Source organism: Salarias fasciatus (genome assembly GCF_902148845.1).
Source record: "Salarias fasciatus chromosome 23 unlocalized genomic scaffold, fSalaFa1.1 super_scaffold_20, whole genome shotgun sequence".
NCBI classification, from domain to species: domain Eukaryota; kingdom Metazoa; phylum Chordata; class Actinopteri; order Blenniiformes; family Blenniidae; genus Salarias; species Salarias fasciatus.
In genome coordinates, this window is record NW_021941230.1 from 2,941,169 (window position 1) to 3,229,526 (window position 288,358).

General features: G+C 45.8%; 3 protein-coding genes, 5 long non-coding RNA genes and 11 other non-coding genes across 22 annotated transcripts; 8 read left to right on the top strand and 11 right to left on the bottom strand.

The window, feature by feature from the left end:
• Positions 1–14,902: 14,902 nt before the first annotated feature.
• On the top strand, positions 14,903–16,241 carry LOC115384165 (uncharacterized). Its single transcript, XR_003930828.1, has 3 exons — positions 14,903–14,948; positions 15,227–15,400; positions 15,703–16,241. It is a non-coding gene; the product is annotated as an uncharacterized LOC115384165 (long non-coding RNA).
• A 7,835-nt stretch (positions 16,242–24,076) lies between these two features.
• On the bottom strand, positions 24,077–24,148 carry trnaa-agc (transfer RNA alanine (anticodon AGC)). The gene has a single exon. It is a non-coding gene; the product is annotated as a tRNA-Ala (tRNA).
• A 1,745-nt stretch (positions 24,149–25,893) lies between these two features.
• Positions 25,894–25,966, top strand: trnak-uuu (transfer RNA lysine (anticodon UUU)). The gene has a single exon. It is a non-coding gene; the product is annotated as a tRNA-Lys (tRNA).
• Positions 25,967–28,142: 2,176 nt separating this feature from the next.
• trnaa-cgc (transfer RNA alanine (anticodon CGC)) lies at positions 28,143–28,214 on the bottom strand. Its single transcript has one exon. It is a non-coding gene; the product is annotated as a tRNA-Ala (tRNA).
• A 51,925-nt stretch (positions 28,215–80,139) lies between these two features.
• On the bottom strand, positions 80,140–85,592 carry LOC115384158 (uncharacterized). 2 transcript variants are annotated; one of them, XR_003930817.1, is made up of 4 exons: positions 83,835–85,592; positions 83,334–83,556; positions 80,974–81,172; positions 80,140–80,861 (listed from the first exon to the last, which is right to left on the bottom strand). It is a non-coding gene; the product is annotated as an uncharacterized LOC115384158 (long non-coding RNA). The 2 variants fall into 2 exon arrangements; XR_003930816.1 differs by having other exon boundaries at positions 80,142–81,172.
• A 4-nt stretch (positions 85,593–85,596) lies between these two features.
• Positions 85,597–95,026, bottom strand: LOC115384141 (NACHT, LRR and PYD domains-containing protein 3-like; the record flags this gene model as incomplete). The annotated part of the gene is made up of 6 exons (XM_030086475.1): positions 85,597–85,652; positions 85,955–86,128; positions 86,407–86,589; positions 91,495–91,677; positions 91,932–92,105; positions 93,255–95,026. Coding segments are annotated over 6 exons (2,496 nt in total), but the record flags the coding sequence as incomplete, so codon positions are not given.
• A 2,558-nt stretch (positions 95,027–97,584) lies between these two features.
• Positions 97,585–123,068, bottom strand: LOC115384163 (uncharacterized). Of its 2 annotated transcripts, none has more exons than XR_003930826.1 (5): positions 123,004–123,068; positions 104,853–104,908; positions 104,246–104,350; positions 101,904–102,008; positions 97,585–99,212 (listed from the first exon to the last, which is right to left on the bottom strand). It is a non-coding gene; the product is annotated as an uncharacterized LOC115384163 (long non-coding RNA). The 2 variants fall into 2 exon arrangements; XR_003930825.1 differs by having other exon boundaries at positions 97,585–99,236.
• Positions 123,069–131,964: 8,896 nt separating this feature from the next.
• Positions 131,965–209,172, top strand: LOC115384136 (NACHT, LRR and PYD domains-containing protein 3-like; the record flags this gene model as incomplete). Its single annotated transcript, XM_030086471.1, has 8 exons — positions 131,965–133,241; positions 133,320–133,847; positions 138,600–138,773; positions 139,028–139,210; positions 142,922–143,095; positions 143,179–143,352; positions 207,635–207,808; positions 208,998–209,172. Coding segments are annotated over 8 exons (2,859 nt in total), but the record flags the coding sequence as incomplete, so codon positions are not given.
• Positions 181,516–204,552, top strand: LOC115384157 (uncharacterized). 2 transcript variants are annotated; one of them, XR_003930815.1, is made up of 5 exons: positions 181,516–181,674; positions 197,806–197,861; positions 200,849–200,953; positions 202,922–203,026; positions 203,104–203,501. It is a non-coding gene; the product is annotated as an uncharacterized LOC115384157 (long non-coding RNA). The 2 variants fall into 2 exon arrangements; XR_003930814.1 differs by lacking the exons at positions 202,922–203,026; positions 203,104–203,501 and adding an exon at positions 204,495–204,552.
• Positions 209,173–221,230: 12,058 nt separating the features above from the next.
• On the top strand, positions 221,231–222,084 carry LOC115384162 (uncharacterized). The gene is made up of 3 exons (XR_003930824.1): positions 221,231–221,276; positions 221,552–221,725; positions 222,028–222,084. It is a non-coding gene; the product is annotated as an uncharacterized LOC115384162 (long non-coding RNA).
• A 10,635-nt stretch (positions 222,085–232,719) lies between these two features.
• trnaa-agc (transfer RNA alanine (anticodon AGC)) lies at positions 232,720–232,791 on the bottom strand. The gene has a single exon. It is a non-coding gene; the product is annotated as a tRNA-Ala (tRNA).
• A 2,208-nt stretch (positions 232,792–234,999) lies between these two features.
• On the top strand, positions 235,000–235,071 carry trnap-agg (transfer RNA proline (anticodon AGG)). Its single transcript has one exon. It is a non-coding gene; the product is annotated as a tRNA-Pro (tRNA).
• An 842-nt stretch (positions 235,072–235,913) lies between these two features.
• trnaa-cgc (transfer RNA alanine (anticodon CGC)) lies at positions 235,914–235,985 on the bottom strand. Its single transcript has one exon. It is a non-coding gene; the product is annotated as a tRNA-Ala (tRNA).
• Positions 235,986–239,204: 3,219 nt separating this feature from the next.
• LOC115384268 (uncharacterized) lies at positions 239,205–241,828 on the bottom strand. Its single transcript, XM_030086600.1, has 10 exons — positions 241,612–241,828; positions 241,365–241,523; positions 241,108–241,255; positions 240,844–241,001; positions 240,545–240,688; positions 240,226–240,451; positions 240,007–240,126; positions 239,733–239,905; positions 239,425–239,619; positions 239,205–239,325 (listed from the first exon to the last, which is right to left on the bottom strand). Exons 1-10 carry the CDS (start codon positions 241,770–241,772, stop codon positions 239,205–239,207), a joined length of 1,605 nt encoding a protein of 534 aa, XP_029942460.1. The 5' UTR covers positions 241,773–241,828.
• A 17,900-nt stretch (positions 241,829–259,728) lies between these two features.
• trnak-uuu (transfer RNA lysine (anticodon UUU)) lies at positions 259,729–259,801 on the bottom strand. Its single transcript has one exon. It is a non-coding gene; the product is annotated as a tRNA-Lys (tRNA).
• Positions 259,802–265,089: 5,288 nt separating this feature from the next.
• On the top strand, positions 265,090–265,161 carry trnaa-cgc (transfer RNA alanine (anticodon CGC)). The gene has a single exon. It is a non-coding gene; the product is annotated as a tRNA-Ala (tRNA).
• An 829-nt stretch (positions 265,162–265,990) lies between these two features.
• trnap-cgg (transfer RNA proline (anticodon CGG)) lies at positions 265,991–266,062 on the bottom strand. Its single transcript has one exon. It is a non-coding gene; the product is annotated as a tRNA-Pro (tRNA).
• A 515-nt stretch (positions 266,063–266,577) lies between these two features.
• Positions 266,578–266,650, bottom strand: trnak-uuu (transfer RNA lysine (anticodon UUU)). Its single transcript has one exon. It is a non-coding gene; the product is annotated as a tRNA-Lys (tRNA).
• Positions 266,651–271,513: 4,863 nt separating this feature from the next.
• Positions 271,514–271,585, top strand: trnaa-agc (transfer RNA alanine (anticodon AGC)). The gene has a single exon. It is a non-coding gene; the product is annotated as a tRNA-Ala (tRNA).
• The last annotated feature ends 16,773 nt before the right edge of the window (positions 271,586–288,358 follow it).

The following is a 288,358-nucleotide window of genomic DNA, read 5'->3' on the forward strand; positions in this document are numbered from 1 at the left end:
CTCTGAGTTTCTCCTTTTTCCCTTGTTTTTCACTATTTCCTCTAAGGAAACCGTAGGAACTCAGATGAAACAGCAGGCACTTAGAAGGCAAAGTACAACCTCAGAGGAGACAGAAGAAACTCAGAGTAAACCGTAGGAACCCAGTTCAACTCCAGTTGTTGTGGTATTTTTAATTAATTTTGGGGTTTTTTTTGTTTTTTTGCCAACTTGTTGTTGAAGATCAATCAGCTGATGTCTGGTTTGAGCAATAAACGAAGATACTTATTTTTTACAGACAGTAAAACAACATACCTGAGCAGATGAGTTTCAGGGTGTGAGAGGGGCGAGATGATTCCACACAGTTCCAGAGATCAGATCGAAATCGAACACATTCCGAGTCAATTCTCCACACAGATTGAAATGACACAACGGTTGGTTGTATAGAAACAGGAGAACCACAGTTCAGATGTTCACAGATGAGAGCTGCTGTCTTCAGGGTGAAGAGATGGTGCTCCACAGATTTCTTTTCACCAAGATATTTCAGCTCCAGTCTTCCTGCACAGCGACTGTTTGCTCCCACCAACCTGAACTCATTGACGCCTGAACCCACAGCAGAGACAAAAGAGTGAGAGGATAAAGTGAGAGTGAAGAGAAGAGGAGTGAAAGCTGCAGCTCCTCTTCTACCTGAGCAGGTGAGTCCAGCAGCTTTACCAGGTGAGCAGCTGCTTCTAGCTGAGCCTGAGCTTCTACAGTCCAGCAGAGCAGACTCATGGCCTCCACACTGGAACTCTGGGCTCCACCTGGGAGTCTGCACGTCTCCATAGAGCGCCCCCTGCAGGACTGACGGAGCTTCACAGCCCAGCTCTCGACACACCACCTGTGCATCCTGCAGGTCCAGGTCTGCTTCACACACTGAGGACCAGGTCTGGTCAGATGGGTTAGTCTTCACCTGCAGTCTGCCTGAACAACGACTGGATCCATTTAGCAGCCGCACCGAGTCTGAACACAGGACAAGAGGTCAGCCAGAGGAGAGAGGAGAAACTCAGAGGAAACAGCAGAAACTCAGAAGCAAAAGTGGAAAGTCAGAGAAAACATTGAAAAATCAGAGGAAACAGTGGAACTCAGATGAGGCAGGAGAAATTCAGAGGAAACTAAACCAAACCTTTTTTTGTCTCTCGAGTCCTGATGTCCTTCATAGAAGATCTAGCAGATAGCAAGACATATTCAACATGTCTCTATCTCAGACTGTAGCACCTCTTATTCTCAACTCATCCACTCAACTCATGACTTTATTACCCTTCAACAAAACACACATCCTCCCTGAATGACTTTAGACCAGTTTAGCTCCCATGAGCACCATAAAGTGCTTAGTACAGCTGGTCCTCACACATATGAACCACATGGTTCTGAACACTATGGACTCTCTCTAATTTGCCTCCTGTCCCACCAGATCAGTGGATGAAGTGGTGGTTGTGAAACTTCCATCACACCCTGCAACACCTGGACAGCAGCACAGGAGGTCGACCAGAGGACAGAGGAAACAATAGAAGCTCATAAGAAACAGTAGGAACACATAGAAAAGAGTTGAAACTCAGAAGAAACTTTCCAAACTCCAAGGCAATAATAGACCCTCAGAAATAATAGCAGAACCTCAGGACAAAGTAAACTCCGAGGAAACAGTAAAACCATTGAAGAAACAGTAAAAATCCAAAGAACACATTAGAAACTCAAAGGAAACAGTAGAAACCTCAAAGACAGTAGAAAATCAGAAGAAAGAGCAGAAAGTCAGAAGAAAGTAGAAACTCAGAGGGAACAGGAGACATTCGGTGGAATCAATAGAGACTCTGATCAAATAGTTGAAATTCAGAGAAAACAGTAGAAACTCAGAAGAAGCAGGATAAACAGGATCAGAGAAAACAGACAGTTGTGGTATTTTTATTCTTCGTGGATTTAAGGGATTTTTTTGGTTTTTTTTTTTTTTTTTTTTTTGTGATAACATGATTTTTTTGGAGACCAATCCCTGGTTGGAGTCACAAAAGGCTCGTTTCCACCACTCCAGTATGGGTCGGGTCATGGCATGGCATGGAATGTACAACGAAATTTTGTTCTCTGCATTTAACCCATCCATCAATGCCACTGAAGCATTCCGTATGGAGCAGTGGGCAGCTGCGGGGAGCGCCCGGGGACCCATCTCCAGATGTGGAGTCAGGTTAATGGTCAGAATCACCTGACTGGAGGATTGACCTACGGTGCATCCCGGAGGAAACCCATCCAGACACGGGGAGGAACATGCAAACTCCACACAGAAAGGCCCGCACGGTCCGGGGATTGAACCTGGGACATTCTTGCTGTGAGGCAAGAGCGCTAACTACTCATCCACCGTGCTGCCAACATTTTCAGCCCTTCTCGTGAGCAGGGACTAAAGGCCTCAGTATACTCCCCCATCGCCGCTATGTCGTTCCTACGACGTAGACATCGTAGCCCTACGACGGGCTGCGTCGGGGCTTGACGTGCGCCTCTCGAAAATTGTGACTTTGCGTCGTTTCGATGCGCGATGACGTGAACGTCGAGGGCTGTGATTGGTCCGCTTTCGCGTTGTTTATAGAATAAAGTAGAACTCACCCAGAATGCTTTTCTGATCCGAACAGTGCTTCAGGAGAAATTTAGATCCAAAATTGAGCGGCACACATCCCTATACTGTTAGCAGTGTTAGCACTGTTAGCAGATGGGGCTATGTGTATAGCCGCTCCTCAAACGGCTTTAATTGTCCAAAAGCTCATTAGTTTCACCAATATTTCATCACGGTCTGCTCAGCCTCTCCTCCACCACAGCCCGGTGTCACCAGATATGTCATATATGCAGAAATATGTTCGGTAAATGCACACGTGTCTAGATACATACATCTAGAAATCTATGTCTATAGATCTATGTCTAGGTAAAGCCGGAGCTGCGGAAGCCGCATTGTTGTTGTGACTGCTAGCGGCTTGGCAGAGGAGGGCGTTCCCTTGACGCAGGAGCAAGATATGTTCAGTAGCAGCGTAGGGTTGCCGGCGTAGGAACGCCGTGGCGGCGACGGGGGAGTATACTGAGGCCTTAACTGTACTGCACCGGATGTGTTAGGCGGGGACTTGAACACCCCTGTCTGATGATAATTGCCAGTCTAGCAAGCCCGCGAAGTAGCCAGACGTCTGTGACGATCTGTTTGACCGGTGACACCAGCAGCAACTCCTTAAACCTTTCCGAACACTGGTCTTCACGGGAAGAGCAGCTGCTCCTTTCCATCACTGCTGAGGTGGTTCAACGGGAACCGAACAGCGCCGTTAGAAATGAAAATCAAAAAAAAATTGTGTCATCTTGGAACAGCTGCTCTCCGTCAGCTCCAGACCCCCGCTCAGCGTCATGCAAATTGCAAGAAACTGAGGAGAGTCCACACAAAAATAAAGGATCACAACAGTTGCAGTGGGATCCTGACGAAGAACCAGCGGTGTTTTGACACCATGAACTGAATTTATGATCACAGACCAGCGAGTGAAGGCAGAGGAGGCGGGGTGGACGGCGGCTGAGGTGGAGGAGATGGTAAGTTTTAAAAATCTGAACTGTACAACCACCAGTGTTACCATGACGTTATTCACAACTGAAATCTGTGATATTTGTCTTAAATTTATATCTGGGTAGCATTAGCAGGCAGCTAAGCTTTACAAAGCTGGACATCACATTCCATGTAGTGTTGTCGGTGTTGTCTGAACCTGTGGTTTGTGTAATGTTTCTGCAGGAGGACGAGAGTCACTGATGGACCAGGAGTCCTCCTCCTCTGGGCCCAGGGGTGGAGAAGGGAGGTGCAGCACCATCAACATCCGCTCCATGTCCTCCAGCAGGATGGAGCATCCACTCCATGCTCCGGCCGGACTCTGCTGTGTTATGAAGCGCACAGCAGCTCTGGGGTCAGCAGCAGCTTTGTTCATGTTGTAGATATTGCAGTAAACCATTCAGCATCTACACTGCACTGGTATTCTGTCAAGTAAAAGCACACACTGCTGCTGCTTCAACTGGATACTGACATTGTGCTGTACATTATACAGGGCCAAATGGACAGCACAGTGGATGCAGAGTACTGAAGTAAATATATGCTGCTGTTTCTGCAGCTCCAGTTTGCTCTGTGAACTGTGGATGTTCACGCTGAACAGCTGTCTCTCGTCCAGTGTTACAGTGAACACAAACTGTTGAAGTAACAGAAACTGCTTGAGAAATGACAATAGATAATATTGAATCCATTACAGAAGTGCAGAGCCATCAGCTGATAGGCCACACTCTGCATTTACACTCTGGGAATAACATCCAGCAGTGTTACTGTCCAGGAACATCTCCACCAGCTGCCACCACAGGGTCTGATGGGTGGATGCAGGGTGTGGGTGGCAGTGCCTTGCTTAACTGCTCTCTTTCTTCCTTTGCTTTTTAACCAGGAGGAGGCTGGAGCACCACCCAGACCTGACGGAGCTCCTGACAGAAATCCAGGCTTCAGGTGAGCTGGGAGCTGCAGCGTGATGAACAGCATGTCCATCAGGAGGAGCAGCAGGAGGAGCAGCGTCTGAACCTGCAGTTCCTTGAAGGTGAAGCAGGGCAGTGAGGCTGAATGAGGCTGATTTGGCCTCTCAGCAGCAGCAGAGCCAGGCCTTCAGATGGTCCTGCAGCAGGTCTCTCTGCTGGTCCAGGCCTTCAGACGGTCCTGCAGGGGGTCTCTCTGCTGGTCCAGACCCCGAGAACCCAGCATTACACAGGAGCAACTCAACAACTGGTGATATTGATGTCCTTTTCAATAAAAACAGTTTTCACCCCATATGTGTCTGAATTCACTGCTTCTTGCTCAACACAAGCACAGCAGTGTTTTTGTATTTGGCATTTCTTTCGAAGTAGTGGTGCTGAATGGAGATGAAATAACTTTGTAAAGGTTGTACATGGTGGTATTTTGAATATTTTACATGGTGATTATCATGAACTTCAATCCAGACAATTCTGCGCTGTGACACATTACAGTAACAGGGTCCTTTATGGAAACCACACTTCAGTCTGACTGCTGTTGAAGAGCCAAACATAAGATGGAGCCAGAGTCATCTACATGTAGGGAGAAGTCAGTACTGATTTAATCTTCCAGTTACAGCTTTAAACACAACTGTCACTAAATACAGCCTTATAAAACAATTCTCCTGTCATCAACCAACTCTTCTTTTGAGCTGGCCTCATGTTGACAAGCATGTAGTCTCTGCACAATTCCTAAGACTGGTTTGAAACTGTAAACTTCCTCTGATAGCAAACTTTTGTCTGTCATAAAAATTTATGAATGTTACCTCATTATGGGCAAATCTATGCTTCATATAGAACAGAATAGACTGTATTTATCTCACCATGGAGACATTGGGTTATGGAGGCTCGTAGAACAAACAGGTGCAAAGAAATTAGGACATTTGCGAATAAAGAATAAGTTATAGAAATCTAAAAGAAGAAATCTAACTTGATATACTGACCTAAAATATAACACTTCTACTAGTACTACAATATAACAGGAGCTATAATATATACAAATATGTACAGATATGTTTTAGTGCAACGGAATGAGTGTATAATGAAGTGTCCATGATTGATTTGGGGTTACAAAGTGACATTAATATAATATTCAAATAGAGTCAACACTTCACCTATGTTTTTCAATAACTTTTCCATGACTTCACAATTTATTATTGAATTTATGACTGAAATGTAATTTTATTCGAGTATTGAAACATTAGGAGCTGAACAGAGCTCCTCAGAGCTCCCCAGAACTCCTCCACTCCTCGTTTGATGTCTCTTCCTCATCATCATCTCCACAACTATCGTTCTTTCCTTGGCAGCAGCTCTTCTGGTGCCTGGAGCGTTCTTTAAAACTCAGCCCATCTCTTATTTGCAAAGAAGCAAAAAGAAAGAATACGAGTCCCACAACGACCTCCATGTTTCGCAAGTTCTGGCGCGTTTGCCGGTGTGTAATGATGTCCCATCCTGCATCATAACGTGGCCGTTCGTCAGCCCGCCTACATTGCAACCGTAACCCCGCAGCATGGAAACGCAACACTGATTTGTGCCTGGTATGCTTTTTACGGACCCAACGGCACCCGAACCGACCCGACCCGTATCGATCCCAGCTGCGCAGTGGAAACGAGGCTAAATAGAAGGAGCAGAGAAGCAGCACAAAATAAATCTGCAGTAAAAGCAAGAAGAAAATATTTACTTTTTTAAATTCAGTAAAACATACCTGAGCAGGTGAGTTTCAGGGTGCGAGAGGAGCGGTATGATCCCACACAGTTCCGCAGATCAGATCGAGATTGAACACATTCTGACTGGATTCTCCACATAGATTGGAATGAAATAACAGTTGACTGAAAAGAAACAGGAGAGCCACAGTTGAGATGTTCACAGACGAGAGCTGCTGTCTTCAGGGTGAAGAGACGGTGATCCACAGGTTTGGGTTCACCAAGATATTTCAGCCTCAGTCTTCCTGCACAGCGACTGGCTCCTCCCACCAACCTGAACTCATCGCCCCCTGAACCCAGAGCAGAGAGAGAAGAGTGAAAGGATGAAATCCAGGAGTCAGGTTGCAGCACCACATATTTATTCCAGGGGCACCGCCCTTCAGGGCAGCCTCAGATGTGGATGTGGCCCTGGTTGAGTGACCGCATGTGCGTGATGGTAGAGGGTGGTTCACCTCCTGAAGAGAATGGTGAATTGTATCTACGATCCAATAAGATAAGCGCTGCATGGAGAGAGCAGAGCCTCAGATGAGAGCAGATGAGAGCTGTTTGGATGTATGACTGCCTGTGGTGGCATTCACATAAGATCTCAGAGTTCTTCCTGAGCATAAGAACTCTTTCCCATTGTAACTGAGGCTACGTTTAGACGAGACAATAGCCGTAACGTGGCACCCTCTTCCTTCTTCCCTCTCAATGGTGACGCCACATGTCAGTAGAAGGGGGCGTGAACGCCACCGTCACCAGTCTCAGGCCACAAGCTAACGCTGATCATGTCGCCAAATAAAGACATTGTCGGGACCAATGAGCAGAGGGAAGAGTGAGCAAATGCTGCCTTCACCAGCAGTGGTTACAAAGTAACACCAATCATGTCACTAACTTATAGGATCAGTACCCGTCAGGTGGGAGAAAACCGCAAACGTGGTCTTTAGCAACCATGGGTTCCAAGCAAGGGCTAATCATGTCACCAACAGACAGGATGGGTGCCACTAAGTCAGAAAACTCAGGTTTCGGGTACAGGCTACCGCTAAGCGCATTGCTAACAGCCACGCTCAATATCAACAGTTTAGGGGAAGGAAGCATGAACGACCTGTCTGACCTGGTAGGGATAGATTGGACTCAGTACGTGATTGAGAGGCCACATGAGGGGAAAAGGGGTGTGAACAGTGCCTTCACTGGTCACGGGCTAACAGTGCTAATAATCACTAGTGCTAATAGGCTGGGGGGAGAGCACAACGCAGCTTTCACCAGCCACAGCCGCAGACCAACAGTAATCATGCTGCCAATAGCAGTCAGCACCAATAAGCCAGAGGAAGAGCACAACGCAGCCTTCACCACCAACAGTTAATGCTAACACTAACTCTGTAACTAAATGGTCACACCCACCACCAATTAGCCGGAGAAGAGATTTTGCGTCTCTACCCACAACGGCTACAGCAAACATTAATCATGCGGTCAAACACATAGTTCATATCAAACAGCTCAGGGAAAGCACGCGCAAACGCCACATTTCCTGGCAACACCCACAAGTTAACACATTGTGCCACTTCACATACTGGACCGGCCCAAATAAGCCTGGTGAAGAGCGCAAACGTGGCCTTAAAGCTCGTGTCCGGAGTTTTGAGAGAGAGAGGTTTTTTTTAATCCAACGTCTCAGGTTCCGCCTCCCTCTGCTTTCATGAGCGACCAAGCCACGCCCCTTTAATTGCGCACGCTATTATCTGTCGGGTGAAAATGAGAGCCTCCGAGTCCTACAGCATCCTACATGTTTAGTTGTTTACGGTGGATGTTCAGCAGACAATGGATATATCTGAGGTAAGCGGGGCGGCTGCTGCGTTACTCTCCTCTGCCTGGGCGAGCGGCCGTGCTCTCTGGCTGCGCGCACATTTTGATTGACAACACGAGAATGCGGAAGCTCGAACTCTATTGGCTGAAGCTGACCGGCACTTTTTCGGATAACACCGGGGTCTATGAGACGAAGGCGGAGCTCATAAATAAATTTTTATATTCCTTTATGCTAATATTATATTGTAGTATCGAACCAGACTGACACATTTAAGCTCTGTTGAAAAATGATACATACATTGGAAACGAACGGAAACTCCGGACATGAGCTTTAACCAGCAACGGCAAACCTAATACTAACTGTGTAGGCAAACAGCCCAAATTGGTGCCATTAAGCCAGGAGAGCAGTTCACAACAGTGCCCTAGCGGCAGCGGCTAAAGCTAACTCCAACCATGTTGCCAGACATCAATGATCGGTACCAGTTAGTTGGGAGAAGGGCGCAATGTGGTCTAAACAAGCAACAGCTAAGTTCACACTAAGCACGTTGCCAGACAGCCAGGATCAGTATAAACAAACCGGAGAGACTGTCTGCCCCTAGAAAATGACCACAGTGGTGCCTCAAACTGCCTCAAATTCATGCCTCAAATTACAACCATCTGTTGTGGTTGCTGAGGACGCAGAGGAGCAACAGCTCTGCAGAGAGAAGTCACATAGAATTTAAAAAAAAACTGCAGATCACACTCTTAAACCAAGCGGAAACGATGAAGATGAAGTGTATATTTGTCTCGAGAGAAGCATTGTGTTAATTACAAGATAGAGATTTCTCCGTTCTGTAGATTTTTTTGTTTTGTTTTTGTTTTTGTGGTTCATATTGTGGCTTCTGATCTGTTTCAGAAAGTATTTCAAAGATTTTGTTCTTGTTCAGAAAATCAAACTGAAGTCATTCAATGCAGAGAATCGTGATTGTGGTTAAATGTAACTATTAAGTGCAACTCGCTCCACTAAAAAAAAAAAACTGTTATTCTGTGAAATTATTTACAAGATCACTCGGAGACGCTTGATTTTAAAACCTACCCCATGGCCGTAATTTGAGGCATGAATTAACGACCACTGTGGTTGTTTGAGTTGGAGGACTTGTTGATCTCGCGGAAGAGAATGTGCACGCTGTCTAACTCAGCAGGACTAGATCGGACACACTACGAGAGTCAAGCAGGCCCGGAGCTACATTAAGCTACCAGGTCACAGCACAAAAACATATCTTTCTGATGAATCAAATGTTCGTTTCATTGAAACAGTGGAACCACAATCCAGACGTTCACAGACTGCAGCTGATAACTTCAGGGTCCAGTAATCGTCGTCCACTGGTCTCCATTCTCCAAGGTGTTTCAGCTCCACTCTACCTGAACAGCCAGAGCTTCCTCCCACCAACCTGAACTCACCATCAGCCTCCAAGCAAAGAGCACAAAGTCAGCAAGAACAAAGATTCACTTCATTTCTTCATCTCTGAGGACTTTCTTTACCAGCTGTTTGGTTTCCGTCTTCCAGATGGACTCCTGTGGGGAAACATAGAGAGAGTTCAGGTTTCATCAGGTTTGAATGATTCTCACTTCTCATCATGCAGCTTGAGTTCAGAGTCGACATTCCAGTGAAATATGTTTGATCTGAAGATGAACTGAAAATATAAAGAGCCCAGCTGAGGTCAAGAGCATCTAGACTGGACCAAGAGAGGTCAAAGGTCGAAAATTAGATTATTTCTAAAAGCAAATCTAACAAACTGAGTCTGACCTGAAGTCTTAAAGAGTGGGACAGAAAACTCCACATTTCAGTTTGGAATTGACACCGAGGCACCGTTTTCACCACTTTTCAAGAGGAAACTCATCGTTGTGTTCTTGTTTGTTTAGACCTACCAGGAATCTGCACAGAAAAAGTTTAGATTCCAAGGAGCATAACCCTGAATCTGCGAGGAGGAATTCTTGATTCCGTGGCTTGAAAGTTAATATTCTGCGGGCATTAAAAAACATTTAAAAACACCAAAGTGGTCCTTTATTGTTGAATTTCTGCTGTGATTGATGACTTTGTTGCAACTTCGTCGTGGGGAGCGGGCAGCTGGGGGGGCAGTGGCGGAGAGCGCAGGGGGTGGTGGTGACGGAGGAACGCTCCATAACTTGATGTTTACTTCTATTATTAATCCACGTGGCTTCACTGTGTGCTTCTTTATCTGGCCTGGTGTTTCTGCATACGCCAAATTTACATGTAAAATGTGAGTTTTCTGCACCGGGCATTAAAATCCGCGGAAGGTCCGTGAATGTGCGGACAGATGTGATTTTCGTGAAAAATTTCGCGATTGCGGAATCGCAGATTCCTGGAGAGTCTATTTGTTATTCTCGGCAATGTACTGAGCATGAGCAGAACAGTTGCTGTGCACATGCAGCAGCAGTGTTTCCCCAGTCAACAAGGAGACACCCCGAGTGTGTCCACAAAGTCTCGTTTTCTGTGCTCTACAAGGAGACAGAGCCAAAGTGTTTTCAAAAACTTCCACCTTGGAAGCCATTTGCAAAAACATGTTTTCAGTGATTATCTTACAATCCTCTGTGGTTCAGAGTAAAATGACAGTAAATATGTCAAAGCACTGTCCACTACAACACACCAAATCTGAGCTGCAGTAAAACTGTTAGTCTAAATGTAAAATGTAAAAAGTGACAAAGCTCCATGTTGGACAGAATGGCAGTAGTTCCATGGAGATTGTTTGGTGCTACATTCCTGTCATTAAACACACCTGTTCTCCAACCAAATGTTGGAATCATTGAATTTACAGCTGTTCTTCCAACATTTGGCTGCATCCTTCAATCAGTCTCTCAGCCACTGTGAGGCCGGGATTCACAGCATGATCCACAAGCAGAGCCCTGATTTCATCAGGAGTCCTCCTATGTACTCGGCCTCTTCTTCCTCTTCTCCTGTTTTGTCCTCTTCCTCATCCTCCCAGCATCCTCACCCTCCCTTCCCCCAGGCTGACCTTCCCTTTCTGTGTCTCAGTGTTGTAGAAGCGATTCACACTCTGCTGGTAAAGTGGGCTTTGATGGGATTCAGCTGAGTGACTGGAGAAGTGACCATTTGTTGCAACTAATAAGATCAGATCAGAAAATGCTTCACACACTCCTCATCAGTGAAAGTTGAAGTTTACCTGAGAATAATGCTTCAATTTAGGAGACATTTTCAGGAAAAACTGATCACAAAATCTTGAAAATCTGCTTGACAGATGCAGACAGCTGCTCAGTGGTTTCAATGGTCCGGTACGCACCGGTACGGAGTTCCAGGACTTCTAAAAATGTCAACTGAGCGTCCTGGCACTTCTCCAAGCTCCAACAACGCAGCGCTACGCTTACCAGCACGTCTTTTTTAATCCTTCAGATAACTGCTCCGCCGCTTATCAGAGCACATCAGCCTTCACAGGGCCCAGCGCACGCTTACTCCTTCGTCCTGCACAGACTTCATTACCCATACTGCACTGGGCTTTACCAGAGAAGTGTGCATGCGTCGTTCAAGCTGCCTGCAGTAAACATGCCAGTCCAGCCAAAGCGTGAGTTGAACTGGAGCTCTTAAGTTAAGAAAATACAAGGAGAACTCTGCCATGCTCTCCTGGTTCAAAGCTTCAACAAGAAGAGAAGGAGGATTCAGCATCACAGCAGAGTTCATCTGCACTGACGGGACATGAGCAAACCATCATGTTATCAAACAGCAGAGAGCTGGAGGACAGCAGCTGAGGACTGTCCACAAGCATTTGACACTTGTTAGAAGGAAGAGACACTGCTGCTGTGATGAGAACAAATGACTGAATGTTGAGGAGGCTGAACTGACTGCTGAGCAACAGGAAAAAGTCAGGAGAGAAATGCTCCAAAGCCACTGAGAAAAACTGTCATGAAGGATGTCAAATATGTAAAATACTGCAATTTATCTTGTTTCCTGATGACACAGATATTTTCTGTCCAGGGAGAATTTAGAGCAGCTCTCAGAGGAAATCAACTCAGAACTGAACACATTCAAAAAGTGCTTTGATTCAAACAAACTCTCAGTAAATTATGTTATGTGGAAGTCATGAGGGGAATATAGAGACTCTTATGGACCCCCTCGAAAACGAGATGCTACATCTCAAGGGGCATTCCATGAATAAACTTGAAACTTGAAACTCTAAAGTTCTGACAGAAGGTGTAGAAGCAGACAGAGTTCCAGAAATCAAGTTTCTGAGGGTGAAAATCAACAAGAAGATCTGTTAGAAACCTCACATCAAACATGCTGAATCCTAAACATCCACAAGTCTTTCAGTCCTCAGCAAAGCAGAATCCTTCCTAAACAGCAAAGCTCTCCAGATTCTATATTGATCACTGATACTGTCGTACTGGAATGACTGCCTGGAAGTTTGGAGCAGCAGCTCCAAATCCTCACTACCACCGCTGTGCTCACTCCAGAAAAGAGCCATCAGGAGGATCCCTGAAGCAGCTTTCAGGACCACACTAATGACTTCTTTCCAGCGCGTGGAGCAGTGAAACTCCCAGCAGAGAGAGAAGCAGCAGTGAGCAGCAGAGTCCTACCTGAGCTCCACAGCAGCAGCAGCAGCAGCTTCAGCTCCATGTTCCAGGTAGACCACGTCTCTCTGAGTCTGATTATCTCTGTCTCTGGATATTTGTCCAGGTTGCGACACTTTTGTAACCATGTTGAGCAAGAAGTCATTTCCTGAGAAAGGGACTTGTATAATCAGATCTGATAGGAGGCTGCTGTCACGTCAGGATGTGGTTGTGTTTCCATGACAGAATTAGAGATATCCTCTCAGATTAAAGCAGTCTGATTTATCTCTTTGTATCTTCTGCAGGCTGAAAACTGACGTTCACAACACCTAAACATGTTTGTGTTTCTTCATTCTTTATGTTCTCAAACAGTATTTCAGTCAGTAAATTCCAATCAGGCTGGATCAATAAGTAAAACTTTTATACAGCTGGAGGATCCAAAAGCACACAGCTTAATGCTGAAACACACTGCAGGATGAATTTTTTCCTGATCTCTTGTCATCATAAATCAGAAATACTTTATTGATCCCCAAAGGAAAATTTCTTTTAGTCACAGATGCTCCCATTCAAAGGTCTAAGGAAAGTGGGACAACACAAAATATCAATCAGTTAAATATAAGTACAAACATAAAACATTATGTAAACAATAAAATATAAATCTCAACGTGCATTGCTCTGTTTCTAAAAGAATAAAATTTGGCATTTTAGGATTGCACATGGATGTTGTTATTACACTGGATTATTGCACATCAGTAGTTATTGCTTCCTACATGAGAGTGAGGAGTTCTACAGTCTGATGGCCACAGGCAGGAACCACTTCCTGTGAAGCTCTCTGGAGCATTTTTTTGAGATCAGTCTGGTCCTGAATGTCCTCCTGCCACTGAGCAGCAGGTTGTGGAGAGGCCAGAGGAAGCTGCCGACCCCTGGTGTGGAGGCTGAAGAGGAAGGGAGAGAGGACAGTCCCCTGTGGAGCCCCGGTGCTGCAGGACTACAAACTGTGGTCTGCCAGTCAGGTAGTCCTCAATCCAGGACACGAGGGGGGAATCCACCTGCAGCGCTGTCAGCTTCTTCCCCAGTAGAGCCGGACGGACGGAGCTGAAAGCAGCGGAGGAGAAAGAACATGACAGTCACAGAGCAGGCCGGCGGGTCCAGGAGGAGGAGATGCTGTTCAGCCTCCATTCAGACCCCAAACCCAACCCCATCTGCATCTCCTCCATCCTGACACCACTCTCAGGGATCCTCATGTTTTCATTCATTTCCTCTATGAACAGTTACCGAAGAAGGAAGGAAACTCCTCATGAGCAGGAAGGAAAGCAGTTCAGGAACCAGAGAAGATTAATCAAAAACACAACAGGTGAGAATGCTCATTCCATCAGTTCATTCATTTATATCTGCATCTCCTCTTCAGCCACGACCAGCGATGGAGCACAGACTGTGAGGCTCAGTCAGAAAATTTAAATTGACGGTATAGGAAGAGGGAGGATAGTTTGAGATAAATGTATTATAATTCACTCTCCACATTTCACACATTCATGTCTTACAGTCTGCGAAACAAGCTGGAAACTTAAGACAGATGAGCACATTAACACCAGGATAGTGTGAGGAGATATTCCATCATTCAGCTTATTAATGTGTTGTTTTATTTCTTTTTTTTTCTTCTTTTTTTGCTTTTGATTCCAGAGTGGAGCAGCAGAGAAATCAGTTGTAAGTAACAGTCTGATCAAATATATACATATATATATATATATATATATATTTTTTTTTTAGTTTTTTTTCAACTCACCAAATATGTATTGTCATTCTTTGTATTTTTTGTTCCAGATTGAATAGTTTAGATCAGGATAAACAAATTCTTAGTTTTGATTGGGAAAAGTTTCAGTAACACTTTGCTTTAAGCACCCGGTGTAACACATTATAAGTAGTTATAAACACTCAGAAATGATCACAATGCTTTATAACTCACTATACAGCACTATACAACATAGGTTAGGGTTAGGCATTCATTTTTTATGGTTAGGGTTAGGGTAGGGGCTAGGAAATGCATTATGTCAATGAGTGTCTTCACAATGATGTAAGTACAAACGTGTGTGTGTGTGTGTGTGTGTGTGTGTGTGTGTGTGTGTGTGCAAACTCTGTCCTCTAATCTCACTTCTTTCTCTCTTTATTCAGGTTGAGGAGCTGCAGTTTGTCAGAGATCAGCTGTTCTTCTGTGGCCTCAGCTCTGAAGTCCAACCCCTCCCTCCAGAAACATCTGGAACATCTGGACCTGAGCAGGAACCCTCTGCAGGATTCAGCAGTTTCTCAGCTGTGTGGTTTTCTGCAGAGTCCACTCTGTGGTCTGCAGACTCTGAGGTCAGTTGACTGTCTGTTCCTGTTGTAGAAGGAGAAATGTTTGTCAGCAGCTGTGATCTGAGACTCTGATCCTGCAGTGAGAGAGTGGACTGAGCTCAGCAGCAGCTGACTGCTGTGTGTGGACATGAGGAGGAGTGTGAATGTTGTGTGTGATGAAGATCCACAACAACAGAACAGCTCATTGATCAGGACTCAGTAATGTGGAGCTGCTCATTTCTCCATCAATACATCTGATTGGTTCCTCCTCATTGATTCTGCTGCTTTCTCTCTTTATTCAGGTTGGAGGACTGCAGTTTGTCAGAGATCAGCTGTTCTTCTCTGGCCTCAGCTCTGAAGTCCAACCCCTCCCACCTGAAGGAGCTGGACCTGAAGTTCAACTACCTGCAGGCTCCAGATGTGCAGCAGCTGGTTGCTCTCCAGCAGAGTCCAGACTGCAGCCTGCAGACTCTGAGGTCAGTAGATGGTTGGAGTGAGTCCATGCTGCTTTCAGCAGGTTTGGACTAAACACAGTCAGTGTGAGAACAAAGATCCAGTGTTTGACTCTCAGTGAGGCTGTGAGAGGAGAACGCTGAGCAGCTTCAGGATTGGACAGCAGAGGACACACAGTCAGCCAATCAGAGGAGCCACAGGCTTGTTGTGTTGGTCTGACAGTGGTGGTCCTTCATGAGCTCTGAGCTGCTGACTGCTGCTCTGAACAGGACTGAAGTCCTCACTGCTTCACACACTCTGACCACCACCTCTCATCTCTCTGCAGCTGGGAGATGAACATCTTGTGGGACTGAATGACAGAGGAAGCAGCAGAAGAGCTGCTGAGTGTCAGTGGTGCAGTGTGAAGAGCTGTGAGAGTCCAGCATGGAACCATGGAGCATCAGTAGATCTTCAGCGTTCAGCCCTGCTGCTCTCCCTCATTTCACCATCCTGAAGGAGATTTATCCAAAGAACCACTCAGAAAACCTTTTCAGATCAACAACATCTGCTGCTTCTGTGAGACTGCTGTAGAAACAACTGTCCAGATGTTCTTCTCATGCTCTCAGATACAATCTGTTTGATTTTCAAAGTGATTCCAGACTAAATCTCTTCATTTCTGAGTCATGTGACAGAAAACAGGAGAACTTTTGGACTGACTGCAGAAGAAAAATGATGAATTGTTCAGTCATGTAATTCTCTGCTTGGTGAAGTTTTTCATTCCTCTCAATCACATTTTAAAGTCAATCCTCAACTTTCAATGATTTCTAATTGTTTAGCAGCTCAGTAAAAATGATCAAACTACTAAGACACAGATCTTAGACACAATCTTTGAAACAGTCCAAATTCATTTGTCCTCTTTGTTCTTAAAAACTCTATTTTGATCAATATTTAGTGAAGCTGGTTTCTTGTTTCTTCTGTTTTCTTCTCATCTTCTCTGAAGCTTATTGAGGTCAGAATATTCCTGAGGGACGACGTACGCCATTTTCCAAGGGGTGTCCCAATTCGGGGGGGTTTACTTTGGGCCCGACCCCTCAGAACTCTGTTTCAAAGGAGGAGGGCCAAGGGGGAGGGCTGGAAAGAGAAATGGGACTGGGCCTCAGTGTGGATCCTCCACAGTGTGTGATCAACGAGGTCCCCGGCCTGCAGAGTCCAACATTTCACCTCAACTGAAAAAAAAAACCCAGTACAAGCAGAGAAACAAGATAACCAGGCACCAAAAACAGCAACAAGTTCCCGGTCAGTCTGACTGAGGACTTGTCCCTTCCATGTTTCTGTGCTGCTCATCATCATTTCTTCTCCCGTCTTCCTCCATCTTCAGAGTCTCGGGATCGGTGCGTGCGCCCCGTCATCCCCCCAAACGGAACTTTCAGGCATCAGGGAAAAAAACAAAACACATAAACCATGAAATAAATGAATAAATACAAAAATTAGAAAGACGAAGGTGCTGCTGAAGCTGTGGATGGGTGTGTTGTTGTAACAGTAACACTGTCACAACTGAAGAGGAAACGTTTGTAAGGCAGTCCCTGAAGAAGGATGAAGAAGGGAATTCTGGTGTTCCTCTGAACATGCACATTTTTTAGTTGGTAGTCAAACACACGGTTTTCTCCCTTTTGTCAAGGCTTCTTCAGAAGAGCCAGACGACCGTCACAGGGTGTCCTCCGGGAGAAGTTCGGCATTCCGCAGTCTTTTGCGTTCTTCCCACATCTGAACGCTGCATGTTGTGTTCTGGCTTTCACATTGGTTGTGTCCTCCATGATGACACAGTGTGGTCCAGTGAGGAGGAGAGTTGAGGAATCTGGATGTGCAGTGACTGGGACGCTGCGCTCTGCCACTGTGCACGTTCTCACAAACACACAACACCAACAACAGCAACGACAAGCACACCTGCAGCTGCTGCACCAACGACCACCACATCACACCTGAAGATTATATGGAGAAAACATGTCCCATGTGCCGTGCACCGCCCGCTGTGGAGACATTCTCTGGTAGGGGGGCTTGACCTTTCACCTCTGCCCTGCTGGACCGCGTGTTCCTGTCCTGTGGCGGCTTCCTCCAGACCGGCCGGGAGCACGCCTGTCAACACTGAGTGTGGCACGTCAACATGCTTTGTCACCTGACTGCTCCAAACAAAGAAACACACACGAGTTCCAATGAAGTCTCACAACTGGAAAGGTTCAAAGGAGAGACACATCTGGCAGGGATGACATTTAAACTTTTTTAATAACAAATACAAACTCCATGAACACAAAACAAAAACATCAAAAACTAAACTCCTTAAAAATCAATAAAATGAAAGAAAAGAAAAAGCAGTGACACATTACTAATACTGGTCCGCAGGGCCGCCTTGACCACTGGACGAGGAGGGACTGAAGTCCAGGGGCCTCGGTCTGTCAGGGGCCAATCAGAGGGGCCAAATATAATGTCTGAAAAAGGCTCTTTGTGGACGTCGCTGTCAATCACCAAACATTGCTTTTTCCAGCACGGCGCGCCCGTAGCCAGCCGTGACGGCAAGTCGGATAAAGGGCCAATCAGAATTCACCTTAGTTTCATGTTATTCTTTGACTTGTTAAAGTTTCTGTCAGTCATATATCAAACCACGCCCCCGCACTCAGGGGCCGACCTGTTGACCAAAAGGCTCATCAGTCATGCAGAGAATACCGCCTGGATCTTATTCCTACATCTGCAGTTTGTTTGTTTTTCTGTCAGTCAGTCGATTGGAGCCAATCACAATCCAAGGATTCAGGCCCACGTGTTGTTGCTGTGTATGTCGATGGTTAAACTGAACGGCGCCGATCTGGAGACGACAGTGTCAGCAAAGAAAAAGTTGGAGAGCGGAGCACAGAAGAGAAAAGCCCAAAAGGAGAAAGAGATTCATGACAAACGATTATTGACCACAATACCAAAGCTCACGGGATTTTTTAAGAAGAAAACTGATGAACAGGAAGGCGGAGACGTGGAAAGTGAAGCCGCGCAAAGCATCGCCGAACAGGCCCTGGCCTCCGCGGCGGCTTCAGCTGCTGACGCCGCGGACAAAGTTGACAGCGACGCCGAGGGGGGGGGTGCAGAGGACAACCTGCGGGAGGACGCTTCAATACCGCCCACCTCTCAGTCCCAGCCCGGCAGCCTCAGCTTTTTACCAGCTGGAGCAAGTCAGGTGAAGAGAGAGGAGAAGGCATCGGCGCTGCCGCCATTGGAAGCGCTCCTTCTGCTGCATCCGGAGGGGACCCGCAGCCGCCGCCGCCGCTGGATGATCCCTACAACACAGACCCGGCTCCATGGGGACAACACACCATAGCAGATGAAAAGGTACGAGCGTATTGGGCTGAAATAGGACCAGCACGACGCCAAAATAAGGACGGTGATCTGTCGGCTTCAGCTCGCCAGCAGAAACAACAGAAGCGTTTTTTTAATGAAGCGTTTTTCCAGCGGAAACTTGTCAACGGGGAAAATGTACTTAGAGAACGGTTGTGCTGCTCTCCACAAAGTGGAAATATATTTTGCTTTGCAGGCAAACTATTTGGGGGGCAAAACAGAGGCAGGTCTTCCTTTTCAAGTCCAGGATTTTCAGACTGGCAACAAGCAAAGATGAGAATCAGCGAGCATGAAAACAGTGAAATGCACAGATCGGCCATGACTGCTTATATTAATCCATCAGCTGAACACGGAGTGGTGGATTCAGAGCTGAAGAGGCAGTTTCATCAGGAATGCCAGGACTGGACTGATGTGCTTCAAAGAGTTGTGTTGGTTGTCAAGTTTGTGTCTGAGCGAGGACTGGCTTTCAGAGGGAGCAGCCACAGACTTGGGGAAGCAAACAATGGGAACTATTTGGGTTGTATGGAGCTCATCAGCGAGTTTGATCCCTTTTTGAAGTCCCATATTGACAAGTATGGCGATGCAGGAGGAGGAACTCCCTCTTATCTCTCTTTAAACATTTGAGAAGAATTGATTGAACTAATGGGAAAACAAGTTCTCACTGAGATTATTGGAAAAGTCAAAATGGCAAAATATTGTTCCATTAGTGTTGACTCCACCCCTGATGTTTCACACACTGACCAGCATATTGAGATATGTGTCACCAGACGGAGCTGCTGAGGAGCGATTTGTAAAGTTTTTGCCGACATTGAGTCACACCGGTGAAAACCTTTTCCAGTGTTTGACAAGCGTTTTGGAGGAGACGGGAATTCACATCAGTAACTGTAGAGGACAATGCTCTGACAACGCAAGCAACATGTCTGGCATCTACAAAGGCGAGCAAGCACGCTTGAGGGAAATCCCCCCTCTTGCTGAGTGGGGGCCATGTGCAGCGCAGACACTGAATCTAGTGGGTGGAAACAGTGGAAACTCTGTTTCCGTCTCCATTATTGACCGTCTTGTGTCCGAACTGGATCAGAGATATGAATCTTACAAAGGCCTGTGTGAAACCTTTGGATTCCTGAATCATCTGAAACCAATTTCCTCTGAAAACCTCAACACAGCAGCTACCAGTCTTTACAAGAAGTAGAAAACTGATCTGTCAGAAGACTTTGTTGATGAAGTGGCACATTTTCAACAGTTTGTGCAAACACTCTCAGACAGCAGCACATCAGCCTCGGACCTTCTGAAAGACATGAGGACGAGACGACTCCAGACAGTACTCCCTGATGTGGATGTCGCCCTTGGTTTATATCTCACTCTGCCTGTGACCAGTGCTGCAGGGGAGCGCTCATTTTCCAAGCTCTCAATGGTGAAATCCCGCCTGAGATCATCCATGCACCAAGAGAGACTCGGCCATCTTTCCTTGATGTCAGTCCAGAATGACATTCTTCCAGGCCTGGATTTTAAGGACATCATAGAAGACTTCTCAACTAAAAAGGCCAGAAGAAGGCCTTTCTAAGGTAACATACAGCAGTTTATTGTGTGATAGTTATCAGCTGATGCAACCTATCCTAACTGTTTTGTTTTTTTAAGGAAAATTTGATCTCCTCCCTCCTTCATGCTGGAACTGAGGGCTCTTCTTCTTTTTCTTCATGGTGCTGAAACTGTGACTTCCTACTTCTGAGTTCTCATGAGAAATTGGCTGTTCAGCATTTAAAGTTTTTGTACATGTACATGTTTTGGTGTCTGTTTTTTTTTTCTTTGGAAGGGCGGCTGAGTGGGGGGGTGGCGGGGCCTCCAAGCCTCAGTTAGTCCAGGGGCCTACACCTTGGTTAAGGCAGCCCTGGCTGCTACACGTGCATCTGGACTTATCACTGCCTCCCGACAACAGCGACAATAAGACATGTATTTTGTATGTATTGTTTATGAGATGGTTTTCTCTGCTGCTTCATGTGTCCTGCAGACAGAGGGACGTCCTGTACAGCAGAAGCCTCTGGAACTGTGACCTGCCATCATATTGACAACGACTGGCAAATGAAGAACTCTGTTCTTCAAACATGGATTGTGTTTGATTCACTGTTAGAGAGCAGTGAATGAGTTCATTAACAATCAGCTGATCAGTGTTAGGAGTGAACAAACAAGACATTTCCCTCTGAAGTATTAAAATATTGTGTTCTCTGTCATGTCAGATGATGCCCTGCTTTCTAAAAGTCTCCGGCCCTTGAGGATCTCTGGTGCCTCCTTCACTGTGGACCCAGCCGGACTGTCCAGACCTCCAGAGAGCTGGCCCACACTGAGGCTGCCAAGTCTGTCAGCTCAGCATCTCTGGTCCTGGAGGGAGGCTGCTGGAGTCTCCCTCCTGGCTAAACCTGGTCCCAGTGGACCCTCTGAGCCTGGATTCAGCACCAGGAGACACTGTGCCTTCAGAGCAGAGTTTTGTCTCCTCAACATGTTGATCAGCTGCTTTTTGAAAGAAAAACCTTTCAGAGAAGAAAACTACAAGACAGCTGTAGAGTAAAAGCCAAAGAGCTGCTGATCATCACCTGCAAAGGATCTGCTGAAGGATTTACCTTTGTTCAACTTGTTCTCAGCTGAAATGTCTCACTTTGTTTTGACTGAGAACTAAATCAAAAGTTTCTCCAGAAGAAGAGGCTCCTGGATCTAGTAGCTCTGATGCAGGATGAGTGAACTGCATCTGGAAGAACAGGGTGAGGAGGGATCTCCGTTCACTTCTCTCAACACTCTTCTGTTTGACACACTAAAACATGAGTGAAGGTTTCCACTAAAATCCTGCTTTCATTGATGGAGAGAGGACTTGAAGCTCTTTGAGTTTGGTTTTCCAGGATGGGAATTGTTCTGTATGACTGAAAGCTCATCAAAGCTTTGACTTCACAGCAGCTGAGCAGCCAGACTTCATTTCCACCAGGACTCTGGCCCTGAACAAAGCTGCTGCTTTCCTCTAGAAGCACGAGAAGCTCAGCCGGGGCTGGATTCACTCTCAACTCTACAAAACCCACAGAGCTCTGATATGGACAGAGGAACCAAACCTGATCCTCCAGACAGAATGAGAGCTGCTGATCAGAAGAAGACAGGAACCAGGTAGGGCAGGGGTGGGGAACCCTGGTCCTGGAGGGCTGCAAACCTGCATGTTTTCCATGTCTCCCTGCTTCAACACACCTGAATCGAATCAAGATTCATGGCCAAGTCCAGCAGAAAGCCAGATAACGAGCCTCATTGCAATCAGCTGTGTTGAAGCAGGGAGACATGGAAAACATGCAGGTTTGCGGCCCTCCAGGACCAGGGTTCCCCACCCCTGAGGTAGAGACTCCCTGCTTCCTCCTGGACGCTCTTTCTATTGAGGAGGCTGATCTGAACAGTTGGTGAGAGCATCAAGTTCCTACCAGCACCCTGGATCCCAGCAGGACGGAGGAGACCAAGGGGCTGGAGGACATGAAGACCAGGATGGAGGCAGTGGAGATCCAGGGCCTGAGGAGAGGAGGATGATGATGAAGAGCAGGACTGACTGGAGGAACAGTCTCAACAAGATTCACTCCCTGCTCCACATCTACTGATTCACTCTCACATTTCTCTCAGCACCAACATATGAAGCTCATATCAAACCATTTCATATTTTAACAGCATTTCTTCACATTTCTCTTCATCCTGACTGAATCTAGTCTGTAGATCCTGATAAAGCAGTTTACTGAGGCCAGCAGCAGCATCAACACACTAAATATACAACACTGCTTCACTTTAAACTCCCTGCAGCCTGATTTAAGGCTGGAAACAGCTTCACCAGGTCACTGCTTTCATTCTCAAGGTCAACACGTGCTAATTAGCTGTTAGCATGCAGCTAGCTCACCGGAAATCCTCCAGAAACGTGGCTTTGAAGGAGCTGCAGCTCCGTGGCTGTGGTTCAGCTTCTCCAGCAGCTTCCAGCAATATTTCCACCTTATCAGGACTTATTTTCTCCTCCAATCCAAGAGCTTCACTTTCTTCCTCTGGCAGCAGGACGCTGCTTGCGGGTGTTTCGGATTAACTGGTCTCCGTGTTAACTGGTGCCCCACTTCCTGTAGCGTCTCTGCTGCTGCTAAAAGCAGATGTTAAAAACCGACAGGAATCAATCCGGAGCTTCCTGGAAAACTCACTTTAACCGCACTGAACACAAAGTTTAAAGAGTTGGACCTTTACTGAGTCTGGATCCTTGTTGGACCAGCACGTGTCAGACCAGGACTGGCATCAACTGCAGCTGCAGCTTCTTCTTCTACTGACTTCCGGCAGGCTGGACACTGGATCAGCGTCATGCTGCCCCCACCTGGTCACTGTTCATACTGAGAGGTTGGGGGAAGAAGAAACTTTACAACTGCCTGATCTAATGGCGAGTTCAGCCCAGACAGAAATATCCTCTTTAAAGAAAATGAATGAAGCCGAGGCCTGAAAGCTCTTTAAAGTCCCGCTCCAGTCCTCTTTTGGAGCTGTTTTAAAGTGTCCTCAGGAGTCTTTACATTGTGATGAGGAAGTTTTTAGCCAACATCACTAAACCTGTGTCATTTTCCAGGCCTCTGTATCTGCAGAGCTCCAGAGATCATTAACAATTTGCTGCTGGGTGAAGACCGGCTGTGGGTGGACTGTCCCCCAGTGTCCAGACTGAAGGCTGTGGGTGGACTGTCCCCCAGTGTCCAGACTGAAGGCTGTGGGTGGACTGTCCCCCAGTGTCCAGACTGAAGGCTGTGGGTGGACTGTCCCCCAGTGTCCAGACTGAAGGCTGTGGGTGGACTGTCCCCCAGTGTGTGGACAGTGTTGTCCCCATGTCCGTCCACAGAGCTGTGGTCTCCCGTTGTCCTGGACTCCTCCAGCATCTCCACTGCTTCTCCTCTGTTGATCTGCAGCTGGTGAGCATCACTCCAGTCAGCAAAGCCGTCCTCTGCAGATCAATAAAGACTAATGTGGCGTATGCAGAGGGACTTTCCAGCTGTTTTAAAACAGCTGCATTAGAGTTAAAACAGCTTCACTCGTCCTCCGGTTCCTTTTGTATGTGAACTGATGTTGATCCAGATGTGGCTCCAGCTCCATATGAAGCTCCTGAATTAACAGTTTCTCCAGAGGTTTGAGAAGATGAGAGGTGAGAGCCACTGGTCTGAAGTCATTGTTGACCTGGGTTCATGCTTCCTGAGAACCAGAATGAAGACTGATCTTCTCCAGAGCTCTGCTGCTGAATGACTGTCAGTGGAGAGCTGGAAGAGTTGATGCTGAGCTGGAGTGAGTTCCTCTGCTGATGTTTTACAGTCACACACTGACATAAAGCTTGGAGATGCTGGGGATTGATCCCAGGACCTCATACATGCTAAGCATGTGCTCTACCACTGAGCTACTTCCCCTGTTTCTTTTTTTGGTGCTGGATTTCTTCTTTAACTGAATCAGCTCATAAAGTGAGCGAGAAAACCCCTGAGAAGCAGATCTTCACCATTCACTGTCAAAGCTGTGATTATGTTGTGTGTCTGGTTGCTGTTGGTGTGTATTGGTGGAAGGCTCTGGGTTCACTGTTAACAATGGGAGGATTGGACATTCGTATGGACAGACCACCAAGCTGGACTGTTGTTACTGAGAACTGTAATGAGAAAACTCTAAAAGCTCTTTCCACAGAAAAATACCTCATTTAAAAACAAAATAAAAATAAAACAATAAATTATGTCTGAGAGACAAACAAGGAGAATTGAAGAGATCTCACAGCAGGGAGTTCTCTTTGTTGTTGTCGGCCATTGCTTCTTGCATCCCAGAGCAGAGTTTCACGTGACGCCATGTTGGTAAACTTCATCACCACGAAAAGTAAGTGGATGTTAAACACTGATTGCTCCAAGAAGGAGGATCTCTACCCTCCCCGGGTGGACTTGAACCACCATCCTTTCAAGTAACAGCCAGATGCCCTGACCGAATGCACCCATTTGGAGTTACAGGAGAATCCCTTCCAGGTCCAGAGGGATTGATTTGGAAAAAAAAAAAAAAAAAAACATCATTAAAGTTCAATATGAACATAATTGCATTTAGGATCAGATGTATGATTTTGAAATTCTAATAATATCAACATTGAGACACCTCTTCCAGCCAGTGTGGTCCACTGAGAATCACAAACATCTGTAACATCTGTAAAAATCCTTCTGGAGCTGCACAGAGATGATTAAATGAGGAAGAAACTGATGCTGCTCCTCAAGTCACTTCCTCAAACAGTGTTTCCAGGAGTTGCTCTATTTTACATGAGATTAAAATGAAGCAGTCTGGATCATCTGCTGCCACTGCTCCACATGTCAGCAACGCCCTCTTGTGGTCACATTCATTTTGACCATAGTAAAATTGGAGCTCATGAAATAAAATGAAATGCAGTTTTCTAAAAGTTTGGCAGGAGATTGATGGGAGTTAAATGATTTATACTGACTTTCATAATCTGCTGTACTGAAGCAGGTTCATCTAACATCTGGAGTCCTGCAGCTTTGAAAGAAAGAAAGAGAAGTTTGCTACATACAGCAAGTGACTCTAACAAGTGGTTTACTGCTGAAGCCCAAAGTTCAAAACTGCCATCATGTCAACAAATCAGCATCATCATTGTCTTTTTCTTACATTGGTGTTTGACCCTAACTGAAGACAGACCATGTCATAACACAGATATTATTCATGTTCAGGGCTGATTGTCTGCAGTATGTCTCCATATGTCCATTGTGTCACGTCGCTATGACGACTCCACCCACACCAAGTCGGTACTCTGTATGATGGAAAGCGACCGGGGCCAAGGCCGAACAAAGAGAACCGAGTGGAGGAAGACTGAGAAGGAACCAGTGGAAAATGACTGATAGAGCCGTCCACGGTGCTGAAGAATCAACTTGTGTGAATCATTCTGGACGTGCCACTGTTTGTTGTTCGATGTAAATAAAAGCTGAGTTTTTTTTTTCCATGACAGTGCTTCTTGTACATCATTTTATTAAACTTATGGCAGAAACCTGAAACATTTCTGATCAAAAAACTAAGTCAGTCAGACAAGGCTCCACTTTCTCAGCCATGGAGGACAGGAAAGCTGTCTGCTCTGTCTCACTCATAAGTGAGTGATATACAGACACAAAAGATCCTTTTTAAGGCCTGGGTAGCTCAGATGGTAGAGCATCAGACTTTTAATCTGAGGGTCCAGGGTTCAAGTCCCTGTCCAGGTGCTGTAAGGGTAGATCCCTAATTGGGTCTGAATCCTCATAGCAGAGGGTCACAGTGCTTCAGGTATCTGTGGCTGGAAGTCATGTCCTGGTGTAATGCTGTGCTTCATCTTGATGTTGTCAAGTTTGAGAACTCTCTGACGTTCTGTTGACATGGAGCGAGTCTTCCTCTGTGACTCTTTCACTCCCATGAGCAGGATGTGATGTTCCTGACAGAGACGTGGCTGAGTGAAGGTGAACTGGTCTCCTGCTGGAACTCTGTCCCCAGGACTGTGGCTTCTCCAGCTCTCCCAGCATGCCGTTGGACTCACTTAGGGCTCATTTATGTCCAGGAGGACTTTTTGAAGTGGTTGAGGTCAAACTGACCATCATTCAAGTCATTAAGGACTGATGTTTTCATTTCCTTGAGCCAGGATGTTGTCAGGAGTCTTGATCACTTGACTGATTCATGACAATCATTTGAGTCTTTTTAATTCAGGAGCATGTGGGCTCATTGGTCCGAGACTCTTGGAGTACGATTCTCACTTAGATGTGAGAGGTCCTGGGTTCAATTCCCGGATAAGCCCTTCAGTTATCAATGTTTTCTCCAACTAATGGTTTTCAGCTTTGGTTATCAATGTTGATCCCTTTCAGTCAAATTTCAGAAGAATGACTTTGTGTTGGAGGTTTGTCTGATCTCATGTTCATGACCAGCAGCAGCATTTCCACTGTCAACAAGGAGACGGAGCCTGAGAGCTCTGGAAATGTTCCACCTTGGGAGCAGTTTATAAAAAGTAGTGTTTTCAGTGGCTACACTGTTGTGGTGTAAACAGACACCAAAACACAGTGAAAGTTTAGTGTTTTCTCTTGAAGCCTCTGCAGGGTAAACTCCAAATCAAAAAGTACTCAAAATCAGTTCAGCTTCAACATCATGTCAGTTTTAAACTTTGTATCCTGGAGCAGCGTCCAGTGAAACGTCTCTTTCAATCCTGCTGCAGCTGAAAATGCAACAACGACTCAACTCTCTGCACAGTCATCTCACCGGCCGGACTGGAGCCTCTGGAGTCCCTGGTTTGGCCCAGAGACCAGATGTTTGACAGAACTGAGCACAATGAGAGAAAAGCTGAAGGAAAGCCTCCCTCCTGATTGGACGTGACAGAGAGAGGACAAAGGAGGACCTGAGGACGCTCAGCGAGGACCAGCTGAGGAAACACACTCAGGCAGCGACCTGAAGACTGTCCAGGCTGTCAGGAGTCTTCAGCACCTGCCTGGTTTATGATGACAAGCTACGTGGTGGCTCTTTGGTCTCGGAGTATGATTCTCACTTAGGGTGTGAGAGGTCCCGGGTTCAATTCCCGGACGAGCCCTTCAGTTGTCTTTGATCTCTCCTTCTAATGGTTTTCAGGTTTCATCCAGAAGATGCCTGCCCATCAGAGGGAAATAATGTGATTAGTTTGATATATTCCAGTTAAAAATGAGAGTAACGAGTTTGGAAACCCTCCTCAGATTCAGAGTGATGATCTGGTTGGTGGAGGAGCGACCGGCCCCCAGTGACGTGGAGGGAAACCCCGTAGCGTCAGCACAGGTTCAGACTGCTGAACGAAGCCACACCTGGCTTTACCAACGTGACACAGCTGCTGAAGGAGCTCCGGCTCCATGCTGCTCACTCAGAGGAGGAAGAACCAGATGTTGGACTCTGCAGGCCAGGGGCCTCGTTGATCACACACTGTGGAGGATCCACACTAAAAGTCTACCAGCAGAAACAGCATCTGATTTATAAACCATGCAGCTCTTTCCCTTTATAAATCCAGTCCAGCTGGAAGGCTGTGCAGGTGGATTCACCTCATATCACCCTCCACACACACACTTTCTACCAGGAATGGTCAAAGTACCTCAGGAAGATTCTGATCTCAATAAGCTGCTGATCGCTGGAGTTTTACTCTCAATCATGGCAGAGAAGACAAGGAGAAGGGACTTCAACAACTTCTACATTGACTTGTTGAGGGAAATATGATTTTTTTTCAGAAATTCTTTATGGCAACAACAGAAGGATTTCCCCAACAGTTTCGCTGGCAGCAGTTCTATGTTCTATTTGGCTGGAAGGATCCTCTGAGACGTTCAGAGCTCTTTGTTTAGAGATGGATTTTAACACTCAGCCTCTGTTCATGAGCTTGATGATACTGACGTTTGACATAAAGCCTGGAGATGCTGGGGATTGAACCCAGGACCTCCTACATGCGAAGCAGGCACTCTACCACTGAGCTACATCCCCTGTTTCCACCACATCCTCTGATTCTGACTGAAGTGAATCAGCTCAGTGAGTCCAGGAGGAAAACTCCTGAGAAGCCTGTTCCTCTCTCAGCAGGACAGTCTGGACTGTGGAGTGTGGCTGCTTGCTGGAGGTCAGTATTGATGGAAGTGGATCCATCACTGGTCCAGGTCAGGTGTTTTCTGTTCATGGGGGTTTGAACAGAAAACACCTTCTTCCGTCCGCAGAGAAGGATTACTATTGCAACAAGACATCATCAGTAGGGTAAAACTAATCTGTCTCACGACGGTCTAAACCCAGCTCGCGTTCCCTATTAGTGGGTGAACAATCCAACGCTTGGTGAATTCTGCTTCACAATGATAGGACGATAGGAACACCGCCCCGCTTACCTCGGATCTATCCATGGTCTGCTGAACATCCACCATAAACAGCTAAACATGCAGGATGCTGTAGGACTCGGAGGCTCTCATTTTCACCCGACAGACAACGTGCGTGCACAATTAAAGGGGCGTGACTTGGTTGCTCATGAAAGCAGAGGGAGGGCGGAACCTGAGACGTTGGATTAAAAAAAACCCTCTCTCTTTCAAAACTCCGGACACGAGCTTTAATGTGTCTGAAGCTGGAATATGAAGTTTAACAGTCTCCTTGACTCCGTTTACATGCAGCTAAAATTCGGGTTCAGGTCAATATCTGGGTTTCTGAAACATTAGGAAAACCCCGTTTACATGCTGTAACAGACAGAGAGTTACCCTGTTTACAAGTCAGCGCATTCAATCGGGATCTCCCTTTCCAAACCACGGCGCACGTCATGCTGTTCTCAAAACAAAACAGCTCTGGCCGGAGCGGCTTGGTGTTGCCAGATTGGGTGGAGTTTCCGCCAAAGCAAGCTTCTTTTTTGAACATGTTGGACGGGTTGATTTAAATGATTGTGTTTACGACGTGTTTTTTTTTTATCATAAAAATACAGTTTAACGTGCATTTTCAACCGAGAAGGAGGTTTGGGCTGCTTTCTATGAGTTTCAGATTTTTTCGATCTCGATCGACAGATCTGGCAACCTCCTTCACTGGACTGCAGAGGCAGACTGCTGCGGTGATTCCGTTCTGTAGACAGAACGCAGACAGAACGGTTGTTCTGTTGTACAGGATTTTTCTGCAGGCCATACAAACCGCCGACTTTCAGAAGGAAGCATGTGCGATGTGCGCGCTCAGAATAACAGTTGGAATCGTGCGTTACGGGAGCCTCACATGGACAAAAGTGTGGTGAGTTTCGCGCCTACTCGTTGCTGGACTCAAAAGACCATGATTGATTGCAGATGGGAGCATGCGTAGAACCAAAAACAATGTCCCTTAACTCGTTATCTGTTTACACGGCGGCACTTTCGAGTTTGAAAAGGAGTAACCCAGCGGTCTTTATCGAGTTTTACAAATCTCGAAAATGAGCTTTTCCGAGTTTGGCGGATGTTTACATGGACACGCGCTATTGGTTTATTGCCAACATTCGAGTTTGAAAAGGGTTTGAAAAGGGTTATTGGCTGCAAGTAAACATAGTCTGTGATGCCTGCTAGTTCCCGTTCACAGACATTCACTAGAAATTTCATGACAACTGACAGTCCCATGTACTGCTGGAAATCCCTCTTTTCATGCAGTGTGACCTGAATGCTTCTGGACTCTGTGTCTTCTCGCAAGGTCCGAGGGTCACAAATGAGATATTTTCAGAAAGGGCAAGACCTGACCTGTACAACAAAGCTGGTTTGATCAAAATCTGATCTGTTTTGGGGATGTTGTGCTCGGTTCAACATGCATTACATTAGCTATCCTTCTGGAGGCCTCATCCTGGAGCCCTCCAATTGACCTGAATGCTTCTGGACTCTGTGTCTTCCAGAAAGGTCAGAGGGTCACAAATGATATATTTTCAGAAAGAGCAAGGCCTGACCTGTACAACAATGCTTGTTTCACCAAAATCTGACCTGTTTTGGGGAAGTTATGGTTGCTTCTAATATGCATTACAGAAGTGATCATTGTGTGGTGCAGGCCTGAAATTGACCTTAATATTTTGGCTCTGTGTGTCTTCAGGAAGGTCAGAGGGTCGCAAATGAGATATTTTCAGAAAGGGCAAGACCTGACCTGTACAGTCAGTATGATTATATATACAGGAACTAAATAAAAAATAGGTTTCCTGTTTTCCTCTCTTTCCTTGGGGGGGGTCAGCACTGTCTCAAAACTAAATGCTAATTTGATGGTTTGGCCTGCGACCATTTTGAGGTGACTCCATTAGCATCTAGCAGAGTACTGGGAGATAAAACAATTGTGAAATGCAGCTCCTCATTTTGGACAATTTCTGCTTGTTTCAGCCACAATTTATCCTTTCCAAGGCAGACCTGGCATCGAGGTGTTGGAAAAAATGTGCTGCTAACTCCCCACTAATCTTCCATTGAGCTGATCCATTTTTCCCATTTGGGGGAATTCTCTGCAGATGTGCTGAAAATTCTCCACTTCAGAGAATCAGTCAGTGTGATTATATATGCAGGAACTAATTAAAAAGCAGGTTTCCTCTTTTCCTCTCTTTCCTTGGGGGAGGTCAGCACTGTCTCAGTTCAGTAAATGCTAATCTGATGGCTTGGGTGAGGCAGCTAACTTTGCTGCTTGTTATGGCCACTTTCTGTTTGTTTCAGCCGTGGGGGAGGGATAACAATACCAGGGCTGCAGCCTTTGTCTGTCTGCCTGTTTATTTGTTAGCAATGTAACATGAAAAGTTCTGAGTGGATTTTAATGAAATCTTCAGGAAATGTTGACAATGGGACAGGGAACTGCTGATTAAATTTTGGACATGTTCTGGATTTCCACACAGAGAAAATGCCACTAAAAATGGGGACAGAGTTGATCCCTTTTAAAAAAACAGGCTGAAGTTCATTTTTCACAATCAGAATCACAAGTTTTATTGAAAAGTAAAAATGTACAAATCATAAGACAAATGTTAAAAAGTTACAATACAAGTATTTACAAAAAACAAACATGCAAAAAATGAAACAATACAAAAAAATAGAAAAATGTAAAAAAAAAGTAGAGAAAATTCAATTATGTACAAAAAAAGGGAGAGGGACAAGAGAAGGGCAGAGAGCTTAATCCAGGCAGTCCAGGTCTCGTCCTTCTCCACAGAATTGTTTTCTGTTTACTCCGTAGTGAAACAGGAGTTCCTCTCCTGCTTTTATGTCCCTTACGGCAATGAATAACAGCACGTCCCTTTCTCCCTGCTTGATTAGTCTGCTGAAGGTCTGTCTGCCCGGGTGGCAGCGGCACTTGTCTAAATGTGCGTCAATGCAGTTTCTCGCCAGCGGCGTTTGTGTAAAAACACATGAAGCCCGTCTCCTTTTCTTCTGTGCTGTTATGAATTTTCAGTCCACTGTGACTGGATGCTCTCTGCTGAAGGTGTTCCATTCGTCCTCACAGTCCATCTTTGGGTTCCGGGACTTTGGATGGGCCCGGCTGGATGGACCTTCTTCACTGGTGCCCTGCCTGCCGAATAGAAATAAAAACAGGTCAGTGTCCAGACTGATATGCTAAATGAAGCCCACTGTGTGAGCACACTGTTTTTGTAACAAATGGTCTGCTCACCTTCTCAACTTGTCGAGGAGCTCAACGGACCTCACCAGGTAGCGACCTTCCTTCATGCGGGAGTGTTCCTCCGCTGGGACTGTGCTGTGGGTCAGGTAGTCAGCAATCATTGCTTTGTCCACATCAGGCATGGACTTGGCGGCAGTTTGGAAGACCCGCCTCGCCACTTGGCTCGTCACCGGTGTGAGATTGTATCTAGAATGAGAGTGAAGAGCAGATTGTAAATGACGTCTGTCATCCCTCCTCCTGTTAGGTGACTTAACTTGGATGACAAGTAGCAGCTTATCCCATCATAAAGATGTTCTTACTTTCTGTGCAGCCTGGCCAAATCATTGGAGCAGTTATAAATTGGGTTGCCCGATGTTGACAGGAAGAACCGCTCCTGGGGGTCTTCTTCTATTTTCTGGGCCTCTGGGCTCCCCCGGAACCTCTTTGTTGTCCTCAGCTGGTCCCTCACACATTCAAAGTACTTGTCAAACCACTGTGTGCAGAAAAAAGGTCCAGACGTCAGATTCTATTTCTGGATTTTTACAGAGAGAGTAATCTTGGAAAAAAACAAGTCAACTTACGGCCTCCTCTTCTGCAGAGAGAACAAAGACTGCCTCCTGCTGTGTGGCAGTCTTGTGTTCTTTTACGGAGATGGCAACAAAGCCCTGATCCAGCTTGGTTCTGTTGTTCCACTCCTCGATCTGCGTCAAACACACACATGCCATTCCCTTCATTGATGCTCTCACTGTTGTGTTCACAGGAAACATTCAGAAATAAAAGAATCAAAGGACAACACTCACTGTCATGTGCTCCACCACCCCGGGCCTCTGCAGGTGCTGCAGAACCACGATTGCTTCCAGGTAGTATAATACAATGAGGCACTCAGAGGTCTGCAGCTGGCAGCCATGGGATTGGTTGGGATCGGAGATCTTGCCGAGAACGGCCAAAAAGTCTTTTCTGGCCGCCCTCAGCACCTCTGTGCAGTCATGTGGGCTGGTTGACATGTCCCCAAGAATGATTCTGTCACTGTGAAAGGACAAAATAAAATGACTCAAACTGCAAAAGCTTCTGCACGGTGCACGTGTTAGGAAAATACTTTTCAAAAGACATTGCACATACCGCTTTGCAACCATTTCCTTGCTGACGCCCTTCACCAGTTGCTTTTGCAAACAACCGATGAAATCTGCGTATTGCTTGGCCTCGTTGTGGAGATCCGGGTCGGTCCGATACATGTCCGTGTTGGTGATTCGGTGGGTCAGGAATCTGCTCAACACAGTAAAAACACATTGGACATTTGGAAACAAAATGAAAATACAAGTCAATCAGTTAACACACACGTATAGCAACAACTGGGACACGTGTGCTCAATGATAATAAAAGGATTCTGATTCACATGGAGAAAAATGAACGTTACAAACCTCTTCAAGCTCTTCAAATAGCTGAGCTGGGTTTGTTTGCCAAGTGTGGCCTCAGAAAGCTTCCTCAGGTATTCCTGTGTCTTCTCCCGTTCCCGCACAAACAGGAGGGAGGGTTCAGCAGGATCCATGAAGAAGAGGAAGCGTGCCACGATGTCAACCTGAGGAGAAACAAAACGCAAATGTTACACATTTACAGCAAATGGTTTTGCAGTCATGGCTCTTCTGAAACAAATGTATCATTCAACATCTGATGGAATTGCTCACCTCTTGCATGAAATTCTCAGTGCGGTGGTCCTTTTCCAGGTGTTCAGCAAACTCTTTGAACAGAGGATGGTGGAGGGAATGTTTCTGGTACAGCCCCAGCTCAGCCATCCGTGCCCTCTTGCTGGTCTTCCACTCCGGGTTTGGATTGCTGCCATTAGAAAAATTCACTACAGTTACAATAAAGATCACGCTACTCTCACACACAGATGCAAAGAAATGTGAACAGCAGAAGTTTGTTGAGGTGAATGAGCTCTTACCACTGAAAAGTCTCCACACTGCTCTTGCTTGTAACATCACTGGACTCCTCAGGGGAGTCCGGCTGGCCCGTGGCAGTGGAAGGCCTGGCCTGTACATCAGGGAGCTGGGATGGCACGTTGGTGACCACATTCTTCCTCTTTTGCAGCTCCTCAATCAGCCTTTAAAATTAAAAACAAGGTACTTGTTTAGGGGGAACAGGAAACCTATTGAAAGGAATGATTCTCTGAAGTGGGGAATTTTCCACACATATACAGAGAATTCCCCCAAATAGGAATCCAACATGTCCTGCCGAAATGGATCAGCTCTACCAAGACTGCACCCCCCCCCCCCCCCCCGACACACACAAACACACACACACCAGCAAGAGTAGAGCACAGGAAAAACGAAGTTTGTTATGAGCACACACTTCCTCAAACTTCATTCTATTTCTGACCTTCAGACAGAGAAGGCAGGATAAATTCAGTCAAGCCGAATTGTGCCTCATTAAGCCAGATTGTGTGTTGAGGGGAAATTGACTTTATTTTGCGTATTTTCAGCTCCTGAAGACCGCCCAGTGGGCCGAAACGATCTGCCGGCAAAAGACGCGATTTAAGTTTCACTTTCGTTTTTGTCCTATTTGAGCTCCTCATGTCAGTTTGTGCCTCATACCAGCCTTTTCCTCGTGATTTTTCTGGTAATTCGGCCGAGTTCATTTTGGCAAATAATGAGGAATGGACCGTGTTATATCCAGTGTTGGGCAAGTTACTTTAAAAAAGTAATTAGTTAGAATTACAAATTACTTCTCCCAAAAAGTAATTGAGTTAGTAACTCAGTTACCTCACTGAAAAAGTAATTAGTTACTCAGCAAAGTAACTGATGTTATTTTTCATGTTCTACACATTACCACATTCTATAACGTCTATAACATCAAAGATGTTTATATCAACTGATTGAAGAATAAAAACACTTCATACAGTATTTTAGAACATTTAGTATTTATTTGAACTAAATTGCAGCCTGTTAAGAAAACACAAATGTAAACTTCTGGCCATTAAGTATTGCAAATCTCTGTAACTGTACATTAGGCCTACTGTGTTCCAGTGGACCTGCAGTCAGTGTGTTCAGCTCGGCTCTGGTCGCCTGCTGGCTGCTTGTTGCAGAGCGGCCCCTCTCCCTCCTGCTGCGTTTGGACTCGGGGTCGGGTTAGCAGCAGCAGCAGCAGCAGCAGCAGCAGCAGCAGCAGCAACAAGTGTCATGCTAGCATGTGGCAGATGTGGATAAAGTCTCCAGTGAGGCTTCCAGTTTCAGAACGCTACCTTTCTATGTCCTGGGCTCGAGCTCCACGCCATTGTCTCTGTCTTGTGTTTACCGGTCAGCGCGTGCAGCGAGTGAGACACGTGGGCAGGGCATGCCCGCCCACCAACCAATCAGCATCGCGTCTTCATCCCCCCCCCCCCCATTCCCCTCTCCCCGTCCTCCCTGCTCTCTCCTGCAGCTGATGTGTGCGGCAGCAGCGGACACTCGCGCTTCATTCAGTCAGTAGTAACGCGCCACTTCATATTTTTAGTAACGGTAACGGCGTTGCAACGATGGGAAAAGTAACTAATTAGATTATTCGTTACTGAAAAAAATAACGCCGTTACTAACGCCGTTTATTCTAACGCCGTTATTCCCAACACTGGTTATATCGCTGAAAGCGCAGCAGATGTGTGTGCGTTTCAGACGCTCAGCTGGAGCACAATGTGTGTGTGTGGGGAGGTGGGGCATGGGGGGGCGTTAACGCCTGATGGAACTATTTGTCGGCGTTAAGGAAGCAGTGCGTATATATATGTATATTAGTGATTTTCTTTAACATTAGGAGGACCAGGACTGTTCAAAGTGTGTTTCAGATGTTCCGATGTTGTTCTGTGTTGTCCCTGCCTGCAGCTGTGATCGGCTCGTTTGCATGACAGGAGAGACTTTCTGGCACCGGTGGTCTTGAATATGGAGGTGCTCCACTGCTCCACTCGGATGTTTTCACATAACAAAAGCTTGCTGATCACCATCTCAGTCAAATGACTCATCTCCTGCTCCTGTCTGCAGCAGTGTTCAGGGGGAAAATGACCCCCCTCTCATCCTCTGAGGATCAGCTGCAGTTGTCCTGCTGCAGAACCTCTGGTTGTTGTTGGTTACTGAATTGAAGACCGAATCTAAATATTTAAAATCTAAAGTTGTAGGAACAATTTTACACAGATTTACAAATACTCAACACACAATGCTGAATGACCTCCAGCAAACCCACTGTGATCACAGCAGTGAGGAAGATTCTACTCAGAATCGGGCTTGGGTTCACTCATCACCTCGGCCCCATTATGAAAGCGATTACAGACATGATGACCAGACTTCATGTCTTTTTTTTAATCACAGTTTATTTTTTTCTGCTTGGTTTTGGTTGGAGTAACTAATTGTATTTATTCACGTTTGAGCGTGATGTCCAGCAGCTTGGGTGGCCTCCTGTTGTGAGTCCAGCAGGGGGGTCCATGTGGGGTGAAAAGTGACCAATGGAGCCTGCTGATCATCTGGATGTAGGATTCAGACCCAAACTCTGATTCATGGGTGTCTCTGCCAGCCCTGCAGTAGTCCCAGTGTTTTAATTCATCTCCATTATTAACCATCACGGAAGAATGGGGAAGAAAAAAACAAAATAAAAAAATAACTTTCCACTGACTCCGTGCCTTCAGAGACAGAGCGGACGTGTAACAAAACTTACCTAATAAAAGCTCAACGTGTTTTATTCTGGTTTAAACTACCAGATCTGTGAACAAAAACAATGATTTAAGATATTTGGTCATTTAAAAAAGTAGCTTTTATTTGGCACGGACTGCTAATAACTTTATTCTACTGCTCCACTCAGGAGTCAAGAAAAAAACAAAACACACACACAGATTAGTAAGATGAATTATAATTAAATGTGGAGAGTAAATGATAAGAAAATGATCTGAAACCATGTTTCCCTCTTCTTTACTGGAACATTCCCACTCCCTGTGTGTTCCCCTGCAGTGCTTGCTATGAAAATCTGAAAGGTCCCGAGAACTGATGAATGAATACACAGCAACATATGTTTTGGTATAACCATTGAACCGCTTTATTTCACCCAAACACACACGTAAGATATTGTTCAAGACTTCAACGTTATTGTTCAAGACTTGACATGGTAGCCATAGTTTTGACAGCATCGTGTCCACTTTCTGTTCATTTAAATTTCCCTCTGTTTCCATTTCAGGCCATGGATCCTCACAGTCACTCATGCATTTGGGCTGCAGATGCTGCACAGGCCCTGAGAAGTTGGTTCGGCGAGATGGTTCCAGCCACGTAATCGTCCCACATAAAGCTCGCCCATGCTTCACATGCGCTCGTTTCTGCGTCCGCTTTGGAGTGTCTGCGCTCCACCGTGAGAATCTTTCTCACTGCTGTGATCACAGTGGGTTTGCTGGAGGTCATTCAGCATTGTGTGTTGAGTATTTGTAAATCTGTACAAAATTGTTCAGACGACTTTAGATTTTAAATATTTAGATTCGGACTTCAATTTAGTAACCAACAACAACCAGAGGTTCTGCAGCAGGACAACTGCAACTGATCCTCAGAGGATGAGAGGGGGGTCATTTTCCCCCTGAACACCGCTGCAGACAGGAGCAGGAGATGAGTCATTTGACTGAGATGGTGATCAGCAAGCTTTTGTTATGTGAAAACATGCGAGTGGAGCAGTGGAGCACCTCCATATTCAAGACCACCGGTGCCAGAAAGTCTCTCCTGTCATGCAAACGAGCCGATCACAGCTGCAGGCAGGGACAACACAGAACAACATCGGAACATCTGAAACACACTTTGAAAAGTCCTGGTCCTCCTAATGTTAAAGAAAATCACTAATATACATATATACATATGTGAAGCACAAGATTAGTATGTCTGATTGGTTGCTCTGGAGTACTGGATACCCATGAGAAATATACTGAAAGTTAAGGTGGAACCGTCAGATGAGAATCAAATTCTGATGATTGATGACGATCTAAAGTGGAAATCTCACATTAATTCCACCAAAGGGAAAATTGGGAAAGCCATTTCTGTGTTACACAGAGTTCAGTTTTTTCTGAACAGTTGTGCTTTATTAACATTAGTGCTCAGTAAGTCTGGTTCATTACAGACCAGAGTGATTTCAGGTCCCAAATATCCCACTTTGTAAAGGCAACAGAAAACAACAATCACTTTTCATGACTTTGTTTCTGCTCTTGGAAAAAACATCAAGAAGAAGTAGACCAGGTACATGAGCACAAACAGCAATACAGGTATTTTCATAAACAATGCTTATGTGGCAATGTTGCTTTCTATTTCTACGCATTTGTGGGGAAAATAATTAAATCTGTGGTACTCTTGCAGAAAATTACCTTGAGATGTTGACTGAATTTTATTTGTGGGAAGAAGATTGGAGGAAGATCAGACTAACTGTGGATGAGAGACACTGATGCTGGACACCAAGCCCCAGAACAAAACATCAATCAGCACGTATTTTATAGTAGTTTGTAGATATGCAGATGGTTTTAATGAGACAGATGTTGCAACTGAGGCTTTCCTTTTTATGGTATTTATCATGTTGAAAGTTATTATGAATCAAAATAAAATACAGTATAATAATTAATATGGAAACAGCAATACTGTGATGATCAAAAGATAACAATGGCAATAATAGTCAAAATAGCAATTATAAAATGTAAATGTAATTAAAAATAATTATACTAACTGTGATAATAACATATGATAATAACAGATATAACAGTACAATATCACAATAATGCTGATCAGAATCATACAACCATAATATCAACAGCAACCAAGTACAATATACATCCTTAAACCAATTCTCTCAATAAAAATCTCTATCTGAAGAGTTTATGACTTCATTTCATTCTCTTTATGTCTGTGTGTCCTCCATGTATGATGTTTATCATAAACTCCATCAGAAGTTGAAAACTGATGGATTTATGGTCACTTCTATGCGGCACACGGCAGCAGACTCAGTGACAACAATGCTTGTTTTCGTTGGTTGTTGCGCTATTTTAGCCCCGCCCCTTCCCTTTTTTGATTGACAGGCTTGTGTGTGATTCATCCTGGTTCCACAGCGGCGGCGCACCAAACAAATTTACCGGTGATTTTTTTTTTAACCGGGGATTTCTTTTCAGTTACTTGGGACCGAGTTGATCGGGAGTCGGGGCCGGGTTGATCGGGGGCCAACTTGGCTTGGGACCGGCGAAGTTAGTGACGACTTGAATTGGGGCTGTGGCGACTATAAACCGCTCAAGACAGCCTGAAATCCTGTATATTGGAAGGCCTGCTTTTACTCGCTACACAACAAATTTTCCAGTGTTAAATTAACTCTGAAAGTGTTAAAGAGTGGTCTCATATATACACTTTTGTAGTGTTAAAATCTCAACACTGCCCAGTGTTCATTTTCTAATGCTGACACTCTGTGGAGTTATATTAATATTCCTCTCTGTTGACCAGTGTTCCTATTTAACTCTATACAGTGTTCATTCTTAGAATGAACACTTTACCAGGGCCGGCGATTAGGCTGGGCATCCGGGGCGCCGAGCCATACGGGGGCGCTTGATGTGGCCGTGAGGCGCACCGCCCAAGTTGCGCTGCTGTGACGGCTGTTTGAGCAGCGCACTGCTTGGTTCGCTTGCTCGCGCCCCTTGACAAATATTGCCGACTCCCCCCCCCCCGCTCAACAACTTCTGGCGATACTCGGCGGTCTCCTTCAACCCCCCCCCCCTGCTCAACAACTCTCGTGGCGCGACTCACCTCGACACTACCACGGGGCGTCAGGTTTGCCCAGGGTGCCTGACAAGCCCGCGCCAGCCCTGCACTTTACAGTGTATATTTTAACACTTACATTTAACACTACAACAGTGTATATATGAGCCCACTCTTTAACACTTTCAGAGTTAATTCAACACTGGGAAATTTGCTGTGTAGCTGGGGCAAATCCTTTAGTGTCACACATCAGTGTAAACCTCAAACTGTGCCCTTTCCAAAGAGACCACACTTGTTCATATCCAACACTGTGGCAGCTGACAAGAGCTAGGAGAACTGGGACCTATGTTATGACACATTCACTGAAGTTCAGATGTTTCAGCAAAAGTGCAGAAGATTCGCCGACTTGGGGACAACTGATCACAGGTCAGTGGAAGTTGAGGCAGAATCTCAGGACTTGATTGAGACTTTCATCTGATGGTGTAAGAGAGGGTTACAAATGAAACTGTATTTCCATTGAGCTGATCCATTTGGGCAAGACATGCTGGATTCCCATTTGGGGGAATTCTCTGTATATGCGTGGAAAATTCCCCTTTTCAGAGAATCATTCCTCTCAATAGTTTCCTGTTTCCCCCTCCCTCCTTGGGGGAGGTTTCTGCTCTCTGGCTTCTGTACAAATGCTAATTCGATGCCCTGGGAGGGGCTGCAGCTGTATAAAGCTGAGCCCCAGACGCAGAGTCTCACTTCACTTCCTCCAGTGAGAGACATCCAGACCTTCTGTGGTTTTTCCTGCTGAGAAGAGTTTTATTCTCCTTTCGGATTTTCATCATGCCTCCAAAACGGTAAGAACAAACTTCTTTCTTCTTTCTTCTGGGTAAAAAGGTTACAACTTGGTTGAGCCACAGTAAATGGATTGTTCAGTGTGTGAAGGCCCTCACTAGTCCTACCTTGGTTACATATATTTGCTCTGGATTTTCCATTTGCTTATATTCCTAACCCTATATTAACACTGTAATTGCAGTGTTCCCAACCGCCACTACCTCCTGTGCCCGGTCTGCCACAAGAGCCAGGACTGCCTCTCTATGCATCTGGAGCGGACCTGCATGAAGCAGACCAGCAAGGACCAAAGGGCTAAAGTGGTGGAAAAGGCCAAAGAAGAGGCGAGTGTGCTCCTGAGGTCTGGGCGCGTTTATAGCTACCAGCTCCTCCAGGACATTCTGGGCTCCAAAGACCCCCTCAACAGGTATGTGTGAAAAACAATTAGACTAACCAATGTTTTCTTCTATCAGTGAATGAACAGTGCTAACTGTTTCTTGTTTTTGATTTTAAAGGCTGATTGAGGAGCTGCAAAAGAGGAAGAATGTGGTCACCAATGTGCCATCCCAGCTCCCTGATGTACAGGCCAGGCCTTCCACTGCCACGGGCCAGCCGGACTCCCCTGAGGAGTCCAGTGATGTTACAAGCAAGAGCAGTGTGGAGACTTTTCAGTGGTAAGAGCTCATTCACCTCAACAAACTTCTGCTGTTCACATTTCTTTGCATCTGTGTGTGAGAGTAGCGTGATCTTTATTGTAACTGTAGTGAATTTTTCTAATGGCAGCAATCCAAACCCGGAGTGGAAGACCAGCAAGAGGGCACGGATGGCTGAGCTGGGGCTGTACCAGAAACATTCCCTCCACCATCCTCTTTTACCTTCCGCAGACTAATCAACCATTCCCAAAAGAATCCCAACGTTAGGCCTCGTCTCTTCCACCAACAATTTGAGAGTGGAGAAAGGGACGTGCTGTTGTTCATTGCCATAAGGGACATAAAAGCAGGAGAGGAACTCCTGTTTCACTACGGAGTCAACAGAAAACAATTCTGTGGAGAAGGACCAGACCTGGACTGGCTGGATGAAGCTCTCTGCCCTTCTCTTGCCCCTCTCCCTTTTTTTGTACATAATTGATATTTCTCTTCTTTTTTAATATTTTTCTATTTTTTTGTAAATAGTTTCATTTTTTGCATGTTTGTTTTTTGTAAATACTTGTAACTTTTTTACATTTGTCTTATGATTTGTACATTTTTACTTTTCAATAAAACTTGTGATTCTGATTGTGAAAAATGAACTTCAGCCTGTTTTTTAAAAGGGATCAACTCTGTCCCCATTTTAGTGGCATTTTCTCTGTGTGGAAATCCAGAACATGTCCAAAATTTAATCAGCAGTTCCCTGTCCCATTGTCAACATTTCCTGAAGATTTTTAAAATCCACTCAGAACCTTTCATGTTACATTGCTAACAAATAAACAGGCAGACAGACAAAGGCTGCAGCCCTGGTATTGTTATCCCTCCCCCACGGCTGAAACAAGCAGAAAGTTAGCTGCCTCACCCAAGCCATCAAATTAGGATTTACTGAACTGAGACAGTGCTGACCTCCCCCAAGGAAAGAGAGTAAAACAGGAAACCTATTTTATATTTAGTTCCTGTATATATGATCATACTGACTGTACAGGTCAGGTCTTGCCCCCACGATTCAGAAACAGAAAAAAAAAAAAGGCTAAATAAACTTAAATACTTAATGATAATGTACTGACAATGTATGTGCTTAATTTTCTCTAAATAATCTGTAATAAAGGAGCAGATAAACAGTCTGTAGTGCCGGAAAAGCTTCTCGAGGATGCGTGGATCAACGTGAGTGTATTGAGCGTGCACAGCTGAGCTCAAAATGTAGCATGGGAGAAATATGGGAAAAAGCGCGTGCGCATCGGTGGAACGCGGACACTCCAAAGCGGACGCGGAAACGAGCACATGTGAAGCATGGACGAGCCTCATGTGGGACGATTACGTGGCTGGAACTATCTCACCAAACCAACTTCTCAGGGCCTGTGCAGCATCTGCAGCCCAAATGCATGAGTGGCTGTGAGGATCCATGGCCTGAAATGTAAACAGAGGGAAATTTAAATGAACAGAAAGTGGACACGATGCTGTCAAAACTATGGCTACCATGTCAAGTCTTGAACAATAGCGTTGAAGTCTTGAACAATATCTTGGTTACGTGTGTGTTTGGGTGAAATAAATCGGTTCAGTGGTTATACCAAAACATATGTTGCTGTGTATTCATTCATCAGTTCTCGGGACCTTTCAGATTTTCATAGCAAGCACTGCAGGGGAACACACAGGGAGTGGGAATGTTCCAGTAAAGAAGAGGGAAACATGGTTTCAGATCATTTTCTTATCATTTAATTATAATTCATCTTACTAATCTGTGTGTGTGTTTTGTTTTTTTCTTGACTCCTGAGTGGAGCAGTAGAATAAAGTTATTAGCAGTCCGTGTCAAATAAAAGCTACTTTTTTAAATCACCAAAGATCTTAAATCATTCTTTTTGTTCACAGATCTGGTAGTTTAAACCAAAATAAAAACACATTGAGCTTTGATTAGGTAAGTTTTGTTACACGTCCGCTCTGTCTCTGAAGGCACGGAGTCACTGGAAATTTTTTATTTTTTTTTTCTTCCCCATTCTTTCGTGATGGTTCATAATGGAGATGAATTAAAACACTGGGACTACTGCAGGACTGGCAGAGACACCGATGAATCAGAGTTTTGGTCTGAATCCTACATCCAGATGATCAGCAGGCTCCATTGGTCACTTTTCACCCCACATGGACCCCCCTGCTGGACTCACAACAGGAGGTCACCCAAGCTGCTGGACATCATGCTCAAACCTGAATAAATACAATTAGTTACTCCAACCAAAACCAAGCAGAAAAAAATAAACTGTGATAAAAAAAAGACATGAAGTCTGGTCATCATGTCTGTAATCGCTTTCATAATGAGGCCGAGGTGATGAGTGAACCCAAGCCCGATTCTGAGTAGAATCTTCCTCACTGCTGTGATCACAGTGGGTTTGCTGGAGGTCATTCAGCATTGTGTGTTGAGTATTTGTAAATCTGTGTGAAATTGTTCACACAACTTTAGATTTTAAATATTTAGATTCGGACTTCACTTTAGTAACCAACAACAACCAGAGGTTCTGCAGCAGGACAACTGCAGCTGATCCTCAGAGGATGAGAGGGGGGTCATTTTCCCCCTGAACATTGCTGCAGACAGGAGCAGGAGATGAGTCATTTGACTGAGATGGTGATCAGCAAGCTTTTGTTATGTGAAAACATGCGAGTGGAGCAGTGGAGCACCTCCATATTCAAGACCCCCGGTGCCAGAAAGTCTCTCCTGTCATGCAAACGAGCCGATCACAGCTGCAGGCAGGGACAACACAGAACAACATCGGAACATCTGAAACACACTTTGAACAGTCCTGGTCTTCCTAATGTTAAAGAAAATTCACTAATATGTATATATATATATATATATATATATATATATATATATATATATATATATATATATATATATGTATATATATATATATATATATATATATATATATATATATATATATATATATATATATATATATATATATATATATATATATATATGTTAGGGCTGGGCACATTAACGCGTTAATAAAGCGTTAACGAACATACTGCTTCCTTAACACTAGGTTTACCAAGCAGGGGCCGGTTTGGCCCAACCCATCCCAGAACCCAGAGAGGGGCCACAGTGGCTCAGTGCTTTTGAATACACAAGTCGTTGTCCTCCAGCCAGCCACCTTTCATTTGTAAATGCAGCAGCTATGCAATGCATCATGCAGGAATGAGGCCCAAACAGAGAGAGAAGTGTAGCACACAAACCAATGTTCAGCTGATGCTTCTAAAACTCTCTTCATGTGATAGTTTATATCAGTTTGACACAAATGACCATTTTCAGAAGAGAAAATTTTGTTGTGGATGTAAGGTATCATTTTGCATGAGAATTGGGGAGTTTGCACATTTTATTAGTGTGTGTATTTCATAGTTAAAAAAATAAGATATATTTTACAGTGCATCTGTGGGTGCTGTGTATGAAAACAATATTTGTCATAACATAGTATGTACAGTGCCTTGAAAAAGTATTCACCTCCTTTGAATTCTTTGCCCTTTTTCTTAAATTTCATACTTTGAACATTAAGTTATAAAATTGGCATATTTTGTGAGGAACCAACATCAAATGGGACACAACTGTGCAGTGAAATGAAATGAAATTTGTACAACATTTAAGCTTGTTTTTAGAAATAAAAACCTGAAAAGTGAGACGTGCAATATTATTCACCCCCTTTTCTCATAGTGGCTTCAGAAGTTGTGTGATTGTTTCCTCAATGATCAAATATTGAGCTAATGACTAAACAGAGTCTGAGTGCAATCCAATCTGAGAACAGATGTGTGACAAACGCAAAACTACGCTCTTCTCTGTGCCACAAAATCAGTCCTTCTGTTGAAGGGAGGTTTGAGGTGGCCTTTTCACAAGGCTACCCCTGCACTGAAATGCCTTGCTCCCCTTCACACTCTGGCCCCCAAACCCCCACCACACAAAACAAATCCATTGTTTGGAGAAAGGATCTTCCTCCCTGGCTCTCCCCCCCCAATAGGTATGCATGAGCCACCAACCCGGCAGGTATTGGCTGCATTTACAAAAGAAAAGCAGGCCAGTGAGTGGTCGCTGAGCTGTGCACTGAAAATCAGGGGAAAAGGGGAAGAGTTTCATAGATAGGAAAAAAAAAAAAAAGAAAACTTGGGATTACAAAAAATTCAGTCTTTTTGGAAAGAGTCTTCCTGGCCGATTTGCCAATTTTATGTATTTATGTTTGCAGTATGAAATTTAACAAAAGGTCAAAAAATTCAAGGAGGAAATATACTTATGCAAGGCGCTGAATGTGCTTGTAGAAAATATAACACTGAATCAGCATCCAATGTAAAACTGAAGTAAGAGGTCGACGCAGTTTATGTGTTTTATTTCTTCCTGTGATTTATTGATGATGCACAGAATCCAGTCTGCTTGGCTGATCTGGGCAGCTCCCGATGAATCGTATTCATTGTGCCAAAGATGGTGGTCTTCTGTCAGAGGAGTTGTGTGGCGAGAGCCAGAGACGTGAAGAAATGTATCTGTTGTTACCGTTCTGCTTTTGTCCAGAAACGGCTCCATCAGCTTCATCACTACATCTTCTCCCACTCTCACTCCCTTGGCATGGCTGGGGTCTTTCCCAACATAGGGGCTCATGTTGCACACATACTTAGTCTTCAGGTCACATTCCACCCAGAACTTTATCCCAACCTTGTCTGGTTTTGTTGCAATGTATTGCAAGAAACAGCAGTGACACTTTGTTGGGAACAGCTGTTTGTCTGTGGTGATGTGCCTGCCTGGACTGTAGGACCAAATGCAGTTTGCAACAAAGACACTCCAAACATTGGAGATTGTGGGAAACCTGTCAGTCTCAACTGGGTCCCAGTCAACACCTGGGGGATACATCACAATTTGTGATGGTTAAAAAAGTTCATTGTGTTTGGAAAGAATCTTCTCTGCCAAACTCAGGAGGAAAATTCTCAAAGTAGTCCCTGGCTGTTTTCAAGCCTCCTCCTCCCCCTCAGAGGTATGCATGAACCAACTAGCTGGAAGGTATCAGCTGCATTTACAAATGAAAGGTGGCTGGCTGTAGGAGAACGACTTGTGTATTCAAAGGCACTGGACCACTTTGGCCTCTCTGGGTTTCCCAGGAAGGTCAGAAAATCCTGGTATTCCTAGTGTTAACGCTGATAAATAGTTTCATCAGGCGTTAACGCCCCCCATGCCCCCCCTCCCCACACGCACACACATTGTGCTCCAGCTGAGCGTCTGAAACGCACACACATCTGCTGTGCTTTCTGCGATATAACACGGTCCATTCCTCATTATTTGCCAAAATGAACTCGGCCGAATTATCAGAAAAATCACGAGGAAAAGGCTGGTATGAGGCACAAACTGACATGAGGAGCGCAAATAGGACAAAAACGAAAGTGAAACTTAAATCGCGTCTTTTGCCGGCAAATCGTTTCGGCCCGCTGGGCGGTCTTCAGGAGCTGAAAACACGCAAAATAAAGTCAATTTCCCCAAAACACAATCTGGCTTAATGAGGCACAATTCGGCTTGACTGCATTTATCCTGCCTTCTCTTTCTGAAGGTCAGAAATAGAATGAAGTTTGAGGAAGTGTGTGCTCATAACAAACTTCGTTTTTCCTCTGCTCTGCTCTTGCTGGTGTGTGTGTGTTTGTGTTGGGGGCGGGGGGGCAATCTTGGTAAAGCTGATCCATTTGGGCAAGACACGTTGGATTCCCATTTGGGGGAATTCTCTGTATATGTGTGGAAATGTCCCCTTTTCAGAGAATCATTCCTCTCAATAGTTTCCTGTTTCCCCCTCCCCCCTTGGGGGAGGTTTCTGCTCTCTGGCTTCTGTACAAATGCTAATTCGATGCCGTGGGAGGGGCTGCAGCTGTATAAAGCTGAGCCCCAGACGCAGAGTCTCACTTCACTTCCTCCAGTGAGAGACATCCAGACCTTCTGTGGTTTTTCCTGCTGAGAAGAGTTTTATTCTCCTTTCGGATTTTCATCATGCCTCCAAAACGGTAAGAACAAACTTCTTTCTTCTTTCTTCTGGGTAAAAAGGTTACAACTTGGTTGAGCCACAGTAAATGGATTGTTCAGTGTGTGAAGGCCCTCACTAGTCCTACCTTGGTTACATATATTTGCTCTGGATTTTCCATTTGCTTATATTCCTAACCCTATATTAACACTGTAATTGCAGTGTTCCCAACCGCCACTACCTCCTGTGCCCGGTCTGCCACAAGAGCCAGGACTGCCTCTCTATGCATCTGGAGCGGACCTGCATGAAGCAGACCAGCAAGGACCAAAGGGCTAAAGTGGTGGAAAAGGCCAAAGAAGAGGCGAGTGTGCTCCTGAGGTCTGGGCGCGGTTATAGCTACCAGCTCCTCCAGGACATTCTGGGCTCCAAAGACCCCCTCAACAGGTATGTGTGAAAAACAATTAGACTAACCAATGTTTTCTTCTATCAGTGAATGAACAGTGCTAACTGTTTCTTGTTTTTAATTTTAAAGGCTGATTGAGGAGCTGCAAAAGAGGAAGAATGTGGTCACCAACGTGCCATCCCAGCTCCCTGATGTACAGGCCAGGCCTTCCACTGCCACGGGCCAGCCGGACTCCCCTGAGGAGTCCAGTGATGTTACAAGCGAGAGCAGTGTGGAGACTTTTCAGTGGTAAGAGCTCATTCACCTCAACAAACTTCTGCTGTTCACATTTCTTTGCATCTGTGTGTGAGAGTAGCGTGATCTTTATTGTAACTGTAGTGAATTTTTCAAATGGCAGCAATCCAAACCCGGAGTGGAAGACCAGCAAGAGGGCACGGATGGCTGAGCTGGGGCTGTACCAGAAACATTCCCTCCACCATCCTCTGTTCAAAGAGTTTGCTGAACACCTGGAAAAGGACCACCGCACTGAGAATTTCATGCAAGAGGTGAGCAATTCCATCAAATGTTGAATGATACATTTGTTTCAGTACAGCCATGACTGCCAAGGCATTTTCTGTAAATGTGTAACATTTGCGTTTTGTTTCTCCTCAGGTTGACATCGTGGCACGCTTCCTCTTCTTCATGGATCCTGCTGAACCCTCCCTCCTGTTTGTGCGGGAACGGGAGAAGACACAGGAATACCTGAGGAAGCTTTCTGAGGCCACACTTGGCAAACAAACCCAGCTCAGCTATTTGAAGAGCTTGAAGAGGTTTGTAACGTTCATTTTTCTCCATGTGAATCAGAATCCTTTTATTATCATTGAGCACACGTGGCCCAGTTGTTGCTATACGTGTGTGATAACTGATTGACTTGTATTTTCATTTTGCTTACAAATGTCCAATGTGTTTTTACTGTGTTGAGCAGATTCCTGACCCACCGTATCACCAAGACGGACATGTATCGGACCGACCCGGATCTCCACAACGAGGCCAAGCAATACGCAGATTTCATCTGTTGTTTGCAAAAGCAAGTGGCGAAGGGCGTCAACAAGGAAATGGTTGCAAAGCGGTATGTGCAATGTCTTTTGAAAAGTCTTTTCCTAACACGTGCACCATGCAGAAGCTTTTGCAGTTTGAGTAATTTTACTTTGTCCTTTCACAGTGACAGAATCATTCTTGGGGACATGTCAACCAGCCCACATGACTGCACAGAGGTGCTGAGGGCGGCCAGAAAAGACTTTTTGGCCGTTCTCGGCAAGATCTCCGATCCCGACCAATCCCATGGCTGCCAGCTGCAGACCTCTGAGTGCCTCATTGTATTATACTACCTGGAAGCAATCGTGGTTCTGCAGCACCTGCAGAGGCCCGGGGTGGTGGAGCACATGACAGTGAGTGTTGTCCTTTGATTCTTTTATTTATTAATGTTTCCTGTGAACACAACAGTGAGAGCATCAATGAAGGGAATGGCATGTGTGTGTTTGACGCAGATTGAGGAGTGGAACAACAGAACCAAGCTGGATCAGGGCTTTGTTGCCATCTCCGTAAAAGAACACAAGACTGCCACACAGCAGGAGGCAGTCTTTGTTCTCTCTGCAGAAGAGGAGGCCGTAAGTTGACTTTTTTTTTTTTCTCTCTCTGTAAAATTCCTGAAATAGAATCTGACATCTGGACCTTTTTTCTTCACACAGTGGTTCGACAAGTACTTTGAATGTGTGAGGGACCAGCTGAAGACAACAAAGAGGTTCCGGGGGAGCCCAGAGGCCCAGAAAATAGAAGAAGACCCCCAGGAGCGCTTTTTCCTCTCAACATCAGGCAACCCAATTTCCAGCTGCTCCAATGATTTGGCCAGGCTGCACAGAAAGTAAGAACATCTTTATGATGGGATAAGCTGCGACTTGTCATCCAAGTTAAGTCACCTAACAGGAGGAGGGATGACAGATGTCATTTACAATCTGCTCTTCACTCTCATTCTAGATACAATCTCACACCGGTGACGAGCCAAGTGGCGAGGCGGGTCTTCCAAACTGCCGCCAAGTCCATGCCTGATGTGGACAAAGCAATGATTGCTGACTACCTGACCCACAGCATAGTCCCAGCGGAGGAACACTCCCGCATGAAGGAAGGTCGCTACCTGGTGAGGTCCGTTGAGCTCCTCGACAAGTTGAGAAGGTGAGCAGACCATTTGTTACAAAAACAGTGTGCACACACCCCAGCCAGCACACTCATGTGGGGCCTAGATGGGTTCCACCAGGGCTGATAAGTGGGGCCCAGATTGGCTGCCCAGCTGGGGCCCAGCTAATTTTGTCCTCAGTTTCCATGGAGGCCCCACACGTGTTAGCCCTGATGGGTTGATGATGGGCCCCTGTTGGGATTCATACCAGTCCCACATGGGCAGAGCTGGTTTTCCCCACTAGGGGCCCACAGAACTTCTCTTACATGGGGTGATGAAGGGCCCCTGTTGGGCTTCATACAGGTCCCATATCGGCAAAACCAGCATCTCCCAGGTGGGTTCATGGGTTGATGATGGGCCCCAACTAGGTAGCGCTCCTGCGGGCCACAGCAGATGCATATGGGCTAATATACATTTAGCTTACTAGAGAAGGGTGTATAAAAATAAACTAAAAAGTAATTTATGTATTTAATGAACAGAGACCGTTGATACTTCCTTCAATATAGCAGCACTGGTGTTGAATATGATACATCACAAAATCTAACTGAAGAGTAAAAGAATGAGATTAGAAGAATATGAAGCTCATCATGTAGAATTTATTTTTATCCACAGACTGAGTAATGATGACGCCAACTGTCAAATCTGTTTTAAAGTTCCAGGTGAGAAGCTAAAGTTTCAAGCGAGAAGCCAAAATCAATCACCAACCTTCATGCAACTCGATATTGGAATTTAGGTTTGAACATTTCACAAATACACACACCCATTATAAACTGAAAGTTTCTCCAAAAGAGATAATGGTTATTGAACAGAGATTAATCAAAAACTATCAAAACATGAAATCAATATACGATACTTGTGTTTACTCTTTGAAGTTGAAATAGTCTCTAGATTAATGCATGCCAGAGCAGTAGATGTTATAATGGCACACTGATCCCAATCAAACACACATTTTGATATATTCAGTATTTTGGCCGAGTCCTCAAGCTGTAGAGTAGCGAATCAAAATTTGTGTGGAAAAATTAATGAGAAACACGCAGCATAACAATAGTGCCAAAGGGCAACGCCACAAGGCATTTTCCTCAACAGCTACTAGTAATAAAGATGCTGTTTTGAACCAGCAAAACAAACATTTCACAACTCTTGAAATATAAAGTATTTAGAGTGCAGTGTCCATAGTCAGATCATCCTATCATCACCCAGTGACATCACCAATGCACAATGCTATTGTCCTGGGGTGGTGGTGGAGGGGGGGATCTGAGTGCGGTCGAGAGAGAGCAGGTGTCCTGTCTGTTCCAACGACCCTTCAAATAGAAGAAGAAAAAACAGGATGAAGACACACCTCGCCACGTTTATTAGTGATTTGAGAATGCTGATTACTGTGATCTACAGGGTAGCTCAAAGGTTCTACAAATTAAATTAAATGTAAGACTTTTATAGACCTGTTAATACCGCTTTCAATGAAATGTCCTGCCAAGATATACTGTCAAAAATATTAAGACGTATTGTAAATCAGCATACATTTTAAGCCTAAGAAAACAATTATTTCCTAAATATTTATACCCATTCATACTGCCTGGGATAATCTTAACTCAAACTCAGACTGAAATTAGAAACAGCAGCAACAACACCCCAGCTAAATTCAAGCCATATGAATCAATCCCAGCTAAATTGTCATGAAATTAAAATCCAAAATGGCGACAAAAAAAATTCAACCGGAAGAAAAAAAGGTAAACCATCTAGCATGGTTAATATTTATTGCACATTTATACAATTGAGTGCAACAACATTAATGTAGTTTTTAAAATTAGGCCAGCGGTTTTCAAAGTGTGAGGCGCACCTCCCCTGGGGGGCGCCAGAGGGTTTCAGGGGAGGCGCAGCGTGACAGAAGAAAACAAAAACGTGTGGGCTTCCAAAGCAGCCGCACAGTGTGTCCTGTGAGATTCCTCACCCCCACCCCACCGCCCCCCGCTAGGGATGGGAATCGAGAACCGGTTCTTTTGTAGAACCGGTTCCTCATGTCTCAATTCCAAAGAATCATTTGGCTGTCTCCTGAACGATTCTTATCGGTTCTGCTGTGTGCGTGACGACGTACCATGCACTCTGCGCATGGACTCCCAGCAGCCCCGGCAGCTGCGGGCCGCTATGGCGCTGCTACACCACCGCGGACCGGAAACTTTCAGCAAGGATCATATTTTCCCTCACTCCGGAGCCCTGCTGCTTCAGTCTGAACAGAAACAGGTCGGGTGCCAGATGGAAAGTAGATACGTGTTCCTAAATCAGCGATTTCAAAATAAAATCTGTCGTGTTTTTGTCTTCACATTGGTTTTTGTAATTCTGCTGGTAGAATATATAACAAACAACGCGATCTAATCATTATCTGCATTAGAAGAATGAACAATGTTGTACTTACTCATTGTAGGAAATTCCAACGATGCCAAAATTGCACAAATCAAAGCTCTATGACCAGAGCGGCTGTGTTGCCAGATTGGACGGGTCTCTGCACAATCAAGCTTCTTTTGAACCCAAGGTGGGTTGATGGAATGGCTTTATGTTTGTGATGTGTGTTTTTTTAAATGCAAATCAGGTTTTTACGGGTTTAACATGCATTTTCTACAGAGATGGAGGTTTGGACTGCTTTCTGTTGTTGGATGGAATTAACATTATATTTGGGGCAGATCTGGCAACCTCCATCAGCTGACAGCAGACACACTGAGGCAGAGTGAGTGACAGAGCTGCAGAGCTGGACCAGACACACATGGGCATCCAGTGTGAGGCCGGTGGAATTTGGTTTTGAGCTTTCCAACCTGGCGTCAGGAAGAAGCTCCAGAGTTTGGCTGAATTTCTTTAGCTTCCCCCCCCCCCCCCCCCCCGCTGAGACGATACGAGTAAGCTGGTAAAGGGGGGCCACCATGCTTTGACTTCTCTTTGGGGAGGCTCGCTATTCCACACTTTGAAAACCTCTGAATTAGGCTATTAAAAAAATATAATAAATTAGGTGTGCCCACGATAGCTCACCTGGTGGCACATGCATGCTGCTGGGGTGGAGTCCTTACTGCAACAGCCAGGGCCCTCTGCTGCATGTCACCTCCCCTCTCTCCGCCCTGCCTATTCTGTCTGTCTCCACCGCGACCACTGCAGAAAATAAGTAAGAAATCACCAAAAAAACAAAAATAAAGTCATAAATTAATGATTCTCATCTTTCAGAGATAATTCTTTTAACAAACCAAATGCCAGGTATTTGTCTTAATGCCAAAATTCATGCCACGATCATGAACACAGCAAAAACTATCAAAAAATAAAAAGTGAAGAGTGCAGAAAAAGCACCTAACCATGCTAATGTTGTGGCTGAATAGTGTCTAAACATTTTGTAAATTGTACTATCATGTAAGACCTTGCATGTCTTCAGACTTACGTTTGCTCTCCGCCACTTGCTCTCATGGCACGGTTTCCTCCCCTGTCCCTGGCACCAATGAACCATTTGGATGCAGCCTTTTCAGCATCCTTCCTTGTGATTTCCTTAGTGAGGGAATTTTTTTTTCAAACTGCCTGCAAGTAACCTCCAGAAAAAGCATAAGAGTGAGTTACAATTCCACATTTGAGCATTTATTTAAAGGAGTTGCAGTATCTCCATGTAAACATTTTTTTCAGAAAATAGATTACATGTAAGAGATTCATAAAACAAACAAGCAGTGACAAACATAACGACACAAAAAATGAGCCCTAAGACTGATGAATATCATCCCTCTCCAGTGTCAAATTAAAGGGATAGTTTGGGATTTTTGACATGAATCTGTATTGCATCCCCGTCAACAGTGTTTTTCATTCACACAGACTTACCCCTGACAGCATCCAGGGAGGAGAGCTCCTGTCCGGTTTACTGGACACTGTCAGGGGTCAGTCTGTGTGAATGAACCACACTGCTGACTGGGATGCCATACAGATTCATGTCAAAAATCCCGAACTATCCCTTTAAACAAGTGTAATCCTATTGCATGGGTGGTTCAGGACATAACTGCATAAAAATGATGTGACATTGAACACTGCATACATCATCTGTTGACAATGACAAAAACTCTTGGTTGCAGCTTTAATCCCATGGAAAGTAAACATACCGTACACAACTTCAAACAATTTAGACTGGGCTGTAAATTCAGAATCATGTGACCCTGTAGGCATTTTTGAGGAAAAGTGGGCAACCAGCATTTTTTGAAAGTTCAAGGTGTCCCAAACAAGAATCCACCGGTTGCCCTTCAAATAAGGCCCCTGATTTTCTATATTTCCTCCTCCAAGTTATCCCCCTTCCATGGTAATTTAGATGTTAGACACTGTTGCCTATCCTGGCTTAGGCTCATAGTTAGGGCACTTCCCAATGTTCAATAATGTTGTGTTTGGTGTTATTTTAAAGAGGACATTTTTAGCTTTCATTTAAATCCAATTATCAACCTTTCTGGCACACATGGTGGTCACTCGAGCTCCTCAAACCACAAAGAACATATTTGTTTTCACAAATTCCGCCTAAGTTATTTTCATTGTTTTAGCCCTGTGGTACCTAGGAATACCAGAGACACAAAAAACAGATACTGAAATACTGACTTGCCTATGGAGTTTCAGAAAATGTATAACATCACCATATTATTACAATCTGGGGGATTACTGTGAGCCTGGAACCCGACTAGGGAGTTACTGCAGACAAGAGGCCAACACGCATGCTGACAGCTTTCATTACTTTGTTGGTATCCATCTTAGGTAACTAACACTTGTTTTTTATTTGATGAATGTGTTTATGTAAATCAATGAAGTTATTTGAAATCAGTGAATTCTATTGATTAAAGATAGCTAGCGAGGTGAATCCACCTCCCATGCAAATTGGGAGCGACATTGTAGAGCCTGTCAAGAACTTTGTGTACCTGGGGTCCATGGTGACAGACAGCGGGGATCTACAACCAGAGACTGACCGCAGACGAGCCCTGGCAGCACCTGCTCTGCAGTCCCTCTGGAAACCACTCTGGCAGCACCAGATCATCTCACGCACGACGAAGCTCCGGATTTACAAATTAGCCGTACTCTCCATCCTGCTGCCATCCTTTCTGAGCCATATGGCTCAGAAACGTGGCCCCTGAATGACAGTCTGGCCTAAGAATCGATGGCTTTGATAGCAGGACTCTTAGAACCATGGAGAACATCAGGTGGCCCCAGCGAGTTTCTGCTTAGAGCCCGCACAGGCCAGCCCCGAGCATCTTCCTTGGTTGCACAACACCGAACCCACTGGCTCGGCCATGTCCTTCGTCTACTCCCAGAACATCCGACACAAGCCATTCTCCAGTTTGACCCAGAGGCCTCAGGCTGGAGATGACCACAAGGGAAACCTCGCACCCGATGGCTCGACGTCGTTGCGGGCGACCTCCAACAACACGGAGCTGCTGTGGAGGATGCAGAGCAGCTGGCACAAGATCACCAGCAATGGAAAAACCTGGTTCATCTGGTCGACTCAATGCACTGAGACGGGATACCCTGACCCTCGCTGGAGTACTAAGAAGAAGAAGACATTAACAAGCTGGCTAAATAAGCACTTTAATTTCTGTTTCAGCGTGATCATAGAGCTGCTGGCACTCTGAAGGAGACTGGCCACTCTCTGGCTCTAGAAGAATGTCTCATCTGTCAGGAGACAAAAACGAAAAGTTATCAAAAGGAGGACAGCAGGGGTTTGACACAATAAAAGGTGCTGCACAGGCACGAGACAAACTTTGTGATAGAGACAACCATCCAGCAATTGATCGTATAAAGAAACTGTCTATAACAGATGTGGAAAAACTCCAACCCCAATGCTGAGAAGTTCAACTCCAATTGTGAGAGAGACACCAATGTCTTGATTCTGCTGATCGCCTACTTCCACAGAATGCCATGCCAACAAATCTGGATGAAAGCAGGGACAGCAAAGGACAGAAAGTACATCCCCATCCGTGCAGTTGTGGAAAAGCTGCAGATGGATGAAGAGGTTCTTGAGCCACTTCCAGGTTTCCATGCAGTCACTGGGAGTGACTCGACATCATACATTTCAGGACACACGAAGAAGACCTGCTGGAATGTATTTAGACAGCACAGCCATCTACTCAAGGGGCTTGGTGAAGGTCCTGAGCTTATTAACTCCACCGTCATGGATGCAGAAATGTTTTTCTGTAAATTATACGGTGCAAACAACACAAACAACATCAGTGAAGTCCATTTGGGCCTGTTTGTTAAAGGCATGACCACAGAGAGACCCACCCACCAGAGACGCTCTGAAATTTCACATCCATCATGTTCACCTCCAGACTTTGGCTTGGCGGCAGGCCCACCTGCAGTACCCGGTGCTGCCACCCCCTGAAAATATGGGATGGAAGATGGAGAACAACGTGCTTGTTCCTGAACTCATGTCGTTGCCTGCAGTTCCAGATGCTGTGAGGAGCTAGTGACCTGTGGCTGCACAACTGGATGGAAGGCGGCCCGGTGCGGCTGTAAGCCAAACCCATGCACTGCATCCTCTCAGTGCCGGAAGTCAAGTGACACATTATATGTAATGCACTGAAGGAAAAAAAAAATATGATCACAAAGAACCTGTAATGTCATTTTGATTTAATCATTGCTATTTATATTTGTAATTTGTTGCCATCTTCAGTGAATTTTACTGATTACAAGGATGGAAAATGTCTACCTGGCCTTTGATTGTCATTGCATTAATATTACTAATAGTATCATTACATCTAAACAATTGGTGTGGGTTTTTTTGTTTACATAATGCTGGTGCAAAGAATGAATGGAGGTGAATGGGCCTGAACTGGTTACTGCTATTTTAAGGCTCACAATAGCCTCTCACAAAGAAATATCATACATTTCCTGTATTTAGTATTGAGATTGTTGGCTTGTGGGTCCTTGATATCTCTTGATCCCACAGGGATAAAATAAACTATGTAGTTTATGCGAAAATTGTGGGAAAATGTGTGTAATTTATAGTTTAAAGAGGTCATGTGACCTCTGTGTTTGTCAAAAAAATGCAAATATGGGCTTAAATTAAAGGCTAGAAGGTCCCCTTTACAATGATACCAAGCAATCATATGTATGATATTAACAAATAGGAAATTAATAGCAATTTCTAACTTTGGGCGATTAATATATTAATTATGCTAATGAATCAATTATGACTAAACGGTAACTTTTACAGCTGGGCAACCGGCAGAAATGGATTCAGCACTAAAAAATCATATAGAAACAATGCTTAAAATGTTTTTCCTCAAAAATGCCTACCATGTTGTTTTCTAAGGGGCTTTTTCAATTTTCGGTCCTGACTAATTGAAGCTTTCGGAATTCTAGTTTCCCGTGGCGGCCAACAAAGTTGTATTTTCTGGCTAAGGCATTGTCCATCAGGAAGCCCATCATCCTCCTCATTGCCTCATCAACAGTAGCAGCCCTGCCCCCGATATCAGCCACCACAGCAACCTAAAAGAACAAAATATATTCATGAAACTGGTAGGCATCCCAGAAGTAATGACAGAAGCAAAAAGCACGTTGCATGTTGGTCTTCATTTCAATATTCTAATAAGTCCATACTCTCTCAAATACCGTATTATCCGCACTATAAGGCTCACTTGAGTGGTGGTTAATGTCATTTGAGGCAAAATTGTGTGTGTGGTCTCAGTCTAAGTCAAGTAATATATTATCTAGCTACATGACGTGTACAATCATGAATTTATTTTTTGGATTATTGAGACTATTGCACTCTATAATGTAATTTCTGTGGAGGAGGGGCATGATTCAATCAGTTTTATACTTCTTCCTATTCCTTTTTGGACATGTTTACATTTACATTTCATTGCAATTTCCTCAAACATATTATCAAAGGGACTACTAGGAAAATTGGATAATTCTCAAGAACGCTTAGAATAATTTGTGAACATAACATATACTTTGAAAGAAGACCATAAACACACACATTAAACCATAAACAATTAAACCATATGGAATGATTACACACTAAAGATGTCAGGTTTATATTTGAATCCAAAGTGCATTTGCCACTTACTGAAACCAAAGGTAATATTAAATAAACAAATGTAAATATATTATTAATGCAAAATGTATGTGCACTTTCATTTTGGCTCACTGAAAGTCTAGTCTTTTGTCAAGCTAAGGACAAGGAAGTGTGTTACTTTAAATGCAATAAAAAAGCTTCACAAAAAACATAATGACCCCAAACACTTGAAAGCCAAACATTTGTAAGCACACCCAACCTGAATATCTAGCAAGTTATCCTCTGCTGGTGGTGATGGCAGAAAAGTTAAACCAGACCAGAGCACTAGCATCTCTCAAAGTGTTAATATTGCAACTAAATAAAGCAAAACAAAGTTAACAGAGAAAGCCAAAAGGCTAATTTGCTGTTTCAATGTTTTACAGCAGCTCAACAGCATGTGGCCACTTTTTTCATCAGCTACGGTTCCAGATATAAAATCTCCCACTCAACTCCTCCATAACGCAAAGCATTTTACAAAATCCTTGAAAGTCTAACGTTATAGCTAGTCCAGACAATGGGAGCCAGCATGTTACTGAAGCTCAGCCTGTCTCATGATGGCAGGCATGCTACCAACAACAGCCACTTAAATTTAAACACAGAAATCATCAACTCTTCTCTGTTAGTTTTGCAAAATAAAGTCATCTAATAAGCATAAATTTGCAGCGACGTTTTATTCATTATGTACAGATATCTACACACTGTGTAACCATAAACTCACCGGCATTAGATGTTTATTATGAGCAGCTGAGGGGGGGGGTGTCGCTCCGTTGTTAGCTCAGACTATCTTTAAACTGAGGGGCTAAAACTTTTTTTTATCCCAAAAGTAAAAAAAAACAAAAAACTCCCGCCCGTACACAGCACCGTATTTTAAGGAGAAATTTGGCCAGAGTGTGTTTATTCATACAGAAAGCCTCCAAAAGCAACCAGGCTCTCAACAGCCGTCTCAGCATTATTAGAACGAATCCGTCAAAGCTAACTTGCTAGCGGAACCACCCATTCGCGGGTAACAGCAGGCATGACGAATCACAGACCCCGCTGTCACACGTTTGGATTGTGGGTAATGTAGTACTTCTATGTAAGCACGTCTCAAATTAATCATCGTTCTTAAACTTATATTTTCAGAAAAAAGTATTGATACGAACTTCTACAGGAGGAAGACATCATCTGGCAGTTGTGCAGCTCTAGCGAGTCTACATTAGCAGGTTAGGACATTATAACCAACGTTAAATTCACTTGAGTCCTAGCATGTTAGCTAACGAACGTTTAGCCACCGCCATTTCGACATGCACTAACGAATAAAGGAGGTTAGACAAACTTCTATGTTAACACAGTGCTATGAATGTTCAGTTCCATATTTTTGTTAGCTATTCAGGACTTACCTTCTGTGAACTTAAAGGCGCAATACAGATGCTCCGCTCTCTTAAAAATTATGGCGGCAGTAAATCTCCAGAAAAAGTTGGCGCTTCTTCTTCAGTCTTCTTCAGACCTGAAAGGTGATCATGTGACCCGAGGCTGCGTTTTAATTGGCTTTCTTCAGGTTTGCAGCTCTGTGCACCCCAGACCAATTTGAATTGTTTTATGCGATGAATGTGATCATGGCAGTGAGTGTTCCCTGTGAGACTGCCAGTCATTAAAAAAATAAAAAAGAGACTGTCAGTCATTCCGTGAGCAAGAAACCAACTGCGGAAACCAAACGTATATCAGAATTTTAAGTTTATATTTCATTAAAGTTGCGCCCCCAAAGCATTTTGATGATGCCCTAAGTGTGAAAAATACGACAATGCATATATACACATATTAATTTAATTTAAACAAATTAATTTACTGCTTAGAGTATAGCCCAAACGGGACCCAACTAGTACCCATGTGTGCTGTCCAAGTGGGATGCCCATCTCTTGCCCATGTATATTCTTCTGGGATGCCCATGTGGGGCCCAACACCAACCCAATTAAAAGCCCACTTTAAGCCCATGCCCAGTTTAAGCCCAGGTAACCCAAGAAAATCCCATGTGGGCCCCACTTGAACATGTTGGCTGGGAGGTGGCGGAGGGCGACCTCCTGGAGGAGTCTGAGTCCACAGCTGGCAGAGTGCGAGGCGTTCAGGCGCAGTCCTCAGGCGTGCGTCTGCCCCGTGGCGATGTTGAGACCAACCAGAGTTGGTTGCTCACTCATGGTGGGACTGACCAAGATCTGTCTGCAACAGACCTCCTTGTGCCGTGGATCTCTCTCCAGATCTCCGTTTGCCGTTAATTGGACCCCTCACGTCTCTCCTGCCGCTCTCCCGCTCCTCCAGTGCGCAGTCTTTTTTTCACCCCGCCCCCTCCTTTCTTCACATACATATAGCCAATTACTTCAACTGATTATGACAGACACACCTTCCATCCAATGAAAATGACGGATTTGAAAAAAAAAAACGCAAGCATAGACATTAAAACATAGAACACAACATAGATACATCAACATAGATCCATTTTCAAACTTCTATGATCTCCATATAATCCCTTATATTTCCAACGGGCTACATGCATTTATATTAAAATTAAAGTTACTGTTTAAAACGGAAATTAATTATATCATTAGATATATTTTGTTTTCCGGGAAATAATAAAAAAAAAAAGGAAAAGATAATCATAATAATAATAAAATAAATAAATAAAAAAAATAACAATCATAAAATGGAAAAAATGAATCACCGGATCGGTAAAATCAGTAAATAATGGTAACAGTAATAGCAATACAAATCACATAGTTATTAGAGAACAGATCTTACTTGGAATGATTGGGAAAATACATATGATAATGTTAAGACTACGATAATTTTTGGACACTTGTAATGATTAAAAATGATTAGCATTCAAATCTTTAATATAAGTTTTAATTTCATATATCAACATTAGAAAATAGCTTGCATGCTTATTGTTTCATATAAACAAAATTGTGCAAATTGCTGGAGCTGTGATCTGTGGTAATTAAGGGTTTAGAGCTCCTGAGGAAAGGTTTTCCGTCAGTACGGAGGTAGATAGGTCCAGATCAGTGAAGGGACACTTGCTGTTTTCTTTTATCTCAAACTTCTTATTTTTTTTATTATTCCTTTAATTTTTCTCTTTTCATCTTCTTTCCCTACACATGCATATTTACATACGCATCCGGCAATGAAGAACGCTTGCTGCTCTTAACTGCCTTTTCAACACGCTGACACATAGTCGCATATGTCTTGGGATGGTGAAGGATCCTGTCTGAGATCGGAAGGGACCGAGAGGGGGCGGGGCTACGTCATAGAGGATTGATGACAGGCTATTTTACCTACCTCGGCATAGACATTGCCACTCACACACACACACACACTCACACACGTTCATTTTTTGGTGATATGATGAAATCATATCAAAGGGGGGAACTGTTAGGGATATACTTTAATTAGCACTGCTACTATGGAATAATTGTATTAACTGCACATTAGGCCTTTCCTGAGAGAAGTACACCAAGGTTATAAGATGCTCTGCTAAAGTGTAAACATACCCACACGTTCCGGAGAAACCAACACACACTCACTAGTGTTCCAAAACATACTGGATAAGGATGTCGGCTCTCGGTTGGCAGCTGACATCAATACCAAATTGTCCAATTGCGAACAAAGTCCAGCCTATCTGTCGGGGCAGGCCCAGCCCAGAAGAACATGGAATAAAAACTCTGATTCATCAACAATCAGGATCCTTTCGGGGCGAAATACTTTGTATCTTTCCCTGTAAGGTCCAGCGCTGAGCATTACATCTGGCTATACTTAAATAAATGGTAATAATCTGAAGTCAGTCATTTTGGCATTCTTTATACCAAGCATAGAATAAGAGAACTGGGTGGAGTCAGCGGGACGGAAGTCCTGGGCTCCAACAAAGTGATTCCAGAGTCCTGCTTTCAGTAGTTCCCTGATCAGCCCAACAATATGCTGCCAGTGCCGTGGCACCTTGACTTCTCTGGAGCTTCATCACAGACATGAGGACCGTTCCAAGATGGCCGCCGTATTCCCCACACCGCAGCAGCCGATGTGGCGTCTACTGTTTATGTCTGTGGTTACAACTGACCGTGTTACAACTATCCCCAGTCTCCCTACTGGAATGAAAAGAATGTTCACGGCTCTACGTCACTGAAAAACGGCTCTCCAGAGAGTCAGCTTGAGAAAACCAACACTGACCAGAGCTGAGTTTAACTCTTTTTTTTTTTTTTTTTTTTTCCCTTGTCCTGTTCGGCAGCTGGGGCGTGCAATATTGTATGATTGTAGCCTTTTACTATCCGAACAGATTTTAATGTTAGCAGCAGGACGAGACTGAGTCTACTCCTGCTGCTGCCTTTATTTAAAGCTGGCATCCGGCATGGCTGCCGGACAGGACCGGGACGGAAACGCTCAGAGAGCAGGGACAGAAAGAGAGAAAGATAAAGAGAGGGAGAACGCGGGGGGGGGGCACAACCTATGTACAAAGTCACAATACAAAACAGTGTTGTCGACGCACCACACGCAACCCAGAACAATCCCAAACCCCCAATCTAGACAACACCAAAACAGAGCCGACAACCAACACAGAAAATTACAGAACCATACATACATTTTTTTTTTCTTTTTTTCCGAACCATATTAGTGAACAGACCAGGCCACAAAAATAAAAGGAGGTGTAGGGGAGGAAGGAAATGCAAGGACACCACAAACCATTTTTTTTTTTTTTTTTTTTTATTATAGCTAGTCGTAACTAGTAGTAAACTAGGGGCGTGCATCAAGAGAGGTCTGCTACAGATCACCATTAGTCTAACCACCACAAGAAGACAAGGTAACCCAGTATGTGAAGAGTGATTAAAGATCAACGTGATCATGTGAATATGATGGTGACAGTGATGGTGATAGTGATCATGCATATATGACCTCTGACCTCTGAGAAGGCCAGAAGCAGGCCGGAGAGGCCCTCCGAGCCCAGACAGCCGGCGGACATCACAGAGCCCGGATCCAAGCTGCCCCCCCAGGCAGACGCCCACGCTCCAGTCCAGAAACGGGGCAGAGGAAAGCCCCGGCCGGGGACCCCGGCAGTCCCGGGGCCTGGGCCCCGCGGAGCCACGACCGGCAGGAGCCGGTCCACCCCGGGCGCCGGACGCCCGGGGCGGGCAGGGCCGAGAGCCCGAGGCCCAAGAGCCCAGGAGCCAACCCCCCACCCAGGCGGAGGGCCATGACCCACCCAGGAGAACCAGCCCACACGGGCGGCTACCCACCCCAGGCCAGTACACCCCCCAGCGCTCCGGCCATGAACCCCGAGATCCAGGGCATCATCCCCCCCCCCCTGACTTTAACTCTACACACATGTATGTTTGAGTCCACTCTTTAGTTAATTCAACACTGGTGAATTTGCAGTGCAGGAAGTTACCATGCTTAAATTCAGCAATTAATTTAAATTCAACTTGAACTGATTGTTTGGACTGATGAATGTTTTATGTTATGTCCTGAAAACTGCCTTGAAATGCAAAACACAGAATTTAAACATGGAATTCAACATTTGACCATTCAAGATTAACTGTGGAAATTCTGTGATTAATCACAATCAAAAATCTTTTGAAAGCCCCGTTTTCAACATTTCAATCAGAAAGACTTTGGTGTTTTCTTCTCTCTCAGTCCCTCTTTCTGTAAACTGCAACCATGCTTTTATTCTGAAGAGCTGATCTGTGTCTCACTTCCTCTGATGGGAGGGTCTCATCTAAAAAAAGTAAGAAAATAAATCAAAGAGGAGCAGCAGCTCAGTTCAACCAGAGAAGCAGGAAGTGAAGCGTTGAGAGAGTTCAGACTCCGACTGACAGACTGAGAGGAGAAGCAGGTGAGTGCTGCTGCTGCTCTTATCTTTTGATGCCACTGTGTATGTGTGTGTGTGTGTGTGTGTGTGTGTGTGTGTGTGTGTGCGTTCTTGTATTTCTATCCTTGTCGGGGCCAAATGTCCCCACAAGGATAGCAAAACGTGGAACGACGTGCCTTGTGGAGACCTTTTTCCGGTCCTAAGTAGGAGAAACAGTGTTTTCTTGACCATGTTGTTGTTACTGAAAAATGTAAAAGTGCAAAAACATTTCTTTAGGGTTAGGCTTTGTTGTGGTGTGGGTTAGGGTTAGGGTCAGGGTTAGGAGTTAGACATGAATGGGAGTCAATGGAAGGTCTCCACAAGAGTGGGAAACCCAACACGTGTGTGTGTGTGTGTGTGTGTGTGTGTGTGTGTGTGTGTGTGTTCCAGACCTGCTGCTTCCTCCAGTCATCTCCGTGTCCTCCTCCTCCTCCATGCTCGGGGTCTCTGAGGCAAAGCAGCAGGGGCTCCAGGTGATCTGGGGCTCCACCTTCACCATCAGCTGCTCCATCCAGCCACAGTGCCCAGGAGGCTCCTTCCAGCTCACCTTCACCTCCTCCAACACCTCCTCCAACTCCACCCAGCCGGCCGTCAATCACTCTGCACACTTCCTGTTTCCTGCCGCAGAGCCCGCCCACCGGGGAAACTACAGCTGTGTTTATCACCTCCATGTTTTTGGACACAACTTCTCCTCAGAGAGCCGCCTGCTGTCTCTGTCTGTGTTCGGTAAGAAGAAGCTGATTCTCCTTTACATGACGGCTCAGGAGAAAATGTTGGTTTTATATTTTCATTTGAGATCAGTTTGGTCTGGGAAGGTGGAGGGAATCATGGGGCGATGGAGTGATTCATGTGGTGGGTGAAGGTCTTCATGTCTGGGTGCAGGGCATTGTGTGGGCAATGATATAGCAGTGATGGAGAGATGGTCCACAGATCCAGACAGATGCTGCAGTCCTTCAGTCTCTGTTCTGGACTGTTGTGGTGAAGAGGAGCTGAGCTGGAAAGCAAAGCTCCTGTTTACCGATGGAGCCAGTTGAGGAGGTTCATCTGGTCAGGATGTCCCCTGGTCCCCCCCCTTTAGAGGTTCAGCAGGAGGTCCCACTGGGAGGAGGCCCCGAGGGGGTCCAGGACTCTCTGGTTTGGTCTGGGAGAGACTTGGAGTCCACCAGAAAAGCTGGAGGAAGATGGAAGGGACAGACATGTCTGGAGGGGTTTGGTCTCTGTAGCACCACCCAGACCTGATCCAGACCAAGAGAGAGCCCAGATGGAGGACTCTGATGGTCTCACTCCCAGCAGTCCTCAGACAGACGCTGATTGTTCTCTGTGTGTTCAGATCCAACAGCTGTGATCGTCAGAGCGGTGGTGATGCCGCTGTCTCTGCTGCTGCTGCAGGCTGCTCTGTGGTTCTACTGTAAGGTACTGTTCTCCTCTCTGCTGATGCTCTGGAGCTCTGGGTGGAGCCAAACTCTCCTCACTCCTGTGTGTCGTCATGTCTCTGCAGGCCAGCAGGAGGCAGACCGGCGGACCAGCAGACCGGGCGGATATTAAGTGCAGTGGAAGGATGAAGTCGGTCCTCTGAACCTTCCTACTGTGAAGACAAGAAGTTTTTTTTATGAGCTTTTTTCAGAAATGATGGATCTGATCACGTTCCTACAGACAGTGGAACAAGGTTCCTTTTACTTTTGTGGACTGTGGTGAAAAAAGAGTGTTGTTTTTCCATATACTGAACCATGGTGGATGTCCTTTTTTTAATCTCTCTTTTTACACTTTTGACTCCATTTTCTTTTATGTCATATCATATATGCTCATTTCATCATATATTATCATCTGCTCCTGCTCAGGCTGACTGTGTTTAACTGATCAGATATTTTTGTAATTGTAATCCAACTTTTTAGCTTTTGCAAAACTTAGCTTTTTCAGCACCAAGGTGAGGCAGGATGTGGTTTGCAGCAGGTGTTGAACCGTATGGAACCTCACCAGTTTGTATTCCATCCTGAGTGGTTGATCTGGGCCTGAAGAACTCACTTGCTCTCACATGGGCTGCATGCATGTGTTGTTTGTTTGTTTGTTTGTTTTTTGACAATGTTTTTTTCCTTCTCTCTCTCTCAATTTTTTGACACCTGAGGCTGCAGTCAGTTTCCTTGGTAATGAGACAGGTTCACAGCATCAGAGGATGTGTCCATGGGACCGGAGTGTATCAGTAGACCCTGTTTAGCAGTGAGTGGAGCTCGCTCTCACTCAGGGAACCCCCTGGAACTCTTTGGTTGATAAGCTTCTGAAATCTGTTGAGAGTTGACCTCCGAGGTTGAAGTCAGCCAGACTCCAAATTTAAGCTAATAACAGATTAAGCAGCAAAATCTAAAAACCGCTCACCTCAATCGACAGTATTCAAATATTACATGTCTGACATTTGAGACAGGAAGAACCAAACCAAAATCAGTTCTCTTTGATTTCTTCATTTTTTACTAATTTACCTTTTTATCAGTTTTGAATTATAACCTGTAATCCTTTGAGTGAATGAAGATCATGTGAAAATATTAAAGTTCCGGTGGAGTGGTGTTATGTTACGAGTGGGGTCGGAGGCTCAGGCGCAGACGACACGGGAGAACAGATGGCGGGTACAAAAAGGATTTATTTGAACAAAAGGTGAGCCCAGAAGCTGAGCCGGGCCAAGCAGGGTACGGGATGACTCTCGGCAATTTTCAGTCCAAGGTTGGTTCCGAGTCCGGAGGAACTAGGAGCAGGCGGGCGGCAGGAGCGGCAGGCGGAGCGGATCCCCAGACTGCGAGCAGAGGGAAAAAAAAGGTGAATACACAGATCACGAGAGCAGGTCGAAGCAGGCACGTCTAACACACTGTAGCAGAGGTTAAGATCCAGCGCCGATTCCAGCCAAGGACGCCACTTAAATAGGGACGAGAGCAGCTGACCCTCATCTGGCTGATGAGCTGGAACCACGCCTCCGAAAACCCGCTCCAGTGCCGCCCACCTGAAAAACAAACAAACGGCCTCCCTACGAGGAGGCCGGGGGGCTGGCCATGACATGTTATTTCTCTGAATGAGACCAAAAAAGCTACATGGAATAAGGTTTCTTCTTCAGAAGTGTGAGACATTTCTTCACCCCAGAGCTCTGCACAGAGGGGCCCACAGTAGCAACCAGACACCAGACGATTGTCCAATTGATCCGTGTCCGCTACAGGAGGCAGATTAATGAGGTGAGGTCTCAGTTCAGACTCTTTGAGAGCAGCTGGTTTATAAAAACAAGAATAGCGTTCTTCCTGCCTCGTGTCTAAACAAAAGTATGAGGGGTCAGGACGGCCCCTGGTGCCTCAGAGCTCAGGCACACACACCCGGCACAGGTGTGCCACTAGACACTTTGTACATTTAATCCATCCATCCAGGGTGTTAGCAGACATACTGGACTTTAATGGAGTTCTGTACGTTCTCATCACACATTTCTATTGTCATCAATGAAGTCTTGTGTTTCTTGTTTGTTCTGGTGACTTTAGACAGGCTTCACACCAATCTGTTCCATCAATGTCTTCTTGTAGATCCATTCTCCAGGCTTTTCGTTGATCTAATGTTGAGTCAGCGCTGTAATCCACTAACAGTATTTGGACCATTGGCTTCTTCCTTCATTTGCGTTTATAATTTCCTCAAGTTTTGTTGGTGGTGGCAGACACATGATCTGTTTGAATTTAGAGGATATGTAGCTTTTCAACTGCTAGTATTTGAAAAAAATCTTTTTTCACTGACGCGTATGACAATAATAAATCCAAGAAAACTGAAGAGTGGAGAAGTCTCTGTATTGTAATTTACATAATGCTTCTCTAAAGACAAATATGCATACACTTCATATATACACTTTACACTTTATCTTCATAGAATCCTCTCGCTTTAGTCAGATCAGTTTATTTGCCATTTGCAGTATTAAAAACACCACATTGGAATGGGGTTGCAAGCAGCTCTCAATACACATCAGACATCCATTCATACAATGCATGATAAAAACTCAAGCCACATTAGACCACAAGAGTCAGAGAATAATAATAATAAATAACAATAATCAATTTGAGCAATGTGCCCCCAGTACTAAAAGCGCTTTTGCCTTATGAAAGAGCATTGTTTAAGGACATCACAGCCTGTGGGAAGAAGCTCCTACTGTGATGTGAGGTTGTGCATTTAACAGCACGATACCTCCGACCAGAAAGAAGAAGTTCAAAAAAGTCCCTGGCCGGGTGTTTGGACTGGTCATTAATTATTGACAATGCCCGAGTTAGAAGTCTCTTTTTGTAAATGTCTTCCAGAGTCGGGAGCTCCACACCAACAGTCCTACTGGCCGAGCGAACCACACTGTGAAGCGCTCGCTTTTCTTTAGCTGTGGCGTTTCCAAACCACACTGTAATAGCACCTGTTAGGACACTCTCGATAGCACAGTGAAAAAATTTAGTTAAAATCTGCCTGTTAGGAGTAAAAGCCTTCAACTTACGTAAAAAGAAAAGACACTGGTGAGATTTTTTAGCAATAGCAGTTGTGTTTGAATGCCAGCTAAGATTATCTGACAGAGTCACACCCAAAAATTTACAGTTTTCCACAATTTGCACTTCAGTACCATTGATAAAAATCGACTTGTAAGAATTTTTACCCAAATCAATGACAAGCTCACAAGTTTTGGAAGTGTTCAATTTCAGGTTGTTTTGTTCACTCCAACAAACAATTTTATCCACCTCTGATCTGTAGTTGAGTCATCATTGGCATGAATGAGACCAATAACAGTTGTGTCATCAGCATACTTAGTGATCAGATTATTAGGATGTGAAGCAACACAGTCATATGTGTACAAAGTATACAGCAATGGACTCAATATACAACCTTGTGGAGAGCCAGTGTTCACAATAAGTTCATCTGATACACAATCATTAATCTTAACCCTCTGGGGCCTACAAGTCAGAAAGTTCAAGATCCATTTGCAAATGGCATCACACAGCCCAAGAGTTCTCAGTTTTCCAATCAGCCTTGCAGGAACCAATGAATTGAAGGCCGAGCTATAGTCCAGGAAAAGCATTCTAGCCTGGGACTGCCCCTTGTCCAAGTGCTTGTAAACAGAGTTTAGGGCAAAGGCAATGGGATTCTGATTCTTTATGTAATCCAACACCAAACATTCAAAACACTTCATTAAAACAGAAGTGAGGGCCACAGGGCGGTAATCATTAAAACAGGACACTGGTGTTTTCTTAGGCACTGGGATAATGGTTGACCGTTTGAAGGCAAGAGGGACAGAACAGTGCTTCAATGACATGTTAAAAAGATCTGTTAAAACAGGAGCAAGTTGTTCTGAACATAGCTTGAGGATGCGTGGGGGAATTCTATCTGGTCCACAGGCTTTCCTCACATTAGTCTTGTTGAGGGTCCTCTGGACATCCTCTAGGAGAAGAGTGGGACCGTTTCCTTCACAAGCCTCAGGAAAAACAAATGTCTCACTATTCCCGGTTTCAAAGCGACAATAAAACTGGTTTAACGCATTGGGTAGAGAGAGATCAAAGACATTAATAGTCTCTTTCTTCGGTTTCCAAGAGGTGATGTTATTAAGGCCCATCCACATGCGTTTGGGATTATCCTCTCTGAAGAACCCCTGAATTTTGTGTCTATAAGAGCGTTTTGCAAGTTTGATAGAATGTTCCAGCGCATATCGGGCTTGCTTATATTCAGCAGCATCACCGAATTTAAAAGCCAATGCACGCTCTTTCATTTTCAATTTAACGTCAGAGTTAAACCATGGGTTTTGACCGGAATGACGTTTGACCTTTTTCTTTGACACACAACAATCCAAGCAAAATTCAATATAACCAGTGACAGCGTCACAATATTCGTCCAAGTCCTCTGACTGAAAAACAGTCCAATCTGTGGCATCAAAGCAGCCCTGAAGTTTTATTTCACTGTCTGCATTCCAGCATTGCACAGTGTGTGATTGTGGCTTAATTTGTTTGCTCCTCTGTATGTATGTAGGAAGGAGAAAAATCGAGGAGTGGTCCGAATTGCCAAAAGCTGGCCTTAGACTGGATCTGAATGCAGATTTAACGTTGCTATAGCAGTGGTCTAGATTGCACGCACCTCTGGTCGCTTGCTTTACGTGCTGATAATAGTTGGGGAGAGTGGACAGTTCAGTTCAGTTCAGTTTATTCATTTGTCCCTTGGAGGGCGATTCAATGTGCAGTAAGTTCACATTCATACATAACATAAATATACAAGACAACATAAAAGCATAACAAACCTCGGTGCATAATCAGCTCCAGTACAAATAAAAAGCAGATCAGCAAGGTGGACCCATAAAACCAAGCTGTGCGAAACATTCCAGACGGCAAACAAGAAATGACAAACCACTGTCAGCAAATGTGCAGTAGTTGCATAGTAAAGCATGGAGACTGGTAGACATGCTTTTACTTCCTCTTCTTCTCGGCATTTAAAGCGCGGATGGAGAGAGGCACAAAGGAAAATGTATATCTGTTTTTAGTAGCTAGAGGGACAGTGAAGCGGAGGCCAGAGGAAAGGAGCTTATACTCCTGATGCAGAGGGTGGGTTTCGTCTCTGCAAATGTTCTTGGCTTTCTTAAGCAGCTGAATATTATAAATTTCCTCCAGGCTGCTGAACTTCACCCCGGCTACTTTGGAAGCAACACGCACAATTTTCCCTAAGGAGTTTTTGTCCTTAACAGTAACATTACCGTACCAACAAAGGATACAAAAGGAAATAACGGACTCGATATAAGCATAGTAAAACATTTTCATCAGGCCTCTGTCTACCTGGAATTTAGCGAGCTTCCTCAGACAAAATAGGCGCTGCTGACCCTTTTTACAGAGCATGTCACAGTTCTCATCAAATTTGAGCGAGTTATCTATTATAGTGCCCAAATATTTGTAGCTGCTCACCAGTTCAACTCCCTGATTGTGAACGACACTGCGATGAGGAACCTGAGTCATACGTCTGAAGTCAATACAGACTTCCTTCGTTTTAGTAACGTTGATCTGTAAAAAGAAATCATCGCACCAGGATACAAAATCATCAAGTACCTGGCCGTGGCTGACCTCCTCATCATGGAGCAGGCTGACTATAACAGAGTCATCCGCATACTTTATAATGAATCTGTTTGTGTGACGACTACAACAGTCATTAGTATACAAAATGTAAAGAAGTGCAGACAGGACACAGCCTTGAGGTGAACCGATTGAGGATGATAAAAGGCTGGACAATGTTCCATTCACTCTGACTTGTTGTGATCTGTTAGTGAGGAAGTCAAGAATCCAACCCACAAGACACGCATCTAGACCAAACAAGTCCATGAGTTTCTCTACTAGGATGTGAGGCTGCATCGTGTTGAAAGCTGATGAAAAATCAAAAAAAAGCAATCTGACATGATTTTTGCTGCCCTCGAGATGTTTGTATACCAGTTTGAGTAAAGTAGCTGTGGCATCTTGAACACCTCTATTGTTTCTGTACACAAATTGGAGGGGGTCTAGTAGATGCTCGGTTTTTGCTAGTATCTCCATTTTAACTAATTTCTCAAACTGTTTCATTACTGTGGAGGTCAGTGCCACCGGCCGAAAATCATTCAGTGTGCTGGGATTTTTTGTTTTAGCAACAGGTACCACAATAGACTTTTTCCATAGAGATGGCACAGTCTGAAGAGAGAGAGAGATGTTAAAGATATAGTTGAAGATAGGGCCAAGCTGTTCAGCGCAAGTTTTTAGTAGGCGACCGCTTATATGATCAGGGCTTGGGCTTTTCTTTGGTTTACATTTTTTGAAGCACTTAATTACATCTTCCCCTTCAAAGAAGGGGTTTAAAGGAGGAGCAGATGAGAGGCGGGTTTTCAGCTCAGTGTGTTTTCTATGGAAATCAGAATCATCGAATCTTACATAAAAGTCATTAAGGCTCTGAGCTAGTTCTAAATCTGTGTTGTAGCCATTGAGTTGAATGTTTTTCCGGCTACATTCTTTCACCCCAGTGATCGTTTTCAGACTGTCCCAAACAGAACCCAAGTCATTTGTTTTAAGCCGATTCTCAATTTTCTCCTTATAGCGCTTTTTACAGGCTCTGATCTCATATTTGATTTCTTTCTGCAAGTTATGCAGAGATGATCTATTCCCTTCCCTGAAGGCTGCTTTCTTTTGTTGTAACAGATCTTTGAGTGTTTTAGAAACCCACAGCTTGTTGTTAGGATATATTTTTACCGTTTTAACAGGGATAACACAATTTTCGTAGTAATTACTTTTGTTAAAATCCCCGGCTACTATAATCACAGCGTCAGGATGCGAGTTCTCATATGCGTGCAAGATACTACACAAGTCTCGGAGAGCAGCCGCGGAGTCCACACGTGGATGTAGATAAACGGCTCACAGAAACATCACTGTAAACTCCCGGGGCAGATAGAAGGGACGGCACTTAACAACGAGACATTCCAAGTTAGCGTTACACGTTCTGTTCGCTACTGTATTGTCTGTACACCACAGCTTATTAAGAAAGCACACACCTCCTCCTTTGGACTTCCCCATGCTTTCTCGGTCTCTGTCCGCGCGGTGAACAGTAAATCCCGGTGGCTGAAAAGCTGAGTCGGGTACGTTGCCATGGAGCCAAGTTTCAGTGAAACCGAACACGGAGCATTCCTGGGCCTCGCGCTGACTCTGGATGCGACTTAGCAGATCGTCCGTCTTATTTGGCATGGATTGAAGATTAGCCAGGTACAGTGACGGTAGTGGGATCCTTGAGGAGCGGCTCCGGAGCCGGACAGGCAGCCGCCCGCGCTTGCCTCGATGTCTGCGCCTCCGGCGGACTATCGTGTCCTCGGCGTGTAGTCCAGGTGTAGGCAGGGCGTGGCGATACCTCCTCCCGGTTCTTTCACGTTGTTTTCGGCCATAGCTGCGCTGCTGGCTGCCCGGTTCCCAGGTACGCGTTGGACAAACATTGAAGTCCGCGCATCTCAGTTCAGAAGGAATGTCTGACAGCTCACGGACTTCATCCCGGATTCTCAAAAGTGACTCACGATCGTATTTAAATGTGGCAAGTGTCTCAAAAATGCATACAAACAACACAAAACAGAGAGAACACAGCAGAGCTCCTGCAGAGGCGCCTTGCCTCGGCGCCATCTTGACGAACCAGCCAGGTGTGACCAGCTGGACAGCAGCAATCTTGGAGGTGTGGAGCTCAAGGTCTTTCTCCCTGTTGTGGAATGAACCCAGCTGTCCGTCCACTGTTGTTTCTCCAGAGAGGAAAACTTTTACTGTTTTATTAGACTTTGAGTGAGCTTGGTCCTGTGTCACGTGCAAGCAGGCTGCTGCACAGGTGTCTCCTCCACACCCAACCGGATGGATCTGGAGTTTTTCCTTTCAAAGTTCGTTCTTTCAGCTTTCTCAACAAAGCTGTTGCTCTGCTGGTTGCTGTTAGTTGTTCTCATTTTATTGAGATACTGGTCAAATAGTCAATATTAATATATTTGTATATATTTAGTGGGTTTGTATATATCTATGTGTCTGCCAGCCGTGTCCTTGTTGTTCCTCCAAATGGACTCCAGGGAGAAGTGACCTGCTTGGATGTAAATGTTGTCCTGCAGCCACTTGCTGTCAAATGCTGTTCAGATCTGATGTCTTCACATCATTGAGCAGATGAAGTTGTCCAGCCCAGCCTGATCTCTGACCAGACTCATCATTAGCTGTGTTTATTGATGATTTGTGTCTCTTTTGTTGATCTTTCCTGATGATTTGAAGGAGTCTCAGCACGGCTTCCCCATGACATTTTTATATTTCTGGTGATGTTGTTGTACAGAACTGTGGTAAAATAGTTTATAACCCTAACACTGTTGTCCATAATTAGCTCCTGTATTTCCCTGTCACATCTAAATTGTTTTGGTTTTTCACTTGAGCATAATCCCATAGCATTGTTTTAGTAGGTGTGTTGTGTTCAGGGATTCATGTTGGTGCGAAGTTTCAGTGGTGTGTAGGAGAGACAGAAGGACTGCAGTGGACTTATAATGATTCATTGTGTCGTTTATACCCAGATGTGAAATGGAAGAATGCTGCTGTTGGACTCATGGTGTGTCCATGTGAGTATTACGCCTGTATTGAAGAACACACACACTTTTTTTTGAAACAGGCAAAAACACACATGCTGTGTGTGTGTGTGTGTGTGTGTGTGTGTGTGTGTGTGTGTGTGTGTGTGTGTGTGTGTGCGCACACACCAAGTCCCTCACAGCTGTATTAAGTTGATACTTCAGCACCATGGACAGCTCTATCAGTCCTTTTCCACTGGTTCCTTCTCAGTCTGACTCCACTCGGTTCACTTGGGCCGGTCTTGGCCCCGGTCGCTTTCCATCATACAGAGTACTGACTTGGTGTGGGTGGAGTTGCCTTAACAACACGATACGAAACTTCAGTTATTATGAGACAAACAACTTTGACTGACAAGGAGGCTACAGTGAACCTGCAGCTCAGTCTGATGGATTTCCCAGAAGATCAATGTGTATAAAGACATACTGCAGACAATCAGCCCTGAACATGAATAATATCTGTGTTATGACATGGTCTGTCTTCAGTTAGGGTCAAACACCAATGTAAGAAAAAGACAATGATGATGCTGATTTGCTGACATGATGGCAGTTTTGAACATTGGGCTTCAGCAGTAAACCACTTGTTAGAGTCACTTGTTGTATGTGGTGAACTTCTCTTTCTTTCTTTCAAAGCTACAGGACTCCAGATGTTAGGTTAACCTACTTTAGTACAGCAATTTATGAAAGTCAATAAAAATCACTGGACTCCCATCAATCTCCTGTCAAACTTTTAGAAAACTACATTTCATGAGTTCCAATTTTGCTCTTGTCTAAATGAATATGGCCACAAAACGGCGCTGCTAACATGTGGACCAGTGGCAGCAGATAATCCATGGCCTTCTTCCAGCAGTCAGTGGACAGATATGGGTTTCCATCAAGGTCAATAATAGTGCTTCATTCCTTGTCTTGCCCTCCTCACCACAATAAGCAGTGTTGCATATCATGCAGCTGTCATGTCCTCCGCCTCAGCCATCACATAGGAGCAGCATTGCTCCGTTTTTCCTCCTTCCCCCTCCCTTTCTGTTCCTCAGGTGGGCGTGTGTCTTGGTGCGTGTGGGCAGGAGCGGCTGGGCCAGTGCAATCAGCTGATGAGCCTCACCTGTGGCAGAGTGGCCTGATCACCTACACCTGGTCTTCCCCCTATTTAACCTGGCGGGTGGTGCCACTCGATGCAGGACTGTCTTTTCGCCACAGTTAGTTGCTGTCCAGAGAACACATTCAGCTCCTGGGTTTTTGATGCCTTTTTGCGCTTTGCTAACTCCACTCTCCCTTCTCCAGTCTCAGCCAGCCTCTCCAGACCGCTTCCAAGACCCACCCTGACCGCCCACCGCTCCGCTCGACGCCTTGTGGGGACCTTCCTCCCCTCTGCTGCTCCACTGCAAACTCTGAAGCTCTTCAGTTGGATTACTCCTGTTGGAGTGGAATTGCTACTCACAAGATCTGTCAATAAACGTCATCCTAACCTGCAACCTGCCTCTGCTTGCTTTCCCGCACTTGAGCCTCAGATCCGTGCCCCGTAACAGTACAGTCCGGCCACGATGAGTTCAGCGGATCGCAAGCCCAGCCCTGATGACGTCCCTCCGATCCAGCAGGCCATCGTTAACCAGGAGGCCAGGTTGGAACAACGTGAAAAACTCCTCCAGAACCTGATTGAGAGTAACCGGGCAATTTTTGACCAGGTTTCTAAGTTAACTTCCCAGGTCACCAGCCTCTCCCCTCAGCAACCTGGAGCTGCCCCCATTCCTGACCAAGCTCCACCCTGCGGTCATGCTAATGTTCCTCTGGCCATGGCAATGCGAGAGCCCTCTGCCCCGGCTCCTGAGAGATACGACGGAGAACCTGGTTCATGTCAGGCTTTTCTCACCCAGGTAGGCCTGGTGTTTGAGCTCCAGCCTCTCTCCTACCCTACTGACCGGGCCCGCATCTGCTATTTGATTGGGCTCCTAAAGGGGTCAGCTAGAGCCTGGGGAACCACTGTCTGGGAGAATCAGTCTCCTGTTTGTCAGACTTACCAAGCGTTCACCCTGGAGATGAAGATTTTTGACCACCCAGTAAGAGGAAGGGAGGCAGGAGACAGACTCACCATAATTCGCTAGGGTTCCCGAAGTGTGGCTGAGTTTGCCATTGAATTCTGGATTTTGGCTGCTGAGTGTGGGTGGAATGATCAGGCTCTCCAGAGAGTTTTCTACCGTGGACTACAGGATTCACTCAAGGATGAGCTGGCGAGACGGGACCCCTCTCCTGATCTAGACCACCTCATTTCACTCGCAATCCAGATCGACAACCGGATTCGTGAGCGGCGGTGGGAACACTCCCTCCAGCCTCATCCCCCCGTTTCGACTCGGTCTGAACCTGTTAATCTGCGATCTTCTCTTTCAGACCCAGAACCTATGCAGATTGGCCGAGCTCGACTCACCCCAGAGGAGCGGGGCCATCGTCACGCTGCCAATGTCTGCCTCTACTGTGGCCATGCAGGCCATTACATTGCTGGCTGCCCTGCCCGCCCGGCAAAAGGACGGGCTCCCCAGTAGCTGAGGGAATACTGGTGAGCCAGGTCATTACAGAGAACCCTCAATGCCTACAACTTTCTGCCTCTGTCTGTTTTCAGTCCCAGTCCTTGTCTGTTGCTGCTTTGGTGGATTCTGGAGCCGAGGAGAACCTGATGGACTACCAGTTGGCCACCGAGCTTAAGATCCCCTCGGTCCCACTGCCCTCCCGTTTGGAGGCCAGATCCCTCAATGGGCTCCACTTGGCTCATGTAAGTCACAAGACTGTGCCTGTGTCTTTGGTGCTGGCTGGGAACCACCAGGAGAAAATCTCTTTCCATTTGATCTGAAACTCTCGTTCCCCATTGGTTCTGGGCTACCCATGGTTACAAAGTCACAATCCCCGGATTGACTGGTTGAAAATGGAGATTGAATCATGGAGCCCCCACTGTCTGAATAACTGTCTGCGTTCTGCTCTGACTCCCTCTGAACCCCCCAAACTGTCTCCACCTGAGCCAGTTGACCTCTCTCAGGTACCTGCTGCTTATCATGACTTGGCTCCTGTATTTAGTAAGTCCAAGGCCCTGTCCCTACCACCCCACCGCCCTTATGACTGCTCCATTGACCTGCTTCCTGGCGCCACCTTACCTCACAGTCGCCTATACAACCTGTCTCGACCTGAACGGACAGCCATGGAGACATACATCCGGGAGTCCCTGGCGGCGGGAATCATCCGACCTTCATCATCCCCAGTTGGGGCGGGGTTTTTCTTTGTTGGCAAGAAGGATGGATCCCTGCATCCATGCATCGATTTCCGGGGCCTTAATGACATCACCATCAAGAACAGGTACCCCCTTCCACTACTTAGTTCCGCCTTCTCTCCTCTCCACGGGGCTACCATCTTCACCAAGCTAGATTTACGGAACGCCTACCACTTGGTGCGCATCCGTGAAGGGGACGAGTGGAAGACAGCCTTCAACACACACCTGGGCCATTTTGAGTACCTGGTGATGCCTTTTGGACTCACCAATGCCCCCGCCGTGTTTCAGAACCTAATGAACGACATTCTAAGAGATATGATTGACCGGTTTGTGTTTGTTTACATAGATGACATTCTCATCTACTCCCGCAGCCCAGGGGAGCATACCCAGCATGTGCGCCAGGTGTTGGAGCGGCTCCAAAAGAACCAGCTGTACATCAAGGCCGAGAAGTGTGAGTTCCACCAACACACGGTGTCGTTTCTCGGTTACATCATTTCACAGGGGGAGATGACAATGGAGCCTGTGAAGCTGTCAGCTGTGCAGAACTGGCCGCAGCCCGAGAATCGGAAACAGCTCCAGCGCTTTCTCGGGTTTGCTAACTTCTACCGGAGGTTCATCGGGGATTATAGCAAGATTGCTGCGCCACTCACTGCTCTCACCTCCACTTCTCGCCCTTTCATGTGGACAGCTGTGGCCTCCCAGGCATTTCAGGACCTCAAAAATCGGTTCATGTCCGCTCCCATCCTGATCCAGCCTGATCCTAACCTCCAGTTTGTGGTAGAGGTGGATGCCTCCGACTCTGGGGTAGGGGCAGTCCTATCCCAACGATCCCCCTCCGACAACAAGCTCTACCCCTGTGCCTTCTTCTCACGTCGCCTGTCCCCGGCAGAGCAGAACTATGACATTGGCAATCGGGAGCTCCAGGCTGTTAAGCTGGCCCTGGACGAGTGGAGACACTGGCTGGAGGGAGCTGAGCACCCTTTCATTGTGTGGACCGACCACAAGAATCTGGAATATATCCGTTCAGCCAAGAGACTAAATTCTCGCCAAGCCCTGTGGACCTTGTTTTTTGGGCGTTTCCGATTCACCCTGACTTACCGCCCTGGTTCCCGTAATGTTAAGCCTGATGCTTTGTCCCGACAGTTTTCCATGGAGGAACCATCTGATGAACCTGCCTCGATCCTCCCCAAGACCTGCACCCTGGCTTCTCTCACCTGGGAGATTGAGGGTCAGGTCCGCGACGCCTTAAACCAGCACCCAGACCCAGGAGGTGGTCCTCCTGGCACCCTGTTCGTTCCCGACTCTGTCCGCTCCCAGGTCCTCCAGTGGGCCCACTCGTCCCGTATCTTCTGTCACCCTGATGTCTCCCGCACCCTGGAGGTCCTCCGCCAAAGGTTCTGGTGGCCCAAAATGATTAACGACACCCGGGAGTTCATTGCAGCCTGCACTATTTGTGCCCGCAATAAAACCTCCAGCCAAGCCAGCCCAGGGCTCCTTCAACCTCTGCCGATTCCTGGTCGCCCTTGGTCCCACATTGCTGTGGATTTTGTCACTGGCCTGCCGCCATCCAATGGTAAGACCGCCATCCTTACCATAGTAGACCAATTCTCTAAAGCTGCACACTTTGTCGCCCTTGCTAAGCTTCCCACCGCCAGAGAAACGGCGGACTTGTTGGTTTCTGAGGTTTTTCTGCTCCACGGCATTCCAGCAGACATTGTGTCAGATCGGGGTCCCCAGTTCATCTCTGAGGTCTGGAAGGCTTTTTGCACAGCTCTTGGAGCCAAGGTGAGCCTGTCCTCTGGTTTCCACCCACAGTCCAATGGGCAGACTGAACGGCTGAACCAGGAGATGGAGACCTTCCTTCGGTGTGCCACTTCCGAGAACCCCACTGCCTGGAGCGACTTTTTGCCATGGGTTGAGTATGCCCACAACTCCCTTCTCAACTCATCCTCTGGATTGTCTCCCTTCCAGTGTTCCCTGGGGTACCACCCCCCGCTATTCCCGTCCCAGGAACTGGAGTTGGCGGTACCTTCAGTTCAGCGCTTCATCAGGAGATGCAAGCGGATCTGGAGACGGGCTCGGGCTGCGCTTCACCGGTCTTCATGCAGGATGCAGAGGCAGGCCAATGTGAGACGCTCGGTGGCTCCCAGCTATGTGCCCGGACAGAAGGTTTGGATTAAGGCTAGGGACCTTCCCCTGAAGGTGGAATCACGGAAGCTCGCGCCTCGTTTTGTTGGACCCTTCGAGATTGAACGCATCATCAACCCCAGTGCTGTGCGTCTCAAACTGCCTGCCTCAATGCGGATTCATCCTACTTTTCATGTGTCGCAGCTGAAGCCTGTACGGGAGTGTGGACTGCCCCTCCCCCCGCCCGCCCCCCTCCGCCGCCCAGGATAGTGGATGGTGGCTTGGTCTACACTGTTCGACGCTTGATGGACGTACGTCGCCGTGGGCGGGGTCTCCAGTATCTGGTTGACTGGGAGGCCTATGGCCCAGAGGAGCGTTCTTGGGTTCCCCGCAGTCGCATTATGGATCCTGCCCTGATCCGTGACTTCCACCGCCAGAACCCGGGTTGCCTGGGTCGTGCGCCAGGTGGCGCACGTAGAGGGGGAGGTGCTGTCATGTCCTCCGCCTCAGCCATCACATAGGAGCAGCATTGCTCCGTTTTTCCTCCTTCCCCCTCCCTTTCTGTTCCTCAGGTAGGCGTGTGTCTTGGTGCGTGTGGGCAGGAGCGGCTGGGCCAGTGCAATCAGCTGATGAGCCTCACCTGTGGCAGAGTGGCCTGATCACCTACACCTGGTCTTCCCCCTATTTAACCTGGCGGGTGGTGCCACTCGATGCAGGACTGTCTTTTCGCCACAGTTAGTTGCTGTCCAGAGAACACATTCAGCTCCTGGGTTTTTGATGCTTTTTTGCGTTTTGCTAACTCCACTCTCCCCTTCTCCAGTCTCAGCCAGCCTCTCCAGACCGCTTCCAAGACCCACCCTGACCGCCCACCGCTCCGCTCGACGCCTTGTGGGGACCTTCCTCCCCTCTGCTGCTCCACTGCAAACTCTGAAGCTCTTCAGTTGGATTAATCCTGTTGGAGTGGAATTGCTACTCACAAGATCTGTCAATAAACGTCATCCTAACCTGCAACCTGCCTCTGCTTGCTTTCCCGCACTTGAGCCTCAGATCCGTGCCCCGTAACAGCAGCTAAATGTTCAGGATATAAAGAGAACAGCTGGACAGGTATTAGTGGTGTGATCATTGTTTTTGGTGCCTTAATTAAAGCATAAGTGATATATTTTTATTGATAGAATTGTTAAATAGTTCTATATCCCTGCAATAATCAGTCATTTAGAGTTATTGATCGTTAGCAGTCATCTCCCAGTCCCACTGCTCTGCAGTGAATGAAAAAGAAATGTGTGGAGTTGTTCCTCTGGATTGGGTGATAAAGGGAGTGGATACAGGAAATGACTTGACTGTTTACTAGAGTGACACTTGACAGTATTATATTTGGGTTTATTAAATGGACAGTACCTATTTGCTTTGCCAGCTTATATGAAGTAGTATGAAATATAAAAAAAATAGTATTTACAGTATTTTAAACAATTTTGATATAATTACTTGAAATAAGTAATTATTTCTATTACATAATTCTATTACAGTAAAATAATCAGACAGACCATGGTGCTCACTGCTCGGCGGTCCGAGGAGAAACGTACAGGCCACAGTGCTCACTGCTGCCACACTGAGGACGTCTTTCACATGGTTCAGAGATTAAAAGGTTCTTTAAACATTCACTAAACAAATACTGGTCAAACTTCCAGGCGGATCCAGTGAGCTAGAGCCATCTGTCTCCAGAGGGTGAGGCTCGTCCAAAACAGTGAAACCAAGGAGGCTGTTCTGAAGACAGACTGTTCCTGTGAGACAGCTGTTCTGAAAACACTCCCATCAGCACTTTACTCCTGATCTCATTCACTGGCAATAATTCCAGCAGTCAGGATTCTGTTGGACCAGTGGATGAGGAGAGTCCAGGCCGAGCTGTTGGAATGGAGACATACTGCTGATCTTTCAGTGTGAAGCAGCTGTGTTTACATGACATGTTGACACAAACAGGAAATGCCTGAAGTTAAAATAGTTTATGGAACCATACGTCATGAATGCACCAGATGTTTATTTTCAGGGTCAGAGCAGATCGTGGAGTGGAGTCCTGTTCTTTACTGGCTTTGTCCTCCTGACTGGAGTCTGAACATCCTGGGATGAGGAACCAGGAAACCTTCGTGTGTTGTTCTATAAAGTCATTCCAACAGATCAGCAGCGCCCCAGGTTTGATGACCACTTCAGAGATCCATCTGTCAGAGACAAGATTTGAACTTCTGTGATGCCAAGAAAGGAACTTTCCCATACCGGGAGTTAAACCCAGGCCACCTGGGTGAAAACCAGGGATCCTAATCACTAGACCATCTGGGAGACTGAGGGACCAGGACACACCAGCTTTTTTTGGTCCAGTCTGGACCAGAATTAGTTTCAGTCAGGTGAGAAAACTCCCCCAGACTCTGTTCTGGACCAACCAGGTGAACTCTGGTCCAGCTGAAGATGAGGGCTCCTGACTTGATTAAAGCAGGAAGACAAGATGAGCAGCAGGAGTCTCCCTGAGTGGATCTGCTCATCAACCAGTGTCTTAAATAATCAACAGAAATGTGATCCAGAGAAATCAAACCCGTCATTCAGCTGTTTGTTCTGAATCCAGCTCTCACTGGACTGCAGCCTCCATCATCTGTGATCAGGAACACAGTGGAGTTCTGAGATTATATCCATCTGTTGCCATGGAAACATAATTAAAGCAGGACTAAAACTGGCTTCAATACACATCTGAAGCTGAACTTCTAATAGAGAATCATCACACTTCATTTCCACAGATGACATGACCCCTGATCCTGGAGCCAGCAGTCCTCTGAATGGATCCAGATCCAGGCTCAGTCTGTGTTTCTGCTCCGTTCTGACCACACTTCCCTTGTTCTGGGTTCTACTCAGCTATAATGTGAGGTGCTGGACGTCAGTCCTCTTTCTGTGTTCTTGACAACGGTCAGGATCCTTTCTGATGCTGCTCTCATGTCAGCAGAGTGAAGCCCTGCTCTCACAATGTTGTCAAGTGGATAAAAGAAGTTGGAACTCCTCAACAGAGAACTTTTCTCATCATGAATCAATCAGACTTTTAATTCTTCCTGGAGTCCATCTGGTTATTACGTAACATCATAAAATTTATAGAACATGCAGTCATGGGAACCAGGATTACCAGTATTTTAGTTTAAAAATGGAAAACAATCAGAGACTCCTTGTCACCAAAGACTTAAAATAAACAGCTTTGTGCCAAACAGTGAGCCTGGTGTTAAAGAGGACTCCACTTCCTGTTGAGAGCAGTCTGCAGCTTCTGCAGCATCTGGCTGAAGTTCTGCAGGCAGCTTCTCCGGGCGTCCAGAGCCAGCTGGTCAGGAAACCTCTGCCTGATACCATCAACTGAAAGAACCTTTCTACTGAACATAGAGGCTCCTGACAAACTAAATACTATCAACTGTTGGATGAGCTTCTTTCATTCATTAAAAACCAAAAGTAGTTGGTTGCCAACATAAACAAAAAGTCATCATGACTCATGTTTTCATTTCCTTCAGTCAGGATGTGGTCATTGGATGAGCTCTGTCCAGGCTGTCAGGAGTCTGGATCACCTGCCTGATTTATGACAATCAGTTGAGTCTTTTTGCTCCTTGAACATGTCGACTCGTTGATCGAGGAGTATGATTCTCACTTCGGGTGTGAGAGGTCCCGGGTTCAAATCCTGGACGAGCCCTTCGGTTAGCATTGACATCCTTGTGGAGTCGAACTCCAGCTTCTCTAAGCTCAAACCAATCAAAACTAATCTGACATATGCAGAGGGACGTGAGGGTATTTTAAAATAGCAACATGAGAGTCAAAATAGCTTCACTCATTCTCTGGTTCCTTCTGTAATGTCAACTGATGTTGATCCAGACGTGGCTCCACCTCCATTTGAAGCTTCAGAATTAACAGTCCTTCATTAAATGAATGAACTCATAAAGTCAGGAAGGAAAACTCCTGAACCACAGCATTTATGCAGGGTTTTTTCCCCATATGGCTGGTATATTTGACATATTAGTAAAAGGCTCCAACAAAGCAGTGATTGAAGTCACCCATGATAAATTAATTCAACCCCATTGGCAGCAGTGGGATTTGAACCCACCCCTTCTGAGAGACTGGAGCCTAAATCCAGTGCCTTGGACCACTCGGCCACACTACCTGCGAAATGCAAGAATTAATTAATATTCTTTTATTTGATAGTTTCAGTGTTGATGTCATAAAAGTCATTATTCTGTGGATCTTCTTGAGAACAACTAGCAGTGAGAGGCTGTCTGCTCTGGAAACAGCTGGCAGTCAGTGAGTTCATGAGGAAGACATCTGAGACTATTGAAATGTGAGGAGAGAAGAAAAGAGTGGACTGACCATGGTGCTTTGCTCCACCTGGGTATTGAAAGGTGGAGAATCCACTCCAACAGGACTTCTTTCTGCCTGCTTTCATCCATGGATGTTCTGTGAGCCAGATGTTCTCAGTAAATGTGTCTCTACAGCTGGAATCACAGCCATGGTTTCTCCTTCAGGTCAGATGTGACCACACTGTCCTGGTCCAGCTCCAGAGTCTCTGCAGTGTCGGGGTCATCAAGGTCACCTGACAGGTGAAACGTCCTGTTAGAAACAGGGTGGAAACATGCAGGTGTTCTTCAGCAGCAGTTGAGTTTTGACTGATCTCATTCTGAGTCCAATCTGTTGGGCTTTAAAGGAGGCTTTCAGCTGAGAAACTCCTGCTTTCTAATGGAAACCTTTGCAGACAACGACCTCATTTGTCAGTCTTGCATAGAAAAGAGTGCAGATCTGAGTGCAAGATTCATCGTACGACAGGACCCACCTGAGATTTGTGAAACATTTGTATCTAACAAATCTTATCACCTGTTTACACCCTGCTGGACTGTTTGAAGTGGTTGAGGTCAAATTTATCATCATGTTCCAAACAAACATGTGGGCTCGTTGGTCTAGGAGTATGATTCTCACTTATGGTGTGAGAGGTCCTGGGTTCAATTCCCGAGCGAGCCCTTTAATTATCGTCACCCTCTCCTACAAATGGATTGAACCTTCAGTCATCAACCAGGATCCCTTTGAGTTAAGTTCCAGAAGCTTTTCTGACTTTGTGTTGGAGGTTTGACTGATCTCATGTTCATGACCAGCAGCAGCATTTCCACTGTCAACAAGGAGACAGAGCTTGAGAGCTCTGGAAAAGTTCCACCTTGGAGCAGTTTCTAGAAAGTAGTGTTTTCAGTGTCTCCAGCACTGTTGTGGTGTAAACAGACACCAAAACACAGTGAGAGTTTAGTGTTTCCTCTTGAAGCCTCTGCAGTGTAAACGGCCTTATTTTCAGGTAGCAGACCAAAACAGTGTTGTCAGACAGAAGAGCTGGAGGACATGGTTCCTGGAGAGAAGCAGAGCTGAGTCCTCCAGTGGTTTCATTTAGGATGTGAGGGACTCAGCAGCACAGCGGCCCAGCAGGAGTCATGGCGGTGTGACGCTTCCCCTCCCTCCTGGGTCAGGGTTCTCTGCTCATGTTCTGTGTGAAGCAGGAGGTTCAGGCTGGCCACGGATTGGACGGAGGCTGATGGGACTGTCTATAAGGGGAAGACCAATCCAAGGCCGGGGCTCCACTTCTCTCTCTGGCTCCCAGCTGAACTCAGGCAGTGTGAAAATTCTGGTCTGGATGTTTTTTCTCAAAATGAGGATAAATGACATGATCCTGATGAGACGTAGTTTCACTGTCAGTCAGTCTGTTAGAGTCTAAACAGTCTGGATCTGTGAACAAAGTCAGAGTTGAATGTGTCTGAAGCTGAAATCTGAAGTTTAACAGTGTCTTTGTAGAGTGTCTGTTACACATCAGTCTCTACTTGGACATTAAAATTCTGCTTTGAGTTGAACAGGTGAAGCTGCTGCAGCTTTAATATCAATGATGTTTCAGGATTCAGTGACTTTCTTTCCTTGCAGACATTAGAAAAGCCACAGAGCCAGGGGAACGGCCGCTCTGTGGAAAAGTCCTGCTGTGTGTCACCAAACACTGGATGGAGATCCAGACACTCCAGAATGCCAAGGAGAGAGGGACGGTGAACAACATGGGGGAGGGGAGAGTCCTCCTGGGGGAGGACAGTGTCTGCTGCTGCTCTGCAATGCCCGGGTACTGAATCTAGAGAAACAGCTGAGGACAACAACAGCTGCAGTGGAAGAGTCGGAGGAGGAGAGCTGGAGAGAGCAGAGTGATTGAACATGTTCCCAAATCAGTCCAGTCAGGAGGGAATTCTCTGTGTTTCCTTCTAAACCAATGAAACAAAGCTCTCAAACAGGAAAAGAGTTCTCTGACTATCAGCTGACATCAACACTTCAACCAGGAATTTAAGCTTCAGAGAAGATGAGAAGAAAACAGAAGAAACAAGAAACCAGCTTCACTAAATATTGATCAAAATAGAGTTTGTACACCAGTCTCGCAGAAGCAGCAGATGTTGTTGATCTGAAAACGTTTTCTGAGTGGTTCTTTGGATAAATCTCCTTCAGGATGGTGAAATGAGGGAGAGCAGCAGGGCTGAACGCTGAAGATCTACTGATGCTCCATGGTTCCATGCTGGACTCTCACAGCTCTTCTGCTGCTTCCTCTGTCACTCAGTGCTGGAGGAAGCTCTGCTCTCAGTAGATCTTCAGGACTCACAGCCTCCTCTCTGCTCTCAGCTCCAGCTGCAGAGAGATGAGAGGTGGTGGTCAGAGTGTGTGAAGCAGTGAGGACTTCAGTCCTGTTCAGAGCAGCAGTCAGCAGCTCAGAGCTCATGAAGGACCACCACTGTCAGACCAACACAACAAGCCTGTGGCTCCTCTGATTGGCTGACTGTGTGTCCTCTGCTGTCCAATCCTGAGGCTGCTCAGCGTTCTCCTCTCACAGCCTCACTGAGAGTCAAACACTGGATCTTTGTTCTCACACTGACTGTGTTTAGTCCAAACCTGCTGAAAGCAGCATGGACTCACTCCAACCATCTACTGACCTCAGAGTCTGCAGGCTGCAGTCTGGACTCTGCTGGAGAGCAACCAGCTGCTGCACATCTGGAGATCGCAGCAGGTTGAGACGCAGGTGAAGCTCCTTCAGGTGGGAGGGGTTGGACTTCAGAGCTGAGGCCACAGAAGAACAGCTGATCTCTGACAAACTGCAGTTATTCAAACTGAATAAAGAGAGAAAGCAGCAGAATCAGTGAGGAGGAACCAATCAGATGTATTTATGGAGAAATGAGCAGCTCCACATTACTGAGTCCTGATCAATGAGCTGTTCTGTTGTTGTGGATCTTCATCACACACAACATTCACACTCCTCCTCATGTCCACACACAGCAGTCAGCTGCTGCTGAGCTCAGTCCACTCTCTCACTGCAGGATCAGAGTCTCAGATCACAGCTGCTGACAAACATTTCTCCTTCTACAACAGGAACAGACAGTCAACTGACCTCAGAGTCTGCAGACCACAGAGTGGACTCTGCAGAAAACCACAAAGCTGAGAAACTCCTGAATCCTGCAGAGGGTTAAAGCTCAGGTCCAGATGTTCCAGATGTTTCTGGAGGGAGGGGTTGGACTTCAGAGCTGAAGCCAGAGAAGAACAGCTGATCTCTGACAAACTGCAGTTATACAACCTGAATAAAGAAAGAATTGAGATTAGAGGAATATCCTGACATGCTTATGCTAACATGCTAATGTCCAGACATACACATGATAACATGCTAATGTGCTGACATGCCTATGCTAACATACCAAAGTCTTACGGTAATGTGCTGTTGCACTAATGCTAATATGCTGACATGCTAATGCTAACATGTTACTCTCCTGATATGCTCATGCTAACATGCTAATGTACTTATATACCAATGCTAAAATTCTAATGTGCCCACATGTTCATGTCACTATGCCAATGTGCTGACATGCTAATGCTGATATACTAATTTGCTGACATTCTTATGCTAACATGCAAATGCCCTGATGTGCTTAAAGCTAGGGTTGGCGATTTGAATGAGATACATTTTTTTAAATACTGGTTAAAATGATCTTCATGACCCGATGGGAAACAATTCATAGCGTGTTCTTAAAGTAGTTTGGAAAATATCCGCTATCTACAGCAGGAGTAAAACGGGAAAAACAGCAACCAATCGTCTTGACGGGACACCTTTTTTTAAACCAATCAAATCCCTTCGCCGTTCGACCTGCCCCGTGTGCGTACATGTCAATGGCGTGCACTGACCCTGATTCAGTGCACGCGTAGAAGGACGGAGCGTCGTTGCAGAATGGCGGAGAAGAATGTTTGGGGCTTTACTTACCGATGAGTGCGCCATACTTGGCATAGTGCAAATAAAGAAAAACGAAGAAACGAAGCGCTGAGGACAGGTTACGCCAGGAACGCACTGGATGCGGAAGTACTGCGCGCACCGCGCGAACGTCTCTGCGTCTCCGCTCCCAACGGAGCTCCTCCAATGGGGTGGGAGCTGGGCGGAGCCTTGGGAGATGCTACATTCGTGCTACATGCTAGTTTTCCAAGATCGCCAACCCTAGCTTTAAGCTAACATGCTAATATCCTGACACTCTGATGCTAACATGCTGATTCCCTGACACACTAATGCAAAGACATACCGATGCTAAGTAAGTAAGTAAAATTTATTTGTATAGCGCTTTTCACAGACAGAGTGTCACAAAATGCTTTACAGTTTAAAAATCACAAAAAAGACAATTCACAGTACATGAGAACATATATAACAAGAACAAGTTACTAACAAGACAATACTGACTGGGGCCTGGAATGCCTTCTGAAACAAGTATGTCTTTAAGAGTTTTTTGAAGGCATCCACCGAGTCCAGGGAGCGCAGATCTGGAGGAAGCTCATTCCAGAGGTGCGGAGCAGTGGATGTAAAAGAGCGATCACCCCTGGTTTTAAAGTGGGTCCGTGGGACTCTCAGAAGGTTCTGGTCAGAGGACGTCAGGCTTCGGGCTGAGCTGTAGGGTGTGATGAGGTTTTTGAAGTACATGGGAGCCTGGCCATGTAGAGCTCGGAAAGTCAGCACCAAGATTTTAAACTGGATACGGAATGCAATAGGGAGCCAGTGGATCGATTTTAACACGGGTGTGATGTGGGACCTCCTGTTGGTGCTGGTCAGCAGCCTCGCAGCAGAGTTTTGAACATACTGGAGGTGGGCCAGCTCCTTCTTGTTAAGGCAAGTGAATAGGTTGTTACAATAGTCGAGCCGCAAGGATATAAAGGCATGAATGATCATTTCAAGCTAATTTTTAGAAACCATGGGTCTGAGCTTTGCGATGTTGCACAGCTGGAAGAAACAGGTTCTAACCAGCTGCCTCGAGTGGCGGTCTAGTGACATGGCACTGTCAAAGATCACCCCAAGGTTCCTCAATTCGGTCTTGGTTGAGGGGCTCAGATCACCAATGTGCTGCTTAATAGTGGGAATGGCACTGTCTGGGGCAATAATGAGAGTCTCAGTTTTTTCTGAGTTTAGTTGGAGGCTGTTGTCTCTTAGCCACTGCTTGATTAATGATAAGCAGTTTATTAGGGAGCTCAGTTTGTGGGGTTCAGAGGGCTTGAAGGAGCAGTACAGCTGCAGGTCATCTGCAAATAGGTGGTACGAGACATCGCTGAACTGCCGGATTATCTGACCCAGTGGAAGCAAATACAGAAGGAACAGGAGGGGTCCCAGAACAGAGCCCTGAGGCACGCCGTACTGCAGGCTGGCTGGCTCAGACATGATGTTGTTGGCTGACACACTGAAGCTCCTACCTGTCAGACATGAAGAGAACCATTTGAGCACTGGATCTTACAGGTCAATCAGGTCCTGTAGCCTGTTTATCAGGATCTGATGGTCAACCGTGTCAAAGGCTGAAGACAGGTCCACCAGGACCAGTACTGTGCACCTCCCCGAGTTGGCAGACACCAAGATGTCGCTAGACACTTTCAGCAGGGCAGTCTCTGTAGAGTGTTGTTTGCGAAAGCCTGACTGAAAAATGTCATAGATGTCATACTCTTGTAAAAAAGATGTGAGCTGTTTCGCCACCACCTTTTCTAACAATTTGGACAAATAGGGGAGTTCAGTTATTGGCCTGTAGTTTTTAAGTTCGTGATGGTCCAAGTTTGGTTTCTTAAGTTTTGGTTCTATGACTGCATGCTTGAAGGAGGAAGGAAAGACCAGAAGCGAGTGACAAGTTGAACATTTTGGTCACCCATGGGCCGATTGTGTCGAAAGCATTTATAGTGAGCTTAGATGGTAAAACATCGACAGGACTGGAGGAGAATTTCGTCTTCCCCATCAGTCAGTATGTTTACTTGCAGCCAATAACCCTTTTCAAACCCTTTTCAAACTCGAATGTTGGCAATAACCCAATAGCGTGTGGCCATGTAAACACCCGCCAAAACCCGGAAAAGCTCATTTTCGAGATTTGTAAAACCCGATAAAGGCCGCTGGGTTACTCCTTTTCAAACTCGAAAGTGCCGCCATGTAAACAGATAACGAGTTAAGGGACATTGTATTTGGTTCTGTGCATGCTCCCATCCGCAATGAATCATGGTCTTTTGAGTCCAGCAACAAGTAGGTGCGAAACTCACCACACTTTTGTCCGCGTGAGGCTTCGTAACGCACGACGCGAACTGTTATTCTGAGCGCGCACATCGCGCATGCTTCCTTCTGAAAGTCGGCGATTTGTCCTGCAGAAAAATCATGTACAACAGAACAACCGTTCTGTCTGCGTTCCGTCTACAGAACGGAGTCACCGCAGCAGCGTCCGCCTCTGCAGTCTGTGGAGGAGGTTGCCAGATCTGTCGATCTAGTCCGTAAAAAAATCTGAAACTCGTAGAAAGCAGCCCAAACCTCCATCTCGGTTTAAAATGCAACCGTATTTGTATGATGAAAAACACGTCATAAACACATCATTCATTCAACCCATCCAACGTGTTCAAAAAAGAAGCTTGGCGGAAACCTGCCCAATCTGGCAACACAGAGCCGCTCCGGTCAGAGCTGTTTTGTTTTGAGAACAGCATGACGTGCGCCGTGGTTTGGAACGAGATATCCCGATTGATTGCGCTGACTTGTAAACGGGGTAACTCTCTGTCTGTTACAGCATGTAAACGGGGTTTTCCTAATGTTTCAGAAACCCAGATATTGACCTGAACCCGAATTTTAGCTGCATGTAAATGTAGTCAGTGCTGCGACGTCTTCAGGGCACACGGAAGTAAAAGAGGACCATACATGTAAAGGCGGCTCGACACGACCTGGACTGCACAGGGAAGGTGCTGGGATTTTATCTTTTATGTTTCTGATTTTATCAACAAAAAAGGTTGAAAAATCATTACTGTCAGCCTTACAGTGCACAGGAGCAGCCAGCGAAGCAGGGGACAAGATGGAGCTTATGGTGTCAAACAACACTTTGGGATTTTTCTTAATTGATGTTATTAAAGCAGCAAAGTATTTGGATCTTGCCTCCTTAATGGTTTCATTTAAGAAGGACATTAAGTCCCTGAGGTGCAGTCTGTGGACCTCAAGCTTCGTAGATTTCCAGAGGCGCTCAGTTCCCCGACACAGTCTCTTCAGGCTCAGGATGTTGTCATTTAACCAGGGAGATGACTGCTTTTTGGAGACATTGCTAGATTTTAGTGGAGCCACTCGGTCTATGATGGAGCCACACAGTGAGTTAAAACAGCACATACAGATGCTACCATGCTAATATGCTGATGTGCTGACACATAATGGTAACGCTAACATAAATACGCTCATAGGCTGACGTAGTAATGCGAACATGCTAATTTACTGACATGCTAATACTACAATGCTAATGTACTGACATGCTAATGTCTACATGCTAATGTGTTAACATGCTCATATTCTACATTGCTAATGTGTGAACATGGTGTCAATGTGTTTTGAAGCCATTTGTCTTTCAGCTGTTAGCTTGGCATTAGCTTAGCTTCATGCTGACTTGAACTTTCTCAGTGGAATAGTTTGGTCCGTGCAGCCAGGTGTTCTGCAATGAGATCAAATTCCTGATGGCGAGCTCCCAATCAAGGCCAGGAGCCTGAGAACAAGTGCTGCCCCCACATGGTCTGGTAGAAGCTCTGCAGCCTGTTCACTCTCCTCCTCCTCTGACTGAACTCTGAAACCACATCCCATCCAGACCTCACTGGACTGTCTGGACACTTTCACAATTCTTCATCCTCCAATCCACACTGGAACCCTGTGAAGCTCAGTCAGCTGTTTAGTTCTGCCATGGAGGAGTGAAGAGCCCAGCCGCTATGCTGCTTTGAAAGCTGAAGGTCAACATGGAGCGTGTCAGAGGTTCACAGTCAATGATCCACTGCAGTTCCTTTCTTCTTCTAGCAAGCTTTGAAATGTGGAGCTGCACACGGCTCTGCCACAGTCACAGGACTAAAGAGCAGAGAAGAAGCTCTGTTTCTCCTGGAGATCCTCAGTGTGGATCACTCTCAGATCAGCCTGATGTCTGACCTTTAGTGTCAACACAACTTTACTGAAACACACTCAAACATGGAGTCTGACCTCAGAGTCTGCAGACCACAGAGTGGACTCTGCAGAAAACCACACAGCTGAGAAACTGCTGAATCCTGCAGAGGGTTCCTGCTCAGGTCCAGATGTTCCAGATGTTTCTGGAGGGAGGGGTTGGACTTCAGAGCTGAGGCCACAGAAGAACAGCTGATCTCTGACAAACTGCAGTCCTCCAACCTGAATAAAGAGAGAAAGAAGTGAGATTAGAGGACAGAGTTTGATGTTGAAGTGACTGAGAGCTGAAGAAGGTTCAGACTGGAAGAGTTTAGAAATGTAAAGTCCAAACAGCTGAAGCCTCCAGGAGGAGAAGAGCTCTCATCAACATGCTGCAGAGCTCAGTCCACTCTCTGTCCACACTACATCTGGAATCCTCCTGATCTCCTCTCAGTCCTTTGCCTCCAACAGATTCTCCCTTCAGACAGTGAACTGACCTCAGAGTCTCCAGGTTACATTTTGGACTCTCCAGTCCAGAACACACAATCTTCACTGAGGAATCCTTCAGCTTTTTCCAACTCAGGTCCAGATGTTTCAGATGGGAGGGGTCAGAGGTCAGAGCTGAGGAGATCACTTCACAGTGAGGATCAGAGAGTCCACAGCCAGAAAGACTGTAATGAGACCAGAGAGGACAGGACGCTATGAGAGAGGACACTTTGATGAACTGTTGGACATCAGAGCTTCACTTCTTCACTTTGGCTTCATGTTGACCTGGAGGAGAACCTGGAGGAGAACCTGGAGTTTCACATGTTCAGTTCAGTTCCTCATTTCAAGAAGTTGAAGTGAAGGTAAATATCCAGGTATCCCAACCGGCCCCTCTGGAGAAAAAACAAATTGCCCCTCACTGTCTCATTTCGACCTCACTGTCTCATGTTGCCCTCACTGTCTCATGTTGCCCCTCACTGTCTCATGTTGCCCCTCATGTTGCCCCTCACTGCCTCATGTTTCCCTCACTGTCTCATGTTGCCCCTCACTGTCTCATGTTGCCCTCACTGTCTCATGTTTCCCTCACTGTCTCATGTTGCCCCTCACTGTCTCATGTTGCCCTCACTGTCTCATGTTGCGTTGCTGTCTCTCAGCTTGGTCAGACTGCTGAGCTGTGAAAACAACACTGAGTGAAATGTTGAGCAGCTCTTCATTCTGGACCCAGTTCAGAGTTCTGCTCTCACTTTAACATCATTCAACACATTTCCTCTCAGGCTTTAGTCTGGTTGCTGCTGAGCCTCACATCACTTCTTTCATCACATGTTTACAGTGTGAAGAAGACCAAGAGAAGATCTGCTGACTTCCACAACATGGACATTTGATTTCCAGCTGCTATGAGGGCTGATCAGATGGATTCCAGGAGGCAGCTGGAAACATTTCAGTCTCATTAGAATATTACAGACAATAAGAGATGAAATGTGAATCAGAACATGAAGGAAGACTGACAGTCCAAGTTTGAACCAACTCTGAAAACTGAGTCTCTCTGGAGGGTCGAGGAGACTTTTAGGAACAGCAGCAGGTTTGATGATATTAATATTGAAAATATAAAAATGTACATTTTTTGACTGATTGAATAATGAAGTGAGACTCTCTGCAGCAGAATGGAGCCGTTAACAGCTGAATAATAATCAGTCATAGTCTGAGGCAGCGGATCAGACAGTGGACTGATGGGTTCTTCAGGACAGATCATTGAGGATCATCTCCACAGAGGAACTACAGGAACTACTTTCTACAAACATCACTGAGACATTGATCATGAGGACATGTGGACTCACTCAGCCTTCCTGCAGTTCTTCACAGCTGGGATCAGTCTCCGGCGTCCCTCCTCTGATGTCTTGTACTTCTTCAGGTCCAACTCCTCCAGGACCTGGTCTGACATCTGCAGCATGTAGGCCAGAGCTGAGCAGTGGATCTCAGAGAGTTCCTTCTCTGATCTGTTCTCTGACTTCAGGAACTCTTGGATGTCCTGATGGACTGAGAGGTCCTTCATCTCCATCAGACAGTGGAAGATGTTGATGCTTCTGTCAGGAGACACTTCCTCACTGTTGATCTCCTTCAGGTTCTGGATGACACTCTGGATCATCCAGGCATTGACCTTTATATGACCCAGCAGACCTTCTAAGAGTCTCTGGTTGGATTCCAGAGAGAGGCCGTGAAGGAAGCGGACAAACAGGTCCAGGTGGCCGTTCTGACTGCTGAGGGATTTCTGCAGGACGGCCTTCAGGAAGTTGTCCAAAGATGAGAAAGCGTTGTCTTTTCCAATGAAGGTTGTCAGCACATTTGCCTTGGTGAAACAGTGGAACATGAAGACTGCAGCCAGAAACTCCTGAACAGTCAGATGGACGAAGCTGTAGACGGCTTTCTGGAAGATCACAGACTCTCTCTTGAAGATCTGAGTACAGATTCCAGAGTACAGCGAGGCCTCAGTCACATCCAGACCACACTGCTCCAGGTCTTCTTGGTAGAACAGGATGTTTCCTTTGTCCAGATGTTCCAAGGCCATCCTGCCCAGCTTCAGAAGAAGCTCCCTGTCAGCCTCCGTCAGCTCCTGTGGACCCGTCTCAGGTCCTTCATGGTACTTGAGCTTCTTCCTGTGTGTCTGAACCAGCACAAAGTGGGAGTACATGTCAGTCAGGGTCTGGGGCAGCTCTCCTCTCTGCTCGCTGCTCAACATGTGCTCCAGAACTGTAGCAGTGATCCAGCAGAAGACTGGGATTCCACACATGATGTGGAGGCTCCTGGAGGTCTGGATGTGGGAGATGATTCTGCTGCTCAGCTCCTCATCACTCAGCCTCCTCCTGAAGTACTCCTCCTTCTGGGCGTCAGTGAAGCCTCGCACTTCTGTCAGTCTGTCCACACATGTTGGAGGGATCTGATGGGCCGCCGCCGGTCGGGAAGTGATCCAGACCCGAGCCGAGGGCAGCAGATCCCCCCGGATGAGGTTAGTGAGCAGCTCGCCCACCGAAGACTGCCAGGAGACGTCCAGCAGCCGCCGGCCGCCGCCGAAGTCCAGAGAAAGTCTGCTTTCATCCAGGCCGTCAAAGATGAAGAGCAGCTTGCAGACGGCCAGCTCCTCTGCCGTCAGCTTCTGGAGCGTGGGATGGAAAACAGCCAGCAGCGAGAGGAGACTGTACGGCCGCTCTCCCAGCAGGTTCAGCTCCCTGAAGGAGAGCACCACCAGCACACTGACATCCTGGTTCTCCAGGCCCTCGGCCCAGTCCAGACTGAACTTGTGCACCGAGAAGGTTTTTCCACTGCCGGCCACGCCGCTGGTCACAACCACTCGGATGTGTGTGTGCTGCTGGGCCCAGGCTTTGAAGATGTCCTGAACCCTGAGGGCAGTGTGATGGAGGCTCTCCTTCCTGGAAGCTGTCTCCAGCTGCTTCAGCTCAGGTTCCCTCTGAAGCTCCTCACTGAGTCCCTCTGTGATGTGGAGCTCAGTGTAGATCCTGTTGAGGAGGCTTCCTCCTCCTGCTTCATCACTTCCTTCAGTCACACGTTCACATCTCCTCCTCACACTCTTCTTATGTTCTTCTAGAAGCTGCTGCAGACCCACACCTGCTCACAGACAACAACAACAATCACACTGCACACAAACAACAAGCTTTCATGTCTCTACAACACAACAACCAGTCCAGTGAAGACAGACCAGTCCCTCAGCAGACACATGTCCACTCTTACTTAGTGCAGCGGCGCTTCTGGATCTTTCTGGCTGCTCCTCACACACATCAGTCCTCTTCTTCTCTCTGTGGACACCAAGCAACATTTACTCTGAGCAACACAACACAAAGATCCAGCTTCAACTCTCACACTGCTTCACAATCCTGGAGCTGAATCTGAAAGGGAGCTCAACATCTCTCACTCTGGTTTGGAGGAAATCAAAGGAAACTAATCAGAGTTTCTGTTTTGGACTGAATTCATTTTAACTCTCACACACTCCTCTGAAATCACACATAAACTGCTCTAATCATTTGCATGTACACAAAAAATCAACAACATGTTTAAATGCTGTATAAAAACAGAACATCTTCCTCCTGGACCCATTTGAAACAGTGATCAAAGTTTTGGATGTGAGAATTTTTACTTGTATTCATGAAGGAGGGATTAAACTTGTGGATGTGTGACTGACTCTGGTGAGAGAAAGAGTTTTGTTGCTGTTCATAAGGATGGACTTCATTCTCCTCCTCATTCTGTTCGGTTTGCAGTTCACCAGCAGACCCCCCCCATCACTGACACACACCTCCAGACCAGCTTGTTCAGCCGGTTCCCCTCTTTGACCTTTGACCTTCATCAGTTTCTCCAGCAAACCTCAGCTAGAACATCCAGCGCAGGACTCCAGTGATGGGAGTAAAAGGACAGCATCTCCTTGCAGATGTGGCAGGAGGAGATCCTCTCCTGGCTGGCAGTAATCAACCAATCCCGGCAGGGAGAGCGGTGTATAAAAGAAGGCCATTCTCACTGGTGCAGCCTCTGGCTGAGTCTGGAGTAGACCCCGCCCCTGGTCTTCCTCACTTCCTGGTATGAGCCGTGCGAGCTGTGTTGCCTGCTGGGCTGCGTTTAGGGTCATTCCCCCTGCATGTGTGACTCAACTTGCTGCTCGATGAGTGAGTATAGCTGTCCTCCTGGAGGCGCACCCCACTGTCATGATCAGCTGGCAGTAATCAGCGGTTTGTGTTTAGGTGGCTGTTGTGAAGCCACAGACTCCCCACCTCTCCTACTGGGTGATCACTTTGGATGCTGTTTGGCCAGGGATGCAGTTCAGATACCCCAATAGGTGTATGAAGGTATGTGCAGATGTATGACTGCCTTTTTTTTATTACATATTAGGAGCGGCCAGTTAATCTGCAGTGGAACCTGCCAGCTGTTTTTTCCTTCCGGGTCGCTGCCAGAACCAGCGTTGGCACACGTGATTCCGCCTGGTCTGCCTCTGCTCCGTGGAGTCGGCCGTCTGCAGTTCGCTGCACTCCAGTCCACTGGCTGACCTCCGGAACAGAGCCTGAACGCTTGTGGAACGCCAGGCGGAAGACAGAAGCGATCTCTTTGCTTTATTATCTTCTCTTTCTGCGTTGATTGATTTTGTTTAAGACAAGTGTTGGCATATTTCGTTCTTTTGGTTATCGTTTCTTTATTTAATTTCATTTCCATTCTTTTTGTTATTCATTTACTGTTTTTGTTTGGGTGTGGCAGTTACAGGTTTGCATTTATTTTACTTGTGAGTAGTGGCTGCCCTCCCACTCGTGTTTAGTTATTAATATTTTCCTTTTGAGTGCATGAATGTGAGGGAAAACCCTTTTTAACTCCCCTTGTCTTTTCCCCTCCCTTCCAGAGGCTGAGAGCGACGGTGGCGGTATCGGTGTCCCTGGTGGCGGGTCTCCTTCCCGTGTGATGTGCTGCGCACCCCTTTTTGTTTGAGTGTTCACCTTTATTTTCAGCGAGTGAGAGTGTCCACGTGTGTCTGGGGTGATCCTTCAGAGGCCTTCATGCCCCCTACTACCCGTGTCCCTCCGGTAAGCCTCAGCTCCTGATTAGGCTCCCCCTCTTCCCCTTCTTTTAAGAGGAGTGAATGTGTTTTTGAAATTTGACTATTTTATAAAGAGATTTTCTGTTGGCCAGAACCCACGTCTCCTGCTTCCTAAGTCACGAACCTGAGTGTCCTTACTTTTTAGTTATTTACTTGGGTGCAATTCCCAAGGTGGCGTTGTCTGGCTTCCTTTTACCCGATTCTTCTCGCCACACAGACATCAACAGGTTTCAGTCTTCTGAGAAAGTCCAGTCTGCACCGACCGTTCTATATGCTGCATCAGGACTGATCAGTCCAGTCTGTGATCCAGGTGGACCCAGATATTTCCAGGTAGAGACCACCTCCATACACTCTCCATCAGTCTGGACTGGTCCATGTTGTGCCTCCACCTGCCAAACTCCACCATCTTCTCCTTTGTTTGAGCCGTGTTCAGCAACAGTCCATAGAACCTGCTCCAGTGCCTGAAGTCCCAGAGGACCTTCCTGTACCCCCCCCCCCCCCCCCCCCCCCCCCTCCCTTCACACAAACCACCACAGCCGCATCATCAGAGGACTTCTGGATGGAGCGTGATGATGACTGACAGGGAAAGTCCGCTGTGTGGTACCACAGTTCCCTGGAGGCTCCAGGACTGTCACCTCAGTCTCAGAGACTGAATTCTCCAGTCTGACACACTGTGGTGATGGGAACTCGTAGGATGAAACATGTGTCTCATGTTTTGATGGACAGATGATGCATGATGGGAATCATGTGGTTTGAGATCATACTGAGGCCCCATGGCAGGACACAGGTTGAGACCTCGGGGTGAACATGTGTGGCCAGTCAAACTCTCACAAACTACAGGAATATGGCGTCTCAGGTGGAAGACCTCACACCAGGGGGTCCAACGCTGGAGGTGCAGTACCACCTCCTTGCCTCACGATGGTGCTCATGAGCCCCTTGTCACCACCAGCTGCACTGCTGCTGGTCTGAAGCTGACTGGAGGGTGACGTCTTCACTCAGCAGAACCACGGCTATGAACATCACCGCCACGCAGGAAATCCTCAGACGACACCAGAATCACACCGATCTTCTCTCTGAGAGCTGCCACCACGTCCAGCACCGCCTCCCAGAGCAACACCTGGCTACCAGAACACCTCGCGGGCCCAGACTGGACTGGACCATCTTCCTTTGTGCTGAATGTTTCTCCCCTGGTTCCTGCAGAGCAGCCAGCAGCCTCTGCCCTCCCTCCGTCTCCCAGGATGCAGCACCAGAACCAAACCCCCCTGGACCTTCACTTCAAGGAAAGCTTTCCAAAGAGCCTCCAACCAGCCCCGTTCTCCAGACCCACAACCTGGTCTGCATTTGTTCTCAAACTCTGGAGACTCTTGCGGCTGCTGGGCACCCAGTGGACCCCCCAGCAGTGAGCGCTCATCATCAGGATCAGTCCTTCAGAGGATCCAAACAGCTGTTTATTCTAAAGATTAACAACCAGTTTAAATTATTTCTCCTCTTTTTGAGACTGGAGTTTGGTCATTAGCCTTGTCTTCAAGGTGGAGCCCAGAATTATTCATGAATAAATCACGGTTTTATTTTATTAATAATTCTAAATTTCTCTCAGCTCATTTTCTGTAATTTATCCAGTGTTCAATAAATCAGTGTTTTGTGCCATTGTTGGTTGATCAATAACGCCTCATTAATCTATCATTTTATCATTAAATTGTGGTGATTTATTCATTCCCAAATGACTGATTGTTTGACATTATGAATAAATAAATAACAATTTATTCTGATAACTGACAGATAAATTACTTTTATGTTTCAGGTTAAACTTTTTTGTCTCTGCAATTTATTAGTGACTCACAGTTCATAATCTGTAATTACTAATTAGTAAATGACAATTTACTCAAGTTAATAATTGAATTAAATTACTAAGTGATCAATTACCTTCAGTAATCCATAATTAGAAACTTAATACTAATGAATAAAGGTAAACTCCAACAGAGGGCTCTCTGTCAAGTATTAGATGATCCATTTGGTAAATCAGGCTCCACACTCAGTCAGTCTCTCAGGATTCTTGGCTGAATGGTGTTAAAAACACTGGAGAACCATAAAGCATGGTCCTCATGTCCCCCAGGACCATGGAGAGAAGACAGGGTCTGGTGAAGCAGGGACAGGATGGACCCTCCACTGCCATGTCCTCTGTGGAGGAGAACTGTCAGAGAGCCAACACACTCTGAGGACAGGAGGACAGGAGGATCTGCATGATTTCAGAGGTGTGTGTGAAAGTTAAGAATGAATTCTGTTCTCCATGATTGTGAGTTCAGCAAACACTGAAGCGCTGCTGCGTGACGTCGTTCTGTCCTCTTCTGCGCATGCGGGACACTTTTGGGTGGTATTCCGTTCAGACGGGAGATCACATACAAGTCGCATTTTATTGTAAATGTGAACGAACTCGCAAAAAAATCCGAATTGAGCATCAAGCCCTGCAGTGTGAGCGTAGCCTTAGTCTTGGTTAGTCAAAAGTGTAATGAGCAGATTTTAGCCAAAACAGAACCAAGACACACTGGAAGAGATGAAAAGAAAAGAAAAGAGTTTCTTACTTTGTGTCTGAAGGTCCAGGTTCAACACTGAAGAGTGGTGGAGTAAGTCTGGACCGGTCACTCTTCAGAGACAACCTGCTGGATCCTGAAGACTCTGCTGTGTGTCTGAATACACACACACACACACACACACACACACACACACACACACACACACACACACAGCAGTTTAGTGCCATTCTCAAGCTTCAATACTAATTTAAACGGCTCTTCATTGTAAAGATTAACAACCTGTTTAAATGATTTCTCTTTTTGAGACTGGAGTTTGGTCATTAGCAGCAGTTTGACGAGACATTCGACTCACGATACGAGACGAGACGATATTTATGTCACGATCATGAGACGAGACGAGATTTCCTCTTTACTTTTGAGAAAACTAAAATGACAAAGTACGACTGGAAAAACAGACTTTTTATTGAACAAAACCATACAGGTCATTTTGTGCTCAGGTCTGAAGAGGAGACACCCTGAAATCCACCTGGTAGTGTCTCCTGGAGACAGGTGTCTCTTCAGAGGGACGGGCTGTGAGGACTAAATGGAGGACATGTTTAAAATGAAAGAGTTGGAGCTTATTGCTGAAACGAATGGTTAAAAATCCCAGTGGAGACATGAAACAAGCTGCTCAGTGATTATAGGAAGAGGCTGATCACTGTAAAGCTAATGAAGATATTCTATTGATTATTGAGAAGGATATGAATGATGCTGGAGGTGACACTGTTTATTCAAATGTAAATAAAAGCTAAGAAATATTTTATTTCACAATGGTGCTTCTTGTCCATAATCTTATTAACTTTTGGAAAATACCAGAATCATTTCTGGTTAATCAAATAAAGAAAAAAATACTTTTTTGTTGAACGAAAGTAACTTTGAGCCCAAATTAGCCTGGAATATGAATAATTTTGGACTTATAAACTGTATTTTGACCACATTTGGGCCGTTTTCCTCTCTGCTCGGACTGGAATTTGCCAGAAAAACTAATCCATTGTCCACATTTGGCAAGCTGTCTGCTGTGTTCAGTGTGAGCTCACTCTGATCGGCTTCTGCCTTGATCCCATGAGACAGATTTTAATTTAAACAAGAAACATGGTCATGATTTAATCTCACCAAATCTTGTCACGCCCCTATCTGTAATTATTAATTAGTAAATGACAATTTACTCAAGTTAAGAATTGAATAAAATTACTGAGTGATCAACTACTTTCAGTAATCCATACTTTAGTAACTTAATACTAATGAATAAAGGTAAACCCCGACAGAGGGCTCTGTGTCAAGTAGTCTCCACACTCCGTTTTAGTCTGAGGCTACGTTCACACTGCAGGCTGAAGTGACCCAAATCCGATTTTTTTGCCCCTATGCGACCTGTATCGGATCTTTTCCTGACAGTCTGAACGACACAGATCCGATTTTTTTCAAATGCGACCCAGGCCACTTGGACATGTGGTCCTAAATCCGATCTATCTGATCTTTTGCCATGCGACTTCAGTCTGAACGGCCAGGTCGCATTTATCCGACCTGCACGTCACGATGTGGGGCGCCGAAGACGTGTGTCTTACCGTGAGTGTTAAAAAAAGACGCTCGCAGACGCACATTAAGGGAGTTCTTGTCATCTGAAAATTATGATTGAACTCCGTATCATTAAAGCCTCTCATCACTGTCCCCCCACTCCTGACTGCGTCTCTCTGTTGCTGCTGCTGCCCCACAAAACGCCACGGCCAAAAACTTGGCTCTCTTCCTTCTCATTCGCTAAATTCTGCAGTGCCAGGACAACGGGGAGGAAAAATAATAATAATATCCATACGTGCGCTCTCCCTATCTCTCTCCCTCTCTCTCGCTCCCTGTCTCTCTCTCTCTCTCTCACACACACACACACACACACACACAGAAGGAGCTCGGCGCGGCTGATTAGAAGCGCAGCACTGAAATGATTGCTCACTATTCAATTGGAAGAACACGTGTTTGATCAGTTCTTAAATAAATCATCGACGCTTGAAAAGCTACAGATTCTGTATGTTGTTTGTGAGTTCAGCAAACACTGAAGCGCTGCTGCGTGACGTCGTTCTGTCCTCTTCTGGCATGCGGGGCACTTTTGGGTGGTATTCCGTTCAGACGGGAGATCACATACAAGTCGCATTTTATTGTAAATGTGAACGAACTCGCAAAAAAATCGGATTTCACAAAAAAATCCGAATTGAGCATTAAGCCCTGCAGTGTGAGCGTAGCCTTAGTCTTGGTTAGTCAAAAGTGTAATGAGCAGATTTCAGCCAAAACAGAACCAAGACACACTGGAAGAGATGAAAAGAAAAGAAAAGAAAAGAGTTTCTTACTTTGTGTCTGAAGGTTCAGGTTCAGAACTGAAGTTTAGTGGAGTACGTCTGGACCAGTCACTCTTCAGAGACAACCTGCTGGATCCTGAAGACTCTGCTGTGAGTCTGAACACACACACACACACACACACACACACACACACACACACACACACACACACACACACACACACACACACACACACACACACACGGCAGCTTAGTGCCATTCTCAAGCTTCAATACTAATTTAAACGGCTTTTCATTGTAAAGATTAACAACCTGTTTAAATGATTTCTCCTCTTTTTGAGACTGGAGTTTGGTCATTAGCAGCAGTTTGACGAGACACTCGGCTCACGATACGAGACGAGACGATATTTATGTCACGATCATGAGACGAGACGAGATGTCCTCTTTACTTTTGAGAAAACTAAAATGACAAAGTACGACTGGAAAAACAGACTTTTTATTGAACAAACCATACAGGTCATTTTGTGCTCAGGTCTGAAGAGGAGACACCCTGAAATCCACCTGGTAGTGTCTCCTGGAGACAGGTGTCTCTTCAGAGGGACAGGCTGTGAGGACTAAATGGAGGACATGTTTAAAATGAAAGAGTTGGAGCTTATTGCTGAAACGAATGGTTAAAAATCCCAGTGGAGACATGAAACAAGCTGCTCAGTGATTATAGGAAGAGGCTGATCACTGTAAAGCTGATGAATATATTCTGTTGATTATTGAGAAGGATATGAATGATGCTGGAGGTGACACTGTTTATTGAAACGTAAATTAAAGCTAAGAAATATTTTATTTCACAATGGTGCTTCTTGTCCATAATCTTATTAACTTTTGGAAAATACCAGAATCATTTCTGGCTAATCAAATAAAGAAAAAAAAAACTTTTTTGTTGAACGAAAGTAACTTTGAGCCTAAATTTGCCTGGAATATGAATCATTTTGGACTTATAAACTGTATTTTGACCACATTTGGGCCGTTTTCCTCTCTGCTCGGACTGGAATTTGTCAGAAAACAAGTCGGTTGTCCACATTAACAAGCTGTCTGCTGTTTTCGGTGTGTGTTCATCGGCTTCTGCCTTGATCCCAAGAGACAGATTTTAATTTAAACAAGAAACATGGTCATGATTTAATCTCACCAGATCTTGTCACACCCCTATCTGTAATTATTAATTAGTAAATGACAATTTACTCAAGTTAATAATTGAATAAAATCACTGAGTGATCAATTACTTTCAGTAATCCATACTTTAGTAACTTAATACTAATGAATAAAGGTAAACCCCGACAGAGGGCTCTGTGTCAAGTAGTCTCCACACTCCGTTTTAGTCTGAGGCTACGTTCACACTGCAGGCTGAAGTGACCCAAATCCGATTTTTTTGCCCCTATGCGACCTGTATCGGATCTTTTCCTGACAGTCTGAACGACACAGATCTGATTTTTTTCAAATGCGACCCAGGCCACTTGGACATGTGGTCCTAAATCCGATCTATCTGATCTTTTGCCATGCGACTTCAGTCTGAACGGCCAGGTCGCATTTATCCGACCTGCACGTCACGATGTGGGGCGCCGAAGACGTGTGTCTTACCGTGAGTGTTAAAAAAAGACGCTCGCAGACGCACATTAAGGGAGTTCTTGTCATCTGAAAATTATGATTGAACTCCGTATCATTAAAGCCTCTCATCACTGTCCCACCACTCCTGACTGCGTTTCTCTGTTGCTGCTGCTGCCCCACAAAACGCCACGGCCAAAAACTTGGCTCTCTTCCTTCTCATTCGCTAAATTCTGCAGTGCCAGGACAACGGGGAGGAAAAATAATAATAATATCCATACGTGCGCTCTCCCTATCTCTCTCCCTCTCTCTCGCTCCCTGTCTCTCTCTCTCTCTCACACACACACACACACACACACACAGAAGGAGCTCGGCGCGGCTGATTAGAAGCGCAGCACTGAAATGATTGCTCACTATTCAATTGGAAGAACACGTGTTTGATCAGTTCTTAAATAAATCATCGACGCTTGAAAAGCTACAGATTCTGTATGTTGTTTGTGAGTTCAGCAAACACTGAAGCGCTGCTGCGTGACGTCGTTCTGTCCTCTTCTGGCATGCGGGGCACTTTTGGGTGGTATTCCGTTCAGACGGGAGATCACATACAAGTCGCATTTTATTGTAAATGTGAACGAACTCGCAAAAAAATCGGATTTCACAAAAAAATCCGAATTGAGCATTAAGCCCTGCAGTGTGAGCGTAGCCTTAGTCTTGGTTAGTCAAAAGTGTAATGAGCAGATTTCAGCCAAAACAGAACCAAGACACACTGGAAGAGATGAAAAGAAAAGAAAAGAGTTTCTTACTTTGTGTCTGAAGGTTCAGGTTCAGAACTGAAGTTTAGTGGAGTACGTCTGGACCAGTCACTCTTCAGAGACAACCTGCTGGATCCTGAAGACTCTGCTGTGAGTCTGAACACACACACACACACACACACACACACACATTTTAGTTTTTGAGAAAACTAAATGACAAAGTACGACTGGAAAAACAGACTTTTTATTGAACAAAACAATACAGGTCATTTTGTGCTCAGGTCTGAAGAGGAGACACCCTGAAATCCACCTGGTAGTGTCTCCTGGAGACAGGTGTCTCTTCAGAGGGACAGGCTGTGAGGACTAAATGGAGGACATGTTTAAAATGAAAGAGTTGGAGCTTATTGCTGAAACGAATGGTTAAAATGGTTTGATTGATGAATTCAATCATCAACACAGTTGTAAAGAGACGGACCATGCCAGAGGTCAAAGGTCAGAGCCTCCCAGCAGGGTGTGTTGGTCACTGACAGGTCAGGAGGTTCTGACTGAAGCTCAGAATGAGTGCAGCTCACTGAGAGCAGACAGAAACAGCAGCGCTGCATCTCGTCTCCTCCTTGCTGTTGCTGTGGACTCTGCAGGAGCAGCTGGCGTCTCTCACCTGTCCACACACTCTGGTCCGTCCTCCTCTTCATCCACACCACTCATCTTCAGTCACTGAGAGAGAAAGCAGCAGCATCATGTCTAACGCCGGGAACACACTGGACGCAGAAGCGTAGCGGAGGTGCCGCGCGCGCCTCAAACGTCTCCGCGCCGGCGCTTGGCTGTTCGCACTGGAGGCATATCTGCTGTCTGCGCTCTCCGCCTGGTCACACATCGGCTGCACTCGGCTGGATCCGTCAGCTCTCGGGTTTCACATTTGTTCCCTGTTCCCTCTGTCTCGCTCTGCCAGTATGGATGTGTGTTTTGGTGACCTGTGGAGACATTTTCTCCTCCTGTCCTCTGTTTTTCTGCATCACGTGAATGTCTGTCGCTGTGTGTGTGTGTGTGTGTGTGTGTGTGTGTGTGTGTGTGTGTGTGTGTGTGTGTGTGTGTGTGTTTGGGTGCGTACATGCGTATGTCTGTTTGTGTGTCCATCTGTCTTGTGATTAGACCCAAGTGACAAATTATAGACGGACGAGCAACACCGCCCGTAACTAATCGTCATTTAATTTGTTATATTTTGAAAATTGACCGGACTCTCTTGCCTTTTCTGTTTCCGACTCCCTGTCTGGTCTGATCTGCTTGATCCAGCTTGACAATAGCCGCTCTCGGTGCTCGCGGCTCGCGTGAAAAATAGAAGGAAGCGGAGCGCTGCACAGTGCGAGCCGCGGCGCGCGCGGCGCTCCACTGCGCGTTCGGTGCGGTCGGTTAGATAGGTTAACATGGGAGGTGATCAGAAGCGCCGTGTGCGGCGCTACCGCGTCCAGTGTGTTCGGGCCGTGACGCCTGGTTCACACAGGACGCGGAGGCGCCGCGCACCGAGTTTCAGATCGGCGCCCTTGTTAACCAATCTGACGGTTCACACAGGACGCGCTGCGACGCGACGCACGCGGAGCGGCTCGCGCCTTGGACCGCGGCCACTCCTCTCTATTTTCTCCACGAGCCACGCGCGCCGTGGAGCGCCAGTTGTAAAGCTGGACAGAGCAGATCGCACCACACAGGAAGTCGGGAACGGAAAATACGAGAGAATCCTTTCCATTTTCAAATTAAAATCAAGTAAAATAACATAAATTATGTTGTTTTTCGGTTTTCCTTTTCAGATAAACACACACACACACACACACACACACACACACACACACACACACAGGCGCAGTTCACCAACAAGATGATGGAAAACACCGTGCTGCTTCCTTCTTTGATTGACTGGATTAACCCACAATCTCATTCTTTGACGGAGCCTGTGCAGCGACAGGCAGAGAGCCAGCCAGGACTCTTCTCTCCACAACAGCACGCACTGGGATGACAAAATAAAATGATGAAATGATGACAAAATAAAACGTTAAGCGTTTAAAAACCAATAGTAGCCCACAAACCCAAAGAAATTAGTCCGTTTATACACTTTATTATGATAGAGACAACAGCCTTGATATATTATGAGAAGGCACAAACAATGGAGTAAACGGACTCCACAATTCATTCGGATTTGACTCTAATTTAAAACATTATTGGGACACGTGCACATGCTGCGAATATTTATTTTAAATATTGATTTACCCATGTGTAAAGTGCTCGTCAATGTGGATAACTGACAGAAGACGGAAACAACCGATCACTGCCGGGCTCTGTCGATGTCTGACCGGCGCGCAGAGCGCAGCAGAGTCGCATCCTGTGTGAACAGCCAAGCGCCTGCGCGCTGCCGCGGCGCCTCCGCGTCCTGTGTGATCCAGGCGTTACAGAACCTTTCAGACAGATCTCAGATCTGCAGCGAACAGCAGCGACACACCGAGGACTTCTTCTCTCTTCATGGACACACATGAGCTGATTAACACCAGGAGACAGAGACAGCTTCACTCTGACTGGACAGCCCTGACACACACACACACACACACACACACACACACACAGACACACACACACACACACACACACACACAGGGAGCATGAAGTGTTCTGGATGTGGAGACGGGGGACACCAGCAGCAGGTTTGTCCTCACAGAGAGCGTCCTGAGGGGCAGTGAGGGGGAGGTGTGGGGCCGAGGCCAGGACCGCGGGGTACTCTGTAGGAATTACAAAACACTGTCCAGAAAGATGGACGGAGCAGGACTACCAGAGACTGATGGACCAGGACTACCAGAGACTGAAGGACCAGGACTACCAGAGAGAGGAGAACCAGGACTACCAGAGAGAGGAGGACCAGGACTACCAGAGAGAGGAGGACCAGGACTACCAGAGACTGAAGGACCAGGACTACCAGAGAGAGGAGGACCAGGACTACCAGAGAGAGGAGGACCAGGACTACCAGAGAGAGGAGGACAAGGACTACCAGAGAGAGGAGGACCAGGACTATCAGAGACTGAAGGACCAGGACTACCAGAGAGAGGAGGACCAGGACTTGCGTTCCCTGTCGTGGAGACATGATAGTGCTGCTCATGACCAACGCCTGCGTTTCTTCTGTCAACAAGGAATCAGAGATCGAGTCTTTCTGGCGAGTCTTCTTTATGTCCGTTACCACGGAGACCAAGTCAGAGTGTTTTCATAAAGTTCCATTTTCTTTTCCTCTGAGCGCCGCTGCTGTGTGAACAGAAACCTCTACCAAAGCTGTTCTCATTTGAGAAACTTCTAAAGGGAAACTCGATCTCTACCACACACACACACACACACACACACACACACACACACACACACACACACACACACACACATACACACACACGAAGAAACAACACCTTTCTCCCTCTTCAGAACGGAGGATGGGTGTCATCTGGGTCTCCACCTTTTCTCTCAACCAGAACAGCAGAAAGTCTCCTCCTCTGAGCCTGGTTCTGGTTCTGGTTCTGCAGGTTCTGCAGGTTCCTTCCTTTTGAAACTTTTGCTTTCCACAGTTGCTCATGCCTGTTCAAGCACAACCGTTAGCTCGCTCTCTCTCTCTCTCTCTCTTTCTCTCTCTCTCTCTCTTTCTCTCTCTCTCTCGTGCGCATGCGTGAGCGTGAGCGTGAGCGTTTGGTGAGTGGAGTGTGTTGGTGAGTGAATGAGCGTTTCTTCGAAAACTTTGGTTTTCGATCTTTTTTTCTCACGGATGGTTTTTCTTTTTCTTTGTTTCACTCGTCACAACTGTTGTAAAGCACTGGGGGGTTCCCGGGGGGTGGAGGGGGGTCACGGTGTGAGCGGGTGCGGCAGCAGCCGGTGTTTGGCTGGGTGCCATGGCCAGCGATGGTGGGGCTGGCGGGTTTGAGCGTCTTTCCCGGAGGCATGGAGTGAAAGTCCCGGTCGGAGCGGACTTCTCCGTGGTGGAGTGCGCTCTGGCGGTAGGAGAAGTGGTGGGATGTGAGGCGGTGAGAGCAGCGTCGCGCATGAACAGCGCGGTGGTGTTGTTTCTCGAATCGATTGATAAAGTGAATAGCGTGGTGGAGCGAGGCGTGGTGCTGCGGGGCGCTCATGTCCGAGTTTTTCCTTTAATGAATCTTGCGCAAAAAGTGATTGTTTCAAACTTACCACCGTTTCTCAGTAACGAGGCTCTGCTGAAGGAGCTCTCACGGTATGGTCAGACTGTGTCTGTCATGAAGAGAATCTCTTCAGGCTGTAAATCCCCTCAACTGAAGCATGTGGTGTCATTCAGGAGACAAGTGTTCATGATCCTGAGAGATGGAGATGAGAAGCTTAACATCGTGCTGAAGTTTAATATTGACGGTTTCTACTACACTGTGTTTGTTACCTCAGATGTTATGAAATGTTTTGGTTGTGGGGAAGAAGGTCACCTGGTGCGCAGCTGCCCTGCTAAAGCTAATAAACCAGAAAATGAGAATGTTCAGGCTGAAGGAGAGGGAAACAATGAAGATCATGCAGGGGCGGAGCGGGAGCAGGAAGGGCCGGGGGCCCGGGGCCCGGAGGGGCCAGCCACTCAGGACCCGGAGGGGCCAGTCACCCAGGACCTGGAGGGGCCAGCCACCCAGGACCCGGGTAGCGAGCCCCCCTCAACCTCTGCTGAGGCTCCCACAGAACCCAGTCAGACCAGTACAGTCAGTCAGTTCACTGAAGATGGTGACAGGGAGCAGGAGATAGATGTGGATGTTCTTTCTGAAGGCGAACAGAAAATAATGGATGATGATTCTGTTTTTAAAGTACCAAAAGCAAAACGGAAAACCAAAAGAGAAGGAACAGGGACAAGACCAAAGAAAATGGCAGCATTGGAAAAAGCAGATGTGAATAAAGGTAAAGATTCAGATGAATTATCCACATCAGACAGTGAGCGGGAGTCTTCAGATTCAACCCTCCCTGATGGTCAGAAGGAGAATGGCTACAGTCTTGAGCAGATACGACGATTCCTACAGGCAACTAAAGGGAAACGGGAAGTAAAAGTGGAAGATTTCTTTCCAAATCGTTTGTTGTTTGTTGCATCAGCCAGGTGGCTGATGAGAAACAGAGGTCCTGAGGGACTGGAGAGACCAGAGGTTTACCGCCTTAAGAAACTGGTTCAAAAGGTGAATCTACAAATTAATGATGGTTAAAACTGAATCAAAACAGATAAAAATGTGTTTTGCACATTTTTTCTGGTTCCTTGCACTTCTTCTGACCATGAGCAGTTTTAGGTTTGCATCTTTAAATCTAAATGGGGCCAGAGATGTTAGAAAGAGAGCAGTCTTCTTTGAGCTCATAAAAACTAAGAATATTGACATTGCCTTTGCACAGGAAACCCATAGTAATGCTGATAATGTTGTTGACTGGAAGAGGGAGTGGGGAGGGGACATCATTTTCAGTCACAAGTCCACAGTCAGTGCAGGAATTGCGATTCTCTTTTCAGAGTCTTTTCTGCCATTGTCCTATGTGGTTGAGGAAATTGTAGAGGGAAGATTATTGAAAGTCACAGCAAAATATGAGGAATGTACCCTGACTCTTATAAATGTGTATGCACCAGTTAACCCTGGTGAGCGGTGTGCTTTTTTAGAAGATCTAGCCAATGCACTTTCAGCCTGTGTTTTAACAGATTTTCTGATCTGTGCGGGTGATTTTAATTGCACTGTCACTGACTTGGACAGAAACCATCTGGAACCGAATGTGCAGTCAAGGAGGAAGCTGAAACGCATCGTTGAGACGTTTGAGCTGACTGATGTGTGGTGCTCTAAGCATGGCGACAGTAGGCAGTACTCTTGGGCACATATGAAGGATAATCAGGTTTCCCTGGCCAGGTTGGACAGACTCTATTGTTTTAAACATCATGCCCAGATTTTTAAATCCTGCACTTTAAGCCCAGTGGGGTTCTCGGATCACTGTTTGCTAATGGGAAATATTTTTATTACAGGGGTAAAACCCAAGAGTGCTTATTGGCATTTTAATACTGTTTTAATCAATGACGGCCATTTTAAAGAGTGTTTTGTTTTCTTCTGGAACCAGTGGAGGTCCAGAAAACCCCAGTTTTCCTCCTTGCAGCAATGGTGGGATATCGGAAAAATACAAATCCAACAGTTTTGTCATCAATATAATTTCAATGTCACTCGAGAGATCATAAAATCAGTCAGAGATCTAGAGATTGAGATAGTGGAGCTTGAAGAATTATGTGGTTCCACAGGAGATTTAGGCCACTTTCAGGCCTACAAAGCAAAAAAATCAGCTTTAGCAGATCTGCTGGGGCTTAGAGCACAGGGGGCGCTAGTCCGATCACGCTTCCAAAATATGGCTGATATGGATGCTCCGTCTAAGTTCTTCTTTTCCCTTGAGAAGAAGAATGGTCAGAAGCGGCTGATTCACTGCCTGAGATCGGCTGATGGGAGGGATCTGACAGAGCCGGAGGAGATAAGGAGGAGAGCTGTGGACTTCTTCTCGGCGCTGTACATCAGTGAACACAGAGAGGATCTGCTGATGTCCAGCTCCTTCCTTGAAAACCTGCCACAGGTGTCAGCACAGGACAATGCAGACCTAGAGCGGCCAGTGACACTACAAGAGCTACAGATGGCGCTCAGTGGGATGGAGAACGGCAAATCTCCAGGCCTGGATGGTCTACCTGTTGACTTCTACAAGGCATTCTGGTCCACAATCGGGGAGGATCTGCTGGATGTTATCAGAGACAGTTTGACTGGTGGGAAGTTACCCCTCAGCTGTCGGAGAGCGGTCCTCACCCTCCTACCGAAGAAAGGTGACCTTTCGGAGATCAAGAACTGGAGGCCTGTGAGTCTGTTGTGTGCTGACTACAAGATCCTGTCCAAGGTGCTGTCCAATCGGCTGAGAAAGGTGATGGAGCATGTCATTCATATCGATCAGTCATATTGTATCCCCGGCAGATCAATAAGGGATAATATATCCCTAATTCGAGATTATTTGGAAGTCTCTAGTTCATTGGGTTTGAAATTTGGTCTGATTTCAATAGATCAAGAAAAGGCTTTTGACAGGGTGGAGCACCAGTACCTCTGGGATACTCTCCAGGCATTTGGTCTCTCCCCCAGTTTTGTAGCCATGATTAAGACTCTCTACTCTGACATTGAAAGTATATTGAAAGTCAATGGTGGTTTATGTGCTCCTTTCTCTGTTGGGAGGGGCATTCGACAGGGTTGTGCATTGTCTGGTATGCTGTATTCTTTATCCATTGAACCAATGCTGATTAAGATCAGGAATGAGTTGAGGGGGGTCAGACTCAGGCAAGATGCTTCGCCACTTCACCTTTCTGCTTATGCAGATGACATCATGGTGGCCATCACTGGCAATGAGGACATTCAGAGACTGCTGAACATTACTTCTGCTTTTGGAAAAATTTCCTCCTCCAAGGTAAACTGGGACAAGAGCACAGCTCTGCTAGTTGGAGGATGGGGCGGACTTGAGCCAAGTTTACCTGGTGGAGTTTGTTGGAAGAGAAATGGGATTAAATATCTTGGAGTGCATCTTGGTAACCAAAGTGAGGTTATGAAAAACTGGGAAGGAGTTGCAGAAAAAATGGAAGGCAGAATAAAAAAATGGCACTGGCTGTTACCGCGGATGTCTTATAGGGGGCGTACACTCATCATTAACAACTTGGTGGCCTCTACGCTTTGGCATCGGCTGGCTGTTCTTGAACCTCCGCAGGATTTGTTACGGAGTGTTCAGAGTTCCATCGTTGACTTCTTCTGGGACAATCTTCACTGGGTCCCTCAAAGTGTTTTGTTTTTGCCAAAAGAAGGAGGAGGACAGGGGCTGGTTCATCTGCTCAGCAGGAAGGCTGCCTTTAGATTACAGTTTCTGCAAAGTTACCTCTATGGTTCTGAGTTTTTACCATGGAGGCCAGTTGCAGATTTTATTTTTGGTCAGGTTGGGAATTTGGGTTTTGATAAGACACTGTTTTGTTTTGATTGGGCCAACTCAAGTGTGAACTGTTTGCCACCTTTCTATGCCAGTGTGGTCAGAGTGTGGAGGCTGATGGAGGTGAGCAGACTTGATCCTACTGCATCCCTGCACTGGCTGCTTAAGGAACCCATACTCCAAGGAGCACGTCTGGGAACACCATGGAAAGACGCCCCGCTAATGTCTGCAGTTTTCTTCCAGAAACGAGTAACAATGGTTCAACACCTGCTGCAGCTGGCGGGAGAGAACTTGGACAACGCTGAGGCCTTGGCGGAGAGGCTGGAGGTCCGGTCTGTCCGGACGGTTGGTGCCATCCTGGAGAAGTTCAGGAGGGCGTTTTCCAAAGAGGACAGGGCGCTCCTGCAACAGTGGTCTAATGGCGAAATAACACCTGACGCTTCTGATCCATTTCCTAGGGTGGCGATCAAAGCAAATCTTCCGGACTGTGGCATGGCAGACCCTCTGCTCAGCGGCTGTGTGTGGATGTCTCTGGACACTGCTAATGGGAAGGGTCTTTACCAGGGGTGTGTAAAGGCTTTAAACAAAGAAAAACTCAAAGGAAGGGCAGACACACCATGGAGAGCTTTTCTGAAAGTGAAACCAGAGGTTAAACCAGCCTGGAATGTTTTCTATAAACCACCATTGACAAAAAATGTTGGAGACTTGCACTGGCGTGTTTTACATGGGATTTTAGCAGTCAATGCCTTTGTGTCAGTGATCAATCCTTCGGTTCCAGATGGTTGTCCTTTCTGTTCTATGAGAGAAACTGTTTTTCACTGTTTTGCCCAGTGTTCCAGATTAACTCCACTGTTCAGAGCACTCAGCACTTTAGTGAGCCGGTTCAAAGAGCACTTTACTGAGTTAATGTTCATTTTTGGTTTTTCTTATGGGAAGAAGAAGAAGAGGAAGGGGAGATTGTTGAATTTCATTTTTGGACAGGCAAAAATGGCAATTTACCTGAGTAGGAAGGAGAAGATCAAGGGAGAAGGGAGATGTGATGCTCTACTGCTGTTCAAGAAACTTGTGAGGGCTCACATACAGTTTCAGTACAGGTACTACTTCAAAATGGAGGACTTGGAGACTTTTAAAAACACCTGGGATCATGATGGTGTCTTGTTCTCTGTTAGAGATTCAAAAATAACTTTTGCAGATGTTTTGCTGTAATTTGTGGCAGAGAATGGTTGACTTTTTTATTTATTTATTTATTCCTTGTATTTATTTAATCTCTTTCGATTTGGCGTTTTGTATATGTTAACGTTGACTTGATACAACCCAGTCTTGTTAAATAAAGGATTGTTGAAAAGTCAAGTCTCTCTCTCAACCGACGGTGAAACTCTGAAAGTTTCCTGTTTCTCACATGAAAAAGTTGTGTGCACCCCTGAACACACACACACACACACACACACACACACACACATAAACACACACACACACCAGAAGACGGTGGTGTGACGTTCGTGAACGGCTCATTCGTTTGAGCATCTCTTTTAAGCAGGAGGAGTCAGAAAAGTTTCCACAGGGAGAACTGTCTGGTGGCGGCCCAGCGTTCATAGTGACGTCTCTTTTTGACCCTTGGATGTCGGCTCCTCCTCTCACTGTGAAGCAGAATTCAACAAGCGGTGGATTGTTCTCCACTAACAGGGAACCTGAGCTGGTTCAGACCGTAGTGAGACAGGTTAGTTTGACCCTGCTGATGATGTGTTGCTGCAGTTGTAATTAGTAATCGCAGAGGAGGAGGAGAGTCTGGAGACGGAGGTGAACCGGTTCCTCGTCAGTGGAGACTGGCTTCATGTCTCTTGTTGCTGGTTGATGTTAAAACCAGACGACAAGCTGTCTGACCTGTTATTGGTCTGAATTCAGCACTGACTGTGACGAGCAGCAGCAGGAAATGACACAGGAAGTCAGCAGCGAGTAAGGAACACACACACACACACACACACAGCATACATTTCTCAGTCTTAGGAACATGTGGACACACACTTTTTCTAGGGACGATGTCCAAGGTAAAGCACAATCTAATATCTATCAGAAACACATCTCTTTCAGTCCTGGCCAACAAACAGCTTCACACCGCCGCTCGGAAACTCAGCCTGAGTGCCGGACGGCGCAGGTAGGTGACGTGTGATGTGGTAAGTGACGCACTTCCTGTGAGACGGCAGATTCAAACTAAGCGCGCTGACAGATTCATTTGTTTACTGAATTTCACTAACTCGGCTCTAAAAAGTCGTAGAAGTAGAGAAATTAGTGTGTTTTAGGTTCACCCTGGAGCACAGTGAAGAGGATTCGACCAGCCTGACAGAGTACATAGATCGCTGCTTCGACCGGATCGTCATGGGGAAGCCGAATCAAACATCCACCCCCTCTACTTCCTCGTCTAAAGCCAAGAGACAGCGGGAGGAATCGTCTGGAGCTATTTCTCCACCTGCGAACGACTCGACGGACGTTCTTATCTCCATAGATAAGAAACTTTCCAGCCTCGATGCTCGCCTGAACCTGTTGGAAATCCTCCACAAGGAGTTCCAGGCTGTGCGCGAGTCGCTGGAATTCAGCCAGCAGCAGGTCGAGTCGCTGGCGGCGGAGAACGTCAGCCTCAGAGAGTCGGTGAAGACCCTCACGGAGGGGCTGACCCGACTGTCAGAGGAAAACAAGAAGATTAAAGAAACGGTGATCGATCTCCAGGCCAGGAGCATGAGGGACAACTTAGTGTTCTCTGGAATCCCGGAGCAGACGGAGGAGGACCCCGAGGCGACGGTGAAAAGTTTCCTCAGAACGCAGCTGAAGCTCCCGGAGGAAGCGGTGAAAAACATCTCCTTCCACAGGATCCACCGCCTGGGAGGGAGAAGACCCGGCGAGTCCAGACCCAGACCCATCGTGGCCAAGTTCGTCAACTTCAAACAGAAGGAGCAGGTGAAGAGCCAGGGCCGGCAGCTGAAGGGAACCCACTACGGCGTGAATGATCCCGATCAGGAAAAAATCCATCTCGGAGGGCTCCCGCGCCGTCATCGCCGTGGATAAATTATTCATCAACGGCCAGCTGTTCCGTGACCCAAACATCACTCCGTGGCTCTACTGATCTCAGGTGCTGCATTCTCACTATCCCATAATCACTCCGTAAATATTGATACATAAAACAGCCATAAATTAATTAATAGTAAGTCACTGCCCGTCTCCACTGCACTGCTCACCGTGGATGTGTTTTTTTAAGCATTTGTTTCTTTTTTCACTCTCACTTTTTTCTCTCTTCACCCTTTTTCACTCTCACCCTCTCACGCTTCACTGTAGCTGCACCCGTTACCATAGTAACCCGACACGCGGGGCGCACCGGGACATCGGCTTATTGACACACATCACTGTACAGGTTCACGCGCACTATAAGCATGTTGATAGACAGATTCAGAACGCACATTCAGCTGACATGCACGCGTGCACACCAGTAAACAACGGGCTCCATTCAGACACCAGGTTTAGTGAAATGCATGTAACACTCATAGCTGTCTAGTCATGAACACTCTTAATTTCGTTTCCTGGAATATCCGTGGGGCTGGTACAAGGGAAAAGAGATTAAAAATTACCCATCGGCTTCAGGAGTTGCAGGCAGACATTGTCTTATTACAGGAAACTCATCTAACAAACTCATCAGTAGATCTTCTCCGATCAACACAGTTTCCACACGTGTACTCAGCCTGTTACAATTCCAGGCAAAGAGGAGTAGCAACTCTTATCAGTAGAAGGTTAAACTTCTCTACTGACAGTTCAATCATAGATCCAGAAGGCAGATTTGTTATTATCACATTATCTATCCAGAATGTTAAATTCTGCATTGCTAACGTGTATGGACCTAATGTTGATGACCCCTCCTTCTTTCACTCCCTCTTCTCCTCACTGGATGATCACTCAGGTCACACATTGATTATAGGAGGGGATTTCAACATGGTTTCTGACCTACAATTGGACAGACTGAGTACCACAGGAAGTCAACGACTCTGGCAATCCTCAGAAACTGTGAAACAGTACATGAAGGATTTTGGTCTCTGCGATGCCTGGCGCTCTCACCACCCCACTGCAAGAGAATACACATTCTTCTATTCAGTTCACCATTCCTACTCTAGATTAGATTATTTCTTAACTAGCAGCACACTGATGAATGACATCTCAGAAATCAAAATTCATCCCATCGTCATAAGTGATCATGCACCAGTTTCATTTACTCTCAGAAATAAGACGAATAAACCACCAACTAGAAACTGGAGATTTAATACATCATTACTTAAAGATCCAGAGTTTATTAGCTATCTAACGAGAGAATGGTCTATATATTTAGAAAATAATGACTTGCCAGATACTTCAGCATGTGTTCTTTGGGAGGCAGGGAAAGCAGTGATGAGGGGAAAAATAATTTCCTTCTCCTCACACAAGAAAAAGAAAGAAGCTTCAAGAACTTCAGAATTGGAATTAAGAATTAAATCGCTGGAGGAGGCTTATCATGTCTCCCCACAAGAGAACATACTGAAGGATATAAGGAAAGCTAAACTTGAACTGAATGAAATTCTAGATAAAAAAACTCAATTCCTGATCCAACGACTCCGTTTAGAGAACTTTGAGCATAGTAATAAATCTGGAAGATTCCTGGCGAATCAGTTAAAAACAAACAAGGAGAAAAACACGATTTCAGCTGTTAAAGATTCAGAAGGAAACATCAGCCATGACCCAGACAAGATCAATAATATCTTTAGAGATTTCTATCAAGGATTATATCGATCACAAATAGACACAACAGATGAGGAAATTAATACTTTTTTTAATGATATTAACCTTCCAAAATTGAAAGATGAAAATAGAATAGTGTTGGATTCTCCTCTTTCACTGGATGAACTCCATAAATCTCTGCAGGATATGCCCAACAATAAAGCTCCAGGTCCAGATGGCTATCCAGCAGAATTCTATAAAGAATTCTGGACCATGTTGGCTCCCACTTTTCATAAAATGGTAATGGAAATAAAAAATAAACGAACAGTACCCTCAAATATGAACTTAGCCAAAATAACTTTAATACTTAAACCAGGGAAAGACCCCACACTTCCGTCTAGTTACCGTCCTATTTCATTAATAAATGTAGATCTCAAAATAATCAGCAAAGCCCTATCCAGAAGAATAGAAAAGGTAACCCCGCTCATAATACATCCTGACCAAACAGGGTTCATTAAAGGTAGACACTCATCCAATAACATGCGCAGATTAATTAATATAATAGATTACGCTACAATACACAATCTGGAATCCATAATTATCTCTTTAGATGCTGAAAAAGCTTTTGATCGAGTAAATTGGAAATTTCTATTTGGAATATTAACCAAATTTGGGTTTGGAACGTCTTTCATAGATTGGATTAAAATCTTATATAACAACCCAGCTGCATGTGTGAAGACTAACGAGCAGACTTCTTCAAGCTTCTGTCTGCAGCGAGGAACCAGACAGGGCTGTCCACTCTCTCCCTCACTGTTTGCCATCTTTATCGAACCTCTGGCAGCTGCTATAAGACAAAATAAAGACATCAGAGGGATCCTGGCTAACAATAAGATAGAACATAAAATAAGTCTTTATGCAGATGATGTATTGCTTTTCCTGCAGAACTCTCCATCTTCTATCTCCCAGACAATCACACTTATTGACAAATTTTCACTAATATCTGACTATTCTATCAACTGGTCTAAGACTACAGCCATGCCTATAAACTGTGATTTACAAAGTATACCCAATGCTACAATCCAGTCTGGAAACATTAGATATTTAGGCATAAACATTTCTCCAAGGATATCAGAACTTTTAAAACTAAATTACGTTCCGTTACTGAAATCAACAGAGGATGACCTCTTACGGTGGAGACGCTTACCTATATCTCTTATGGGGAGGGTTGCCACCATTAAAATGATGACTTTACCTAAGGTTAACTATTTATTTTCAATGATACCAACCAAACCATCGTCTGGCTGGTTCAAATCACTGGACTCATACATATCTAAATTTCTCTGGAAAAATAAACCATCACGTATCAGTCTAAAGACGCTACAACAGACTAAAGACAGAGGTGGACTAGACTTGCCTAACTTCAGTAATTACTTTATAGCCAGCAAGCTGCAATATATCTCCAAATGGCTTAAACCGAACAATTTAGATGAGCCATGGCTGGATGTAGAGCAAGCATTATGTGAGGATCTAGTTATCTCTGACCTGCCATTCATCAGTCCCACCATCAAATCCCATCGGTGTTTTAAAAGTGTCAACATCAGCTCCTCTTTAATGGCTTGGTGGGACTTTCTAAAGCTAACCAAATCTTCTCTGATCCCGTGTAAACTCACACCCATCTGGAACAACCCGGACATCGTGCAAAACAAAAAGATGATCAACTTCACTCAGTGGAGAAATAAAGGAATCAGCCAGCTTGAACATATCATTGAAAATGGCAACTTTCTATCATTCAATACTCTCATCTCACAATATGGAATCAGCAGCACAGCATTTTTAGAATATCATCAACTTAAATCTATCATAGGCAAAAAGTATACCTTTAATCAATTGCAGGGACAGCTACCTCTCGGGGTCGAAGAATTCTTAAACCTCAGTTCCCCAAAGTTGCTATCAAAGATATATAAAATATTATCAAAGGTAGAAGACGAAATCTTCCTTCCGACCTTAAAATGGGAGGCTGACTTATCTAACAACTTTGACCAAAATGCGTGGTCACAAATATGTTTAAATACTTTCAAAATGACAAAGAATTCAAATATACAACTAATACAATTCAAAATTCTGCATAGAATTCATTACACAGGACGAAGGATGTTCCAGATGGGTCTATCACAATCTGATATCTGTTCACATTGCAAGGATAACATGACTGACAACTACCTCCATGCCTTGTGGTCCTGCACACCAGTGCAGAGGTTCTGGCTTCAGGTGTGTGAGGACCTGTCAACATGGTTCACATGCAATATCCCTGCAACTCCCACACTGTGCCTTTTAGGTGATCTGGGTGAAATTAACATGTCGATAAACTCTGTCTACATGGTTCTCACCATCTTGTGCATCGCAAAGAAAACTATCCTTGTAAATTGGAAATCCAGAAATAATCTGAGTAACGGGCAGTTTAAGAATCTTCTATTAGATCATATCAGCTTGGAGACGATGTCTGTCTGTTCAGAGGATCAATCAGCTGAATCTGGTTCCCTCTGGTCCCCTGTGATCAGCTCCATCACTTAATGTAAGGGGAAGATGAGGGCCTCTCCACTTTGAGGGTCGGTTGTTGGTGGGGGGGCCTGATGGCTGCAGGTGGTTGGCACTGTCTTGGGGTCGGGATCTGGGCAGCTTCGCTGGGGGCTGTCTTCGTGTTTGGTTTGGATTGGGGGTGGGGGGGCTGCCGGTTGTTGGGGCTGTCTGGCGGCGGTGGGGCGGGGGCCCCGGGGGGCCGGGGTCGGCGGGTGCCGGTTCATGTCCGGGCGGCCGGGGTGTCCTGGGGCGGGTGTGGCTGGGGGCCCTGGGCCCTGGTGCCTGGGGGCTCTCTCCTTCCGTGAGGGTGGGGGGGTCGACCTGGCTGGGGGGGCCGGTCGGCTCGGGCGTGCTGCCGCGGCCTGGGTCGGTGCACGCCCTGGTGTCTGGTTGCTGCCCCGGAATCCAGGGCATCGGGGTGGGTGGTTGTGGTGGTGGGGGACAGGGGGGTGGGGTGGATGGGTGGGGGGTGGCGGGGGAGGTGGGTGGGTGGTGGGGGACAGGGTGGGGTGGATGGGGGTGTAGATAGGGGGGTGGTGGGCTGTGGGGGTTAGGGGGTTGGGGAAGGTGCGTGTACGTGTATGTGTATATGTGTGTGGGTGTGTATGTGTGAGTATGTATATATGTTTTTGTATGTGTGGGTATTTATGTAGGTGTATGTGAGTGTGTGGGTGTGTATCTGGATATGTTTGTGTATGACTATGTATGTATGTGTGTGTGGGTATGTATCTGTGAGCGGGGTATGTATGTGTTTGAGGGTGTGTATCTGTAAGTATGTATGTATGTCTGTACGTGTGTGTATATGTGTGGGCGACTGGAGCTATGTATGAGAGAGTGCGGTGTCCTGTGGGGGGTGGCCCCGGTGGGCCTGGGGTCGGTGGGCCCTGGGTCTGGGTCCTTCTGCTGCCCCCTGTCTGTCCTCACCTTCACTCCTCCTGATGCATGATGGGTGTGTGCTTCTTGGGTCGGTGGTTCTCTGGCCATGGTCGCTGTCCGCCCTGGTCCTGGGGGGGGGGGGGTGGCGCTCCTGGCCCTGTCCTTCATCGGGGGGCTCCTGGGTGACGGGGGTGCTGCGGCATCCCCGGACCCCCCTCTCCCCCCGCTCTCATGCACACACACGTAGGGCTTTGGGAGGCGGGCTTATCAAGTTGGGTGTGGTGGAGGGGGCCATCTAAGTGGCCCCAATCACTGCACCCTTCAGTGGCTCGCCTCTCAGTCTTAATTGCACTTAGTCATCTAACACAACCAAATACATACAAACACACACATCGGGGGGTCTTGGCGCGCTGTGTCGGGGGTGGGGCTGTTCAGGTGGATGAGACTGCTCGTTTGGCCTCACTCGCGGCATGGTGTGGTTACTGACCCTCAAATTTTAATCGCAAACAACATATACTCCCATCAACACTCAAGAGACGGAGGGGGGGGAGGGAGGGCAATGGGGTCTTCTGCGCCCCCGTTTCCAGATTCCTTCTGGTGGGGGGTGGGGCGGGGGGGGCTGTTGTTTTCCCCACAGGCCGGGGGTTTGGAGCGGCTGTGGTTTGGGGGGCTGCTGGCTCAGGGGGGTGCATACCTGTCTGCGGCGGGGGGGTGGGGGGGTGGGGGCGGCAGTTGTGGGTGGCGGGGGGTTCTGGATGTGGGGTTCGGTGTTCCCTTGCCTTCCGGGGGTGTCTCCCACAGGATGTGACAGTTGGATGACGCGGGAATGTGAGTGTGTTTGGGGTAGGATGGACTGTGTGTGTGTGTGTGTGTGTGTGTGTGTGTGTGTGTGTGTGTGTGTGTGTGTGTGTGTGTGTGTGTGTGTCTGTGTCTGTGTCTGTGTGTATGTGCGTGTGCGTGTGCGTGCGCGTGCTTGTTAGCGTGTGCGTGAGAGGGTGTGAGTGTGTTGGAATGTGAGTGTGTGTGTGTGTGCGTTTGGTTTAGGGATGAGTGGTTGTGTGTGTGCGTGTGTGCATGTGTGTGTGTCAGTATGAGTGAGTGGGTATGAGTGTTGGGTTGGGGCGGGGGGGAGTGAAGGCGGGAGAGGACAGGGGGTGGGAGGGGTGGGCCGGGCGGGGGACGGGCGGGGGGGTGGGTTCCGGGTGGGGGTCGTGGGGTGGGGGGTGGGGTGGGGTGGGTTGGGGGGGGGGGGGGGGGGGGGGGGGGGGTGGAGTGGGGTGGGGGGGGGGGGGGGGGGGGGGGGGGGGGGGGTGGGGGGGGGGGGGGTGATGCCCTGGATCTCGGGGTGCGTGGCCGGAGCGCTGGGGGGTGTACTGGCCTGGGGTGGGTAGCCGCCCGTGTGGGCTGGTTCTCCTGGGTGGGTCATAGCCCTTCGCCTGGGTGGGGGGTTGGCTCCTGGGCTCTTGGGCCTTGGGCTCTCGGCCCTGCCCGCCCCGGGCGTCCGGCGCCCGGGGTGGACCGGCTCCTGCCGGTCATGGCTCCGCGGGGCCCGGGCCCCGGGACTGCCGGGGGTCCCCGGCCGGGGCTTTCCTCTGCCCGTTTCTGGACTGGAGCGTGGGCGTCTGCCTGGGGGGGCGGCTTGGATCCGGGCTCTGTGATGTCTGCCGGCTGTCTGGGCTCTGAGGGCCTCTCTGGCCTGCTTCTGGCCTTCTCAGAGGTCAGAGGTCATATATGCATGATCACTATCACCATCACTGTCACCATCATATTCACATGATCACGTTGATCTTTAATCACTCTTTACATACTGGGTTACCTTGTCTTCTTGTGGTGGTTAGACTAATGGTGATCTGTAGCAGACCTCTCTTGATGCACGCCCCTAGTTTACTACTAGTTACGACTAGCTATATTCAAAAAAAAAAAAAAAAAAAAAAAAAAAAAATACGGTTTGTGGTGTCCTTGCATTTCCCTCCTCCCCTACACCTCCTTTTATTTTTGTGGCCTGGTCTGTTCACTAATATGGTTTGGAAAAAAAGGGGGGAAAAAAAAAAAAAAAAAAAAATGTATGTATGGTTCTGTAATTTTCTGTGTTGGTTGTCGGCTCTGTTTTGGTGTTGTCTAGATTGGGGGTTTGGGATTGTTCTAGGTTGCGTGTGGTGCGTCGACAACACTGTTTTGTATTGTGACTTTGTACATAGGTTGTGTGCCCCCCCCCCCCCCTTCCGTTCTCCCTCTCTTTATCTTTCTCTCTTTCTGTCCCTGCTCTCTGAGCGTTTCCGTCCCGGTCCTGTCCGGTAGCCATGCCGGATGCCAGCTTTAAATAAAGGCAGCAGCAGGAGGAGACTCAGTCTCATCCTGCTGCTAATATTAAAATCTGTTCGGATAGTAAAAGGCTACAATCATACAATATTGCACGCCCCAGCTACCGAACAGGACAAGGGAAAAAAAAAAAAAAGGAAACTCAGCCTCAACAGTAACAGGGCCACATGTCAGGAAATGATGGCGGGCCTCCTGCTCGTCTAATGGCGACGTCTCCGTCCTTCTACTACAGATCACATGACGTTCATCAAGGAGCCAGTCTTCAGAACGGCTCTTTCAAAGGAACGGCTCGCTTCACAGAGCCAGAAACCCCGGATCCAGAAGAGAACAGCAGCAGCAGCACTCACCTGCTTCTCCTCTCAGGCTGTCAGTGGAGTCTGAACTCACTCAGCGCTTCACTTCCTGCTTCACTTCCTGAACTGAGCTGCTGCGCCTCCTCAATGGTTTTTCTTCCTTTTTTTTAAACGAGACCCTGTTAGAGGAAGTGAGACACAGATCAGCTCTTCAGAATAAAATCATGGTTGCAGTTTAAAGAAAGAGGGACTGAGAGAGAAGAAAACACCAAAGTCTTTCTGATTGAAACATTGAAAACGGGGCTGTCAAAAGACTTTTGATTGTAATTAATCACAGAATTTCCACACATAATCGTGAATAGTCAAACTTTGAATTGCATGTTTACATTTCTGTTTTTTTGCATTTCCAGGAAGTTTTCAGGACATAACGTAAAACATTCATCAGTCCAAACAATCAGTTCAGGTTGAATTTAAATTAGCAGTTGAAATTGAAGCATGGTAACTTCCTGCACTGCAAATTCACCAGTGTTGAATTAACTACAGAGTGGACTCAAACATACATGTGTGTCGAGTTAAACTCAGCTCTGGTCAGTGTTGGTTTTCTCAAGCTGACTCTCTGGAGAGCCGTTTTTCAGTGACGTAGAGCCGTGAACATTCTTTTCATTCCAGTAGGGAGACTGGGGATAGTTGTAACACGGTCAGTTGTAACCACAGACATAAACAGGAGACGCCACATCGGCTGCTGCGGTGCAGGGAATACGGCGGCCATCTTGGAACGGTCCTCATGTCTGTGATGAAGCTCCAGAGAAGTCCAGGTGCCACGGCACTGGCAGCATATTGTTGGGCTGATCAGGGAACTACTGAAAGCAGGACTCTGGGATCACTTTTCACAAGGAAGATTGAACGTTATTCTTGTTTTAGTTCTGTGAAAAATGGTGAAGGAGCCTGGTGGAGGAGCGCCTCGCTCCCACAGCACATGAGGAATGACATGTTTTCAACATAAAACTGATCAGAAAGTGATCAATTTCCAAATTACATTCAAAATTGTTACAAAACACCTTCAGCAGGACTAAAACCATTCATGTGTTTAATGTGTTTTGGCCAATATAAGGTCTCAGATCAGTTATTTCATTAGTCAGCAGCTGTGTAACGTGGAATAATGTAAAGTGAGCTATTACATCATGAAAAGAAGGGAAAACAAACAGGTGGAGGGTTTATCTCTCCATCTAACATCCAGCTGGCTCCATGTTGTTCTTTACAGACACTTTACCAGTGAACCGTGGTTCTCCAGGATCTGCTGCTCATGTTCTCCTCATGAGAAGATCTAGAAGTGGGACCAAGGTTCTCCATCTTTTCCACTTGTGTTGTATTTGGATGGTAAACCCGCCAAGTGTCATGACTGCACATGACATTTGAACAAAACTGATCATTTGGAAATCTGGGGGAAAATTATGAGAATAATGTTACTTTAGGATGAAGGAGAACGTTACTTCCATCCTCTTTCATGCTCTGAAAGCTGAAAGCGTTTCTCTTTCTAGATGATCTTCAGGACTGAGCTGCAGATCTCCTGCTGCCTGGTTCCTCCTGGTTCCTCCTGGTTCTTCCTGGTTCCTCCTGGTTCCTCCTGGTTCCTCCTGGTTCCTCCTGGTTCTTCCTGGTTCCTCCTGGTTCCTCCTGGTTCTTCCTGGTTCTTCCTGGTTCCTCCTGGTTCCTCCTGGTTCCTCCTGGTTCTTCCTGGTTCCTCCTGGTTCTTCCTGGTTCCTCCTGGTTCCTCCTGGTTCTTCCTGGTTCCTCCTGGTTCTTCCTGGTTCCTCCTGGTTCTTCCTGGTTCCTCTTTCACGCTGCCGCTGGACACATTTCAGCAGCAGCAGTTTGTGCTAAACTTCTGTGTGGCGAACTTAATTCAATACTTCTGTGATCTGATGGAGGATTTTAATCTTTCTGGTGACTGATGTTTAGAGTGTGACTGAAGGTTCTGCGTTCTGTTTACAGAACATAGGGATGATGTCATTGTTCTGTCTCCACCGCTGCTGTTACTGTTGTTCCATTGAATACATTGAAGTGAGGAAATCACCACGGTGTGTTTGTTCTTAAACGCTCCGCTGTCATGATGCCATTAAATTCCACATTTTTCATAAACCTCTCCTGAAAACTGAATTAATTTTCTGTAAGTAGCGCATGCAGACAGATCATGTAATCACATTACTGTGTAGCTGTAGGTTATTTTTTCCCTGCACGGTGCGATGGTAACACAAATATGACACAAAACATGCATCTATTATTCCAGCTGCTTTTATTCACACCACACCACCAAAACACACCAAAGATAAATACTATATAGACAAAGGGAAAGCAGTTCAGTCTGTTCATGTTGTTTCCAGTAACACCGACGTGAACTCCCCCTGCCCTGCCTGCTCCAGCTGCTGCAGGTCCCCATGCTCCACCGGACTGCAGTCAGAACCGCGCTTTGTTTTGCTGAATAAAAGCACAGAAACAAGAACAGCTTTTAATAAATATTCTCTACATTCACAAGAAAATGAATAAATGTTGTACAGTGCGTTTATGAGTTGGTACTGTAAACAAATCTTACGGGTCAGGTCTGGGAGGACGTCATCCCGATGTCCTGCAGGACGGTACCGGAGAACTGCTGGACGGTGAGCTAATGGGGCTGATGAGCTGCAGGGATGCTCTGGTGAACTGCAACCAACAACTCTACAAAACAGAATCAACACAAATGACTGCGTTTCAAAGTTTGGGATCAATTCTAGCTTCATATTCACAGCAGGCTAACAGCTCTGTGCTTTATAAATAAAACTTATCATCTCCCATCTCCAAAATGTCTCATTGGATCCCAGACTGGGTCTGCGCTGCCCCGCCAAGCTCCTCCTGAACTTCTGCTGCAGACCACAGCACCAGGATGCCCCGGGTCTCCCCGGTTAACCCCGCCCCCCAGGGCCTGATGTAGTCGACACGTGGCCGAGGCCTTGATTTGGCTGATCTGGCCCAGCAGAGAAGTGGTGCCTCAAAAGCCCCGGTTTTTGGGCCCTGGAGCCGGGGCCGCGGTTGGTGCGAACACAAAAACCGGTTCAAAGTTGGGGGACGGCTCCCATTTGGCCCAGGAACCAGTTTGGTCGAAAAGGGACGAAAAGATTACTCTGAGGCACTGAAACTCAGATAATCACCTCTGGTCAGCGCCGCCTGCAGCAGAGCCAGTGACTAGTGAAGACTGTAACACACTGTAGAGGCTGAGCTGAGAGAGCTGACGGTGTGTGAACTGTGTGTGTGTTCGTCTGCTCTGGTCTGTGGTGAGAAGCACAACTGAGTGCAGGAAGTTACTTCCTGGTTCCTCTCTCAGCCCTCACACACACACACACACACACACACACACACGGTTATCTGATTGCTTGCTTGTATTGAGGTTGTTGTTCAGTTTTCTGTTTATTCAGTTCAGTTGTGTGTTTATCGCCTGTTTGATGGTTTTAGCTTGACTTTCTGCAGAGGTGGAGACCTGAACAGTTTCTCATTGAGGTGAGCAGGTTTGACACAGGAAACAATCTGATGTTCAACACTGAGTGTGAATTATGGGAGTGTAACGCTAACAAAAGGAAGGACATACACACACACACACACACACACACACACACACACACACACACACACACATGCATAAACACTCAATCAGGCATACACACGTGCACATTCACACATGCATGCACAGACACCCCCAGACATGAATACAGACACATACTTGGTTGCACACATGCACAAACAAACACAAGCACACTTGCACACACACAGACATGCACACACACTAGTGGGACACAAGTCTGCAGAATGACACAAAACTTCTATTCAGTTTTTTTCTTGTAGTTTAATTTCTACACCGTTTATCAGCAAAGAATTCAATAAAAAAAAAAACAAATAAAAAAAAGAAAGAAATCAACATGAGCAGCAGGAGACAGTGGACAGGAAAGACTGATCTGATGGGAAGAAACCTGGAGAACCAGACTCAGAGGAGATTTTCTGCTCTTCTTATTTAGATTGAGGGTACAGAAGAGAAGAAAGGAGAGGACAGAGACAGATTGTCTCTATTTCATTGACTGTAACATGATGGAGGCTTGAAACAGGAAGTTCAACAGGAAGGGAGAGAGAGAGAGAGAGAGATTTGATTTTTAACCACACTTTTATTTACACAGTTAACAGCGATACAGTGTGCGTCAGACACTTAAAAACCATTCATATTTTCAAATTAAAAAATGTGCAAAGTGAAGTTTGTTGTTTTCCATACAGCACAGAATGTCCTTAAAACACCAGACCTCTTTAAAAGCGTTTAAATCTTTGTTTTGTTTAAAAAACCGGTATTCGAGCCAGAGTCTGGATTTGACGTTGACCTGCCACACTTCTTTGACGTCCTGTCCTTCTCTGCCCTCAACCTTGTTCCTCCTGCTGATGTAAATCGCTATCTTGGCTTCTCCTGAGATAAAATTTAGGAGCTGCCACTTGTTTTTTTCTTTTTGTTTGTAGCCAGCTCCCATGATAAAAGTTCTCTCAGTAAAAGCAACACTAAAAAGACTAAAAACCGCCGTTAAAAGAGTGAAGAAGCCTGCGAGCCTCTTGCACTCAGTTAAAACGTGGTAGACAGTCTCTCTCTGATGGCAGAAGGGGCATGTGTTTAAAACAGCAGGGTTGAGGACAGAGATAAAAGCATTGGAGGTGATGGCACCGTGTAAAATCCTCCACTGGAGGTCTCCAGCCCGTTTTCTCAAGGGGGGCTTGTATAAAATCCTCCACTGTGGGCCGGGTCCAGGTCCAGCCTGTCACAGTCTCTGTGACCACACAGTGGGGGGTCTGTTGCTCAGTCCACCCTTGTGGATGCTCTTCACACAGTTCCTGTAAAAAATCTTCTTGTCTGCTTTGTGCAAGAATAGTCTCTCAGGCTGTGTGGTCTTCAGGAGGGGGCCGGACAGATCCCCCAGCTCCAGGCTCAGCAGGACCTCGGGGAAGGGGTCGTCAGCATCCGGGGAGAGTTCTCCTTGGCTGTACCTCCTCAGCAGGCTCCTGTCCCTGGGCGTTAGCGCACTCCTCCACTTCTCCAGGAGCCCCTGGGACACCCGGATGGACTGCATCCCCAGCAGAGAGCCCAGAGCCTGGGCGTCGCTCAGGTCCGGCCCCACAGCATCCACAAGCTGACCCACGGTGAGGGTCCCAGACTGGATCAGCCTTCCGGTCAGGCCGGGGGTCGAGGCTCCGCTGATGTCCAGTCTGGATCCGTGGATCAGGGGTTCTTTGAACAGCCAGTGCAGAGAGTCGGCTTTCAGGCACCTTCTGCGTGAAAACAAGGCCCAGCATTTAAATAAACTCTGGTAAAACGGAGGCAGCCCCTTGAGATTTAGAAATTTGGGATCAGTCAAAAACAGAACATTATCCAACCCCAACTTATTGGCACGCCTCAGGATGCAGCTGGCCACGCCTCTCCACACCAGATCCACCGGTCCTGCGAGGTACCTCTGCAGGAACTGGAGTCTAAAAGTGGCGGTCCGGCTGGCCAAGTGGACCAGGCCCTGGCCCCCCTCCTCTCTGTCTAAAAACAGCACCCCCTGTGGCACCCAGTGCAGACCATCCCAGAAGAAATCGATCATTTTCCTTTGAATTTGAGCCAGGAGACCTGGAGGAGGGTCTGCACTGGTGAGCCGATGCCACAGCTGGGATGCAACCAGATTATTTAAAACCAAGACTCTGCCCCGAAGTGACATTTTCGGGAGGGGCCACCTCCACTTGGAGAGCTTAGCCTCCACCTTCTCCAAGACGGTCTCCCAGTTCTTCTGAACGAAATGTTCCTTTCCAACGTAAATGCCCAGATATTTGAGGCCCTCCCTCCTCCATGTTAGATTTTGGGGAAGAACTGGAAGACCGCCGTGCCACCTGCCGACAGCAAGGGCCTCGCTCTTCCCCCAGTTGACCCTTGCTGCGGATGCCACATTAAAATCATTAATAACATTAACTAAAATATCTACATCCCCCTGATTCCGTATAAAAACAATAAGATCGTCTGCATAGGCAGATAAAATCATGCTTTCACTAAGACCCGGTAAAAGCAGACCCTGCAGACTGGAACGTAGCTTAGAGAGGAGGGGCTCCAGGGAGAGCGCATAGAGCATCCCAGACAGAGCACAGCCCTGCCTGACACCTCTACACACCCTAAAAGGAGCACACAGACTGCTGTTGATCTTCAGCACACTCTCAATGTCCCTGTATAGCACCTGAATCTTAGCTATGAAACCAGCGCTGAACCCAAAACTTTCCATGACCCTCCAAAGGAAGCTGGGTTCAACTCAGTCAAAAGCCTTTTCCTGATCTACAGAAATCAGACCAGCATCGATGTCCAAAGAACTAGAGACTTCCAAAACATCCCGAATCAGGTGGACGTTGTCCACCATGGACCTGCCGGGGACACAGTAGGTCTGATCCCGGTGGATGACCTGCTCCATAGCCCTCCAGAGAGAGAGAGAGAGAGAGAGAGAGAGAGAGAGAGAGAGAGAGAGAGAGAGAGAGAGAGAGCAGAAGAACTAATGCCACCCAGACTTCAGAGGACTGAAGAGATTTGGAAAAGACTCCTGGAAAACTGTCAGCTCACAACTAAAGACAAGTGTTTAGAGTTTTTAACCACATCACATCATATCAAACACGTTTGATATTATCACAAACCCAAGACATAAAAAGACTGGTATGAAACAGAGCAGATTACATTCTTAAACTAAACGATGGAGAGGACGGGAGCGCACTGTGACTGCAGTTAATATCCTGGATTTACAAAAGAGTTTCAGTTTTTAGTCTGGGACTTCAGCAGTTTTTGGTGTAAACCAGATTAACTGGTGGAGAAGAACAATCCTGTGTGGAGTGGTGTCACATGTAAGGTTAAACAGGGAGAAGATCAGGTGTAGGTGATCAGGCTGGGAGAAACTGACAGATAGAAACTGATAGAACTGCCCCAGTGCTTCTGCAAACACACACCTCAACCTACCCACCTGAGGAGAGCAGAGAGAGGGGGACGGAGGAGAAACAGGGCAATACTGCCCCTATGTGGTGGCCCAGGCAGAGGATGGGACAATTTTTAACAAATGAATTATGTGGGTTTGTGGTTTAATTGCTAAAAACAAACAGCAGCAGTATAATGGGCCATGAAAGCTACATCATGTAGAGTTTCTGCCATTGCTGTGTTTCAATGACAGAACATTGGTCCAGGGAGCCTGAAGCAGCTCTAACTGTAAGCTTTCCTAAACAGAAAGGTCTTAAAGTAGAGCCTGTGTGTTCCTCCCTGACTGAACCTGGCAGCTGGTTCCACATGACAGCAGCCTGATCTCTGAACCTGAGTCTGAGGAGGTTTAACAGCTCTGCTCTTGTTTCTGCTTTCTCTCTCAGTGACTGAAGATGAGTGGTGTGGATGAAGAGGAGGACGGACCAGAGTGTGTGGACAGGTAAGAGACGCCAGCTGCTCCTGCAGAGTCCACAGCAACAGCAAGGAGGAGACGAGATGCAGCGCTGCTGTTTCTGTCTGCTCTCAGTGAGCTGCACTCACTGTCAGCGTCTCCTTTCTGCCAGTTTGTTGATCTTCATTCTGACTTTGACACTTTGATGGCTCACTCTGCAGTTTGCTGTTCTGAGTCAGGATCGATCCAGCTGCACTCAGGATGATTCAACCCTCACTGAACATCAGCTGAACTGGAAAAATGTTCAAGTTTTCATCTGAATTCAATCAAAGATGCAACAATGGGAAAAACTCAACATTATTGATTAAATCAGTTTTTTCTCCAAATGCAACTCAATGTGCTTCTTTTAATTTGAAATGTCCCCTGATGTCACTATTTTCTCCGTCAACAAAAGCTTTAGGCCAGACAGTTAACGAAATCTGAAAAACGGAAAGAATTTCTACAAAACAGTCTCAGAAAAGAGAACTTCATTCCGTATTTTCAATATTGTATCTGAAATATATCCAGTCTGTTCAGATCCATTTGGAGCTTTTATTCTCAATCTTCAACAACTTGATCCAGTTTCAGTCTGCGGAAGTTGAAGAGTCTGCTCCCTGTAGGACTCTGGAGGTTAGCATTCAGCATTTAGCATTGCCTCTGTAGAACTCATGAGGTTGACATTGAGCATTGTCCCCAGTGTGTGTTCAGACTCTTAAATAAACTTCCCGAAACCTTGAAAGCTTCAATGATGATTGTTCCATATACTTATAACCAAGTATCCTGTTGAAATGGAGAGCAGAGAGGAACGCTGAGGAAGAACATGAAGGCAACAATAAGAGCAGAAAGGAATCAGAGAGAGATTCTGTTCATGAGCTCAGATATTCAGGACAGAGAGCAGATCTGATGTTTTGGTTCAACCAGTTCTAATATTTCTATTGTGTTCATTTGATGTCTATCACGGGTTCATGGCTCATCTGCTGATAACCTGTGTGTGTGTGTGTGTGTGTGTGTGTGTGTGTGTGTGTGTGTGTGTGTGTGTGTGTGTACAGACACACACCAGGGTCTTCAGGATCCAGCAGGTTGTCCATGAAGAGTGACCTGTCCAAAGATGAACCACCACTCTTCAGTCTTGAACCTGGACCTTCAGACACAAAGTAAGAAACTCTTAGTTTCCTTTGATTTCCTCCAAACCAGAGTGAGAGATGTTGAGCTCCCTTTCAGATTCAGCTCCAGGATTGTGAAGCAGTGTGAGAGTTGAAGCTGGATCTTTGTGTTGTGTTGCTCAGAGTAAATGTTGCTTGGTGTCCACAGAGAGAAGAAGAGGACTGATGTGTGTGAGGAGCAGCCAGAAAGATCCAGAAGCGCCGCTGCACTAAGTAAGAGTGGACATGTGTCTGCTGAGGGACTGGTCTGTCTTCACTGGACTGGTTGTTGTGTTGTAGAGACATGAAAGCTTGTTGTTTGTGTGCAGTGTGATTGTTGTTGTTGTCTGTGAGCAGGTGTGGGTCTGCAGCAGCTTCTAGAAGAACATAAGAAGAGTGTGAGGAGGAGATGTGAACGTGTGACTGAAGGAAGTGATGAAGCAGGAGGAGGAAGCCTCCTCAGCAGGATCTACACTGAGCTCCACATCACAGAGGGACTCAGTGAGGAGCTTCAGAGGGAACCTGAGCTGAAGCAGCTGGAGACAGCTTCCAGGAAGGAGAGCCTCCATCACACTGCCATCAGGGTTCAGGACATCTTCAAAGCCTGGGCCCAGCAGCACACACACATCCGAGTGGTTGTGACCAGCGGCGTGGCCGGCAGCGGAAAAACCTTCTCGGTGCACAAGTTCAGTCTGGACTGGGCCGAGGGCCTGGAGAACCAGGATGTCAGTGTGCTGGTGGTGCTCTCCTTCAGGGAGCTGAACCTGCTGGGAGAGCGGCCGTACAGTCTCCTCTCGCTGCTGGCTGTTTTCCATCCCACGCTCCAGAAGCTGACGGCAGAGGAGCTGGCCGTCTGCAAGCTGCTCTTCATCTTGGATGGCCTGGATGAAAGCAGACTTTCTCTGGACTTCAGCGGCGGCCGGCGGCTGCTGGACGTCTCCCGGCAGTCTTCGGTGGGCGAGCTGCTCACTAACCTCATCCGGGGGGATCTGCTGCCCTCGGCTCGGGTCTGGATCACTTCCCGACCGGCGGCGGCCCATCAGATCCCTCCAACATGTGTGGACAGGCTGACAGAAGTGCGAGGATTCACTGACGCCCAGAAGGAGGAGTACTTCAGGAGGAGGCTGAGTGATGAGGAGCTGAGCAGCAGAATCATCTCCCACATCCAGACCTCCAGGAGCCTCCACATCATGTGTGGAATCCCAGTCTTCTGCTGGATCACTGCTACAGTTCTGGAGCACATGTTGAGCAGCGAGCAGAGAGGAGAGCTGCCCCAGACCCTGACTGACATGTACTCCCACTTTGTGCTGCTTCAGACACACAGGAAGAAGCTCAAGTACCATGAAGGACCTGAGACGGGTCCACAGGAGCTGACGGAGGCTGACAGGGAGCTTCTTCTGAAGCTGGGCAGGATGGCCTTGGAACATCTGGACAAAGGAAACATCCTGTTCTACCAAGAAGACCTGGAGCAGTGTGGTCTGGATGTGACTGAGGCCTCGCTGTACTCTGGAATCTGTACTCAGATCTTCAAGAGAGAGTCTGTGATCTTCCAGAAAGCCGTCTACAGCTTCGTCCATCTGAGTGTTCAGGAGTTTCTGGCTGCAGTCTTCATGTTCCACTGTTTCACCAGCAGGAAGACAGACGTGCTGGAGAACTTCATCAAAGAGGAGGACGAGAATAATGAGTTTAGTGAGGATGAGGATGATGAGTTTAGTGAGGATGAGGATGATGAGTTTAGTGAGGATGAGGATGAAAAGTTTAGTGAGGATGAGGATGATGAGTTTAGTGAGGATGAGGATAATGATGAAGATGATGATCCTTTCTCATCTCTGGACAACTTCCTGAAGGTCGTCCTACAGAAATCCCTCAGAAGTCAGAACGGCCACCTGGACCTGTTCGTCCGCTTCCTTCATGGCCTCTCTCTGGAATCCAACCAGAGAGTCTTAGAAGGTCTGCTGGGTCCAACAGAGATCAATCCAGAAACCATCCAGAGAGTCATCAAGAACCTGAAGGAGATCAGCAGTGAGGAAGTGTCTCCTGACAGAAGCATCAACATCTTCCACTGTCTGACGGAGATGAAGGACCTCTCAGTCCATCAGGACATCCAAGAGTTCCTGAAGTCAGAGAACAGATCAGAGAAGGAACTCTCTGAGATCCACTGCTCAGCTCTGGCCTACATGCTGCAGATGTCAGACCAGGTCCTGGAGGAGTTGGACCTGAAGAAGTACAAGACATCATGGGAGGGACGCCTGAGACTGATGCCAGCTGTGAAGAACTGCCGGAAGGCTGAGTGAGTCCACATGTCCTCATGATCAATGTCTCAGTGATGTTTGTAGAAAGTAGTTCCTGTAGTTCCTCTGTGGAGATGATCCTCAATGATCTGTCCTGAAGAACCTTGATCTACAACAAATGATGATTTTGACAGTGATCTAGTCAGATTAAGGACCAGAAAACATGAAATGATTATTATTCATCTGATTATTTTTTTCTAAAAATTTTTCAATAAATTTTGTTGTGGGAACACTTCAACAATACCTCTCAGGCAATGAGAATGGTGGTGTTGAGGGTGAACCGCTCATAAAGCTGCTCCCACTCTCACAGGCATTTATGCCATAGAAGACAGGAATCCTGTCGTCATTTTCCTCCCGTATGTTGGCCCAACCTGTCAATTCCAGAAGCATATGAATCAGCAAGTTGATGAAAATGACACACAACAGGAAATAGAAAACCATCAGCTTGTTAAGAAAAAGAATAACACTTTTTTAGATTGTATTGTGAACCAGTAAGAAATATACAACATTCTATATTTTGTTAATTAAAATGTGTAAATACCAAAGTGTAACTGCAAACAACCCTATTGATACTTAGAGCATTTTGTAGTCTCACATTTGAAATTTTTATTTTGTTTTGATGTGTATTTTTTTCTGATGAAAAAATGTTTATTTCAACGTGATGAATGAGATCTGAGTCGGCAGAATCTGCCGTATACTGCTGCTGCCAGTAGGTGTCACTGTAAAACTGTGGGAACATCAATGAAAAGCAGCTATTTTAATCATACATATAAATTAATTAGATTTGATGCTACTCACCTTGGCAAACGCTGAGGCGACTTCATCCTGGAGTTAGTCATCCGACACAAAGGTGGAGAGGCAGCGCTCAGAGATCCATCGTCGGACATTTCTGTCTGAAAACCCCTGTACCGGGCCAAACTGACTGCACAGGTGTGCAGAGATTTCAAATGCAGTCATACCGCTGACGTTCATGTCCACTATTAAGTGGGCATAATCGCCTAAAGACATTTCCAAAGAAAATGCGCATTTTTATAGTTAGGCATCAAGAATGGAGGCCCAAAAGCAAAGAGGATGAAGTAGCAGAAGAAGAAGAGAAAGCTCAATTTCCAAGGTTTCCAGCAGCGCAAACTTGAGAAATGGTTGAATTAAATCAAGGCTGTATTTTATTTCCCGACTTTTGTTTGATAAACACACAATAAAAAATCAGATAACGGCTCGTTTTACATTTTTTGGTTTTCGATTTCCAAGCAAAAAATGGGAGATGGTTTGTTTCAAGTTTTTTTGTTCACCTTCATCCAAATAGAAATCGGAAATCTGATGGTTTTCTGTTTGTTGTTCATTCATATCAACCCGGAAAACAGATGGCCGCAAAGTACACAGACCGCAGTCATGGGTTGTGAGGCTGTACTTTGTCTTTTGAAGGTGACCTTCAATTGAGTCACTGCTCCAGATCGCTGGGATATTTCCTCTGAAGATCAGCTGCTCCTGAACTCGATCTTTTTTGACAATGGATGAAATGTTGCGCTTGCAAATCAGTGGATTAGTGGAGGCTGGCTCAATATGGTTAAACTCTGGTTCATAAAGCAGTGGTGAATTGGTGGAGGATAGTTCATGATGGTTAACTCCTGGTTAACTCCTGGCTCATGACAGTTAACTCCTGGATCATTATGTAAACTCGTGGCTCATTTTGGTTTACTCCTGGTTAACTCCTGGTTCATGATGGTTAACTTCTGGTTCATGATGGTTAACTTCTGGTTCATGAAGCAGTGGTGAAGGAGGTTAGTTCATTATGGTTAACTCCTGGTTAACTACTGGTTAACTCCTGGTTAACTTCTGGTTAACTCCTGGTTAACTCCTGTTTCTCTGGAGACACAACATGTTGGTGATCTGCTCGGGTTGATCCCTCAGACTGACTTTCAGAGACCAGGTGAGTCTTGCTGGTCTCCATCAGCCACAGCAGTAACTCTGGTGGGGCTGGAGCTACAAGGAAACACATCACTGAGTGAGACCATGAGGATAGAGGAGACTACTCAGACCTGGTCCTCCAGGTCCAGTCTGGGTCCAATGGGGGTCGGGTCCAGTCTGGGTCTAATGGAGGTTGGGTCCAGACTGGGTGTAATCAGGGTCAGGTCCAGGCTGGGTCCAGTGGGGTTCGGGTTCTATCTGAATCTAATGGGGGCCTGGTCTAGTTGGGGTCTAATGGGATTCGGGCCAAGTCTGGTTCTTTAAGTGGGGAGATCAGTTGTCTTGCAATCGGGAGGTTGTTAGTTCAATTCCTGTCTGCATGTCGAAGTGTCCTTGGGCAAGACACTGAACCCTAAATTGCCCCCGAAGATGGACTGAGGGCCGTGCATGGCAGCTGCCTCCATGGGTGTGTGAATGGGTAGATGTGTTAATGCAGTTAAATCACTTTGGGGTCAGTTAATGCAGAGGAAAAGTGTTATATAAGTGTAGATAATTTACCATTTAGTCTTTAATGGCGATCAGGTCCACTCTGGGTCTAATGGGGGTCAGGCAGTCAACAGACTGACTGGAGGCTCGATGACTCCAATCAGAATGTTCACCATGGCCTGGAGCAGACTAAATCCTGGTCCTGGTCCTTTTCTGGAGCAGACTGGATTAGTTCGTCCAGAATCACCAAGGTATCCAGGATTAATCTCTGATCTTGGTTTTGTGCAACAGGTCCCAGCTGCACACACACACACACACACACACACACACACACACACACACACACACACACACACACACACACACACACACACACACACACTCATTTTTGTTGCATCCTTAAGGGAGGCATTGTTCAGGACTAAGCCTCATGGGAAATGCCACCACTGGGGTCATCCAGCCCAGGAGAGGTCAGGACTGATTTTACTCTGAACTGGATTATTTTAAGAAAGAAGATCAGAATCTAGACTGTTGATTCAACACCGAACGACTTTTCAAAATAATGGCTCGTTCACACCGGACGCGTCGCGGGCGTCGTGAGCGGCGCTTTTCTATGCAAAGTCTATGGTGGACGAGCGTCGTGGAGCGGCGGGCGGCGGGGCGGCGCGTCGGGACCGTCAGGAGAGTCGACTTTTCAAGCGTTTCGAGCGTTTTGAGCGTCCCCGGCGTCAGGAGCGTCGTGAGCGTCGCTTTTTGAGAGTTGGGAAAACTGAACTTTCGACGCGCTGCCGCTGAGCGTCAACCAATCAGAGACGTCAATGAGCTGCGGGTGCTGCTGTGAGCCCCTCCCCTGTCCCAAAGCACTCACAAGCGGTCAACGCTCCCCGCTGCAGAGCAGAGAGGAGCAGACCAGCCAATAGCGACTTTTCCGACGATGACGCGGTCTAGCTTTATTTAACAAATAAAGTAGACGGAGCTCCAGCCTGATGGCTCCACTTAAAGACACGGAAAGAGTGAAAAACTCATGGAAAGAGAGAGCAGACTGTCTAGAGGGAGGAGAAGGTCTGCAGACAGAAGTGAAAGTCTCTAATCACTCTGGTGCTGCCCCCGCGATTCAGAAACAGGAAAAAAAGGCTAAATAAACTTTAATACTTAATGATAATGTATCAATCAATCATCAATCAATCAATTTATTTTTGTATAGCCCAGTATCACAACAACAGTTGCCTCAGAGGGCTTCAAGATGTTACATTTGTCGGTAAAAGTAAAAACAGTGAATAAGCATAATGGTAATATGTCAATATTTACAGTAACGAGACAGAACGAAGCAACCACCGCCTTAGACCCTCACATCCGGCAAGAAAAAACTCCAAAAACCCAGTGGGAAAAGAAGAAATCTTGGGGAGAACCACAGTATGGAGGGATCCCTCTCCCAGGGACGGACAGCTTTGGCAACAGCTAGCATGAGACAATAAGAAGTAAAGCCTAGGACAATGTTGAGGACAGTTCGTTGGACGGTCCAGCACAAGAACCACGGATCCCAGCAGTAGAACCGAAGCCAGTCCACGGGCAGGACCGACAGGGGTGTCCTCCCGGTCCGGACGGAGCTTGTTCATAGGCCTTCGTAATAGTGGAGTCAGCAACTGAAACTGGAGAAGACTCCCCCTCGAAGGGGGGGACAGCAGGTGAAAAGCATGTAATGTACTGACAATGTATGTGCTTAATTTTCTCTAAATAATACGTAATCAAGGAGCAGATAAACAGTCTGTAGTGCCGGAAAAGCTTCTCGAGGCTGCGTGGATCACCGTGCCTGGATGGGATGCGCACAGCTGAGCTCAAAATGTAGCATGGGAGAAAGCGCGTCCGCATCGGTGGTGCGCGGAGCTTCCAAAGTGGACGCGGAAACGCGTACATGTGAAGCATGGACGGGCCTTTAAGCCGAGCCGCTCTCCTGATGCGATCCGCCATAGCTGGGAACAGATATCAGCCTCCCGCGCACCAATAAACTGACATGCGTCAAGAGCGTCGCAAGCGTCGTGGGCTTTGTGACCACCGGGTGTCAAGTGTCGTGCTCGAAGCGTCACAAGCGTCAGCTTCGAGGCGTCCCAAGCGTCGACGACGCTCGCGACGCGTCCGGTGTGAATGCACCATTAGAGACGTCTGAGGCCTGACCTGCAAACAGCAACATAGAGAAGACCTGAGAACTCAGTGTTCTCTCCTCCAGGTTCTCCTCCAGGTTCTCCTCCAGGTTCTCCTCCAGGTCAACATGAAGCCAAAGTGAAGAAGTGAAGCTCTGATGTCCAACAGTCCATCAAAGTGTCCTCTCTCATAGCGTCCTGTCCTCTCTGGTCTCATTACAGTCTTTCTGGCTGTGGACTCTCTGATCCTCACTGTGAAGTGATCTCCTCAGCTCTGACCTCTGACCCCTCCCATCTGAAACATCTGGACCTGAGTTGGAAAAAGCTGAAGGATTCCTCAGTGAAGATTGTGTGTTCTGGACTGGAGAGTCCAAACTGTAACCTGGAGACTCTGAGGTCAGTTCACTGTCTGAAGGGAGAATCTGTTGGAGGCAAAGGACTGAGAGGAGATCAGGAGGATTCCAGATGTAGTGTGGACAGAGAGTGGACTGAGCTCTGCAGCATGTTGATGAGAGCTCTTCTCCTCCTGGAGGCTTCAGCTGTTTGGACTTTACATTTCTAAACTCTTCCAGTCTGAACCTTCTTCAGCTCTCAGTCACTTCAACATCAAACTCTGTCCTCTAATCTCACTTCTTTCTCTCTTTATTCAGGTTGGAGGACTGCAGTTTGTCAGAGATCAGCTGTTCTTCTCTGGCCTCAGCTCTGAAGTCCAACCCCTCCCTCCAGAAACATCTGGAACATCTGGACCTGAGCAGGAACCCTCTGCAGGATTCAGCAGTTTCTCAGCTGTGTGGTTTTCTGCAGAGTCCACTCTGTGGTCTGCAGACTCTGAGGTCAGACTCCATGTTTGAGTGTGTTTCAGTAAAGTAGTGTTGACACTAAAGGTCAGACATCAGGCTGATCTGAGAGTGATCCACACTGAGGATCTCCAGGAGAAACGGAGCTTCTTCTCTGCTCTTTAGTCCTGTGACTGTGGCAGAGCCGTGTGCAGCTCCACATTTCAAAGCTTGCTAGAAGAAGAAAGGAGCTGCAGTGGATCATTGACTGTGAACCTCTGACACGCTCCATGTTGACCTTCAGCTTTCAAAGCAGCGTAGCGGCTGGGCTCTTCACTCCTCCATGGCAGAACTAAACAGCTGACTGAGCTTCACAGGGTTCCAGTGTGGATTGGAGGATGAAGAGTTGTGAAAGTGTCCAGTCAGTCCAGTGAGGTCTGGATGGGATGTGGTTTCAGAGTTCAGTCAGAGGAGGAGGAGAGTGAACAGGCTGCAGAGCTTCTACCAGACCATGTGGGCAGTAGTCGAGTTGTGAAATAAACTCAGGGGGAAATGGTCAATTTTTTTATTTTTTATTTATTTATTCATTTTTTAAACATTTATAAAAAAAGGATTGGGGGGGCTGGGGTTTCATTCATGTGAATTCATTATCAACACAAAACACTAAATAAGACTTCTGAATCCTCTCAAATCAAGTGAAGTCAAGTTTATTTTAAGTGAAAAATCATAGCAATTTACAGAACAGAATTTCCAACATTTTACAATACTTTTACAACAAAATCAAACAGATTATTTTTTCTCATTTCCATTGACAGGCCTATATATGAATTGAAAAAGAGTCTAAACTCAAAAAAAAAAAAAAAAACAAACAAAAAAGAGTCTATACTCAACATGTAAAAAAATCAAACCTGTTCCTTCTCCTCCTGGTCCTCCTGCTCCCCTGTGCTAACCCTCCTCTCTCCGTTGTCACGGGTGCGAGGTGGAAGGACCCAGGCGCAGGCAGCAGCCAGAGTTGAAAAGTGTCTTTTATTTCCAAAAACTCAGGAGGTCAGGAAACCAGGAACTCAGGAAACTCAAGAACAAAAGGCAAACAGGGCTGAGGTGCAGGCAGGGACACGGACGCACGCAGACAGACCCACAAGGAGCCGACAAGACACACCAGGAGAGCAGGACTTAAATACAGGGCAGGACAGGCGAGGCACTTTAGAGAGTTAAAGAGACAGAAGACCAGACAGGAGAACAAGAGGAGCAGGCAGGTGACCAGGCAGGAGAACATGAGGGCAGACAAACACAGAACAGGACCCCAGCACCCCGACAAGGTCGCAGGGGCACAAGGCCTGACATCCGTGTTTCCACTACAAAAACAACAAAATCAAACAGATTAATTTTGCTTATTTCCAGAGATAATGCGCTATATACTAGTAGGCCAACATATGAATTGAAAAAGATAAATGCGTAAACTACAGGTTTTACTAGACTTTTTTTTTTTGTTGTAATCGGTCATTTTGACAGTCATGAAAATTTTGTTATAATCAGTTTCTACATGACAAATTACTTAATTACATTGAAAGATGACTGACAGCCTTCAGATTTTCAATTATTGTGTAGAAAAAACAGCCAATTAGTGGGAATTCCCATTTAACATAATCCCTGATCAAAACCCAAAAGGTTTAATAATTAAACCTGTTTCTTCTCCTCCTCTTGACGCTCAGGCTTCCTGGCCATGGCGTTCCTCTATGAGAAGAAAACAACATTATAGGGTTTGGTAGACTGAGCAGGCATGTCATGCTATTAAGTTTCACAAATGATTAAAAGCACATGAACTTGCTTTTGGATAACAGCTGTAGATTAAAATCACATTTAGCACATTCACTGTCTTTAATATTAAATGACAGGCTAGCAAAAGGCCCCAGAAGGGGGAAAACTCTTTGGAGATAACCTTTAATGTCACCTGCCTTGAACTTCATAATTTTAGCTAACATCTCCACTTATTTTTGTTGCCTGACGAGTCCTATTGGTGGAAATAATATCAGCCACATGAGGAATATTTCATCATTAATACTGGGAAAATATTTCAGACAAATTCTCGTCTCACAGTAAATATCTATTCCACATTTGCCACACTCATAAACCCAAATTTAACGTGACTGAATGGCAAGTCCTGTGTTTTATCAAGCTACCCAGCTGGATTAACGTTAACGTGAGTTAATCACAGCTACTTTGGAGGCTGCACGGTGATTATGGAAAACTAGCTGTGTTGTTATTGAGCATGCAGCCTGTGGCAAGTCTGGCGACTTGTATAGATTAATAAAAAGTATTGACTGAGATTCCTGAGTCTTGATTTATAGCTCACCTGTAAATCTCGTCTTTTTAAAATATTCCCTGACATCTCGTTGTCCAGCTGCTAGTTTGGCCAGATGCTGCAGTGATGTCGCTCAGTGCTGCTGCTTGTCCAGCTCCCTCTGGCATCAGGCATCAACCAATAACAAAAAAACAACTGCGTTATTTTTAATTGGTTTTTTACATTTACTGTAAAAAGTGAAGGGATGGAAAGGGGGGATGGCATTTTTACAGGGGGATGATTTTAATCGTTTTTATTTTAGAGGGGATGCCATCTAGCCTGGTAAACCAGACCCGCCCACTCCTCATCCACATTTGGATTTGGAGTTGGGCCTGTCTGGATAGGAGCCATAGAAACTTCTTACAGGGGGCGTTAGTTACTCCTTTGACTGACAGCGTACTTCAGCCAATCAGCGCTTCTAAACAATACGTCATCAAAATGCGTTCGCTTCTCTAAGGCTTAGCATTAGCTCATTAGCTCTAGCTTCCCCACACACAAAGACATGCGTGTAGCGCTACACGTGTAGCGCCGCATTATGTAATAACGCCGCACTATATAATAATGTAATAAATGTTCACATCATTATGTAATAACGCCGCATTTTGTAATAATTTGCCACATTTTGTAATAAATTTCTTGATGCAATATGTAATAAAGTTTGCCACATTTTGTAATAAGTTGTTACATATTGCACCAATTATTACAAAATACGGGTATTAAAATGTTTTTGAAGAAAATGTAATAATTTGGTGCATTATGTAATAAACCACCAAAATTGATGTCTTCATTAAAAAAAAACATAACGTCAGAACAACATTGATTTTAAACATTCTAGCATGACTCATAACTAAGAATTACTTTCGCAAACTAGTAAGATGTTTCATGAGTCAACACTTATTTAAGTATAACTGTTTATTATAATCATAGAGAATGTGTTTGAAAGTTCAGAGACAAAAGCTGTATTAAATGCATGTTAAAGACAGAGATATGAGTGCACTGAAATATCAGAAGACACACACACACATCTGGATTATGTTATGCATATACGTGATAGAAAGCAGACAAAAGACAAAAACTAATATGGAATAGAAAAAACTTTACTCCAGTTCCATTTGTGCTAATGCAACATAGATGTCCTTTTCTATCTGTTTAAGGTTTGCTTCATAATTATTTTCACCACCAGGTTTTGCTTTGACTCAAACTTGCGTACACGATATCAGACTCTGGTGAGATTTAATCTTTCATACAATCACGATCATATTGACAAATGCCGAACCCATCTTTTATATGGTCGTACGATGGCCGGATGCCGCCGTACGACCGTTTGATAAGTGAGGGCCAGTATGTTTGTGATGCTCCAAGTCAGAGATGTAAAACTGCGTCCATGACAAACGTTGATGTGGTTTTCATTGTTGCTTCTTCTTCAGGTTGAGCTGCTGTCGTCTGTCAGAGAGAAGCTGTGGAGATCTGTCCTCAGTTCTCAGCTCTCACTCCTCCAGTCTGACACATCTGGACCTGAGTGACAACAACCTGAAGGATTCAGGAGTGAAGCTACTGTCTCTTGGACTGGAGAGTCCTCACTGTAAACTGGAAGCTCTCAGGTCAGGATCCAGCTGCTGCTTGATCATGTGGAGGATCTTCCTTCTTCCTTCTTGACTTGATGCAGCCATGTTTGTGTCTCCAGTCTGTCAGGGTGTCTGGTCTCAGAGGAAGGCTGTGCTTCTCTGGTCTCAGCTGTGAGATCCAAGTCCTCCCGTCTGAGAGAGCTGGACCTGAGCGACAACCATCCAGGAGACTCAGGAGTGAAGGAGCTGTTTGCTGCAGTGGCGGATCCACAGTGCAGTCTGGAGACTCTCAGGTATGAACTCACAACAGGAGCTCATCCTGGAGGCCGAGATGTTCTTCACATTGTCTCCAGTTGATGATCAGACAGAATTTATCAGGGGGAGGTTTTAGATCTCTCTTGTGAGAAGACTTCTGCATGTTGAAATGCAAGGAGATTTTTATTTTTATTTTTTTAATTTTGAAAAGGACTGTGATCCTTCTTATATGTTTAACATTTTTTAAGACATGAACAAACAAGGAAGATGGCCACTGTGGCACAAGCAGGTCAAAGGGCTCCAATTATAGAAAATCAAGTTATTGTCAATACATACACTCACACACCACTGATGTTACATGCTAAACATGATTAGAGAATGACCAATACACTGATTAACTGTGAGCTGGAGCATGTGATAGCACACAGGAGGCTCAGGCCCTCAGTCCACAGTCTACAATATGCATGGATGATGTCTATCTATGGGCTGTGTGTACTGTTAGAGGTGTGTATAATGTCAAACCTGTGGCTGTGTGGAGGCGGCTCATGACTACACATGGGCTTCGCCTACTGTTTACATAATGAAGCATTAAAGATGCTTTGTGTTGTTTAATAAATACTGGCATTCATACTGAATATCAGCAAGCAGGTAAAAGTTGGAAATCATTTTGTCCCTTTCAAAAAGTTGCATCAGCACAATGATGTCAGTGTGATGGACTACAAAACTTCCTACATTTGTTGTGGAAATTCATTTATTTTCGAAATGAATCATTTCTGCAAAATCAACAAATGTCTGAAAGTGTTTTATGCAAGACTCTCTCGGGACAGGGAGGAACAAAGGAAAGTGTCTCACAGGGTGATCCTCTCGGTCTTCTCCCTCAGTCGGGGTTCAGACCAGATACTTACACAACAAGCTGATAACGGCACCATCTAGTCTGAGCAAAGCAGAGCAAACGCTCCTGCAAGGGCGTAGTGAATAATGAGGGCAAGGTAACCCTGAGAGAGAGGAACAATGATCAAACCAGAAATGAATATTAGAATAAAATGCAATGTACACAAGAAAATCATTTATTCCTCAACACATTATTCACTTTTACTTCTTCAATTTTCTAGGTTAGAAAGGGAGGGGCCTGCCAGATCCCCACCCTGCCTCACCATCATTCACATTGTCATCACCACCACAACCATCTGATGGCAAGTGTACTCTTATGTACTGGTCGCTGATGTCTGCCAATGTGTGTATACTGTATAATGTGTATAATGTGTGTATACTGTGTGTATACTGTATAATCTGTGTAGCTACACATTCAACTGAACCTCAGAGAAATTACAAAAAATAGTTATTCATGATTAAGGCATTCAGCTTGCACCTAGTTTTGTAGTAATCTTGTCATTTGGTCATACTGTCACTTGGTCACATTATTACTGTTGTATTGTAAAGATAGACATGTTTGTCACTGGAGTGTCTGTTCTGGCTACCAAATCCTCATCATTTCCGGTGCCTTGTCGCTCTGCTCTCTGAGTGTTTGCAGCTCCTGCTCCTTGAATGTGTTGCCAGCTGCAAAACTGACACTGATTTTTCTTTTATGTGTCTCATTCTAGACCTTTGCATATTTGGGAGTCATGTTTTTTCTTTGATGTGTTTGGTCTTTTTTTTTTTTTTTTTGTCTTTTTCTTGCTCATCTTGTGTGTTTGTGTGTTTGCCAGTTTAACTGATGAACTGTGTACTAAACCCTCCAAGTATTACCATCGATAATCTGTCTAATGCCTGCTCCTCTGACTTGTGTATATAAGCCCTGTGTGAACCATGTCAATACTATTCATTTAAAATCATTTTGTTCAGATGATCCTCAACTCACAGCGGAGCCATTCAGTGAAAATACCGACCTCGAGTGCTCAGAGAAAGACAAGGTATCGTGAAGCTCTGACAGCCCCATTTGTCTTTAATCTAATCATTTCATTTTCATAAAGCACTTCACAGTTGTCTTTGTGGAGGACCATGTCCTGTTCATAGTTTAACCTGCCTCTGTCTCGTGTCACATGGGGAAGCCTCCAATTTCTACAACTATCACTCAGACATGCAGGTATAAATGATGAAGAAATAATGAATGATCAGTCATTACACTCTGTAAGAGAGAGCTTAAAAAATAAATAAATGAGAGAGAGCTTAGCCCAGTGACTCCCATCTGTCCTAATCACAATAGGCCAATTGTCGAGGACGGACCCATGACGGAGGGTCAAATACAGCACCGACTTCATCTACTTTGCCGTGTCCCTTGTATTTCTGCAGCGTAAACATGCCCAAATACTGTGGTGTCATCAGTTACACCAAGAACAGTGCAAGGAGGAGCGAGCTCCCATTTTACTAGATACCCAGTGAGCAACTGAGCCAGAAAGATGGAATAAATGGCTCCAGGCGATTGGAAGAGGTGTACACAAAACTCCACAAAACTATGGCGGCCTTAATCGTAAACATTGTTTTTTTTTGGTAGAAGACCTTACAAAAAAAGATGGTTCATAATGTTTGGCAATAGTCTGAAGAGGTTGGAGTTTGTGTTTTAATGGAGCAGACAAGACAACATGAAAGCTTGTGCTTAGATTTTTAACATTATAGCCCAAGAATATGCACAAAAAAAAAAGGTAAGTGAGTGCAGAACATACTGTACGTCACACATACTGGGGAATTGATTAGGTAGTTGTAAATGTCTGGACACTCAAGCCTGGGCCATGCATTCAGATTGTTTTCCCATGAATCTGCTGGATGTAGATATGGGCAGTTTTCTGGCCCTACAGGGAGAGAGAGCTTCGTACGCTATCTCGCCAAAGCAGGCACTGGTAGACTTTTCATATTCTGAAGAATAACATCTCACAATCAAATGAAATAAGTCTGTGTTCGTTATGCAAAGTTAATCGGAGCCTAAAGTGGCGTAGCATTGCCAGTCTCTATGGTCTCTCATGTTTTATCAACACTTTTGCAAGAAGGTGGCATTCGGTCGTCAAGGAAGCGATGCACATCTGACGTCGGGCTGTCCTCGAGAATACAGCACATTTCTTACTGCTGCCAGAGTCAAACAACTTGAGCACAACATGACCTTCTGCACAGGCACCCTGTCCATCAGTCTCACTCAGAGTCGTGGAGTCCATCATTCACCCTCACTGCAGCCCAACTCCACACACACAGAGATGAACCTCTGAATCTATAAATACAACACAGCTTGAGAAATATGCCATATATAACCACATCTACAACAACTATCCTTGTCTGACATGCTCCAAGTCCCTGGATTATCTAAAGCCAGGGAGTCCAACCTGTTCCTGTTCCTGTTGTGGCATGTTCTCTCTCCTTCCTTGTTCCAGCACACCTGACTGCAATGACAGGCTCATTATGGGCTTTGATAGGTGCTTGGGGGAACAGAATCATCAGATGCAGGTCTGTTGAAGCCTTTAGCCCAAGAGCCTGTCAAACAACTATTGTGCATCAGTGTATTTCTGATTGCATTAATACCAGGATGCACCGAGCATCTAGTTGTGGCTGCAACCAGCTGCTTTCAATAAAAATGACAGTTTCAAGCAGGGCCCTCTCAGATTGCATTTCCACTCACGCATCAAGTACTGAATAAAAGATTTTTTTTTTTTAATGTAGTTATTTATTTATTTGTTTGTTTATTTTATTTCAGGGTCCATTCCACTTTGAGCCAAGCATATCATATGAGCATGGAGGGATTTCATACAGGTAATCAAAGTATTTCATTCTGCTTTCTCTTTGGTGTATCATTTAACATTATTTATACTTTTTTTCAAGAGCGAAAGTAACAATAATGTGTGAAACAAAATAGAGGAAAATATATAATGCAGCAGACAGACAAAAAAAATCAGGTATAATATTGGATCAGGACACAAAAAGAAAAAAAACCTTCAAAAACTGTGGGTGTCTTAAAAGAAAAAGGAGAAGGAACACTTACTGGAAAAACATGCATGAGATGCTGTCACCAGGCCGTTATGTGGACAAGTAGCTCAAATGGCGAACCCAGAAACAGGAACGCCAGAGAAAGGCCTCATTGACCGATTCAACCACAGGCCTAGTGGCTGGGAAGGGACACAACAAGCACACATGCACAAAATCCAGACCCCACTGAAACGAGACAGAGAGAATCCAGGTCCCAGCTCTGACACCAAAAAGACAGCAGCAATGGATCCAACAGCATAATCCAGCAGGGGCGAAGGTTGAAGGAATATGTCAATATGGAGAAAAACTGAAACCTTCTCAGTGGGCCTCTAAAGGCTTTCCAAATCACCCAGGGGGGCCCAACCTGACTGCTGGGCCACAACATTATTGTAGCTGAGGATTCATAGACTAACACTGGTGAACTGCTGTCACTCACCTCTGGGTGTTGGTCAGGGCACGCAACTAATGCTCTGAATTCTCACTTAACTTCTACTGGAAAGCCGCAGTATTACAGACATTTAGCTTTCTTTGTAACTGAGCGGGTGGGAGTGGGTGTTTGTGGTCTTCCTACAAGACAGGAATAATCACAGAAATATAATATTACTGACTACATTCAGCATCTTAAATCAAAACAGGAATTACACCAAAAACTAATTGGATTTACCAGAATACATGCATACTGAGTCACTGATCTATTCAACAGTGACATCAACTGGATGCAAAGTATAAAACCCACAAACTTTTAGATAGGCATCAATTTACAAGTACCGTATTGGCCCGAATATAAGACGACTCCGATTATAACACGATCCCTATTTTTCAAAGATCATTTTGTGAAAAAAAAAATGCTGAAGACAATAAGGTCACTCATAAAACAACTTTTTATTATACAATTATTATAAGCTCAAAAACTCACAACTGAGATAACATTTCACGAGATATAAAATGAAAAAATATTACTACAGTATTGAATAAAAAATATATTCTCTTTCTCAAAATAAGAAACAATAAACAACAAATAAGAACCTCAAGGGGTCAAAACTGCATAAATGATGTAAATAACTTTCCAGTGCCTTCAGCTGAATCAGGCTCTGGTGGTGGACATTCCGTCTTTCCGTCTTTCAGAGACGTTTTCACTCTCCCTTCTATCAGTCTCTCTGAAGCGTCGCTCTGGGACCACGGAAAGCTTTTCTCATAGTGTTAGCATCTGGAGTGTTTTTTCTGTGCTCTCCAATAAGAACGAGGCTCTGCTACACCAGACCTCCTGGCGGCTTGGCAGTAGTTTGATGACTCTGCTGCGTTGATCACCATCAGTTTAAAGTTGGTATCATAACTTCTCCTCTGCTGTTTGCTCAGTTGTCCAGCATTCAGCCCCTTTGTTCCAGATGATCCGCCATTTTTCATCAGATCATTTGATCTCATTTCATCACTTCACTCGCTCTCTGGTCAGTGATACTTTGGCTCCATCTAGCGGCGCGGATGCGTATTGACCATCTACCGTAAGTCCGCGATTATAACACGACCCCACTTTTGAGGACGCAATTTCTGGAAAAAAACATCGTCTTATATTCGGGCCAATACAGTATTTGCAGAAACTACGCTGATTCATGCAAACGCAGCAAAAACACATTTCTTTTATGAAACTGGCAAACACTGCTCTCAACAGAATCCTAAATCATGTTGTGAAAAAGTCCCAATGATATCTCAGTCATTACAAGCTAGTATTAGCATGGTTATTAGCATATAAAGCACAGAAATGAAACATTCCACAAGAACTTCCAACATTCAGTGAACATTCAGTATTAACACTCATGTAATCAGATAAAATATACTGAGACAAATTTACACAAGAAAGCCCATGTTGCTTCAGTAATTTCACTCCACCCCATGCTCCAAGGGTAATCACAGTCACGTGAAAGACCAGCTGAACAGTCATGGCTTTTTCCTATCAGAAGGTGGCAGACTAACCACCAACAAACTAACTCAAACAGAACCCCCTCACTGGCCCTGCAGACTGGTGAACTGTGCAGGATGGACCCCGCCCTCACCCAAAGCAGCTAGGATTGGCTCCAGCACTCCTTCAAAAGATATTTCCTTAGTGCAAGATGTTCAACTTCAGCCTTACGTAGTGATCAAGTGTGTTGTCAGTGTGCTAACATTAAAATGGAAGGATCAGGTCGTTCTGGTTGGATTGAAGCAATACATAGTATTGTTGGATTAATTACCAAGCTGAGGTCCTCCACATTCCTCCAGGTGGCCTCTCAGCTCTGAATGGATGTGTTGTATTACAAAAGGAGGGTAGATGAACCAGGCAGGGGAGAAGGAAGTAGGGCTGAACGATATGCAAAATTTCATATCTCGATATCCATGCCAGATATCTCGATATCGATACGATATATTACAATGAATTCAGTGAAAGTTAAACATTTTTCAGAAAAATAAAAACATCATAATACAGGGCATGAAATTCGTCAAAATTTTAACAGGCCCTCCAAGTTTTTTCAGCAGGTCCTCAGAAAATTTTAACAGTTCCTCACAAGTTTTAACAGGTCCTTAATTTTCAATTTTGTAAAATGCTGATCAAAAACAGGATCCAACAATAATTTTTAAATTAAACTGTTGTTGTGCTTGTTTAGTTCTGTTTATATCTATTTGCTGCACTGTGTCTGGGATGGTAGATCTTCTTATGCTGTATGGTCCACCCTAAGCTGCAAATTTATAAAATGATTTTTATTTATTTTGTTGCAGGTATGCATGTTGCTAATTTCTGATTGAAGCATCCCAGCTTTGACAAGTTCCTTTGGTGGTGGTGGCACATTAAGCCTAGAATCCATACCAGCACAAATCACATTTCATATAATGTAGCTGCTCCCAATTGAAACGAAGTATTTTAGCTAAGATCCTGCTGATGGCTGTGAATGTTAGTGTAGATTCTGATTCTATTCAGTTCTTAATCTGACCAGGTTTTGTCTCTGTATGTATCAGACCCTGGAGGACCTCTTCTCTCACTGATGTTCATTGATGTTGTTCTGCAGCTGTGACGGCCTCATTCAGGGGTGGAGAACTGTAGTATCGCAGTAAATCATTAACTGTTTTGGCAGATTTGCATATTTACAGTTACTACTGTTTACACCCATTGCTGTCATTGTGTTCTGAAGTATTAGTAGTTTGTAGTTCACAGCAGCGCCTGAATGCAGCAGTACCTCCTTCAATCCAGCAGAGGGCGCATGGTGATTGTTAGATGCACAGTGCATCTGAAGCACAGAGAAGAATGTAAAAATGGAATCCCAGAGTTACGAGGCGTGTTGGTTATGACTGATTCATTAAAAGAGAAGCGACGCAATTTCATGATTAAAAATAAAAACCAACAGGCGGTAAGGACCGACTTATATGGCGCCTAAACCGGCGGAGATTCGATCTCAATTGGTCCCCGCCGCCATTTTATAGGGAATTTCGCGCCCTGATAATACAAAAGAATGTAAAAAAAAAAAAAAAAAAAAAGCAGCAAATTCGTTTGTGCAGATTCTGCAGCCGCCCTCTCTTCAGCTCTCATGTTGTTGTTTTGCTTACTCTCCGCTGCATGTAGCACATGTGAGTGTGCTTCCCTCCTGCCCCTCCCTGATGTTTCTCATTGGCTGCCATCAGCTGTCAACCAGTAAACGAGGTTTGTGGTTGGCTGGCCTGACCTGTGCATGGGCAAGCTTACATGCAGGGCAAGCAGGGGAAATCTTGATATCCTGATTTTGACAAACTAATGTCCTGAATGTTCATATCCCGATATCGATATGATAACGATATATCGTTCAGCCCTAGAAGGAAGGGCAGATTATAAGGATTGAGAATGATGAGAAAGTGTTAGAGGAAGATTTTGTTACGTGGCGTGGATCTGAGGCCCAAGCGTAGGAAAGCAAGTAGAAGCAGATTTGCAGGTTAGGATGATGTTTATTCACTCAACTCTTGAGAGTGGCAGTTCCACTCCAACCGGAGTAGTACAATAGAGGCGAGCTTTACAGAGTTCCCAGTAGAGCAGCAGAGGGAAGGAAGGTTCCCAGAAGGCGTCGAGCAGAGCGGTGAGCGGTCAGAGTGGGTCACGGAAGCGGTCTGGAGAGGCTGGCTGAGTGCTGAGCTCTCGTGCTGTTCTCCCAGGTGGGTGCACACTGGAGATGAGGAGAGTGGAGTGATGCACACTGGATGCGGTCCGGCCCGGTACACCGCAGCACTGTGATTCACACCGCCTGCGGTGTCTCCGCAGTCGAGCCGGAGGAGGTTGCCAGATCTGTCGTTAACCCCCTGTAGACAATTTGAAACTCGTTTTACTCAATAGAAAGCAGCCCAAACCGCCGTCTCGGATGAAAATGCACGTTAAAACCGTATTTGTATGATAAAAACACGCCATAAACACATAATCATTTCATCAACCCGTCCAACGTGTTCAAAAAAGACACTTGATTTGGAACAAACCCGCCCAATCTGGCAACACGGAGCTGCTCCGGTCACAGAGCTGTTTTGAGCCATTTTGGTGTCATTTGGCTTTTCAGCAGTGACGAAATGCAAAACCGTTCATTCTTCTAATGCGTATAATGACTACATGACGTTGTTTGTTCTGTATTCTACCAGAAGAAGTGAAAAAATAGAATATTAAGGCAAAAACACGACACAGATTTTATTTTGAAGTGACTTATTTTGGAACACGTATCGCGTTTCCTTCCGGCGCCCGACTTGCTTCCGTCTCAATTGACGCGGTAGGGCTCCGGCATGCGGAAAAATAGGATCTTTGCGGAAAGAGACCGGAGCTCCGCAGAGGCTCCGGAGCCGGACCGCGGCCGGTGTGCATCACAGCATTGATTTTAATGACTACGGATTAGCTGCGGTGTCCGGACCGGAGCCGTTCCGGAGCCGGACCGCATCCAGTGTGCATCGGGGGTCAGAGGAGCGCAAACAGCAAAACAGGCGCTGCATGTGTTCTCAGGACAGCAACTAACTGTGGCGAAAAGACAGTCCAGCAGCGAGTGGCACCACCAGCCAGGTTAAATAGTGATCAGGCCACTCTGCCACAGGTGAAGCTCATCAGCTGATTGCACTGGACCAGCTGTTCCTGCCCACATGCACCAAGACACACCCACCTGAGGAACAGAAAGGGAGGGGGAAGGAGGAGAAACAGGGCAATGCTGCTCCTATGTGATGGCTGAGGCGGAGGACATGACAGATTTACAAAAATAAAACCTTAAATAGTGTGTAATTTAAAAAGTTTACTATGTTAAAAGATTGTCATCCGTTAACATGCCTGTTTTCTGTGGGTGCTGTCAGTGGAAGTTGATTGTTGACAGTGTTATATCCCAGTGACAGTCCTTTTTTTCCCCCTCATGTAAAGAAGTCAAGAATTCCACTTTGTGTGCGGTGTGTTGTACATCTGCAATTATCAGACGAAAGAAATCTACATTCTGCATGTGTACATGTCATCCATGCTGTGATGTTAAAACGACATGTTCAAAGCACATTTAACCCTTGACTGGCACTGCGCAGGTTCAGAGGCCTTTGTCCGGGTGTGTTCCAGTGTAAGCTGACTGGAATTGGCTTCACAATGACTCGAGGGGGAGAGCTGCTGTACAAGATCATCCAGTGGGATGAAGAACTCCTCCAAGCAGCTGGAAAAGTCCCTGTAGGTCCACTGTTTAAGATCCAGGGTCCTGCCAATGCTGTGTCACAGCTGCACCTCCTGCACTGTGAGCCGAACCCCAGTAAGTATGTCTCGGTTTCACTGAAGTATCTGAATGACCTGGATGGCATGATGTGGATTTAAAGTTTCCTTTTATTTGCAGTCACACTTCCCACTGGCCTGTCTGCAGTCCACATGAGTGATGAAGGAATCAGCATCCTTGAACCACTGGAGATAAATGAAACTCATGTTGTTTTAGACGTCAGTAATTTTTCTGCCTTTGGCTTGGTGAAAAAAATTTGCAGAGTCCTAAATATTGAAAGACCGATAAGTAGCCAGGTGCTACTGTTCCACCGTCCAACCTGGACTGAGAACAGCCAAAAAGTCAACGTCTTCCTGCTGCCAAAGAACATCCCACTGGTAGAGGTAAGACGTCACGGTTCACACTTGTCAACCTGCTGTCTGAACTTGTTACAAACACGATTCACAATAAAATCAGCCTACTTATTTATTGAACTTATCCATTGTGATGTGACATTTTGCTTCACAGCTTAAAAGTACATCAGAAATAAGGACAAAAAAATTGTATCTTTTTTTTTAAGTGACTTAATAGCTTTGCATTTTCAGTTTTCATAATGCTAAGCCTTTTGCTCCAAAATGCTTAAATATTCTTTCTTCAACTCACCAGATGTAGGGTTGCAATCACACTTCAGTAGTATCTTGACCAACATGACTTGGCTAATCAAGCTGCATTGCTTTTCTACTGAAGGTGAAACAACAGCAGGAAAATGCATTCCACATTGAGGCCACTTCCTCCTGTTGCCTCATGAAAGATCACACTTACACTCTGCAGTGTCCCGAGGCAACGTTAGTCCAGCCCCAGGTGAGTATCTCTAAACTGCAGCTGATAGATCACAGCTGCCTCTGAATACTAAAGCCTTAAGTTTTTAAAGACATCAGTAAAGCTGATAAAGCTTTGAACCTAGTTATTTTATAGTGTGTCAGTTATTTCACTTTTGAAAAGTATAAAAAGTGAAATTATGATCATTTATTTACAGAGTGTGCCGTTTGACCTCCACTATGGACCGAATTACCACCCAACGTTCGAGATGCGGTTCAGCCCGGATAAAACAGAGGCCACTGTCACAGTCTGCACACAGCAAGCCAAATCTGTGTGGGAATATCATGCAGACCTCACTCCTAAAGAAGGTGAGACTGTGTTGCTACTTCCAAATACTTGTTTGCCTAAAGCCCCATTTAAATGATGACTTTTCAAGTGAAAACTCATGTTAGCATTTTCATTTTATATGGTGGCTTCTCTGGTGCTGTTCTTAACTAGTTTAGCTCTTACCACACAGGCTGATGTTTTGTCCTCAAGAACCCATGAAATTAGGTGTGGGGTTCCCCAAGACTCAATTTTAGTTCCCATTCTTTTTAACCTCTACATGCTTCCTCTTGGGGACGTCATCAGGAGACACGGCATCAGTTTCCATAGTTTCGCTGGTGATACTCAGCTGTTTATCACTTTCCATAGTTACTCTGATGATGCTCAGCTGTACATTGCAGAGTCTCCTGATGACTCAGGGCCAATAGAAACCCTTTTTAATTAAATTCCATTTGATTTCTTGTGTGAGCACAAGGTACACAAACATTATTACCTCCGCCAGGAGGTTATGGAATCACGTCCGTTTGTTGGTTGGTTGGTTGGTTTGTTAGCAAGATCACAAAAAAAGTAATGGACGGATTGCAATGAAACTTTGTGGAAAGGTGGGTCTTGGGATAACTTAGAATCCATTAAATTTTGGTGATGATCCGGATCATCACAAATTTTTTAAGGATTGTTTATCATTGACCGATAGGGTTTACCGCCCAGCGGAACTTTAGTTTTAGTTCCTAGTCGGACCTCTTTCACGGACGGAACAGTCGCGCAGCAGCACGACAAAATCGCCACAAGTTGGCTTCTCTTCAAAACTTGATCAGAGCTTCGTCTGTAAGTGATTTCACCCTATGTTGGACTGTTCGTTTCCTTTGTTATGCATCTCTGCATGTCCGTCATTGTGTTGTTCTTTTATTGCTGAGTTACGTTACGCCAGGAACGCACTGGACGCGGAAGCGCCGCGCGTGCCACCAACGTCTCCGCACCGGCGCTTGGCTGTTCGCACTGGAGGCGTATCTGCTGCCTGTGCTCTCTGCGCTGGTCACACATCGACTGCACTCGGCTGGATCCGTCTGCTCTCGGTTTTCACATTTGTTCCCTCTGTCTCGCTCTGCAGGATGGATGTGTGTGTTTTGGTGACCTGTGACTTTCTCCTCCTGTCCTCTTTTTTTCTGCATCACGTGAATCTCTGTCGCTGTGTGTGTGTGTGTGTGTGTGTTTGATTGGGTGCGTACGTGCGCATGTCTGTTTGTGTGTGTGTCCATTTCTCTTGTCATTAGACCCAAGTGACAGACGGACGAGCAACACCGTAACTAATCGTCATTTAATTTATTTCATTTTGAAAATTGACCGGATTCTCTTGTCTTTTCTGTTTCCGACTTCCTGTCTGGTCCGATCTGCTTGATCCAGCTTGACAAATGGCGCTCTCGCCGCTCGCGGTTCACATGAAAAATAGAACGAAGCGGAGTGGACGTGCTGCAGGGCGTGAGCCGCGACGCCCCCCTGCGCGTTGTGTGTGGCCAATCAGATAGGTTAACATGGGAGGCGATCAGAAGCGCGGTGCAAGGCGCTTCCGCGTCCAGTGCGTTCGGGCCGTTAGGGTGACGACTTTCATTTGACAAGTGTAGTACTGTATCTATCCAGCAGAGGGCCTCAGTACTACGTATTAAATTGATAACAGGGTTTGTTTACATCTGTTTACTGATATTTATATATGGTGTTCTTATTGTTGTTGGTGACTGATTTCACCTGTGGCGGAGGTCTGCACTCTCTGAGTGCCAAATTCTAGATAGCCTATAGATTCTCTCACTTTTTAACAAAGGATGAATTCTGCCAAATATTTTGCAGTAAGCTTGCTCCTTCCCTTCTCTTCTGGTTCAGGTCTTATATCAGCCTTGAGCTCTCAGCTCGTCGCGGTTCTACCTCCCGACAATGAACCCATCACAGCTGATACCACAGGTGAGCTATGCTTTTTAGAGAGATTTTCTTTTCAGTGTGAGAGATTTTGGGAGGATCTTATTTTCAATAGGGAGAGAGTTCATAGACTAGAAGTGCCACAGTGGTTAATGACACGTAGTTGTGAAACATGTCGAGTGAGAAAGGAGAGAAGACAGCCTCTGTAGCTGAAACTGGAAGTTGGTTCTACATGGCAAGACCTTGAGGTTACGTGTGAAAACTTTATTTACATTTTTGGATTTAAAACAACAACAAAAAAATCTGACAGTGAATCTCAGATAAAACTGAAAAAAAAAAAGATTTTAACATCAAAATTACAGTGTAGTGAAAAGACGCATCCATGTACAGAACTCAGTATGTATTACTGCGTCTGTGTTGTGGAGCATGGAGGCAACCAGCCCGTGGTGATGATGATGAGGAGTTATTTAGAATCTGAATCAGAAACGGGTTTATTGCCAGGTACAGTATTCTATAGGAGGGATTTGTTTTGGTGGAGGTGCAAACAGACAAAAGAATTTTATAAAAGGCACAGGTATAAATATAGACAGGAGGAACAGGTTGCTCTCATAGCCACTTCCATCTCATTACTGAGCCTTTCCTTCTTCTTCTTGACAATAACCAAGAGATTCACGGTGGGGCTGAGGTCAAATGAGCACGCAGACCAGCCGAACACAGTGATAAAAAGCTCATCAACAGAGAGAAGCATGAAGTGAAGTGAAATATAGCAAACCATCAAGAGCAGAAGACCTGCCTCCCAAATCATCAGTGACTGAGAAGTTGACTCTGGACCTCAGCTTGAGGACCTTGATTTCCTCATGAAAAATAAGGTTGAAATGATTCCTCGAATAACGTGATTACCAAAATCCCACAAAGTAAAATTCTTTGCATCAAATGGTCTACACTTATATGGCGCTTTTCCTCTGCATTAGCAGAGTCCAAAGCGCTTTACTCTGCATTAACACATCTACCCATCCACACACCAGTGATGCCGGCCGCCATGCAAGGCGCTCAGTCCATCCACTGGGGGCACTTTGGGGTTCAGTGTCTTGCCCAAGGACACTTTGACATGCAGACAGGGGGAGACAGGAATCAAACTAACAACCTCGCGATTGCAAGACAACTGCTCTCCCCACTGAACAACAGCCATCAAGACTTTGTTTAATTCATAGCTACCGACAAAATGCGCTAATTTCCACTTTTGATGCCATAAATCTCTGTGCATGCATAGCACAGAATGCTAAATGTGGACGATGCATCAGTTAATCCTGCCAGCAGGCTGGCAGTCAGTCCTTGAAGTGTCCTGGAACAGGTCGCCAGGAGACGCTCGCCTTGAGCAGAGGCGATCAGGCAAGAGGAGAGACTCACTCTGTAGAGTTCCAAGTGTTACAACCACAAACCAAGAGCAGCAGAGGCCAGTTGTGTACACCAGCATCATCTTGACAGTCATCGGCAGGTCGGGTTACTTCTTCAGAAATTCCGAGAAGGAGCAGGCAGTACAAGCAAACTGCAGTCAGACAGCATGACCGATCCAGGAGTCTCTTTGATGTGAGACAGTGCTGAAAACAGCTCCACTATACCGTTTTCCAATAGAACAACACAGTAGTCAAATGTACGACTCTATCCACAGGGGTGAAAAAAGAGTTTGCATGTTCTCCCTGAGTGTGCGTGGGTGCCTTTCAGGTGATCTGGCTTCCTCTCATGGTCCAAAAACATGCATGTCAGCTAGGGGTGTGCGATATGACGATATAAGGTCGTTAAGGATTATAACATCGGGACATCTCATAAATCAGAAAGCTCGTTAAATTGTCTATAGGGCACGTTCTCCTCCTCGTTCTTTTTTCACCTATATATAATATTTTTTGGAGTGATGATGTTACCTGAACGTTTCAGATAATATTAGCTAAATATTCCCTCTAGTGCAGTTATCCACATACATACTACATACATGCAGAGCAACATTAACGATGATTTAAAAAAAAAAAAAAACAACCGCAGCCACAGCCAGCGCTGCGTTCAAGTTAAGTCGGAGACGCAAAGGCAGCTAATAACGAGCGGAGTATGGTGTGACAGCTTCTCCGACTGGAGCTGCTGCTGGGTGGAGGCTGTGTCAGGCAGAGCTGGTTTACAGCAGCAGTACAGGATCTACAAGAGACCAGCCGCCATAGAAACACCCCGAAAAGCTGGAGGGAGAGACGCTGAAGCTAGCACCGATGCTAATGCTAGCTAGCGAGCTACCACTAGCAGTTCACAAGCTAGCATGAGGGATTTTATATACAACAAATCACAGAAATGTGAAAAGACACTGAGTGAACATACCGTCAAGTTAACAGCTGAAACGGCCCTTTAGTCTAATGACTAGTGGAAACGGGATTATGAGGGGCTGTATTTCAATGGAGACAGAGCCCTCTAGTGGTCATATAGCGCAACTATTAAACTATATCCCATTAAACCTGCTAAAAAGCTATTTGATGTTTAGTTTTTTGTGTTACAAAAGTGTACTTTATTGTTCATTATCTTTTACCTCATTTTAAAAGGAGATAAAAGCTTAGATCTCTGAACAATAAATTATTCTCAAGCAGCTGTATTATTCACCCAGGTTATAGATATTAAAGTTAAATTGTTTTTGTTCTAAACTGTTGCCCTTTAAGAGATAACCAGATAACTTTGCATTTTTATTGAACCTTTTTAATAATATATTTGGTGTGTTTAGTTTTTGTGTTACAAAAGTGCAGTCTGTTGCTGTTCATTACTTTTTATGTTTGTGTTCATTGCACATTTTGATAAAAAAAAAACAAAAAAACCTGTACTATTTAAATTAAAGCCAGTTTCTCTAGCTTAAATTGTCTTTTTTTTTCTTTTCGGGTTTTACATGTTTAAATACATTTTATATGTTTTATATGTTTAACATTGGGTAAATAAATGGTCAAACTTGCAAATTAGTCTAGAAAAATCAATACAAAAAAGAATTGTGATAAAATCGTGATCGTGATATTGATTTTAAAAAATTGTTATGACATTTTTGCCACATCGCCCACCCCTAATGTCAGGTTAACTGGGGATTCTAAATTGCCCCGAGGTGTGAATGTGAGAGTGTCTGGTTGTTTGTCTGTGTGTCGGCCCTGAGACCGACTGGTGAACTGTCCAGGCTGTACCCCGCCCTCGTCCTCGCCCATATGAAGCTGAGATTGGCTCCAGCCCAGCATGAGAAGGACAAGCGGTCAGGAAAATAAATGAAAGAATGTTTTCATTTTAATGTACTCTCCTTTTAAAAATAAACTATTGATTTATGGCTTCGTACGGTGACTTTATCAAAATGTTGACATTGCTCACTGAACAAATTAAATAATCTATTTTCAGAAATAGCTTTTTATTCATATTTGTAAAGAAGATGGACATGTTTGAAACAGTTTCTCAATCCAGCAGCTTCTCCACTGATACAAAGAGCAAAGTTTCTGTCAGTGAAATCAATCTCTCGGTCTGCTTTTATCAAAGTGATTATTACTGAATGGAAAACATTTTCTGGCTCATCCCCCAGATGATTCAGGAATACCAGATGTGGCATCAGTGGAAAAGAAGAAGCTGCTCTCCATACGGAAAGGCTTCATTGACAGAGTGTCCGGCTCTGTAGTGAAGGATCTGCTGGACATCCTTCTGCAAAGGGGGGTCATAAACTACAACGAAAAAGGTCAGATCCAAGCCAAACAGCAAGACAGAGACATATCAGAGGCACTGATTGACATGATGTTGAAGAAGGGAGACTCAGCTTGTAAAATATTGATTGATGCTTTTTGTCAATTAGATCGATATTTGTCTTCCGATCTGAAACTGCCCTAAAAAGACGAAGCATCTAAGGGCTTGTGTTGAGAGTGAACAACTGGAAATACATTTCTGAAAGACTGTCATCAAGTCTGACAGAAAAGACTGTTTTGTGAGAGATCTGTAGTAAATGCTTGGGATGTCCTGATACCACTTTTTTGCTGACTGAGTACAAGTATGAGTACTGATATTTGAGTCCCAGAAGATATTAAGTACCGATTTCAGAAATTAATATACAACAAATTAAAATGATTTTTTTCAGCACATGTTCTCTTTAACAAACATGACATCACTGCCGCAGATTTCAAGTTTAGCCTGGGTGATCTGTGTATGAGCTGATAGCATAAAATCAATCAAATATTTCCACAAGACCAACACCGTGTGTGTAAGTGTGTGTATCCATTTATGCCCTGGTCTTTCACACAGTGTGCCTGCTAATTGATTCTTCAGTACCATGGACAGTACTTTTGCTCACAATAAAAGTGTGTGTGCACATCTCTTTTTCACACAGTGTTTGTCTTTTTAAATATGACTTTCATGTGATCTGCTGCAAACTAAATTGCTCTTCAAGGGACAAATTCAGGTGAAGAGGCTGAAGTCTGATGTACCTGGTAACTGTAGTGAGTTAAGACTTCAGCACCATGGACAGCGTTAAGTTCTCTTCTCTTCTCAGTTCATGAAGGTTTTAGTCACACTTGGTTCAACATGATGCTTTGCTGTAGTTTAAAACGTCGTTCAAAATAGTACAACTTTAATAAGTTGTGGTAAAATACTGTAAAAAACTGTTATTTTACTGGAAATAAAGTATTTCGTTAAAAGCTGAAGTACAGAAGTATCTAGTTTTTCACATTTGCTCCTCAGTTTTTCATTCTGGACGTTTTCTTTCAGTGGAGTCTGCTCACAGTGTAGTTCTTCTGCTGAAGTAAATGAGTTTAGTATTTTTGCACAACTGGTTATGTGCCATCTGAAGGAACATGTCCTTCTGATTGGAGGTTTTTTTCTCCACCATTGCTGTGTCAAAATGACTTAAGTAACTACTTTCTTGGACATTACAGGGTTTTCCAGGACAGCCATATGGCACTGACTGTGGCATCTTCATGTTGATGGTGGTTGACAGTTGTTGTCTGGTTCAAATGACCTTTGTGTGTTGAAGATGTTAAATTATTCATGTTTTTTCCCCTCGTCTGCCCTTTAGACTATGTATTTTATTTTTTCTCTTTAATCCTCATCTGAGCCATGAAACAGTGTTTGTCTACTGGGCAGAAGCAGAAAAAGCCCTGCTGTGAGATGAAGCAGCTCCACCATGAATTCTCTGAATTGGTCTCATATTGTGTGTCATGATAGAACATGCTGTTTCTGAAGCACTTGATTTAAAGCCACACCGCATGCTGTCTTCCAGTCAACAGTTTAAATTGGTGAAAACTTATGATTCTTATTTTCAGTATAGATTTCTTAAAGAACCAGTCTTGACGGTATCCTGACTGTGATGAATGTTGACACAGATCATTTTAATTAAATAAGTATGAAGAGCAGCACACTGCGTCTCTTCCAGACTGGACGTCACTCCACAACAGTGAAAGAGGAAGTCTTGTTGCCCAGTCTCTATCAGATACTATTTGTGCAACTTTAGACAGATCATTTTTCAATCTTTTCAAGAGGACATGACTGAGTCTAGAATGAGTCTACATGACTGCAGACGTGCAGCAGGACGAGTTCAAGCTATCAAGCAGCTTCTTCACTGGAAGAGTGGAGCTGACTTCAGTTCTGGACCTGGGAGAGATGGAACAGGCTGAAGCTGCTCTGCAGGACCAGGTCTGGTGTTCAGAAACATCATCAGAGCTGCTGAATCCCAGTCACAGTCTGAACTGGGATGTTTTGGTGCCGATGGATCAAACAACATGAACGTGTGACCAAGAACAGAGGAAGTGACGCAACATTCACATTTATGGAGGCATTACTGAGGTGAGAACTATTTCTCAGTGTGTATGAAGTGCTGTATGTATGTATCTTAATCTATATCAATGAAAAATGCTGACAAACCTTGTAGAACAAAAGTTCTCAACATTCCCTGAGACAGAGTAGGAGGGTAACGACAGAATCTAAAGAAAGAAAGATGACAGCTTTAATTTAGAATGTGAAAGCATGTGTCCTGTTCAGTGTGATGTGTTCAGTCTGGTGAGGGGTTCATTTTTCCCAGTTTGAGATTTGTGCAGACATCGTGAAAAGACCGTTCAATCCACATGGTAGAATTGGTTAATATGACCTCATGACCTGCTCACAGCTTGACAGGTGAACATGCAGCCGTGAGGAGATCGCTCATGTAGGCAGACAGAGGATTCTTTAAGTGGCGTTCCCAGACAAGATAATGTTTTCCTCAGGAGTGATTTTGATTAAGATTTTACTTTATAGAAGTGGTGTTTGAACAAGCGATAATGCTGCTCACAAACAGTAATCTCCATCGTGTGGTGACGATTGGTTACTACACTTAACATGAACCGGAGCAGTGATTTTGAGGCAAATTTTTCATGGAAAGGGAAATCACGGACTTCCTGTTGGATTTAGGTCAGGGGTGTCAATCTGTGATTTTTAGATCTTGATAAGATGAATACATGAGCATTGGTTTGATCTCTCTACGAATTCCTTCGGGTTATAGCAGCAGTCTCTGAATAGTGTCCTTCTGGTGCTGGAACTCATGCAGGAGGCAGTCAGTGAGGTAGTGGGAGGACACAGACCCCCCATTCCAGCCATCAGAATCACTGTACCGGCTCCAGAGTGCTTCCCTGCCGCGGAAACTGGGTGATGGTTCTCTGCCCGTAAGACCCTGCCTCACCAGCCATCACATTCTGGCAGCAGAGGAGATAGATAGGCCGGGTTGGTGGAGCATCTCTGTCACCTGGTCGGCCATGTCTGTGGGGGACTTCCCAGGGCGCCTCAGCTCATCCAGGACTGCCTTGCAGATGGCCTTCTGATAGGTCAGCAGTGCTGGCAGCAGGTTGGTGAATCTTCCAGCCAGAGAGGGTTGTCAGCGTACCACCTCTTACCACACCTCTTGCAGAGCAGCCTGGAGGACAGCAGGTCGTACTGTCCCATAGAGGTGTCCTCAACTAGGAATTTACATAGTCGAATCTGATTCATCCGATCCTGCTGATTGTTGACTGATAGTCAAATCTATCATCTTTTTTTTTTCTTTCTTTATTAGAATCATCTGAATACAGGCTACAGCAGAATGTTGCAGTAATAATAATAACAAAAAAACAAAAAACAAAACAAAACAGCACAGTCAGGTAAAACAACATTTATTTTTTTCCTGCACACTGAAACACAGAGCAAACAACAAAGTGTCGGTAACTCTAAACATCAAACAAATGAAGTACCGTAGTTCAAATGACCAGAACCAAACCCTCTTCTAACAAACGGGCTAAAGCATGCAATTTATTTATGTCTAGCTCTGCGGATAAGCTCAAATTTAAACAACAATAAACAATTTCTCACATTATCTGCTCAAATTAAATGAAATAGGCTTAATTGTGCTGTGTCGGTCCGTTGCGAATCACAACATCCATGCAAAAAAACCCAAAAAAAACAACAACACTAAATTAAATAGAATCAGCCTTTTAGATAAACACAAAAATAATATAACCTAAAATATTACAATTACAGGAAATAAAAGTCAGCGTTAAAAATGAGTGACAGAAACATCTTTTCTTCGCCCAATTATCTGACTACTTACCCGTTTAAGGTGGAAAGCCATGTTAGTTGTTGTGGAGCGATAAGAAAGGAGCTGCAAGCACAACTTGCATTTGACTTTTTTTGGATCATCTTTGACTTGGTCTGAAGTTTTTTTTCCGACATTGTGAGTCTTTTAAAGTTAAAGGGGCTGTATCATTCAAAATTCACTTTTTGTATGTTTTCACCTTGTTATATAATAGAGAACTATGTACTATGTATACATGTACTCACTAAAAACACCCCCAAAGCGTTTTTTTCCTTCGTGCCTGCGTGTTTGAGTTTTCCTTGCGTTTGTGTTGCTCAGAGAGGCAGCCCCTCCCGCACCCGTGAAAACGCTCTGTTGACGTCACACGGTGAAGATGGCTCCCCTGAGCCCCCCTCCCACAGGCCCTCGGCAATCAGCGTTGCTGCTTTTTTCTAACTCTGCTTATGGATATAAACTTTAAACATCATCTGAAAGCAACCTTCAAGCAAGAGCAAGAGTCTGAAGGGTCTGCGCTTGGTGAGTTTCTAACAGGAAAAGACGTTTCCGCGTGTCTTTGCATGTAGAGAAACTAGAGCTAAAGAGCTAAAGCTAGCTAGCGTATTTGTTTTGAAGCTCTGATTGGTTGAAGTACACTGTCAGTCAAAGTCCACAGGGGGAGAGGCGGGATTTTCAGTGAAACAGAGCGTTTTCTCTTCCGGGTTTCAGAATTAGCCCCTGAAAATCTTTTATTTCACACAAAATTACTGTACCTTAGCGCCAAAAATAAACTATTACCATGTTAATGCCATTTCTAGGGTTTGTACTGGCTAAAAAAGCAGGATACAGCCCCTTTAAGCCAAATCACCACCGAGATGCTGCTCTGTGATGGAGCTCTGCGCAAAATGGGATTGTGCCACTCACCCTGGTGGTTCATTCACAAACACTAAATAGATAGAATATTGAATAAAACTACAAGTTAAGTACATTTTTCCACAGTGTATTTGATAGGCTTACATGTATATCAAATAGGCTTTATATCATGTTTATTTGGAAAAAACAAGCAATTCTATGTAAAACCAGTCATTCAGCACCCCCATACAGCTGGAATGGAATGGTCCTCGTTTCATAACCACATTTTGCAATGCTTCGATTGTATGATTGGCAGTCGAATCAGGCCCCTTTGAACGAATATCTGAAGACACCACTACTGTCCCATGAGGCTCACGATCACCCGAGGTCTCCCCTCAGCGGCAGACACCACGCAGGGCTGGGCACAGTCTCCAGAGCAGGGCAAGGGGGAACGGTTCCTCAGCCGTGCCATCAGGTAGTCACTCTCCGGCTTGCAGATGAAGAAGGGATGGAGCTGAAAGTACTTGGGAGAGGGCAAATCCCCAATGCTGTCAACGAGCTGGGGCTGAGGAGGGAGGCTCCACAGGGAGGAGGTTCTCATGGGGTTGCTAGCAGTGCGGGATCCAGGCCAGAGTCCCATGGCTTCCAGCTCCAGCTTCATCCAGGTCTTCTGCTGGTGAGAGACATTCCACTGGCTGAGCTCCTGGTCTGCCTGAGGGAGCGGAGGTGGAGGAGGAGGAGGAGGCCTGATGACTGCTGCTGCAGGCTGGACTGGAGGCTGGATGGATGGAGAGGCTACATGAAAAGAAAAAAATAATTCATTAAATATATTGTTTGTTGTCTGTGAACATACAGAGTTCCCAACAGTAAAAATGTAAACCCTCAAAATGCTGGTAATATGTTTTACATATTACAAAAACTATTGTAAAACTTCTGATGTTAACAAACCACTATTATGATTGAAAGTGTTAATGTTAATGTGAGACTACAGTATCTGTACATGTTATACTGAAAAAACATGTTGGCACAGTATAATACAGCTGCTAACACAGAGAACAATGTCCTAGCAGTGTTCTGCCATGACGCTGAAAAGAATAAATACTTAAGCAAAAACTATAATTAGTTTTAAGTTGTAAACTCTAAATGAGGAAAGCATTTGATTTCTGAAGTGTTTGATGTCTCTTTCTGACCCCTGTAGTTTAATGAGCTGCATCTGTAAGAACATTTCACACCTCGGGGAGTCTGATCCTCAGAGGCTCTGCTGTGGGATGAATGGGCTGCAGGAGGAGCACCAGGGGTGGAGAGAGTTTCTGAAACAAAGAATAAACACATAGAATATAGAAAGTGTGTTGTAGGATTTAAGAACAAATGTGTTCCACAATCAGACCTGGAGCAGAGGAGTCTCTGGAGTCTGGAAGGAGAAACTTCAGCTCCGGTGGAAGAGGGACAGGGGTCTGCAGAGGAGCCACAGCTGAGGAGAGAGGACAGATGTTAGTATTTCACTGTAAATCTTGACTTTGTGAATATAAAATATGCACTGAGCTTTTGTAGAGTGCTTTATTTGTACCGTCTCCTGATTCCAGGGCAGCAGAGGCGGCCTGAGCAGAATCTCTGGCCGCAGATTGAGCAGCTGTAGAGAGGAAGACTCAGTTACTTCATATTACTGATACATTGTCATTTACAGTGTTTACACAAATGTTAGTCCAATTCACACAACATTCAACCTTAACCTCTTCTGCTCATCTGCTTGACTTGTTAACTTTTACGTCGAGAGGACTGAACTTATTGAGTGTTAGTTTGTAATCAGAATAACAATAAATGTTTGAGCAGAGGAAGCACTCACATCAAATCATAAGTAAAAACCACCACTCACCACCTCATTCAATTTCACAAGCATGCTTAATAAAAATATGGCTTACCCTCAACGCAGAATGTATCGGTTCATAGTCACTTGGACTTTTGGTAGAACAGACATGAAAGGAACCGAGCATAAAGTGACCGGAATGTGGTCATGAACGTTTGAACTCATGTTTTCAACACAGCTGTCAACAGAGCAGGAAACAGATCAGGAAGAAAGTAGGAGCAGAGCAGCAGACAGACCACCAAGAAAAGATCCAGGAGAGTCCAGGAAGAGCCGGATTTTCATCCTCTGCTTTTCAGCAAATAAACCATCAACTAAAGAGAAACTAGCCTGACTGGAAACTCTGTTTCCTGCTCTGTTGGTTCACTGCTGCTCCACCTGTGGAGTCCTGATGACAACTGGAAAACTCTCTTTACTGCTGTGACGCCAAAGAACTGCTGACTGCGGCTGTTTCCTCCCGTTTCCATGGAGACCGGTGGCAGCAGTTTTCTAAAAGTTGTGTTTTCAGAGGCTGTGAGCAGCGTGGTGGTGGAAAGAGGACGGAACAAGAAACAGTTCATAGTCCAAAACAAAGGTTCTTTTTAAAGGACCAGGGAGGTATTTTGTTATTTACCTGACGGTTTCGGCAGCTGTCAGCTGTCTTCTTCAGAGAGTCACGTGATGTTGTTGTGACGTATCTTGTCAGCTGATTTATACAGGTTTTGGCGCTATTCTCCCACTAGTGGAGGTGGGAGAACAGCGCCATCTGCAGTCCGACTTCTTGAGTACAGCATCCCAGGTGTGTGAAAGCAAAAAGGCCCCCTCATCCCGGTTCACTGTCTCGGGGGCACGTTTCCGAATTTCAATAGCCTCTTTTATCCATCGTCGGTGTTTGTTCTCTTCTGTCCCGATGACTCTCGCTCCATCCCAATCCATAATGTGATTTTCTCTTTTACAATGATCCGAAATGGCCGACTTGAGTTGTTCCTGTTCAGCTTTTCTTTTTGTTGCTCGTGTTAGTGCTGTTGTGGTTTCTTTCTCACATTCTGTCCTGTGTTCCTTTTTTCGTGTGCTGAAAGTCCTCCCTGTCTCTCCAATGTATGTTTTGTTACATAACTTACATGGGATTTCGTAGATAATATTGCATTTTTGTTCTGGTTGTATTCTGTCTTTGGGGTGTACAAGTATTTTTCTGAGTTTCCTATATGGTTTTACTGGAGTATTGATGTTGTGTTTTTTCATTGCTCTTTGTACTTTCTCTGTGATGCCCCTGATGTATGGGAGGGTTACCATCGTGTTGCTCTCCATCCGCTCTCTGTTGTTTTCTTTTGGCTTGGGTCTCTTTTTCTTCTCCTGAACCTGCCTTCTTCCTTTTTGTATTGCCCAGTTGGGGTATCCGCATTGTTTGAGCGCTTGGATGATGTGTTGTTCTTCTTTTTTCCTGTCCTCCTCGTCTGTGATTATGTTGGCCCGGTCAAAAAGTGTTCTTATTACAGAGAGTTTGTGCGCTGTGGGGTGTTCAGATGTCCATAAGAGATATTGATCGGTGTGCGTTGGTTTCCTGTAAATGTTTATTTTAATGCTGCCGTCCTCTTTGTGGGAAATGTTGATATCCAGAAAATTTATTGCATGGTTCTCTTCTTCTTCATGTGTGAACTGTATTTTTCCGGTGGTGTCGATTGTGTTGAGATGTTTTGTTAATTCTTGTGTGTGTCCTTTTTTTATTTTATCCAAGATGTCATCCACATACCTCTTCCACATAGTAAGTCCACACTGAGCTGGTGCAGTGTTGATGGCCTTCTCCTCCAGATCCTCCATGAAAAAACCACTCATAATGGCTGAGAGGGGGTCCCCCATGGTGAAACCCTCTTTTTGTCTGTAAATGTTTTGTTTATACTGGAAATATGTTGACGTGGAGACAAAATGTAAAAGCCGGGTTATGTCCTCTACTGTCAAATTGGTGCACTTCTTGAGTGTTTTGTCCATCCTGAGTCTGTTTCCCACTATGTGCAGGGTAACGTGTATGGGGGTCTTTGTGAAGAGGGAAATGGCATCATGCGAGATTAGGATTTCATCTGGGTGTACTTGGATGTTCTTAAGTTCTTCTGCCAGTTCTCTTGAGTTTTTGCAATGTTGTTTCGATTGTCCAAGTAATGGTTTAATTAAATCCACCAGTGCTTTTGACAAGTTGTAGGTAACTGATCCTATGCTGTCAACTATGGGCCTCAGGGGGGCATCCTTTTTGTGGATTTTAGGTGTGCCATATATACGCGGAGTGATATTGGCTGTTGGTATAAGGTGGTTGTATGTGTCTTTGTCTATTTTTTCCTCTGCTAACAGTGGTTTGAGTAGAGCTTTGAGAGCCTTCTTTTTTTCCTCTGTTGGATCTTTTCTCATTATTTCATAAGTATCTGTGTCTTTTAACATGTCCTCCATTTTCTGTTGGTAGCACTTTGTGTCCATGATGACCGTCGCTCTTCCCTTATCCGCTGGTATTATTGTTATTGTTTTATCATTTTGAAGTGCGTGGATGGCCTTTCTCTCCTCCTTTGTTATGTTGCCTGGTGGTAATTTTGCAGTTTTTAAGATTCCTGCTACTTCGTTCCTGAGCTCTGCTTTTTTTCCTTGGTCCTTTATTGATTGGCACGCTAGCTCCGTGGCCAATATAAAATCATCGTATGGCATCTTGTTGGGGGTGATGGCGTAATTAAGTCCTCTGGATAGCACTTTTAATTCGATTTGTGAGAGTTGCCACTCAGACAGGTTCTTCACCCACCTATGATTAATTTTGACTTCTTCAGTTTCTTTCCGGTTGTGTGTCTCTAGTCTTAGTAGTTTCTCAATATGTCTTGTTTTTGTCTTAATGAAAACGCGTTCGTGTGTTGCCTTAAGATATTCGTCTACCAAACCTTTCGTGTGCTCATCCATAGCGTAGTTGTGTGTGAAGCTGTCAATGTTTGTTTTCAGTTGTGCGTCAATTGAGTTTACCTTGTTTGCGGTGCACCGTATTCTCTCCTTCAGTAAGGGGAAGCGTGCTCCTTTTATTATCCTTTCAGCATTATGGGTTGGGATGGGGTTCTTTAGACAGAGGCTGCGTGGGATGATTTCCTTATCTCGACATCTTAGGCTGAATTTTAAATGGTTGCGGAGACGTGCCCGTTTCTCTTCCAGGCGCTCCAATACCCGGAAGTCTTTGATACATTGTAATCCATGACTTGTGCGTAATAGTCCAAAAAGGTTCATTGGTCTTCCAAGTTATAATCCAAAACAAAGGTTCATTTCAAAAGACCAGGGAGGTATTATGTTATTTACCTGACAGTTTCGGCAGCTGTCAGCTGTCTTCTTCAGAGAGTCACGTGATGTTGTGGTGACGTATCTTGTCAGCTGATTTATACAGGTTTTGGCGCTATTCTCCCACTGGTGGAAGCGGGAGAACAGCACCATCTGCAATGAACCTTGAAATGAACCTTTGTTTTGGATTATAACTTGGAAGACCAATGAACCTTTTTGGACTTTTATTTGTGCTGGCTCGTCAGCTACATTGTTACGTTGCTCAGTTCAGTTCCAGCAGCATGGGGGGGCAATGGGGGGCCATGCCCTCCCACAGAGTCAGCCGTGCCTGTCCTTGCCTGGAAGCTGAGAAACACTCAGCAACACCCTGAGCTGCAATGGACAGTCAGACCTGGACTAGAAGGAACTGGCACAGGAGCCGCAGAGTTTCCCAGACTCCAAAGGTAAAATGACAACCTCAGAACTCCTCAGCGTCCTGCAGGAAAAGAAACTGAAGGAAGTTTACCTTAATGTGTGGGTGGCCCTGAGGATTGCTGTCACCATTCCTGTGACAGTTGCTGCTGCAGAGAGGAACTTCTTCAAATTGAAGCTCATCAAAACATACCTGTGATCCACCATGTCTCTTTTTTTCCCCCCTTGTCCTATTCGGCAGCTGGGGTGTGTAATATTGTATGATTGAAGCCTTTTACTGTCCAAACAGATTTTAATGTTAGCAGCAGGACAAAATTGAATCTCTTCCTGCTGCTGCCTTTATTTGAAACTGCCATCCGACATGGCTGCCGGACAGGACCGGGAAGGAAACGCTCAGAGAGCGAGAGACAGAGAAAGAGAGAGGGATAAATATGGCATTATATTTGTGCCACAATTCCGACGCGAGCAAAAGAGGAAGTACGCAAGCGCACCTACAATTGTGTGCGCTCGCTCGACCTGCCTCTCTCTCGCTCTCTCAATCTGCCTCGCTCGAAGAGCCCTGTGCGCTCGCTCCACGGTGTGCAGTGTTAGAATTCTGCCACACTGATTGGTTGCTGCGGCTCCAATCAGATTTTAGCATTCCGGAAGTATGTCCAGAGCCAACGAAGAAGAGAATGTAAATAAACAGCAAACCTTTTGATTTCGACAACAGACAACGGAAAGTTTACCACCACAGCCACAAGTAAGTAGTTTGTTTCATTATATTATTACGCTACGACATTGTGATAAACTTAATCAAATAGTGGTTTTTTGGTAAGCTTGTGTGTCTTTACATTTTGAATTACATTAGCTGTCCAATGCTAAGTTAGCCTATCTGTGTCAACGAGACAAACACATGCCAACACGTTTATAATGTAAAGTAAGTAAATCTGTCCCAAAATAACAAATCAACTCCCAAATCATCATAAAAATTGTTTGGTATTGTAAGGATAAAATTCAGCATTCAGCATTTCTTAGTCTTCAAGGTTTTGAGCAATTCTGTGAGTGTGTGTGGATGTGTATGGAATACTATAGCCTTTATTTATCTCACCATGGAGGAATTCACCATTACAGAGGCTCAAAGAACACACAGGGGCAAAACAGTGAGGGAATGTGTGAATAAGGAATAAGAATAAGTAATAGTGCAAATCTTAATAAGAATAATAATAGGATAATATAATATTGATCTAAAAGGAGGAAATACCTAACTTTAAATACAACATAAATCTAAAATATAGCAGGAGCTTTAATATATATACTGATATGTAGAGTATGTTTTAGTGCAACTGAATGTGTGTATGATGAAGTGACTATGATTTATTATGGGAGTTAAAAGGTGACCATGATTGCAAGACAGTATGTCCAGGGTTATTGCTCATATTTGATATGGTAGAGTCTATGTAAATTGTAGTTAATGTAATGACCTGGTTTGTGAGATTGACTTTTTTTAAATGTCTTTCTTTTTTTTTAAATCTTTCCACTCCAGGACATCCATCAGACCTGTTCTCCCCAGACACAACTGACTGGTTGCCGTTAGTGGATCTGGGCCACAACAAAGTCCCAGCACCCCCTCCAGCAGCCCAGGCCCGTGATGAACATGCTAGAAGCCGCAACAAAAGGAGGAAAGATTCAGAAGCTGCTGAGAGTTTGGTGGCTTTACAGACCATTATGGAGTGAAATTAATGCCAAAACCTCTCCAACACAAAAAACGTGTTTTATTCACAGCCGATGATTCACACACAAACTCAGTGTGTTTTGCAAAAGCAAAATGTCATTCACAACTAATGCACTTAGGTTTGTCCATCAAAAAAACGTTCAACAAATTAAAAAAATATGTATCTGCACTTACATTAAAATATTCTTTAAGTGCAAAATAAAATCTTTCAAGATTAATTATTTTTTTCCGAGTACAAAAAACAATTCTGCGGGTTGGAGAAAAAAATCTGCAGGTTGGAGAAAAAATTCTGCGGGTTGGAGAAAAAATTCCGCGGGTTGGAGAAACTTTTCTGCGGGTTGGAGAAACTATTGGCTCCCCAGCGTCACGTGACTTTTGGCAGTGATTTTGCACCTTCCTGATTCGCATCCGCAGGACTTAGGATTTATTCACAACTGCCAGTGTTGTGTAATTTGCATGCCACAACAGGAGGTGGCGCTGTGCGCGTTCACGTTTACAGTGTTTACAGTAAATGATCATGTACTGTGCTTCAACAAGACAGAATTAAACACAAGGAGAAATGGACCAAAACAGAAAGGCGACGGACTGTATGGAGACCAGCTGGACCCTGTTCAGACCCGGTTGGGCTCACTTACCGCTCCTGTTGTGGAAAAGGCTGCCTGGAAGTGAAATGCCCATCAAAGCATCGCAGCAGCACGGCGCTACAGGTTGTCAGGGCACAAACTTTTGTCTGGATTCAGTGATGGCATTTTGTCTTGAAGAAGACAGTAATACTACAGCCAGACACAGAAACACTAAAGCCAGACAGACTCACATCTTTGTGACAGCTGCAAAGTTTTGTGACTTAGGCTACGTTCACACTGCAGGCTGAAGTGACCCAAATCCGATTTTTTTGCCCCTATGCGACCTGTATCGGATCTTTTCCTGACAGTCTGAACGACACAGATCCGATTTTTTCAAATGCGACCCAGGCCACTTGGATATGTGGTCCTAAATCCGATACGTATCGGATCTTTTGCCATGCGACTTCAGTCTGAACGGCCAGGTCGCATTTATCCGACCTGCACGTCACGATGTGGGGCGCTGAAGACGTGTGTCTTACCGTGAGTGTTAAAAAAAGGCGCTCGCAGACGCACATTAAGGGAGTTCTTGTCATCCGAAAAATATTATTGAACTCCGTATCATTAAAGCCTCTCATCACTGTCCCCCCACTCCTGACTGCGTTTCTCTGTTGCTGCCGCTGCCCCACAAAACGCCATGGCCAAAAACTTGGCTCTCTTCCTTCTCATTCGCTAAATTGTGCAGCGCCAGGACAACGGGGAGGAAAAATAATAATAATATCCACACGCGCGCTCTCCCTCGCTCCCTCTCTCTCTCTCTCTCTCTCTCTCTCTCTCTCTCTCTCTCTCTCTCTCACACACACACACACACACAGAAGGAGCTCGGCGCGGCTGATTAGAAGCGCAGCACTGAAATGATTGCTCACTATTCAATTGTAAGAATACGTGTTTGATCAGTTCTTAAATAAATCATCGACGCTTGAAAAGCTGTAGATTCTGTATGTTGTTTCTGGGTTCCGCAAACACTGAAGCGCGCTGCTGCGTGACGTCGTTCTGTCCTCTTCTGCGCATGCGGGACACTTTTGGGTGGTATTCCGTTCAGACGGGAGATCACATACAAGTCGCATTTTATTGTAAATGTGAACGAACTCGCAAAAAAATCGGATTTCACAAAAAAATCCGAATTGAGCATTAAGCCCTGCAGTGTGAACGTAGCCTTAGTTGTGTGGACGCCGGTGGACTGCAAGGTGCACAATGTTTTCCTTCATTTTATTTGCAGTGTTATTTGTTTATGCACAATCTAATCGTACTTTATACAGTTGCAGTGATATTTGTTTGCACAGACTTTTGCACCTTATTTGAACTGTAACTGTAACTTTAACAGTGTGTTGCACGACACAAGAAGGTTGGTAATAAACAGAAGACTTTGAAACCAGAAATGGTGACATTATTGCAGCATGGGTAAATGGCACAGTCTCACAGAGGATTTCCCATTAAAATGAAGTTTCATAAATAGCTACTGAGCTACAATATTTAATTTCACCATAGTCTTATTAACTTATTAAAGCAGAGGCTGGTTTTTGTCACCATATGAGCAGTAACAGCTGAGGAGATTTACCTGTCCTGAATGTTCAGGATAAATATTAGAATTAAGCAGAGGAAGACTGTTAGCCATCAATTTTATTTACAGAAAAACAGAAGTTGGTCACATATAATCAAGATAAACAAAACAAGCGGTTCATCTCAGCACACATGGACTTAATTTCACCATTCATTCGTTTATAACTGACACACTGCTCATTCTCCACCATGTCGTTCTGTTGTGGAGCCTGATAACCATCAGGTGTGTGAGGTTCAGGTGCAGCAGCTGCAGTAACTGCTGTCACGACCTCCTGTCTCCTTTTTCTCCGTTGGAATCTTTCCGCAGCTTTCTCCTCCGTGTGTTGAGATGTGATGACAGGTTCAGTCTGGATGAGGTTCATTCACTTCATCAGCAGCTCTCCTGAAAAACACACACACGCCCATTATGACTTTTAACATGAGGTCAGTTACAATGTACTCTCAAAGTCAATCTCCTATGAGTGAGGACAATTATGATATAAATTCAACAGTAGAGGGAAGTGGAAGTGGAGGAAAGAGTGTTTGCTTTGCCACTACTGCCCTGAGCTAGCGTGGCTAACGCTAGCAACCAGCTAACACCACGGACACCACAACATGGGTTAGCTCCGGCAGTGACAAAAATGACATGAACCCACGAAGATAATTTAATTTTTCATCAACAATGACCACAAACTCACCTGTTGGCTGCTCAGGGCGCGTTGTTCTGGGGCGACTGACTCACTCGGTTGTGGTCCTGGCTGGTTGTGGATGGTGCTATGCAACGGCATCAACAGCGCCACCTCCTGTTGTGGCATGCAAATTACACAACACTGGCAGTTGTGAATAAATCCTAAGTCCTGCGGATGCGAATCAGGAAGGTGCAAAATCACTGCCAAAAGTCACGTGACGCTGGGGAGCCAATAGTTTCTCCAACCCGCAGAAAAGTTTCTCCAACCCGCGGAATTTTTTCTCCAACCTGCAGATTTTTTTCTCCAACCCGCAGAATTGTTTTTTGTACTCGGAAAAAAAAAATTAATCTTGAAAGATTTTATTTTGCACTTAAAGAATATTTTAATGTAAGTGCAGATACATATTTTTTTAATTTGTGGAACGTTTTTTTGATGGACAAACCTAAGTGCATTAGTTGTGAATGACATTTTGCTTTTGCAAAACACACTGAGTTTGTGTGTGAATCATCGGCTGTGAATAAAACACATTTTTTGTGTTGGAGAGGTTTTGGCATTAATTTCACTCCATAGACCATGTCATGAAGTGACTGTGTGACCAGTGGTTGTGAACCACAGGAGGAGCAGACCGACATGCTGCAGCCAGAAGAGGATGGAACTGATCAGGAGTGTCAGGCCTGATCTCACTGGCATCCTGGTCACTGGCATGCAGGATGAGATCAACTCTCTCACTGCAGAGAATTTAGAATGAAAAAACAAACTGACAGCTACTGAAATTGGAGAAGAAACATTAAAGATGATGACGAGAATGTTCGTTTTTATACAGGGCTACCAACATATGCCATATTGATGATGATGACGATGATGACGATGACAAAATTGTGCACCTGTGCTGTGCACTGACGAACATCAGTGACACCGTTGTGCCTTTTGACTAAACTGTAAATGTTTCTGTGTAGTATTAAAGAACAGCTGTATTCTTTTTCATGAAAGCTTAAGACTCCATGCTACTGCTTTTTACGTTTTGTCGTAACATGTTTCACATGACTTTTATTTGAACTGCCAAATAAAAATATGCCCTTCCGTTTAGTCGGTTACCAACTGAATGATAAATGCAAAGAAACCGTTCCACTCGAAAAACAGCTTTATTTGGCATCATCAGATTCACGGACAGTTAAGAGGTAAGAACCAGTTACATTGGACACATATATTGTAGGTTCCTGAATAATGAAGCCCAAGCTTGTGTAACCATTGTCTTGGGTGGTGATGAAGGACAGACACAGGACTGCTCTTGAATGTTTTTACTGGCACACAAAAAAACACACACAAATCTCCTCAGTGTGTTGATCAACTGCATACAGAGAGTCTCCGCCAGTATATTATGTTACTCTGCTTTGTTTTTACATTTGATTGTATAGTGGTTTCACATTTTTAACAAGTATTTATATTTTTAACAATTTTTAACCAGTATTTATATTTTTAACAATGAACAAATAATAAAGCACATTAATAACGGCTGTCTGCCACTGGCAGATAGCAATGTGACGAGTGGCTACGTTGCCAACGGCAACCAAACAGATCAATTCACATTAAATTAATTACAAAAGAAAAACATTTTAATATTTAATCTATAATGGAGCTTACCTGGCACACAAAAAACACACACAAATCTCCTCAGTGTGTTGATCAACTGCATACAGAGAGTCTGTTCAGGTTGAAAAGATAACAATTAATGAAAATGTCCGTGGAATGGCGGAACGTTAGCTCCCGTTAGCCTAGCATGCTAACTAATGCTCGTATTGGTGATAAAATGGTGATCCACAGGAGAACGAGCAGGATATTTACAGGATAGACTACAAATGGGCCAACAAGCATGTACGGGGCCAGAAACACTGCTATCTCATTATACAAATAATAACAAAAGTAAAGCCAAGTCAGAGCGAGCTCTGTAGCAACCTACCTCCGCCAGTATATTATGTTACTCTGCTGGGGAGGGCTAGAGCGCGCCTGAAGGACCCAGTGCATGCAGTTTTTAAATTTTACCAGTAGGTGGCTCCAAAGGATAAGATATTACCAAAAGATCATTTCTGGACAAATTCAACACCATTTTTTTTTCTCTGTTACACTTGACACTCCTATCTCCTCTGGAAATCCACATGTGAAATACAAAAAACTCCACAGAATCCTCTTGATTCACTCAAACTGTTTAAACTTCAAAGTCGTGTTACAAAAACATTACGTCCAGAAAAATAAATGAAATAACAAAGGTAACATCCAGAGATACAAAGAAAAAGAGAGAGGTAAAAAAAAAAAAAAAAAAACTGGCTCCACTCCACTTGCCCAACTGTCTGTCTGATGCAGGACAGCCACACACAACACGAAACTTAATTTTTTAAACAGGCAATTAAATATGCAAACTTCCAGAAAACCTCAGTTTACTCCGTAACACCCAACAAACCTTATCCATGTGGATTTTTAACCTTAACTTATTTATACACATATTTTCAAAAGTAATTAACCACAACATGAACTGTACCTAATCATCTGTGAATATTTTAACCTGTAAGTAATCACTTCGCATCTCAAACACAAATAAGCATTTAAATATGAAATGACAATTTTCACATTGATAACTCAAACTGTTTTTAAGTTCCTACATATATGTTGGTATGGATTTTCTCACAATCCTTTCAGTATATGTAAAATGTTTCAGCAAGCTGAGTAGACACCAAAACACACCTCCAGCATTTATGTAAAAACAAACAAGAAAAGGTCAGATAACTTCAAAATAACACATATTTACTACCGCAACTTGAGTCACGTCTCATTCTTCGTTGGCTCTGGACATACTTCCGGAATGCTAAAATCTGATTGGAGCCGCAGCAACCAATCAGTGTGGCAGAATTCTAACACTGCACACAGTGGAGCGAGCGCACAGGGCTCTTCGAGCGAGCGCAGGAGGCAGATTGAGAGAGCGAGAGAGAGGCGTACTTCATCTTTTGCTCGCCTCGGAATTGTGGCACAAATATAACGCCATAGATAAAGCGAGGGGGAATGGGGTAAGGGCGGTGGGGTTGGGGGACAGCAAAACATATATACAAATTCACAAAACACACCACGTGCAACAGAAAACAGTCACAAACCACAATCTAAACAGCACCAAAACAGAGCCGACAACCAACACAGAGACCAAAACACCAAACTGAAGCAGAACCAGTTTTTTTTTTCTCTTTCTCTCTTCCTTTTTTTTTCTCCCCCCACAAAAAAGTGAAAGAAACAAAAAGTCGGTGAAACAAGCAAGTGGACAGACAAGGCCTTAACAACAAAAGGAGGTGTAGAGAAGGGAAGGAAGTGCAATGACACCACAAATTTTTTTTTTTTTTTTTTTTTTTTTTGAGAATACAGCTAGTAGTAAACTGGGGGCGGGCAAACTGAGAGACCAAGTATGAAATTACACCGGAGCATCAAGAGAGGTCTTCTACAGATCACCATTAGTCTAACTCACCTCAAGACGACAAGGTAACTGAGTCCACTGGTAGAATGTGAAGAGTAATTAAAGATCAGCGTGATCATGCAAATGTGATGGTGATAGTGATGGTGATAGTGATCATGCATATATGACCTCCGATCCACTATGTCTCAAGAGCGGTTAAATGGACTTGCACTGATAAGCATCAGCCTTGAGGTATCTAGGCGAGTGTTATTCAATGATACCAGAGAAGTCTGTGCTGCAAACAAGTCCAGATGTGTGGACTTAGGAATTGAAAGACATGAGAGAGCGACTTCAAAGTTTGCTGTTGCTCAAACTTTTCAGCCGAGGACTCCAACACTGTATACCTCAGTGAAAATGATTTCCATGTAACGTTTGAGTGAACTTCTCCAAGGTTTTTTTGAAGCAAAATTATTTAAAGGTCTAATACACGATTTTCTCGAAAAGACGAAGCCAAACGTCTGTTACTCACTTTTTGAACAACGCGCATGCGCCAGACCAGGCTCTCCTGCTTCTCCCAGGAAACGCGGAAGTGTACGAGCGCGATCTCCTCTTCTCCGGCGTGCACGGCTCTGTTTACAGTTTCTGCGATCGGCCTCGCTCATAAATAAAGCTTTTTTTCCGAAACAGTTAAGGTTTCATTATGTCAGACTCGCCATCGGTAAGTACGAGCTCAGAAGCTCACCGGCTACATAAACACTCTGAATGCGCAAAAGGGAAAAGCTGATTGGGTGCAAGCACGTGGAACCGCCTTACGAAAGCAGCTCGTCAGAATGATTGACAAACAGACCCACCAATTATTTAGGTGGTCCACCCGGAAATCAAAATCGTGTATTATACCTTTAATGTTATTTAAAATTCTTTAATAAATTATTTAATATTTATTTTTTGACTTGAAAGTTTGCTGTTGTTGTTTGAATAAAACAGTTGTTGTTGTTCATTTGGCAGCTGTCATTCAAGTGTGTGTGTGTGTGTGTGTGTGTGTGTGTGTGTGTGTGTGTGTGTGTGTGTGTGTGTGTGTGTGTGTGTGTGTGTGTTTGTGAGTGTGTGTGTGTGTGTGCATCAAATTGGCTGGGGCCAGCCCTGGTCAGGACTGTAAATATCTCATAGTAGTTATGTTGCTGTTGTCCACACATGATTGCTCTGTGCTTTGCTGCTCTTTGGTTCTGATTGTTGGATTCTAAACTGCATTTTTTTAGACTCCAGACTTCATGAATGTAGTTAAAAACAGTGCTCTCCTGAGCACTCCGAATTTATACACTCAATGTCTTCAATAATCGATAGAAATGTTAATATGCTGAAAAAAAACATCTCATGTGGTTGTTTATTAATTGAAGCGGTCACTGGACTGCAGCCTCACCATCTGATCAGTGAAGGAACTGTCGGGTTCAAAGACACTTCAAACGTTAAACAATCCAAACAGTGAACACTCAGAGACAAGATTTGGGTTTTTGGCTGCATCTGCAGATGGGGGAGAGTACAATGTTCGCTCACAGCGTGAGCGACTCACAGACTGTCTCTGACCCCCTTCTGGTGTCTTCAGCTTTTTATTGAGTTGGGAGAGCAAGCATAGACATGGGTAAGCATGGGCGCATCCGCCCACAGACATTTAAAAAGATTTCAGCGACACCCGAGAGTCTGGGTTGTCGGGTCCACATCCTCTTGAACTTTGGTTCACTTCTGTTCACAACTTGAGGGTGGGTTCCGCTTCTTTTGCACAAACAGAATGAACCAAACATATTTCTGCGAAACAGGTGTCTAGACAACATTTTCCAAGAACTGAGTATGGCGAGACTTTCCGTGCGCTGTGCAAGCTTTCTGCACAGTTACAAAACATCAACTCACACAAGCACTTTGCACAAGCATTGAAGCAATTATCTTACAGAACACTGTGGAGTTATGCAGATTATTGTTAGATTATTATATTCATGTTTTTACCTTGTAAATATCATAAAATTGGTACAAAAGCTGCTTCAAAACAAATTTGAAATGGACCTATTAATAGAGAAGTACCATACTTCATTTCCACATATGACATGAACACTGAAACTGGAGCCATCAGCATCAGAATCAGAAAGGCCTGGTTATACAGTGTACAATGAAACTGGAGAGTGATTTCTGAGGAGCTAAAGCTGCCGCTTTAACGCAGCTTTTCTGCTGCGTCCAGCAGAATGTCTCCGATGTGGCTCTTTTGGAGGTTCACATGAAGAAAGGATGAAGTCTTGTCCGCTCAGGCCTGGACGTCTTGAGGCTGCAGGGAGACGGAGTGGCGGGCTGCTGCAGCCTGGTCTGCTGATGAGAGAGTTTCAGGAGGAGGATTCACCACTGAAGAAGAAGAAGAAGAGGGAAGATGGTCCAGTCCAGCCTCCAGATTTGGACCTCTTGTTCCTGCAGAGTGAGATGTGTGCTGAGCAGCATCTCTGGAGAAGACTTTGGTCCCATTTCGAGATCTTCTCATGAGGAGAACATGAGCAGCAGATCCTGTAGAACCACGGTTCACTGGTAAAGTGTCTGTAAAGAACAATCTGGAGCCAGCTGGATGTTAGAATAATCCTCCACTGTGTTTATTTTCCCTTCTTTCCATGATGTAATAGCTGACTTTACATTATTCCACACGTTGCACAGCTGCTGACCAGTGAAATAACTGATCTGAGACCTTATATTGGCCAAAACACATTAAACACATAAATGGCTTTAGTCCTGCTGACTGTGTTTCATAACAATCTTGAATGTAATTTGGAAATTGATCACTTTCTGATCACTTTTATGGTGAAAACATGTCATTCCTCATGCACTGCGGGAGTGAGGCGCTCCTCCACCAGGCTCCTCCACCACTTTTCATAAAATGAAAACAGTAATAGTGTAATGTTCAATCTTCCTTGTGAAAAGTGATCCCAGAGTCCTGCTTTCAGTAGTTCCCTGATCAGCCCAACAATATGCTGCCAGTGCCGTGGCACCTTGACTTCTCTGGAGCTTCATCACAGACATGAGGACCATTCCAAGATGGCCGCCGTATTTCCTACACCTTAGCAGCCGATGTGGCGTCTCCTGTTTATGTCTGTGGTTACAACTGACCGTGTTACAACTATCCCCAGTCTCCCTACTGGAATGAAAAGAATGTTCACGGCTCTACGTCACTGAAAAACGGCTCTCCAGAGAGTCAGCTTGAGAAAACCAACACTGACCAGAGCTGAGTTTAACTCTACACACATGTATGTTTGAGTGCACTCTTTAGTTAATTCAACACTGGTGAATTTGCAGTGCAGGAAGTTACCATGCTTCAATTTCAACTACTAATTTAAATTCAACCTGAACTGATTGTTTGGACTTAGGAATGTTTTACGTTATGTCCTGAAAACTGCCTTGAAATGCAAAACAACAGAAATTTAAACATGCAATTCAAAGTTTGACTATTTACGATTACCTGTAGAAATTCTGTGATTAATCACAATCAAAAATCTTTGGACAGCCCCGTTTTCAACATTTCAATCAGAAAGACTTTGGTGTTTTCTTCTCTCTCGCTTTCCTTAAACTGCAACTATGATTTTATTCTGAAGAGCTGATCTGTGTCTCACTTCCTCTGATGGGAGGGTCTCATCTAAAAAAGGAAGAAAAAATCTAGGAGGAGAAGCAGAAAACAGGAAGTGAAGCGCTGAGTCAGTTCAGACTCCGACTGAAAGCCTGAGAGGAGAAGCAGGTGAGTGCTGCTGCTGCTCTTATCTTTTAATGTCACTGTGTGTGTTTGTGTGTGTGTGTGTGTGTGTGTGTGTGTGTGTGTGTGTGTGTGTGTGTGTGTGTGTGTGTGTGTGTGTGATAGAGATCGAGTTTCCCTTTAGAACTTTTTCAAATGAAAACAGCTTTGGTAGAGGTGTGGTTTCTGTTCACAGAGCAGCGGCGCTCAGAGGAACAGAAAATTGAACTTTTTGAAAACACCGTGACTTGGTCTCCATGGTAACGGGCATAAAGAAGACTTCCTGGAAAGATTCCTTGTTGACAGCAGAAACGCAGCCGCTGGTCATGAGCAGCACTCTTATCAGTGTTTCCTGGGGCCAGAGGGGAGCGTGTATGGGGGTGGGGGAGAGCAGGCCGTCGGAGCGGGGCGGGGGGTGGGGGGGGGGTAAGGCGTTAAAATGTCAGGGGGGGCAGGGGGAAAAAAGAGAGAGCGCACACATGTACCCCTTTCCCCCTGCCGATCGTTAGCGGGTCCAACCATGTTTCGACCTGCTAACAATCGTCTTTTCGACTCCTTTCCCACTGCCTGCTGACCCGGGTCTGACCGCCTGCTGGCGAGCCGCGTTGCTGCGTTTTCCATTTTCCCGTGCTGATGGTGTCGCAGTATTTGTTCACACACCATGAGAATCCATCTTGCACCACTCACGCTCATGCGCTCGGGCTCGAATTTTTTCCCTGTGGTCCAATCAGGCGTCGTTTAGGGCGGGACATGAAGCTTTGACGGAAGCAGGAAGCGACGGACTGCTAGTAATATTAGCATGACTAGCGAAAAGAATGGATGTCCCGACAGCGATTAAATCTGTTTTGGATGAATCCTCTACTGCCTCTTTGAAAAACGAACAGCAAGAGGCGCTTTGTGCATTTTTGAAACTGAAACCAAACATGGTGAGGCGGGCAGACTGTGTCCTTCCGTCCAATGAACGCAAAGAGTTCTACAGCAAGTCCCTCCTTCCCCGAACGGATTTGCCGAATGAAATCCCAGATTGACATCTGAAGCAATTCGTTGCTGCTCACGTCAATATGGCTTTTGCCAGGTTAGCCAACAGCAGCGACCCGTTAAAATCCCGGGTCGATTGCAGGGTCGAACTGCCGATTAAAGACAAAACATCTAAATATTCTGTCAGAGCCACGATGCCAAAAGGACGAAGCATTTTGGGGACACTGATCATTAGTTTGAGAAAGAAATGTAGTTTTTCCTCCTGAGTGAACTGTTCTGAAGAGATGTGATCTCTTAAATCAGACATTTATATTGTTGTGATTTTCACCATTATTTATTTATTTTAGTTTATTGTGTACTTTCACTTCTTCACCTCATCTGACTTATTTTACTTTAACGTTTTATCATATTTTCCATGTTAAAGTTTTTTTTTGTTTTTTTTTTCCCTTGTCCTGTTCGGCAGCTGGGGCGTGCAATATTGTATGATTGTAGCCTTTTACTATCCGAACAGATTTTAATGTTAGCAGCAGGACGAGACTGAGTCTCCTCCTGCTGCTGCCTTTATTTAAAGCTGGCATCCGGCATGGCTGCCGGACAGGACCGGGACGGAAATGCTCAGAGAGCAGGGACAGAAAGAGAGGAAGATAAAGAGAGGGAGAACGGAAGGGGGGGGGGGGGGGGGGGCACAACCTATGTACAATGTCACAATACAAAACAGTGTTGTTGACGCACCACACGCAACCTAGAACAATCCCAAACCCCCAATCTAGACAACACCAAAACAGAGCCGACAACCAACACAGAAAATTACAGAACCATACATACATTTTTTTTTTTTTTTTTTTTCCGAACCAAATTAGTGAACAGACCAGGCCACAAAAATAAAAGGAGGTGTAGGGGAGGAAGGAAATGCAAGGACACCACAAACCCTTTTTTTTTTTTTTTTTTTTTTTTTTAATATAGCTAGTCGTAACTAGTAGTAAACTCGGGGCGTGCATCAAGAGAGGTCTACTACAGATCACCATTAGTCTAACCACCACAAGAAGACAAGGTAATGGAGTGTGTGAAGAGTGATTAAAGATCAACGTGATCATGTGAATATGATGGTGACAGTGATGGTGATAGTGATCATGTATATATGACCTCTGACCTCTGAGAAGGCCAGAAGCAGGCCAGAGAGGCCCTCAGAGCCCAGACAGCCGGCGGTCATCACAGACCCCGGATCCAAGCCGCCCCCCCAGGCAGAGGCCCACGCTCCAGTCCAGAAACGGGGCAGAGGAAAGCCCCGGCCGGGGACCCCGGCAGCCCCGGGGCCCGGGCCCCGCGGAGCCACGACCGGCAGGAGCGGGTCCACCCCGGGCGCCGGACGCCCGGGCGGGCAGGGCCGAGAGCCCAAGGCCCAAGAGCCCAGGAGCCAACCCCCCACCCAGGCGGAGGGCCATGACCCACCCGGGAGAACCAGCCCACACGGGCGGCTACCCACCCCAGGCCAGTACACCCCCCAGCGCTCCGGCCACGCACCCCGAGATCCAGGGCACCCCCCCACCGCCCCCCCCCCCCCCCACCCCACGCCCCCCACCCGGAACCCACCCCCCCGTCCACCGCCCGGCCCACCCCTCCCACCCCCTGTCCTCTCCCGCCTCACTCCCCCCCGCCCCAACCCAACACTCATACCCACTCACTCATACTGACACACACACATGCACACACGCACACACACAACCACTCATCCCTAAACCAAACGCACACACACACACTCACATTCCAACACACTCACACACTCTCACGCACACGCTAACAAGCACGCACACACACACACCGCACACACACACACACACACACCACATACACACACACACACACACACACACACACACACACACACACACACACACACAGACACACACACACAGTCCATCCTACCCCAAACACACTCACATTCCCGCGTCATCCAACTGTCACATCCTGTGGGAGACACCCCCGGAAGGCAAGGGAACACCGAACCCCACATCCAGGCCCCCCCCGCCACCCACAACTGCCGCCCCCACCCCCCCCACCCCACCGCCGCAGACAGATATGCACCCCACAGAGCCAGCAGCCCCCCAAACCACAGCCGCTCCAAACCCCAGGCCTGTGGGGAAAACACAGGACACCGCACTCTCTCATACATAGCTCCAATCGCCCACACATATACACCCACACGTACAGACATACATACATACTTACAGATACACACCCACACACACATACATATCCCGCTCACAGATACATACCCACATGTAACGCTTATTAGGGGGTGTAACAAGGGAATTAAAGCAAATAAACGTTAGGGCTGAGTTATTGCGATGGAGGGGTGTATCTGACTTAACAAAAGAAACCAGGTTCGCTATGGGAGCTCGGTATGTGAATGAAAACCAGTGGAAACAGGAATTGAGTTTGGAAAATGTATTGACAATGACAGACATAAACAATAATAAACAACAAAGGGCCCAACACAACCGAAAATTCACAGATGGGGGAAAAAAAAAACCCAAAGGGAGGAAAAAAAAAAAAAACCTTCAACCTTAGGCACAGTTCAGGTGTCCATAGAATCCTTGGTTGGTTTGGAAAGTTTATTTCAGTTCATGCGATTCTTCGGCTGGTTCGCAGAGTTTAGTTCAGTTCACACGATCCCGAGTTTGTTCGCAAGGTTCAGTTCAGTTTTTATAATCCAGGCGAATTGGAAAAAAAAAAAGAAGTCCTACCAGGCTCGGGCAGCTCGCCACCTCCCAAAGGAGGAATCTTTTTCAGTGTTCTTTTGGTAGGAGGGGGAAAAAAAACCTGACCTAAAATGAAGGCTAGAGAGAGGAGATGCAAAACAAAAAACACAAAATCAGCATCAAAGTTCAGTTACTAGTAACAAATCATTTCTTCATAAATAAAATGGCCATTTAAATCAATATCTATAAATAAATCAGTTATACAACATTAACTTCACACTCTGTATCAATGGCACTGTATTGAGCCTAAAGCTACAATAAAAAATGCAACCCAAGAAATAACAAAAAGAGATAACGGCAAACGGCCGTCACATCCCATCGTATGGTGTCGTTACTGCAGGTACAGAGACTCAATAAAAAAAAGAAAACACACTCGAAACCGGTCCGGCGCTAACCCGGAAGTGCCGAAATTAAATCAAATTAAACACATGAGATGATACCATCCTCTATTTTGTGGGAAGGGTTCAAGTGATTATACTTTTTTGGTGACTCACCGTCGGATGTTGTAGTTTGTAAAGCACAGAATGAAGTGGATTTGAGGCAGGAGTGGATCGTGTCTCTGTTACCATAAGGAGACAAGGCTGAGTTACCCACGAGTGCTGATTGCAGTCAAATGCCTACTTAAGGTGGAATATTTGGAAGCGGTGGCACAGAGGAGGAGTGGAGTAACCCACCATTTGCAGGTATGATTTCTGATTTCAGCGCATTTAGTTCTGTTTTGCCGCAGCGAGGGCAATTTCTCACGGCAGAGAGGGTTTGCCGCAACAACACAGTCACAGCCGGAGAAACCGGAAGTGGGCTCGGCTCGGCCATATTTGTTTAGTGCCCTCTAGTGGCCTGGGCCAATCAGTGCGTGGTGCGTTCATGGGCAGTCAGGCGACATGGGTTACACACACACACATACACACTTACACATACATAGTCACACACATACACATACATATCCAGATACACACCCACACACTCACATACACCTACATAAATACCCACACATACAAAAACATATATACATACTCACACATACACACCCACACACATATACACATACACGTACACGCACCTTCCCCAACCCCCTAACCCCCACAGCCCACCACCCCCCTATCTACCCCCCCATCCACCCCCCTGTCCCCCACCACCACAACCACCCACCCCGATGCCCTGAATTCCGGGGCAGCAACCAGACACCAGGGCGTGCACCGACCCAGGCCGCGGCAGCACGCCCGAGCCGACCGGCCCCCCCAGCCAGGTCGACCCCCTCACCCTCACGGAAGGAGAGAGCCCCCAGGCACCAGGGCCTGTTAAAGTTTTTAGTTGTTTAATTCCAGTGTTTCCCGAGGGGGGGTCCTTCACAGAGGAGGAGTGGAGTAACTCACCATTTGCAGGTATGATTTCTGATTTCAGCGCATTTAGTTCTGTTTTGCCGCAGCGAGGGCAATTTCTCACGGCAGGGAGGGTTTGCCGCAACAACACAGTCACAGCCGGAGAAACCGGAAGTGGGCTCGGCACGGCCATATTTGTTTAGTGCCCTCTAGTGGCCTGGGCCAATCAGTGCGTGGTGCGTTCATGGGCAGTCAGGCGACATGGGTTACAGGGTCCCCCCCTGACCTCATGTACGTCCCTGTACATGAGCTGGACTGACAGTTGGTATGTGGCAGGCCAGTGGCGTCAGCTGCACTTTCATCATGTCCCATGACAGCGAATGAGAGTATTGTGCCCATGTTGTCAAAGAAGGTTTGCACGCTCTTCAAAAATGGCTTTCCTAATCCACGGTACTGGAGTCGTTGTGGAGGACGTCGTTCTCGTGTTGAACTCCTTACAGGTGGTGCATCGTCTGAGATGGACATGTCGGGATCAGACGGGAAGTCGGCTCCTGCAGGTACGTGGACAGGATCGGGAGGCAAGTTGCCTTCAGCGACAGGTGAGTCTGGTTCAACTGGATCAGCATCAACGGTGGGTTGTGCTAGGGAATCAGTGGTTGATCCGACACTTTCATTCTCTGAGGAGGGTTCAGTTGGTTCTGGCTGGGTCTGAGGCTCAAGTTCTGTTTGTTCTGGTTCAGGCTCGAGAGTGGGTTCAGCAAATTCTTCTTCTGGTGCGGCAGTGATGATTTCTGGCTGAGGTCTCGGAATGTCCGCAGTGGTGACAATCTGGACTGGCTCGAAGGTGAGTGGTTCGTACCAGTGCGTTGGTAGGATTTCATCATCGGATAGCGGTTCGTCGGGATCAGGTGCAAGTAAGTCCCTTTTTGGAGGTCTTCTTGCAGGTGTCGGCTGGAGTTGGGATGTGGCAGGTAAGCATCCACAGGGCAGGAGTAAATCACGGTGAAGAGTTCTGATGGGTTTGTCGGCATGCTCTGGCCTTACAGTGTAAACAGGTAAGTTTGCTGCTTTCTTGACTACCACGTAGATGTTGGGCTCCCATTTGTCGGCAATCTTGTGCTTTCCACGCAGCCGAACATTGCGGACGAGCACACGATCTCCCACTTCCAGCTCAGATGCAGTGACATTTCGATCGAAACGTATTTTGTTCTTCTGCATCGATTTCTCAGCATTTTCAGAAGCAAGCTGGTAGCTTTTCTCCAGGTGTGACCTCAGCTTCTGGACGTACTCAGAGTGGCTGTGGGCTGGCTGAGACACAGGGAGGCCGAACACGAGGTCGATCGGGAGACGTGGCTGGCGACCAAACATCAGCTCGTATGGTGTGAAGCCGGTGGTGTCATTACGAGTGCAATTGTATGCGTGCACAAGCGGTTTAACAAAATCCTTCCAGTGAGATTTCTCCTGTTCTGCAAGAGTGCCAAGCATGTCCAATAAAGTCCTGTTGAATCTTTCCACAGGGTTGCCACGTGGATGATATGGCGTTGTTCTGATTTTGTGGATGCCTGCCAATGCACAGAGTTCTTTTATTGTTCTTGACTCGAAATCGGGTCCTTGGTCACTGTGAAGTTTCTGTGGGATTCCATAGTGAATGAAGAAGTTTTCCCAGAGACACTTTGCAACGGTTTTTGCCTTCTGATTGGGGGTAGGTATAGCAACTGCGTATTTGGTGAAGTGATCTGTTATGACCAAGATGTCTTTAATCTTGCTCTTGTCAGGCTCCAATGTCAAAAAATCCATACAGACAAGCTCAAGTGGATGGGATGTCTGGATATTCACCAGTGGTGCGGCTCTCTCCGGTAGTGCTTTGCGTTTTATGCATCGCTCACAGGTCCTCACCTTGGTCTGTACGTCATTGGCCATTCGTGGCCAGTAAAACCGATTTCGGACGAGGTCCAAGGTGCGCTCAATGCCCATGTGGCCCATCTGGTCGTGTAGGCTCGACAGCACTTCTGCACGACATTCTTGAGGGAGCACAAGTTGGTGTTGGAGCTGGGGTCCAAGCTGCCTTCTCCGCAAGAGGACATTATTGTGGAGCTCCATGCGATTTAGGTCCCGCAGGAGAAGTGGCAACTCTGGCAGTTGTTCCCTTAAAGTAGGGGGAGGTGATTCACCAGTCTCCAACTGTGCGATGACGTGTCTGAGAACAGGGTCGGCACGTTGCTTGTCGGCGATGTCTAATGGGCTCAGCTGATTGACGACCAAGGATGCAAACTGCTCGTCAGCAGTGTAGCTATCTGGTAGACTGTCAGCGGACATGGACAAAGAGTGTACAAGAGCATAATCAGGTGAGTCGGAAGCACTACAGATGAGATGGCGATCGGTGAGAGCTTGTACAGTGTGTTGGTCGATGGTGATGACGTTGGGGCTTTCAAGGTGGGTTTCTGTAAACCTGAGAATCCTTTCCTTTTCTTTTTGGGACATCAGGTCAGAGGAGAGTTCACCATGAGGTCTGCGGGAAAGACCATCCGCATCCGCATTTTGCTTGCCTGCTCGGTAAGTGATCTTGAAGCTGTAGGTGGAGAGTGCAGACAACCAGCGGTAGCTTGTAGCGTCGAGCTTAGCAGAAGTGAGGAGGTAAGTTAGTGGATTGCTGTCGGTTACGACGGTAATGTTGGTGCCGTAAAGGTAGTCATTGAACTTTTCCACAACAGCCCATTTCAGCGCAAGAAATTCCAGCTTGTGTGCTGGGTATCTCGACTCGCTTCTGGACAGGCCCCTGCTGGCGTAAGCGATGACTCTCTGGTGACCTTCCTGCTCTTGGTATAATACAACACCAAGCCCGGTGGAACTGGCATCAGTGTGTAGCAGGTAAGGTTTCTGCGGATTGGCGAAAGCAAGCACTGGAGCAGAGGTGAGTTTCTCTTTTATTTCTTCAAATGCTCTCTGACAGGCGGATGACCAGCGACCCCCGAATGGCTCTTTTGGGTTGAGATACTGCTCCGGTTTGATGAGGAGTTTCAATCTCTTCTGTGACGGCGGGTATCCAGAGGTGAGTTCATGGAGTGGCTTGACTATTGAAGAGTAGCTTTGGACAAATCTCCGGTAGTATCCGGCAAATCCGAGGAAGGACCGGAGCTCTTTGAGATTGGTCGGAACTGGCCAGGATCTCAGGGCATCAATTTTGGCTGGATCAGTCTCAACGCCATTTTTGGAGACTATGTGTCCAAGGTATTTTACTGATGTTTGGAAGAAAGCGCATTTCTCGACTGAGAGTTTCAGGCCGAAATCTTTGAGACGGTTAAGAACTCTCATCAATCTCTCCTCATGCTCCTCCAGAGTTGGCGCGAAGACAATGAGGTCGTCTATGAATACAAGCACTTCTTTCAAATTCATCTCTCCAACGCATTTTTCCATCAGACGTTGGAATGTGGACGGCGCATTGGTGACCCCCTGGGGCATTCGATTAAACTCCCAGAATCCAAGAGGGCACACAAAGGCTGTTTTCGGCTTGTCACTTTCGTCCATCTCGATTTGATAATACCCTGATTTTAAATCCAAAACAGAAAACCACTGAGATCCGGTGAGAGCGGTGAATGTGTCTTCGAGCTTGGGAAGAGCGTATGCGTCCTTGATCGTTTGTAAATTCAGTTTCCTGTAATCAATACAGAGCCTGACACTGCCGTTTTTCTTTCTTACGACCACAATGGGTGAGGCGAAAGGGGAGTCGGATTCTCGAATGACTCCAGAATTGACCAGTTCTTTCAGGTGTTCCCTTACGGCATCCAGGTCTTGTGGGTGGATGGGTCGAGGTCTCTGTTTGAATGGAGTTGGATCAAGGAGCTTAATTTGATGCTTTATTCTGTCTGTTCTGCCGAAGTCCATATCGTGTTCTGCAAAAACTTCAGGGATACTGTTGAGTTTGGCAATGATTCTGTCTTTCCACTCAGGTGTGAGTGGGGAGTTTCCAAAGTTGAAATCAAACAACGGCTTTGTTGTGTGGGACGAGGTGGATTCTGAGGTTCCCTGCGCAGCACAGGAAACGGACTGAAAAGCACTTATTTCAGCAATCACTGCTCGGGGTGGTAAGTACACATCATGTTCAGATTCATTTTTCACAGGAACTGGCAGGAGTACGGGATGAGAACCAGAGAAATCAACAAGGCAGGACTGCACCATTAAACCGCCAGGTAAGTGAAATGACCTGGGGTGTTCTATCATGACCGCTTTTTCTGCATGCACAGAATGAGCGACTGCGATGCCCTCCAGGAGGACCGTTTCTCTGGCAGGAATGGTCTGGGGAATGGCACTGTTCAATTTTACAAGCCCATGATGTTCAGCACTGTTCATCTTGTGTCTATGTTCCAGGATCTATTGAACAGCTCGATAGCCATATGGGACAGGGTGGAAGTCCGGCTTTTGTTCACAGGACTGGACGTAGACGAAGTCCAGAGTATTTGTGCCCACCAAAATAAGTGGTTGATGGGTCTTGACATCAGGCACAACCAAAGCCAGCGTGGCAACCTCCACAGGGATCCCAAGGAAGTCAGGGGGGAACGTGACGTCGAGGTTGATGTACCCCAGGTATGGCACGACTTGGCCGTTCGCCCCTTCAACTTCGAGAAGGTCGTTAAGAGGGTGGAGTGGATGGTCTGGCAGATGTGCATGGTAGAAGGACTCTGAAACTGTGGTGACTTGTGAGCCTGTGTCCAATAGACAGTGAATAGGTGTTCCTTTGATTATGATTTGAGCAGTGCATTTGGTGCCAATGAGTCCTTTTGGGATTGAGTTGAAGGGTCTCTGTGACAGCTGTGTGGGACATTGCGGTCGGGCAGCCTCTGCTTGTCCCGCAGAAGAGGCTGGACCTAGTTTGACTGGTTCTGGTTCTTGTTGTTGTTTGCGTCCCATAGCGCTTGTCGTTCCTGGAGACGTGTTCGTTTTTGCTGGACCAGGACTGGGTTTGCTGGTTGGCTGCAAGAGGGAGCAATGTGACCATCATCTCCACATCTGAAGCAGAACCCGGCTCTCGGTTTGGTGTTCTGTGCTCTGCCAGTTTGTGGTTGCGGTGTGCTGCGGTTTGTTGGCTTTGCAGAGGTGCGGGACGTCTGGGCAAGCAGGGCCGACATTTGCTGCTGCAGCTTTTTGACCTGTTGTTTCAGCTCATCGATGGAAGAGGCGCTGCTGTCAGTGTGACCACAGGAACAGCTTTGTGCGTTGAGGACTGCACGTTGTTTAGTGGAGCCAATGTGTTTCTTCATGAGGCTCTCTTTTGTCAACTGTCGATCCTCTTCAGTTCTGAGCTGCAGAAGTAGTTCAGCAAATGGCGGTGGGTTCAGTTTTTTCTGTTCCAATTGTAGCTTTGTTATGATGCCATTGTCCCAACAGCCTCTGCAGAATTGCCTTACGAGGTGCTTGTCGACGTCTGATGCTGCAACTCCTCCTCTTTTAACCACTGTATTTATTGCCAGCAGCAATCGTTGGAGGTAGCTGGAGGGCTTTTCACCGGGGTCCTGGAGCGTGTTTAAAAACTGTGCAAACAGTTCCTCCCCGTCTTGTACTGTTGAGTACGCTGAATCCAAAACTTGCAAATAAACAGCAGGTAAAGTGTCCAGCTTCAAACCCCTCACCACATCTGCAGCAGGAGACATCAAACTTTCCAATATTTTTCTTGTAACTTGTATTGGAGGCAGGTTAACATCAGCCAATAACAGTTCAATATTTGATTTCCAGGTTTCATAATCATTTTCATTCGAAGGTTTTGGTATTTTGCCAGAGAATGGACGGATTCTGTAGGCGGGCATCATGTGGGAGGTAAATTCATCCCGACTCAAGGTGTGTTCCACAACAACTCTTTGAATTCCAGGTGGATTTAAATCTGTGTTGGAGAGAATGATTCTTTGAGGTGAACGCAGTGACCCCTGGTGGTCAGTATAGTCATATGCAGTTGCACCTGGTGGTGGTGGTGGTTGGGCTGTCACTCCAGCTGCTGCACCCTGCTGGCCAGGCAGGGGCAGTGTGGGGTCCACAGACTGCACTGTTTGTCGTTCCTCATCTTGACCACTAGATGGCGGCGTATTCATTGAAACCAGGTGGTCATTGATTTGTGTCAGCATGTCTTGCAGAACCACCTCAAAATTTTGTCCACTCCTTCTGGCAATGTGTTTCAGTTCGTTTATGTAATCGGGGGAATGAGCCTCAGCTCCGGCTGTGACTGTACTTTTACTTTCAGGTGATGATACGCAATATTTTATTTCAGGGTCACTCACTGAAATGTGTGTGAAAGGGACAATTTTCTTAAGTTGCGAAACCGCAGAAAGGGATTTAAACTCGACGATCAGGTTTTTGTAGTACGGGCTATTTTCGTCATCAACGATTATTTTTTTATATTTACCATATTGTCTCAAAATATCAAAAATTTCATTGTATTTTTCAGTGTGTGTGACACCAGAAACAATGACACAGCTGTTGATATCAACACCAGATCTTTCAAAAAAATCCATAATTGGATCGGACCAGAAATTTTTAATTCCACTCAATTTGAAAGATTCAAGGATCGAGTATTTTCATTCACACCAAGCTCCTGGCTAGCTCGCCACATGTAACACTTATTAGGGGGTGTAACAAGGGAATTAAAGCAAATAAACGTTAGGGCTGAGTTATTGCGATGGAGGGGTGTATCTGACTTAACAAAAGAAACCAGGTTCGCTATGGGAGCTCGGTATGTGAATGAAAACCAGTGGAAACAGGAATTGAGTTTGGAAAATGTATTGACAATGACAGACATAAACAATAATAAACAACAAAGGGCCCAACACAACAGAAAATTCACAGATGGGGGAAAAAAAAAACCCAAAGGGAGGAAAAAAAAAAAAACCTTCAACCTTAGGCACAGTTCAGGTGTCCATAGAATCCTTGGTTGGTTTGGAAAGTTTATTTCAGTTCATGCGATTCTTCGGCTGGTTCGCAGAGTTTAGTTCAGTTCACACGATCCCGAGTTTGTTCGCAAGGTTCAGTTCAGTTTTTATAATCCAGGCGAATTGGAAAAAAAAAAAGAAGTCCTACCAGGCTCGGGCAGCTCGCCACCTCCCAAAGGAGGAATCTTTTTCAGTGTTCTTTTGGTAGGAGGGGGAAAAAAAAACCTGACCTAAAATGAAGGCCAGAGAGAGGAGATGCAAAACAAAAAACACAAAATCAGCATCAAAGTTCAGTTACTAGTAACAAATCATTTCTTCATAAATAAAATGGCCATTTAAATCAATATCTATAAATAAATCAGTTGTACAACATTAACTTCACACTCTGTATCAATGGCACTGTATTGAGCCTAAAGCTACAATAAAAAATGCAACCCAAGAAATAACAAAAAGAGAAAACGGCAAACGGCCGTCACATCCCATCGTATGGTGTCGTTACTGCAGGTACAGAGACTCAATAAAAAAAAGAAAACACACTCGAAACCGGTCCGGCGCTAACCCGGAAGTGCCGAAATTAAATCAAATTAAACACATGAGATGATACCATCCTCTATTTTGTGGGAAGGGTTCAAGTGATTATACTGTTTTGGTGACTCACCGTTGGATGTTGTAGTTTGTAAGGCACAGAATGAAGTGGATTTGAGGCAGGAGTGGATCGTGTCTCTGTTACCATAAGGAGACAAGGCTGAGTTACCCACGAGTGCTGATTGCAGTCAAATGCCTACTTAAGGTGGAATATTTGGAAGCGGTGGCACAGAGGAGGAGTGGAGTAACCCACCATTTGCAGGTATGATTTCTGATTTCAGCGCATTTAGTTCTGTTTTGCCGCAGCGAGGGCAATTTCTCACGGCAGAGAGGGTTTGCCGCAACAACACAGTCACAGCCGGAGAAACCGGAAGTGGGCTCGGCTCGGCCATATTTGTTTAGTGCCCTCTAGTGGCCTGGGCCAATCAGTGCGTGGTGCGTTCATGGGCAGTCAGGCGACATGGGTTACACACACACACATACACACTTACACATACATAGTCACACACATACACATACATATCCAGATACACACCCACACACTCACATACACCTACATAAATACCCACACATACAAAAACATATATACATACTCACACATACACACCCACACACATATACACATACACGTACACGCACCTTCCCCAACCCCCTAACCCCCACAGCCCACCACCCCCCTATCTACCCCCCCATCCACCCCCCTGTCCCCCACCACCACAACCACCCACCCCGATGCCCTGAATTCCGGGGCAGCAACCAGACACCAGGGCGTGCACCGACCCAGGCCGCGGCAGCACGCCCGAGCCGACCGGCCCCCCCAGCCAGGTCGACCCCCTCACCCTCACGGAAGGAGAGAGCCCCCAGGCACCAGGGCCTGTTAAAGTTTTTAGTTGTTTAATTCCAGTGTTTCCCGAGGGGGGGTCCTTCACACGAGGAGTTTGTTCCGGTTAACTGTGTGTGAGTTCTCCCATCCTGGCTGGCTGGGGGCTCCACACCTTGGTGTGGGGGGCCATGTTCAATATTTCACATACATAAACTTACATAAACTCTTCATATGTGGGGTCGAAATCCATCGAAAAAAACCGCAACTGCAATCAGGTTCGTGTGCACACATGCACGCACGCACGCACGCACGCACGCAAGCACGCACACACACACACACACACACACACACACACACACAAAAACAGACAGACTCCCAGTTTGTTTCATACAAAAGAGAGACATGGCACTGAGCATCATGGGAAACACCACCATGACACGGGGTGCTGGGATGGTTTAAAAATGTCTGTTTTACCATCCAAATACAAGACAAGTGGAAAAGATGGAGAACTTTGGTCCCACTTCTAGATCTTCTCATGAGGAGAACATGAGCAGCAGATCCTGTAGAACCACGGTTCACTGGTAAAGTGTCTGTAAAGAACAACATGGAGCCAGCTGGATGTTAGATAGAGAGACAAACCCTCCACCTGTTTGTTTTCCCTCCTTTCAGAATGTAATAGCTCACTTTACATTATTGCACATGTTACACAGCTGCTTAGTAGTGGCCAAAAACACATTACATGATTGGTTTTAGTCCTGCTGACTGTTTTGAAACAATCTTGAATGTAATTTGGAAAGTGATCGCTGTCTGATCAGTTTTATGGTGAAAACATGTCATTCCACATGTGCTGCGGGAGCGAGGCGCTCCTCCACCAGGCTCCTCCACCATTTTTCACAGAATTCAAACAATAATAATGTTCAATCTTCCTTGTGAAAAGTGATCCCAGAGTCCTGCTTTCAGTAGTTCCCTGATCAGCCCAACAATATGCTGCCAGTGCCGTGGCACCTTGACTTCTCTGGAGCTTCATCACAGACATGAGGACCGTTCCAAGATGGCCGCCGTATTCCCTGCACCTTAGCAGCCGTTGTGGCGTCTCCTGTTTATGTCTGTGGTTACAACTGACCGTGTTACAACTATCGCCAGTCTCCCTACTGGAATGAAAAGAATGTTCACGGCTCTACGTCACTGAAAAACGGCTCTCCAGAGAGTCAGCTTGAGAAAACCAACACTGACCAGAGCTGAGTTTAACTCTACACACATGTATGTTTGAGTCCACTCTTTAGTTAATTCAACACTGGTGAATTTGCAGTGCAGGAAGTTACCATGCTTCAATTTCAACTACTAATTTAAATTCAACCTGAACTGATTGTTTGGACTTAGGAATGTTTTACGTTATGTCCTGAAAACTGCATTGAAATGCAAAACAACAGAAATTTAAACATGGAATTCAAAGTTTGACTATTCACGATTAACTGTGAAAATTGTGATGGTGGTGTCGCAGTATTTGTTCACACACACGAGAATCCATCTTGCACCCCTCGTGCTCATTTGCTCGGGCTCAGATTTTTTTCCTGCGGTCCAATCAGGCGTCGTTTAGGGCGGGACATGAAGCTTTGATGAAAGCAGGAAGCGACAGACTGCTAATAATATTAGCATGACTAGCGAAAAGAATGGATGTCCTGACTGCGATTAAATCTGTTTTGGATGAATCTTCTACTGCCTCTTCGAAAAACGAACAGCAAGAGGCGCTTTGTACATTTTTGAAACTGAAACCAAACATGGTGAGGCGGGCAGACTGTGTCCTTCTGTCCAATGAACGCAAAGAGTTCCACAGGAAGTCCCTCCTTCCCCGAACGGATTTGTCGAGTGAAATCCCAGATTGACATCTGAAGCAATTCGTTGCTCTACATGTCAATATGGCTTTTGCCAGGTGAGCCGACAGCAGCGACCCGTTAAAATCCCAGGTCGATTGCAGGGTTGAACTGCTGATTAAACCCTCTCACACTGTCATGAGGAGGCCATTATTAGCAGGTTAAACAGGTTTTTTGGCCAGTGTGAAAGGGGCTGTGGAGTCTCTGTGAAGAATACAGTGCTGGGACACAGAGCGCAACGCTTTTTTTTTTTTCCCCCTCTCCATTGTCCGGGCGCTGCAGAATTTAATGTGGGCAGGGCGGCTGGACTGAAAAGGTCTGGTGAACACCCTGCTCATGTCTCCACGACAGGGAACACGAGTCCTGGTCTGTGTGTGTGTGTGTGTGTGTGTGTGTGTGTGTGTGTGTGTGTGTGTTCTCGTATTTCTATCCTTGTTGGGGCCAAATGTCCCCACAAGGATAGCAAAACGTGAAACGACGTGCCTTGTGGGGACCTTTTTCTGGTCCTAAGTAGGAGAAACAGTGTTTTCTTGACCATGTTGTTGTTACTGAAAAAAGTAAAAGTGCAAAAACATTTCTTTAGGGTTAGGCTTTGTTGTGGTGTGGGTTCGGGTTAGGGTAAGGGTCAGGGTTAGGGGCTAGACATGAATGGGAGTCAATGGACGGTCCCCACGAGGATAGAAATACGAGACTGTGCGTGTGTGTGTGTGTGTGTGTGTGTGTGTGTGTGTGTCCAGTCAGAGTGAAGCTGTCTCTGTCTCCTGGTGTTAATCAGCTCATGTGTGTCCATGAAGAGAGAAGAAGTCCTCGGTGTGTCGCTGCTGTTGGCTGCAGATCTGAGATCTGTCTGAAAGGTTCTGTTAGACATGATGCTGCTGCTTTCTCTCTCAGTGACTGAAGATGAGTGGTGTGGATGAAGAGGAGGACGGACCAGAGTGTGTGGACAGGTGAGAGACGCCAGCTGCTCCTGCAGAGTCCACAGCAACAGCAAGGAGGAGACGAGATGCAGCGCTGCTGTTTCTGTCTGCTCTCAGTGAGCTGCACTCATTCTGAGCTTCAGTCAGAACCTCCTGACCTGTCAGTGACCAACACACCCTGCTGGGAGGGTCTGACCTTTGACCTCTGGCATGGTTAGCCTCTCTACAACTGTGTTGATGATGGAATTCATTAATCTGTGTGTGTGTGTGTGTGTGTGTGTGTGTGTGTGTGTGTGTGTGTGTGTGTGTTCTCGTATTTCTATCCTTGTTGGGGCCAAATGTCCCCACAAGGATAGCAAAACGTGGAACGACGTGCCTTGTGGGGACCTTTTTCCGGTCCTAAGTAGGAGAAACAGTGTTTTCTTGACCATGTTGTTGTTACTGAAAAAAGTAAAAGTGCAAAAACATTTCTTTAGGGTTAGGCTTTGTTGTGGTGTGGGTTAGGGTTAGGGTAAGGGTCAGGGTTAGGGGCTAGACATGAATGGGAGTCAATGGACGGTCCCCACGAGGATAGAAATACGAGACTGAGCGTGTGTGTGTGTGTGTGTGTGTGTGTGTATTCAGACTCACAGCAGAGTCTTCAGGATCCAGCAGGTTGTCTCTGAAGAGTGACCGGTCCAGACTTAGTCCACCAGACTTCAGTGTTGAACCTGGACCTTCAGACACAAAGTAAGAAACTGTTTTTTTTTTTCTTCTTTTCTTTTCATCACTTCAAGTGTGTCTTGGTTGTGTTTTGTCTAAAATCTGCTCATTACACTTTTGTCTAACTAAGACTCAGACTAAAGGCTCGTCCATGCTTCACATGTACACGTTTCTGCGTCCGCTTTGGAGCCTCCGCGCACCACCGATGAGCACGCGCTTTCTCCCATGCTACATATTTGAGCTCAGCTGTGTGCATTCCATGCAGGCACACTGATCCACGCACCTTTGAGAAGCTTGTGCGGCACTGCAGACTGTTTATCTGCTCCTTTGTTACAGATTATTTAGAGGCCGCCGGCTGTTCGGGAAACCTCCCGAACCTCCCGATGGCCGCCCCGCCCCTGATCGAAGGTGTTCGCGGGAGGAACAAGCCACTTCTACGGCTTCTGCTTCTACGATGGTCGCTCCACTGCATGTCACTTCCTAAACAATGCTCTGCGCATGCGCGGCTGGAAACAAGAGTGTGCACAGAGGTGGCGACTCGACATGATACGTCATCACGCAAACGCGTTCCCACATTGAATGGCATTATGACTGCCCAATCACGAGTTGGAACCATACAATTCTGATTGTTTCTAAGGATCCTCCAGTATACCTTTAAAGTTTATTTAGCTTTTTTTTCTGTTTCTGAACCGCGGGGGCGGCACCCGAGCGATTAAATAATTTAATTTCTGTCAGCAGACCTTCTCATCCCTCCAGACAGAGTTTGCTCTCGCTGTCTATGAGTTTTCACTTTCACGGTGTCTTTGAGTGGAGCCATCAGGTTGTAGCTCCATTTACCGTCACTTTTAACGTCATGTTTTATCTGCTGTGGCGCTCTGGTGCATGCGTATACGGGCGCAACCTGCACGCAACGTGCAACGTGGTCACAAAATCTGGCTGCTGCACAGATGTCCGCGGATTGGTCTGTGCGGACCCGAGCGGACAGGAATTCATGACGATTTTTTACGTCACGCAGACCAACGCACACCCACGCGGACATGTGATGCATGAACGGGGCTTAACTGAGTGTGGAGCCTGCTTTTACCAAATGGATCACCAACCACTTGACAGAGAGCCCTCTGTCGGGGTTTACCTTTATTGATTAGTATGAAGTTACTAAAGTATGGATTACTGAAAGTAGTTGATCACTCAGTAATTTTATTCAATTATGAACTTGAGTAAATTGTAATTTGCTAATTAATAACTACAGATAGGGGTGTGACAAGATCTGGTGAGATTAAATCATGACCATATGTCTCGTTTAAATTAAAATCTGTCTCATGGGATCAAGGCAGAAGCTGATCAGAGTGAGCTCACACCGAACACAGCAGACAGCTTGTTAATGTGGACAATGGATTAGTTTTTCTGGCAAATTCCAGTCCGAGCAGAGAGGAAAACGGCCCAAATGTGGTCAAAATACAATTTATAAGGGCAAAATTATTCATATTCCAGGCAAATTTAGGCTCAAAGTTACTTTCGTTCAACAAAAAAGTTTTTTTTTCTTTATTTGATTTATCAGAAATGATACTGGTATTTTTCAAAAGTTAATAAGATTATGGACAAGAAGCACCATTGTGAAATAAAATATTTCTCAGCTTTAATTTACGTTTCAATAAATAGTGTCACCTCCAGCATCATTCATAACCTTCTCAATAATCAATAGAATATCTTCATTAGCTTTACAGTGATCAGCCTCTTCCTATAATCACTGAGCAGCTTGTTTCATGTCTCCACTGGGATTTTTAACCATTCGTTTCAGCAATAAGCTCCAACTCTTTTATTTTAAACATGTCCTCCATTTAGTCCTCACAGCCTGTCCCTCTGAAGAGACACCTGTCTCCAGGAGACACTACCAGGTGGATTTCAGGGTGTCTCCTCTTCAGACCTGAGCACAAAATGACCTGTATGGTTTTGTTCAATAAAAAGTCTGTTTCTCCAGTCATATTTTGTCATTTTAGTTTTCTCAAAAGTAAAGAGGAAATCTCGTCTCATGATCTTGACACAAATATCGTCGCGTCTCGTCTCATGAGCCGAGTGTCTCGTCACACCCCTACTAATGACCAAACTCCAGCCTCAAAAAGAGGAGAAATCATTTAAACAGGTTGTTAATCTTTACAATGAAGAGCTTGAGAATGGCACTAAGCTGCTCTGTGTGTATGTGTGTGTGTGTGTGTGTGTGTGTGTGTGTGTGTGTGTGTGTGTGTGTGTGTGTGTGTGTGTGTGTGTGTGTGTGTGTGTGTGTGTGTGTGTGTGTGTGTGTGTGTGTGTGTGTTCAGACTCACAGCAGAGTCTTCAGGATCCAGCAGGTTGTCTCTGAAGAGTGACTCGTCCAGACATGAACCACCAGACTTCAGTGCTGAACCTGGACCTTCAGACATAAAGTAAGAAACTCTTTTCTTTTCATCACTTCCAGTGTGTCTTGGTTGTGTTTTGGCTGAAATCTGTTCATTACACTTTAGAAACCGTTGACAGATTTGAATCCAGTAAGAATGGAGACACTTTCTAATGTTTAATCTAAAACTGGGAAAAGTGAGAGAGTGGACTGACCACAGCTCCAGATCCATTTAAAGGAACATTTCCTGAGTGAAAGGACTCAGAAACCTGATGAGGCCTCGGGTCAGTACTAGTCCAGCCAGCTGAACAGAGACCTGGTGGAGGGTTTCTTCTGTGAACACACAGCAGAGCGGCCGTATAATGAAACTTCACCTCATCAGAGATAAACATGTTTTATTCTGGTCTAAACCATCCACTCCTGAACAAAAACCCCAGGATTTCAGAAATGTGGTGATTTAAAGAGTGTCTGGTCATCATGTCAGACTGTTACTAACAGCTTCTTGTCCTCTGCTTCACTCTGGAGTCAGAAAGAAAAACCCCATCAATCAGCTGAAAGATGAACTCTTCATAACAGCAGCCTGGAGTTAATGTGGCTGCTGCTTCAATCACCAACTTTACACTCTTTACACACCGATGTGGAGGAAATACGGACAGTAAATTATATTCAAGGACTTTCAATTTGTCAACAGTGTTAAACCATCTGAAACTCCTGAAAGAGCACTTCTCCTTTGAAATGAACACATGAAAGCCGGACTGAGCTTGATGAAGCTTCTGAAGTGAAAAGAAGCTGATTTTAACTTGAAACATGAAACAAGGCATCACAGCTCAGAACCGAGCCGTCGGCCGCAGAGTCCTTCTAAACAACACGATGATCAGTGAACAACACAGAAACAACAACACACATACAACAACATGAACAAGAAGGCAGAACCCAGAAACAAACCCTGGAGCAGCGTCCACAGTCCTTTCTGCTGCTTGTCTCCAAGCCGCTGCTACGATATGAAGGACATGTCCTCTCAGAAGTGGACTGTCCGTCACTGACAGCCTGTCCTGTTCTGTCTGACTCTCACAGCGAGAGACGGCGTCCCGCCCACTGTTGCTGAAGCATCACAACTAGCTAACAGCTAAGCTAGCAGCTAAGCTAGCAGCTCACTGATGTGGTAGCTAAGCTAACAGTGCTGCTTTTAGGGAGTGAGTCCCTGAAGGCATCACGGCTCGTAGAGCACAGCAGGTTCTTCTCTGACTCAGAGGGTTTCAAACAGGTCCTGGAGGCAGTTTAGGAGGAGCTGGACTCTGACAGGGTCCTGGACCCAGTTCCTGCCTCTGTCAAGCAGGAGCCTCATCTTCACTATCATCTGACGTTTGGGCCTGCGGGCCACGAGTTGACCACCACTGTTGTATGACGAAGTGTTTGACTCAGGGGGGGTCATGATACATGGTCACAGTTACAGTAGCAGCTCAGACAGATTTGATGCAACAACTGATGTTTAACCGCAGGAGCATCAGCAGCTTTTAAGAGATAACGAGAGCAGAGAGACTGGTGAAGTCCATCACTGAGGGGTGTGTGTGTGTGTGTGTGTGTGTGTGTGTGTGTGTGTGTGTGTGTGTGTGTGTGTGTGTGTGTGTGTGTGTGTGTGTGTGTGTTCTTGTATTTCTATCCTTGTCGGGGCCAAATGTCCCCACAAGGATAGCAAAACGTGGAACGACGTGCCTTGTGGGGACCTTTTTCCGGTCCTAAGTAGGAGAAACAGTGTTTTCTTGACCATGTTGTTGTTACTGAAAAAAGTAAAAGTGCAAAAACATTTCTTTAGGGTCAGGCTTTGTTGTGGTGTGGGTTAGGGTTAGGGTAAGGGTCAGGGTTAGGGGCCAGACATGAATGGGAGTCAATGGACGGTCCCCACAAGGATAGAAATACAAGACTGTGTGTGTGTGTGTGTGTGTGTGTGTGTGTGTGTGTGTGTGTGTGTGTGTGTGTGTGTGTGTGTGTGTGTGTGTGTGTGTGTCTGTGTATTCAGACACACAGCAGAGTCTTCAGGATCCAGCAGGCTGTCTGTGAATAGTGACCACTCCAGATCTGAACCACTAGTCTTCAGTGCTGAACCTGGACCTTCAGACTCAAAGTAAGAAAGTGTTTCTGAGATTTCATGGAGAACAGAATTCATTCTTAACTTTCACACACACCTCTGAAATCATGCAGATCCTCCTGTCCTCCTGTCCTCAGAGTGTGTTGGCTCTCTGACAGTTCTCCTCCACAGAGGACATGGCAGTGGAGGGTCCATCCTGTCCCTGCTTCACCAGACCCTGTCTTCTCTCCATGGTCCTGGGGGACATGAGGACCATGCTTTATGGTTCTCCAGTGTTTTTAACACCATTCAGCCAAGAATCCTGACAGACTGACTGAGTGTGGAGCCTGATTTTACCAAATGGATTACCAACTACTTGACAGAGAGCCCTCTGTTGGAGTTTACCTTTATTCATTAGTATTAAGTTACTAAAGTATGGATTATTGGAGGTAATTGATCGCTAAGTAATTTTATTCAATTATTAATTTGAGTAAATTTTCATTTACTAATAATTTGTATTTAATAATTACAGATCATGAACTGTGAGTCACTAATAACAATCAATTATAGAGTAAAATAAAAGTTAAACACAATTAATTTATCTAAAGTCAATTATCAGAATAAGCTGTTATTTATTCAATAATAATATCAAACAATCAGGCATGTAGGAATGAGTAAAACACAGCAATTTCATCATGAAATTATTGATTAATGAGGTGTTATTGATCAATCAACAATGGCACAAATGACTAATTTATTGAAAACAGGACAAATAGAAAATGAGCTGAGAGAAATTTAGAATTAACAATTAAATAAAGTTGTGATGTATTAATGAATAATTCTGGGCTCCACCTTGAAGACAAGGCTTATTACCAAACTCCAGTTTGAAAAAGGGGAGAAATAATTTAAACTGTTTGTTAATCTTTAGAATAGACAGATGTTTGGATCCTCTGAAGGATTGGGCTGGGGTGGGCTCAGTTGGACTGGAGGTGTGTGTCAGTGACGGGGGGTCTACTGGTGAACTGCTGGAGAACAGAATGAGGAGGAGAATGAAGTCCATCCTCATGAACAGCAGCAAAACTCTCTTTGTAACCAGAGTCAGTCACACATCCACAAGTTCAATCCCTCATTCATGAATTCAAAGTAAAAATTCTCACATCCAAACCTTTGATCACTGTTTCATATGAGTCCAGGATGAAGATACTAGTTTATATACAAGATGTTAAACATGTTCTGTTTCTGCTCGACATTTATACGTTGTTGATATGTTTGGCAAAGTTTATTTCATGTGTACATGCAAATGATTATAGTAGTTTATGTATGGTTTCAGAGGAGTGTGTGAGAGTTAAAATAAATTCAGTCCAAATCAGAACCTCTGATTAGTTTCCTTTGATTTCCTCCAAACCAGAGTGAGAGATGTTGAGCTCCCTTTCAGATTCAGCTCCAGGATTGTGAAGCAGTGTGAGAGTTGAAGCTGGATCTTTGTGTTGTGTTGCTCAGAGTAAATGTTGCTTGGTGTCCACAGAGAGAAGAAGAGGACTGATGTGTGTGAGGAGCAGCCAGAAAGATCCAGAAGCGCCGCTGCACTAAGTAAGAGTGGACATGTGTCTGCTGAGGGACTGGTCTGTCTTCACTGGACTGGTTGTTGTGTTGTAGAGACATGAAAGCTTGTTGTTTGTGTGCAGTGTGATTGTTGTTGTTGTCTGTGAGCAGGTGTGGGTCTGCAGCAGCTTCTAGAAGAACATAAGAAGAGTGTGAGGAGGAGATGTGAACGTGTGACTGAAGGAAGTGATGAAGCAGGAGGAGGAAGCCTCCTCAACAGGATCTACACTGAGCTCCACATCACAGAGGGACTCAGTGAGGAGCTTCAGAGGGAACCTGAGCTGAAGCAGCTGGAGACAGCTTCCAGGAAGGAGAGCCTCCATCACACTGCCATCAGGGTTCAGGACATCTTCAAAGCCTGGGCCCAGCAGCACACACACATCCGAGTGGTTGTGACCAGCGGCGTGGCCGGCAGCGGAAAAACCTTCTCGGTGCACAAGTTCAGTCTGGACTGGGCCGAGGGCCTGGAGAACCAGGATGTCAGTGTGCTGGTGGTGCTCTCCTTCAGGGAGCTGAACCTGCTGGGAGAGCGGCCGTACAGTCTCCTCTCGCTGCTGGCTGTTTTCCATCCCACACTCCAGAAGCTGACGGCAGAGGAGCTGGCCGTCTGCAAGCTGCTCTTCATCTTTGACGGCCTGGATGAAAGCAGACTTTCTCTGGCGGCGGCCGGCGGCTGCTGGACGTCTCCTGGCAGTCTTCGGTGGGCGAGCTGCTCACTAACCTCATCCGGGGGGATCTGCTGCCCTCGGCTCGGGTCTGGATCACTTCCCGACCGGCGGCGGCCCATCAGATCCCTCCAACATGTGTGGACAGACTGACAGAAGTGCGAGGCTTCACTGACGCCCAGAAGGAGGAGTACTTCAGGAGGAGGCTGAGTGATGAGGAGCTGAGCAGCAGAATCATCTCCCACATCCAGACCTCCAGGAGCCTCCACATCATGTGTGGAATCCCAGTCTTCTGCTGGATCACTGCTACAGTTCTGGAGCACATGTTGAGCAGCGAGCAGAGAGGAGAGCTGCCCCAGACCCTGACTGACATGTACTCCCACTTTGTGCTGCTTCAGACACACAGGAAGAAGCTCAAGTACCATGAAGGACCTGAGACGGGTCCACAGGAGCTGACGGAGGCTGACAGGGAGCTTCTTCTGAAGCTGGGCAGGATGGCCTTGGAGCATCTGGACAAAGGAAACATCCTGTTCTACCAAGAAGACCTCGAGCAGTGTGGTCTGGATGTGACTGAGGCCTCGCTGTTCTCTGGAATCTGTACTCAGATCTTCAAGAGAGAGTCTGTGATCTTCCAGAAAGCCGTCTACAGCTTCGTCCATCTGACTGTTCAGGAGTTTCTGGCTGCAGTCTTCATGTTCCACTGTTTCACCAGCAGGAAGACAGACGAGCTTGAGATCTTTATTGGAAGGTCTTATAATACTTTCCCATCTCTGACTGCCTTCCTGAAGATCATCCTTCAGAAATCCCTCAGCAGTCAGAACGGCCACCTGGACCTGTTTGTCCGCTTCCTTCATGGCCTCTCTCTGGAATCCAACCAGAGACTCTTAGAAGGTCTGCTGGGTCCAACAGAGATCAGTCCAGAAACCATCCAGAGAGTCATCAAGAACCTGAAGGAGATCAGCAGTAGAGAAGTGTCTCCTGACAGAAGCATCAACATCTTCCACTGTCTGACGGAGATGAAGGACCTCTCAGTCCATCAGGACATCCAAGAGTTCCTGAAGTCAGACAACAGATCAGAGAAGGAACTCTCTGAGATCCACTGCTCAGCTCTGGCCTACATGCTGCAGATGTCAGACCAGGTCCTGGAGGAGTTGGACCTGAAGAAGTACAAGACATCAGAGGAGGGACGACGGAGACTGATCCCAGCTGTGAAGAACTGCAGGAAGGCTGAGTGAGTCCACATGTCCTCATGATCAATGTCTCAGTGATGTTTGTAGAAAGTAGTTCCTGTAGTTCCTCTGTGGAGATGATCCTCAATGATCTGTCCTGAAGAACCCATCAGTCCACTGTCTGATCCGCTGCCTCAGACTATGACTGATTATTATTCAGCTGTTAACGGCTCCATTCTGCTGCTGAGAGGTTCAGTCCATTCAATCAAAATATACATTTTAATATTTCATTTCAAAACATTTCCATCAAACCTGCTGCTGTTCCTAAAAGTCTCCTCTACCCTCCAGAGAGACTCAGTTTTCAGAGTTGGTTCAAACTTGGACTGTCAGTCTTCCTTCATGTTCTGATTCACAGTTCATCTCTTATTGTCTGTAATATTCTAATGAGACTGAAATGTTTCCAGCTGCCTCCTGGAATCCATCTGCTCAGCCCTCATAGCAGCTGGAAATCAAATGTCCATGTTGTGGAAGTCAGCAGATCTTCTCTTGGTCTTCTTCACACTGTAAACATGTGATGAAAGAAGTGATGTGAGGCTCAGCAGCAACCAGACTAAAGCCTGAGAGGAAATGTGTTGAATGATGTTAAAGTGAGAGCAGAACTCTGAACTGGGTCCAGAATGAAGAGCTGCTCAACATTTCACTCAGCGTTGTTTTCACAGCTCAGCAGTCTGACCAAGCTGAGAGACAGCAACGCAACATGAGACAGTGAGGGCAACATGAGACAGTGAGGGGCAACATGAGACAGTGAGGGCAACATGAGACAGTGAGGGCAACATGAGCACAGTGAGGGCAACATGAGACAGTGAGGGGCAACATGAGACAGTGAGGGGCAACATGAGACAGTGAGGGCAACATGAGACAGTGAGGGCAACATGAGCACAGTGAGGGCAACATGAGACAGTGAGGGCAACATGAGCACAGTGCAGAGGGGCAGGTTGGGGTACCTGGAAATTTAACTTCATTTCAACTTCTTGAAATTAGGAACTGAACTCAGCATGTGGAACTCCAGGTTCACCTCCAGGTTCTCCTCCAGGTTCTCCTCCAGGTTCTCCTCCAGGTTCTCCTCCAGGTCAACATGAAGCCAAAGTGAAGAAGTGAAGCTCTGATGTCCAACAGTCCATCAAAGTGTCCTCTCTCATAGCGTCCTGTCCTCTCTGGTCTCATTACAGTCTTTCTGGCTGTGGACTCTCTGATCCTCACTGTGAAGTGATCTCCTCAGCTCTGACCTCTGACCCCTCCCATCTGAAACAACTGGACCTGAGTGGGAACAGGCTGCAGGATTCCTCAGTGAAGATTGTGTGTTCTGGACTGGAGAGTCCAAACTGTAACCTGGAGACTCTGAGGTCAGTTCACTGTCTGAAGGGAGAATCTGTTGGAGGCAAAGGACTGAGAGGAGATCAGGAGGATTCCAGATGTAGTGTGGACAGAGAGTGGACTGAGCTCTGCAGCATGTTGATGAGAGCTCTTCTCCTCCTGGAGGCTTCAGCTGTTTGGACTTTACATTTCTAAACTCTTCCAGTCTGAACCTTCTTCAGCTCTTAGGCTTTGTTCACATTGCAGGCTGAAGTGACCCAAATCCGATTTTTTTGCCCCTGTGTGACCTGTATCGGATCTTTTCATGACAGTCTGAACGACACAGATCCGATTTTTTTAAATGCGACCCAGGCCACTTGGATATGTGGTCCTAAATCCGATACGTATCTGATGTTTTGCCATGCGACTTCAGTCTAAACGGCCAGGTCGCATTTATCCGACCTGCACGTCACGATATGGAGCGCTGAAGACGTGTGTCTTACCGTGAGTGTTAAAAAAGGCGCTCGCAGACGTACATTAAGGGAGTTATTGTCATCCGAAAATTATTATTGAACTCCGTATCACTAAAGCCTCTCATCACTGTCCCACCACTGCGTTTTTCTGTTGCTGCCACTGCCCCACAACAAACTTGGCTCTCTTCCTCTCTGCAGCGCCAGAACAATGGAGAGAAAAAATAATAATATCCACACGCGTGTTCTCGCTCTCTCTCTCTCTCTCTCACTCTCCCGATCTCTCGCCCTCTCTCTCTTACACACACACACACACACACACACACACACACACACACACACACACACACAGACACACACACACACAGAAGGAGCTCAGCGCGGCTGATGAGAAGCGCTGTGCTCAAATGATTGCTCAATGTTCAATTGTAAGAATGCTGTTTGATCAGTTCTTAAATCAATCATCAACGCTTGAAAAGCTGCAGATTCTGTATATTGTTTGTGAGTTCCGCAAACACTGAAGCGCGCTGCTGCGAGACGTCATTATGTCCTCTTCTGCGCATGCGGGACACTTTTGGGTGGTATTCCGTTCAGACGGGAGATCACATACAAGTCACATTTTTTTGTAAATGTGAACGAATTCGCAAAAAAATTGGATTTCACAAAAAAAATCCGAATTGAGCATTAAGCCCGGCAGTGTGAGCGTAGCGTCAGTCACTTCAACATTAAACTCTGTCCTCTAATCTCACTTCTTTCTTTCTTTATTCAGGTTGGAGTACTGCAGTTTGTCAGAGATCAGCTGTTCTTCTGTGGCCTCAGCTCTGAAGTCCAACCCCTCCCTCCAGAAACATCTGGAACATCTGGACCTGAGCGGGAACCCTCTGCAGGATTCAGCAGTTTCTCAGCTGTGTGGTTTTCTGCAGAGTCCACTCTGTGGTCTGCAGACTCTGAGGTCAGACTCCATGTTTGAGTGTGTTTCAGTAAAGTAGTGTTGACACTAAAGGTCAGACATCAGGCTGATCTGAGAGTGATCCACACTGAGGATCTCCAGGAGAAACGGAGCTTCTTCTCTGCTCTTTAGTCCTGTGACTGTGGCAGAGCCGTGTGCAGCTCCACATTTCAAAGCTTGCTAGAAGAAGAAAGGAGCTGCAGTGGATCATTGACTGTGAACCTCTGACACGCTCCATGTTGACCTTCAGCTTTCAAAGCAGCGTAGCGGCTGGGCTCTTCACTCCTCCATGGCAGAACTAAACAGCTGACTGAGCTTCACAGGGTTCCAGTGTGGATTGGAGGATGAAGAGTTGTGAAAGTGTCCAGTCAGTCCAGTGAGGTCTGGATGGGATGTGGTTTCAGAGTTCAGTCAGAGGAGGAGGAGAGTGAACAGGCTGCAGAGCTTCTACCAGACCATGTGGGGGCAGCACTTGTTCTCAGGCTCCTGGCCTTGATTGGGAGCTCGCCATCAGGAATTTGATCTTATTGCAGAACACCTGGCTGCACGGACCAAACTATTCCACTGAGAAAGTTCAAGTCAGCATGAAGCTAAGCTAACGCCAAGCTAACGGCTGAAAGACAAATGGCTTCAGAACACATTGACACCATGTTAACACATTAGCATGTTAGTATATTAGCGTGGCCGCATTAGCATATCAGAATATTAGCATATCATCACATTAGCATGTTAGCATAAGTGTGTCAGCATATTAACATGTGAGTACATTAGCATTTTAGCACAATAGCATGCGTGTCAGCACAACAGCATGTCAGCATGTTAGCATGTCAGGTTATTAGCATGTTGAAATTAGCTTGTCAGCCAAATAGCAGGCTCGAATAAGCATGTCAAAACAGCATGTTAGCATTAGCATGTCAGTACATTAGCATTTTAGCACTGGCGTGTCAACAAATTAGCATGTTAGCATTTGTATGTCAGCCTGAGTATATCAGCTTATTAGCATAGTCCAAAAAGGTTCATTGGTCTTTCCAATTTATAATCCAAAAACAAAGGTTCTTTTCCAAAGACCAGGGAGGTATTTTGTTATTTACCTGACGGTTTCGGCAGCTGTCAGCTGTCTTCTTCAGAGAGTCACGTGATGTTGTTGTGACGTATCTTGTCAGCTGATTTATACAGGTTTTGGCGCTATTCTCCCACTCGTGGAAGCAGGAGAACAGCGCCATCTGCAGTCCGACTTCTTGAGTACAGCATCCCAGGTGTGTGAAAGCAAAAAGGCCCCCTCATCCCGGTTCACTGTCTCGGGGGCACGTGACTGCAGATGGCGCTGTTCTCCCGCTTCCACTAGTGGGAGAATAGCGCCAAAACCTGTATAAATCAGCTGACAAGATACGTCACAACAACATCACGTGACTCTCTGAAGAAGACAGCTGACAGCTGCCGAAACCGTCAGGTAAATAACAAAATACCTCCCTGGTCTTTGGAAAAGAACCTTTGTTTTTGGATTAGCCTATTAGCATGTTTGCATTAGCATTAGCATTAGCGTGTCAGCACATCAGCATGTCAACATGTTAGCATGGTAGCATCAGCATGTCTTTGCATTAGTGTGTCAGGGAATCAGCATGTTAGCATCAGAGTGTCAGAATATTAGCATGTTAGCTTAAGCACATCAGGGCATTTGCATGTTAGCATAAGTATGTCAGCAAATTAGGATATCACATTAGCATGTCAGCACATTAGCATAGTGACATTAACATGTGGGCACATTAAAAATTTAGCATTAGTATATCAGTACATTAGCATGTTAGCATGAACATATCAGGAGAGTAACGTGTTAGCATTAACATGTCGGCATATTACCATTAGTGTATCGGCACACAACCATAAAACTTTGGTATGTTAGCATAGGTATGTCAGCACATTAGCATGTCATCATAAGTATGTATGGCCATTTGCATGTTAGCATTAGCATGCCAGGACATGAAAATGTTAGCACATGTTAGCATATGAGCATGTTAGATTGAGCATTACCATGCTATCATTAGCGTGTCAGCACATTAGCATGTTAGCATAACTTTGTCAGGATATTAGCATGTTTGCATCAGTCTGTTGGCAAATTATGGTAGCATAGCATGGCAGGATTGGCATGTCAGCATTAGTATTTAAACACATGAGCATGTTAGCATTCACATGTTAGAATTGGCATGTCAACATGTTAGCATAAGCATGTCAGGATATTGGCATGTTAGCATAACTGTGTCAGGATGTTAGCATTAGCTTTTCAGCACAATAGTATGTCAGCATAAGCATGTCAGCACATTAGCTTGTTAGCACTAACATGTCAGCTTATTATCAATCAATCAATCAATTTATTTTTGTATAGCCCAGTATCACAACAACAGTTGCCTCAGAGGGCTTCAAGATGTTACAATGGTCGGTAAAGTAAAAACAGTGAATAAGCATAATGGTAATATGTCAATATTTACAGTAACAAGACAGAACAAAGCAACCACCACCTTCGACCCTCACATCCGGCAAGAAAAAACTCCAAAAACCCAGTGGGAAAAGGAGAAATCTTGGGGAGAACCACAGTATGGAGGGATCCCTCTCCCAGGGATGGACAGCTTTGGCAACAGCTGGCATGAGACAATAAGAAGTAAAGCTTAGGACAATGTTGAGTACAGTCCGTTGGACGGTCCAGCACAAGAACCACGGATCCCAGCAGTAGAACCGAAGCCAGTCCACGGGCAGGACCGACAGGAGTGTCCTCCCGGTCCGGACGGAGCTTGTTCATAGGCCCTCGTAATAGTGGAGTCAGCAACTGAAACTGGAGAAGACTCCCCCTCGAAGGGGGGAACAACAGGTGAAAAGCAATGAACGGACTAAGGGGAATAACATTCAGACATTAGAGGATAGGGCTCAGTGCACCGCACTTCCCACAGCATTCTAGCTCCTAGGGCAGCTTTGTGGATACTTAACTGTTTAAACTAGTATTTAGTTAGTATAGTTTAGTTTAGTTTAATTTAGTTTGGTTTAGTTTAATTTTGTTTAGTGTAATTTGGTTTGGTTTAGTTTAGTTTAGTTTAGTTTAGTTTAGTTTAGTTTGGTTTGGTTTGGTTTAGTTTAGTTTAGTTTAGTTTAGTTTAGTTTAGTTTAGTTTAGTTTAGTTTAGTTTAGTTTAGTTTAGTTTAGTTTGGTTTACTGTAGTTTGGTTTGGTTTACTTTAGTTTGGTTTGGTTTGTTTTAGTTTAGTTTAGTTTAGTTTAGTTTAGTTTAGTTTAGTTTAGAATCCCTAGCTGACCTGATCATAGGCTGCATCGAAGAGAAACGTCTTGAGCCTAACCTTAAATGTGGAGACTGTGACTGCCTCTTTGACACCACTTGGAAGCTGGTTCCATAAAATGGTGCCTGATAGCTAAAGGCTCTTCCACCTAGTGTCCATTTAGAGACTCTAGGAGTCACCAGTAACCCTGCATTTTGAGAGCGAAGTGCTCTGATTGGTTGATAAGGCGTTAAAGCATCTTGGAGATAGGTTGGAGCCATCCCATTTAGGATTTTGTAAGTGAGGAGAAGGATTTTAAATCTAACTCTAAACTCGACTGGAAGCCAGTGAAGAGATTTTAGAACGGGAGTAATGTGTTCACGTCTTCTAGTTCCAGTTAATAATCTGGCGGCCGCATTTTGAACCAACTGAAAGTTTTTTAATACACTTTTTGGGCAGGCTGCGAGAAGGGAGTTGCAGTAGTCCAATCTAGTAGAAACAAAGGCATGGAGGAGTTTTTCTGCATCGTTTCTAGGTAGAATGTTTCTTATTTTAGCTATGTTGCGCAGGTGGAAATATGCTGTTTTACAAGCCAGGTTGATGTGTGCTTTAAATGAGATATCCTGATCCAATAAGACCCCGAGGTTCCTCACAGTAGAGGAGGAGGATACACTGACGTTATCTAAGGTGATAATCTGTTCAGATAGACACTCAGTTTATGGGGGCCTAGTATAATGACCTCTGTTTTGCCAGGATTCAGACGGAGATAGTTCGTAGTCATCCAGGTTTTAATTTCTCTGATACAGTCACTGAGTCTGTCTATTTGATTAGTTTGATCAGGTTTCATAGATAAATACAGTTGTGTGTCATCTGCATAGCAATGAAAATTGATATCGTGACTTCTAATTATGTTCCCTAAAGGAAGCATATATAACAGAAATAAAATTGGCCCGAGCACGGACCCTTGAGGAACCCCATAACTGACCTGGGAGCACGGTGAGGACTGTTGGTTAACGTGAACAAATTGGTACCTATTAGATAAATAGGATTTGAACCAGCAGAAGGCTTTTCCTCTGATGCCAACCTCACATTCTAACCTCTGCAGGAGAATATTGTGGTCGATTGTATCAAAAGCTGCACTGAGGTCTCGGAGAACCAGGATTGAGACTAGACCTGCGTCAGCCGCCAACAGCAAGTCATTAGTGACTTTAACTAACGCAGTCTCAGTGCTGTGATAAGCTCTATATCCTGACTGAAATTTCTCAAATAAACTATTGTCCTGTAGGTGGCGGTAAAGCTGTTTAACCACAACTTTTTCCAGGACTTTTGAAATAAAAGGCAGATTTGATATCGGTCTGTAGTTAGCTAGAATATCAGGATCGAGATTAGGTTTTTTTCAGCAGTGGTTTGATTACTGCGAATTTAAATGACTGTGGCACATAGCCATTTTCTAGAGAGGTATTTATTATAGTTATGATCGTGTTTAAGATAACTAGAAGAATATCTTTGAAAAGCTTAGTTGGAATTGGATCTAGGAGACAGGTCGAGGTTTTAGAAGACATTACAATCGAAGTAATCTCAGCCCCATTTACTGATGAGAAATTAGTAGTTACTGGATGTAACTCCAGTTCTACGAGTAAGTGCGTGCCTGCCTACGGGCTTCGCTAGTGGCACACCTCCAATCTTTGTCCAATCCACTGAGACTATACAAAGCTCGACGCACCAATCCCCCGCACGCGATGGCGCAGCGCTACGCCCCACACCGAGGGTACATAACCTCGGATGGTGCTAAGCAAACCCTTCTTCTGACGTAGCAAAAACAAGGGAAGCAGACAGCTGGGCCAGCAGGTAGGCGGGCACGCACTTACTCGTAGAACTGGAGTTACATCCAGTAACTACTAATTCTACTTCGTAAGTGCTTAGCCCGCCTACGGGCTTCGCTAGTGGTACTCACCAAGGCGAAGGCCGTAGGTCGATGAATGTACTCCCAGCTGGCCTGCTGACGGGATTGGTGCGTAAGACGGAAGTAAACAAACCGTACGTCCAGAACAGCCGTAGAACTCCCGAAGGACGAGGCGGGCACCTCGCGACGTAGTGCGGCCCACGACGTACAAAGCATCGCCACAGCGACACACACACGCCGGCCGGGAAACCACAGCGGCAGGCGGTGAAGCGGGGGGACCCCTGGCCCGCGTTCCACGCACGGGGAGCGGCAGCGAACCCAAAAAAGGCAAGCGGCAGAACTCCTGCCCCTGCAACACCGTAAACAACATCCGCAGACCGCGGCAGACCCGAGCGGCAGGCGGGGAACCCCTGGTCCGCGAGCCCACCTGGGACGCGGCAGCCAGGCCAGAAGGACCGAAACGGTTTGACGACCGAACTCCTGTTCTCGCCGAAAACCGACATGGCCACAGAGTCAGTGCACATATCCAACAGATACGAACACACGAAGGTGGACGCAGAGGCCCAGGAGGCAGCCTGGCAGATGTCACTCACCGTGACCCCTCTGCACAGGGCCGCAGAGGCAGCCACACGTCGTGTGGAATGAGCACGAATCACTGCTGGTGGTGAGAGATTCTGTGCCTCGTAGGCAGCTGCAATAGCGCCCCCCACCCAGTGGGCGAGACGCTGAGAGGTCAGCGGGGAACCACGCCCCCGGGCTCCAAACCTCACAAACAGCTGGTCCGTGGTGCAAAAGCCAGCTGTGCGCTGGACATAAAGACGCAGAGCCCTGACCGGGCACAGTGACCGCAGGCGTGGGTCGTCCCCAGACGAACCAGGCATGGAGTCAAGCGTCCTGATCCGGATCACTTGTGACCGGAAGTCCGAAGTGATCACCTTGGGATGAAAGGCCGGGTTAGGCCAGAGGTGCACGAGTCCCCCATCCTGGCTGAACACCATGCAGGATGGGTGGACTGACAAAGCGCAGAGATCCCCAACTCTCTTGGCGGATGCTAGCGCCAACAAGATGGCGGCCTTAAAGGAGAGAAAGCGGTCCTCCGCCTGCTCCAAAGGCTCGAAAGGAGGTCCCTTAAGGCCCTCCAACACCACATGGAGGTCCCATGGAGAGACCACATGCCTGGGGGGCGGTCGCAACCGACACGCCCCGCGCAGAAACCGCTTCACAAGCGGGTGGCTGCGAGCAGGAAAGCGGCCGAAACCGCCGTGGCCCGCTGTGATGGCCGATGCAAACACCGCCAGGGTGGATGCAGCGCGACCGCTGTCCAGCAGGGCCTGGAGGAACTCCAAAACTCCACCAATGGTGCAGGAGACCGGGTCCAAGCCCCTCTCTGAGCACCACGACGTGAAGAGCTTCCACCGAGACCTGTAGGCCTTGACAGTAGAGGGGGCCCTGGCACTCTGGATGGTGGACACCACTGCTGGGGGGAGGTCTAGTTCCACCAGCCTCACCCGCTCAGCCTCCAAGCCAGGAGCCTCCCGCCCAGCAGGAAGGGGTGAGACCGAAGGGCGCCTCCTGCCTGCTGCAGTGCGTCGGGCCCATCGGGAATCGGCCACGGGTCCCTGACTGCCAACTGAACCAGGTCCGGGAACCACCGCGCACTCGGGGTGTCCGGAGCCACCACGATCACGTGAAGATTGTGCAACCTCACCCTGCGCAGCAGCGGGGTCAAGAGGTGGACTGGAGGGAACGCGTACAGGATGCCCAACGGCCAGCTCCTGTGTGCGAAGGCGTCTACCCCTAGAGGGGGGGCGTCTGACGACCTGAGCGAGAACCAGAGTGGGCACTGTGCGTTCTCTGCACTGGCGAAAAGGTCTGCCACTGGGCATCCGAACCTGCACCAGAGTTGGGCTGCGACCCACAGGGACAGGCCCCACTCGTCGTGGAGTGGGCCTCCCCGGGACATTCTGTCTGCACCGACGTTGAGGACTCCGGGCACGTGACGCGCTCTGAGAGACGCGAGGTGCCGGTCCGCCCACCGGAGGATCTCCGCCGCTATGCGATGAAGAGGGGGAGACCGGGTCCCCCCCTGCCTGTTCAGGTACGCGACCACCGTAGTGTTGTCCGTCCTGATGAGCACATGGCTGTCCTTCAGCCTGGCTTGGAAATGGAGCAGGACCCTCTGCACCGCCGTCATTTCCAGCACATTGATGTGAGTGGGAGTCAAATCCCAAGCACCGCCCACCACGTGGTGGTCTAGGGTGCCTCCCCATCCCGCGAGAGACGCATCGGTGAACACTTCGACGTGATGCGACACGCAGCCCAGGAGAACTCCTTGCATTAGGAGAGCAGGATCCATCCAATAAAGGAGATCCTGGCATGCTTGGGGTGGGATCGGGAACTGTTTGCATCCATCCCACTTCCCCACGCAGCGGAGGCGTGCAAACCACCGTTGCAGCCTGCGCATGTGTAGAAGGCCCAGCCGGACCACTGGGTGGGCCGCGGCCATTAAACCCAGGACGGTCCTGATCAGACGAACCCCGACCAGGGGTGTGGTCACTGCAGACCTCAGGGTCAAGAGAAGGGAGGTCCATCTCTCCTCGGAGAGGCGGGCAGTCATAGAGAGCGAGTCCAGCTCCAACCCCAGATAAGCCATGCTCTGAGCTGGGGTGAGCGCGCTCTTGTGTCGGTTCACCATGAACCCCAGGAGCTCGATGTGGTGCAGGACCTGGGTCGTGTGCAGCACAGCCTCCTGATGAGAGGACGCCAGTATGAGCCAGTCGTCGATGTAAGTGAGGATCCTCAGACCACGACGACGGAGGGGCTCCAACGCTGCTTCGGCACACTTGGTAAAGGTGCGAGGGGCAAGAGAGTAGCCGAAGGGGAGCCGGTTGTATTGAAAATACCTGATCCCCACGGCAAAGCGGAGGAAGGCTCTGTGCCTTCTGAGAATGGGGATGTGGAAGTAGGCGTCCGTCAGGTCGATCGAAGTCATCCAGTCCCCAGGTCGAATGCTCTCCAGGAGGTGTTTGACCGTCAGCATGCGGAACCTCCTGGTGGCTATGTGAGTGTTGAGGACCCTCAGGTCCAGAATGGGTCTTACACCCCAGCTTTTCTTGGGGACCAAGAAGTAGGGGGAATAAAAACCCGAGTGCGCCTCTGTCGCGCTCAGCTCCATGACCGCACCACGGCGGAGGAGTGAGGCTACTTCTGCCTCGAGAGCGGCCGTCCCCGCAGGGCATGCGAGCCGCGTACGAAGGATGCCGTTGAAGAGAGGCGGACGACAGGCGAACTGCAGGGCATAACCGTTTCTCAGTGTCCTGGACAGCCAGGGAGAAAGCGGTCCCAACATAACATGCCACGTGTGAAACCGGAGCGTGAGTGGCTGTACCACGGCCAGCGGGGACGGCCCACCCATCCTCCGGGCCTCGGGAGACGGGGGGCCCCCGGCAAAAGGGCTGTGGAGCAGGCGTCCTCTGAATGAGAGCGGGCGGCCGCCAGGGGGCCGCGGACCGGCGCTTTGCTGGGGACAACCCGAGCAAAGGCAGCGCGATCCCGGAGTTTTCCGAGTCGCTGTCCTCGGTGCTGATGTCGGAGCCTTCCGGATCGCTGGCCGTGATGCTGAAGCCGGAGCCGGGACACTCAATAGCGGGAGCCCGGGACGGCAGAGCTCCGCTGCTCCGAGGCTCCGCTGTGACAACACACGGGGAAGCCGAGGGAGCGCTGCCGGGAGCAACACGAATAAGGCCGGGATCGGGGCGCTTTACGGCGGACACCCGGGCCGGCGTGAGTCCGCCGCTCTACGGAGAAACTCCGCTGGGAGCGGCATGAGTGGCGCCGGGGCTGGGGCGCTGCATGTCGGCAGCCCGGGGCGTAACGGCACCGCCGCTCTGACGCCTCGTCATGCTAACACGAGCGGAGGTCGGCGGACAAACGCTGCTGAGAGCGCTATGGGTGCGGCCGGGGCCGGGATACCCCACGGCGGGGATCCGGGCCGGGCCGGAGCCGTCGCTCTGACGCTTCGAAATGCTCACTCGAGCCGAAGCCGGTGGAGAGTGCAGCCTGAAGCGTTTGCGGGGTGCTGAAAAGACATCAGCAGCGCACCGCTTGCGTGACACACACAGCGGGAAAGCTAGCGGCTCCAGCGCGCTGCTGTGCCCCGCGTCCGCAGCCGCATTGCGGCCAGAGCGCGAAGAAAGCGCCGGTGAAGAGGCGGTTCCGTGCGCATTCCGCTCACCATCCTCAGCCGCCTTATCGCGGAGCGGGAGGAGGGAGGGAGAAGGGCCCAGCCGGGTTTTCCACTTTTCGATCATGCTAACACGGGGGAGAGGAGGGACTGCTGCTCTCTGGAAGATGTAACGGGCCTGACGGCCTTTATTTGCATGTTTGCTGGCAGGTGCGGGTCGAGCGGACGGGGCGCTCCGTGTCTCGGGAGCGCGGGACCGTCTGGGCTGATCGGCGCCCCGGGAGGATCGGCGGAAAGACGGTCCGGTCTGTCCAGGTGCCGAGGTGCTCCAAGGAGCGGGACGCCGCTGGTCCGCGGAGCGTGCGGCGGCGGCTCACGGCGGGGCTGGAGGTGCGGGGCCAGCTGCTGCGAGCATCGTGCTGCTGCCTCCAGGCGCTCGATGATCACCTGTATATCGGGCCCAAAAAGAGAAGAGGTGGACAGGGGGAGTCCCAGGACGCCCCGCTGGTCCCGCTCAGATAAAGAAGACAGACCGAGCCACAGGTGCCTCATGGCGAGCTGTGCGTTGGCCATGACGCGGCCTCCACTGACGGCTATAGCTCTGCACATGCGCATCAGGACTTCGGCCGTATTTTGGACTTCCACGATGTCTTCGGGGGAAAGCTGGGACTTCTCGTGGCAGATCTTGTCCACAGAGCCCCAGGAGGAAGGTCATGTTATTGGCTAGGGCGAACGTCAGGTTGCCGCTAGCGAAGCCACGATCCAGGAAGCTCGCCATGCGCCTGTCCCTTTCCGACGGCAGCACGGGCTTTCCGCCGGGCCAGGCGGAGGATCGGGAGAGGAGGCACAGCCGAACGGAGTCCTCAATGGCAGGCACTCCGGAGACCGGCGGCCAGCCCTCCACACAAGAATACTCTCGGTAGCCCTTCACCGTACCCTTGGCGGCAAGTGGTGTACCCCAGTCCCGCTGCACGTGAGCTTGAAACGACGGCACGGCGGGACATAGGACCGCAGTCCGGGACCGAGCCCGTGACCGGGTTGACAGCCCGAGTGCAAAATCACGCTGCACCGGCTCCGGAGGCTGCGGCGGCAGCACGAGGCCGGTGCGCTCGGCGGCTGAAGTGAAGAGCCCCGCGAGGTGCTCCACAGGCTCACGGGGGAGACGGGATGCGGTGGAGGCGGAGTCGAACCGAGTCGAACTCCATGACACAGACACGCTGCTGCTGCTGCTGCTGCTGCTGCTGCTGCTGCTGACGCTGCCGCGGATCTCGGCCCAGTCGTAGGCGGCGGCGGTGGGGGCAGCGGTCTCCTCGGAGTCGTCCTCACCGGCAGGAGCCGGGGAGGTTGCGCCCATGAATGCTGCTCGCCGCTGGCTCTCTTCGAGCGGCAGCGCGAGGCAGGCCATGCAGGAGGTCTGCTGGCGGTGATGCTGCCAGCCAAGGCAGAGGAAGCAGAGCTCGTGACAGTCCTGCATGATGAGCGGAATGCCGCAAGAGCGGCAGAAGAACGGCCCGACGCCCGATGGCGACTGGTCCCGGGCCGGCGAATCCATCCTAGTCGAATCTTGATCCGGAGAATAGAGGCTTCTAAGTCTCATGGAGATGCTGAGAAAGAAGAAGGGTTTGCTTAGCACCATCCGAGGTTATGTACCCTCGGTGTGGGGCGTGGCGCTGCGCCATCGCGTGCGGGGGATTGGTGCGTCGAGCTTTGTATAGTCTCAGTGGATTGGACAGTGATTGGAGGTGTGCCACTAGCGAAGCCCGTAGGCGGGCCAAGCACTTACGAAGTAGAACTATCTATTATTTCAGGTATTTCAGGTGGAGGCAGTGGCTGGATTCCCTGAGCTTGATCTGAGGAAAGCGCTTCACTGATTTTACCTCTAATGGTTATGATTTTATCATTAAAGAATTTAAGAAAGTCATGGCAGTTTAAAGATTCTGGGATTACTGGTTCCACTACAGTATGACTGTTTGTCAGTCTGGCTACAGTGTTGAATAGAAACCGAGGGTTATTTTTGTTTATTTCTATTAAACGAGAGTAATATAATGTCTTGGCTTTAAAAAGAATTTGTTTATAGCTTAGCAAGCTACATTTCCAGGCCTTCAGAGATTGTTCTGATTTAGATTTACGCCACAGTCTTTCTAAGGTTCCCCTCGATGTACCCCACTCTGGCCCCCGGGTAACACCTAACCTTCACCGCTGGCAGCTTCACGTCTCTAACTATAGAGCTGCCAATCACCAGCGTGTCCAGTTCAGCCGGTGTGTCGTCGCTGAGGGGAGAGAACCTATTGCAGACGTGAAGCGGTTCTTGGAGTGCTACGTGGCGGCGCTTAGCACTAGCCTTCCTCCGGACTGTCACAAACCGGTCCTGGTCTTGTCCCGGCTGCTCGGGACATGCTGCGGGGCTAGGCTTGCTAACACTCCTCTCACTGCGGGAACGGGCTGCGAGCCCTGCCGCTACCTCGCTGCAGCTATTATTATGGGATGTCATGTGTGTGTGTGTGTGTGTGTGTGTGTGTGTGTGTGTGTGAACTCTGTCCTCTAATCTCACTTCTTTCTCTCTTTATTCAGGTTATTTAACTGCAGTTTGTCAGAGATCAGCTGTTCTTCTGTGGCCTCAGCTCTGAAGTCCAACCCCTCCCTCCAGAAACATCTGGAACATCTGGACCTGAGCTGGAACCCTCTGCAGGATTCAGGAGTTTCTCAGCTGTGTGGTTTTCTGCAGAGTCCACTCTGTGGTCTGCAGACTCTGAGGTCAGTTGACTGTCTGTTCCTGTTGTAGAAGGAGAAATGTTTGTCAGCAGCTGTGATCTGAGACTCTGATCCTGCAGTGAGAGAGTGAACTGAGCTCAGCAGCAGCTGACTGCTGTGTGTGGACATGAGGAGTGTGAATGTTGTGTGTGATGAAGATCCACAACAACAGAACAGCTCATTGATCAGGACTCAGTAATGTGGAGCTGCTCATTTCTCCATCAATACATCTGATTGGTTCCTCCTCATTGATTCTGCTGCTTTCTCTCTTTATTCAGGTTGGAGGGCTGCAGTTTGTCAAAGATCAGCTGTTCTTCTCTGGCCTCAGCTCTGAAGTCCAACCCCTCCCACCTGAAGGAGCTGGACCTGGATTACAACCAGCTGCGGTCTCCAGCTGTGCAGCAGCTGGTTGCTCTCCAGCAGAGTCCAGACTGCAGCCTGCAGACTCTGAGGTCAGTAGATGGTTGGAGTGAGTCCATGCTGCTTTCAGCAGGTTTGGACTAAACACAGTCAGTGTGAGAACAAAGATCCAGTGTTTGACTCTCAGTGAGGCTGTGAGAGGAGAACGCTGAGCAGCTTCAGGATTGGACAGCAGAGGACACACAGTCAGCCAATCAGAGGAGCCACAGGCTTGTTGTGTTGGTCTGACAGTGGTGGTCCTTCATGAGCTCTGAGCTGCTGACTGCTGCTCTGAACAGGACTGAAGTCCTCAATGCTTCACACACTCTGACCACCACCTCTCATCTCTCTGCAGCTACTGAGAGCAGAGAGGAGGCTGTGAGTCCTGAAGATCTACTGAGAGCAGAGCTTCTTCCAGCACTGAGTGACAGAGGAAGCAGCAGAAGAGCTGCTGAGTGTCAGTGGTGCAGTGTGAAGAGCTGTGAGAGTCCAGCATGGAACCATGGAGCATCAGTAGATCTTCAGCGTTCAGCCCTGCTGCTCTCTCTCATTTCACCATCCTGAAGGAGATTTATCCAAAGAACCACTCTTAATTGTGGTTCTTTGGATTAATTGTTCAGTCATGTAATTCTCTCCTTGGTGAAGTTTTTCATTCCTCTCAATCACATTTTAAAGTCAATCCTCAACTTTCAATGATTTCTAATTGTTTAGCAGCTCAGAAAAAATGATCAAACTACTAAGACACAGATCTTAGACACAATCTTTGAAACAGTCCAGATTTATTTGTCCTCTTTGTTCATAAAAACTCTATTTTGATCAATATTCAGTGAAGCTGGTTTCTTGTTTCTTCTGTTTTCTTCTCATCTTCTCTGAAGCTTAAACTCCTGATTGAAGTCTTGATGTCAGCTGATAGTCAGAGAACTCTTTTCCTGTCTGAGAGCTTTGTTTCATTGGTTTAGAAGGAAACACAGAGAATTCCCTCCTGACTGGATTGATTTGGGAACATGTTCAATGTTCATTCATTCATTCATTCATTCATTCATTCATTATCTACCGCTTCTTCCCTTTCGGGGTCGTGGGTGGCTGGAGGACGTGGACGACGTACGCGATTTTCGAAGGGGTGTCCCAATTCAGAGGGGTTTACTTTCGGCCCTACCCCTCAGCACTCTGTTTCAAAGGAGGAGGGCCAAGGGGGAGGGCTGGAAAGAGAAATGGGATTGGGCCTTAGTGTGGATCCTCCACAGTGTGTAATCAACGAGGCCCCCGGCCTGCAGAGTCCAACATTTCACCTCAACTGAAAAAAAAAACCCAGTACAAGCAGAGAAACAAGATAACCAGGCACCAAAAACAGTAACAAGTTCCCGGTCAGTCTGACTGAGGACTTGTCCCTTCCATGTTTCTGTGCTGCTCATCATCATTTCTTCTCCCGTCTTCCTCCATCTTCAGAGTCTCGGGATCGGTGCGTGCGCCTCGTCATCCCCCCAAATGGAACTTTCAGGCATCAGGGGAAAAAAACAAAACACATAAACCATGAAATAAATGAATAAATACATACATTAGAAAGACGAAGGTGCTGCTGAAGCTGTGGATGGGTGTGTTGTTGTAACAGTAACACTGTCACAAACTGAAGAGGAAACGTTTGTAAGGCAGTCCCTGAAGAAGGATGAAGAAGGGAATTCTGGTGTTCCTCTGAACATGCACATTTTTTAGTTGGTAGTCAAACACACGGTTTTCTCCCTTTTGTCAAGGCTTCTTCAGACGTGCCAGACGACCGTCACAGGGTGTCCTCCGGGAGAAGTTTGGCATTCCGCAGTCTTTTGCGTTCTTCCCACATCTGAACGCTGCATGTTGTGTTCTGGCTTTCACATTGGTTGTGTCCTCCATGATGACACAGTGTGGTCCAGTGAGGAGGAGAGTTGAGGAATCTGGATGTGCAGTGACTGGGACGCTGCGCTCTGCCACTGTGCACGTTCTCACAAACACACAACACCAACAACAGCAACGACAAGCACACCTGCAGCTGCTGCACCAACGACCACCACATCACACCTGAAGATTATATGGAGAAAACATGTCCCATGTGCCGTGCACCGCCCGCTGTGGAGACATTCTCTGGTAGGGGGGCTTGACCTTTCACCTCTGCCCTGCTGGACCGCGTGTTCCTGTCCTGTGGCGGCTTCCTCCAGACCGGCCGGGAGCACGCCTGTCAACACTGAGTGTGGCACGTCAACATGCTTTGTCACCTGACTGCTCCAAACAAAGAAACACACACGAGTTCCAATGAAGTCTCACAACTGGAAAGGTTCAAAGGAGAGACACATCTGGCAGGGATGACATTTAAACTTTTTTAATAACAAATACAAACTCCATGAACACAAAACAAAAAAATCAAAAACTAAACTCCTTAAAAAAACAATAAAATGAAAAAAGAAAGAAAAAGCAGTGACGCATTACTAATACTGGTCCGCAGGGCCGCCTTGACCACTGGACGAGGAGGGACTGAAGTCCAGGGGCCTCGGTCTGTCAGGGGCCAATCAGAGGGGCCAAATATAATGTCTGAAAAAGGCCCTTTGTGGAAGTCGCTGTCAATCACCAAACATTGCTTTTTCCAGCACGGCGCGCCCGGAGCCAGCCGTGACGGCAAGTCGGATAAAGGGCCAATCAGAATTCACCTTAGTTTCATGTTATTCTTTGACTTGTTAAAGTTTCTGTCAGTCATATATCAAACCAGGCCCCCGCACTCAGGGGCCGACCTGTTGACCAAAAGGCTCATCAGTCATGCAGAGAATACCGCCTGGATCTTATTCCTACATCTGCAGTTTGTTTGTTTTTCTGTCAGTCAATCGATTGTAGCCAATCACAATCCAAGGATTCGGGCCCACGTGTTGTTGCTGTGTATGTCGATGCTTCAACTGAACGGCGCCGATCTGGAGACGACAGTGTCAGGAAAGAAAGAGTTGGAGAGCGGAGCACAGAAGAGAAAAGCCCAAAAGGAGAAAGAGATTCGTGACAAACGATTATTGACCACAAGACCAAAGCTCACGGGATTTTTTAAGAAGAAAACTGATGAACAGGAAGGCGGAGACGTGGAAAGTGAAGCCGCGCAAAGCATCGCCGAACAGGCCCCGGCCTCCGCGGCGGCTTCAGTTGCTGACGCCGCGGACAAAGTCGACAGCGACGCCGAGGGGGGGGGGGGGGGGGGGGGGCCCAGAGGAGAACCTGCGGGAGGACGCTTCAATACCGCCCACCTCTCAGTCCCAGCCCGGGCAGCCTCAGCTTTTTACCAGCTGGAGCAAGTCAGGTGAAGAGAGAGGAGAAGGCATCGGCGCTGCCGCCATTGGAAGCGCTCCTTCTGCTGCATCCGGAGGGGACCCGCAGCCGCCGCCGCCGCTAGATGATCCCTACAACACAGACCCGGCTCCATGGGGACAACACACCACAGCAGATGAAAAGGTACGAGCGCATTGGGCTGAAATAGGACCAGCGCGACACCAAAATAAGGACGGTGATCTGTCGGCTTCAGCTCGCCAGCAGAAACAACAGAAGCGTTTTTTTAATGAAGCGTTTTTCCAGCAGAAACTTGTCAGCGGGGAAAATGTACTTAGAGAACGGTTGTGCTGCTCTCCACAAAGTGGAAATATATTTTGCTTTGCAGGCAAACTATTTGGGAGGCAAAACAGAGGCAGGTCTTCCTTTTCAAGTACAGGATTTTCAGACTGGCAACATGCAAAGATGAGAATCAGCGAGCATGAAAACAGTGAAATGCACAGATCGGCCATGACTGCTTCTATTAATCCATCAGCTGAACACGGAGTGGTGGATTCAGAGCTGAAGAGGCAGTTTCATCAGGAATGCCAGTACTGGACTGATGTGCTTCAAAGAGTTGTGTTGGTTGTCAAGTTTGTGTCTGAGCGAGGACTGGCTTTCAGAGGGAGCAGCCACAGACTTGGGGAAGCAAACAATGGGAACTATTTGGGTTGTATGGAGCTCATCAGCGAGTTTGATCCCTTTTTGAAGTCCCATATTGACAAGTATGGCGATGCAGGAGGAGGAACTCCCTCTTATCTCTCTTTAAACATTTGAGAAGAATTTATTGAACTAATGGGAAAACAAGTTCTCACTGAAATTATTGGAAAAGTCAAAATGGCAAAATATTGTTCCATTAGTGTTGACTCCACCCCTGATGTTTCACACACTGACCAGCATATTGAGATATGTGTCACCAGACGGAGCTGCTGAGGAGCGATTTGTAAAGTTCTTGCCGATATTGAGTCACACCGGTGAAAACCTTTTCCAGTGTTTGACAAGCGTTTTGGAGGAGACGGGAATTCACATCAGTAACTGTAGAGGACAATGCTCTGACAACGCAAGCAACATGTCTGGCATCTACAAAGGCGAGCAAGCACGCTTGAGGGAAATCCCCCCTCTTGCTGAGTGGGGGCCATGTGCAGCGCAGACACTGAATCTAGTGGGTGGAAACAGTGGAAACTCTGTTTACTCTGTTTACGTCTCCATTATTGACCGTCTTGTGTCCGAACTGGATCAGAGACATGAATCTTACAAAGGCCTGTGTGAAACCTTTGGATTCCTGAATCATTTGAAACCAATTTCCTCTGAAAACCTTTGGATTCCTGAATCATTTGAAACCAATTTCCTCTGAAAACCTCAACACAGCAGCTACCAGTCTTTACAAGAAGTAGAAAACTGATCTGTCAGAAGACTTTGTTGATGAAGTGGCACATTTTCAACAGTTTGTGCAAACACTCTCAGACAGCAGCACATCAGCCTCGGACCTTCTGAAAGACATGAGGACGAGACGACTCCAGACAGTATTCCCTGATGTGGACGTTGAGCTTGGTTTATATCTCACTCTGCCTGTGACCAATGCTGCAGGGGAGCGCTCATTTTCCAAGCTCTCAATGGTGAAATCCCGCCTGAGATCATCCATGCACCAAGAGAGACTCGGCCATCTTTCCTTGATGTCAGTCCAGAATGACATTCTTCCAGGCCTGGATTTTAAGGGCATCATAGAAGACTTCTCAACTAAAAAGGCCAGAAGAAGGCCTTTCTAAGGTAACATACAGCAGTTTATTGTGTGATAGTTATCAGCTGATGCAGCTGATGGGGGGTGGGGTGGGGGGGTGGGGGTGGGGGGCCTCCAAGCCTCAGTTAGTCCAGGGGCCTACACCTTGGTTAGGGCAGCCCTGGCTGCTACACGTGCATCTGGACTGATCACTGCCTCCCGACAACAGCGACAATAAGACATGTATTTTGTATGTATTGTTCATGAGACGGTTTTCTCTGCTGCTTCATGTGTCCTGCAGACAGAGGGACGTCCTGTACAGCAGAAGCCTCTGGAACTGTGACCTGCCATCATATTGACAACGACTGGCAAATGAAGAATTCTGTTCTTCAAACATGGATTGTGTTTGATTCAGTGTTAGAGAGCAGTGAATGAGTTCATTAACAATCAGCTGATCAGTGTTAGGAGTGAACAAACCAGAGATTTCCCTCTGAAATATTAAAATATTGTGTTCTCTGTCATGTCAGATGATGTCCCTGCTTTCTAAAAGTCTCCGGCCCTTGAGGATCTCTGGTGCCTCCTTCACTGTGGACCCAGCCGGACTGTCCAGACCTCCAGAGAGCTGGCCCACACTGAGGCTGCCAAGTCTATCAGCTCAGCATCTTTTCCAGGATGGGAATTGTTCTGTATGACTGAAAGCTCATCAAAGCTTTGACTTCACAGCAGCTGAGCAGCCAGACTTCATTTCCAGCAGGACTCTGGCCCTGAACAAAGCTGCTGCTTTCCTCTAGAAGCACTAGAAGCTCAGCCGGGGCTGGATTCTCTCTCAACTCTCTGCTCCAGACTGACAGAGACACTTTATGGTGCATTCACACCGGACGCGTCGCAAGCGTCGTGAGCCGCGCTTTTCTATGCAAAGTCTATGGTGAACGAGCGTCGTGGAGCGGCGGACGGCGGGGCGGTGCATCAGGAGCATCATGAGCGTCGCTTTTCCAGCGTTTCGAGCGTCGATGCTAGGGATGTGCCAATTTACGATATAATCGCGATTTACGATATTGGACAGCCAAGATTATCATATCACGTCATTTACAAGATATCGTCTGTTTCATCTGGAAACAAGCCCGTTACCGAAACAGCTATTGATCTAACCCAAGGTCTCAAAGCCTCTGCAGCAAAATGTACTACAAACCACCACAAAAGTCCCACATCCATAGAAACCCCTAAAGTAAGTAATTTTATGCCAGGATGATAAAAACGAGGCATTAACGCGTTCGGCCCGACAGACACTGTACCGCCCCCCTCAGCGCACATCCCGACACAAAACGCAACAGAACCAGAGATCCGTCTGCTCCATCCCAACGTACTGGGCCTCGCGTGAAACTAGAAAAACCTGCTCTTTAAGAGACACCAGGCAGAATCTTCTCTGAGCCGACCGCCTCCCGTCAGCGGCAAAACAAACCCAAAACCGATCTTTACATTTCACAGCCAGCGCCTCAGATTGCACGTTTCTCACACACTTTCTTCACCAAATCTCAAAGCTGTTCACACCAAACACAACATGTTTTATTTCCTTACCGTTTTGTGGTCATTTTCCATCTATCCACGCTCTCCTCTGACCAAAATTAACTTCATAATCCTCTGCAGTAGTGACAGCGCGTCATGCGCCTGAATGTTATTGTCGCCATCTTGTGGGTTTGTCGTTAATCTTGGGAGTTTAAAAAAAGTTTGTTGACACTTGTTCGCGTCTGGTGAGCGTTCATACGATATGATACACGTGACTGAGGCATCATCCAGCTGGGAGACATCTTTTAGCATAACCGTACGAGCGCCGCCGCCATCTTGGTTCTAAAAGACGCAGCAGTGCGCACCGCAGAGCGAGACACACGCGACACACACAATCAGTGATTGTTTCTGTGATATTTGGCAATTTTTTATTCTGAAACGTGCACATTTATCTTCATTGTGCGTTTCTACAGCTTATTGCACATTGTTTTTGTTTTTTTCTTGATGTGTTTACATGTTGTTAAGGGGATTTTTTGTTTTGTTTTCCCTGTCATATAATTGGCTATTTTTGTATTGATTTTATTATTATAAATATATTTCAGTTGGAAACTAAATGCTATGGCTCAGTCATTTATTAAAAAAAGTATTTTATACTGTGCACAATACTGTGCAAAATTATAAGTTTCTGCACAAAAACTGTGCAGAAATGTATGATATAGTGGCTAAATATCAGAGCCAAAGGCTGCATTGCATACAGATTCCTGTAGTGCAAATTAAAAGTATTTTAAAGTCAGATTCCTTTCAAATAAGTTATAAACCTACTTATTATAGTTTGGTATAGGTTGGTCTCCAAATGGCCAAATGAAGGGTTCTCCTGGTTCTATCCAAACTAAACACTATAAAATCTCTGTGCTTTATGCTGATCTCATAAAAACCTGGTCCAGTTGTAGTCCAGGAGTTGCTGAATGTAGTCAGTGGCAGCTTTATGGCTGCTTCATTGTTATAATGGTGTTTGTCAGTATGGAATCTGGAAAAAAAAAAATAGGCAAGGGTAAAAGTTTCATTTTTTCCCTCTACTTTATCAAAATGTGCTCTGGCATGTTAAAATGCACAGTGTTGTTGACAGATGTTGATGGATTTCACAGTGTTTTTGAGCATTTTCAATAGTATTAAAAGCAACACGCCAAATATCGTGATAATATCGTGAATCGTGATATTTTGGGCCACCAATATCGTGATATCAAATTTTCATATCGGCACATGCCTAGTCGATGCCCACGACGCTCGTCCCCGGCGTCAAGAGCGTCATGAGCGTCGCTTTTTGAGAGTTGGGAAAACTGAACTTTCGACGCGCTGCCGCTGAGCGTCAACCAATCAGAGACGATCCCTCCGGTGCTACGTCACTACGAGTGATCCGAGCACCGATGCGGGCCAGCCAGTGTTGCTAACTTGACGACTTTCTCGCTAAATCTGGCGACTTTCCAAAGCCTCTTGGCGACGTTTTTTTGTCAAAAGCAACTAGCGACAAATCTAGCAACCTTCTCTGGTGCTGTGGAGATGTGACAGGACGTCTCGTTGCTGTCGTCAATGAGCAGCGGGTGCTGCGTGAGCCCCTCCCCCGTCCCAAAGCGCTCACAAGCGGTCAGTCTCAGCAGCGCTCCCCGCTGCAGTCAGAGCAGAGAGGAGCAGAGCAGCCAATAGCGACTTTTCCGACGACGACGCGGTCTAGCTTTATTTAACAAATAAAGCCAAGCCGCTCTCCTGATGCGATCCGCCATAGCTGGAAACAGAAATCAGCCTCCAGTGCGCCAATTAACTGACGTGTATCAAGAGTGTCGCGAGCGTCGCAAACTTTGTGACCACCCGGTGTCAAGCGTCGTGTTTAAAGCGTCACAAGCGTCAGCTTCGAGGCGTCCCAAGCGTCGACGACGCCCGCGACGCGTCCGGTGTGAATGCACCATCAGACAACTGGATGGAGTTCAGGGGAAAACCTGTCAGAGGACACATTTCACTGCCACCACTCACTTCCACAAGCTTCTCTTTAGCCTGGAGCGCCACCTGCTGGCTGGGAAACTCCCCACATTTCTGAGGAGAACAGCTGCCTCCATGTTAGAAGAATGGCTTGATTGGTGTTCTGCTTTTTATTTCTATGTTGTCAGTACTGTCAGGGTTTCATCTGGAGCTCAAAAGAAGCTCTAAAGCAGAAACTGAAATGTTTCCTGCTGGTTGGTAAAGAGCAACAAGGACCTTCAGACTGGCTCCCTTCATGGAAATGGACTTTCCAGTCCTAGAAAAGGCTCCAGATGCTGTCTGAAGCAGCTTCAGAGAAGTCCCACATCACATTCTGAAAGAAACACAGCTGCAGCTGCTCAACAGGAAAAACTCATCCACCTTTAAAAACTCCTGGACTGGATGGTGTGTGAAACCCACAGAGCTCTGATATGGACAGAGGACCCAGACCTGATCCTCCAGACAGAAAGAGAGCTGCTGATCAGAAGAAGACAGGAACCAGGTAGAGACTCCCTGCTTCCTCCTGGACGCTCTTTCTATTGAGGAGGCTGATCTGAACAGTTGGTGAGAGCATCAAGTTCCTACCAGCACCCTGGATCCCAGCAGGACGGAGGAGACCAAGGGGCTGGAGGACATGAAGACCAGGATGGAGGCAGTGGAGATCCAGGGCCTGAGGAGAGGAGGATGATGATGAAGAGCAGGACTGACTGGAGGAACAGTCTCAACAAGATTCACTCCCTGCTCCACATCTACTGATTCACTCTCACATTTCTCTCCACCCCAACATATGAAGCTCATATCAAACCATTTCACATTTTAACAGCATTTCTTCACATTTCTCTTCATCCTGACTGAATCTAGTCTGTAGATCCTGATAAAGCAGTTTACTGAGGCCAGCAGCAGCATCAACACACTAAATATACAACACTGCTTCACTTTAAACTCCCTGCAGCCTGATTTAAGGCTGGAAACAGCTTCACCAGGTCACTGCTTTCATTCTCAAGGTCAACACGTGCTAATTAGCTGTTAGCATGCAGCTAGCTCACCGGAAATCCTCCAGAAACGTGGCTTTGAAGGAGCTGCAGCTCCGTGGCTGTGGTTCAGCTTCTCCAGCAGCTTCCAGCAATATTTCCACCTTATCAGGACTTATTTTCTCCTCCAATCCAAGAGCTTCACTTTCTTCCTCTGGCAGCAGGACGCTGCTCGCGGGTGTTTCGGATTAACTGGTCTCCGTGTTAACTGGTGCCCCACTTCCTGTAGCGTCTCTGCTGCTGCTAAAAGCAGATGTTAAAAACCGACAGGAATCAATCCGGAGCTTCCTGGAAAACTCACTTTAACCGCACTGAACACAAAGTTTAAAGAGTTGGACCTTTACTGAGTCTGGATCCTTGTTGGACCAGCACGTGTCAGACCAGGACTGGCATCAACTGCAGCTGCAGCTTCTTCTTCTACTGACTTCCGGCAGGCTGGACGCTGGATCAGCGGAATGCTGCCCCCACCTGGTCACTGTTCATACTGAGAGGTTGGGGGAAGAAGAAACTTTACAACTGCCTGATCTAATGGCGAGTTCAGCCCAGACAGAAATATCCTCTTTAAAGAAAATGAATGAAGCCGAGGCCTGAAAGCTCTTTAAAGTCCCGCTCCAGTCCTCTTTAAAGTCCCGCTCCAGTCCTCTTTTGGAGCTGTTTTAAAGTGTCCTCAGGAGTCTTTACATTGTGATGAGGAAGTTTTTAGCCAACATCACTAAACCTGAGTCATTTTCCAGGCCTCTATCTGCAGAGCTCCAGAGATCATTAACTATTTGCTGCTGGGTGAAGACCGGCTGTGGGTGGACTGTCCCCCAGTGTCCAGACTGAAGGCTGTGGGTGGACTGTCCCCCAGTGTCCAGACTGAAGGCTGTGGGTGGACTGTCCCCCAGTGTCCAGACTGAAGGCTGTGGGTGGACTGTCCCCCAGTGTCCAGACTGAAGGCTGTGGGTGGACTGTCCCCCAGTGTCTGGACAGTGTTGTCCCCATGTCCATCCCCAGAGCTGTGGTCTCCCGTTGTCCTGGACTCCTCCAGCATCTCCACTGCTTCTCCTCTGTTGATCTGCAGCTGGTGAGCATCACTCCAGTCAGCAAAGCCGTCCTCTGCAGATCAATAAAGACTAATGTGGCGTATGCAGAGGGACTTTCCAGCTGTTTTAAAACAGCTGCATTACAGTTAAAACAGCTTCACTCGTCCTCCGGTTCCTTTTGTATGTGAACTGATGTTGATCCAGATGTGGCTCCAGCTCCATATGAAGCTCCTGAATTAACAGTTTCTCCAGTGGTTTGAGAAGATGAGAGGTGAGAGCCACTGGTCTGAAGTCATTGTTGACCTGGGTTCATGCTTCCTGAGAACCAGAATGAGGACTGATCTTCTCCAGAGCTCTGCTGCTGAGTGACTGTCAGTGGAGAGCTGGAAGAGTTGATGCTGAGCTGGAGTGAGTTCCTCTGCTGATGGTTTACAGTCATACACTGACATAAAGCTTGGAGATGCTGGGGATTGATCCCAGGACCTCATACATGCTAAGCATGTGCTGTACCACTGAGCTACATCCCCTGTTTCTTTTTTTGGTGCTGGATTTCTTCTTTAACTGAATCAGCTCATAAAGTGAGCGAGAAAACTCCTGAGAAGCAGATCTTCACCATTCACTGTCAAAGCTTTGATTGTGTTGTGTGTCTGGTTGCTGTCGGTGTGTATTGGTGGAAGGCTCTGGGTTCACTGTTAACAATGGGAGTATTGGACATTCGTACGGACAGACCACCAAGCTGGACTGTTGTTACTGAGAAATGTAATAAGAAAACTCTGAAAGCTCTTTCCACAGAAAAAATACCTCATTTAAAAACAAAATAAAAATAAAACAATAAATTATGTCTGAGAGACGAACAAGGAGAATTGAAGAGATCTCACAGCAGGGAGTTCTCTTTGTTGTTGACGGCCATTGCTTCTTGCATCCCAGAGCAGAGTTTCACGTGACGCCATGTTGGTAAACTTCATCACCACGAAAAGTAAGTGGATGTTAAACACTGATTGCTCCAAGAAGGAGGATCTCTGCCCTCCCCGGGTGGACTTGAACCACCATCCTTTCAAGTAACAGCCAGATGCCCTGACCGAATGCACCCATTTGGAGTTACTGGAGAATCCCTTCCAGGTCCAGAGGGATTGATTTGGGGAAAAAAAAAAAAAAAAAACATCATTAAAGTTCAATATGAACATAATTGCATTTAGGATCAGATTTATGATTTGTTGAAATTATAATAATATCAACATTGAGACACCTCTTGCACTCAGTGTGGTCCACTGAGAATCACAAACATCTGTAACATCTTTAAAAGTCCTTCTGGAGCTGCACAGAGATGATTAGATGATGAAGAAACTGATGCTGCTCCTCAAAGTCACTTCATCAAACAGTGTTTCCAGGAGTTGCTCTATTTTACATGAGATTAAAATAAAGTCGTCTGGATCATCTGCTGCCACTGCTCCACATGTCAGCAACGCCCTCTTGTGGCCACATTCATTTTGACCATAGTAAAATTGGAGCTCATGAAATAAAATGAAATGCAGTTTTCTAAAAGTTTGACAGGAGATTGATGGGAGTTAAATGATTTATACTGACTTCAAAACTGCCATCATGTCAACAAATCAGCATCATCATTGTCTTTTTCTTACATTGGTGTTTGACCCTAACTGAAGACAGACCATGTCATAACACAGATATTATTCATGTTCAGGGCTGATTGTCTGCAGTATGTCTCCATATGTCCATTGTGTCACGTTGCTATGACGACTCCCCCCACACCAAATCGGTACTCTGTATGATGGAAAGCGACCGGGGCCAAGGCCGAACAAAGAGAACCGAGTGGAGGAAGACTGAGAAGCAACCAGTGGAAAAGGACTGATAGAGCTGTCCATGGTGCTGAAGTGTCAACTTGTGTGAATCATTCTGGACGTGCCACTTTTTGTTCGATGTAAATAAAAGCTGAGATTTTTTTTTTCCCATGACAGTGCTTCTGGTACATCATCTTATTAAACTTATGGCAGAAACCTGAAACATTTCTGATCAAAAAACTAAGTCAGTCAGACAAGGCTCCACTTTCTCAGCCATGGTGGACAGGAAAGCTGTCTGCTCTATCTCACTCATAAGTGAGTGACATACAGACACAAAAGATCCTTTTTCAGGCCTGGGTAGCTCAGATGGTAGAGCATCAGACTTTTAATCTGAGGGTCCAGGGTTCAGGTGCTGTAAGGGTGGATCTCTAATTGGGTCTGAATCCTCATAGCAGAGGGTCACAGTGCTTCAGATGTCTGTGGCTGGAAGTCATGTCCTGGTGTAATGCTGTGATTCATCTTGATGTTGTCAAGTTTGAGAACTCTCTGACGTTCTGTTGACATGGAGCGAGTCTTCCTCTGTGACTCCTCTACTCCCATGAGCTGGATGTGATGTTCCTGACAGAGACGTGGCTGAGTGAAGGGGAACTGGTCCCCTTGCTGGAACTCTGTCCCCAGGACTGTGGCTTCTTCACAGTCCCCAGGACTGTGGCTTCTTCACCTCACAGACCAGATGTTTGACAGAACTGAGCACAATGAGAGAAAAGCTGAAGGAAAGCCTCCCTCCTGATTGGACGTGACAGAGAGAGGACAAAGGAGGACCTGAGGACGCTCAGCGAGGACCAGCTGAGGAAACACACTCAGGCAGCGACCTGAAGACTGTCCAGGCTGTCAGGAGTTTTCATCACCTGCCTCAATTATGATGACAAGCCACATGGTGGCTCGTTGGTCTAGGAGTATGATTCTCACTTAGGGTGTGAGAGGTCCCGGGTTCAATTCCCGGACGAGCCCTTCAATTGTCTATGATCTCTCCTTCTAATGGTTTTCAGGTTTCATCCAGAAGAAGTCTGTCCACCAGAGGAAAATAATGTTATTAGTTTGATATATTCCAGTTAAAAGTGAGGGTAACGAGTGTGGAAACCCTCCTCAGATTCAGAGTGATGATCTGGTTGGTGGAGGAGCGACCGGCCCCCAGTGACGTGGAGGGAAACCCTGTAGCGTCAGCACAGGTTCAGACTGCTGAACGAAGCCACACCTGGCTTTACCAACGTGACACAGCTGCTGAAGGAGCTCCGGCTCCATGCTGCTCACTCAGAGGAGGAAGAACCAGATGTTGGACTCTGCAGGCCAGGGGCCTCGTTGATCACACACTGTGGAGGATCCACACTAAAAGTCTACCAGCACCAAAAGCAGAAACAGCATCTGATTTATAAACCATGCAGCTCTTTCCCTTTATAAATCCAGTCCAGCTGGAAGGCTGTGCAGGTGGATTCACCTCATATCACCCTCCACACACACACTTTCTACCATGAATGGTCAAAGTACCTCAGGAAGATTCTGACCTCAATAAGCTGCTGATCGCTGGAGTTTTACTCTCAATCATAGCAGAGAAGACAAGGAGAAGGGACTTCAACAACTTCTACATTGACTTGTTGAGGGAAATATGATTTTTTTTCAGAAATTCTTTATGCCAACAACAGAAGGATTTCCCCAACAGTTTCGCTGGAAGCAGTTCTATGTTCTATTTGGCTGGAAGGATCCTCTGAGACGTTCAGAACTCTTTGTTTAGAGATGGATTTTAACACTCAGCCTCTGTTCATGAGCTTGATGATATTGACGTTTGACATAAAGTCTGGAGACGCTGGGGATTGAACCCAGGACCTCCTACATGCGAAGCAGGCGCTCTACCACTGAGCTACATCCCCTGTTTCCTCCACCTGCTCTGCTGATTCTGACTGAAGTGAATCAGCTCAGTGAGTCCAGGAGGAAAACTCCTGAGAAGCCTGTTCCTCTCTCAGCAGGACAGTCTGGACTGTGGAGTGTGGCTGGTTGCTGGAGGTCAGTATTGATGGAAGTGGATCCATCACTGGTCCAGGTCAGGTGTTTTCTGTTCATGGGGGTTTGAACAGAAAACACCTTCTTCCGTCCGCAGAGCAGGATTACTATTGCAACAAGACATCATCAGTAGGGTAAAACTAACCTGTCTCACGACGGTCTGAACCCAGCTCGCGTTCCCTATTAGTGGGTGAACAATCCAACGCTTGGTGAATTCTGCTTCACAATGATAGGACGATAGGAACACCGCCCTGCTGACCTCGGATATATCCATGGTCTGCTGAACATCCACCGTAAACAGCTAAACATGCAGGATGCTGTAGGACTCGGAGGCTCTCATTTTCACCCGACAGACAACGTGCGTGCACAATTAAAAGGGCGTGACTTGGTTGCTCATGAAAGCAGAGGGAGGGCGGAACCTGAGACGTTGGATTAAAAAAAAACCCTCTCTCTTTCAAAACTCCGGACACGAGCTTTAATGTGTCTGAAGCTGGAATATGAAGTTTAACAGTCTCCTTGACTTCGTTTACATGCAGCTAAAATTCGGGTTCAGGTCAATATCTGGGTTTCTGAAACATTAGGAAAACCCTGTTTACATGCTGTAACAGACAGAGAGTTACCCCGTTTACAAGTCAGCGCAATCAATCGGGATCTCCCTTTCCAAACCACGGCGCACGTCATGCTGTTCTCAAAACAAAACAGCTCTGACCGGAGCGGCTTTGTGTTGCCAGATTGGGTGGGGTTTCCGCCAAAGCAAGCTTCTTTTTTGAACATGTTGGACGGGTTGATTTAAATGATTGTGTGTTTATGACGTGTTTTTTTTAATCATATAAATACGGTTTTAACGTGCATTTTCAACCGAGAAGGAGGTTTGGGCTGCTTTCTACGAGTTTCAGATTTTTTTACGGCCTCGATCGACAGATTTGGCAACCTCCTCCACTGGCCTGCAGAGGCAGATGCTGCTGCGGTGACTCCGTTCTGTAGACGGAACGCAGACAGAACGGTTGTTCTGTTGTACAGGATTTTTCTGCAGGCCATACAAACCGCCAACTTTCAGAAGGAAGCATGTGCGATGTGCACGCTCAGAATAACAGTTGGAATCATGCGTTACGGGAGCCTCACACGGACAAAAGTGTGGTGAGTTTCGCGCCTACTCGTTGCTGGACTCAAAAGACCATGATTCATTGCGGATGGGAGCATGCGTAGAACCAAAAACAATATCCCTTAACTCGATATCTGTTTACACGGCGGCACTTTCGACTTTGAAAAGGAGTAACCCAGCGGTCTTTATCGGGTTTTACAAATCTCTAAAATGAGCTTTTCTGGGTTTGGCGGGTGTTTACATGGACACGCGCTATTGGGTTATTGCCAACATTCGAGTTTGAAAAGGGTTTGAAAAGGGTTATTGGCTGAAGCAAACGTAGTCTGTGATGCCTGCTAGTTCCCGTTCACAGACATTCACTAGAAATTTCATGACAATTGACCTGAATGTGTGACCTGAATGCTTCTGGACTCTGTGTCTTCCAGACAGGTCAGAGGGTCACAAATGAGATATTTTCAGAAAGAGCAAGGCCTGACCTGTACAACAATGCTTGTTTCACCAAAATCTGACCTGTTTTGGGGAAGTTATGGTTGCTTCTAATATGCATTACAGGAGCGATCATTGTGTTGTGCAGGCCTGAAATTGACCTTAATATTTTGGCTCTGTGTGTCTTCCAGGAAGGTCAGAGGGTCACAAATGAGATATTTTCAGAAAGGGCAAGAGCTGACCTGTACAGCCAGTATGATTATATATACAGGAACTAAATAAAAAATAGGTTTCCTGTTTCCCTCTCTTTCCTTGGGGGAGTTCAGCACTGTCTCAGTAAACTAAATGCTAATTTGATGGCTTGGCCTGCCACCATTTTGAGGTGACTCCATTAGCATCCAGCAGAGTACTGGGAGATAAAACAATTGTGAAATGCAGCTCCTCATTTTGGACAATTTCTGCTTGTTTAAGCCACAATTTATCCTTTCCAAGTCAGACCTGGCCTCGAGGTGTTGGAAAAATGTGCTGCTAACTCCCTGCTAATCTTCCATTGAGCTGATCCATTTTTCCCATTTGGGGGAATTCTCTGTATATGTGCTGAAAATTCTCCACTTCAGAGAATCAGTCAGTGTGATTATATATACGGGAACTAAATATATAAAATAGGTTTCCTGTTTTCCTCTCTTTCCTTGGGGGAGGTCAGCACTGTCTCAGTTCAGTAAATGCTAATCTGATGGCTTGGGTGAGGCAGCTAACTTTGCTGCTTGTTATGGCCGCTTTCTGCTTGTTTCAGCCGTGGGGGAGGGATAACAATACCAGGGCTGCAGCCTTTGTCTGTCTGCCTGTTTATTTGTTAGCAATGTAACATGAAAAGTTCTGAGTGGATTTTAATGAAACCTTCAGGAAATGTTGACAATGGGACAGGGGACTGCTGATTACATTTGGACATGTTCTGGATTTCCAAAATGAGAAAATGCCACTAAAAATGGGGACAGAGTTTAAAAAACAGACTGAAGTTCATTTTTCACAATCAGAATCACAAGTTTTATTGAAAAGTAAAAATGTACAAATCATAAGACAAATGTTAAAAAGTTACAATACAAGTATTTACAAAAAACAAACATGCAAAAAATGAAACTATTTACAAAAAAATAGAAAAATGTTAAAAAAAAAGAAGAGAAAATTCAATTATGTACAAAAAAAGGGAGAGGGGCAAGAGAAGGGCAGAGAGCTTAATCCAGCCAGTCCAGGTCTCGTCCTTCTCCACAGAATTGTTTTCTGTTTACTCCGTGGTGAAACAGGAGTTCCTCTCCTGCTTTTATGTCCCTTACGGCAATGAATAACAGCACGTCCCTTTCTCCACTCTCAAATTGGAGGCTGAAGAGACGAGGCCTCGCGTTGGGATTCTTTGGGGAATGGTTGATTAGTCTGCCGAAGGTCTGTCTGTCCGGGTGGCAGCGGCACTTGTCTAAATGTGCGTCAACGCACAGTTTCTCGCCAGCGGCGTTTGTGTAAAAACACATGAAGCCCGTCTCCTTTTCTTCTGTGCTGTTATGAATTTTCAGTCCACTGTGACTGGATGCTCTCTGCTGAAGGTGTTCCATTCGTCCTCACAGTTCATCTCTGGGTTCCGGGACTTTGGATGTGCCCGGCTGGATGGACCTTCTTCACTGGTACCCTGCCTGCCGAATAGAAATAAAAACAGGTCAGTGTCCAGACTGATATGCTAAATGAAGCCCACTGTGTGTGCACACTGTTTTTGTAACAAATGGTCTGCTCACCTTCTCAACTTGTCGAGGAGCTCAACGGACCTCACCAGGTAGCGACCTTCCTTCATGCGGGAGTGTTCCTCCGCTGGGACTGTGCTGTGGGTCAGGTAGTCAGCAATCATTGCTTTGTCCACATCAGGCATGGACTTGGCAGCAGTTTGGAAGACCCGCCTCGCCACTTGGCTCGTCACCGGTGTGAGATTGTATCTAGAATGAGAGTGAAGAGCAGATTGTAAATGACATCTGTCATCCCTCCTCCTGTTAGGTGACTTAACTTGGATGACAAGTCGCAGCTTATCCCATCATAAAGATGTTCTTACTTTCTGTGCAGCCTGGCCAAATCATTGGAGCAGCTGGAAATTGGGTTGCCCGATGTTGACAAGAAGAACCGCTCCTGGGGGTCTTCTTCTATTTTCCGGGCCTCTGGGCTCCCCCGGAACCTCTTTGTTGTCCTCAGCTGGTCCCTCACACATTCAAAGTACTTGTCAAACCACTGTGTGCAGAAAAAAGGTCCAGACATCAGATTCTATTTCTGGATTTTTACAGAGAGAGTAATCTTGAAAAAAAAAAAAAAAAAAAAAAAAGTCAACTTACGGCCTCCTCTTCTGCAGAGAGAACAAAGACTGCCTCCTGCTGTGTGGCAGTCTTGTGTTCTTTTACGGAGATGGCAACAAAGCCCTTATTCAGCTTGGTTCTGTTGTTCCACTCCTCGATCTGCGTCAAACACACACATGCCATTCCCTTCATTGATGCTCTCATTGTTGTGTTCACAGGAAACATTCAGAAATAAAAGAATCAAAGGACAACACTCACTGTCATGTGCTCCACCACCCCGGGCCTCTGCAGGTGCTGCAGAACCACGATTGCTTCCAGGTAGTATAATACAATGAGGCACTCAGAGGTCTGCAGCTGGCAGCCATAGGACTGGTCGGGATCGGAGATCTTGCCGAGAACGGCCAAAAAGTCTTTTCTGGCCGCCCTCAGCACCTCTGTGCAGTCATGTGGGCTGGTTGACATGTCCCCAAGAATGATTCTGTCACTGTGAAAGGACAAAATAAAATTACTCAAACTGCAAAAGCTTCTGCACGGTGCACGTGTTAGGAAAAGACTTTTCAAAAGACATTGCACATACCGCTTTGCAACCATTTCCTTGTTGACGCCCTTCGCCAGTTGCTTTTGCAAACAACAGATGAAATCTGCGTATTGCTTGGCCTCGTTGTGGAGATCCGGGTCGGTCCGATACATGTCCGTCTTGGTGATACGGTGGGTCAGGAATCTGCTCAACACAGTAAAAACACATTGGACATTTGGAAACAAAGTGAAAATACAAGTCAATCAGTTATCACACACGTATAGCAACAACTGGGCCACGTGTGCTCAATGATAATAAAAGGATTCTGATTCACATGGAGGAAAATGAACGTTACAAACCTCTTCAAGCTCTTCAAATAGCTGAGCTGGGTTTGTTTGCCAAGTGTGGCCTCAGAAAGCTTCCTCAGGTATTCCTGTGTCTTCTCCCGTTCCCGCACAAACAGGAGGGAGGGTTCAGCAGGATCCATGAAGAAGAGGAAGCGTGCCACGATGTCAACCTGAGGAGAAACAAAACGCAAATGTGACACATTTACAGCAAATGGCTTTGCAGTTATGGCTGTACTGAAACAAATGTATCATTCAACATTTGATGGAATTGCTCACCTCTTGCATGAAATTCTCAGTGCGGTGGTCCTTTTCCAGGTGTTCAGCAAACTCTTTGAACAGAGGATGGTGGAGGGAATGTTTCTGGTACAGCCCCAGCTCAGCCATCCGTGCCCTCTTGCTGGTCTTCCACTCCGGGTTTGGATTGCTGCCATTAGAAAAATTCACTACAGTTACAATAAAGATCACGCTACTCTCACACACAGATGCAAAGAAATGTGAACACCAGAAGTTTGTTGAGGTGAATGAGCTCTTACCACTGAAAAGTCTCCACACTGCTCTCGCTTGTAACATCACTGGACTCCTCAGGGGAGTCCGGCTGGCCCGTGGCAGTGGAAGGCCTGGCCTGTACATCAGGGAGCTGGGATGGCACGTTGGTGACCACATTCTTCCTCTTTTGCAGCTCCTCAATCAGCCTTTAAAATCAAAAACAAGAAACAGTTAGCACTGTTCATTCACTGATAGAAGAAAACATTGGTTAGTCTAATTGTTTTTCACACATACCTGTTGAGGGGGTCTTTGGAGCCCAGAATGTCCTGGAGGAGCTGGTAGCTATAACCGCGCCCAGACCTCAGGAGCACACTCGCCTCTTCTTTGGCCTTTTCCACCACTTTAGCCCTTTGGTCCTTGCTGGTCTGCTTCATGCAGGTCCGCTCCAGATGCATAGAGAGGCAGTCCTGGCTCTTGTGGCAGACCGGGCACAGGAGGTAGTGGCGGTTGGGAACACTGCAATTCCAGTGTTAATATAGGGTTAGGAATATAAGCAAATGGAAAATCCAGAGCAAATATATGTAACCAAGGTAGGACTGGTGAGGGCCTTCACACACTGAACAATCCATTTACTGTGGCTCAACCAAGTTGTAACCTTTTTACCCAGAAGAAAGAAGGAAGAAGTTTGTTCTTATCGTTTTGGAGGCATGATGAAAATCCGAAAGGAGAATAAAACTCTTCTCAGCAGGAAAAACCACAGAAGGTCTGGATGTCTCTCACTGGAGGAAGTGAAGTGAGACTTTGCATCTGGGGCTCAGCTTTATACAGCTGCAGCCCCTCCCAGGGCATCGAATTAGCATTTGTACAGAAGCCAGAGAGCAGAAACCTCCCCCAAGGAGGGAGGGGGGAACAGGAAACCTATTGAGATGAAGGATTCTCTGAAAAGGGGAATTTTCCACACATATACAGAGAATTCCCTCAAATGGGAATCCAGCATGTCTTGCCCAAACGGATCAGCTCAATGGAAATCCAGTTTCATTTGTAACCCTCTCTTACATCATCAGATGGAAGTCTCAATCAAGTCCTGACATTCTGCCTCAACTTCCACTGACCTGTGATCAATCGTCCCCAAGTCGGCAAATCTTTGCACTTCTGCTGAAACATCTGAACTTCAGTGAATGTGTCATAACATAGGTCCCAGTTCTCCTCGCTCTTGTCAGCTGCCACAGTGTTGGATATGAACAAGTGTGGTCTCTTTGGAAAGGGACAGTTTGAGGTTTACACTGATGTGTGACACTAAAGGATTTGCCCCAGCTCGCTAGTAAAAGCAGGCGTTCCAATATACAGGATTTCCGGCTGTCTTGAGCGGTTTATAGTCGCCACGGCCCCAATTCAAGTCGTCACTGACTTCGCCGGTCCCAAGCCAAGTCGGCCCCCGATCACCTTGGCCCCGACGGCCCCGACTCCCGATCACCTCGGCCCCGACCATCTCGGTCCCAAGTAACTGAAAAGAAATCCCCGGTAAAAAAAAAATCACCGGTAAATTTGTCTGGTGCGCCGCCGCTGTGGAACCGGGACGAATCACACACAAGCCTGTCAATCAAAAAAGGGAAGGGGCGGGGCTAAAATAGCGCAACAACCAACGAAAACAAGCATTGTTGTCACGTGAGTCTGCTGCCGTGTGCCGCATAGAAGTGACCATAAATCCATCAGTTTTCAACTTCTGATGGAGTTTATGATAAACATCATACATGGAGGACACACAGACATAAAGAGAATGAAATGCAGTCATAAACTCTTCAGACAGAGATTTTTATTGAGAGAATTGGTTTAAGGATGTATATTGTACTTGATTGCTATTGATATTATGGTTGTATGATTCTGATCAGCATTATTGTGATATTGTACTGTTATATCTGTTATCATCACATGTTATTATCACAGTTAGTATAATTATTTTTATTACATTTAAATTGTATATTTGCTATTTTGACTATTATTGCCATTGTTATCTTTTAATCATCACAGTATTGCTGTTTCCATATTAATTATTATACTGTATTTTATTTTGATTCATAATAAGCTTCAACATTATAAATACCATAAACAGGAAAGCCTTGGTTGCAACATCTGTCTCATTAAAACCATCTGCATATCTACAAACTACTATAAAATACGTGCTGATTGATGTTTTGTTCTGGGGCCTGGTGTCCAGCATCAGTGTCTCTCATCCACAGTTAGTCTGATCTTCCTCCAATCTTCTTCCCACAAATAAAATTCAGTCAACATCTGAAGGTAATTTTCTGCAAGAGTACCACAGATTTAATAATTTTCCCCACAAATGCGTAGAAATAGAAAGCAACATTGCCACGTAAGCACTGTTTATGAAAATACCTGTATTGCTGTTTGTGCTTGTGTACCTGGTCTACTTTTTCTTGATGTATTTTCCAAGAGCAGAAACAAAGTAATGAAAAGTGATTGTTGTTTTCTATTGACTTTACAAAGTGGGATATTTGGGAACTGAAATCACTCTGGTCTGTAATGAACCAGACTTATTGAGCACTAATGTTAATGAAGCACAACTGCTCAGAAAAAAACTGAACTCTGTGTAACACAGAAATGGCTTTCCTAATTTTCCCTTTGGTGGAATTAATGTGAGATTTCCACTTTAGATCGTCATCAATCATCAGAATTTGATTCTCCTCTGACGGTTCCACCTTAACTTTCAGTATGTTTCTCATGGGTATCCAGTACTCCAGAGCAACCAATCAGACAAACTAATCTTGTGCTTCACATATGTATATTAGTGATTTTCTTTAACATTAGGAGGACCAGGACTTTTCAAAGTGTGTTTCAGATGTTCCGATGTTGTTCTGTGTTGTCCCTGCCTGCAGCTGTGATCGGCTCGTTTGCATGACAGGAGAGACTTTCTGGCACCGGTGGTCTTGAATATGGAGGTGCTCCACTGCTCCACTCACATGTTTTCACATAACAAAAGCTTGCTGATCACCATCTCAGTCAAATGACTCATCTCCTGCTCCTGTCTGCAGCAGTGTTCAGGGGGAAAATGACCCCCCTCTCATCCTCTGAGGATCAGCTGCAGTTGTCCTGCTGCAGAACCTCTGGTTGTTGTTGGTTACTGAATTGAAGTCCGAATCTAAATATTTAAAATCTAAAGTTGTAGGAACAATTTTACACAGATTTACAAATACTCAACACACAATGCTGAATGACCTCCAGCAAACCCACTGTGATCACAGCAGTGAGGAAGATTCTCACGGTGGAGCGCAGACACTCCAAAGCGGACGGGGAAACGAGCACATGAATCATGGACGAGCCTCATGTGGGACCATTACGTGGCTGGAACCATCTCGCCGAACCAACTTCTCAGGGCCTGTGCAGCATCTGCAGCCCAAATGCATGAGTGGCTGTGAGGATCCATGGCCTGAAATGTAAACAGAGGGAAATTTAAATGAACAGAAAGTGGCCACGATGCTGTCAGAACTCTGGCTACCATGTCAAGTCTTGAACAATAACGTTGAAGTCTTGAACAATATCTTACGTGTGTGTTTGGGTGAAATAAAGCGGTTCAGTGGTTATACCAAAACATATGTTGCTGTGTATTCATTCATCAGTTCTCGGGACCTTTCAGATTTTCATAGCAAGCACTGCAGGGGAACACACAGGGAGTGGGAATGTTCCAGTAAAGAAGAGGGAAACATAGTTTCAGATCATTTTCTTATCATTTAATTATAATTCATCTTACTAATCTGTGTGTGTTTTGTTTTTTTCTTGACTCCTGAGTGGAGCAGTAGAATAAGGTTATTAGCAGTCCGTGTCAAATAAAAGCTACTTTTTTAAATCACCAAATATCTTAAATCATTCTTTTTGTTCACAGATCTGGTAGTTTAAACCAAAATAAAAACACATTGAGCTTTGATTAGGTAAGTTTTGTTACACATCCGTTCTGTCTCTGAAGGCACGGAGTCAGTGGAAAGTTAATTTTTTTTCATTTTGTTTTTTTCTTCTCCATTCTTTCGTGATGGTTCATAATGGAGATGAATTAAAACACTGGGACTACTGCAGGACTGGCAGAGACACCGATGAATCAGAGTCTGGGTCTGAATCCTACATCCAGATGATCAGCAGGCTCCATTGGTCACTTTTCACCCCACATGGACCCCCCTGCTGGACTCACAACAGGAGGTCACCCAAGCTGCTGGACATCACGCTCAAATGTGAATAAATACAATTAGTTACTCCAACCAAGACCAAGCAGAAAAAAATAAACTGTGATTAAAAAAAGACATGAAGTCTGGTCATCATGTCTGTAATCGCTTTCATAATGAGGCTGAGGTGATGAGTGAACCCAAGCCCGATTCTGAGTAGAATCTTTCTCACTGCTGTGATCACAGTGGGTTTGCTGGAGGTCATTCAGCATTGTGTGTTGAGTATTTGTAAATCTGTCTAAAATTGTTCCTACAACTTTAGGTTTTAAATATTTAGATTCGGACTTCAATTTAGTAACCAACAACAACCAGAGGTTCTGCAGCAGGACAACTGCAACTGATCCTCAGAGGATGAGAGGGGGGTCATTTTCCCCCTGAACACTGCTGCAGACAGGAGCAGGAGATGAGTCATTTGACTGAGATGGTGATCAGCAAGCTTTTGTTATGTGAAAACATGCGAGTGAAGCAGTGGAGCACCTCCATATTCAAGACCACCGGTGCCAGAAAGTCTCTCCTGTCATGCAAACGAGCCGATCACAGCTGCAGGCAGGGACAACACAGAACAACATCGGAACATCTGAAACACACTTTGAACAGTCCTGGTCCTCCTGATGTGAAAGAAAATTCACTAATATACATACATATATATTAGGGCTGGGCACGTTAACGCGTTAATAAAGCGTTAACGCACTGCTTACTTAACGCCGACAAATAGTTTCATCAGGCGTTAACGCCCCCCATGCCCCCCCTCCCCTCACACACACACACATTGTGCTCCAGCTGAGCGTCTGAAAGGCACACACATCTGCTGCGCTTTCTGCGATATCACATGGTCCATTCCTCATTATTTGTCAAAATGAACTCGGCCGAATTATCAGAAAAATCACGAGGAAAAGGCTGGTATGAGGCACAAACTGACATGAGGAGCGCAAATAGGACAAAAACGAAAGTGAAACTTAAATCGCGTCTTTTGCCGGCAGATCGTTACAGCCCGCTGGGCGGTCTTCAGGAGCTGAAAACACGCAAAATAAAGTCAATTTCCCCTCAACACACAATCTGGCTTAATGAGGCACAATTCGGCTTGACTGAATTTATCCTGCCTTCTCTGTCTGAAGGTCAGAAATAGAATGAAGTTTGAGGAAGTGTGTGCTCATAACAAACTTGGTTTTCCCTCTGCTCCGCTCTTGCTGGTGTGTGTGTTTGTGTTGGGGGGGGACAATCTTGGTAAAGCTGATCCATTTGGGCAGGACATGTTGGATTCCCATTTGGGGGAATTCTCTGTATATGTGTGGAAAATTCCCCACTTCAGAGCTCAATAGGTTTCCTGTTTCCCCCTCCCTCCTTGGGGGAGGTTTCTGCTCTCTGGCTTCTGTACAAATGCTAATTCGATGCCGTGGGAGGGGCTGCAGCTGTATAAAGCTGAGCCCCAGACGCAGAGTCTCACTTCACTTCCTCCAGTGAGAGACATCCAGACCTGCTGTGGTTTTTCCTGCTGAGAAGAGTTTTATTCTCCTTTCGGATTTTCATCATGCCTCCAAAACGGTAAGAACAAACTTCTTTCTTCTTTCTTCTGGGTAAAAAGGTTACAACTTGGTTGAGCCACAGTAAATGGATTGTTCAGTGTGTGAAGGCCCTCACCAGTCCTACCTTGGTTACATATATTTGCTCTGGATTTTCCATTTGCTTATATTCCTAACCCTATATTAACACTGGAATTGCAGTGTTCCCAACCGCCACTACCTCCTGTGCCCGGTCTGCCACAAGAGCCAGGACTGCCTCTCTATGCATCTGGAGCGGACCTGCATGAAGCAGACCAGCAAGGACCAAAGGGCTAAAGTGGTGGAAAAGGCCAAAGAAGAGGCGAGTGTGCTCCTGAGGTCTGGGCGCGTTTATAGCTACCAGCTCCTCCAGGACATTCTGGGCTCCAAAGACCCCCTCAACAGGTATGTGTGAAAAACAATTAGACTAATCAATGTTTTCTTCTATCAGTGAATGAACAGTGCTAACTGTTTCTTGTTTTTGATTTTAAAGGCTGATTGAGGAGCTGCAAAAGAGGAAGAATGTGGTCACCAACGTGCCATCCCAGCTCCCTGATGTACAGGCCAGGCCTTCCACTGCCACGGGCCAGCCGGACTCCCCTGAGGAGTCCAGTGATGTTACAAGCGAGAGCAGTGTGGAGACTTTTCAGTGGTAAGAGCTCATTCACCTCAACAAACTTCTGGTGATCACATTTCTTTGCATCTGTGTGTGAGAGTAGCGTGATCTTTATTGTAACTGTAGTGAATTTTTCTAATGGCAGCAATCCAAACCCGGAGTGGAAGACCAGCAAGAGGGCACGGATGGCTGAGCTGGGGCTGTACCAGAAACATTCCCTCCACCATCCTCTGTTCAAAGAGTTTGCTGAACACCTGGAAAAGGACCACCGCACTGAGAATTTCATGCAAGAGGTGAGCAATTCCATCAGATGTTGAATGATCCATTTGTTTCAGTACAGCCATGACTGCCAAGGCATTTTCTGTAAATGTGTCACATTTGCGTTTTGTTTCTCCTCAGGTTGACATCGTGGCACGCTTCCTCTTCTTCATGGATCCTGCTGAACCCTCCCTCCTGTTTGTGCGGGAACGGGAGAAGACACAGGAATACCTGAGGAAGCTTTCTGAGGCCACACTTGGCAAACAAACCCAGCTCAGCTATTTGAAGAGCTTGAAGAGGTTTGTAACGTTCATTTTCCTCCATGTGAATCAGAATCCTTTTATTATCTTGAGCACACGTGGCCCAGTTGTTGCTATACGTGTGTGATAACTGATTGACTTGTATTTTCACTTTGTTTCCAAATGTCCAATGTGTTTTTGGTTTGTTGAGCAGATTCCTGACCCACCGGATCACCAAGACGGACATGTATCGGACCGACCCGGATCTCCACAACGAGGCCAAGCAATACGCAGATTTCATCGGTTGTTTGCAAAAGCAAGTGGCGAAGGGCGTCAACAAGGAAATGGTTGCAAAGCGGTATGTGCAATGTCTTTTGAAAAGTCTTTTCCTAACACGTGCACCGTGCAGAAGCTTTTGCAGTTTGAGTAATTTTATTTTGTCCTTTCACAGTGACAGAATCATTCTTGGGGACATGTCAACCAGCCCACATGACTGCACAGAGGTGCTGAGGGCGGCCAGAAAAGACTTTTTGGCCGTTCTCGGCAAGATCTCCGATCCCGACCAATCCTATGGCTGCCAGCTGCAGACCTCTGAGTGCCTCATTGTATTATACTACCTGGAAGCAATCGTGGTTCTGCAGCACCTGCAGAGGCCCGGGGTGGTGGAGCACATGACAGTGAGTGTTGTCCTTTGATTCTTTTATTTCTGAATGTTTCCTGTGAACACAACAATGAGAGCATCAATGAAGGGAATGGCATGTGTGTGTTTGACGCAGATTGAGGAGTGGAACAACAGAACCAAGCTGGATCAGGGCTTTGTTGCCATCTCCGTAAAAGAACACAAGACTGCCACACAGCAGGAGGCAGTCTTTGTTCTCTCTGCAGAAGAGGAGGCTGTAAGTTGACTTTTTTTTTTTTTTTTTTTTTCAAGATTACTCTCTCTGTAAAAATCCAGAAACAGAATCTGACGTCTGGACCTTTTTTCTGCACACAGTGGTTCGACAAGTACTTTGAATGTGTGAGGGACCAGCTGAAGACAACAAAGAGGTTCCGGGGGAGCCCAGAGGCCCAGAAAATAGAAGAAGACCCCCAGGAGCGGTTCTTCCTGTCAACATCGGGCAACCCAATTTACAACTGCTCCAATGATTTGGCCAGGCTGCACAGAAAGTAATAACATCTTTATGATGGGATAAGCTGCGACTTGTCATCCAAGTTAAGTCACCTAACAGGAGGAGGGATGACAGACGTCATTTACAATCTGCTCTTCACTCTCATTCTAGATACAATCTCACACCGGTGACGAGCCAAGTGGCGAGGCGGGTCTTCCAAACTGCCGCCAAGTCCATGCCTGATGTGGACAAAGCAATGATTGCTGACTACCTGACCCACAGCACAGTCCCAGCGGAGGAACACTCCCGCATGAAGGAAGGTCGCTACCTGGTGAGGTCCGTTGAGCTCCTCGACAAGTTGAGAAGGTGAGCAGATCATTTGTTACAAAAACAGTGTGAACACACAGTGGACTTCATTTAGCATATCAGTCTGGACACTGACCTGTTTTTATTTCTATTCGGCAGGCAGGGTACCAGTGAAGAAGGTCCATCCAGCCGGGCCCATCCAAAGTCCCGCTGAAGAAGGACTGAAAATTCATAACAGCACAGAAGAAAAGGAGACGGGACTCATGTTATTTTTACAGAAACGCTGCTGGTGAGAAACTGCATTGATGCACATTTCGACAAGTTCCGCTGCCACCCGGACAGACAGACCTTCGGCAGACTTATCAACCATTCCCGAAAGAATCCCAACGCGAGGCCTCGTCTCTTCCACCAACAATTTGAGAGTGGAGAAAGGGACGTGCTGTTATTCATTGCCATAAGGGACATAAAAGCAGGAGAGGAACTCCTGTTTCACTACGGAGTAAACAGAAAAATATTCTGTGGAGAAGGACGAGACCTGGACTGGCTGGATGAAGCTCTCTGCCCTTCTCTTGCCCCTCTCCCTTTTTTGTACATAATTGAATTTTCTCTTCTTTTTCTTAGTATTTTTCTATTTTTTTGTAAAGTTTCATTTTTTGCATGTTTGTTTTTTGGAAATACTTGTAACTTTTTAACATTTGTCTTATGATTTGTACATTTTTACTTTTCAATAAAACTTGTGATTCTGATTGTGAAAAATGAACTTCAGTCTGTTTTTTAAAAGGGATCAACTCTGTCCCCATTTTTAGTGGCATTTTCTCTGTGTGGAAATCCAGAACATGTCCAAAATGTAATCAGCAGTTCCCTGTCCCATTGTCAACATTTCCTGAAGGTTTCATTAAAATCCACTCAGAACCTTTCATGTTACATTGCTAACAAATAAACAGGCAGACAGACAAAGGCTGCAGCCCTGGTATTGTTATCCCCCCCCCCCCCCCCCCCCCCCCCCCCCCCCCCCCACGGCTGAAACCAGCAGAAAGTGGCCATAACAAGCAGCAAAGTTAGCTGCCTCACCCAAGCCATCAGATTAGCATTTACTGAACTGAGACAGTGCTGACCTCCCCCAAGGAAAGAGAGGAAAAGAGGAAACCTGTTTTTTATTTAGTTCCTGTATATATAATCACACTGACTGTACACACACACACACATACAAAGTTAGAGTTGAATATTCAATGAAACAAACCAACTATTGCACCATCAACAATGTGAACAGCTGCATGTCGCTGCATGCAAATCAACTGTCAATATAAAAGTCGAACAATTACATATTGAAAAGTGTATGTTGGAACATTTCTAATTTACCTCTGTACGCCCCATGTCCAACAAAGCCTCCACATTTTCGTGTTGTGGGAATATCTGATGACAGGCAAAGCAGAGCTGCTCTGTAAAGTTGAGATCCTGTGAAAGAGCTGTCTTCCAAAATCACACCATGCCAGAGTTGCTGGAGCTCGTCAACCAGTGGGTCTAAGAAAACATCGATGTTGAGTGATGGCTCCTTTGGACCAGGTATTAACCCAACAAGAATCATATTTTCTTCTTTAAAGCGGTCCTCATGAGGGAGATTCAAAATAACCAAGTAGATGGCTCCGACTGAATAAGGTGCATTTTTGAAAGGCTGGAACCAGTCGACATTCAACATAAGGGCCAAATTATTTGGCTCTGCCAGAAAAGGCTTCCCATCCACATCCTGGTGATCCTGCCATACTTTTCCATCATATACATCCCCTAATACACCCTCTGGTATTTTACATTTTCACCATTCCTCACATTTCGCTTCAGTTCCAGGCCTTTTCACAATTGCTTCAAGAGACTTCACAATGCTTTTGTAACAACATGGTTGTACTGGGTGGATATATTCTCTGCCCAGGGAGGATCTTGACTTTCTTAACAGCTCAGAGCCACATTTCCTCCTGAGTGCAGATCTCTTCTGTGGGTGGTTATGAAATGGGATGTAAGCACACGGTCTGCATGCCTTTGTCCCATCCCGTCTTAGTTCATAAGTCTCAGCTGGCGTGTTACAGTCATACATCTTGGGCAAACCACACACTGCAAGAAATCCTCACGAAGGACGCCTGTCCATTTCCTGAGGGAGAATAAGGACTTTGGGATGCTGCTTGCAAGGGCAGCAAGAACATTCCCAATAATCCACATGAACTGTTTGAGGCACAAAAGCAGAGCTGTGATAGCATTGTCAGAAATCCTGAAGGTGGCTTGCCATGACAAAAGCATCATGGCAAAAACTTTCATCAACAAATCTTCTGATTTTGTTGAAGACTGAGCACTTCCGTGTCCCTCTGCCTCTTGATTGTCAGGGAAGACATCACTTTGCTCATCAGCAAGGATTTCCTCTTCTTCCTCCTCGGTAAGAGTGTCATCCTCGGCAAATGTGAAGAAGAAATCAACATCAAATCAAACAAATCAATAAACAGTGATATTACGATACAGCAATGCACAATTTAAAACGTATGGAGTAATTCAAATAAATAAATTACAACACAGATGGGTAAATTAATGTACATTTAAAATGATTTGTTGTAAACAAGTTGTTTTAATCATAAAGTTAAAAAATAGTATTGCTTTGCTCCATTCCAGATAGCTGTGACTAAATGATTTGCACCTTTTACAGATGAACTGTGATCTTAATGTGTATGTGTTAAACTGAGTCCTAATATTGTTCTTCTTAAGACATTCCAGCTTGTTCAAATTGTTGCTCAAAAAGACCTGAGCCACCTGGGATCAGTTGGGCTTGTATGTGGCCCCTGAACTAAAACCGGTTTGACATCACTGCATTAAAACTGAAGTGAAACAACCATGAAATCAAGACTGAGGAGGGATTAGTGACTGCTTGATGGTCAAAAACAAGTTTCACTCTCAAATGACAGCAATCAAGTACGTGATCTATGTCAGCCTGTAAGTCAAATGCCAGCAGTGTGTGAAATTTACTTCACAAAAGACTGTCATTAAGCACATGAATACCACCACTTGTGAGTTCCTGCTCCGGTCCTGCATTTTTTCAGGTGATGCTCATTGTGTCAATTCAGGGACCGATGACGATCACTGAGGTGGAGTGTTATAATCCTTATTCTGTTGATATGTAGAGAGCATAATAGGCTATCTGGACCATTGTGTGAATTTGGTTGAATGGATAAGTACAATTAGAATGCATATGGATTGAAATGTAATGCATTTGTAATGCTTGCTGTGTTCTATGTCAACCATGCTCACCACATAAAGGTTTACTTCCTTATCCCCCTCTGAATCGGATTCACTGGAGTCAAGAAAAAGATGAATGCTTTGGTCATCTGCGATGTCAAATTTTCAGGTACTTTTTACTTTTAGAAGCATTTATTTTTCTGACAATTTTTAATCTTACTCCCTACATTTTGAATATGAATATCGGTACTTTCGACTCCTTACATTTTCCCAAAAAGCTTGTTACTTCTTTAAATATATATTATTTATTTATTTATTTATTTATTTATTTATTTATTTTTGGCTGTGACGAAAGCTGGTTTCCACTAAAATGTTGAAAGACGCGGCTGACATGGCGGCCTTCCCGCCAGTCAGTCACAATTAGTCAGAGCGTCTGCAGGATGAAGCCAGAAGAAGTATAGAAGATGGACAGCGGAGAGGACCGTGAAGGACAGAAGAGTGTGTTGTGTAACTCAGGTTAAAAATATGTAAAAATAAAATTAGTTGATTGTGAATTAAAAGAGATCTCTTTGAATTAATTATATTATTTTGTTAAAAAAGAAAGCTGTTTGAATTACACAGTAAATCGTTGCATTTTATATTAATCTTATTTCATTTTGTTTAAAAAAAAGCTGAATTAAAAGCAAATGCTTTAATGTTTTTGTTAATTATAAACATGTACATGGTGCATTGACGTACTATTAAAAAAAGTTGAAGGGTTCGGTCTATGAGATGAGTTTTGACACAACAGTTTAGAAACCAGGTCCATCTAAGTTTCATAAGTCAATATTCATACAACGTTGAAATGGTTTCTAACTTTGTAGTGAAGCGTGCAATAAAAATACTTTTTACTTTTCATAATTCTTTTGAGTACATTTCAGGGCCTGTACTCTTTACTTTTACTTGAGTAGATATGTGGACCAGCACTTTCATGTTTGCCAAAGTAATTTTTTACACAGATACGTTTACTTCCACTCAAAGAATTGGGGTACTTTTGCCATCTCTGCTTTTTAGCATCAGTATACAGTGCTACTTTTGAACACACTATTATTCATGTAATGCAGCGTTAAATTGTGTAGCAAGCTTACCGCCGTCTGAAGGGTCAGTTGATGGTATTCCATCCACTGCATCTCTCTCACCGACAACATTAATACTCTGGTCCTCTGTGGTTTCATCTCAAGAAAATCACACAAAGACATGCAGGAGATCATGACGGTGGCCATAGGCATTGAGAATTACCATTCTCATCTCGACAACATTAAAAATATAAATCTGTACTATGTTGCACGTTTACATTTTCAACAACAGATCATTGTTACTAGGAGGGTCACTCTGAAGGACGCTCCAAAGGATTTCCTATCTTAACTTTAAGTTGCGTAACTTGCTGTTGTCTGATGGATGATTATTCGGTTCTTCACCTCCTCCGACATCATCATTGGACAAGACGGGGTCCTTCACAGTGTCTGGGCCAGCCCTTTTCATTTTTTTTCCCCCAAACTCTGTTGTTAAAATAGAATTTTTTGTGCAAAAAATACGTGCTATGGCCGAGCTCATTGTCAGAATGCCCACAGAGGCGACGAGGCCTTTTCTTCTTGGGCCCGGAGACGTTCATCTTGCGAGCTCAGTGAAACTCTGTACAACTGAGGGAGTCAGTATGTTTGTTTACTTCTTGATATTCGGCGTCGCTTACGTCATTACATTGCAGTGTCCGTCCCTGTGGTCCGTCCAATCACATGCGAAGTCACAATCACATGGTAACCTCGCGAGACTTCTTAACTGCGCGAAACGCAGATAAACAAATCATTTTGGAAAGTGTTCCTGCAATGGCTGCGCGTTATCTTCCATTCGACTCGCCACAAACTCGATCGGGACGGGCTGATTTTGTTCCGGTCAGTCCCGCGACAGAGACTGAAAAACATTTGGATCTCTATCAGCAGGCCGTCTCGTCAGGTCTCACAGACTGAGGCAAAGCTGGAGGAGAAGCTGGAAACAACTGTGGCAGCATCGGAGCTCAGGCTGCAGGAGCGAATAGACGGCCTGGAAGCCAAACTAAACAGCTGCTCCTGCGGGCAAGTGGTGAAGCGTAAAAGATGAGCCCACAGTCCGAAAACTGCGGTAAGAATGAACCAATTTGAAGGATGTTTTTGATGATTTTTACTGCAATGATATCAAATGGCAACGTTAAGTAGTGATATCATGTAGTCCTCCATCTTTGCTCACAGACATGCCTGTTTCTCTCTCGTACTTTTAGGAAACCGTTTGTAGGCTTCACAACTCGGAAGGAAACGTCTTGCTTTGCGAACCGGAGCAAGGGTGAGACTTTTTGAAAATGATTTATACAACTGTAAGATTCTGCTTTGAGTGGAGAATGAAAGTTCTGATCTGTTTTCACAGACTGGGCTCGCGTCACAATGAGGCCGTGACTACAGATTTGGTGAAAACCATCATCGCAAGTCCAGATTTTCACGATGTACACTCAGACGTAATTTTATGTAAGTAGCCAGTTTAAAATGGGTTTAGATCCCCCCCCCCCCCCTCGAAAAAAAGGGTTCTAACATCTTCGTTTTGCCATTTACAGCTGCCTGTAAAACATATTTTGAAACTCTACGGAGGAGCTTCCGCCTCAGCCAACAGGACAGGGCAGATCAGAAGGACGCCATGAAGTCTGCTGCACGGAGTCGTCAGCAGTGGTGAAAGTAAGATAAGATTCTTGCAGGAACTGTGAAACTCAAAAAAATGTTTTAGTTTGTGCACAAAGCATGCGAGCATCGTACAAAACAGATATTGATAAAGCCTGCTCTTTTTGACATCCTTGAAAGCATGATGTTTGTTTTTTAATTGTTCAAATATTATTTTGGATGTTTAAATATAATACATATTGTGACGGCGGCCTCTTCACGACGGAGGCAACAATCGACGAGGACTGCTGCCCTTCAGCTCAACTGAAGCTTTTGTTGTTGTTACAACTAATGTATACTGGGAGTATGTCGCTCACATCAAACAATGTCGGCACAGAGGCCGGGTCACTCTCACACCGACCCCTGTAACTGTTGGTCCAACATAACGTAAATGAAACTTAACATGAAAAGACCGGAAAAACGGCATCAACACATAGAAAAACAATAACTTAACAAATCTATAACAAAACGAAGTACATTTTAACACATTTTAACACAAAATACATCTTGAAACGGGCCGAACAATCCCCTCCCATGATGCCTTGCGGCACCAAACAGTATGGCGGCCCCCAGCGGCGCCTGCGACCGCAACAATATGTATAATATATATATAATAAATGTTGTTTTTAGTTAAATGTTTTTTTTTTATTTTTCTTTGCATTTTTGGCCTGTCCTGGTTGTCTCTTGAGACGGGGACGGGGGAAGGGGTCCTTACATCACCTGGGCAACCAGCCATCCAATGAAAAGAATGCATTGAGTTTACCTCACTTCCATATGTGCTTGTTTGTGGAAGGAGTGATGCTACTTGCATGACAGAGAGATGGAGAATATTTTACGACGCGTGAACCCTCACAATTTATTACTTGTGGTTTTATGTTGTTTATTTTGCAAAAATGACGACCCTGTTGTCTGCAAAAAACACACAACAGTGGACATTGGATTAACGTTACGCCACAGCGAGAGACTGCCGCTACAAGCTGCAACATATCACGGTAAGCGAGTGCTCCAGTGCTCGTCAGGCACATTAACCTTGTTCAACACGTCACAGAAGATGTAGTCTGGAGATGAGTTTTATGTATTCATCAATTTTACACTTATTCCGGTAAAATTTGCTTGAAAAAAGAAAGGGCTCGCTTTGTATGCATGAGTGAAAGTTGCTTTTCAGAGGCGTTCCGGAGCGTTCCTGTAGAAGAGGCCAGTATATTTCTTACCGGCACGGCGTTCCGGTGCGTTCCGGCTTACTTTCACCTATGGTCGTCAGAGAAGACAGAGAGTAAGATATTTTAATTGAATTCATTACATTGTGTGTTTTGTATACAATGTGGTTAGAATACTATTGCTGGTCCCTAAGACTTTATTTTTCTGTTCCAGCTGTGAAGCACTGACTGGTATTGATCTCCGAATCTTGAGTTTGTTCAGCTTAATAAAAGCTCTTCTTTTTCAACATGTCTGCAACATTTTGTCTCTCTGAATACATTCTCATGATCTGTAGGATGGCTCATTGTTTAATGGCAAGTATGAAGGTGAAATAATTGTACATAATTTACATGGTTCATATTATTTTTTATTGGTGATGACTGGAGGGGGGTCGGGGGGGGGGGGGGGGGGGGGGGGGATGAGCGTGGGGAGGGGGGTGGCGGGATGAGGGGGCGGGTTTCGAATTCAGATAATTCATGAGCCGAAGTTGACCAATAGCAACAGATCTCCTAACCAATCAGGACACAGGGTTTTTTGTTACCCTGTGTCTTTCCATCCAATGGGTGTTCAGAATGAAGCTGGACAGGCTGGCGGAGTGCTCATCAGTTTTTCACACCTCTCCGGTGTGGTGTGTATTCCCCGCTTCCCTGCTCCACCCACCCCCCGTCCCCTCACCCCTCCCTCTCCTCCACACAAGAGAGCACCTTACCAACAATTAATGCCACAGGCAAAGGAGAAGTGCAGAACCTGGAGACGCACATACATTGTCGCAAACGAGGCACGTTTACAACGATGTACAGACCCGGATATCTGGCTTTTCATGCAGTGATGTCATTTATCCTCATTTTGAGAAAAAACATCCAGACCAGAATTTTCTCACTGCCTGAGTTCAGCTGGGAGCCAGAGAGAGAAGTGGAGCCCCGGCCTTGGATTGGTCTTCCCCTTATAGACAGTCCCATCAGCCTCCGTCCAATCCGTGGCCAGCCTGAACCTCCTGCTTCACACAGAACATGAGCAGAGAATCTTGACCCAGGAGGGAGGGGAAGCATCACACAGCCATGACTCCTGCTGGCCGCTGTGCTGCTGAGTCCCTCACATCCTAAATGAAACCACTGGAGGACTCAGCTCTGCTTCTCTCCAGGAACCATGTCCTCCAGCTCTTCTGTCTGACAACACTGTTTTGGTCTGCTGCCTGAAAATAAGGCCGTTTACACTGCAGAGGCTTCAAGAGGAAACACTCAACTCTCACTGTGTTCTGGTGTCTGTTTACACCACAACAGTGCTGGAAACACTGAAAACACTACTTTTTAGAAACTGCTCCAAGGTGGAACTTTGTGAGAGCTCTCAGGCTCCGTCTCCTTGTTGACAGTGGAAATGCTGCTGCTGGTCATGAACATGAGATCAGACAAACCTCCAACACAAAGTCAGAGAAGCTTCTCCACCTTAACTCTGAGGTCTCCCCTGCAAACTGAACCCAGGACCTCTTACACCCTAAGTGAGAATCATACTCCCACACCAACGAGCCGACATGTTCATCACACTGAATCAGGCGGGTGATCCAGACTCCTGACAGCCTGGACCAATGACGTATAGAATTACTAGACCGCTCGCTGCTCGGCGGACAGCAGCGGCGCCATGGCAAATCGGCGCTGACTTCCGGTAGGGGCAAGAAGCAGTGGGGCGCTGTGTAATCCAGTGTAAATACACAGACTTCAAGGCCTGCTTGTCATCACTGATGGGACAATATGTGTTATGTTATGGCTTTGACTGTTAGCAGACAGTAAAATCTCTGTCCTCGGCATGTTGTCATGGCGACCACAGCGTTGTTTAGCCTCACAGACAAGAAAAAATAAAGCATGTTTGTAGTTGACAGATGCTGACTTTCAGTCTCAAAAACTCTTACACAAAACGTCAGAAACTTACAAAGGGCGCCTGCATCCCATCGCTGTGAGGTGGACTACATGCTACAAGCTCATTTTTATTAAAAGTATGTGTCTATCAAGCATCAGAAACAATATTTATTTCTATAAGCAGCTGGTCCTGCTGTGGGGTTAAGGGACCGTCTACAATTTACAAGACGCTGCAACAGTGAAGACAAACACCAAAAAAAACAAAAAACTAACACAAAAAAAGAAAACGTAATACCACCAGTGGGATTCACTGCAGTGTCACCATAATCACCACAACCTTCATTTGTCTCCTATCAAATTTATTGGATATGGCGTTTGTCTTCACTGTTCCAGCGTCCTGTAAATTCTAGATGGTCCCTTAACTGCTGATCGAAATCAATGTTTCTGCCAAAACAGAAACAATGCCAAATGTTTTAAACAATTTTTCTCCAATTCAAATTATTCAGTTGGACTTTCACAGCTGCTCAGACCCACAGACCTTGGAATGGTTGCTTTTTTTCCCCCGCAAAAATGGCGATAAAAAGTTTCTGGAGGAGCAATTGTTGCAGTCAGAACATGCACAGTATTTATGTAATAAGTCAGGTGCGATTTGCCGTCTCTCAGGGGGCAGTGAGCGGTCTAGTCATTCTATACGTCATTGGCCTGGACAGTGCTCATAAAATGACGACATCCTGACTGAAGGAAATGAAAACATGAGTCATGATGACTTGAGTGATGGTCAGTTTGACCTTAACCACTTCAAACAGTCCACCAGGATGTAAACGGGCCATTAATGAGTCCCACGGCATGCTGGGAGAGCTGAAGAAGCCACAGTCCTGGGAACAGAGTTTCAGCAGGGGACTCGATCCCCTTTTCGTAGCTACATCTCTGTGAGGAAAATCACGTTCAGCTCATGGGAGTCAAAGAAGTCATCGAGGAAGACTCTCTCCTAATCAGCAGAACCTCAGAGACTTCTCACACTTGACATTATCAAGATGAAACAGTGTATTACCAGGACACAAATTTTGGCCAGAGTTACTTCAAGGCCATCTGCAAGTAGAATTGGTTTGAACAGGGATCCTCTCAACATTCCTCCCTTGTAGCACCTGGACAGGGACTTGAACCCTGGACCCTCAGATTAAAAGTCTGATGCTCTACCATCTGAGCTACCCAGGCCTGAAAAAGGGTCTTTTGTGTCTGTATAGCACTCACTTATGAGTGAGACAGAGCGAACAGCTTTCCTGTCCACCATGGCTGAGAAACTGGAGCCTTGTGATCACGTCCTTATTCTTGGGGACTTCAACATTCATGTCTGCTGCCCTGGTAAACCTCTGGTAAAGGACTTCTTAACACTCACTGACTCTCTCCGTCTGGTTCAGTGTGTGTCTGGTCCCACACACGAACGGGGACACACACTCGGTCTTGTTCTCTGTGATGGTTTTTCTGTTAAAAATCCGGATATATGCGACAGTGTTTTCTCCGACCATCTGCCTGTGGTATTTGAAGTCGGGTTGTTCTGTGCACCAGTTAAAAGCTGCGTCCCTGCTCGGGGCTGTTGGACCTTTAACCCTTCCACCGCTGGTCTCTTCTCTGCTGCCTTCAACCAGCTCTGTGTTCCCCTGATCTCACGGGTCCAGAGGAGCTCAGCTCGTGGTTCCACTCCTCCTGCCAAACAATCCTGGACTCAGTGGCTCCATTAAAAACCAGGCAGCCCAAAGCCAAACCTGAGGCCTGGTTCAGGGAGAGAACTCGGCAGCTCGGAGGGAGTGTCGCAGAGCTGAGCGCGGGTGGAAGAGGGACAAGCTGCACGTTTCTTTTCAAATTTTAAAAGATGACTGGCGCAGATATCAGAACACCGTGCTACCCCCGCCCCCCCCCCCCCCCCCCTCTCTTTATCTTTCTCTTTTTCTCTCTCTCTTGCTCTCTGAGCCTTCCTGTCCCGGTCATGTCCGGCAGCCATGCCAGATGCCAGTTTCTAAGAAAGGCAGCAGCAGGAGGAGATTCGATCTCCTGGACGACGTGGAAGCAGCCGAGTCATGATAACAGGATGCTCGTTACATGTTGGTGACCCAGCTCGCCGCCGCTGGTGATTGCATAACCGCAAGGAGCTCCGAAACAAAAACAACATGCAGAAATATAAAACAATTTGAAACCTAAGTTGTTGAGATGGCATGAGAAGTTATTTGGACTTTAGTTCATCTGACCTAAACGGGGCTTTTTCTGCATTGGAGTAGTTCTCCTGGTTCCAGTTCCTGTTTTCTAAGAAGCTGGAAGCACAGAGCTCTTCAGAAGACTGGAAGGTAACCAGCAAAGCTGCTGAAAAGCCAGTTTCAGATCTTTGTTTCCCAGAGATCAGTGTGGAGAAGCTTCCTGACGATGCTGAGGAGAAACTGGACGTTTCCTTCCTGCTTCAACTGTCCAGAAAACTAAACTCAACATCTGAAGGCTGAAAAGCTTCATTCCTCCTCATCACATCATGAAACCTGCTGTCCAATAACGCTGCTTTTGGAGATCCAACACTCGCTGTCAATAAAGTACAGCTCACTCCACATTATTAACATGTTACTGATGCTTACTGGTCAAGTAACTGACCTGAGACTGTATTTTGGCTAAAATACATTAAATACATGAATTGCTTAGTCCTGCTGATCATGTTTTGTAACAAACCCTGATCATTACACCGGGCTCACACTGGTTCCAGTCCGGCTCCGGTCCGGCTCCCGGCTCCGGTCTGGCTTCAGTCCTGCTCTTGTCCGGCTCCGGTCCGGACGCTGCAGCTAATCAGTAGTCATGAAATCAATGTGGCGGCTCCCAGCAGCCACGGCGCGGCTGCGGTCCGGAATGGTTCCACACACCGGCAATGATATGTGTCTGCAGCGCCGGAGACGGCACTGTCAGGACCCCACCCTGAGCACCGCGCGTTAGCGCCCCCTATCCAGACCAAGTGGAAGAGCCGAACAGCACTGTGAGGACCGTTCTCTTTATGGACAGAGTCCCCTGCTCTGTTCAAGACAAGTATCCTACATGATTTACCGTTTTAAAGGATGATTTAGGTTTATTATTCTACGGGAAAATTTCATTCAAAATAAACTCAAAACATTACTGTTGTACAGTCAAAATGTACTGTTTAGAAAGATAACTGTTTTAAGGAGGATTTCCCTCCAAATAAACCAACACCTGCCTCTGCTGCTTGGCTGTCAGTGTTCCTGTGTTTCTGCCGTTTATATTTCTCTGGTTTTTCGGACTCTGCTCGTTGTTTTGACCCGGCTCTGGATTTGTCTTCCTGTTCTCCTGCCTCCTTATTCAGGAACTCTGTTCTGGATTGGCCTCTACCTCCTGGTTTGTTCCTGTGATTCTGTGGCTTTGGCTCTAATTAAACCCTGTTAACCAGATCCTCCTGGTGGAGTCTGCTTTTGGGTTCCCCGACGGTCCTGACAGAGCTAACTGTCCTGGGACTGACAGCTTTCCTAATGACTGGTATGAAATGTTGAAAGAAGATCTGGCTGAGGGACTGCTGGAGTCCTCAGCTGTGAAATCAGTCTTCACTGTAGGCAAGGGCAAAGAACACTGTGAATCCTATTGCCCAATTTCTAGATTAAATATAGACTACAAACTATTTCCATCTCTGATCTCTAAAGGAATGGAACACTGCCTCTCAGAGTTCATCACTGAGGATCAGACTGGGGTCATGAAGGGTCAAACACAGGGTCACATCAGGAGAAGCACACACCACCCAACAGGCCGGATGCAGAGAAGGCTTTCCAGTGTCAGCTGGTTTTTCTGGAGAAAGTGCTCGAGCGGTTTGACTTCAATGATCAATGAACAGATGTTTTTCTGAAAGCATAACACTTGATCACTAATTCAGCCACCATTGATACTCAGTCAGTAGGATTCTTTGACATGAATGAATTTATTCATAAGTTTTGAGTGAAACAAGGATTTAACCAGTGAAGGGTGAAGCTGAGATGCTCATTAAATCTGTCTCTCTCTTCAGGATGTCAGCCCCTATCTTTCTATATATCTATCTGCCAAAGTCTATTTATCTATCTATCGATCTAGCAACCGAACAAAATCTAACTACATTAAAAAAACTAACTACCTACTAAAGTCTAACGATCTAAAATAAACTAACTACCTATCAAAATCTAACCACCTTAAAAAAACTAACTACTTATCAAAGTCTATCTACCAACTAAAATCTAACTACATGAAAAAAAAACTAACTCCCTATCACAATCTAGCTACCTAAAAAAAACTATCTACCTACCAAAATCTAACTACATCAAATAAATTAACTAACTACCCAAGTCTATCCATCTCTCTCCTTTCTGACTCCCTGCTGCCTCTCCTCACCCCCTCCTCGCCCCTCCTGGCTCCTCCTCTTCAGGTCTTGTCTCCTGTGGAGGATCTTGTCCACCCTGGCGTCCAGGTTCCTGGGCCTCCATTCACTGTTTTTCTTTTTAAGCTGGAATGAAAATAGTGAAACTGGTCATTGAGGGACTTTCTAAACCGCTCAGTGGCCTGGAACTCATGGTTCCAAACCAGTTCTTATCCAAACCACATAACAGAGCTGAGGTTGATGGAATGTTGTCAACAGAAAGGGGTCTGTACCTTGATGAACTGGGCCTGGTTCTCCTGGTGGGCCTCAGTCAGAGGCAGCCTCTCCAGTCAGTGCTGCTCTTTAAGAGAAGCCACCTCTGCTGCTGCAGAGCGCCTCTCCTGGCTGTCCTGGGCTGCTTTCAGCTGTCTGGAGAGCGCCTCCTTCTGGGCTCTCAGCTGGACCACCTGCTCCTCGTGTTGTTTAACCAGAGCTGCCTCCTTCTCAGCAGAAGAAGGGAAGCGTCCAGAACGTTCTGCTGCTGCTGCTGGCTGACGCTGCCACCAGGTGAAACTTGATCAGTCGCCTGAAGTGATGGAACAGCTGAACCACGGGAACGGCGGCGGGGGCCTCACTGAACCACTTCCCAGACTGGCCCAGGAAGACGGGGGTCCCACATGGAGGGCCGGGTCACTGTGTGTGGCTGAGAGGAAGACATGAGACGTTTTCAACCAGGAGAAGCATCTTTTCAGAGTCACAACAGGAGGAAGTGAAGCCAAAACACTAATTTCACCTCTCTCCTCTCCGGTCTGAAGGGAAAGCTGTCATTTAGAAAGACACTCTCAGGGACTGACGTGTGGCGTCACTCTGGTGCTAACAGGACCTTCAGAGGAGCTTCATGCTTTTCCAATGATTGAACCACAAATGGAAAACATGAAGGAAACTGACTCCTTCTCTTTCCCCGTGTCAGACATGTCGGATATCAGGAGAACACAGAGCAAAACACTGTTCAGCATGGCGAAATCCTCCAACTGAGAAAAGGGAAAAAGCTTGTGGGGGTCGTTTTGTGTCTGCGTTTATTACTGAGCTGTGCTTTCAGAGGAGGAAGATCAGTTATCAATTCCATTCCTGTAAAGTCTCCTGATCCTCTCTGGATCCTCAGCGGTTCATGACGCTTCATCTGCCCATCACGAGATAAAACACACACAGCCCGAGAAAAAAAACCCTTTTCTTTTTAATAAAAATTCTGTGCCAGGATATATATGATTATCATGATATAAGATGAGCTATATCGAGATCTAAAATTTGTTTCATATCACACAGGTCCAGTACCTGGTACCAGGCACTAACCAGTGGAGACGCTTCCTGTGGAGTACTGACTTTGTCAGGATTCTGTTCAGGCAGGCAGCGGGCAGTCTCTGTCTCCCTGGGTCCGTCTGATTGCTGTTTGCCACTCTTTACAGTGACTGATTGGTCAGTCAGCAACATTCACCCTAACTGGACTCACCGTCCACCAGATACACCCCCTCCTCCTGGAGCCCAACCAGGCTCTCCAGCCACACCTGGGTACCCGCTCTTAAGCACCCTTTCTCAAACTAAACCCTCTGAACCCCCGCCCCATGTCCAGCCCCTGGTACTCCAGAATCTCCACTCAGTCTTTTTTTTTTCCACTCTCCACTCATGATCTTTATTTTACTGTAAAATGTGTTTTGATAATAAAAGACAAAACACTTCAACATAATAGATGTCTTGATGAAACTCAACCTCCTGGTTATTTAGCAGACAGTAACCCTGCTGTCACTTTCCAGATGTAGTAACTGACTGATGATGTTTGAAGCCAGGACCTCCTGTTGATGAGACAGGCTCTTTGAGCAGCTGAGCCACAGCGCCTCCTTCAGCATGGTTTTAGTGCTGCACTACCTGACTGTCAGATGGACCATCAACCATCAAACCCCCATGAACAGAAAACACCTGACCTGGACCAGTGATGGATCCACTTCCATCAATACTGACCTCCAGCAACCAGCCACACTCCACAGTCCAGACTGTCCTGCTGAGAGAGGAACAGGCTTCTCAGGAGTTTTCCTCCTGGACTCACTGAGCTGATTCACTTCAGTCAGAATCAGCAGAGCAGGTGGAGGAAACAGGGGATGTAGCTCAGTGGTAGAGCACCTGCTTCGCATGTAGGAGGTCCTGGGTTCAATCCCCAGCATCTCCAGACTTTATGTCTAACATTAATATCATCAAGCTCATGAATCGAGGCTGAGTCTGTCTTGATGGCTGTGAGATAAAATCAATCTCGGAACATCCCAGAGGATTTTTCCATCAAGATCGAACACAGAACTGTTGTGGAAGTCTTTCTGTTGTTGGCATAAAGAACTTCTGAAAAATCATATTTCCCTCAACAAATCAATGTAGAAGTTGTTGAAATTCCTTCTCCTTGTCTTCTCTGCCATGATTGAGAGTAAAACTCCAGCAATCAGCAGCTTATTGAGATCAAAACCTTTCTGAGGTACTGTGACCATTCCTGGTAGAAAGTGTGTGTGTGGAGGGTGATATGAGGTGAATCCACCTGCACAGCCTTCCAGCTGGACTGGATTTATAAAGGGAAAGAGCTGCATGCTTTATAAATCAGATGCTGTTTCTGCTTTTGGTGCTGGTAGACTTTTAGTGTGGATCCTCCACAGTGTGTGATCAACGAGGCCCCTGGCCTGCAGAGTCCAACATCTGGTTCTTCCTCCTTTGAGTGAGCAGCATGGAGCCGGAGCTCCTTCAGCAGCTGTGTCACGTTGGTAAAGCCAGGTGTGGCTTCGTTCAGCAGTCTGAACCTGTGCTGACGCTACGGGGTTTCCCTCCACGTCACTGGGGGCCGGTCGCTCCTCCACCAACCAGATCATCACTCTGAATCTGAGGAGGGTTTCCACACTCGTTACCCTCACTTTGAACTGGAATATATCAAATTAATCACGTTATTTTCCTCTGGTGGACAAACTTCTTCTTTAAACAAACCTGAAAACCATTGGTAGAAGAGAGTAATGACAATTGAAGGGCTCGTCCGGGATTTGAACCCGGGACCTCTCACACCCGAAGTGAGAATCATACTCCTAGACCAACAAGCCCACATACTAATGAAACAAAAAGACTCAACTGATTGTCATGAATCAGGCAGGTGATCCAGACTCCTGACAGCCTGGACAGAGCTCATCCAATGACAACATCCTGACTAAAGGAAATGAAAACACGAGTCATGATGACTTGAATGATGGTCAACTTGACCTCAATCACTTCAAACAGTCCAGAAAGACAGAAACGGGCCCCAAGTGAGCCCAATGGCATGCTGGGAGAGCTGAAGAAGCCACAGTCCTGGGGACAGAGTTCCATCAGGAGACCAGTTCACCTTTAAGCAGCCACGTCTCTGTCAGGAACATCACATCCAGCTCATGGCAGTCAAAGAAGTCACAGAGGAAGATGGTCTCAATGTCAACAGAACCTGTGAGACTTCTCGAAAAACGGCATCATCAGGAGAAAACACAGCATGTCATCAGGACGCAAATTTTGTGTATTTTGGCCACCGACACAGAGCAGCACTGTGTCCCTCTGCTGTATGGATCCATACATAAACCATTCCTTACTACACCTGGACAGGGATTTGAACCCTGGACCCACAGATTAAAAGTCTGATGCGCTGCCATCTGAGCTACCCAGGCCTGACAGTAGAGGGTTTGGAGTTTCTATACCACTCATTTATGATTGAGAGCAGAGCGGACAGCTTTCCTGTTCTCCATGGCTCAGAAAGTGGAGCCTTGTCTGACTGACTTACGTTTATTGACCAGGAGTGATGCAGACTTCTTCCTAAAGTTAATAAGATGATGTACAAGAAGCACTGTGGTGGAAAAACACATTGTGAGTTTTTATCTACATTTAACAAAAAGTGTCATGTCCACAATTATTCACACTCTTCTCAATAATCAATCGTAAAGCCTTCATTCACTATTACAGTGATCAACCTCTTCCTATCATTACTGAGCAGCTTCTTGCATGTCACCACTGGGATGTTTAGCCATTTAGATTCAGCAATGAACTCTTTTTTGTGTTCTTTTCTTGCCACAAAAACTTTTAAATAGTTTTTGTGGCAGCATTTTGGGTCCCAGTGGAAATAATGAACGGCAACCGAGTGACAGGAAAGACAAGGACAATATGTAAGAACTGTCAGAGAATAGTCCTGAACACCGTGACTAACAGGAGCACTGTGCTCTCTGCACTGATAGAGGAGGACTCTGGTTACAGTTTTACTTCTCGTGTTTGCACTTTAATAAAAATAAAAAATCATTTGAGGAAAGAAGTTCATGCTCATGCTCATGCTGAGGCCATGCATGGATGCAAATTATAAAACATTTCAAAATGCACCTTTATTGTTCAGTGACTGTTTCATAAAAAGTCTGTTTTTCTTGTCATATATTTTGTCATTTTAATTTTCTCTAAAGTAAAGTGGAAATCTGGTCTGATCTCATGATGGTGAACCCAATGCTGTGTCTCGTCTCATGAGCTGAGTGTCTCGTCTCACCCCAAGAAATGAAAAATAAATCAATCTAGTAATTGTCCTCTGGGCTGGGCCTGTCCTGACAGACAGGTTGGACTTTATTCCCACCTGGACAGTTTGGTATTGAGGTCAGCTGCCAGCCGAGAGCTGAGATCATGATCAGGATGTTTGAGACGTTAATGTGTGAGTGCTGTTCTCCCCGTTTACATTTTAGCAGAACATCCTACGAGCTTGTGTGTGTGTGTGTGTGTGTGTGTGTGTGTGTGTGTGTGTGTGTGTGTGTGTGTGTGTGTGTGTGTGTGTGTGTGTGTGTGTGTGTGTCATTCACACCAAATCCCTCACAGCTGTATCAAGTTGATTCTTCAGCACCATGGACAGCTCTATCAGTCCTTTTCCACTGGTTCCTTCTCAGCTTTACAATCAGACAATCAACCCTGAACATGAACAATACATGTGTTATGACAGTTAGGGTCGAACACCAATGTAAGAAAAAGACAATGATTAAGCTAATTTGTGGACATGATGGCAGTTTTGAACATTGGGCTTCAGCAGTAAACCTCTTGTTAGAGTCACTTGTTGTTTGTGGTAAACTTCTCTTTCTTTCAAAGCTGCAGGACTCCAGATGTCCAGTTAACCTACTCTAGTACAGCATTTTATGAAAGTCAGTCAAAATCATTGGTGGCACCATCATCACCAGTGGCAGCAGATGATCCAGACTACTTTAACTGAATATCATGTAAAATAGAGCAAGTCCTGGAAACAGCGGCCCTCATTTATCAAACGGTGGTACGACGGTATATGGGCGTACGCCCGTCGTACGTCCATATGAAAGACGAGTTCGGCACTTATCAATTTGATCATGATCGTTTGGAAAGATGAAATCTCACGACAGCTCTGACATCGTGTAGCAAGTTTCAGTCAGTGAGGACTTGCGGTGCAGCGCAGAAAAACCTGGCAGAGCGTGAAAATAATTATAAAGCACATCTCAAACACGCCATAAAGCACAAGCAGCACACATTCAGTACAGATTAAAAATAAATAAAAAAATAAAATGATGCCCTTACGGAATTTCTAATAAAATTCTTCCTTGTGGGATTAATAAAGGATTTTTAACTTTCAATAGTCCGCTGGTCCATCCTGCCACGGAGAGGAGGCAGTTTTAACAGTGTGAAAAGACGCACGCTGCTGCAGAGCAGCTTCAGACGCTCAGATCCAACGGGGGAAATGCTGCTGTTCCTGTCCATCCCCAAAAATGTGTGTGACTTTATTTAGGCAGTTTTACACAATATTACACTGGCGATAGAGTTACTTTTGATGTGCTTGTGCCACAAGAGGATGTGGGAACCAGCAGAGCCTCCACTGGGTCTTGACGGAGGAGACAGGACCTGAAGAACCGCCACTGAAATGTCAATAAACTCTGAAGTTTAGCAAATGATTTATTTAATCAGTGATGTGAAGCCAGCAGCCCAGAAAATAACATATGAACTAAAGGGAGATTAAATACAGACAGAGAACGTTTAGTCAAACATTTCATTCAGACTTCTATAAATTGTCTTTCATTTAAGCAGCACCAGCAGCGGGGGGCACGCGCCGCCCTCGGTGGCCTGAGTCCCGGGTCCACTCGGTCCTGTGTCCCGTTCGGTCTGAGGTCATTCTCGGCACCGGGTCCGGTGCTGGGTGTGTGTGTCTCGGTGGGACCGTCCCCGCTGTGTGGGGGAGACCTGGCGGCAGTGTGCTGCTGTCTGACTCTGAGACATCATGAAACAAAACAATAAAACTCTAAGATGTATAACGTGAGTCAGCCTCATTATTTGTAAAATCAGGGTTAAATTAAATGACCGGATCTATAATCTGTTCAGACCTCAGCTGGTGTCTGTTCGTCCAGGTGACGCTGCTCACCACTGCTGCTTCCTCCAGACAGCGATTTTCCCTTTAATTTCAGTTTTTATTCTTCCAAAGAGCTCCTCCTGATTTACCTCCACCTCAGACCTGAGACGATCCATTCCCAGCACCCAAAACTTTCTTTTTTAGCCAAAATCGCTCCTTTTCCGTGTTTGACCTCAGTGGGTGGGGCTTCAGAACTGTGAATATTTCAGGGCGTAACATTGTTAATGACGATCAAATCCAGCCACCATATTTATCAACACCCGATCATTCAAACGCTGAGATTGGCAAGGTACGGAAGTTTCTGTCATGCCACGCGAGCCCCGTCGTACGATGAGCTCACTGCTCAGATATACACCCGTTTGAAAGATGGATTGATAAATGAGGGCCAGTGTGTTTGAGGAAGTGACTTTGAGGAGCAGCATCAGTTTCTTCATCATCTAATCATCTCTGTGCAGCTCCAGAAGGATTTTTACAGATGTTACAGATGTTTGTGATTCTCAGTGGACCACACTGAGTGCAAGAAGTGTCTCAATGTTGATATTATTATAATTTCAACAAATCATAGATCTTATCCTAAATGCAATCATCATCATATTTAACTTTAATGATGATGTTTTCCAAATCAACCCCTCTGGACCTGGAAGGGATTCTCCTGTAATTCCAAATGGACTCATTATTAAAGATCTGCAGAGGAACACACAGCTGACCCCTGAGCGTGACCCTTGACCCCCAGCTGTGGTCTGGGTGGAAGCTGGAAATGTAAATCTCTGCTGTGCTTCAGTCTGCTGCAGTCTGGAGGAACAGGAAGCTGGTTGGAGCAAAATGACTGGAGAGAAAAGAATCTTTCCCAGAAGATCTCTGAGCTCCAACACTGATGGATCAACAGTTTCTGGAGCTCAGCTCATCTCGCCAATCTACAAAGTGTTTATTAAGTTGGAGAAGTATTAAAATTAAGTTTAAAGGTTCTTCTGAAGAACGCTGAAGTTCTTTACGCTCCAGAACACTCAAAATGTTTTCTCACCTCAGTCTCCGGTGTTGTGCTGAGTTCTGCCTGCTCTCAGAGATCTGCTGCAGGTTTCAGGACCAGTGGAAACTCCATGAGACCAGACTTTATGTGGAGTTTATCAGGAACTACTAAACACCCAGAGTTCACAGTGAAAACCTGGATTTCTCAGCATTAGAATTCTCATTTTACTGGAGCTTCATCTGAAACAGAACTTTTACTGTTGCTGATCAGTGTGTTTCCACAGACCGCCCAGATTCGCTTCTCCTGGTTTCTGCATGCAGATCTGGGTGTGCAGACTTTACTGGACACAACACTGTTCTCCCTCCATCTCTTCTGACTGAGTTAGAGTCTCCCTCCAGTGGAAGCACAGAGATCCAGCAGCTATCTATCTATCTATCTATCTATCTATCTATCTATCTATCTATCTATCTATCTATCTACTTATCTATCTATCTATCTATCTATCTATCTATCTATCTATCTATCTATCTATCTATCTATCTATCTATTTAACCATTATGTTCCTCTAAAGCTATTGTAAACACACATGTATCAGAACTTGAGCTGTCAGGGTTGATGCATTAATCACGATCAGATTAATTCAGAACACATTAAATATTTGAATTGCATTTTAATCACAAGGATTTTTGTCCCTTCTAGTCAACTGTAGGTGATTGTTTTATTTCTTGTAAATCTAGATGTAAAAGAACCATTGTAGTGACTTACTTTGTCGCTGATGGCCACTCCTCCTCTCAGCTTGCTGTGCTGATCATTCAACCAAGCCTGTGTGACCATCTGTTGGCTTCTCCTCATTAGTCTGTCAGACATAATTTATTTATTTTTATTTTTATTGTGTTTAAATGAGGTAGTTTTGTCATTAAAAAGAGCTTTTAGAGTTTTCTCATTACAGTTCTCAGTAACAACAGTCCAGCTTGGTGGTCTGTCCAGACAAATGTCCAATCCTCCCATTGTTAACAGTGAACCCAGAGCCTTCCACCAATACACACCTACAGCAACCAGACACACAACACAATCACAGCTTTGACAGTGAATGATGAAGATCTGCTTCTCAGGAGTTTTCCTCACTGACTTTATGATCTGATTCAGTTAAAGAAGAAATCCAGTAGTACAAAGACAGGGGATGTAGCTCAGTGGTAGAGCACATGCTTAGCATGTATGAGGTCCTGGGATCGATCCCCAGCATCTCCAAGCTTTATGTCAGTGTATGACTGAAAAACATCAGCAGAGGAACTCACTCCAGCTCAGCATCAACTCTTCCAGCTCTCCACTGACAGTCATTCAGCAGCAGAGCTCTGGAGAAGATCAGTCTTCATTCTGGTTCTCAGGAAGCATGAACCCAGGTCAACAATGACTTCAGTCTGGACACTGGGGGACAGTCCCCCCACAGCCTTCAGTCTGGACACTGGGGGACAGTCCACCCACAGCCGGTCTTCACCCAGCAGCAAATTGTTAATGATCTCTGGAGCTCTGCAGATACAGAGGCCTGGAAAATGACACAGGTTTAGTGATGGTGGCTAAAAACTTCCTCATCACAATGTAAAGACTCCTGAGGACACTTTAAAACAGCTCCAAAAGAGGACTGGAGCGGGACTTTAAAGAGCTTTCAGGCCTCGGCTTCATTCATTTTCTTTAAAGAGGATATTTCTGTCTGGGCTGAACTCGCCATTAGATCAGGCAGTTGTAAAGTTTCTTCTTCCCCCAACCTCTCAGTATGAACAGTGACCAGGTGGGGGCAGCATTCCGCTGATCCAGCGTCCAGCCTGCCGGAAGTCAGTAGAAGAAGAAGCTGCAGCTGCAGTTGATGCCAGTCCTGGTCTGACACGTGCTGGTCCAACAAGGATCCAGACTCAGTAAAGGTCCAACTCTTTAAACTTTGTGTTCAGTGCGGTTAAAGTGAGTTTTCCAGGAAGCTCCGGATTGATTCCTGTCGGTTTTTAACATCTGCTTTTAGCAGCAGCAGAGACGCTACAGGAAGTGGGGCACCAGTTAACACGGAGACCAGTTAATCCGAAACACCCGCGAGCAGCGTCCTGCTGCCAGAGGAAGAAAGTGAAGCTCTTGGATTGGAGGAGAAAATAAGTCCTGATAAGGTGGAAATATTGCTGGAAGCTGCTGGAGAAGCTGAACCACAGCCACGGAGCTGCAGCTCCTTCAAAGCCACGTTTCTGGAGGATTTCCGGTGAGCTAGCTGCATGCTAACAGCTAATTAGCACGTGTTGACCTTGAGAATGAAAGCAGTGAGCTGGTGAAGCTGTTTCCAGCCTTAAATCAGGCTGCAGGGAGTTTAAAGTGAAGCAGTGTTGTATATTTAGTGTGTTGATGCTGCTGCTGGCCTCAGTAAACTGCTTTATCAGGATCTACAGACTAGATTCAGTCAGGATGAAGAGAAATGTGAAGAAATGCTGTTAAAATGTGAAATGGTTTGATATGAGCTTCATATGTTGGTGTGGAGAGAAATGTGAGAGTGAATCAGTAGATGTGGAGCAGGGAGTGAATCTTGTTGAGACTGTTCCTCCAGTCAGTCTTGCTCTTCATCATCATCCTCCTCTCCTCAGGCCCTGGATCTCCACTGCCTCCATCCTGGTCTTCATGTCCTCCAGCCCCTTGGTCTCCTCCGTCCTGCTGGGATCCAGGGTGCTGGTAGGAACTTGATGCTCTCACCAACTGTTCAGATCAGCCTCCTCAATAGAAAGAGCGTCCAGGAGGAAGCAGGGAGTCTCTACCTGGTTCCTGTCTTCTTCTGATCAGCAGCTCTCATTTTGTCTGGAGGATCAGGTCTGGGTCCTCTGTCCATATCAGAGCTCTGTGGGTTTTGTAGAGTTGAGAGTGAATCCAGCCCCGGCTGAGCTTCTAGTGCTTCTAGAGGAAAGCAGCAGCTTTGTTCAGGGCCAGAGTCCTGGTGGAAATGAAGTCTGGCTGCTCAGCTGCTGTGAAGTCAAAGCTTTGATGAGCTTTCAGTCATACAGAACAATTCCCATCCTGGAAAACCAAACTCAAAGAGCTTCAAGTCCTCTTTCCATCAATGAAAGCAGGATTTTAGTGGAAACCTTCACTCATGTTTTAGTGTGTCAAACAGAAGAGTGTTGAGAGAAGTGAGCGGAGATCCCTCCTCACCCTGTTCTTCCAGATGCAGTTCACTCATCCTGCATCAGAGCTACTAGATCCAGGAGCCTCTTCTTCTGGAGGAACTTTTGATTTAGTTCTCAGTCAAAACACAGTGAGACATTTCAGCTGAGAACAAGTTGAACAAAGGTAAATCCTTCAGCAGATCCTTTGCAGGTGATGATCAGCAGCTCTTTGGCTTTTACTCTACAGCTGTCTTGTAGTTTTCTTCTCTGAAAGGTTTTTCTTCCAAAAAGCAGCTGATCAACATGTTGAGGAGACAAAACTCTGCTCTGAAGGCACAGTGTCTCCTGGTGCTGAATCCAGGCTCAGAGGGTCCACTGGGACCAGGTTTAGCCAGGAGGGAGACTCAGTCCTCACACTGATCAGCTGATTGTTCATGAACTCATTCACTGCTCTCTAACACTGAATCACACACTTCCCACAGAAGGGAAACACACACCTGGTCCAGGGTTTGAACCTGAGACGCCGTCACCAGGTCAGGCTGATCAGTAGAAGAGTGAAGAGGTGGTTCTCAAGCTGTGGCTCTGGGCCCTTCTGCAGGTCATTAAAACAAATGTCAGTATTTTAATAATAAAGCAGCAGCTGATCTGTTTGTTCTTCATGAACAACAGTGTTTCTACCACAGATACTGAAGCAGAATGTGATCTTAGTGTCTGGTCCCACAGCTCTCAGCCTCGTGTTGGACACTCTGGAAAGTTGATCTCTCTCCTCATCACTGAGGAACGGCAGCTTCTTGAAGCTGGTGTCTGAGGCAGAGGCTCTCTGCAGGACATATGGCTGCTGGAGCTCCTGGGACATGGTCTGCTTCATCTCTCTGACTGAACCGGAGTCTTCCTCTGAGATCATGCAGCGCTCCAATCACTGAGCTGTGAGAGGAGCAGTCATAGACACTGTGGCTGCTCTTCCTCACATGATGGTCGTGGCTCTTTCCACTGGTCCAGGAGTTGAACCAAGTCTTCAGCTGCTGATGTCTTCTTCACATCGTCTGTCTGGAGGGATTTTATCTGGCGGTCCAGAGGATGTAGCAGCTGGAGAAAGCCGTCATTCTGGACGACACTGTGAGCTCTCATATCTTTACAGATGAAATCTGAAACGGCGTCTGTTCTCCTCACCGCTCTTTCTGAGGCTCTGCTCAGTGTTTCTGGAGAGAAACTGGTTAAAGCTGGCGTGACGTCGGAGCCAGCATGGGGGTCGAGTCCCTGCTGCTGCTTCAGTTTGTTGTTTCCCGAGTATTTTAACTCCCACTGGCTCTGTTTGCTGACGACTGAGTTTTGTCTTTGAAGCCGTCTTTCCTTCCAAATCCCAAATATTTCCTCACCGCCGCTTTCTCTAACATCCTCCTCATTTGTGTGGACTCGGGGTTGGAGCAGGGCCCCCAGACTGCAGCTGCTGCTCAGAGCCTTGTAGCAGAGCAGCACACTGCTCCACCGGGTCGCCACATGGTAGAGAGCTGCTGGTTCTTCAGCTTCTCTTTGAGGACACTGCTGGCTGTGGTCCTGATGCCATGTGCTTCACTCTCCCAGGAGGCGTGTGACCATCAGGAGCTTCAGACCGGCTGCTGAGGCCAGGTGGACCGTGTGTGTGAAGCAGCAGGTGTGTGTTGAGCTGCTCTAGATAATTTAGATATGTGTGTATGAACAAACCCATTAGCAGCTCAGCAGTGTGTGTGTGTGGCTGGTTGGAAGCAGTGAAGGATAGGCTCCCAGTGTTTCCCCTAGGTTGAGAATTTACTTGTGGTGGTGGGCCGGGCGGTGTAGGAGGACGTTGCGGTCTTTGATAAGTGCATTCACAATAACCTAGTCAAACTGGTTTATGAACCATGTATTATTTATTCTAGATACATCTTAAGCCTGCTTTAACATAAACAGAACCAAAAAGAAAAGCGAAATAAAAAAAATGAAGGAAAAATAGCCATTTAAAGCCACTTGCAAAGCTAGTTGCAAAGCTGACAGTTTGTGTCAGAGCAGTGTATTTTTCTTGGTTTAGTAAAAAAGATCTCCAATGCCTTTCAGTACGGAAAGGATCGGGGCTCAGGTCCATTTATGCTGATGCGCATGCATGCAGCAAGATGCTCCGCTTGCAGCCTGTTCCTCAGTTCAGTTTTGATCTAAAAGAGAAAAAAAACTTGCATAACCATAATGCAAAAGAGCACAAGAAAATTAACTGAAATTATTCACATTGTGCTCTTATGCATTATGGTTTAAATCACTTACTAGAGCTGGGCGAAATCAATATCACGATAATATTAAGCAGTTCACCTCGATAACGATAAATGGACGATAATTATCTACTTGGGGGGGCATTTAATCACAGCTTTTTATTGTACTGGTTTAAATTTATGACAGTTTACTGTGGGCTCAGGTGGTGCAAACATTATTATTATTTTATTTCTCATTAAATGGGGTCAATTTTCTTGAAATGCTATTACATTTATCAAGATTAGGGTACAAAACATATCTATGTATCCTAACTTTCACAGCAACAGACGTCCAAATCCGACAGAACTCTGCTGATAATGTAAATGTCTTCTCTGTGGGCTTTAGGGAAAATCCGATGACTGGAAGACTATAGAAAATTATTAATGTTACGTGGTTCCAGATGTTTCCAGTGTGATGTGGTGTTTTGAGCAGCTGAGAATGGAACACAACTGGACGTCTACCTGTCCCTGAATTACAAATGAGCCCAACTTATTTGTTTACAATCTACTTCTCAGTTTCCTGTCCACACAGCATCGCTTCAGGAAATATCTACATCCACGCAACACAACAAGGACTCAAAACGATGTAGTTCACCCGCCAGGCCTTCAGATGGCGCCTTCACTCTGACACAGCAACTCCAAAATAGAGAAGAAGACACGGAGCAGGACTCGGAGCTGTACATGCAGCGTGATATAAACAAACACAACACCAGAACATATGGCCTGTTCAATAAAACAGCATGAGGAGCTTCTGCAGGAAAAATCAGCCAATCGAGCTGATTATAAGTTTTACTGTCCGGGACGGTCGACCAGCATTAATCTGCAGCCTGCAGGCTGTTAGCCTGTAGCCGGTAGCGGCTAAACTAGCATGCTTCCATGCTATGTGTCCAGAGATCAGAGGACACGGGGGTGCGCGAGCCTGACACCCAGTGTGAGAGACAGACCGCGCGTTTTTTTGTTTTTTTTTTCATTCATCTTCTTGGGCGGGTGTCAATCTACTTGGGCGGCCCGCCCAAGTAAAGTGTATGTAGGGGAAACTCTGGGCTCCGCCCCTCTGACCCCGTGTTGTGTGTGAGCAGGTTCAGAGTGAAAGGCCGGTGTTTCCCACAGTTCCTGTCTCAGACTGGAGGACTTGTGTAGGTGTGTGTCCTGCTGAGGAGGTTGTTTCCTGCTCTGCTGACTGGCTGAGGGCTGTTAGTCCATTGGGAACCATCTTCCTGCAGGTTCCAGCAATGAGGGCCACTAATGTCCACATGGAGCCTTTTGTTGTTTCAGTTAGTTGTTTTTGTGCAGCAGGTGGTTGGAGCTGTTGCTCGGGGGCACTCCAGAACTGTCCAGGTGGCTGTTAGCTGGCTAAGAGTCAACCGGGTTCCTGGGCTCGGTGCTTAATCCATCCCGCCACCAGCCTGCATGAAGACCAGGCTGAGAGAGTCGGAGAGTATTGGTTCAGCAGGCAGCAGAGGATTATGGGCCATATTAAAGCAGCTCTCATCTGGTCGGCAGAGTGGAAAACCTCTTGGTCTTTGACTCTGATATATACGAGGGGGTACCCAAAAAAAAATGGAATTTGGTCAGAAAACAATAATAATAATGAGTTCCGACTTCTGGCCATCAGATGTGCTACAGGTAAGCCTCATGCACATCTGTGAGAAATTTGAGCTCTGAGAGTTACACTGACGCCTGTCAGGCGCTATTTATAGCAACAGAGTGCAGAGGCGGTCTGCGATTTTTTCCAAAATGGCGACATTGACTGGGACGCCAGAGCAGCGCGTAAACATTAAATTCTGCTTTTTGCTGGGAAAAAACAGCAGCAGAAACACTCAGCTTGTTGCAGCAAGCCTACAAGGATGATGCTCTGGGGAAGAATCAGGTCCATGAGTGGTTCGGGTGGTTTAAAAAGGGCCAGATGTCGGCGTGTCAGGTCCGCTCAGCCGTGAAAACAATGCTGAGCTGCTTCTCCACTGTCCAGGGTCTCGTCCACAGCGAGTTTGTCCCTCCAGGTCAGACTGTAAACCAGGACTACTACATGGAAGTCCTCTGACGGCTCCGTGAGGATGTGAGGAGGAAGCAGAGCGCAGTGGCGGAGAGGAGCCCGGTTGATCCACCACCACAGAGCGCCAGCGGACACGGCGCTGCGCCTCACGCAGTTTCTGGAGAAGAATGAGATGAATCTCCTCTCCAATCCGCCTTATTCGCCAGATGTAGCCTCGAATGACTTTTTCTTGTTCCCCAAGTTGAAGAAAGAGCTGAAGGGACAGCGGTTTGCAGATGTGGAGGAGGTGACAGAAAAATCGCAGCCGGCAAAAAACGGCACTTTTACGCGCAGGTCTGACGACGCATTGGTGAAGTGGGAGACACGGCTGGAGCGCTGCATTAATGCAGATGGGGATTATTTTGAAGCTGACGGTGGTGTTTTATTTTGAAGTGTCAGAAATAAAAAGTTATAATCAAATTCTGTTTTTTTTTGGGTACACCCTCGTATATTCTTAAACAACATAGAAGTCGCCCACGCCTGTTTGAACCGGTGTAGTGGAGAAAAAGGTTTAAGAATTAATTTGCTAGAAATAAGAGATAACATATTCTTTCAGAAAAAGGGAAAAAAAAGCATTTCCTTATTTTTTCTTTTGCTGGAAACCCTAAAAAAGTATTTCAACTGTTCTGGGTACTTACCTGAGACACATTTCAAGATGTAAAAATCTTATTTCAGCAGCGAAACTTTTCTCTGATGTCAACAGCAATAAAACCTCCAACAAGCTCCAGTGAAAAGAGAAACAGGTGGATCACTGCTCAGAAAGAGATTTCTGTTATGCAGAAACAGAAATCAGAGCTCAGAGAACAACAAGGGTCTTCTGAGTGTTTTAAACAACATAATCAGAGCGTTCAGCCGTTCCTGTTTCCACTGAGCTCATGTGAAAATACAGAGAGGCTCACAGTGAAGGAACAGTCCAGAACATTTAGTGTTTTGTTTTCCTTCAGTCCTCTTCATCCTCCATGTTTCTTGAAGAGCTGATCTTTCCTGGTTTTCTTTCAGTCATTATCAGGATGACTTTTTTTCTGAAGTTTGTGTGGAAATGTTCATTTTCACTTCAGCATTTTCTGTGTGAGAGCTCAGAGCAGGAGGTCAGGAGACAGGGCAAAGGATTATGGGACATTGCTTCCCAGGACTTCATTTCCACATTTCTCAACATTCTTCAGCATATTTCTGTAGTTTAAACATGAACAGTAGTTTTCCAGCCCTTCCTGGTTGCTTCTCGTCCAGCATGTGTTCCTGTGAGACTCCATGAGAGAAAGACTGTTCTGTTCACCACAGCCTCTGTTCTCACACTGACTGAAGACTGGCCCAGAACACACACACTTCTGAGTTATGGCTGAAATACTGGTTTAGGAACATCTGCAGTCCTGAGTTCATCTGGAATAAAGTTCTGTTCCTGTTGAAAACATCAGCAAGCATGTTTTAGTCCCAAACAGAGGATGAGGTTATTCTGCTGCTGGACTCATTTCAAGATCATCAACTGATATCAAGACTCAGTGGAACTGAACTGAACTGTGCTGATACTGAGGAGATCTGACTAAACTTACTGATGGATTTCCTGATTGTAAACCTGGATTTGTCAGAAAAAAGACACTACTTTTATTAAAATGAGAACAACTTCCTTATATTTAGGGTGCTTTCACACCTACAGCGTTTGGTCCGCTTGAAGCGGACTGGAGTCCACAACTCCTGCAGGTTCGGTTCGTTTGCGCTGGTGTGAAAGTGGACCAGTTCGTTTTGGTCCGGGACAAAGAACCGTACCGAGACCTCCTCGAGGAGGCGGTCTTGGTGCGTTTCCAAGCGGATTCCAGTGTGGTTCGCTGCTGGTGTGAACATTAACCGGCCTCGGTCCTGCCCACTCTGTTGTGGTGAAGGCTTTTTGGTCGGCGGAAGCTTCCGTAGCAACACATGCTGGCCAATCAGGGTTCACTTCCATCACCCAAGACACACTACTGTGTGACCAACGCCACCAAGGGGCTGGAGGGTCATAGTGGATAGTTTGTCTGCAAAAACATGTTGTGTGAATGCGAACCGAACCAGTTGACAGCTGCAACATTTATGTCCGAACAGAACCGCTCTAGACTAGTAGATGTGAAAGCACCCTCAGTATTTCTCTCTTATTACTGGCCAGTTTAAAGTCTGATTTCAAGTATTTTTCTCTCTATAAACCAGCATGATTCATGTTTTTTTCTTATCTGTTTCTTGGTTTAAAATCTTTATTCTAGATTTCTGATCAAGTAAAACGTGAGAGAGAGAGAGAGAGAGAGAGAGAGAGAGAGAGAGAGAGAGAGAGAGAGAGAGAGAGAGAGAGAGAGAGAGAGAGAGAGAGAGAGAGAGAGAGAGAGAGAGAGGAGAGAGAGAGAGAGAGAGAGAGAGAGAGAGAGAGAGAGAGAGAGAGAGAGAGAGAGAGAGAGAGAGAGAGAGAGAGAGAGAGAGAGAGAGAGAGAGAGAGAGAGAGAGAGAGAGAATGCTCCAGAGCTCCTCTCTGACCCATTTCACTTGTCTGTCCTCAGTGAGGAGCTCGACCACACCCTCCTCCTCTTCTCGAGGCACGGCCCCCACCACAGTGATGGCAATCGTCTCGTCCTCCAGTTCCTGTGAGACAAAGAGCAGAAATCAGTCTCAACTCAGAAAGGAGAAGCAGACACAGTCAGAGAGACTGAGGACAGAAGAACCTGGAAGCTGGTGTGGCTGGAGGAATGCAGCTGGAGGCCGTAGCTGCTGTCCACCATCTTGAGGTGACTGATGATGATGGTGGCCCCCAGCTGCAGAGGGGGGAGGACAGCCTCCCTCCACAGGACCACCTGGACACTCAGTCCATCCTGTGGATGGAACAAGCATGAGACATGGACATAGAAGACATCAGTGTCCCTCAGTGTCAGGGTCAGGTTGTCTCTGTCTCTGTGTCTCCCTGACTGACTGAGTGGAACTAACCTCCTTCAGGCTGATCCTGTGGAGAGGGGGGGCTCCTCTCCCTCCTCTCTTCGTCATTGTGGCTCCAGGATCTGAGGAACAAGAGGAGGAGAGTCAGAATAGTGTTTCTGGTGTCAGGTTGAAGCTGCTAGCTGAGGGAATACGTAGCTCCTCCACCTCTCCCTCCACCGTCAGGAACCCGGTGTGGTGCTGGACTCAGAGAGTGGTCTTCCTGGAGGGGGGGGTGGGGGGTGGGGGGGGTTAGCAGCCTCCAGGACTCTCTGGTGCCAGGGGAGAGGTGGTGAAGAACCGGGTTCCCTCGGTTATATTAATGAAGAATAGTGAGACCCTCCCCTCAGCGCATACCCCGTCATGAAGAGGGTCTCCCCCACTTTAATTCTGTGAGCAAACTGCTCAAAAACCGTCACTGTGGTGTAGTAGCTGCCATCGGTTATGGCAGCTACTACATTTGTTTATTGCAGGAGTGATCCGGAGCTCTCGCTGGTGTTCCAAGAGATCACTCTCTTCCGCTCCTCTGCAGCCACCTTTACTGGAAGTTGCTGCCAGCTGGGGTCAGGGTGGTGGAGGATTTGCTTGAGTGACATTATGCAATGTTGAAAAAGAAGAAAGATCAGTGGACGAACTCAGAAAGAACTCAGTGATCATGACAGTTTCCAGTTTTCCTCATCTTTACTGAACACACTGAGGCTGGATGTTTTATGGATATTTCAGATTGTTAGGTGATTATTGATCAGCATGATTGTTAGGATCAGATCAGTTACATGTTTACACAGTATCTGTTTTGAAAAACACTTTCATTTCAATCCTCTCTACAGGATGAATCAGTATTGATCAGTGATGGACTCAGACACTTTGACATTACCAAGACCACCGAGCCAGACCACTACCACTATCAGCTGGGGCTGGGGGATATAGCAAAACAATTAAATATCGATTTTTTTTTGCTTGAAATCCGATTAACGATTTTAATCAATTTTTTTCTGTTTAAAGAAACACATTTACACATTTTTCAAAAAATAGGATATTTTATTGAATGCCAAAACGTCAGCATTTAACTGTGTAGGCAATATAGTTATTCCTGAGGTAATTTTAACAAGAGCACTTGCATGGGCTCTGCATTGAAATAAATAAAAAGAAAACTGGAGAAAAAAACAAAAAAATCCCACATACTAGATCAAATTTAAATGGGTTCAAATCCGACACAGATCAAAGTTTAAGCACCGACAAAACACGCAATTTAAGTTTCATTTTCACTTTTATCATATTTACGCTCTTTATTTCATTTTGTACCTTATATCAGCCTTTTCCTTTTTATTTTTCTGATAATTCGGCCGAGTGCATTATGGCAGAAGATGAGGAACGGACCGTGTTTCACCGTTAAAAGCGCCGCGCTGTGAGATTCTCGTGGCGCCGGTAGAGATACGATCGGCGGGGGAGAGCGTGCATTCTCCGGCTGGGGACTCTTCTCTAACTCTTCTCATTTGTAAGAGAATGTTGACTGTAGTCTGTGCTACAGCGCCAGTCCTCCTGGTGGTGACTGTCTGTATTACACACGTCCAGTAAAAATGGCGGAGGGACAGAAAAAATGAAACTTGATGTTTCGATTTAATATTTTTCACATCGATTGAAAATATAAAATCTAATTAATCAAATGAATTCGATATATCGCCCAGCCCTACTATCAGCTGTTTGACTCAGAGGCTGCTCAGTGCACACACACTTTACACTGACTTTATTATGTGTGTCAACTGTCTTTGTTTGGTCTGGATCTGTTCCAGTAGCAACAGCAGGCGTTAGCTTCTCTGGGTGGAAACGGCTAACGTGGTTTCTCAGATTGGTGGTGTCTCAATGGTGTTTGATATCGTACACACAGCGTGTGTGTTGTCAATTTCTTGCTTTCCAACGAGTTCATAAAATCCGTATTGAGTCCAGATGTCTGCTTTCAACACACCAGGAGTGTTTTTTATCGGCTGCTCTCGATTCCTGCCGCTCTCCTCCATGTTACATTTTATGTTGCTGTCGCCTTTTGCAGTAATTTGTCCCTTCAGGGTTACCGTCCGCTGTGGTAAAGCAGGTGTTGTTGTGATGGAGCTCGCTATCTGCCTGTGTCTATGGAATAAATACGAGGCCTGCCGAACGCAACGTCGATAATAATAACTAATTATGTCCGTCACTGCATCGATGCAGAATCGTTCATGTCTGCATCGCGATGCATCGGAAAAATGATTGTTTTTAACATCCCTAATACTGGGTCACCTCTGTAGGGGATCAGTATGACCACATCCTGATCAGAGTGCTGTCCCTTTGGCTGTTCCAGCTTCTTGGTCATCTAAATTTAAACATTAATACCATCATTCAGTATCATCATTCCCTGAAGGGACTGAATGAATTCTGTCATGTAAGAAATGACCAGGAGCTTCATGATTTATCTGATGATGAACAGCGACTCTATGGGTAGATGAAACAAAGGCAGCGTCACACTGTTGATGGAGAACGGTGCTTTGTTCATCTGTTTAGAGTGTAGAGACTCCACTGGCAGCACTGGCTGATGGTGGAGGAGAGGATCTTCATCCTTGAGAACTTCCAGTAGCAGCCCTGTCTCCACAAAATGACATTCAGAGACAACTAAACTGCTTTCTCAAATACGTTGCTCAGAGGAACAACTCTCAAGGCGTGGCCTCCCTCCTCTCAGAGCGAATACAGCTACTATGTTTGAACTCCAGGACCAGTCCCAGAGTTGTGGTGCTGCTCCACATCCCCACCCTCCTCCTCTGCTCTGCAGCCTCCACCACTACTGATGGAGGTGATGGAGGTGGTTCAGGATTCTTCTCAGAGACATTGAGCAGTGATGAAATGTGGACAGATCAGTGACACTCTCAGAAATAACTCATTGATCATGACCGTTTCCAGTTCTCCTCACTTTCCTCTGTATTGACAGAATCTACTGAGGCTGGATGTTTCACATTATCAGCTGATCTTTAGTCACCATGATGATCAGGAAGGATCTGTTACATATTTACACTCTATGTTTAGAAGAATACTGTATTTTCAGTGTTCTCTACAGAGTTGATCAGTGTTGGTCAGTGACTGGACTCAGACATTACTGACAGTAAATCAACATCTTCACATTACCAGCTGTTTGACTCAGAGGCTGATCATTGGACACACTTTACACTGGCATGACTCTGATGGTGGCATTGAAAGTGTTCTAACTTGTTCAGCCGTGTGTTTTCATGTCACCATAACGTACAGCTGTTCACTAGGGCATTAACGACTTTAGTTTTTTTCAAGTCGACTTGTCCGTCAGTAATGTCGAAGTCGAGTCGACGAGTCGTGATGACGTCGTCACATTGACAAGGGGAACAACACAGACACACAGCCGCCCCCGCGATTCAGAAACAGAGAAAAAGGCTAAACAAATTCTAATACTAAATGATAATATATTGACAATGTACGTGCTTCATTTTTTATAAACAACCTGTAATAAAGGAGCAGATAGACAGTCTGGCGTGCCGGAAAAGCTTCTCGAGGATGTGTGGATCAGTGTGCCTGCATGGAATGTGCACAGCTGAGCCCAGTAATGTAGTATGGGAGAAACCACCTGCGCATCGGTGGTGCACCAATGCGAGCAAGACACAAGCATCAACAGTCCTTCTGACATTTTAAGCCGAACAAAACAAAGGCTGACATCCTGAGTCTCTTTTAAATTTAACTGCACAACATGAAGTGCAATTAAAGCGGCAGCCGAGATGCGCGCCATGGGTGTCCACCTCACGTTTGAAAAAAAAAAAGGTTGTCGTGTTAATGAAATAAAAAATGAAATTAAAGCCGCAAGCGGCATTGGGCGGGACCGAGCCTCTGCTGGTCCGCGACTGAGACCTCCACCCACTTACAATGGGGGAAATAAGTATTGAACGCATTAACTGTTTTGTCATTACATTTATTTCCAAAGATGCAATTCATGTGACATTTCTTCCAGACACTGGTATTAACTCAAATAATCCACACATGAAAAGAAATCACAACATTCAAATCCATAAATAGTGATTATGTGGAATTAAGTGCAATAACACAGGAAAAAAGTATTGAACACACCATGGGAAAGCTGTATAGTTTGTCAAGGAAAGGCACCATACCATCTCACACCTGAAAGTAATTAGTCTTTGTACTTCCTATAAGTGCAAACCAACATCAGCTGGGTTAGTGCTAATTGATGGCCCTATAAACAGGTTGTTTTTTCACCAAGTAGTCAAACAAGACACATCTCATGATGGGTAAAAGCAAGGAGCTCTCTCAAGACCTTCGCAGCCTGATTGTTGCTCAGCATCAGAATGGAACTGGTTACAGACTTATCTCAAAGAATCTGAGTATTCCAGTAAGCACCGTTGGGGCCATTATCCGCAAGTGGAAGAAGCATCACCTTATCATCAACAGGCCGCGCACAGGAGCTCCTCGCAAGATTTCTGACCAGGGAGTCAGAAAGATGGTCAGAAGAGTTCTCAAAGAGCCAAGGACCACCCGGAAAGCACTCCAGCAAGACATGGAGGCAGCAGGTACAAGTGTTACAGAGAAAACGATAGGCAATGCACTCCACCGCCATGGCCTCTATGGACGCTCAGCCCGCAAGACTCCGTTCCTCAAAAAAAGGCATGTTGAAGCTCGTCTAAAGTTTGCTAAACAGCATCTGGATAAGCCTGTGGAATACTGGGAGAATGTTGTCTGGTCAGATGAGACCAAAATTGAACTTTTTGGCTGTCATACTACACACCATGTTTGGAGGAGAAATGGCACTGCACATCACCCAAATAACACTATACCAACAGTGAAGTTTGGTGGTGGAAACATCATGGCATGGGGTTGTTTCTCATCTCGTGGTACTGGCAGACTTCATATAATTGAAGGAGCAATGAATGGAAACATCTATCGGCAAATTCTTGAGATGAACCTCCTGCCATCCACCAGGATGATGAAGATGAGACGGGGCTGGACCTTTCAACAGGACAACGATCCGAAGCACACGGCAAAGTTGACTCTCGAATGGTTTAAAAAAAAGAAAATCAATGCGTTAGAATGGCCCAGTCAATCACCTGACTTAAATCCGATCGAACATTTGTGGAAAGAACTAAAGATAAGGGTTCACCAGAGGGCACCAAAGAATATTCAGGATTTGAAGACAATCTGTGCGGAGGAATGGGCAAAAATCACACCTGAGCAGTGTGGGCGATTAGTTCATACATACAACAAGCGTCTGGAAGCAGTCATTGCAAACAAAGGCTTCTCCACAAAGTATTAAACGAGTCTCAGATAGTGTGTTCAATACTTTTTTCCTGTGTTATTGCACTTAATTCCACATAATCACTATTTATGGATTTGAATGTTGTGATTTCTTTTCATGTGTGGATTATTTGAGTTAATACCAGTGTCTGGAAGAAATGTCACATGAATTGCATCTTTGGAAATAAATGTAATGACAAAACAGTTAATGCGTTCAATACTTATTTCCCCCATTGTAAATTCAGATTTGAGGAGCACCAAGATTAATAGTAAGTCAGTCTCTATTGATGGAATTCTTGAATGTCTATCAGTTGAAATTGAATTAAAAAGGTCAAAGAAGGTTCTACTTAGCTGTCTGTACAGGACACCTGGATCGTGTCTCGACACCTTCATCCAAGACGCAGAACACTTGTTCAGCAATATAAAGAAGCACCATGTTTTATGTGGTGACTTGAATGTAAACCTTTTGAATCCTCAAAGAAGCCTAAAAATTACAGATTTTATCACATTAATGTACAGTCATAACCTTTTTCCGCTCATCACAAACCAACAAGAATAACTACAAACTCAGCCACATTAATTGACAATATTTTCACAAATCAGATGAGCAATGAAATCACATCAGGACTACCTATAAACGATATAAGTGACCATCTACCTGTCTTCGCCATCTTTCATAATTTCATGCAAAAGGACAAAATACCTGTAACCACTCAGTATAAACCTATTAGACATACAACCCCGGAGGCTATGGCTGCCTTCAAAACAGACCTTTATGCACAGACCTGGGAGGATGTTTATGCCTCTGTAGATCCAGACAGGGCCTATGAAGCCTTTTTAAACACGCTCTTGATGATATATAACAAACACTGTCCTATCAGAAAGCAACCTATCACACACACACATCTAGACAGGGAAAACCATGGATTACAAGGGGGATAGTAAAAGCCTGTAATAAGAAAACATATCTTTATAGAATGTACATGAAACAGAACGAAAGAAACTGAACTTCGATACAAAACATATAAGAACAAATTATTAAAAATTATGAAATGTAATAAAAGATTATATTATTGTAACAAGTTAGAACAACACAAGAATAACATTAAAGGAATGAGGGAAGTGTTAAATGGAATAATCAGGAAGGGAATCACAAAACAAGGATACCCAAAGTTTTTTACTGAGGGAAATCAAATTATCAACAAGCCTGAGGAAATTGCAAATTCTTTGAATAATTACTTCGTGACTGTTGGAACCAACTCAGCCAAAGGAATTGTTCTACTACCTAACACTACTGGAATTGATGACAAAATAATCCCAAACAATGGAAAATCTTTCTTTATCACTGGTGTACACGAAAATGAAATGATTGAAATTGTTACCTCTTTCAAAAATAAGTGGTCCACAGACAACAACGATATTGATATAACTATGGTAAAAGAAATTATTAATCATATAGTTGCTCCTTTCACATATATCTGTAACCAAAGTCTCTTAACTGGCATCTTTCCAACTAAAATGAAAATAGCCAAAATTATACCAATTTTCAAAACTGGTGACAAACATCAATTCAATAACTATCGACCAATTGCTCTACTACCACAGCTTTCAAAAATAATTGAAAAATTATTTGTTAAAAGACTTGACCATTTTCTTGACAAATATCAACTTTTATGTGAGCAGCAGTATGGGTTCAGGACAAACAGGTCAACATCAATGGCTGTGATGGATCAAGTGGAGAATCTAACCACAGCAATCGACCAAAAAAAATATTCAGTTGGCATTTTTATAGATCTAAGTAAGGCATTTGACACGATTGACCATTCAATACTACTGAAGAAATTAGAACGATATGGGATCAGGGGGGTTGTTCATGATTGGATTAAAAGTTACTTATCAGAAAGAGAACAATACGTACAACTAGATAATATAACCTCAGTTAAAAGCCCTGTTACTTATAGAATACCCCAGGGATCAGTACTGGGACCTAAGTTATTTATCCTTTATATAAATGACATCAGCTATGTCCTAAAGAATATTAATTGTATTTTATTTGCCAATGACACCAGCTTGTATTGCTCTGGGCATGACCTCGATAGTCTTTTGCATACTGCTGAAAGGAACTTGACATTTTGAAAAAAATAAATTATCGATAAATGTGAACAAAACTAAATACATAATTTTTTTTTTTTTTTTTTCCCTTGTCCTGTTCGGTAGCTGGGGCGTGCAATATTGTATGATTGTAGCCTTTTACTATCCGAACAGATTTTAATATTAGCAGCAGGAGGAGACTGAGTCTCCTCCTGCTGCTGCCTTTATTTAAAGCTGGCATCCGGCATGGCTACCGGACAGGACCGGGACGGAAATGCTCAGAGAGCAGGGACAGAAAGAGAGAAAG

What these genes read in the sequence shown, in the direction of transcription:
- LOC115384268 (XM_030086600.1), bottom strand. Translation starts at nt 241,772, where the DNA reads ATGCATCTGGAGCGGACCTGCATGAAGCAGACCAGCAAGGACCAAAGG. An exon ending in TATTTGAAGAGCTTGAAGAG is followed by an intron (nt 240,689 to 240,843) that starts GTTTGTAACGTT and finishes TGTGTTGAGCAG; the next exon opens with ATTCCTGACCCACCGTATCA. An exon ending in AAGGAAATGGTTGCAAAGCG is followed by an intron (nt 240,452 to 240,544) that starts GTATGTGCAATG and finishes GTCCTTTCACAG; the next exon opens with TGACAGAATCATTCTTGGGG.